The sequence below is a fragment of the Misgurnus anguillicaudatus genome, chromosome 3 (assembly GCF_027580225.2).
Source record: "Misgurnus anguillicaudatus chromosome 3, ASM2758022v2, whole genome shotgun sequence".
Classification (NCBI taxonomy): domain Eukaryota; kingdom Metazoa; phylum Chordata; class Actinopteri; order Cypriniformes; family Cobitidae; genus Misgurnus; species Misgurnus anguillicaudatus.
Genome location: NC_073339.2, coordinates 381,987 through 642,500, shown reverse-complemented (window position 1 = coordinate 642,500; position 260,514 = coordinate 381,987). Strand labels below are relative to the sequence as shown.

General features: G+C 42.8%; 13 protein-coding genes and 1 pseudogene across 31 annotated transcripts in view; 6 read left to right on the top strand and 8 right to left on the bottom strand.

Annotated features, from left to right (window-relative positions):
• The window catches only part of col5a3b (collagen, type V, alpha 3b), a 31,846-nt gene extending 27,159 nt beyond the window's left edge, over positions 1–4,687 (bottom strand). The window contains exon 1 of the mRNA XM_073860116.1: positions 4,437–4,687. Within this exon, the coding sequence (XP_073716217.1) occupies positions 4,437–4,521 (85 nt within the window). The 5' untranslated portion in view covers positions 4,522–4,687. The remainder of the gene's footprint in view (positions 1–4,436) is intronic.
• Positions 4,688–8,802: 4,115 nt separating this feature from the next.
• txndc11 (thioredoxin domain containing 11) lies at positions 8,803–15,909 on the bottom strand. Its single transcript, XM_055204008.2, has 12 exons — positions 15,646–15,909; positions 14,716–14,932; positions 14,454–14,551; positions 14,252–14,381; positions 14,001–14,094; positions 13,799–13,911; positions 13,516–13,713; positions 12,891–13,368; positions 12,653–12,798; positions 10,719–10,831; positions 9,535–9,615; positions 8,803–9,417 (listed from the first exon to the last, which is right to left on the bottom strand). The coding sequence occupies exons 1-12, from the start codon at positions 15,768–15,770 to the stop codon at positions 8,937–8,939; spliced, it is 2,274 nt and encodes a 757-aa protein (XP_055059983.2). The 5' UTR covers positions 15,771–15,909; the 3' UTR covers positions 8,803–8,936.
• A 1,015-nt stretch (positions 15,910–16,924) lies between these two features.
• Positions 16,925–21,818, bottom strand: LOC129443804 (bifunctional apoptosis regulator). 8 transcript variants are annotated; one of them, XM_055204015.2, is made up of 8 exons: positions 21,685–21,818; positions 20,653–20,902; positions 19,673–19,871; positions 19,280–19,443; positions 18,607–18,751; positions 18,006–18,182; positions 17,721–17,920; positions 16,925–17,529 (listed from the first exon to the last, which is right to left on the bottom strand). In XM_055204015.2, exons 2-8 carry the CDS (start codon positions 20,895–20,897, stop codon positions 17,361–17,363), a joined length of 1,299 nt encoding a protein of 432 aa, XP_055059990.1. In that variant the 5' UTR covers positions 20,898–20,902; positions 21,685–21,818; the 3' UTR covers positions 16,925–17,360. The 8 variants fall into 8 exon arrangements, with proteins under 8 accessions (XP_055059990.1, XP_055059994.1, XP_055059989.1 ...); XM_055204019.2 differs by having other exon boundaries at positions 20,653–20,897; positions 21,685–21,811; XM_055204014.2 differs by having other exon boundaries at positions 20,653–20,963; positions 21,685–21,804.
• parn (poly(A)-specific ribonuclease (deadenylation nuclease)) lies at positions 21,762–27,220 on the top strand. 2 transcript variants are annotated; one of them, XM_055204010.2, is made up of 26 exons: positions 21,762–21,842; positions 22,170–22,247; positions 22,330–22,409; positions 22,495–22,562; positions 22,761–22,842; positions 23,025–23,085; positions 23,171–23,333; positions 23,424–23,486; positions 23,597–23,635; positions 23,906–23,948; positions 24,028–24,108; positions 24,211–24,267; positions 24,346–24,423; positions 24,510–24,553; positions 24,632–24,674; positions 24,761–24,836; positions 24,947–25,057; positions 25,219–25,288; positions 25,399–25,454; positions 25,541–25,627; positions 25,703–25,777; positions 25,868–26,045; positions 26,126–26,232; positions 26,314–26,380; positions 26,476–26,555; positions 26,668–27,220. In XM_055204010.2, the coding sequence occupies exons 1-26, from the start codon at positions 21,824–21,826 to the stop codon at positions 26,715–26,717; spliced, it is 1,956 nt and encodes a 651-aa protein (XP_055059985.1). In that variant the 5' UTR covers positions 21,762–21,823; the 3' UTR covers positions 26,718–27,220. The 2 variants fall into 2 exon arrangements, with proteins under 2 accessions (XP_055059985.1, XP_055059984.1); XM_055204009.2 differs by having other exon boundaries at positions 26,476–26,594.
• Positions 27,221–28,340: 1,120 nt separating this feature from the next.
• On the bottom strand, positions 28,341–35,268 carry LOC129443800 (RNA exonuclease 5). Of its 2 annotated transcripts, XM_073860111.1 has the most exons (19): positions 34,928–35,268; positions 34,633–34,712; positions 34,431–34,557; positions 33,821–33,911; positions 33,596–33,706; positions 33,421–33,508; positions 33,247–33,363; positions 33,029–33,167; positions 32,854–32,948; positions 32,675–32,777; positions 32,508–32,593; positions 32,294–32,423; positions 30,703–30,810; positions 30,481–30,618; positions 29,753–29,848; positions 29,245–29,473; positions 29,001–29,164; positions 28,682–28,815; positions 28,341–28,602 (listed from the first exon to the last, which is right to left on the bottom strand). In XM_073860111.1, the coding sequence occupies exons 1-19, from the start codon at positions 35,003–35,005 to the stop codon at positions 28,542–28,544; spliced, it is 2,175 nt and encodes a 724-aa protein (XP_073716212.1). In that variant the 5' UTR covers positions 35,006–35,268; the 3' UTR covers positions 28,341–28,541. The 2 variants fall into 2 exon arrangements, with proteins under 2 accessions (XP_073716212.1, XP_073716213.1); XM_073860112.1 differs by lacking the exons at positions 34,431–34,557; positions 34,928–35,268.
• Positions 35,269–35,367: 99 nt separating this feature from the next.
• Positions 35,368–39,303, top strand: eri2 (ERI1 exoribonuclease family member 2). The gene is made up of 9 exons (XM_055204007.2): positions 35,368–35,547; positions 36,060–36,130; positions 36,234–36,314; positions 36,396–36,523; positions 36,622–36,775; positions 36,869–36,969; positions 37,693–37,774; positions 37,858–37,946; positions 38,059–39,303. The coding sequence occupies exons 1-9, from the start codon at positions 35,525–35,527 to the stop codon at positions 38,923–38,925; spliced, it is 1,596 nt and encodes a 531-aa protein (XP_055059982.2). The 5' UTR covers positions 35,368–35,524; the 3' UTR covers positions 38,926–39,303.
• Positions 39,304–40,071: 768 nt separating this feature from the next.
• On the top strand, positions 40,072–41,775 carry thumpd1 (THUMP domain containing 1). The gene is made up of 4 exons (XM_055204004.2): positions 40,072–40,445; positions 40,566–40,725; positions 40,800–41,048; positions 41,154–41,775. Exons 1-4 carry the CDS (start codon positions 40,260–40,262, stop codon positions 41,456–41,458), a joined length of 900 nt encoding a protein of 299 aa, XP_055059979.2. The 5' UTR covers positions 40,072–40,259; the 3' UTR covers positions 41,459–41,775.
• A 1,633-nt stretch (positions 41,776–43,408) lies between these two features.
• Positions 43,409–47,504, top strand: LOC129443797 (uncharacterized). Of its 2 annotated transcripts, none has more exons than XM_055203998.2 (7): positions 43,409–43,631; positions 44,784–45,573; positions 45,646–45,727; positions 45,895–45,972; positions 46,702–46,916; positions 47,064–47,195; positions 47,279–47,504. In XM_055203998.2, the coding sequence occupies exons 1-7, from the start codon at positions 43,556–43,558 to the stop codon at positions 47,325–47,327; spliced, it is 1,422 nt and encodes a 473-aa protein (XP_055059973.2). In that variant the 5' UTR covers positions 43,409–43,555; the 3' UTR covers positions 47,328–47,504. The 2 variants fall into 2 exon arrangements, with proteins under 2 accessions (XP_055059973.2, XP_055059972.2); XM_055203997.2 differs by having other exon boundaries at positions 47,061–47,195.
• A 249-nt stretch (positions 47,505–47,753) lies between these two features.
• Positions 47,754–62,088, top strand: LOC129443793 (general transcription factor 3C polypeptide 1). Of its 7 annotated transcripts, none has more exons than XM_073860106.1 (38): positions 47,754–48,054; positions 48,390–48,593; positions 48,682–48,858; positions 48,970–49,113; positions 49,194–49,290; positions 49,370–49,493; positions 49,575–49,751; positions 50,364–50,479; positions 50,565–50,826; positions 51,066–51,238; positions 51,325–51,425; positions 51,503–51,656; positions 52,438–52,541; positions 52,648–52,793; positions 52,890–53,102; positions 53,212–53,357; positions 53,479–53,576; positions 54,953–55,049; positions 55,127–55,307; positions 56,210–56,294; positions 56,391–56,526; positions 56,612–56,699; positions 56,783–56,953; positions 57,055–57,203; positions 57,395–57,537; positions 57,692–57,773; positions 57,913–58,025; positions 58,308–58,367; positions 58,462–58,555; positions 58,644–58,816; positions 58,903–59,077; positions 59,168–59,598; positions 59,842–60,083; positions 60,194–60,474; positions 60,832–61,195; positions 61,261–61,309; positions 61,460–61,658; positions 61,764–62,088. In XM_073860106.1, exons 1-38 carry the CDS (start codon positions 47,831–47,833, stop codon positions 61,992–61,994), a joined length of 6,204 nt encoding a protein of 2,067 aa, XP_073716207.1. In that variant the 5' UTR covers positions 47,754–47,830; the 3' UTR covers positions 61,995–62,088. The 7 variants fall into 7 exon arrangements, with proteins under 7 accessions (XP_073716207.1, XP_073716210.1, XP_073716206.1 ...); XM_073860109.1 differs by having other exon boundaries at positions 51,066–51,247; positions 59,192–59,598; XM_073860105.1 differs by having other exon boundaries at positions 51,066–51,247; positions 59,174–59,598.
• A 2,240-nt stretch (positions 62,089–64,328) lies between these two features.
• Positions 64,329–68,260, bottom strand: cyp3a65 (cytochrome P450, family 3, subfamily A, polypeptide 65). Its single transcript, XM_055203996.2, has 13 exons — positions 68,139–68,260; positions 67,822–67,915; positions 67,649–67,701; positions 67,270–67,369; positions 66,987–67,100; positions 66,639–66,727; positions 66,277–66,425; positions 65,623–65,750; positions 65,464–65,548; positions 65,207–65,367; positions 64,891–65,117; positions 64,613–64,775; positions 64,329–64,536 (listed from the first exon to the last, which is right to left on the bottom strand). The coding sequence occupies exons 1-13, from the start codon at positions 68,201–68,203 to the stop codon at positions 64,420–64,422; spliced, it is 1,545 nt and encodes a 514-aa protein (XP_055059971.1). The 5' UTR covers positions 68,204–68,260; the 3' UTR covers positions 64,329–64,419.
• Positions 68,261–70,484: 2,224 nt separating this feature from the next.
• LOC141354590 (uncharacterized) lies at positions 70,485–73,287 on the bottom strand (annotated as a pseudogene).
• A 7,418-nt stretch (positions 73,288–80,705) lies between these two features.
• Positions 80,706–86,070, top strand: LOC129443798 (uncharacterized). 2 transcript variants are annotated; one of them, XM_073860102.1, is made up of 3 exons: positions 80,805–80,944; positions 81,439–81,539; positions 83,226–86,070. In XM_073860102.1, the coding sequence occupies exon 3, from the start codon at positions 83,235–83,237 to the stop codon at positions 84,681–84,683; it is 1,449 nt and encodes a 482-aa protein (XP_073716203.1). In that variant the 5' UTR covers positions 80,805–80,944; positions 81,439–81,539; positions 83,226–83,234; the 3' UTR covers positions 84,684–86,070. The 2 variants fall into 2 exon arrangements, with proteins under 2 accessions (XP_073716202.1, XP_073716203.1); XM_073860101.1 differs by lacking the exon at positions 81,439–81,539 and having other exon boundaries at positions 80,706–80,944.
• Positions 86,071–90,364: 4,294 nt separating this feature from the next.
• mslnb (mesothelin b) lies at positions 90,365–151,764 on the bottom strand. 2 transcript variants are annotated; one of them, XM_073860099.1, is made up of 119 exons: positions 151,698–151,764; positions 151,559–151,583; positions 151,311–151,359; positions 150,206–150,325; positions 149,949–150,127; positions 149,697–149,800; positions 149,456–149,568; positions 147,900–148,112; positions 147,720–147,794; positions 147,401–147,639; positions 147,214–147,298; positions 146,992–147,135; positions 146,713–146,912; positions 146,415–146,518; positions 146,226–146,335; positions 145,849–146,025; positions 145,723–145,749; positions 144,139–144,235; positions 143,625–143,647; positions 143,495–143,516; positions 143,372–143,399; positions 143,200–143,281; positions 142,909–143,067; positions 142,639–142,826; positions 142,446–142,546; positions 142,236–142,354; positions 141,948–142,124; positions 141,385–141,416; positions 141,205–141,302; positions 141,068–141,093; positions 140,863–140,884; positions 139,284–139,311; positions 139,121–139,202; positions 138,830–138,988; positions 138,560–138,753; positions 138,367–138,467; positions 138,153–138,271; positions 137,865–138,041; positions 137,302–137,333; positions 137,122–137,219; positions 136,985–137,010; positions 136,796–136,817; positions 135,282–135,309; positions 135,119–135,200; positions 134,832–134,990; positions 134,562–134,755; positions 134,369–134,469; positions 134,159–134,277; positions 133,868–134,044; positions 130,847–130,878; positions 130,667–130,764; positions 130,530–130,555; positions 129,911–129,932; positions 118,114–118,141; positions 117,951–118,032; positions 117,643–117,801; positions 117,373–117,566; positions 117,180–117,280; positions 116,970–117,088; positions 116,682–116,858; positions 116,117–116,148; positions 115,937–116,034; positions 115,800–115,825; positions 115,483–115,504; positions 113,888–113,915; positions 113,725–113,806; positions 113,417–113,575; positions 113,147–113,340; positions 112,954–113,054; positions 112,744–112,862; positions 112,456–112,632; positions 111,168–111,199; positions 110,985–111,082; positions 110,878–110,906; positions 110,704–110,725; positions 110,574–110,601; positions 110,391–110,475; positions 110,157–110,303; positions 107,200–107,396; positions 106,739–106,839; positions 106,548–106,660; positions 106,227–106,388; positions 106,109–106,140; positions 105,921–106,018; positions 105,681–105,703; positions 105,573–105,594; positions 105,355–105,382; positions 105,173–105,257; positions 104,932–105,078; positions 103,200–103,408; positions 103,022–103,125; positions 102,785–102,897; positions 102,522–102,677; positions 102,148–102,356; positions 101,988–102,073; positions 101,571–101,698; positions 101,131–101,256; positions 100,800–100,993; positions 100,007–100,095; positions 99,802–99,932; positions 99,538–99,662; positions 99,278–99,395; positions 98,972–99,187; positions 98,637–98,807; positions 98,414–98,557; positions 98,281–98,330; positions 98,061–98,187; positions 97,838–97,923; positions 97,589–97,718; positions 96,442–96,632; positions 96,256–96,346; positions 96,034–96,160; positions 95,536–95,723; positions 95,289–95,444; positions 92,752–92,884; positions 92,555–92,704; positions 92,367–92,461; positions 91,281–91,518; positions 90,365–90,750 (listed from the first exon to the last, which is right to left on the bottom strand). In XM_073860099.1, the coding sequence occupies exons 1-119, from the start codon at positions 151,747–151,749 to the stop codon at positions 90,674–90,676; spliced, it is 12,771 nt and encodes a 4,256-aa protein (XP_073716200.1). In that variant the 5' UTR covers positions 151,750–151,764; the 3' UTR covers positions 90,365–90,673. The 2 variants fall into 2 exon arrangements, with proteins under 2 accessions (XP_073716200.1, XP_073716201.1); XM_073860100.1 differs by having other exon boundaries at positions 95,536–95,717.
• A 20,737-nt stretch (positions 151,765–172,501) lies between these two features.
• Positions 172,502–187,171, bottom strand: LOC129445198 (uncharacterized). The gene is made up of 29 exons (XM_055206372.2): positions 187,077–187,171; positions 185,228–185,346; positions 184,921–185,076; positions 184,614–184,828; positions 184,440–184,525; positions 184,204–184,331; positions 183,993–184,118; positions 180,947–181,140; positions 180,340–180,431; positions 180,022–180,152; positions 179,810–179,937; positions 179,408–179,528; positions 179,111–179,323; positions 178,649–178,819; positions 178,434–178,571; positions 178,185–178,234; positions 177,961–178,093; positions 177,791–177,873; positions 177,541–177,667; positions 177,262–177,452; positions 176,245–176,335; positions 175,901–176,036; positions 175,634–175,815; positions 175,256–175,411; positions 174,968–175,101; positions 174,450–174,583; positions 173,509–173,603; positions 172,942–173,176; positions 172,502–172,839 (listed from the first exon to the last, which is right to left on the bottom strand). Exons 3-29 carry the CDS (start codon positions 184,981–184,983, stop codon positions 172,757–172,759), a joined length of 3,636 nt encoding a protein of 1,211 aa, XP_055062347.2. The 5' UTR covers positions 184,984–185,076; positions 185,228–185,346; positions 187,077–187,171; the 3' UTR covers positions 172,502–172,756.
• Between the last annotated feature and the right edge of the window lie 73,343 nt (positions 187,172–260,514).

Here is a 260,514-nt window from a genome sequence, read left to right as displayed (position 1 = left end):
TCCTCTAACTCCCCTTCATCTTCCTCTAACTCCCCTCTGTCTTCCCCTCCATCTTCCCCTTACTCCCCTCCATCTTTGCCTCACTCCTCTCCGTCTTCCTCTCACTCCCCTATGTCTTCCTCTCACTCCCCTACTTCTTCCTCTCACTCCTCCCATCAGTCCTCTTTGTCTTTCCCTCACTTCCCTTTGTCTTCATCTTCTCTTCGTCTTCCCCTCACTCACCTTCGTCTTCCTCTCACTCACCTCCATCTTCCTCTCACTCACCTCCATCTTCCTCTCACTCACCTCCATCTTCCTCTCACTCCCCTCCATCTTCCTCTCACTCACCTCCATCTTCCTCTCACTCCCCTCTGTCTTCCTCTCACTCCCCTCCATCTTCCCCTCACCCCCCTCCGTCTTCATCTCCTTCCCCTCTATCTTCCTCTCACTCCCCTACGTCTTCCTCTCACTCCTCTTTATCTTCCCCTCACTTCCCTTCGTCTTCATATTCTCTTCGTCTTCCCCTCACTCACCTTCGCCTTCCTCTCACTCACCTCCGTCTTCCCCTCACTCCCTCTGTCTTCCTCTAACTCCCCTCATTCTTATTCTCACTCCCCTCCATCTTCCCCTCACTCACCTCCCTCTTCCCCTCACTCCCCTCCATCTTCCTCTCACTCCCCTCCATCTTCCCCTCACTCCCTTCTGTCTTCCCCTCACTGCCATCCGTCTTCCCCTCACTCCCCTCCGTCTTCATCTCACTCCTCTCCATCTTCCTCTCACTCACCTACGTCTTCCTCTAGCTCACCTACGTCTTTCTCTCACTCCCCTACGTCTTCCTCTAACTCCCCTCCGTCTTCCTCTCACTGCCCTACATATTCCTCTCAATCCTCTCCGTCTTCCCCTCACTCACCTTTGTCTTCCCTTCACTCACCTTGTCTTCCTCTCACTCACCTCCGTCTTCCCCTCACTCCCTCTGTCTTCCTGTCACTCCCCTCCATCTTCTCCTCACTCCCCTCTGTCTTCCTCTCACTCACCTCCGTCTTCCCCTCACTCACCTTCGTTTTCCCTTCACTCACCTTGTCTTCCTCTCACTCACTTCCGTCTTCCCCTCACTCCCTCTGTCTTCCTGTCACTCCCCTCATTCTTATTCTCACTCCCCTCTGTCTTCCCCTCACTCACCTCCGTCTTCCCCTCACTCACCCCCGTCTTCCTCTTACTCACCTCCGTCTTCCCCTCATTCCCCTCAGTCTTCCCCTCACTTACCTCCGTCTTCCCCTCCCTCCTCTCCGTCTTCGCCTCACTCCCCTCCGTCTTCCCCTCACTCCCCATCTGTCTTCCTCTCACTCACCTCCGTCTTCCTCTCACTCACCTCCGTCTTCCCCTCATTCCCCTCAGTCTTCCCCTCACTTACCTCCGTCTTCCCCTCACTCCTCTCCGTCTTCGCCTCACTCCCCTCCGTCTTCCCCCCACTCACCTCCGTCTTCCTCTCACTCACCTCCGTCTTCCTCTCACTCACCTCCGTCTTCCTCTCACTCCCCTCCGTCTTCCCCTCACTCTGCCCTCTATCTTCCCCTCACTCCTCTTTGTCTTCCGCTCACTTCCCTTCGTCTTCATCTTCTCTTCGTCTTCCCCACACTCACCTTCATCTTCCTCTCACTTCCCTCCGTCTTCCCCTCACTGCCCTCCGTTTTCTCCTCACTGCCCTCCGTCTTCCCCTCACTCCCCTCCGTCTTCCCCTCACTCCCCTCCGTCTTCCCCTCACTCCCCTCCGTCTTCCCCTCACTCCTCTTTGTTTTCCCCTCACTTCCATTCGTCTTCATCTTCTCTTCGTCTTCCCCTCACTCACCTTCGTCTTCCCTTCACTCACCTTGTCTTCCTCTCACTCCCCTCCGTCTTCCTCTCACTCCCCTTCGTCTTCCCCTGACTCCCCTTCATGGAGATAAATTCTTCCTTTACTAAGTCTTCTCATTTTATATACACACAGATGTGTTCAGCTAGGAGTGACATCACACCTGACATCACCCAAGACATCACATAATGTACATGAAGAAGACAATAGATATAAATCAAATCAACAGCAGCTCAAAACACAAACATCCATCATCATCATCATCATCCATCTGCTGCTCAAAAGATGAACGAAAGTCATACAGGTTTAAATAACACAATGGTGTGTGTGTGTGTGTGTGTGTGTGTGTGTGTGTGTGTGTGTGTGTGTGTGTGTGTGAATGCAGACATCTTTCATAGGTGAAGAACAGCATGAAAGATCCTCTCATCTGTAAAAGGTCAAGAAGAAAGGAAACAGCACACAGTCAGGTGAGGTCAGGGGTTAAAGGTCAATGGTGAAGTTCTCTAGAACTCAGTATGAAGTGTTTTCTCCAGTCAGAGCTCACAGAGAGTCAATGAGAGCAACTATAAAGACAAGAAGGGCCAGAGGCGACTCTTGAGGATCCTGATGCCTAACATGCTGAAACTTGTGTGAAAGTGCTGAGAAAACTTCAAGATATCCTTGTCCTGCTGTTCTCTTTACATCAGACTGATGAAGATCAATGCAGAAACCTATCACACCACTGCTGTCTTTACGCTCACAATCCTATTTGGGGCTAACAACAACAATGTAAATTTGATTCAGACATAAGCCATCGGTCCTTCAAACAACCAATCACATGCATGAATTATGATATGACATCATCAGGAGTGTATGGCTACAGCACGGATGTTAGAAAGAACCTACAATGAAAACATGAAGAATTTTACCCAAAACCATATAGCATGTGTGTGTGTGTTGAGTTAAGAGGGTCAATAGCTACGTTACATAGACACCTTTTGCCTCAACTGGAATAAAATCATTGTGATTGATAAATAATTAATAATTGTGATGGGCGCGATTGATATGCGTGTTTATATGGCACAAGCCAAAAGATTTGATTGTTTGACATGCGCACATTGCACAAATATAGTTTCACACTGTTTCAAGATACGCATACACGCTTTCTTCCTAAAATCGTGGTGAAAATTTAAGAATAACAAGACAGTCACTTAGTTCATGTGACCCCCTTCAACAACACAAGCTTGCGTTATTTGCGTCATACGTCATTACGCCAATTCTACGTCACTGCACATGCGCAGAGCGTCCCAGTTTCAGTTATCAATTCGATGAAGTGTTTACATGTCCTTTTGAACAGATTACAAACGGTATAAACCACCCCTCTCAAATCCATTAAATGTTGAATTAGTTTGGCTCTTTTCATTCTGATTGAACATTCAAACCGATTACAAATGTCCATGTATACGCAGCTAATGACCTGATGTGACCCTGAAGGCCAATAGTGAAGACGTCCATGTGTCTAAGATCACACAGCACTCACATTATAACACATCAACCTCTGACGACCATATTATGATCATGACATCACTGATGACATCACAGAATGAATACAGTTTCAGTGTTCAGACAGACATTAACCCACATGCCAATGTGCACACTTTACAGTATGCACAACAAGTACATCTGGCCAGTAGGACCTAATCAACAGATCCTGAAGTCATCAATCACTGAAAACATTTCAATCTTATAATGAGCAGAGGCGAGCAGCTCTCTACAGACACGAGTACTACACAAAGTTTGCTCCTAGTGGTTAAATTGTACTTGTTTAACAATACTTCACTCAATTAATGAATAAGCATACAGATCAAGAGTCTATAGCTACCAGGCAGATGTCGTATACAGATAATATGACACCTGCAGCAGGTACTTCAGCTTAACTTCAAATTCAGTACAGAGAATCAGAGACTGAATGTTGTCACATGTGTTTTATATGGAGATTTAGTTTAATGAAACACATTGAGATGCCTGCTGTTTTAATAGAGAACTCTCCTTCAGCACACACAGACAGAGAGACAGACAGACAGACAGACAGACAGACAGACAGAGAGTCCATGTTTATCTGAAGAACAGCGAAGTGCTGGACAGTTTCAGACCTGTTGGGAATGTGCTCTGCTCTCATCTGTCAGGAGATTAATACTCATCCTGTCATTGAAAGCATAACTAACCTGATCATCTGAAGCCCTCAGAGAAATATGCGTGTTGTTTTAATACAGTAACTAGTACAGAAGATCAGAAATCTGTTAGATCTCCACAGATCAATGACTTCATGAAAATAAAGCAGAACCATGAAGACAGACGAGACGATGAGAAGCAGCTGCTCAATATCACTTCCAGACTTTCATCACACACAACTAACATCTGAAGAAACCATACAATCATTCAATACTACATGAAACTAGAAACATTAAAACACTGTTTCTGAGTCAATCTCTACAAAACTTAACAGTGATCAGAGAATTAAAGAACATTGAGAAAGATCTGAAGAACATCATCATCATCATCATCATCACGGAAAGAAGATTAAAGATTTAAGAGTTACAGACACATGTATGTGTGTTCGCGTGTGTACCTGCTCGCGTCACGTGCAGTATTAATAAAACAACCAGTGGTGTCACTGCGGTAATCCGTGGATTCTTCATCATCATCATCATCATCTCTTCACCTGCAGCCGCCTGCCCGCCGCTCGCGAGCGCTCTGTGTGCGTGTGCGCGCGCGTCCGGCCACAAGAGACTGAACAAACCCGGAGGAGAAAGAGAGATCAGACGTTTACCTTATCCATCCTCTCTCTCACACACTTTCTCTCTCTCTCTCTCTCTCTCTCTCTCTCTCTCTCCCTCTCTCTCTCACACACACACACACTTTCTCTCTCACACACTTTCTTTCTCTCTCACACACACTTTCTTTCTCTCTCTCTCTCTCTCTCTCTCTCTCTCTCACACACACACTTTCTCTCTCACACACTTTCTCTCACACACACTTTCTTTCTCTCTCTCTCACACACACACACACACTTTCTCTCTCACACACTTTCTCTCTCTCTCTCTCTCTCTCACACACACTTTCTCTCTCTCTCTCTCTCTCTCTCTCACACACACACACACACACACACACACACACACACTTTCTCTCTCACACACTTTCTCTCTAGGTTTTATATTGTTACTGATTCACCATCATTGTGCGTTGTAAATCTGTTGTAATTTATATATAAAACATCTCTCTCTAAAAAGATAAATCCGTGACACAATATGACATCACTTAACTTTTCAATCATCAAATGCACATTAAACCTGGAAATAATCAAAGAATGTTCAGATGTAACACATTCTCACTAAAACATTCATCAAATATATTTTGTATAACCACAACATGTCATCACTGTGAATTAAATCATTTAATGTAAAACAATAAAATAAATCATACTGCCTAGACACATACTTCACACAATCTGTTTATTTTCTTCATCTTGTTATAAAAATGTCACAATGCAAAAACTTTTAATTGTCCTAAAACAGATTTCATCATGAAGAATATTTCAGTTGTTTGACAGGAAAACATTCAACAAGTTAATTGTTCATGTAGATCTTATCAGATATTAAAAAAACGAATAACATGTGACCTATTTTACAGACATTACAGGCACGTGCTGGCTGGCAACTTTTTTAAACGCTGGCAGGGAAAGAGTTAAAGTGGTTATAATAATATTACCAACCCCACCCATCACAAATCACACACACACACACACACACACACACACACACACACACACACACACACACACACACACACACACACACACACACACACACACACACACACACACGAGCGTGCTACAACAAGATGTTGAGCTGCCCAACTTATAAAAAAATGTGCTATGGCAGATTCCAAATTCCTGTTGTAACTGGGCCTAAGGACACACAAACATACACATAGACACACAGTTCTCCATTAGCTGTGCTGAAAGTGTGTATGACTTTGTGGTGTGTGGGTTAAAGGTCAAGCCCATCATCTTCATCTGACCCTGACCTCTTCAATCACAGCATCATCTGCAACTAGAGAGTGAATAAGTGCAGTCTGGAGATTAATGTGTCGTGATGTTTGCAGTCTTTCTAATTTAATAATCAGACGTTATGATAATAATATTATTTATATGTGTGAGTAATAAATGTCAAACAAAATCATTTTTATCATCATCATTATTGATGTTAAGTTCAGTGATGTGACCGCTGTGTGGTGCTACAGACTCTCTCTCTCTCTCTCTTTTATTAGTTACATCATCAGTGTAATTAAAACAACACAATCTACAGCATTACATTTCTTTTCTTTTGATAGATTTTTTATTATTTATGTAGATACTTATCTACACAATAACATGTAAGGATTGATATACTGTGTTTACAGGTTCATGCTGTATTTGTGACTGAATGAGTTTATTCTCACTGTTGTATCTCACAGGATTGTGTTTCATCTCACACAGAGACACTGAAGAGTTTTCGTCTTAAATCCAGCATATAAAGGTTGTGTGAATGTTGTGTATTAATGATCGTCTACTGTATCCAGACACACCGCCAGCCTCTATCTATTCCTGCTGATGTCTTTATATGAGACTGATATACCAGTATGTGACCCGCTCTATTTAATCTCTCAGTAAGACTTTACTTACACAGAACCTGAGGAACAACATCAAATCTCATATCATTCACACGTGTCACCTTTCTGTCGTCCTCAGACAGTATGAGATGAATGTTTGCTCTGTTTGGATTTGAGATCACAGACATTTGAACACAAGAAGAGAGATTTAAATCAAACAACTGCACATTTATTGAGGAGAATACAAGATCAATGATTCATGAGTGAGATACAAATCTAACTATGACATCTTCAGATGACTCTTGGGTTATATATACGTGAAGACTGGTGGAGAGCCAAACCAACATCAGTTTACTACAAATAAAACTAAAGAGAAACATGGAGTGTTAATGTTGAAGAGATTGAGATTCAGTCATCCTATATAAATATGACTACGATAACACTGAGATGATATACAGAAAAGACTCAGAGTCGACTGGAGATCTCTTGGAGTTTAGAGGAATCCGCTCCTGTCCAAGTTCAAGACATCACTGTCCTCATATTTAAACACACTGCTTTTCATTTTCTCCTTCTGTCTTCAGAACGCTTTATAATCTGTCTAGTTTATTGAATACAGATAAATACCTCAGTGTGTGTAGTTTACAGTCTGGAGTCTTGAGAGCATCAGAGATGAGCTTCACTCCTGAATCCTCACATCCAGATCTCTCACAGATGAGTTTGAGAATTGAAGAGATGAAGATAAACTTTGCACAGAGTTTTGATTTAACCGCTGAGTGAGAGTAAAAAAAAAACGATACATATAAATTGTTACAAACACATAATGCACTTACATCATGTGAACATTTACAGAAGAAACAAAGCTGAAAGCATCAGATGTGATCTCATATACTGATCAGATCTTGTTTTAAACGGTTTGTTTTGATCCTCTGATCTCTTCCACAAGATTGTGTGGATACAACAAACTCTTGAATCTTGTTTTCTTTTTAAGAGATCCCAACTAAACAATGTTATGAAATGGCTGTATGAATGTAACTTGTGGTGGTGACGTAAATCACCTCAGCAGCTTCGGTCAGGGTAAGCACGTGTCTGTTTAATGGTTTAGAGTATTTAGTAAAACCATTCACTTACTTACCAAAGGAAACTACAGACCAAACATGTGAAACTGCAAGCACACTGACTATGTTTACCTGCACAAAATTTTGACTAAATTTAATCCGATTGCAGGTTACGAAAGGGCAACTTACATGCACCCTAAACACTGCTATCTGATTAAAATGTTGGTTTACATGTACATTAGTTATAATCCCAACCAAATGTCTGTGCAAGCGCATAGCCAGGGTTGCCAGATTCATGAATTAAAACCAGCCCAATAGACATTCAAGACTAGCCCAAAAACATCACAATGACAGCCCAAAAAATACCAATAATATACTACTGAACCAAATCCTTTCATCTTTAACCTGCAGAAAAAAACAACAACTCACGGTACCCCATTTTCTCCAAAAAGCAGAGGATTTGGCAACGCAGTGCACAGCATCTCTCGTCGAGTTCACGTTTTATCTCTGGATAAATGTACAAAGTTGAGTTGGAGGAAGTTGTTCTTAAGAAGTTTTCAAACTTTTTTATTACAAAGCTATTTTATTACTTTATGTAATATTATGAAAGACATGAACATGGCAGAATGTACAGCGCATGAACCCATTTACCTTAATAATGTGTGTTGCCATTCCCTTGCAAGAGGTAAATATAAGTCTTGAACACAATTCTTCTGCGCATGTGCATAAAGTAATTTTGCATCCGATTGAGAAAGTACTATGATTCACACCGTTAAACGAGCACTTTTCTCCTGATGATCGGACTACACAACTCCTTTTAATACCATCGAAATTTGCATCCAATTGACCTCAGTACAATAATGAACAGATTATTTGGTTGCACTTAAAAGTAGCTATTGTCAGTTTACAATTATAAAACAAACCTTTTTTGCAAAAGTCAGTCAGTTCTGTACATTAGACACATCATTCAATGCTTACTGAGATTTAAAACATCTGAGCTCTGTAATAACTGAGGTTTGTTGTCGATCTGTGATCACAGGTCTGATCTGGTCCATGTGCTTCACTCACCTGATATTGTTTTCTAAATCCAGTAGATAAATGATTTTAATCTGGCACTGGAAGTCAAATCTCATAAGCGTGATGAAGACCTGAAAGGACAAAAAACTGAAAGAGAATGAATGAGAGATTCTCTAAATACAGACTTACCTTTCAACATCCTCTTAGAGATCCATAAAGCGGTCTTAAAACAACATAACATCCTAAAAAAACACCAACAGAGTCAACAAAGAGTAAAATTCACTCTTGTCTTTGATTTATTTGAACACATAACAATCAGACAAATATAAACAAATCCCTGAATACTGAATCACAGTCCAAATGTGTTACAGAGAGCAGCTCTGAATGACAGGAATGATGTCTGTCTGCTACCTGTCTGTCTGTCTCTCTGTTACTTGTCTGTCTGTCTGGTGTCTGTCTCTGAGAGCACTCAGCAGCACTTTCAGCAGTGAGTTTTCCTTCAGCAGCTCTTCAGATGCATCAGCGAGTTCTTGTAGTTTATAAACGGTGTCAGTCAGCTGACGTGTTTTCTCCTTGTACAGTGTCTCTAGACGCTCGCTCTGCGCCTGCAGCTCGGCATTCTGGGATTGCAGCGTGTGAGTGTGCAGCGTGAGACGGCGGTTATCCCTCCACAACACAGCGAGCTGCTGAGAGAGACGCTCTCGAGCCCGCTGCAGAGAAAACACTTCCTGCTGTAGGACCTGAAGCTCCGCCTCCAGAAGAGACTTTGTGCCCAGCCCACCGTCTGACTCCGCCCAGGGGGCGTGACTCGTGTGCTGCAGGACAAACCGGAGCAGGTTCGGAAGAGTGACAGGGGTGTTTTCTGGAAATTTTACGCTCATCTGCTTCCTGTCAGATTGAAAAGTGTGTATATGAATGACATTATAGTTTGTACCCGTGTTTAACCTCAGTGACCCATGTGTACCCGTGTACCACCCGTGTGTAATCTTAGTAACACAAACATACCTTTGTCTTGGGAAGAAGAGTATGGAAGGCAGATGATCCACCATAAACTCCCAGGGGAGATCATTCAATGCCACATTCATCCTGAAAACAAGATCAATACCAATCAGGATTACTGTAAATAAAGCTCCACATTTAACATATCTGCCATCCCATCCATAACCACAGACACATTACAATAACTCAGTTCTTTCAAAACATTAATGGCATGTTTAGTACTGTGCTTTGCGTTTAACATGATAAAACTGAGGGGCAACCTTCCCATCTCTCTGATGAAGCCAATACAGAAGTCATTTAAACTGCAGTTCATCGACTGGCCACTAGAGGCTCTAAAAGGAGTAAATTCCAATAGACCTCCATGTTAAAAAGGCCAACCAAAAGTGTTTTTGGTCTATATAGCTAATTTTGTCCTTCATGACAACTGTGAGGGGGATGAATTTTTTGTAACTCACCCGTTTAAATTATATTAAGCCTTAAAGTTCTGCATAATTAACTCTTTCGCCGCAAGCATTTTTCATGATTTTCACAAAAGTTTAATGCCTTCCAGAAAATGCTCCTTTTTAAATATATAAACATACAATATATGAAATAAAAGAACAGACCCTCTGCTTTCAAACAAAAAAATCAGTTTCATCCTACCATTGCCTAGGGCAATACTTCTATAACTTTTATAAGTTGCAGAACCTGGTGGATAATAGCGGTATTGCAGATTGACGAGATAACATCGTCAATGGCGGGGAAAGAGTTAAGGGCGTGGCCACTTGAGTGACAGGTAAACTGCCACTGCTGTCACTAGTGTTGAGCTAGGCAGGCGTGGTTTCAGCCACCTCAGCCTCACCCATGTCCCGCCTCTTTACCCATTTTGGGTTATCCATGAGTGATGTGCGGTGATGCGCAGCCAATATGGCGACGGGAAGCACCGCCTGCTTTAAGCTTCAACAAAGCTCTTCACAAAACTATGGTTGATGTCATGGACACTACATCCAGACACAGACACTGCCTTAAAAATAAAGTCATAAGACACACGGTTTTTTTTTTTAAAGAATTTTTTAAAGAATTAATAATACTGTAATTTCCTACAGTGATTAGAATATGACAGATTTTTAATTCTGCTAAACTAATCTTTAATGTCACATGCATAAATGAACACTATACAGGTGTTAAAATCCCCAGAGAAATGTTCAGACCTGGCAACAGTGATGGTGTTGTTTCCCTGAAACAGACGAGCCAGACGAAGAAACACGTGATTCAAAACTGAACAGAATCCACACCAGCCTGAATAATACAACAACAGCACATCCTGCAGACACAACAATACACATTTACAACACATTTATATTATATATACATTCATTATATTTGTGTGATTTATGTAGAGAAAAGATCATGATTATTAGGACCGTCTACATCAGTGGTTCCCAACCTTTTTAGCCCCAAGTACCCCTACAGCCCTATTAGTAAGGCTCAAGTACCCCTTAATCAAAACTAAACCAAAGTTGTGTTTGAAAGACAAATAATTAGTAATATTAATTAATTAATTAATTTTTAACATTAAAGTGCAAAGCACTGACTGATGAAGCATGTTTATTTCAACAAATCACCATCATTGCGATCAGTGTTTGCATTTGCAGCTCATTCACATTTTAAAAACGGCACATTTTTGCTCAGGCCTACAAAATGGCAATTTTGACATGCTATAATTAATTATCTGTAGGGTGTTTTGAGATAAAACTTCACATACGGACTCTGGGAACGCCAAAGACTTCTTTTACAAATTTTAAAAAATTCATCATATGACCCCTTTAAGGGCCAGATTTACTAATAGCTTGCGCAAACCAACAATATTGCTGATAAAAAACGACTGAACTTACTAAAGACACGGAGTGGATATTTAGCTCTGAAAAGGTGTTATTTTTGCGACCTTCTTGCATATGCATTTGTGGAAGTTTTCCTTTTAGAAGCAACATTAATGGGAGGAGAGTATTAAATTTTGCCAGAGGAACATACTTTTTAAAAAATATAAAAATATATATATTTTTGCCAAACCTATGCTATGTTTAATTTGCTGTAGAAAAGAGGAGGAGAAGTCAAATCAAGTTTTTCAAAACTTCTTTTACCCTTCATCTTTCATCCTCCGGTTCCCGGTTCTTCTTTGCGTGCTTTATACCGCTATTATTCACAAGGTGGCGCCCTTCCGCAACTTTTTAAACCCGGAAGTATTGCCCTCTGGCAAGCAGCTGCATGTCCGTGTCTGTTTTAAAGCGTAACTAAACCCCTGGTCAGAGCCTGACTCCACCCACTGCAATATTTGAAAAATGCAAGAAAAGTGGGCAGATCCCAACGGAGATAGAGGGGACGAACTAAGCTCGTACCGAGTGTGTGGTGAGATCGTAACAAGGGCGTGGTGAGCGTGAACCTGCTTACGTCACGAGTCATTTTTTGGACCCAACATCCAATAGGAAAATTCAACTGCAGTAGCCACCGTTCAACCTGAAGAGGGCAGCACTCAGACGTTTTTACATCATATATTTTAGTATTGAAACACTTTTATCCAAATGTCAAAAAACTTACTAAAATCAATGAACAGCACTAATAAACCATCACCAAAATGTGGTGTTTTTGCAGAAACCTACCCATATTCAAAAGCTGATTACAAAAGAACCACTGAAGGTAGGATGAAACGGGGTTTTTTTGTTTGTAAGCAGAGGGTCTGTTCTTTCATTTGGTATATTGTATGTTTATATATTTAAAGAAGAACATTTTCTGGAAGGCATTAAACTTTGGTGAAAATCATGAAAAACGCTGGCGCTGGCTGGCAACTTTTTTTAAAAAAACGCTGGCGGTGAAAGAGTTAATGATAAAATAAAATTACATTTAAAGTTGTCCTTTTTACAATGCTTTCCTCAAAAATCAATCTTAAGACTGGACAAACGAAAGACATTTTTATTAAAATTAAATGAGATCAAAGCAAACTCTAAATCTTTTCGTGTACCCCCTGGAAACTCTTCAAATACCCCCGGTGGGGAATCACTGGTCTACATGATGTGATATCATGGCTCTCCATTGACTTTCTTATGGTTTTGATGTGTATGTAAAAACATATGATGTCCAACTCTCTTACCTTCTGTGAATCCATGACTGTGTCCAGGAAGCTGTGTGAGGTCACTTCCTGTATAAGAGTTTGTGAGTGATGCTGTTGTTTTTCTTGTCCAACCAGATGTCTGTGTAGAGGACTGTAGGGAGCGCTGAAGTTCTGAATGAAACGCTCTGTAGAGAGGAGAGAAAGAGAGACCCACATATATACACGAGTTGACTCTTTACATTAAACTAGTACACTAACATGATGTGTTTGTGTATACCCAGTGAATCAGTGTTGTTGAGCAGATAGTGTGTCTCGTCTCTGAGGTTGATGATGGTGATGAAGGGCAGATCGCTGTGCTCGGCTCCGAGTCTCTGTGCCAGTGGCCAGTTAAGGTCAGAGTCCAGCAGGTAAAAGCGCAGCGTCTTATTGGTCCGACACTGCAGGCCAGCGATGGAGTCGTGTGGCTGGGGGCGGTGCTGAGATTTTTGCTGGGCTCTGCAGCAGATCTCGTACCGGTTATATGGACTGTAGGAGCTCTGGACGTGACCGCAGAAAGGACCCAAGACCGGAACCTGATCCAGAACCGCTTGAAGATCCAGAACTGAGCAATGGGAGCGAACCGGAGGGAGAAAACGTGAGCGGCTGACACACAGTTCACAAACATTCACCTGACCGCTAGAGACCGGCAGTGACCGACAGCATCGTGGGACTTCCGACCCGCAGCAGGAGTGATACCGGAACGCCAACTCAGAAACCTGACACAAAGTAATCAGGTTAAATACTGTTAAAATCCTTTACAATCACTGTAAAGTCTACGAGAACGAATGAAAAGTTACTGAGAATACATCTGAATGATTATTTGGCATTATGTTTGACTGTATTTACTTAATGACATCAGGCACCTGAGTCAGCAGCTGATTGGCTTGGAGAGGATTGTGTGGAAGGAACGTAAGGAGGGCGGGGCCTTTCAGTAGCTCCGCCTCCAGCAAGTAACTCTTTGCTCCCGTTGGCTGAATCCAGTGAACAAGACTCTCTCTGTTCTCATACACCCAATCACAGACATCTTCGGCTGTAAAGTTCCTCTGATCCCGCGGGAAAACCTGACAATAGGAACAGAACGGTTTGAACTTCACTCACTGTAATGGACGTCTCATCTAAATAAAGGTGCGTGTGCGTTTATCTCACCAGTGAGCCGTTTAAACGCCGATGTAAATAAACACTTTCATCTTCTGTGAGCAAAACACTCTCTGCTACCGCCTGATTGGTTACCACCGCAAACTGCACCGGCCCTTGATGATCTGCCCCAATGAGAAGACTGAAGGTTACATCTTATATACTTGATGAATCGAGTGGAAATTCTGCATTAGTTTAATATACGCGTTTATACCTCGTCTGAGCGCCATCAGAGCTGAAAACAGAAAGACGAGGTAACCAGCAGGCTGAGGAGACGAATTAAACTCAAAATAACCCACCACACCCTGCTGTGAGAATAAACACACATTTAACACCGCAAAAAAACTCAAAGATTAACCATCAACATGCGTGACGATATGACGCTCATTCAACTCTTTATTAGAAGATTAAAACAGTTTCACTTTAAATATGAAAAGAGGTAAAGTAATGATGAGTTAAAGTTACCTGCTGGTGGTTAAGGAAGGTGTGCAGGGCTTTACGGGTTGGCAGGTACGTGAGTGGACGTGAAACTCTCTGAATGAAACTCTCCAGATACTCTGAAAGAACCGGAGCTCTGTACTCGATCGGACCGAACCTTTACAAACACAAAACCCTCAGCGTTTCATTTCATCATTAAAACAAAGATAAGTGAGCGATCGTGCTTTACCTCCTGTAGTACAGATGAATAACAGGATACTGGAAGAAGTTCTTCTGTTTTCTACATTTGCCGTGATGCCACCAACAATTCACTGCCACAAACTGCACCTGCATTACATCACATCAACATTTATTCATTCATCAGACGAATGAGAGAGAACACCGTCCTCATGCAAGTTAAGTGTAGTCAGACTAGAATCTGATCCAGGAGGTTTGGTCTGGTTTTGTTTATGATAAGATGGATGAGCATCGGTTTGTGATCTCTGTCTCACCTCTTCAGCCAGACGCAGGGCGACGTGTTGGACGTGTTGTCGTGCAGTGATGGAGCGAGCGCACCAGGGGGCGTAGTAAAACATCACAGACACATCAGCTTCATCTCTGAGACGATATGCTTCATCTAACTGACCCAGAAACAGATCCACCACCGGAACACCTGCAGTGAAAAACCGAACAGGACTACGAGCGGCCGCTACCACGTTCTTCACCGGACTGACCCAGAGAGAGAGAGAGAGATAGAGAGACACAGAGAGAGAGAGAGAGAGAGAGAGAGAGAGAGAGAGAGAGAGAGAGATAGAGAGAGAGAGAGAGACAAATGACATGTATATTTTGTTCAACATCAACTTTCTACAAACTATGTGCATGCGTTAAGTTTAAAAAAACTTTTGTTAACACTTTATTTTACAGTGTACATGCTACATATAATTATTATAGTAATAACAGTTAATTATGCATCGTTACATGCAACTAACCTTAAACCAAACCCTAATCCTAACCCCAACCCTATAGTAAGTATGTGTTGTTAATGATTATTACTTAGTATTAAATGTATAATTACACTGTAACAGTGATGCCGTAAAATAAAGTGTGACCAAACTTTTTAACCAACATAATTTAAGTGGTTAAGTAAACTACTAGTGTTTATAATGATATCATTGTAGCCTAGGTAAGTTACAGTCTGCTGAAAAAAACAACAACATAGACCAGCATCATTCCCAAGCTGGTTAGCTGTTGGTCACCAAAACACAACATATGCTGGTATTGCTGTTTTATTTCAGTAGAGAGGTGAACAAGTTATCCTGTGGTAAATACATTATAAACATTATCTGAGGTTTGGGTAAATGTTATGAGTAATATCAGCACACAGGTGAGCAGTAAACACATTATATTCATTTATATATGAGTACAAGTTTAGATTATTTTACCCCCAAGTGAATGTTATGGGTAATATGAGCGCACAGGTGAGCGCTATCGCCCCGCAGCAGAGTTTGGGTCTTCTCGCCATCTGATCCGCCGCCTGCCGGAGCTGCACCCGAACCCGACGCAGCATCACAAAGCCGCAGCAGCGACCATCCCAAACCTGCAGAACCAAACCAACCAGATCAGAACAAACACACACACGCTACACCAACCTCTCAAACACACGTATCACTTCCGCGAGAGGCGTGAAGCCGATGACAAGACGAGGGAGCGTCTCTAAAGTACAAACGGAGATACGGATGAAAGGGAACGTCTCTAAACTACACACATAAACCTGAATAAAGATATCTGTCTCGAAGAGCGTACTCACAGACTCTACCGAAGTATGTTTATCCTCCAAAGTCTGTTTCGTTTGACAGCTCTGTACCACAGCAGATATAGTGTGAGATTTAACCACACCAGAGCATGGATCTAAAAGCTTGACGTCAATTATTATGCAGCTGTTTATATCCTCCCTTAGCCACAGCTCTCGCGGTCATACAGCGATCTGTCTGAACAGCACCACATCAAACACTTAATGTTGTCTTACAGTATGACAATGTGTGTCTGTAGTTCTTAAATATAAAGCTGCTTCACAATGCCATAAATAGAAGAACCTTTCTGTCTAAATGGTTCTTTAAAGCACCTTTTACATCTGAAGCACCTTTCTGTTTCAACAAAGGTTCTTTAAGATAATAAAAGGTTTTTCAGAATATAGAAATGAAGAGTTTCGTTGCAAAACGAGATAACCACCATTTTTTAATTGTTCAGAAATCTTGGTTTTTGGTTGTGCATTCCAATTAATATCAATTGAACTGCAGTTGGTTTGTTTTGATTTAAACCTTCATAACTAAAAAAATACAGCTAAGTAGCACCATAAAACAAAATAATAACATAATAATAAACATATTTTGACAAAAATGTTAAAAATGGATTTATCTCATTTTGCAACGAAACTCTTCAAATGTGTAAAGAAATGGTTCTTTAAAGAACCTTTGACTAAATTATTCTTTGAAGAACCAAAAACATTTCTTCTATGGCAATGCTATGAAGAACCTTTATTTTAAAAGTGTACTCCATCAAATGAAGTAGGCTTACTGCAAAAATATTCTGTACCAGGAAATCAAAGTTTACCTTCTCACTTTCTGTAAAGCTGCTTTGAAGTGTAATGTGAATTCAACCAGAGGTTGGCTAGATGTTAAAATGAAATACTTTATTTTAATTTAACTCAAAGAATCGCACATCACCCTTAGAAAACTTTTTATTACCGTCTTAAATGTTTTTGCAAAACATATATGTTAAAACGAACAAAGATGGAACAACAATTTGTTAGGTCAACGATGGAACAATCTATTAAAACAATCTCAATAATATAAGAAGAATCAGAAAATAGATTTTTATAACAAAATATAGATTTGAAACAATTTCTATAAATAAAAAATAAAACATACATAAATATAAACAACATAGCAACACAAACATAAATGTGCACCCATCTACACATCGGTAAGTATCATTCAAAATGTAGAATTTAGCAGAACTGATTAACTTCTGATTCTGTGTGTGAACTGATTAAGTGTTTTTATGTGTTCCTGTATATTTGTATGATTGTGTTCAAAGGCCACAGCTGTATCATAGCTTTATGTGTATGTGTGTGTGTTAAATATCCAGATGTCTGAATTTAGAAGCATTTGCTCAACACGACTATATTAAAGATTGGGCTGAAGTAAAGGCTTATGTAGAATTCACAGTTACAAATGAAGTGAGGGATGATCGGCCACAGCAGCACCAATATTAACCACTGCGACATCGTCTTCTTCAAATGATGCCACATCCTATTAGGAAGGGTCCTGAAATTCACACACAACATTAAAGAGATGAAATGAGATATGGGAACATCACAAAGTGTTATTCGGTGCAAGTCCTCAACAACTGAATAGCTGCTATGTTAGCTCAGTATAAAAACATATTATTATTTTGAATGTTTTAATGAAAAAACATTCAACATAGTGACAGCGTTATGTTTGTGTGGTGTGTGTACATTATTTCTCCTCTGCTCCATAGTCTCCAAATAAATGTGATCTCCAGCACTGACAATAATGAGGCATTTAAGATGACAATACGTGATGTCCAATAATGAACGTTCAGCCAATTCCATGCAAATTCAATCAGCAGATGATAGGGCAGCAGACAGTACATGACCAGAAACCCCGCCCACTGACGCCACGTTGGCTGATCATGCTACTCCACACAGAGAAAGAGATCGTGCAAGTGTTAGTTGTAGCTCACACAAGTTAATAGCGTAAAGTATAACAAACACACACACCTGAGTTTTGTCGGATGGGTCATCCTGCGTTGTGTTGGCCCTTTGTGCAGGCCAGGAGGTGTGAATGAATGGAAGAAACGTTTGGTCATAATCAAACAGATACACGTAAAGCAGCGTTACACGCGGAGAATCTCTCAGACCAATCATCAGAAAAAGAGATTTCCCTAAATTCATGGCCTACACAAACAGAATACAGAAATGCACAAATCAAAGAAAATAACATAACCTTCATGATAAAGATTTTAAGTGTGTGATTCTCCTCATCTGTAAAAAATATTCTACAAAGTTTTGATCAATTTGATTACAAGATTTCAGGAGTGACAGATTTTACTGTCAAGAGTACTATTTTAAGCATGATAGTATTCATGGTAAAGTCCCGTGCTTTTCATAAACAAAGACAGAACAATAAAAACTAAAAGTGAAAGTATAAAGAAACAAAAAATATTTTAGAAAAAAACACTCACTAAACAACTGAAATAACAGAAATTTTCACTTAATGTGACAATGTTTAGTCTCTAAGAACTGCAGCCAGTATTGTTGTCTGAGTTTAATTAAAGTTAACACGTGCCTCATGTTTGTAAGATACATGTCTCAAACACACCTTATACTCCCACAGGTTTCCTGGTGCTTTAACTCCGAGATGTTTGATGGTCTGGATCTCCTGCAGTAAAGCTCGTCTGTGGAGAGGATCTTCTATCCTGAACGGAGCTGTAGACAGATCCTCATCTCCGAGAACAGTCAATAATCTGTTTACATAAACACATGTTTAACTTGATCTTAATTCATATCAACAGAAAATCCCCAGAGTTAAATGAACACTGCTGGGTATATATACTGTCCCAATCTTACAGAGAGATGCAGAGTTAAAAGCAGTGAAATCTGTAACTTTATCCTCTCTATCACCATCTCTATTTAAACTCTATTATTACTGGTAGAGTTATTTTTAACTTCGCTGTTTCATTTAAAGTCACTATGATGGTGATCAGCGTTTGCTTTAGTTGGACTTGACTCTTGATTCTTAGTTTGTTAGTTTTTGTAACTGCTATAACTTTGTGTGTTTATAACATGTTTGTTATGGCAAAGAAAGACAACATTGTAATTCTATGATGGTGATTAGTAGGTAAAGTCTAAACATCATTATCTAGATAAATCACACAGTGAAGTAAATGTTTTATCTTCAGCATATGTATGCATGCAAACCAGCATTATTGGCTTTCACTGCACATTTATTGATTTGTTTTAATTAATAATGACTTATAGGTGTGTTGCAATACCTGCCACTGATCTGTTCCCGTCTGAATGTTTCTCTGTATTGTCTGCTCCAGTCACCTAACTCATCCATCCACAGAGTGACATCATCAACACTCCACATGCTGACCGGTTTACTGACTGCATCCTGATCAACTCTGGGCCACATCATGTACAACAACAACAACAACTACACACACACACACACACACACACACACACACACACACACACACACACACACACACACACACACACACACACACACACACACACACACACACACACACACGGTTATCATGTTATCACATATTGTGCACACAATCTCATTCTAAAACCTCTGTGCGTGTGTGTGTGTGTGTGTGTGTGTGTGTGTGTGTGTGTGTGTGTGTGTATGTGTGTGTGTGTGTGAGACTCACGCTCATGCAGGACAGCGCTGCTATGACTCCAGTGTAAAATCCCTTTTGCTGAAGTGAGTGCTTTGATGCACCTGCACTATGAGCCCGTTTCTCTCCAAACTGATGGAACGCCAGGAGAACCTGACAGGCCTGCGGGTCACCCTGTACACCCCTTCTCCGTCTGTTCACATCATCTGGAAACAACTTCTCCACCGCGTCCCTAAAACACAAAGCGTTTCTCAACCTTGAGAATAATCAAAGGAGAACTGATGTGATGATGTCTAGGTAAAGACTAAATGATCCTAAAATTACCTATGATTAGGGTTGCAAAATTCCAGGAATTTTCAAGGCTAGAAACTTTCCATGGGATTTAACGGGAATTAATAGCTAGCCAGTAAATCAAATATCTAAATGTACGCCAGCACTATCATAATATTGTAACTTTATTATGCTGTTGTGTTACTCAATGAAATAATCAATTAAAGTTCTACTTAAAATCAAATCAGTCAAGATGTCATTTTGAAAAATTGTATTACCTTGCATGCATGTCTGCTTATAAATAAATAAAATATTTATTTATGATATAGTTTATATAAATATCCTAAAATTTCCAAATAGTTCCCATAAAGTTTCTGTTAAGTTTCAAATATGATATTTCCGAAATTCCCCAGATTAAGTTCCCCTGAAAGGTTTCCAGAAATTAACCGGAAACTTTCTGGCCCTTTGTCCACAAGACTACAGTAGGAATTAAATGACACGCAGTCATCTTCAGGGAGATCAACCAGGAACATAAGTAGAATGTTTAAAGACACATTAGGTGAACAAAACCATTGTCTAGGCACAAAATAAACATTTATACGTACCTATATATATAGACCGAAAAACAACAATAAAGTGGAAATCCTCCACTGCCATTCAAAACACCAAGTGGAAATCATTCATTTGAATGGACCGACAGATGATAGCCAAACACATATACTCTATACAAATGTTTTGCTTACCGAAGGAGAATGTTGATTTTGGGAAAACCTTCCCATATCTCTCGACACTCTGGACATCGTGCTTGGCCGGAGGAAGCCCACCACATCGCCAGGCAGTGACGACAGAAATTGTGACCGCAGGTGAGTGTGGTGGGATCAATGAGAAGATCATAACAACAGTGACAGGTGAACTCGGGTGCTGTCAGTCCCTCTGAAGATGATACACTGACATCTGAATCTATCCTGATGATCTCAGCATCCATCATCTCATCTTCATGTGAACAAGACACACAACAAAATCAAGAGAAAACTCTCATCAGAAGTTTGTTGCGCTGTAAATAGTTTAACAGAAAGAGAAAGTGTTTATTAGCAGAGACCTGCCCGCAACTAACACATCTGACAGCTTCACTTTCACTTTTCATTTAGAAATTACAAATAATTTAAGATTTTGTAGCATAATGGTGTACAATAAAGGTAAAACAGAGACATTTATTAATGTTGCATTTGAGTAAACAAGTCATAAACAAATAAAGGAGAACACCAACAGATCAATTAATTACAATAATGTCAACATTATCATTAACATTAAATAAATCTGGATCCTATTCGCTTCTACTATACACTATACATGTTTTTATTGTAAATATTTTATCCGACAATATTTGAGTGTAAAGTGTCTGTCTACTGAACAAACAACTGAGATAAATTTGAGTTGTTTGTGTGACCTATAATAACTAAAGCTATAGCACACAAATATAAACATTTTGTGATTTATATTTTCCTCTTACATCATTTATGGACTTTTAACTTCTCACTCAGTGTTTTTAAGTTAATAAATTTAAGTTAATAAGTTTCTTCATGCCATTATTCAAGTCTAGATGAGACAGCGGTGTCACGTGACACCTGTTAATTTTTTAATCGTTGCTGATAATGAACCACTTATAGTCGCTTATAATTACCGTTAATTCGTGTAAATATTTAACAAACTTGACAACTCGAGTAGATTTTCGTTTATATGTCAAACGTTATAATGTAAATGACTAAACTCAGTACATATGTTTAATCAGGTAGTCTGGGCCTCAGAGCGCCGTCTGCAGGAGGACTCAAGGTCGGGACCGGAAGTGCGCATGAGTATTTCCGGCGGTAAGGGTTAAAGGTCCGAGTTTGTGTGTGAATCCCGTTGATTTGCAGGATGGAGGTTACGAGACAGAGTAAGACAATAAATCTATGCAATAAACCGAATCACAAAAATACAGCTCGATAGAGAGTGTGGCGTTGCGCGCGCGTGCTTTTCTGCGCGTCCATGCGTTCGCGCGTTATTGTATGTGCATTAATGTGTGAATCATATCGGTTGTGGTTCTGTGTGTATGTTGTCTTGTGTGTGAGCGTTTTGAATGTTTGTGTGTGTATTTATGAGTGTTTATGTGAACGTGAATGAATGCATGATGTTGTTTTAGTGCGTGATCGTGTATTAATAATATGTGCGTGCGTGTGTGTGTTCATGTGTAAGTTATATTAATGTGTGTGATGTTGTGTAGATTTTAAGGAGGTTCTTCCACTGGTGTGTGATGCTATACAAGAGGCGGATTTTATCTCTATAGATGGAGAATTTACAGGTCAGTTAGTACATAAACACACACACCTGTGTGATACTTAAATGTAAGTTTGTGTTAAAGTGTTTGTGTGAAATGTGTGTAGGAATCAGCGATGGGCCGTCAGTAAGCGCGCTGACAAATGGACTCGACACACCAGATGAGAGATACAGTAAACTGAGGAAGGTAAATCGCATGAACCGATCTGAGATGTTATCAGACGTGATGATGGTGCACGTGTCTGATGTGATTGATGCTTTGATTTCTCCAGCACTCCATGAATTTCCTCCTCTTCCAGTTTGGACTCTGCACCTTCAGATACGACCAGAATCAATCCAAGTGAGCAAACCACACCAATCATACATCACAGGAACGTTTATTTTACTTAAAAATTTAAACCTTGATATAATAAATCACCCATTCATATTGTGATGCATTTCATAAATTATTCAGAACGTATCGTTAAACTTACCAGAGATTGAATGTCTATCAGTTCAGTTCATCTTGCAGTTAATATCACTGTTTTCTGTCATACAAATACATCACTAAAACCTTCAACTTCTACGTCTTCCCTAAACCCTTTAACCGGACATCTCCTGACATCAAGTTCATCTGTCAGGTGAGAGGCGGTCTCCTGTGGTTCAGTGTAGTCGTGCAGCTCAAATCTGAAATAAATCGATGTGTAGATCAGAGGAAACAATTTTCTGATATACGTTTATTTTGTTAAATGTGTCTTTAAAAGCATTTGAGCGTTATATCACTTCATGATGTGTTATATAATGCAGTGAATTGTTTTCTCAGAGTTCCAGCATTGATTTCTTGGCCAGTCAGGGTTTTGACTTCAACAAAGTCTTCCGAAGTGGTCAGTGCGTCTCCACACATTAAAACGTCTTTATACACAACTATGACTTTGACTGACAGCCGTCAATCGTGTGGTGTTACTATAGGGATCCCGTATCTGACGCAGGAGGAGGAGTGTCAGCTGAGGGAGCAGTATGAAGAGAGGCGGAGTCAGATGAATGGCTCTGGTCCGGTCACGTACACGCCCCCTTCTGGGATGGGGATCAGTCACATCCCTGAAGACCAGAGAGGATTTATTAAGATGGTGGAGTGAGTGACAGACACATGTACATGTACACACACCCTCTGCATTGAAACTAAGTGATGAAGCGTTAGTTAACCAGATATTTGTGTGTGCAGAGAGAAAGTTGAAGATCTTCTGAAGAACTCTGAGAAATCTCTGGACCTGGAGCCCTGCACAGGGTGGGTTTCATGTCAGGTTGTGTAAATGTGTACATCAGCTGGTGTTTTTATTCATCATGTTTGTAATAGTGTAAGTGTGTGATTGATCACTGATATTTTGTGTGTTTCAGCTTTCAGAGGAAACTCATCTATCAGACTCTTAACTCAAAGTAAGTCGTCTGTCTGTCTGTCTGTGTCAAAGATATGAGTGTCATGAATCAGTCAGACATCATTGCAACGTGACTTCACATTTAATCCTTAAACACCAGCACACATGTGCAGTATGAATGTGTTTGCATATTTAAAAATCTTGTGTGTATGCAAACAACAGTTACTGGATTATCAGTCATCATCAGCGTCAGTCTAATCTACACCGTGAGCTGAATCTTCAGGACAGGAAGTTGATGATGTTTTTCAACTAGTTTGTGTGTTTTCTGCAGATATTCTAAAGGACTTCATGTGGAGACACTCGAGACCGACAAGGTACAAACACTAAAGACTCTCATCTGTCTGTCTGTTTGTGTGTGAGGTGTTTATCATCTCTCATGTATTTGTGCTGCAGAAAGAGCGATTCATTCAGATCAGTAAGGTGGATGATGAGGAGAGAAGGAGAAGAGAACAACAGAAACACCAGAGAGAGCAGGTGCATCCCTAAATATACAACATTCACATACACACTACTGAGACCACATCATGTCGTCATCATCATCCCCAACATGATGTGTGTGTGTGTGTGTGTTTACAGGAAGAGCTGAATGATGCTGTAGGTTTCTCTCGAGTTATTCGCGCGATCTCAAAGTCTGTAAGTAACTCTTCACGTGTCTTCAGTCTGAACACAAACCCATCACACAATCTGATGATGTTTCTTTATTAACTTCAGGGTAAGCTGGTTGTTGGACACAACATGTTGCTGGATGTCATGCACACTATCCATCAGTTCTGTGGGCCGCTGCCTGAGGTAATCACGATGATGATGATGATGATACACGCATGTGTTTGTGAGAGCTGTAAAGTGAATAAATTACACTTTGTGTGTTTGTGTAGGAGCTGGATGATTTTAAAGACGTGACCATGTCTGTGTTTCCCAGGTAATGATTGATAACAGACACATTGATCAGTTGTGATTCTGCTGATGTTTGTGTGATAGTTTATCTTTTCTGTTTCAGACTGTTAGACACTAAGCTGATGGCGTCCACACAGCCCTTTAAGGTTTGTCACGTCACATCTGTTTAGTAATCGCTGATCTATTGTTTGATCGGTTTCAATCATCTTGTGTTTATGGGTTTGTGTGTCAGGAGATCATCAGCAACACATCTCTGGCAGAGCTACACAAACAGCTGAAAGCCAAACCGTTTAAAGCGCCCACAACTGGTACTGACATGACACCTGCGTTTCCCTGAATTCACCCAAAATGAAACGGATTTAAATCAATGACACATTTGATGCATGAGCTGACATTTATTGTGTGTGTTTGTGTGTAGATTGTCCTGATGACTTTCAGAGTTATGACACATCAACAGAACAGCTTCATGAAGCCGGATATGACGCGTATATCACTGGATTGTGTTTCATCTCTATGGCAAACTATCTGGGTGTGTTAACAATAAAAACACAAGATGCACTAACTAACTAAAGTTTTATTATGGTTAAGGGCTGTTGTTAGACTAAACACAGAGCTGAAATGTTTAATAGTGTTAACTTGTGTACAGATGTGTGGCTGTTTTTATATTTCTTCTGAATCTTTATTCCTCAGGTACTTTCCTCACTCCTCCTAAGAGTCACATCTCTGCCCGCTCCAAACTCCTCGAACCCTTCTACAACAAGTCAGTGACACACAGACACACACACAGACACACACACACACTCACAGTTGTGTGTATATATACTGCTGTCTGCATTAGTGTTCATGTCACTTAATGTCTGTGTGTTCTAGATTGTTCTTGATGAGGGTGATTGACATTCCTTACCTGAACATGTGTGGACCAGACTGTAAGACATGTAATATAAATGCAGTATAAATACAGTGTATATACACACAGGACACACACATGTATCTCTCTTTCTCTGTGGTTTAGTGCAGCCTAAAAGAGATCACGTTCTCTACGTCACATTCCCTAAAGAATGGAAAACCAGTGACCTTTACCAACTCTTCAGTGCTTTCGGTAACTATCACACGCGCATCTGTCTACTGAGCTCTGTTGGTCTGTCGGCTGAGCTTTCCATCTGTTCTCTTTCAGGTAACATCCAGGTGTCATGGATTGATGATACATCAGCTTTCGTTTCTCTCAGCCAGACAGAACAGGTCCAGATAGGTACAGTAATGCAAAACATGTTGACAAACCTCAGCGGTCCGAGTACAGAACCTTGCTGAACGCCACATTATTGTTTGTCTGTGTGTGTAGCCGTGAACACGAGCCGTTACGCAGAGAGTTATCGTATCCAGACGTATGCAGAGTATTTACAGTCCAGACAGAAAAACACACACACCAACAGGAAGTGGGCTGACGACGGGTGGGCGGACACTTCCTACAGTGATGCTGCCATGACGACAACCTCTGGCTTCAGCCACGCTCACAGCCAGTGAGTCAGAGCGAGTCTTTAGACCCAGATGAGGAAGACGATAGCACATACGTGTTCTGATATATTGTGTTTGTGTTTAGACATCATGCAGTGAAGAGAAGCATCAGTCCGTCTCTGGATGAACAGAACTGTAATGCTGACAGCAGCTGGACTCAATACTGCGGTATAAAGAAGATGAAAACCGAAGGTGTGAAATATAACAAGTGCTTGAGTGGATTTGCAAGAGCAGCCGTAATGCACACTTTGTAATTTATTTTCTTTGTCACAGGAGGCTGTTCACAAACGCATGATGACATCAGCGGGTCTGAAGTGACAGGAGATTGGCTGAGACAGCAGTACGTGAGCTCTGCTACCTTTTCTTTAAAACATTGTCTGCCTCATTTTGATGATTTAATGGTTCATAATCTGCTTGGCTGTTGTGTGTCTGTAGGCCAGATGAAAGCACAGCGTGTGCAAGCCTGAATCAGGAGGAGGCGGAGCCAGACGAGTCCTCAACCAATCAAAGTCAAGGTAAACGGAACCGCAAGCACAAAAAGAGGAAGTCAGACGGTGAGTGATCATCTAAAGAGGATGATGTCATCGTGTAATACACACATGTCTGATGTTTATTTTCTTTCTGTAGCTTCTGAGACGTCACCACCGGTGCTCTTTGATGTTCCTCAGGTTTGGTAGCGAGAGCTCAACAGCCAATCCAATCACTCTGTCAGTCCAGGTGAAATTAACAGCCAATCAAAAGACTGCACTTATAATGTCTGATGCCACACCTGTCATGTGGCACTGTAACTTCCTGTGACCCCTGCCCTTCACATCTGTGTGACTGAGATTCAGAGCGTTTAAAGGTGCTGAGGTTCACTGAGCCATTATCTCTCTCTGTGTGTGTCTGTGTCTGTGTGTGTCAGGGTATGTTGTGATATTTTAACACGGTTCAGAAGAGTGTGATTCCCTCATTTTTAAATGTTGTAGTGATGAATGGCCCGTGTAGCGTCCTGCAGGTTTATTTATTTCTCATGAGGGTTCTTGTCTTTATTCAGATTTACAGTGAGGGTTAAAAAAAAGTGTCAATGTATGAATCATGTATTGAAAAATGTCTTCATAATCATGATATATTTTGTATGATGAAATGTTAAAGTATTTCCTCCTCTAGGGGAGATCAAATTAAAGAGTCTTTCTTAGTAGATCTGTGGTGAATTTCTTTACTGTGATGTCAGGAAATCCTTCAGGGATCTCAAATCTTCATCTGTGTGTTTGATGAATCTCTAATGATAGTCCAGTTAAAGGCGGAGTCCACGATGTTTGACAGCCAATGTTGATATTTGAAATCACCCAAACAAACACGCCCCTACCCCAATAGAATCTGGACCTTCTGTTGATAGACCCGCCCCACACATACGCAACCCGGCATTTGATTTGATTTGCTATAAGTGTGTTTTGGTAGTCGGCCCGTCTCCTTTTCCAACGCGTTTTTCAAACATCGTGGACTCCGCCTTTAAGTGCACAAAATTTGATCATGAGTTTATATACAGCAGTGACTTAAGTGCAGTCAGGCTAAAGTTTGAAGTTCAGGAGATTTTGACAAAATCACGAAATACGAATGACACAGTGCAGAGTTTCTTCAGTAAATAAGAGAGATGAACTACAGTGAAATCATAAACTGTGATATGATACACTTGTTTTATCAGTATTCAGAGTTTTAACATGAAAGAAATGTAAAGCAGTGGGTCAGATCATTATACAAGAGCCTTTTAAAAGCTGTAGTAAAATAAATGACTCCTATTTAAAGACCGAAAACATCCCTCTGATGCAACATCATTCACACGGCAAAAATGACTTGCTTTGTATTTTTGTCTTGTTTTCAGTACAAATATCTAAAGATTCATGGGTCATTTTGCTCATCAAGAAAGAATGCATCATGATTTTAAAAAATACGTTTTGTTTCTAGACAAAAAAATCAAATTAAGTGAATGTGCTTAAAACAGAAATAAGCATTTTTCTTGAATTTCTTATATTAAGTGTTTAAGAAAGTTCAAGGTTTTTCTTACCCTATTGGCAGATTTATTTAGCTTGTTTAAAATATCACATTTAATTGAATTCGTGCTTAAGAGTAATTTTCTTAGGTCATTTTGCTTATGAAAAATCCATCTTTAAGAATTTGTAGATATTTGTACTGAAAATGAGACAAAAATAGTAATTTTTGGCAGTGCAGAATGCAGATGTTCTGATGTTACTCATAATCCTACTGATTATATCCTCAACTTTCACACTGATGTCATGATATCAAAAAACACAAAATAAATGTTTTATAGATTCAGTGATGTTTATTGTAGTACATGCATAAAAACTATATACATATATAAAAGCAAAGCTTATAATACAAAACCTTTCACACTTGCTTTTATCAATGAAACTTCAGCAGGCCAATCACAAACAAGCTGAACGCATATAGTGGGCGGAGTCAAAAGCACTGCTCTGTTGCCGTGACGACACCCCACCGGATGATTAAACTGTGTGATCGTGTTTGATGTTTATGAAGCACAGGCCGAGATAATCCACATCACCACTACAAACAAGAGAAGAGCTCACAATCAACACTGATGATAACACTGTTTGTGTACGTGTGTGTGTGTGTGTGTGTGTACCTGCTCATTCCCGGCAGAATGACGATGCTCAGACAGTTCTTCTCCAGCGCTCGAAACACTTTTCCTACTTTTCCATCGAGTTTCCTCATTTGTTGCTCCATCTGCAGCTGCTGTACATCACTCAAACATCTCATCTATTGGAAGTTTAAACAATGTTTTTATTAAGGACCTGTCATGCCAAAACTCATGCTTACAATAGTTGTACTGTAATAAAACCATCATGCATCACCTGTCTGTTATCATAAGAAAGCTCAAACTTTATATTTACTGTATAAGTGAGATGTCATTTGAGATTGAATGATTGACAGCTGTCACTCACGTCACATCCCTCTCTCTGCTCTGCTATTTCTGTAACGACGGTTTGCGTGTGCGTCCACGAGGTCATGTGAGGCGGGGTCAGAGCTTGACACACTGATAACTTCCTGTTACCCATCTGCAGGGTGACGCCCACTGCTGCCCGAGCACTTTCACTGCGCTCAAACTCTAAACACAGACACACAGATTAGTGTCGATGAGTTTGTGTGATGATTTGATTCAGTTGAACTCAGATGAAGTTTTCTTACTGATGAAGGCGTGTCTGTGGAGTTTCCCAGCATGCACCGAGTGCCTCATGATCTGCTGAATGGGACCGAACTGTTTGAAGGTCTGCTGCAGGTCATCATGATGATGATGATGATGTGGTTTAGAGGAGAGATTACACACATAGATCATGTGATCGTTCAGGATGTCATGCTGACGTTCAAACACGCGCTCATCCAAATCCAGAAAGGCCTCGTGGACCGGACGCCGCACCTTCAAACATAAACACACACACACACGAGACAAAACCTCCTCGTAAGCTGAACTGAGATTATTAATCATGTTTTTGTGTGAGTCTGTAGATATTATAATGAAGTTCATATGAACTTAAGTCTTCCTGTAGCTCAACGGGTACACAAGATCATGAGTTCGTACTGATTAAAATATATAGCTTACTGTAATTCACTTTGAATAAAAGCGTCTGTGAAACACAGAAATGTAAATGTTTATTTGAGATATGAACACATTATGTGTGTGTGTAATGATATAAACCTTGATATAACACTGATCACTGATCTGATGTCCATTCAGATGATCTACAGCCAGCTGAGCTCCTTCTAGATGTTCAAACACAACCTCAGCGTGAACCTACAGACACACAGAAAGAGAGACAGACAGATAAGACCTTTTTACACAAAGATGCATCCAGGATTGTTTAATTTTTGGTTCATTCACGCTCACGATGCTTTTCTGTAATCTGTGCGTGCATTCCCAAACATACTGTAAAGACACGTGGCATATTTAAAGTCCACATCAACTGAAGTGATTTCTGTCTTGAGAAACCACACGTGCGTGCATGTTAGTTTATGATAAGATGATAATGAGCGTGTGATGTGCTGTTCTGTCATGCAGGTGAATGATCTCTAATAGTGATGATCTCCCTGATCTCTGCTTCAGTACAGTTTGCAGACATTTCTCATCGTGAATGTTGATCTGTGTTTGTGTCTAAGAGCTGAACTATAACTTCTTGTTGCGACTACACGCTCATCCTCACTGCAGTACGCACCTTACAGCATTATTTCTGTCTCTTGTTGACACACAATGCTTTCCATGAATGTTACGGCGATGTTACTGAATCCTCTTTACGGGAGCGATCCCAGAACATTTATTACAGGACACACAGAAGCCTCTCTCACAATTTTACAGAAATTTTCTGGGACCAAAGTGTTGTGTGAATGAGGTTGTGTTGTGTTAAGTGACAGGCAGTGTGTTGTTCTTACTCCGTATGTGTTGTACAGAAATCGCAGCGTCTGCACACGACCACAGCGTCTGAAGAGTTTGTGTATCTGTTTCTCTGTTGTTTCATTGGGCAACGGGCCAACATACAACACACACATTTTCCTCAAACACTGAGCCATCTGAAACACAAACACACACACAGTTCAGTCACGTGTGATGTTTCATCATGATAAGGATTTAAGAGAAAGTGTGTGTGTGTTGACCTGCTGTAGATGTTGTTGTGTTGTTGCTGGTGTTTGTTGTAGATTGTCAGTGAACTGAAGAACACTGAGTGAGTACGACTGAACCACACGTCTGAAAACACACACAACCTACAAAACACCAAACACACAAACGGTGTGAGACTGATGACATCAGCTCAGTTTAGGCTTTAGTAAACTTTTCTTGTAATAGTCATGTCACTGTTGGGAGGAACTCAATACAAAACACATCTGTGCAGCTGTCGCTCTCTCTGCTGTGCAGGATAACATCAACATATAAAAAAACTAAAAATATGCTGAGTGACATTGTGATTTACATCCTCTTGTTGGTGATGACGTGAGATTACGCAAGTGAACCGGGGTTTAATTTAAACGAGTGAATGTAAAACCAGACCAACACTGCGGGGGTGTCTCCAACATTTGCACTTGGAACACAGCAAACAAGCCCAGTGTAAAAACACTGTCGAGGGGGTCCGGTCGCACACCGGCCGTGCAGCTCAGCGCCGCGCCGTTCTAAAAAAAACGAACACATTGTTTTCTATGAGTATACACGCACACCACCAGGTGGCGCCTGTCCGCGCCGCCCAGCTTTGACTCAGGAAGTTGCTCAAATCCCGGTCACGCCACACAGCACCACTCACATAGTTTGACATTTAATAACATCATATTTCTCCCAAATCATTAACGATTAACATTGGCTGCTAACGTATATTTTGCTATCTGACGAAGCTCGCACTATTTAATGTGCACTTCCAGTTTACAATACCTCCGAGTTGTCCTAGACGCGACTCGATGCGGCGCTGAGCTGTGCGGCCGATGTGCGACCCCCTTTACTGTGCGTTCACCCCAAACGCGAATGAAGCGAATAACCTGTGCTATTCATGTGTAGTTGGACCCTTGCACATTTTGAGTTAACTCGCTTCATTCGCACATTAAATTCAAATGTGAATACGCTTAATTTAAGTTTTTTTTTTACAACTTACCAGATTGTCCGACCTCCTCCCTTACTTTCTTACTTTTTATTCCTCTTAATATAAAAGTGTCCACATACAGCAACTATCATTTTGTCCTCCATTCTCGTTTTCGTATTTCTGCTTCTGCTCACTACGTCGTAATCACGTCCCCACTAGAGCAAGCTCCTGATTGGTTAATGCTGCATGAATATCCGTCAAACTTCAGTTTTTTTTTATATGCCCGAAATGCTCAAATAACGCCACGTCATCCACGCAAATTGCACCGCAGAATATATATTGCGTCTTTACATTGACTTTACATGTAAATCACTCGCGCTTAACGCTTCATTCGTGTCTGGTATGAACGCACCATTAGTGATGATGTTGACATGATTTCTTTGTGAACACTGCTGTTCATGGTATTATTGCAAATCCTTCATGTACTATCAAACTCCTGCTCTTATATAAACTTAACTTCTTCTTTTCAAGAGTCATTCTATGTAAGATTTAAAGGCTTGTTTAGTTTAATATGATGCCTGTCATTCATTATATTAACAGGTTTGATCGCCAATGAAAAAGTATAAATCATTTGATTAGATTATAATTTATGTGTGTGTGTGTGTGTGTGTGTGTGTGCACACCTCTCTGTCAGTGGTACAGTATTGTCTTCTGCACAGCTGATTGGACAACGAGTCACTCATATCTGTGGTTCTGCTGAGGAAGAGAGACGATTGGCCGGATCTGTAGAGGGCGTGTCCAAAGGCAAGAGAGCTGTGATTGGTGAAAGAGAGAGAGACTATTAGACAACAACATCTTCAGAAGTTTCATTTATAAAGATCAGATGAAGAAAAGCACCTGCTGTGATTAACACAAGACGTCACATGATCAGAGCCATTGTCAGGAGAAAACTCCCATAAATCCTCCAGATGATCCTCAACCACCTTAAACACACACACACTATTACTGATGGATGAAATGAAGCTGAGAGATGTTATAAGGTGTTTGTTGTGTTGTTTACAAACCTTTCTGGGTCCTTTAGTGATGAAGTATTGAGCGAGATGAAGAGCAGCTAATGCGTCCTCACAGGGGTCATGACCCATCCTCTCTTCTGACTGAATCTCTCTGCTAATACACAAACATTTCCTCATATATTTACTGTTAAAGTCAAGTGTGTGAATGCGCGTTTGTGTTAAGGACTCACTTCAGTATGACATCAGCTAAGTGTTTGAGTTTAAACCTCTGACCGAACTCCTTACGGTACAGCAGAGACGTGTCCATGACGTGACGGTGTATCAGCTGAGTTAAAAAAAAAACATCAGGTTAGGTCACATCAATGTTTCTACGACAAACTCTTTGACTCTCTTGTGTTAACGCACACGTAAGACTCGTAGGTCATTATCCAGCGAGTGACCGACCAGCACCGCGTCCGGTGGCAACAGTTGAAGGATTTTAGTCTGCACATCTTCCAGCCGCGTGCTTACAGATTTCAGCATCAAACTCGTAATTCCAGAAAACCTCAAATACAAAACAGATTTAACAAAACACACAACATACGACATAACAAACCTTACACTAGCGTGTGTGTGTGCTCTACCTGGTGTAGTAGTTAAGGATAGGGTTAGGTGGTTTAACTAGTTCATCCAGTAGACACTTGCCACTGCTGTCCACTACAGAGACCCGAGTTAACTCCAGACCAGCACAGGTCAAACACTGTAACACAAATACACATTAACACACAAACACTAACAGACTAACAACAGCCAATGATATCTCACAGTCCAGTCCAAACAGAGGGCTGCTGTCAATCACAGCTCCTTCACACGGTGTGCACACAAACTCTTCAAAGCCCCGCCCACCTGTACAGCATCACGGGAACAGAAGTGTGACAGGTGTACCTACATGTGTGTGTTTGTGTCGTTCATGTTTGAGATTGTGTGTCTTACCTTTCAAAGGGAAGTTGTGTTTGATCATCTCCGCCTCAGTCAGCAGAAAGCTGCTCAGTCCTGACGCTTTCAAACCGAACCGTCGGATGACAGGATTCATCATGAGTGATGCTGGGGAAACACACAAACACAACCCGAGTAACCACCAGCCCATATCTGTAACCAACATTTATAGATATAGAGATATCTGTGGGTTACATAAACTTGATTAATCATGATGTTCACCTGAGATCTTCTTTTCTTCTTCAGACTGTCTGATGTCAGAGTTAAGAAGATCAGACATCAGATCACCTGAGGAGGGCGCTAGAGTCCATCTCTGAAAAGACATCACACACACACTTTTCTCTTATTTAATAATCTAATAATAATAATAATAATTCGGTCTGAACCATCTTAGGTGTTTATATACCTTGATCATTTAAAAAAATAAACATTTAAATATATCCCATTAATGTCAAATATAGCCAGCACTGATGACGTCATTGTAAAATTTTATACAGAAATGTGATTGGTGCCATTATGGTTTTGGTTTATTATTATTAAAGGGGCCATGGCACAAGACTTTTTTTAGATGTAAAATAAATCTATCTTTGGTGTCATCATAAGGAGAGCCAAATTTCAACTACCTATTTTTTCATGTGCTTGTAAAGAATGGTTTACCAAAACTAAGTTAGGTTGATAGAATTATAGCACTTAAACATGAAGTCAGATTTTCATGATATGTCCCCTTTAACCATCCATCAATCTGTCTCTATCTCTCTTATCTTTGGGTTTTCTGGGGAGTTTATATCACAGGTGATTCCTTTAGTTGTGTAGTTGTGTTCGACAGACTCACACAGTGGTATTTGTTCCTGAGGTGTTTAAAGTGAGTGAAGTATCTGTAGAAATGAGTCTGAGTCAGTCCATCCAGAATCATCACATTGACCCGAGACACCCGCTCATCCCCGCAAACACTGAACCAGCTGAACACAGACAACAAACACTGTCAATCAAACTCATCTCTCTGTGTGTGTGTGTGTGTGTTTGTGTGTGTATACCTGGGCTTCATGATGTTGTGAGTGTGTCTGAGTGTGGCGTACTGAATCAGATCACACAGATCCTTCACCGTCAGCACATCCTGATCCAACAGAAGAGCACAGTGAGTGACGTCACATCACAGACATTCAAGACACAGGCGTCATGATGCTTGTACAGTTTACACACCCTACACTACAGTTATAAGCAAGTTGTTATAAGGTGTTCTGAGTGCTTCTACTAAGGTGATGAATGGTTGCTATGGCTGGATGGATGTGAGTAGGTGACGTCATAACATGATGTTCAGAATTGTCTCACCTGTGAAGTGTTGTCCAGTCTGATTCTCTTCTGACATGAGTTTAAGATCACACTCTCCTCTGTTTTCCTCTTCGGCATGATGATGATAATGACGTCATGAGGTCAACGCTAATGTGATCTGTCACACTGATCCAGTGTCCATTATTATTATAATGTTATATTCTATCAACATCTCTGTTATAAAGTCAATCCAACCGCATTCATGTCGTAAAAACACAGCCTTATACGTTCAGAAGCGAGACGGCTTTAAAATGTAACGACACGCGTGAATTAAAAGCACACAAAGTTACTTATAAACACAAAAACATAACGTGCTACAGTGAATGAACCGACACGTGTGTTCCGTGATCGACAGCGCTGAGAGCCCTCGACCAATCACAGGCTCTGCTGAGAGACACGTCACACAACCGGAAATCCATCACGGCGGAAGTAGCGTTAGTTTGCGGGATATTTAAAAGTTGTGCGACTGTTTCGATTTGTGTTGAGTTGTTTTGATTTTGTGTAAATGTGTTGTGGGTGTTTAACTTCATTTAGTGGGCCAGTCAGTCGATTTAACTCGCGTGTGAAAGTCCCGCGTGTGTTAGACCCGGATGCAGAATGTCAACAAAGAGTCTCGCCAAGTAAGACGACACACACATCTGATTTTCAACTACTACTCTACTCTGTGCACTCACAGATCTATTTATTCAACTGTACTCGTGTTTATACTGTCTCATGGTTGTTGCACACCTATGCTTTTTATGCTAAACTTGCTATTTTGACACTATAATCTTCCATACGCTGCTTAGGGCTGTGAAACGATTATCGTGATAAATCGCATACAAAATAAAAGTTTGTGTTTGCATAATATACTGTATGTGTGTGTAATTATTATGTATGTATATAAGTGCATGCATGCATGCATAATATTTATTTTTTATTTATATATAATGTGTACATTAAAAAGATTGATATATAAATAAATGTTTTCATAAATTTATACATGTGTGTGTGTGTTTATTTATATATACATTATAATAACACACAATACACACGCATGTATTATGCAAACACAAACTTTTATTTTGTATGCGATTAATTGTTTGACCGCAGTGACTGCATTAATGTTGACATTGTTTTGTGTGTTTTTAAGGGAATTGGGTCTGATCAGGAAGCGCAGTCAGTCATGCAGTGACACCCGACAGCATCAGCGGTCTGTTCGCAGTAAGAAATTCTCTGCCTTCAGCTTTGAGTTCATGTTTAGATTCATTGCTCTTAATCTCAGTCGTTCTTGCTCTCTTCTCACTATTATATGAATGTTTCACAGAGCAACACTTCTCATATCTCATCATCATTGACTTTGAATCCACATGCTGGAGGGAGAAGAACAACTTTGGCCAAGAGATCAGTCAGTGACTTTCATCAATCTCGTGTGGTTTTATTTCATTCGTCTTTCTATTTGACTTGATTTTTTTTGCTCCCTCAACAGTCGAGTTTCCAGCCGTCCTGCTAAACGCTTTAAACGGTGAAGTCGAGTCCGAGTTTCACACATACGTTCAACCGCAAGAACATCCTGTGTTGTCTGAATTTTGCAGAGAGCTCACAGGCATCACACAGGTTATCAATCATTACACCTCTGATGAAGAACGTCTCAGTATCCATCGTATTAATTTAGTGATGTCATTCATCATATCTTGCTTGTGATTGGTTAACAGGAACAGGTGGAGTCTGCACCTCCCCTTCAGATTTGCCTCTCCAGATTCATCCGTTGGCTACACGGCCTCCAGCAGGAAAAGGGTGTGGTCTTTGAGACTGACAGTAAATGCCCCGCCCCCTCTGGACGTCCCTGTGCGTTTATTACATGGTCAGGTAAGAATGAAGCTGGAAATACCCATCATTCACAGCAAACCTCTCACATCCCATACTGATCACTGACATCACTGCTGTCGTGTCTCTGTGTAGATTGGGATTTAGGAGTTTGTTTGCTGTATGAATGCAAACGTAAGCAGATCAGTGTACCTGAAGCTCTGAAGAGTTGGATTGACCTGCGAGCAACATACAGGGTAACACACACACACACACACACAAACACAAACACATCAATTATTTGCTATGCACAATGTAAAAATGTAGAAATAAAATGATAACTAAATTTAATTTTATTTATATAGCGAAGATATCTATTTACATTAATAGATGCAGGAAAAAACATAAGCAGCAGAATACAGCGGTTAAGATTAACCATACTAGCAAGTGTAGTAATAGTGTAACGAATATAAGGGGGTGCTAAGTTAAGCCAATGTCAGCTTTGAAAAAATCCCCTAGGAGGAAAAACCCTGTGGGAAAAGTCCAAGGAGGGGAAAAAACCCTGGGGAGGGAGCCAGACATAGCTAATTCTATAGACGATATATTATATAATAGGTACAATTTTATGGGGAGTAAAACATAATATATATGCGGATAAGTAGATTAGATGGGGGCAGCTGGTGGTCGTTGGTCTGACATCGGCTGGGCATCACTTTGAAGGAAGGCCATTAGATCAGTGACGTGACCTCCACAGCAGCAGGAAATATTAGTGAGGACATCTCATAGCTCTCCATTATTTTTATATCAGGCTGTTGATGTCTTCTACAGAATGTGCTAAAGTTAAACCACAAAGATTTGTGCACATCATCAGATTTAAAGACTCATCTGGAACATGAAGCTTAAATAACATTCACTGTATTAGCTAGGATACTTTTCACCTCACAAGTGTCTGATGTTGTTGACTTGTGGTTGTTTTTCAGCTTTTTTATAACAGGAAGCCCAAAGGTCTGAGAGGAGCTCTGCAGGACCTTGGCATCGAGTTCACAGGACGAGAACACTCGGGTATACGCACAAACAAACTGACTCAAAAAAAAATACACATCACCTGAATGAAACTGAACTGCGTTTGTGTCGTTTACGTTTAGGTCTTGTGGATGCGAGGAACACGGCTCACCTGGCGTGGCGAATGCTCCTGGACGGTTGTGTGCTGACCGTGACAAAGTCTCTGAGGAGGGTGAGTTCTGTCTGCATGCCTGCACACCCGCACAGGTGAATCTGCCCTCTATATTACATCACGGCCAACTGGGGGCATAAATCACCATCATCTCTTTCTGTGTTTCTCTTAGGCACAAGTAAAGTCCAGACCTGTGCGTGTAAACTCATCCTCTGTGCGCTCAACGCGTCCATCAACCGCGTGTGAACAGCAGATGAGTGTGTGTCAAGTGCTCGTATCACCACGCACCGTCCTCTCCAGCACAACACCACCGTTGTGTGTCAACAAACCCACACTGCTTCAAAATTCTAGCAACATTCTTCTGAGCACCACGCTGGCCGGCCTGTCTGACGTGACCTATGACCCAGAGACACCTGATGCCTGCTGTCCAGATGGAGTTCTTCTGACAGAGGAGGAGGAGCCTGGCTCCTATGATGATGTTATTTTGGGGGCGGAGCCTGAGGATGTTGATCCGTCAATGTCTGCTTCAAGCATTCTGAGTCACATAAACACTGAGATCCAATCCCACTGCACCACACAACCCAACAAATCCGCATCACACCGCTCTAAACCGATTCCTTCCAAACCAGCGTCCTCTGGGTCTGCAGAACTCTTTAAAAAACCCAAACCCCTCTCACGCACAGACCCCTACGCTTCCGTCTCGCGATTCTTAGGACTCAAAAGTGCTTCATTCAGTGTTTTTAAAGACCCGTCCACCCGCACACCTGTCTGCACCAGCATGCCCAGCGTGTCCCGCCCTCCTCTCTCCTCAAGTGTCAATCATTCAGTCAGAAGAACGGCTCCGTTGTGCGGCTGCGGTCGGAGGGCCAAACGTCTGACGGTGGGTAACGGAGGACCCAATCACGGCCGTGTGTTTTACTGCTGTCCTGTGAGACGACAGAGCTGTGATGGCCGACAGAAATGCTGCGAGTTCTTCCAATGGGAATCCAGCACACAGAACCTCCTCAAGACCTGCAGTGCTGCCAGATCCATCCGTTGACATCAAAATCTGTCTCTTGTCTGTCTGTCTCAGATCATTATGAACAAATGCTTTTTTAATCAGTCATGAATTATGTGGTGTAAAACGTTATCATCGTTATTATGATTATTTAAAAAAGAACTTGCTGTCAATAAAAATGTGAGATACCACTGTTTGTATAGCTTTAAATTTAAATTGATGTGTTTGTATGTAACTGTTATGAAATCCAGCTGTTTTCAAAGGGTTTCAACTTTTACAGCTTATAATGTATGCAAGTTTGTCATTTCAATCGTCAAACCTAAACTTACACTTCCAAAAGATACATCTTCAAATACGTGTACAAAAAATTAAATAAAAATGACTGATACAATAGAAAGAAAAATAAACTATAAACACTCATTTATTACCTTGTTATTTTTACAGTTCTCTAAAATGGTTAACACTGAAAATTAAACTTTAAAGGGGACATAATATAAAAATCTGTCTTTTTCCATGTTTAAGTGCTATAATAGGGTCCCTAGTGCTTCTATCAACCTAGAAAAAGTGGAAAAAAATCCACCCAGTAACTTAGTTTTGGTAAATCATTCTCTGCAAGCACATGAAAAAATAGCTCATTGAAATTTGGCTCCCCTTGTGATGTCAGAAGGGGATCTTATTATAATAATACCACCTCTTAATCTGCACTATCCAACCACAGCACTGACATTTAGTACAGAGAGAGAATATAACTGACAGCACAACTGAGTTTCAATTTCAACAAACCATCATTATGGTGATCAGTGTTTGCATTTCATCCGCTCATTTGCATTTTAAAGGACACACACAAAACGGCACATTTTTGCTCACACCTACAAAGTGGTAATTTTAACATGTTATAAAAAATTATCTGTGGGATATTTTGATGTAAACTTAACATACGTACTGTGGGAACACCAAAGATTTATTTTACATATTAAAAAAGTCTTGTGAAATGTTTCCTTTAAAACTACAGAATTACATAATACAAAATGAACATGGGGAAAAAAATGAAAATATTAAAGAAATAAGTTTTCCCCAACTACTGTAGGAGAATCGCGTTTCGTAGTGGCAGTAATGCACCTACATACATATTGAGGTCGACAACCGCCAATAAACACCAAAGAAGAAGAAACGCGTTTCGTAAAACGCATATGTCCCAAACGACGCTCTGTACGTCGCGTGCTGCAGGGAGCTTGAAAGCGCGAGTTGTACAGAGCGTGAGACGAGCAGTCACGCGTGCGTCTACAGCTGTAGTTAAGTTAATCGGTTATTTGACGCGAGGAGTAGTAAACGGTTGTTTTTATCTATAACTCGAGTGTGTTTCATAAAACTCATTCATGTCTGAAACACGTAAGAGAAAGCGCTACGGCGGGCACGCGCCGAGGAAACTGAAGGGTGCTCGCGAGCTAGAGGTGGGAGCTGAGGGTGTGCTCGTGACCTGTAACATGAACGAGCGAAAGTGCACGAGGGAAGCCTACAATCTTCTTAACGAGTACGCGGATGCGCTCTACGGCCCGGAGCAGGTGAGCACTACTCGAGTATACTGAGCAATATATAGTGTGTACTTCATTACTGTAGTGTGGATCTGTAATACTTCATGTGTAAGAGCTTGATCTTCAGCTGCGTGTGTGTGTGTGTTTCAGACAGGTGACAGCCTCAGTGAGGATGAGGAGGAAGATGCAGAGGCAGCACTGAAGAAAGAGGTGACACAAATCCAAACGTCCATGAAGAAACATCAGCAGAGGTTCACAGCAGTAGAGAGCGGAGCCAATAATGTGCTCTTCATACGTTCTCATGGGATAGGTGAGCGAGGAACCTGCAGAACGTCACCATCAGAACCTCAGTGCAGATCTCATGTTTCTCCTCTTCTGTGTCAGACCCAGAGAAGCTGGTTCATCACATCCTGTCAGATCTTCATCAGACCAAGAAGAAGAAGTCTCGGGTGATTTTGCGGATGCTGCCGGTGAGCGGCACGTGCAAAGCGTTTCCAGAGGACATGGAGAAATATCTCAGCGTGTTTCTGGAGCGCTGGTTCAAAGCACCGCTGAAGGCCACGTATCAGATCTGCTTCAAAGCCCGAAACAGCAGCCACAACAAGAGGGATGATGTCATCAAAGACATCGCTGGTAATGCACACACACACACACACACACTCTTCATGTTTAGGAGTCATTCTGATGTTGATCTGATGTATGTGTCTGATCAATAATGATTGATCTTCTGTCCTGCAGCTTTGGTGGATAAACTGAACTCGGAGAATAAAGTGGATCTGACCAATCCTGAGCTGACCATCATCATCGAGATCATCAAGACCGTCTGCTGCGTCAGCGTCGTCAGGGACTACATGCTCTTCCGCAAGTATAACCTACAGGAAGTCACCAAAGAGCCGGCCAATCAGAATCCAGGCCAACAGGAAGCAGCCAAGAGCGCAGCCAATCAAACACAGGAGGACAACAACGGCACCTCCATCGATGGAAGCGCAGCTGGTTGTGATGTTTCCGCCGGTGACGTGCAGAAAGAGGCGGAGCCTGAGTGAATGTTCATGTGTGATAAACACTGATGTACAGTATTGTGTGTGTGTGTGTGTGTGTGTGTGTGTGTAGACAGTCGGGCTGTGAACTGCCACTTTTAAAAATCTTTTATTGTTTTGTTTGGGCTTTTGTGTTTTAGCTGAATTTTTGTAAGTGTAATTTCAGTTTTACACCACATCATTTTTTCCTCATTTTGATAATTTGTTTTTTCAGATAAACTCTGATCTGATTCTCTAGGACAAAGTTTCCTCTGATCGTAATGCAGAGGTTTGTGTCAATCAAATAAAAACATAAAATCAAATAAAAATCATCATCATTTTCATTGGGTTTCAGTCATTTTCATCACACAACAAGTAATTTATTTTGATGTCACACCAATAATATTTACACATCATTTTATTTAATAAAAGGTTTTCTCGTCCTTATTCATTTATATTCATCATCATTGATTAATTTCTCCATCACATTGACTATATAAAATCAGGACCGCATCTGTGTTTATCTAAAATACTCTGCTTCTGAAATGTCTTTTAGTGTTTTAGTTTGTCATCTGTCAGTAATTGTGTTGAACTGATAGTTAACAGTAGTTAAACTCCCTGTCGGAGGTCTCCGGGTCAGTTGGGTCTTAAAGGTCATGATATGCTGAAACAATAGAGACGAGTGGTATGTTGTTCCCTGGAGATGAGGATTAACATTCACTGCACGTGGCTGTCGTGACCTTTCAGGGTCACAGGAGACGGAGATCACAGCAGGTGAGAGACACTTGAGCTCACCATCATTAGGATTGACTTACTGAGCCGTGTCATTACAGGACAACATGTAGAAATATAAAACAATAAAGAATCTAATAAAATCATCTTTTGTTGTATTCTTACATTTATTAGTGACCTTATCTGCTATAATGATTATGATTAGTCTTTGGTTTAAGGTCCAGTATTTATTGTTTGATCAAATAAAGTCGTTTCACAAACTTCTGATTAAAATGACATTGATTTTATATCTGTAAATCACTAGTATTAAATAATAAAGCCACATATAATGGACACTAACACCAACAGTATGGATACACGTGTTAACGTGTTCAATTAAAAGGTAGAAATTACAGATATCTACACTTATAAAAACAAACACAACTGACATATCATCACATCACTGGACAGAATAACAAACAGTAGTGTTTCTGTCTAAAAAGACAATACAATAATATGTTAAACATATAAAGATGATTAAAGTAATACATTAACACAATCTCTGTTTTACTCTAAAACTATAATAATGATGAAAACAACCACCCACATTCTGTTGATGTGTATTTAAATGATCAGGAAGTTAAATTAAATTCATTGTGTGTGAGTGTGTGTGATTATTTGATCTTCTTCTTGATGTTTTTAGTTCATATGAGGAAACAAGTTTATAAACAAACCAGAATGATGTTTATTTGAAAATCTAAAATAGCAGAAAGTTTTCTGTGATGGTTTAGGGGATAAGTACCGAATAATTACATTTATAGAAAATCCCCATAAATAAATGTAAACCTGTCTGTGTGTGTGTGTGTGTGTGAATCTCCTGCTGTCAGGTGTCAGATGGTGTGGTGTGGTGTTTAACCTTTAACTCACTGAAGACTCCTTCTGCTCTTCTCCTGGACAGATATAAACTCACTGTCAGTCTACATTAAAAGATCTGTGTCACAATATATCATCAGATCTACATAATACACATCAAACTTAACTGAAATAAAACATAATTATTAATAAAGAACTTTTTTTTTTTATTGCCAGGTTTTCAATATGTTACATGAAAATTTGCAAAGTTATATACAGTTTGTAATTACAATTATAACAACAATGAAAGAGAAGAAAAGAAAAATAAATAAATAAGGAAAAAGAGAAAGGAAATGATCATTGATTTTTCACAGAATCAGTTAAGGATGGAGCACAGGTTTAATGTCTTAATAACTTTAGTATTTTTAGAAGATATGACAGATCTTTGATGTATAATCGAATTTACTTTTCAAACGTAATAATTAAAGGCTTTTAATGTAATTATTAATGAAGAAGCGCGAGTTAAATAAGCACGAGTGACGTCATGATGTGAACACATGAATGCGCTGCGCGCGCACGCTCATCATCTCGCAAAGCTTATATCAACAGCAGCAGAAGCGACGGACGCTCAATACAGGTAGATCTATAACTTTATTATTTATTCATACTTAAATCACACTATTACAATATAGAAAATTAACATAATAAAATAATGAAATATATATATACTTCCATGACAAACTAAATTTACAGAGTGAAATAAGAATGAATAACTATTTCATTTTTAATACAAATTCCTTGTAAAATAAAAATGATAAAATGAATACATTTTTGTGTATTTTAATTCAAATAAATTGTATAATTTCTATATTTTAGACATATATTTTATTTGAATATATCAGCTGAACTATATTGAATAAATTGCATCTAAGTTAACGCTGGGACGATTATTTTTACTTAATCGCTGGGTTTTATTTCCTTACTTTATCAAAGTTGTGTAGATTCTGTTAAACCCGGATTTCTGGTTAAGTATGGGTTAAATTATCATGCTGTTATTTTATCACTGTTGTGTAGTTTTATTGTGATTTTAAATCTCCTCAGAAATGAGCACTTTACACTTTGAGCGAGGACGAATTAATAGATTAATTTGAGCAATAAAATTGTATCAATGTTTTTATCTACAATTTATTACTGTACACAAAATACAAAGGTATGCAAATTAACTGTGTCTTAAAAGTAACGCGATCTCTGTCAGCTTTGATTTGCAAGTTGTTTTCTTTGTGTGTTTTTTGTTTTAAATGTTAAAACACCTGACGCGACGCGCGATCATCGCTTCAACACCGCAGTTCTTTATAAATGCATAAAAACTGCCAAAATACTTCAATATTCCTCTTTAACTCTTCATATACAGTTTGAAACAAACAATTATTACTACCTGTAAAATGGGTTACTTACAGTATTAACCCATTGAGTTGCGTACAAATATCTACCCGCGCACGTGCGTGTTCTAGTCAGTGGATGGGATAAATGCAGAGGTCACATTTCAACTATGGGTTACCATACAATTGATCATTATGTTACTTTCACCACCCAACCATTTTTGGTTAAAATAACCCTTGGTTGGGTTTGCATTAGTTACTAAAATAAAAAAAAAACAATTAATTCAAATATGTAAGATTGTACAGATACTTTAAATCATGTATGATTATAGGGTCATATTTCTATATAACAAAATTATTTTGTTATATTCATATTATATTTTAAATGTATTTCTCTCTCTTTGTCCTAGATGACATCATGAGTTTGGCAGTCTGTGGTTACCATGGTGATGGTCATTTTAACGAGGATGCACCTCGACCTCCAGTGCCAGGTGAGGAGGACCGAGAGTTGGTCCAGTCAAGAGATGGCACGCAAATCTCCAAAAAGACAACTTCTCATTGGGCAGAGGGTTCGACTGCCACGCCCCGCAGATCTGACCTGAATTTAGGCTTTGAACCCGAGGGCAGTGCATCACGGACCGGCCCGTATGAGGCCTGGGCGGAGACGCTCCTCACGCTGCTGGACGACCGGGACGGCACGACTCTCTTCCAGCACTTCCTGCGGGGCCTGGGCTGCTCCGACCTGCTGGACTTCTGGTTCGCCTGCAGCGGCTTCCGGAAGTTTCCCGCGGCCACGACGGAGCAGCGACTCAAACTGGCCAAAGCCATATACCGCTGCTACCTGTCCGAACGCAGTCACAGCGTCGTGTCACGCCAGGTCGCCACAGTGACGAGGTGCGGCGTACTGGACGCCATTCAACGCTCGCAACTGGACTCTGTCTTGTTTGCGCAGGCGCATGCAGAGGTGCAGGCAGTATTGGAACACAGTCTGTTCCCGCTCTTTCTCAGGTCAGACGTGTATTTGAAACACAGTCACGATCAGAAACTCCGGACAAAACTCCCAGCATCAACAGACCACCAGAACACAGTGTTACTGGGTCACCTGGACACGCCCTCACCTGAGAAGGGGGCGGATCCTGAAACTGAGAGCCTCCCTTCCTACAACACGGCCAATCAGAAGAGCCCAGACAAGAAGTGCAGGTAATCACACACAGAATAGGTTTTTTTAGTTCAATTTCTGGAGATTTGTAATACGTTGTCTTGTTTCCTCAGGCAGAGGTGTCACACGTGTCATCATCACATGAGAACAACACGCGCGAGAGAGTCAGCATATAAACACCTGCCGCACACACCAGTGAGTCTGTTTGTGTGTTTGTGTGTGTATGTGTTTACATCCTCAAGATTGAAAATGATTCATAAATGAAATAATGTTTAATTTTCTGTTCAGTATACACAGACAGACAGTGGTCATATAGCAGCTGTGTGTTGTGTTGTGTTGTGTTGTGTGTGTGTGTGTGACAGGTAAAGATGAGGACACACACATTCGCAGCTGAACTGATGAGACGTTTACAGGAGCTACAGACTCAAACTCTTCCTGTGGTGAGATCATGAATAATGTGACTAAATAATACACCACACTGATGTAATCCACTCTTATATAATCACTGCAAAAAATGTCTCTATTAGTATTTTTGGCTTCATTTGACCTAAGAAAATAAATCTCGTTTTTAGACAAAAAACATAGAATTTAAGTGAATTTGTGCAAGCCAATAAATCTGCAGTGGGGTAAGAATTGTTTTTTTCTTCTTCTTGAATTAAGTCTTACCCTGTTGGCAGATTGAAAAACTACACTTATATACCGGTAGGTCATTTGCTCATGAAGAAAATGCATCTTTATTTAAGAATTTTTAGATATTTCAACTGAAAATAAACACAAAATAGCAAGTGTAATATAAAAAAAGATAAATGTAATACTTTGGGCTGTCAAAAGATTAATCGCGATTAATCGCATATAAAATAAATGTTTCTTTTTGCATAATATATGAGTGTGCACTGTGTGTAATTATTTTGTATATATAAATACACTAACACATCCTACATTTAAGAAAATGTTATGTATGTATATATTTTTTAAATCTATATAAGAATCTTAATATATATTTACAAAATAATTACACACAGTGCACACGCATATATTATGCAAACATAAACTTTATTTTGTATGTGATTAATCCACACACTGTACACAGACTGGAGCTGCATACTATTAGATAGAGAAGTATGATAGTATTTAATCCCCATCAGTGATGACGTTTTCTGCCGTGACAGGAAGAGGAAGCTGATGTCATCGACAGAACCTCATTATGTCATTCTGAAAAGATGAAAGAAAGCTCCACCCCCTCTCTGGGTTACTGTGATACAGATGATGACATCACACAGTTGCATGAGACACGTGAAGTAAAGAGCCCTCGACACAAACATGTACACACAAACTCTACTGATGATGCTCTGGACTGCAGTCAGACAGACACAAAGCATTATGGGTAAGAGAGCACACAGCACTGATTGACAAGTGTTTCATGATTCAAAACTCTGCACGATATCATCAAAGCTATACACTGAATATATTATTCACAGGATGTGTTTCTTATGTTTTTATATTCTCTCTCTCTCTCTTTCTCTGTCAGCAGGTGTGCAGGTGAGATCATAACAGTTGTATATTATTTCTGTGGTGAGTTGGTTCCATACAGGACATGTGTTGAGGGCAACACTTTGACCCTCGGTCAGTTTAAATCGCTGGTGACCCGCAGGGGTTGGTACAGGTGAGCTTCCTCTCGTTATACTTTAAGATGACAGTGAGGGTTTCATTACACAGAATGAGTTTATCTTCCTCTCGTCTGAACAGGTTCTTCTTCAAAAGAGCCAGCAGTGAGTTTGAATGCGGTGGTTTATGAAGAGATACGAGAAGATGAGAGCGTCCTGCCAACGTATGACCATAAAATCGTTGCAAAAGTGGAGAGAATGAATAAATGAACAAATGATGTTGTGTTCTGCTGATACAGGATCAGTTAATCTTCAGACATATGTTAACAACACTGTTGTTGTTATTGAATAAAAAGTCATTTACTGTAGACTGTTTGTGTGTTTTTATTACAATCTATTTTTACTTTTAAATTGGCAAAAATACTTTTATTTTGGATTTTCTTTTTCTTTTATTTGAGGGTATTTTGTATTATTTGGTCATTTTACTCCAAGGAAGCTCTCAGATATAAAAATGTAAATATGAATGTAATGTGTTTATAATTTGGTGGTTGTACTACCGGCGGTGTCCTGCAGGCGTCAGTGCCGCGCGCGTCAGTGTAGTGATGTACGTCACAGAAGCAGCGCTCAATGCGGAAGTTGCACATGTCAAGCTCGCGTCCCTTCGCTTCGGTTGAGTTGAGTTCAGCTCGATGTCATGATGGATCCGCTGTATGCGGTTCTGGATGAGGTGGCTCTGGAGGGTTTGGACGGGATCAGCATTCAGACTCTATGGATGAGGTTGCGGATGCGACAGCCTGAGTTCGGTTTGAATTTGGATCCGCTCACACAGAACTTCATATGGACCTACTTGAGCCGAACACCAGAGGTCCGATTCTACCTGATGCCTGAACCCAGGAAACACGTCACGGTATACGACAGGTGGGACTGCAGATTCAACAAACACTAAATTCACAGGAACCATGTTTATAGTATAGTAAAACTGTAATAGTCATTGTTTTTACCAGATTAAACCATGGTTGCTGTGGTAACACTATAACAGTTAAAGTATGTCTTCTGTTCTGTAGTTATGGTAAATATCATTATCATCATCATCAATCATTATTATTCCACACATGGTGAACACTCTTGGAGAAATCTCATCCCTTAATAGTGTTTAGTGTTAGGATGCTTACTATGATGTTGTTTATAGTGAGTACAGAATTGGGTCAAGACCGTGAGACATCTTCATGTATCATCTTTATGTGTCTGTTCAGGTTTGTAGAGGTGGATCCAAACACGGGCATTCATAAGACGCGTCAGGTTGACCCTGAGGATCCGTACCCAGTCAACGTGGTGACCGATGACCCAAGCGGGATCCAGGGATCTTGTCTGTTCTACAAAGAGCGTACCGATGTCACCGAACAGATCAGAACGACCGAGCTCAAGGCACTGATGACACTGGATCAGACCCAGACCCAGTCAGTGAGACATCATCATGATGAAGATGGGGTGCAGACTTCACATCCACTGACAGATTGACAGCCTCGTCTCCTTGTTTTTGTTCAGGTTCGGTGAGAAACTGGTGATAGTGGCTTCACAGGAGGTCCGGTATCGAGCTCTGATCGGGCCGGAGGGAAACTCGGAGCTGAAGCTCGCTGATCAGACCTACTGTATTCTGGAGAGATTGGGCCGAGCTCGCTGGCAGGGCGAACTACAGCGAGAACTACACACAAAAGTATTCAGGCACCAAAACTACAGCCGTCACCACATCACACCCGAACCAAACCAAACATGATGAAGACAAGCGTGGCACACCACCGCTTCAAAACCACGAAACTGTTTGTGATTGGTCAGAATGGATGCTGGTAAGATGCATTATCTGAGAAGGAAGCTGGACCGAAACCGAATGATCACTATACAGTCACACGTGACCCGGCTGCTATCAGGAGGACAACAACACTCCCTGCTTCTGCTGCTGCCACGCTTTCACGTCGACAGGTGTGGACGCCGTCAACTTTCTTAGATAGCGTTTGTGTCTCCTACTCGTTTGTAATGAATGTGTTTGTTGTTTCTGTCAGGAGGACCAAATATGATATTCTGATGGAGTCCACGTCTAACGTTCTGTCTGAGGCGCCCAACAAGATGATGGTTATGCAGAAACTCAGACATCAGCTGGTGATTATAAATAAACGTCTGCGTGTTTGGATCATCATCAGTATGTTTCATGTAGTGGATGTTGTTTTGGTGTGTTTAGGGTGTCTGCGAGCGAACCTTCAAGCGCGTGTATCAGTACATGCTTGCGGCTAAGATGGTGACCATGTTGAGGATTCCTCTGAGGGAGCTCGACCCGGACGGAGGACCCTTCAAAACCCTACGAGGTCTGATATCACACGCACCGTCTGTCTCTCTCTCTCTCTGAGTATTCTGTCACGTGATGTGCTCGTGTTATTGGTCATCAGGCACGGACATCTTCGTTCGCTGTCTGAAGCTCATAAAGCCGTACGGACAGAAAGATGTAGAGGAGGATGAGGACGACGAGAACAACGATGAAGACGGCAACGGGCCCAACAAGAGGAACGTTCTCGTGGTTCCTCGCATCATCGAGCGCGACATGCTCTCACAAGCCTACGATATTGGTCAGTCCATTTATGCATTTTTTTTGTTTGTTTAAAGAGTCATAGTGTGAAAATCTGACGTTGTCCATGTTTAAGTGTTGCAATTGTGTCCTCATTGCTTCTATTAACCTAGAAAATGTGATAAAGATCAACCCAGTAACTTAGTTTTGGTAAACCATTATCTGTAATCATGTGAAAAAATAGCTCATTGAAATGTGTCTCCCCTTGTGATGTCAGAAGGGGATCTTATTATTATAATAATACCACCCCTTAATCTGTACTATCCAACCACTCACTGCCATTTAGTGCAAAGTAGAGAGAAGAAAATTATATTTGACAGCACAATTGAGTTTCACGTTCAACAAACCGCCATTATGGTGATCAGTGTTTGCTTTTCATCAACTCATTTGCATTGTAAAGTACACACCCAAAAATATGACTTTTGTGCTTACAACTACAAAGTGTCAATTTTAACATGTTATTATAAATTATCTGTGGGGTATTTTGAGCAAAAACTTCACATATGTCCTCTGGAGACACCAAAGATTTATTTTACATCTTAAAAAAAGTCTCATAATATGACCCCTTTGCCTGGGCTCTGTTATGACGGACCGCTGTGATTGGCTGATGCAGTGGAGTCGACCGGGACCAGAGGGATCTCACAGTCAATGCTACGAGGGCAACTTAACGTGGGAAGACTGGAGGGTCGAATGGTCTGTAGATTACTGGAGCGAAACGACATGATCAAAGTAACGTATACCTACAGAGACTCCTTCTTCTACTAATGTCTGTAAAGCTGCTTTGAGTTGTAAATATCTCGTGTGTGTCCTTCAGGGCTTTATGGAGGATGAGGGTCGCCAGAGAACCACTAAATATATCAGCAAACACTTTGTAGAGGAAAGTAAACTCAACCTGCAGTTCACTAAAGAGATGCAGCGCAGTCAGGACCTGCGGGAAGCGCATCTCAACGAGCCGGGAGCAGAGACGCCCACCGCCGGGGTCTCGCAGCTGCAGGGGCGCAAGAAAACCCAGCAGAAAGCTAAACAGCTCAAACAGTCCAAACTTCACTTTGGAAAGAGCGACACATCTCTCAAAGGTGAGTGACAAGCATGAGAGCCAATCACAGCTCAGGAATGACACATGATTTCATTTAATTTTGAATTTATTTATAAAGCACTTAATAATACAACAATGTTGACCACAGTGCTGTAAAAGTAATAAGACATACAAATATAACTGACATGAATAATTATCAAATATTGAAAAATCAAATTCATAACCATCTCAAAACAACTTTAGGTCTCAGGTTTATTTTCTATCGTTTGTGTTTTTCAGAGACGTCGCTGGCTTCACCTCAAGAGTGCAAGACTGAAGCCTCAGAAAATGCTGAAGCTGGACAAGATGGAGATGATGCGTGCCCTGTACCTAACGAACACGCCCCCATCCCGACCGTCAGCCAATCACATTGTGTCGAAGGCACGGAGCCAGTGGTAGAGGAAGTGCTCACGGTCAGTGAGGTCAGCGTGTGCATCATGACTGCGTTTCTTTACAGTTTGTCCTTTAGAAATGACTGACGGTCTGTTTTCAACCTTAGACAAAGAAGATGGAAGTTCAGGAGACGTACAGACTGTTGAAACGCAAGAACATGATCATAGAGGCGGTGAAGTGCAGCAAGATCATCGAGGGCTTTTACTCGTGAGATTCACACACACACAGACACACACAGACGCACACACACACACACAAATGTAAATGTTGTCTTTGTGTGTCAGTCTGCAGAAGTTATTGACGGAGGAAGAGAAGAAAGATGGTGTGAATACTAAAGTGTGTAAGAAGAGTGTGATGAGACTCATCTGTTCACTGTCTAGACAAGGTTTAGTCAAACTCTACAGGACTATCATCATACAGGATGGAGTTCACAAGAAGGTACAGACATGCTTATACAAAACAAATCAACTTTTAAACACGTGCCAGTGGAGTATCGGATCGGCACATAATGGAACCGTTGAACAGGGAAACGGTTTGGCATGACCGTAAAAAGTGTCATTGTAAGTCAATATTAAGTGTAATGCTGTGTGACATCACAACTCAAATATATATGTTGCTCTCATGGATTTTCTAGAATATTTTTACTTTTAAAAATAAAGGTGCTTTAGAGGTTCTTCACAGAAATCCCATTGAACAGATGTGTCAAATACAAGGACAAGATCTTCAGATTAAGCAAAACCCCATAAAAATAACATTGACTTGGGGACGGTGGAATCAGAAGAGCTAAAATGCTAACTCACGTCTGGGTTTTGCCTTCAAAAATATGTCATGCGGCGCTCATTTTAGTTTCTTCCTGCTTGTCAACATAAGTCAGTCACCTGTACCTGTTAACCAAGGCAAACATGACATTTTAAGATGTTTTTCCGCAGATTTTAGGTCATGGAAATTCAGCTTTTTAGTCTGTGAAAGTCAGGGAATTTGACATCTGGCTTAAAGTGGGAAACCTGTACTTAATGTCACAAATCAATCAACCATGTCTTAAAAATCTAATGCAGATAATCCAGAAAAAAAAACAGAATGTGTTGCACACATCAGATCTGAAGAGTTGTGATGCACAGTGTGAACGTAGTTATAAATACATGCCTGATGTGTGTGTGTGTCTCTCTCTCTCTCTCTCTCTCTCTCTCTCTCTCTCTCTCTCTCTCTCTCTCTCCTTCAGGTTGAGTTTGTAGTTCATCCCTCCATTACACCAAATGATCCGCTGGTTAAAAGTACTATTGAGCAAATCCGTATGCGCATGTCCAGTTCTGTCTCTACGGCTCGGTGAGAACGACTTTACCACAATGCACTTCACAGTGTTTGTGTGTGTGTGAACGATCACTCACAGCTCTTTCATTATTAATATGAGTGTCTCTTCTGTGTTTATCAGTGTCGAGCCACAAGCTGACAAAGTCAAGTCTAATACAAAGACTGTAAAAGAGAATAAAACCTCACGAACGTCTCAAAGCAACGCCCCAAAGAAAGTGAACGAGATGATGGGCGTCAAACCCCTGAACTCCTTCAAACCCGTTACCAGTAAAACTTCTGTCTTATTTACATCAGACGTGAACCAGATCATAACAGATATTGAGAAGCGGCCTGTATCATAACATCTGTGTAATCTTCTGACAGTTCCTGGATACGGACGCTCTCTTGGATTCCAGTCCAAAATGCCTCGTCTGCGTATCGTTCACTCGTTCCTGTGGTATTTGATTTATGGACATCCGCTCAGAAGATCCAGCCAGACAGATTCTGTTCCTGAATCACAGACGAACCCAGAGGCTTCCAGAAGAGATGATCAGACCGAGGAAGACTCTGATGTAACTCATGAGCAACACTTTGAAGGTGAGGGTTTCATCTCTTTAACCGTAGCGTATGTAACGTTTCTCTGTATGGGTAAATGCATCTCTCTCTCTCTCTCTCTCTCTCTCTCTCTCTGTGTGTGTGTGTGTAGTATACGTGAATGAAAATTGCTGGAAGAGATTCATTCCTCCGATACCGCTACATAAAGACTTTGGTTATGGTTGGGCTCTCATCAGTGATGTTCTCGTGTCACTGCCACTCAGTGTCTTCATGCAGATCTGTCAAATCAACTATAAGGTACACACACACACACACACACACACACACACACACACACACACACACACACACACACACACACACTCTTACAGCAATCTTCATATTTGAGCATTGTTGTTGTGATGATATTGGTTATAAGGTTGATGGTTTGGAGCAGTACCTAAATGATCCGATTAGGCAGCATTATCTCATCAGGTTTCTCCCTGCAGACATTAAGAGACAGCTGCTACACAGGAGGTAAACACGCATAGATGACACACATCACACTGTATGAACTTTACCAGAGCCTGTCGTTCCAGCGTGTTTTCATATAACCGAACCGATCGTGATCATGACAATGAATCTGATGATCTTCACACCACAAACACAGGAGAACAACATAGATCCACATGATCTCTCAAAAGCCTTTGACACCATAACTCTTGAAATCTTCTAGAGATGTAGCTTTCACAGGTTTCTTTCCATCCTCTATCAGTTACATGATGACGATAATGATGATGAAATCCTGTCTGAAGATCAACCAAACCCAGATATAAAGCAACCATTGAAACAATGTTAAAAATAGTTGCTTTGTCAACGTTAATCCCATTTAATTTTGAACAAATATTGAAATTTTTATAAACACATTTTTTAATTGAATTTTATTTATATAAATTTATTTATTTCACAATCGTTTAATTGCTTTAAAGCAGCTTTACATTAATAAATGCAGGAGAAATACAGCCGAGTACAACTGCCAATATTATTTAGGTAAAATAAATAATAGTATCATTATGGTGATCAGTGTTTGTTTTAGTTGGGCTCTTGAATCAATCTCTGACATCATGAATCAGTCTATGTAACTCAACAATAGTGATGATCAATAAAAGAAAGCATCATGCTGCAATGCATGCTGGGTATCAACATAGTAGTAGACTAACCCATGACTCCCAGCATGCATTGCAGTTCATTGTTTTATCTGAATTAGTTTGATGATTCTCAGCATTGTTGAGATTTGTAGGATGCGTAATGATGTCTGAATGTGTCAGCATTTTTCCTGTTTACCGTGTCACAGTGCATTTAAACTCCAGAACAATTATACAGGTGATAAAAGAATGATCATCATCATGTAAAGCAGCTTAATTTGACCTCATCCTGACGTCTTCAAAAAAAAGCAACTTAACTTTGAAACACATCTCTTTTCCAGTTCACATGTGTTTCTACTTAAACGCATACAAATGCTGAAAAAAGACAAGAAATATTTAACTTTAACTTAATAGTCAAGGGCCAACTAAAGCAAACACTGATCACCATACTGAAATTGAAATGTCAATATTATTTCAACATTAATGAAGGGTGCAAAAGTGATATGAAACAATTTGTAACATTGTTGCAATTGTTGCTCGCTATCTGGGAAACTCTTTTAGTTATCTCTCACTTATTTAACAGCATCCTCGCAGATGATTTACATCCAATAATAACTCGATGGAAGACATGAAATCTGAATAATTGATACCCATCAATCTGTAGATCTCAACATAGTCTTCATTTCTGCTGATTGATTGTTTATTAACACATATACACATCACAAATGTCCACACTCAGGTGACTGAACGATGTTATTTCTCCTACAGAAAGTACATCTTCAGTTTTCACGAGAGTCTTCAGAGGTTGTGTTTCATGGGTCTGATGCAGTTTGGACCTACTGAGAGGTTCATGGAGAAAGATCAGGTGCACATAATTGACCTACAGTCATAATTCTCCTTGATATTGTCACTATTAAGGATCTGTTTACATGCGTGTTTCAGGTGTTTGTTTATTTGAAGACGAAGGCCACCATCGTGGATACGACCGTCTGTGACCCGCACTATAACAGGGCCATCGAGACCATTCGGCCGTTTGAAAGGAGACGCTATGTGTTCAATACTGCAGAGAGCGTTGAGAAGTACTGGTTTGATCTGCTGTGTGTTTGTCTCAACACACCGTTAGGTAAAACATTTACATTCAGCATATCTTATCGTCAGCTGTGTGTCTAGTAAAGATGTGTACGTTATTTTCTTAACGTCAACAAAAAAACTGTTGTGAAATTATTATTATTATTATTATTATTATTAACCGATGTAATACTTCATTTTGTCGTCTCGTGATAAGTCATTCCAAAAACTTGTGCTTTTAACCATACTAGTTAAATACACTACAAGATGTTAGCATGAAAGAAGTTAACTATATTGAAGCTTTTTGAATGAACGTATGAATAAAAACATCACGAAACCGTTACCAATACAATTTATGCAATATTTTATGCGTACACAAGGGTCCACGTACACTGCACAGTAGGCATGTTGTTGAACGTCAGCGTATGAGTCAAATGAATTCTGCTTTGCAAGCCTTTGCATGTCTGCTTTTGTATGCGTAAAAACAGACTACACTCAGTTCTTGAAAGTTCGAAAACTGACAATTCTTATTTTTAATGTAATATTGCAGTTTATTATAAACCATTTATTTGTGTTAGTCGTTATTTTAATAAACAATCTGCAAAAGAACCTTCAACCGCTTGTGCCGATCAATCTCTGATGATGTCAGATATATGGGTTGGGTGGAGCATCCGTTAACTCCGCCCCCTTCAACTGTCAGTCTGCTGCCAGTCCTATTTCTAAATGAAATGCCTACTTTTCTGTATCCAATCAAAGCACAGTGGAAAACACAAGTCACGCACACTATTTTCCTCGTGTGATATTCTGTTTTATTCAGAAATACGTCACAACACAGAAGTAAAATCGATTGTGACTTCTGATTCACGGGGACTTTAAACTGATAATATTTTGAAGTGTTGGACTGATCAGTGTTTAATGGATGAGACTTTAGTGTTTGTGTGTCTGTGTGTGTTTTAGGGGTGACGCGTTCACGCTCTAATGAGGGGAAGTCTGAAATTCTCATGGGACTGGAACAATGCCCGAGATTCCTGCAGAGCTTACAGTGAGACATCAGCAGCTTTTGATTGGTTCAGGCCAGAGGTGCTGTGGTCTGATTGGTTGTTTTTTAGGCCTCATGTTGTGTTGTTTTTTTTTTTAGGGGTAGCACTACTGTGGTGGACGATGGCGTTACACCGGGCGATGGTCAGGGTGCTGGTGGACTGGACTCCATCTTTTTCAGCCACCTGAAACGCAACTGGTCATGGACCAGCCATGTGGTGAATACACAAAGACAGGTGCTTATACACAAACAAACACACACAGATGTCAAAGCAGTATTCCAGCGAGCTGTGTTAATGTCAGCTGACGTTGTGTTGTCAGAACACTGACGCTAAAGGAACTCATCAGACGGTCCGGCTCAGAAACCTGCTGTCCAAACACCCACCACCTAAACCTGCTTCACAAACCGGTAGCGTGGAAATCATCAAAACAAACTTTTAGATTCCGGCTCGTCTGTTAGAATGATGCCAGATGTGTATGCTGTGTTTGTAGCGGTACAGACCGATGATGGGACGCTGCCGCCCCCTGCTGTTGTGGAGGAGGAGGTGCACGTGAGCCAACGGCCGGCCAGCAGGAACGAGGAGGTGCGCGGAGGACGAAAACTCAAACGCAAGAGACAGAAGAAAGAGACCGGCAAACCAGTCCGCAAGAGACCGAAGAAAGGTAACACAGCACTGAGCTGGATTAAATGTCTTTCACTGTTAAACTTTACAGATCTCAGGGTGTGTGTACATGTCAATAATGTGTGCGTGTGTTTGTGTCAGAGGTTCGTGTGAGGAAACGGGTTCGTGTTCGGGATGAGACGGATCGCAGAGCTTTACTGCAAATGACCAAACAAAGAGTCACATGGACACATTTAGAGGACAGTTTACTGATGTTGTGTCGAGTTACCAGTCACTTCCTCAACCGTAAGGTACACACACCCGCACACACACACACACACACATGAATACACACAAGGACTTTTATTCTGTATTTGCTGTCCCCCAACCCATAAACCTCATAGAAGCTTTTTGGTATCTTCGTGTTTGAAACCTGATGTTTACTGTCCAATGTTTGATCTGCATGGTGTGTGTGTGTGTGCGTGCGCGTGTGTGTGTGTAGTTAAAGAAGCCGTTTGTACCGTGGTCGGTGGTTCGAGATGTTCTCCATGCTGAGTTTGAGTTATCGCAGGACAAAACATCTCTGTCTGTCAGTCGCCGCATACGATACATCATGAAGAACCCACAAACTGCCCTCAACTACAGGTACACACACACACACACACACACACATACACACAAAGAGGTTTGTCTTGTGTTCTTTCTTCATGCAGGTAGTTTTAGAGTCGCTTCTGTAAGCTGTTATATAAATCACATTTGTGTGTGACTGAGTGTGCTTGTGCACATTTGTGTTTTATAGGATTTGTTTGGCTGAACTGTATCAGGATAAAGAGTTCTTGCCGAAATTTATGAACCGAAATGACGACTACAGCAATCCTGAGGTACCACACAAAACAGTGGTTAAATATATGTGTGTGTATTACAGATGTGTGTGTATATATAAATATATATATATATATATATATTACAGGACTGTGATGATGAGTGTGTATAACAGGTGTGTATATGTGTTTATTACAGGTGTGTGCTGCGGAGTATAAGGAGTTTGTAAGTGCTCTGAGGTCAAAGTTCAGCTCCAGCTGTGGTTCTAGTGATGTCATCATACCAGATACCAAAGAGGAACTTTTCAAGAAGTACGCACGCACACACGCACGCACACACACACACACACACACACACACTCACGCACGCGCACACACACACACACACACACACACACTCACACACACACACACACACACACACACACACACACACACACACACACACACACACACACACACACACACACACACACACACACACACACACACACACACACACTCACGCACACACACTCACGCACACACACACGTTTACCGCAGATGTGAGTCATTTAGTCTGAATATGTGTTTTTGTGTTTTTTTTGTCATTAGGTTTAAGGTGTACACAATTGGAGATGATACAGTGAAGCACTTCAGAGATGTTCTCAACAAGTGTGTCAGCACTCATCTGCATTATTACATTAATAAAACTCACAGTGTCACATCACCTTAACACTATTCACACTTAAATTTGTGTGTTTTGTAGGCCGGAAGACATCCATGTTCTTGTGTTGTTTAATTTAATTCAGAGCACTCTTGTTCTGACTAATGCTCAGATGAAGAACTATCTGCCCTTCCAGGTACACAAACATACATACAACAATATATTGTCTATTGTATTATATATAAACTATATATAACATGTGTGTATTTTTTTTTTTTTGTTAGACATTCTGTCTGTACACACAGTATAAAGAGCACGTTTTGACTCGGGCCTTTCAAACATGTCGGAGGCGGGGCTTAGTAAACCGCCGCCGCCCCATGACCATCTACGGCATAAAGAAGTTTCACGCCCTCCCCTTCCTGCCTATGTCCTATCAGCTCTCACAGCATTACTACAAGTACTACACAGCTACAGTTCTATATAATATGAATAAAAGTGTTTAAATCATTCATGTTGATCATTAACCATCTGCTTGCTTTGCAGGTTCTTTACTTGGCGTTTTCCCAGCACTATTTTTAATGATGCGTACGATCTGCTCACTGCTTTATGTGAAGGAAGCAGAAGTGACAGAAGCAGCAGCTTCTCCTTTCAGAAAGACCCTGAGAGTGAGAGAGATGCCAGCGGAGACAAGGACAGAGAACAGATAGAGGAGGAGCGGGTGGAGGAGCAGGCGCAGGAGCGGGTGGAGGAGCAGGCGCGAGTGGAGGAGCAAGTGGAGGAGCAAGTGGAGGAGCAAGTGGAGGAGCAGGCGCAGGAGCGGGTGGAGGAGCAGGCGCAGGAGCGGGTGGAGGAGCAGGCGCAGGAGCGGGTGGGGGAGCAGGCGCAGGAGCGAGTGGAGGAGCAGGCGCAGGAGCGGGTGGAGGAGCAGGCGGAGGAGCGGGTGGAGGAGGATGAGCAGGAGCGGGTGGAGGAGGATGAGCAGGCACGAGAGCGGGCGGAGGAGGATGAGCAGGCACGAGAGTGGGCGGAGGAGCGGGTGGAGGAGCAGGTGCAGGAACGGGCGGAGGCGCCCCCTGCAGATAGTCAGGATATGCTACCGTTGAGCATGGATGCTCCGGGTGGTGTGAGCGCCTGCTGTCTCACTCTCATGACTCTAGGTCTGCTGACTGTAGACGTCACTATCCCACAGCAGATTGTGATCATAAACAGCAACATGGTGGACCGCGAGATGGTCAAGAGGTACAACAAACAATATTACAGCTACTGGATACATGCATATATGCACAATAATAAACACATTCAGAGATAATTTACAAAATATAGTAACACACACAAGATATAAGATACACACAGAATAATTAACACACAGTAATACACAGTACACATCATTTACTAAGCACACACAAACACTTAATACTTCAGACAGATTGTATTGTTTATGCACACATACTAATGACTGCATGTTGTTGTGTTGTGTTTCAGTTTCACAAAAGCACTGGAGGAGGAGGAAGAGGATGATGAGGTCGAGAGGAAGAGGAAACTAGAGATCAAATCTCATCAAGCTTCTCACACCAATTACCTGCTGATGAGAGGATACTGTTCACCTGGAATCACACGTTCACAAACACACAACTCTAACACCACAGACAACATCATCATCAACACTTGTACTGTTCATGTCAAGCTCAGAGAGACGCCCAGACACACATTCTTCACACAAGAGGGTTTGTGTACACACACACATAAACACACAATCTGTCTCATAATCTGATCTGCATTGCTTGTCTTTTGAAATCTCATGACACACATTTCTGTCTTTGTCTCTCACCTGCAGCTGATTCTCTCTCAGCATTTTCTTTATCCGCTCCTCCGTCTTTCCCGGCATCATTTACTCGTGTTTACCGCTCAACAACACTAGACCTACAGATGTTTTTGGAGCGGTGTGTGAGTGTTTTGGAATATGGACCGGAGGACGTCCAGGCAGTCCAGGAGATCAGAGATGCTGTGCAGAAAGGGGCGGAGATTGGCATTGACAGACAGGACCTCTGTTTGAGCTTCATACATCTGGAACAGCCTGAGAACGGCCGAAAGAGATCGCTACAACAATATATACAGGTGACTAGTGAGACTGATTGTCAGTGCTTGTCAGATCTTCTCATCAGTTTGATGCTGACATCCGTGTGTGATTTTAGAAAAAGTGGTTTTGAACCAACTTTTAACAATATACATGAGCTGCCTGCTCAAACACTCTCTATTTTTAAATCTGCCCTAAAAACGTACCTTTTCTCGTTGGCATTTAATGTCATTTGATACTAGCTGTTGTTTTATACCATATTTTTATTTTAAATTGTTTTATCTAATTTTGTTTCTCGTCTTTGTAAAAGTCAATTTTAAATTGTTTTTAAATGTGCTATACAAATAAACTTGTATTGTATTGTATTGTGTGCGTTTGTGTGTGTGTGGTGTGTTTAGGATCTGGTGGATGGAGAGCAGCTGGTGGAGGTTGGAGCTCTCTCTCATAGGCTGGTGTGTTTGAACGTTGCGTCTCATTGGCTGCTGGAGAGCAAGTGTGATGATGCACAGATGGAACGGGTATCCCTGAAGAGAGGCCCCGCCCATGACCCCGATGATGCCACACCTCCAGCCAAGAAGAGGCGGGCCACAGAATCAGATCTTCAGGATAGCGTCTCCACAGATGCAGCTGTCGTCATGGAGACCGAAGCTGAGCAGCAGGTTGTCATGGAGGAGGCGCTACCTAAAGATGTCAGTGACGCAGAGCAGCATACAGCAGATGGGAATGAGGCGGAGCTTGACCCCTCCCACTCGTACATTAAAGATGTTTGTTTAGACACGAAATTACTTTAATTTTTTATTTCTTGCTAGTTTTGATTTCACATTTAGTTGTTGTTACAGATGGAGATGAAGGAGCTGCTGCTGACCAGGAGAAAGAGTGAGTCAAACCTTTATATTACACTTGAATACTTGATTCTGATTGGTTAATGACTACATACTGCTAGTAAAATATTTCTGCGTAAAGTTCACTAAACCAGTGACATCAACCCAAAGATGATTGACAGCTCTGTGTGTGTGTGTGTGTCAGCAGCGTGGCTTATGAGTCTGTGAGGTTTGTCAGTCGTCCGTGGCGAGCGGTTGATGGTTTATTGAATCGTCCGGTGTGTAAGGGAATGCTGGAGTCGGTTCTCCTGCACATCATGAGTAATCCAGGGATCCGTGAGTCGCTTGTGCTCCAACATTACAGTCAGGTTCTTCAGCCCGTCATCATCCTCGAACTCCTGCAGGTCATTCAGTTTAAACACATCAGATATCTGACACACGTTTGTTGACTCAAATCAAACATTATAGAAACTTGTGCTTGTGTATTTCACACATTAAATATATTTCAGGTTTTGATTGATCTGGGCTGTTTAAGGAAACGCTACACCGTTCAACAACAGAAACCCTCGCTGTTCTCCAAACCCAGAACACCAGAGGTCAAAGGTCAGACAGAGGTCAGGTTAAAGGACATATCAATGGCGTTTTATGAGCCCACAGTGGACTGCACACTCAGACTGGCACGAGTTTTTCCACATGAGCCCAACTGGAACAAATGGGTTCAGCTGTGTCTGCGTATTTGACCGGACGCATGACCCAGAGATTTAATCTTCTTTATGTTTTAAAGTCATTCACATTTGTTGCATAAAATAAAATAAAGAGAGATTGTTTAATGTATGACTGCTCTTCAGTTAAAAACTTTCTCTCTCTCGCTGTCTCCTGTTATTGTTTCATTAGAGAGCGTGAGAATTTTAAAGAGCACCAATTATCTGATTCAGGATTTTACTTTGGGATTTGTACCTTTGCATATCGCTATAGGACCAATATTCCACAGCTAAAAAGAACATTACTTTGTGTATTTGGTGTAATACAATGTGTTGGCGTGGTTTATGGTTAAAAAACATTATTTTCCACATACCATACATTTTTTCAAGTCCCGCCCATCTGTAACAGGTCATTTTGTTCAAAGCTTATCGTTCTGAGAAAGTTCGGAAATTAATTAAATATGCAAACATTGGCTACATACAGGATGTCAGTCAGCAGAACCAGAGTATAGTTGGAAATACTCCACTTTTTTTTAGACGAAGTCTAAGCGAAGCTTTCCTAAACATCCAGCCTTTTGCGTGTTCAGAAAGAAGTCCTTTTGTAAAATGTGCAGCACACAATCAAACATTTGAGCTGTATTATTCTGAAACAGTGTTGTAAATAAAACCACCTTAATTTTTTACTATATTGGAAGGCCAAACAAAGTAGTTTTGCAACGAAACACAGCGTCTGCTCGACATGGCGGAAACAACAATACTACAGCGTGATTGAAAGTTAGACTCTCTATCTTTGCGTGAACATTAGGACGGTGTTATTGAAATGTTCAAACCAGTATGACATCTAACTGCATGAGCGTGTTGAATGAGGTGTTTTAGGTAGGTGTAAAAGAGGCTTCACTTTTTAAAAGATCTCTTTGGATTTGAAACTTAAATTTTTGCAACTTTACAGATTTTGTATGTGCACAGACATCTTTTAACACTCTCAAAACAAAGAAAAACATGAAATCATATGACTCCTTTAACCTCTACTATACACACACACACACCAAAGTCAACGATGATGCAAGTTATCTTTTCCAACATAAATCTCTTTTCTTGGAGAAACACACAGATTGTAGGCAACAGTTTACTTCCTGGGCCTGTTGACGTGGACACGATGGTCATGATCATAACTCCACCCACTTCTGACTCACAGCCTGTAAGTCATCCATGTTTTCATATTTAAATAATTTACTACTGACTAAAACATGATTTAAACACAAGTATTGAGAAGTGCAGAGTAGCGCGTGTTGTTTGTCATTTCTACGATCACAAATGCAGACCTGGTTTTAATGTTTTAGTAATCTTCACCAATCTGTTACATTCTGCTCAAGACGTGCTGGTAAAGTTGATCCATCAGCTCGGTCATCTGCATTTTCTGGATCAGATTTGACTCATATTGATGAGGTAGTAAAGACGATATTAACTCCTGTCAGCATTGCATAGGGAGCTAATCTTTAAAACATGATGAGAAGCGTCACATTTCCGGCTGACATCAGAGGTATTCAGGCCAATCACGTTCTGGTTAACTGGCCAATCAGAGGACACAGTGCCTTTTGAGACAACAATGAGCTTTGTATAAGATCAGAGTGTTTGAGGAAGGCATGGCATAGAGGAGAAACGATAATGTATGATATGTGAAAAATAATGTTTTTTTATAACCTTAAACCACACGAACACATTATATTATACCAAATACACAAATAACCTTGTTTTTAGCAATGTAATAGGTGCACTTTAATTGATACATGTCATAGATGTACTATAAAGATCGATCATCTGACAGTGACTGTGAGCTTCTTTGTCTCCAAATGCAGGAGATGTTATAACACAGTCATTGATGAATGATGATATTTGTAGATTCCTGCATTACAATTGTGCATTTACCACACATTTACCCAAAATGCTTCCTAGAGCAGTGGTTCTTGGCGTTGTTCCTGGGGGCCCACTGCCCTGCACGTTTTGTATGTCTCTTTTATCTGACATACTCAGTTCAGTTCATGGAGATCCCTTCTAATGAGCTGATGATTTGGATCAGGTGTGTTAAATAAGGGAGACATACAAAACATGCAGGGCAGTGGGCCTCCAGGAATAACGTTAAGAACCACTGTCCTAGAGTATATAAACTACTCACGAAAACCTGACAGATCCACAACACTTTCAATACATCAAATACACCTCTCACAGAAATTGAACTTTATTCTGATTATTTCAGGTTATTTCAATCTCCTGTTGTCTTATGGTCAGAAAGTAAAACCCTTAGAAATCAATCACACATTTACTCAAATGTAGCTACTTTGAACAACTCTTGAAATATGATTCAATCACTCAGTGTGAGTCTGAAACCGCCGCTATCCTTTTATTTTAAAAGACAGACATCACTTTCTCCTCAGACGACAGGAGAAGAGAAACACATGGAGCTGATTCATGATCTGTTATTATTGCAAACATCATTGGAGAGAGAAGTTGATCGAGGGGTTAACTTCAGTTTGATGGGGTTTTTGGGAGCCAGTAGACCACTGACACCGAGCTCCAGAGGAACCTGTGAAGATACACCGAGAGTTAAATACATCTCTTAACGTCTGAATGAAATCATGTGACGGATGTGTTGTACTCGCCTGCGTCTCCTCACACACACTGACATCAAACCTCTGAAAGATCTCAACGATGGCCAGCTTCATGGTCACCTGAGCGAAACGCATGCCGATGCAGTTTCTGGGTCCGAATCCGAAGGGCATAAATGTGCAGGGATCAATCGACTCCTTATTTCCCTTAGTAAACCTGATAATACAGCAGAGCAGATATAAGACCAGTAATTAAAATGTTAGCAATGTTAGCTGCTTTAAGTTACTTGTAATCCAACTAAAGTGGTTTTGTAAATAAAAGTGGTTTTGACCGTTCTGGTTTAAAGCTGTCTGGGTCGCTCCAATGCTCCGGGTCTCTGTGGAGCACATATGTGGGGATCATCACAACCATGTCTTTAGGGATGACCAGGCCGTTGATCTCCACCGTCTTCTTACAGACACGCTCGAGTCGAGCAGCGACGGGGAAGAGTCTGAGGGATTCGTTCAAAGCAGCGTCCAGATAATCCATGTTCATCAATGTCTCATAATCCACTGAAGCCTTCAACACACACAACAAACTTCAGTCACACATCATTAACATCAGCTTAAGAGCTTCACATATACACAGATGCATGTACGTGCGTTTACTTTATTAGGGAAGGTCTCATCGATTTCCTTCTGCAGTTTTTTTAGTGCATCTGGGTTGGTTGCCAGATTGTAGAAGAGGAAGGTCAGAGTACTGCTGCTCGTCTCGTAACCGGCGAAGATGAAGATCATGGCCTGAGACAAGATCTCATGATCACTCAAACCTGGACATAGACACCTCAGGTGTTATAATGCGTCTCAGAATTGTAGGATTAAAGCAAAGACCAGAATCATGCAGACCAATGATGGAGATCCTTCACCTTTCTCTCTGTGTTCACTGTTTCCATGTTCAGCTTTATCAGCGCTCTGAGAATCAACCATCAGCTGCAGGAAGTCAACTCTTCTCTACAGGAAATGATCAACACACACACAATTACAGCTCGGCTTCAACATATTTCTTCTTTATTCATGTGTTTTACCTTGTGGTCGTTTGCAACGCGCTCAGACTTGAGCTTCTGTAGGGCAGCGTAGAAGAAATCCGTCACAGATGTTGGAAAAAAGGCCAAATTCATTTTTTCCAGCATGGGGACCGTGAAGGGAAATAAAGCTAACGCAGAAAGAGATTTTCCACAAACAAGCTGTTAGATTCCCAACGTTGTCAGTTATTAGGAAACGGCTACAGTAAGTGATAGATTAATCCGTGACAGTAGTTTAAGGATTACTCCACTTTTATGAGAAGATTTCCTGATAATTTACTCACCCCCACGTCATCCATGATGTTTATTTCTTTTCGACTAAAAAAAATAAAGTTTTTTGAGGAAATCATTCCAGGATTTTTCTCCATATAGTGTACTTCAACTGAGCCCAACGGGTTATATTCTGCAAGGCTGTAAGTTTGACCATGCACATACGTTTGCATACACGTAAAAACAGACTATATACTCTGGGCTTTATTCCTCGAAAAAAATCCTGGAATGTCTTCCCCAAAAAACTCCGTCCTTCATTCTTTACTCGAAAAGAAATCAACATCTACAACAGAGTAAATGATCAGGAAATGTTCTTATGAAAGTTGAGTAATCTTTTAATTGATTGAATACCTAACAGATGAATTGACAGATTAACTGATATATTACCAGCAAACAGAAACAGAGGATTCAGGAAGTCAAACTTGAGCATTTTTTTAATGTTGGTCACAAATGGATCTTTAGGGTTGTTGAGGGAGTCGATGTCCACACTGAACGCTGTGCTGGTGACCACATCCATACTGTACGCTCCAAAAAACCTGAAAGAGCAGAGACAGCTCGACCATACTCCATACAAGATGATTACATAATAACAACTATACTGGACTGCAGGAATATTATCTCTAATAGAGGCTATAAAGGAATAAAGTTGATGAATATTTAAACAGCGTCGCTCTGATAACTACAGGAATATTACAGTGACTCCAGTCAGATCTCATATCATATAATGCAAAATCTCAGAAGTGTCTCACTCTTTAACGTCCACAGTCTCGCCTCGATTTGAAGTTTTTCCCAGATTCTGATGTAAAGTCTTTGAGTGTGTCTTCATGATGTCAAACATCTAGAGAAAGAAACAGCAGAACATCATCATCAGACCTCAAATATTCATCCTTCATTTGAAACATTAAAACTGCTTCATGTTCTAGTTCTCCATTATTGATTGGAGCTGTTGTGTGTCTGTCTGTCTGTTTATTTATGTTATGTAGATGATGTGTGTCTTCTGATGTGTGTATGTGTTGGGTGTGTGTATTTTAAGCTGACTTTGGATTTATAAATGGTATAAAATATGAGATGGAGAAGTTGTGTATGATCTCACAAACCTCCTTCAACCTCCCGCTAGTGAAAGAAGGAGAGAGAACACTGCGGATTCTCCTCCAATCATCATCTTCAATAATAGACACGGCGTCATACAGCGGACCGTTCAGACGGAAATTCTAATGATTGATTTACAGGATGAAAGACAAAAACACATCGAAACACAAACAGACAATCATACCTTCAATATTGATCTTCTGCCTTTGTATACTTTTGCAAAGTAAATGCAAAATTTCAAAACCCTCAGAAGGTCAAACTAGTATTTGACAATGTTGTTGATGGTTTTACCCGTCTGTTGGTAAAGAGCGAGTAACATTCCTTCACCAAGATGGTTTTAAAGATTGAGATGTCTAAAATACAGAGGACAGGTTGCCTTGCATCATAGATACTGCCAAGAAAACAACACAAAAACTTCAGATTGTCTTCATCATGAGATTATTATTTTAAACACAACGACCTCATCATAAATACTGAAATGCATTATACATCTCAAACACACACGAGCTGAAGGTTTGTTAGAATTATTTTTAGAAAATCTAATAGAAAACAATGAAAATATCTGTTCAACAGACAGAAATATTATCCTTAGCTAATGTTTTAACAAAGTTAATAGAAGTGATTTATAACTTTGTGATAAAACTGTCAATATTTTATCTGCTGTTCTTACCCCCAGACTTTTCCATACTTCTTAAAACAGTCAGTATCAAAACTAAAGAAACCCTAAAACAAAAGAAACAGATATGACGACAGATACTCTATGTGTGTTGTGTTTAGTTTTATCAGACTGAAAAAGTTAAACTTTATGCTAGTTAAGAGGTTATGATGGACAGATGAACTCACCTTTCTGTATTCCAGCATGGTACCAAAGAATGGAATGGGCTTTGGACCGGGAATCCCTAACTTTTTGAAGACGTTGTGAGGCCAGTATCCATATCTAGATTTATAAAAGATGTTTTTATTTTAGGTTTGTTTTGTTCCTCTCAAACACATCACAACATGAACAACATTCAAAAGAGATTTAAAGATCATTTCTCTACTCATGTTTGAGCGATTATTAAACTCTCATCTAACACTTCTGTGTCCTTTCATATAAGTTGAGTTTATTCACTCATCAGTACTAGTATGATTGAAGCAGAACTAGTTAAGCTGTGACTTACATGACGAGAAGTGCCACAACCAGCATGAGAAGAGCCCATGTTTCAGTCGAGAAGAAAAGAGTCATGATTTCTGCTGTCTGATGATGATGATGATGATGTTGTTATGAGAGAGAAAACTGAAGCACAGCGACAAACAGAGCTTTTATTCTGCTCATAGATGAAACATTAACCATCACACAGACCTCTGTACACACTTCACATCTCACCTTTAAACACACATACATCACAATCACATGTACTGCTGCTGCTTTTATAATCAATATTACTGGAAGAATTATTATTTACAAAATCATCATCATCATCATCAAGTATTAACATTATTTTAAAATAAAAACGAAACTCTTCTGTTTACAACAACGTTTAATGTCCAGATTGATGTTGACATGATCGAAGTGAATGATGATAATTTGTAAGTATTTTTAGAGTAGTTTGATGTTTGAGGTTCAGCTCCATTTTAAAGTTTTATTACGTAAGTGTTTGTGATCACGACTGACCTCTGAACTGTATTTCAATGAATGACATCAGTATGTGTCATCAGACCGCATCGGTCCTCTTGTTTTAAAGAAGAATGAACACATTTACATTACTAACACACAGCTCATCATGTGTCGTTTCATAGTTGAGACTTCACAAAAAATAATGGTGCCAACTTCATCAGTCTCATGTCCACCAGAATGAATATAAGAAATTGCAGAATGTTTGTTTAACTTAATGATTCATGGGCTTTTACAGAGACATTAACATTTACATCAACTCTCAGGATTTTATCATGAGAAAGAGACACGCACACGCAGTTAATATGTGAAGTCTGATCTAGATCTGTGATTATTATTATTATTTGAATACTAAATAGATGATCATATATGAAAGAGAGAATATGAGAGTTGTCATCTTGAGGTTTATCTGTAAGCTGTGATGTTTATGATCACAGTTCATAGTGCAATAGTGCATAGTAAATCTCTACTGGTTTATTCAGGCACTGAACTTTAATGAACTCGTGACATATTATCAACATAATAACACGGGCGGATCCAGAAACCATAACTCATTACTATCAAAATGTTGACAGCAAGTAAAACAATTGTCCCATTTGACAACAAAATACTTTTATCTGGCCAAAAATATGTTTTAAATACAAGCTAATAGGCCTACATTTTTTAGAAAGTAAAGACCAATTAAATTAATTTAAAAATATTTTTTTAACCGTCATACAAAAAGATATATTTTCCTTGCCAAAATATAACATGATAAGTATATTTTTGCAGTTGAAAATATATTTAACATTGTGTGTTACAAACCTGTAAACATAACACGTTTGAAAATATTAGTTTTTCTTCTAATGTGACATGAATATAAATGCTTTATTTGAAAAAAAAGTGTAAAAAACTATATTTCAGGACGTATATCTTTTTTGGCCACTTTTTGTACATTTTGAAATATATATAAATGTATATTTTTTTTTGCCACATGGGGTGGAAAGAAACACAGGAGTAGATGATAAAGTCCCAAAATGAAAGCACAAAGCTATATATATATTTAGATTATTTGGTTTTCAGAAAACATATGAATGAAAGCTTGATATTATTCATCTTACTCAGTTAAAGATTAGGTTATATTTTCACAGAAACTGCTTTACATTATGTAGGATGATTTTATAAATCATGTTATTGACTTTAGCTGGGTTTTTAAAGGCAATGTCATGCCATCATTCACAAAAAGGGAGATATCTTTATCACTTTAATCTGAATTGAATTAAACTGAGTAAGTGCTCAATGAGTTAGTTTAGAGATTGTTTACTCTGTATTATTAACATTTATATCAGAACTATAGGTTACAGCAAGTAACTGTAAATGATACATAACTATTTAGCAGTTATATGACTTCATATATGGGAATATGAAATAAATATGCCAGAGCAGTAACGTAGCCAGAAAAGAGACTCTAGGTGTGCCACATTTATTGTCATATTACTGTACAAAATGAATAACCATGTTATTAACATAATGTTATGAGTGAGAAGGCAGAGGCAGATCCAAATGCAACAATTTATTAGACAAATAAACCGGGCAAAGGTCAGTCTCAGAATCAGAAACATTTAAACTGCTTTTGCGCGTTGAATGGCGCTGAGCCAGAGAGAGACGGGCACGCTCAGCGCTTCTCATATCACAACTAATATGCAGACAGTGTTTTCAACCAATCACATAATGTGATTTTATGTTTCAAACTTTTAAAAACACATAAGTACTAATAAAACAATACATTTGTAGTTTGAAAAATACACACTAATGTCTATGGAAGGGAAGCAGAAATAAAACTATACAAATGTAATATATTCTATATAAATTGCATATATCAGACACACATAGCGGAACCAAGTCTAACGATACTCTATTCTTTTCCCAGTTAAACAGCCACTTACTTTCATATATTAAATTTAGGTGCTGTAAATCTGGTTGACAGGATTCTCTGAACTGCAGCGCTCATCTCGTTATAGATCAAGATCATTTATAAAAGGTTTTTAAACGAAGAATTGAAATATCAAATAGTTGACACGGTAAGCAAGTTACTGAATATTTTTAATAAAGGAAAAACTAAATAAAACAAATAGCATACATCGGTTCTGTGTATCACGTGACAATCATGATGCGTCCTCAGGGACACAAGGGGTCAGTTAATTTTTTTTCATTATGATAGGGTTGACATACATACACTAAGGAAACAACAATAGCACAAGTTTAGTAAACCTTTCTTTATTGAGACTATTAAACTATTAAAAAGATACTCGGCCTCCATTTTTTGGTGTGCCAGCTGCCACTGTGGGTGGCCCTGGCACACCCGTGGCTATGCCACTGTTCCAGAGACATCATGAACTGAAATGGTGATGATTGAAGTCAACGTGCATTTCTCCTCGCACGCTACATTTAGTCATTTAGCAGACGCTTTGTCCAAAGCAAATTAAAAATAAGGTAAACAATAGAAGCAATTATAGCAACACAAAACCAGCAATACATAAGTGCACTGGTAGGTCCACCACAGTATACATAGCCATGGGTTTGTTTTTTTGTAAGAATGCATAGATGGAGATCAGGAAAAAGGAAAAGAAAGTAAGTCATATATAAGGAAGTGAGGTAATGGCGGAAGAGATGGGTTTTAGCCAATTCTTAAAGACAGCTACAGAGTCATTTACAGCAGATCATTCCACAGTTGTGTTACAACTCCTGAAAAGGTAAGCGCTAATGGTTTTTTCCTTTTTGAGATGGGAAGCCATCGCTCGGTGACAGAGTGCAGGTATCGGGAGGGTACATAAGGCTCTATAAGTAAGTGAAGGTAAGGGGGTGCTGACCCAGTGGTGGTTTTAAAGGCCAAGAGCAGAGCTTTGAATTTGATGCGAGCTGCTATAGGAAGCCTGTGTAACTTGACAAAGAGAGGAGTGACGTGCGCCCTCTTTGGCTCACTGAAGACCACTTTTGCCGCTGTGTTCTGAATCCTCTGTAGGGGTTTGATTGTGCCAGGACAAGTGTAGCATGCTCATGATTTGGAGGATGCCCTTACCCGCCTTAGGGCTTCAACGACTGAGAGCAGTGCAGTCTCAGTGGAGTGACCACTTTTGAAACCCGACTAATTGCTATCCAGGAGGTTATATTGTGTGAAGAAAGAGGAGAGCTGGTTGAACACAACACATTCAAGAGTCTTGGCAATGAAGGGAAGAGGAGAAACAGGTCTGTAGTTCAGGATTGAGTGTGGGTTTCTTCAGCAGCGGGGTTATCCGAGCCTCTTTAAATGCTACGGGGAAGGTGCCAGTGGAAAGGGACAACTGACCGAGAGATGGCCTGAAGGAGATGGGTGGGTATGGGATCTAGCGGGCAGGTAGTTGGATGGTTAGAAGCCAAGACCTTGGAAACATCCACTTCAGATAAGAGAGAGATGGAGGGGAGGGAGCAGGTCTCAGAGGTTTGAGTATGCGCAAGAAGCGGCGGCTCGGAGACCTGACTGGTGATAGGATTCATAGTCTTTACAAAGACGGAAGCAAAATCATCAGCCATTAAGTTGGATGAAGGTGGGGGGCAGGGGGACAAAGAAGGGTAGAGAAGGTCTTGAAAAGAGTGCGAGAGTCAGGTGAGTTGTTAATCTTTGAGTGATAGCATAGGGTCTTAGCAGAGGAGATATGCATGGAGAAGAAGGCAAGAGGCTGATAGAGACAGAGGTCGGCAGGATCTATCGATTTGCGTCACTTCCTCTCTGCAGCCCTGAATCTGGAGCGATGCTCACAGAGAACCTCAGATAGCCAAGAGGCAGATGATGTGACCCGGGCCGGTCCAAATGCCAGAGGGCATAATGTGTCCAAGCAGGATGTAAGACTGGAACAAAGTGTGTCTATGGCGTTGTCAGTAACGAACAAAGAGAGTTGGTTGGGAAGGGGGAGCGTGGAAGTGTCCACAGAGGATAAGCGGGAGGGATAGCCCAATGGGGGATCATGTGCAGTGACTGGGGGAGTTAGGTTGAGCTCAAGAGTAATGAGGAAGTGATCAGATGTGTGTAGTGGGGTGACCTGGGTCTGGAAAGTAGAACAGCAGCATGTATAGATAAGATCTAAAACATTACCAGACCTGTGGGTTGATAAAGTATGGACTAGCTTGAGGTCAAACGACAGAGTCAGGGTGTTGAAGTCAGCTGCCTGTGGTTTCTCAAGGTGGATGTTGAAGTCACCAAGTACTACTAAAGGAGTACCATCCTCTGGGAATGAAGACAGAAGTACATCTAACTCCTCCAAGAAGTGTCCAAGTTCACCTGGGGGGCGATAGATAACTAGAAAACTGATTTTAGTAGGGTGGATGATAGTAACAACATGCGACTCAAAAGAGCTGCTGTTACATGACGGTGTTTGGCGTTGCAATTTTCCAGTCCTTTGAAATGAGCAAACCGCTCCCTACACCCCTTCCTGTTGTGTGAGGACTGGGGGAGAAAGTGTAGTTGTTGGAGAGGGCAGCTGGAGTGGCAGTGTCCTCTGGTTTAATCCATGTCTCAGTAAGTGCTAGAACAGAGAGACCAAAATGAGAAGCAATAGCAGTAATGAAATCTACTCGCTACCCGTCACACTTTTACGCACCTGCCTCGCTACCGGTCACACTTTTACGCGCCTACCTCGCATGTAACATATAGTAAAGTTTTAAGTTTATGTTTTAGGGACAGGACGATGATGGGGCAAAAGCACAAAAGAACTCCTGTTATTAAATCTTTAATTTCTTCCTTTAAATATAAGTGAGTTTGTGTATTTGTAAGTGTATTTGTTTTGTTGTTGTTGTTGGGTTTTCAAAATCCTAATGAATAAGGATGTGCCTGAAGCAAACTACTTATTCGAAAAGGCACGGATAATGGCTTCAAAACGAGTAACAGAAAAATATTCGGGCAGAAACAATCACATGTTTGCTGCAACAGCGATACTTAAAGCAATACACCCCAAGAAGCAGTGGGTTACCAGTGCATTTTATAACAGCTAAGGGGCGTTGTTAGGCACGATGCAAAGCGAAGCTGTTATAAAATGCACTGGTAACCCAATGCTTCGAGGGGTTTATTGCGTTTATAAAACGGTTACTTCATATGCATAACATTAGCGGGATTTTATAAAATAAAACACAAATAAGTTGTAATTATATTAGTACAAATATTACTCTTCCGCCAAACAAAGTAGTTCCTCAGAGTCAAGTGTTATTGAAACAGAGCACAGTTCACAACCAACAGAGATGCAGCAAAGACACAATGAAAATATGATTAAAGACTGTGGTGTTTATTTATATATATCTCAACTGTATGAGCCATATTCATTTTGTATTCATTTGTATTATGTGACCAGTCATGTGCCACTAGAGGGCGGTATGAGCTTTGTGGCTCAGCTGATCTCGGGTCAGCCCGGGTGATTTAACCTCAAGGAAATCCAGACACAGGTGTTGCGAATTTGGGAAGCAAACAGTTTTCGACTGTGCTTTGGTGTTTAGCTTGCTACAGGGAACAATAGGTTTTGTTGTTTTTGGTATGTATTATGAGTCAAGTTATTGCCGCTGTATGATATACATAAGGAAAATAAACTTGCTAGATAATATAATACGCAATTGTCTCAATGTTGATTGGAGTAAGCTGCACGGGCACACGTCAAAACTTTATACACATTATTTGCAACCAGTACTAGACTTTGTAGGACATAGTCAGTACATCAACATTCATCTAATTTATACATTAACATTTATAGTGTGCAACTGATGAAGTGATGATCAAATATGCTTGGAAGCATGCTGAACTCTTTCCCCGTCAGCGTTTTTTTTTTTTTAAAGTTGCCACCCAGTTTTAGTTTAATGCCTTAAAGAAAAATTATTTTCTTTAAATAAACATAAAATATCAAATGAAAGAACAGACCATCCGCTTTCAAACAAAAAACCCCCAAAAAACGTTTCATCCTACCTTCATTTGTTCTCTTATCACCTCTCAAATTTTTAAGCTAAAAGCAGAGATAATTCCATTTTTGTGAAGAACTTTTGTAAGAGATCAGATTCAGAGCGTGATGAAAACACGCTGTTTTCAGTGTTGTTGAGTAAATGCGTCAGTGTTTAAGTTGAGTAAGATCGCCACCCAGTGGATAATAGCGGACGTATGAACTTGAGTTATAAACTCCTCGGACGACGTTTTCTCTTTATCGACGAGATGACAATATTTATTGACATTTATCTGGAATATCGCCATTAATTGTGCAATTGTAGACAAATAAAAAATATGATTAAAGACTGTGGTGTTAATTTTCATAAATCAGTACGCAGCAACAGTGGCGCAGTGATACTTATGTAATGCGGTCTGAACCGTGAGGTTACCGGTGTATTTTATCACGGCTTAGAACGCGTTTCAACCAATCAGAATGAAGAACCAGGACTGCCCGTTTTATAATACCCCTTAAAGCACTAATAATGTGTGTGTAGTGAAAGTGTGTAACTTAGGTGACTGAAATGCCATGAATTAAAATTTTCAGCAAATCTTCAAGATCTCAGCTTTTTCTTGAGTATTATCAATTCATTTAACCTAACCCTAAAATCCTAAAGATGCTACATCAAACCTTTCTTAAACCCCCAAGTAAACAAGAGTACCATTTTCGTAATTTTAAGTTGTATTTAACTACACAAGAAAAGCAATTATTGGTGGTGGATGAGGGTCTGTGGGTTATTGGAGGGTATAAATGAAATTCTGCACACCGATGATAAAATATTCTTTAATAATTACAAACTCCGATGTTGTGCCGAAATCTGACCTTCCCCCTGCCAGAATCTGACTCCACTTTGTGTGCACGCACTTGACGCCGATCGATGATTCTTGTGTGATGGGTTTAGTTTTCGTCTGTCTACAAAAATGTTTAAAATCATTGTTTTCCTTGATGCAAAAATTGATTCATAGACAATGTGAGGAATACTATGTGTTTTGATGAAGACTAAATTCACATTTGAACTGTCTCTCTGCTTTATCGTTGGTTGCAGCATGCCGTTGTGTGCATTGTAGTGCGTGTGTTTTGTACTGTTCTGTATTTGTAACGTTAATTAAGTATGCTGCGTCACAGAATTTAGGGGTAAGTTATAAGTAAAGTTAAATTAAACTTATTTGACATTCACTATTAATATTTAATGCTGTGATGTTGTTGCATTATTGTCCCATATCGACTCGTCATTACACCTAATGTGAACACCACTAATAACATGTCTGGTAATTGATCTATATTATTTAACATGAGATTTGTGTACACGTAACAAGTTACCTCTGAATATTATACATTAGACAGAAAGTTACACATTCTTAAAGATAATATACAATTCTGACAATGGAAGAGAATGAAATTAAAGTCTAAATAGCCTACTCGCATATTTTTTTAAACGGGCAAAGATAATTCTGTTCCATGCAGAAAGATCTAATTTGACATTTATTTCCATTGGGTTACATTTATTTACTGTGTAATACACGGTGCAATATAAACCAATTATTTTGTTTTGATTGTAAAAAATCAGATTGTTAAACATCTCGTATTGTAAAACACCTGAAAAAAAAACACAAGTGTTTAATTAAATTTAATGCAGGGGAGTGTGATTTTGGAAACACCTGCCGAAATCACAGACCCCCTTGAAATCCGAACTTTGCAAGATCAGAGAACCATAAAAAAGTATTCTGGTGAAACATCTCCTCCTGTGGAACACCTACGAAAAACCACAAGTGTTTAGATTCAATAGGATCCATTTAATGTTGGGGAGTATGATTTTGACAACACCTGTCGAAATCATTCCCCCTCCTTTAAATATGAACTTTGCAATATCAGAGACCTGTAAAAAATATGATGTGCCCTTAAAAACACTGCTGAAACGACATTATGGTTCCCCCCCAAAAAGATTCTGTTACCGTTCATTATAAGGGATATTACAATGCAGCTATAGCAGGGAGAAATGCACTGGCCAAGTAATATAAGTATTGACATTAACATTTATTCATTTGGTAGAGACTTCATCCAGTGAAGGTTCATTTAAACAATTTTAAAAACAGTTTAACAATTGGAATTTTTCAATTAAAACAAAACTATTTATATTGCACTGTGTCTGTGTAGATCCACGCCCGACAACAGTCAACAACTAATGATGAAACTCGTGAGGACGCACGGGACTAAACGCGATTGCAACACGTGAGACAAATGTTAACAAGACAGCGTTTCTTAGCAACAAACTGCGCTATAATGTCAAAAGTCTATAAACAAACACACTCACACGTTTCTGAAGACTCCTGTTGATAACTGCTAAATCTGAACACTGAGCTGTTTACTGTTGTTTAAATAATTTTCCTTGCGTTGGACACGCCCGACAACAGTCAACAATGATGAAACTCGTGAGGACGCACGGGACTAAACGCGATTGCAACACGTGAGACAAAGGTTAACAAGACAGCGTTTCTTCGCAACGAAACTGCTCTAAAACTTCACAAATCTACAAACAAATACACTCACACGTTTCTGCTTCACCTGTGGCGCGTTTCTGATAGTTAAGTTAAAACACTGAGTACTGAGTTTTCCATTTCAGAAGGTTAAACCCGAGACAGCAGTGTAAATCAAGCCTGTTTCAGAAGGAGATGTAACTTATACTCAGAGTCTGTTTCCGGGAGTTCTTTCTAACCGGTTTTATCCTGTAAACTCAGTGTTTCTTGTGGTCTCCTCCCAATTTTTAAAGGAGTAGAAGTGTTTCATATTGTTAGTTGCTTTAGTAAATTAATTAATTATGCAAATTTTTATTATGTACACTGCAAAATATTTTTTAGCTGTCTCTAAGTTATAATCAAATTGCCAGTGCAAATCATTTTACCTTAGTGCTTTATATATTTTATAAATTGCACTTAAATCATGTCTGTGCTTCACCTGTGTCATTCAAGTGTTAAATGCACATGCCTATCAGAGACTGCAGGGGTCACTAAGTAATGATCAGTGTTGGGGAAAGTTACTATTAAAAGTAATGCATTACAATATTAAGTTACCCCCCCAAAAAGTAACTAATTACGTTAATTAGTTACTTTTCATGGAAAGTAATGCTTACGTTACTTTTAAGTTACTTTTGCGTTACTTTTTCTTACTTGGCTGAGACTTTATCTCTATAAGGCCTTGCAGGTATTTTTTATGATTGCAAAAATGTCAAGCTCTGGCCAGCCATCTTCGTTTCTATCTCAAACTGTTCCCGCTTAGGCGCACAGAGTGTGCAATTCTACGTTAATATTAATTTAGTACATTATTTTATTTTTTAATTGAATTAATTAAACTGGAAAGTAACTCGCATTACTTTTTTTAAAAAGTAACTAAAATATTAATCAGTACATTTATAAAGTAAGGCGTTACTTTACTCGTTACTTCAGAAAAGTAATATTATTACGTAATGCGCGTTACTTGTAATGCGTTACCCCCAACACTGGTAATGATTATTATGAAAAAGGCATCATGCGTTTCTATTTGTTATACCCATTTACTGTAACATTGCCACAATGTCACTTAAGTAACATATGTTAAGATTTCTGGCTCAATAATGACAATGTATTTGCACAAACATTTATTATAAGTTTAGATTTATCTCAAATTATCTAGTAAGTGAAAGAGAGTGATGAGGTTATTTATTAATTGACAAAATTGATATGGAAATATTCTTTATTGTTAGCATTAATTAACTGATGGAAATGTGTTTCATTAATAATGGACATAATTAAATGTAGTTCTTAGTCCAAACACGTATATGAATCAATGTGTATTAATAATGGGCATAACTAAATGTACTTAGTACAATCACAAATATCATTCCATGTTATTAAAAAAAGTTTCTTTCAAGAAAATATTGTACATGTTCTAAGACAGCAATAAATATTTGAGAATGTAAATGTAATAAATGCGTTAACATTGTAATATTATGCAAAATATGCTTCCACGCCTGCTGCACGCTCATCACAAGTACACGCATGCGCAGGCATCCTCCGGAGCTTCATTTTATCAGCTAAAATTAACTAACACTGCAACATTACCTATTCCAGAGCAGGTTATCCTCAGAGAGTGAGTACCAAGGCTTTGAACCGGTTCACGGAATGAAAACCAGAAACTTTTGATGTTTTGCAAGGAACAGAAACGAAACCAGAAACTTTCAAAAAAATATATGTTCCAGAACAGAATATTTAAAATAATGGTAATCGGTTAATACCGTTATTTTTTTCATTCTTTGACAAGATTTCTGTGCAATATGACTCGTGTTGTTGACACACATGTGGTTTAATGTGTCCGGTTCAACTCCAATCAAACGTGATAATGCTCTTCAAAGATCTGAACTCTTGATGTATAAACTTGAGAGAGAGTTGTGCTACTGTGTCTCATAGTGCACTTCATAAAAACACATAATTTTCACTTTATGTGGAGTGACTGTACAAGTAGGGCTTCAGACTTGATCAGAATGATCAGTGCTTATACCTCTTCAGCTGATCCTCACCCTGAAACCATTCATGAAATTTAATCTATCAACACTTTAACAATAAACCCATGGTTCAAAATCTCTCATATTCCCAGTGTTTAACATGATGAATTCTGGCTCTAACGCACACATCATTTGCCGTCACTATAAAATACAAATGTTTTGTTTCATGTAGTAGTGATTGGTCAAGAATATCTTTAACATTTCAATCTTTTACTATTATAGATGGCATGAATCCAGATGCAGTCCACCCATCATTCTCTCAGTGACCTCTTGATTTTTTACAAGACAAACAGTTAATTTACAGAAATGAATCTGTGCTGCTGAAAGATCTCTCCTCAGTGCCAGCTCAACTTCAGTCTTCTTTGGCAGCTAACATCATAAGATTAGACACTTCTAGCAGCTGATTATGCTTAAATGCTTATATAGACTATACACTTACCATTATGAACAATATCTTTTATTTTCACCTGTTACTTTTTGTCCACTCAAGTTGCTGCTTGTTAAATGTGCCCCAGATAAAAAAACTGTTAAATTTAAAGTTATTTTTTAAATAATTCCTAACCTAAATATTTATTACATATTTATTATATATGAAAGCATTTAATCCATAAGGACTTTCCAACCTTTTATATGGTTTTGTTTATTGCAGCAGTATTATCATTTTTAGTCAGTAGTAAATTCTTCAGCAGTTATATCACAAATCACCGCTCTCTCTCTCTCTCTTTTTAACTTAAAAAATTAGATCCACGCTCGAACTCTTGGGCTGCTCAAGAATAGCGTGCACGCGCTATTATCTTGACTTCTTGAGCCTCGTTCAAATTAGTAGGACTACGTAAACCTCAATTAACCGTTATGGAACTCATTTAAGTGTGACTGATACATTTGGTCAATTCAGTTCAGATTTTATGGAACAGCCCTCTGCAATACACCCCCCCCCCCAGGGAAAAAGTAGTACACTTCCGTAGTGTGCTTGAAGTGCTTTATTTTCGCACACTAGTTTTGTGCTTGATATGCTTAAGATCCATCTTTGGTACTTCTTGAGATGTTTTTGGGATCATCTAGGTGTGCTTCACTGTGCTATTTTGAGACACCATGAATATGAAGTAAAATGCATTTTTAACATACTATCTCTGTATTAAACAATGTATTTAGTTAACACTTGTATTAAACTTAAACTCAACTTCCATACAAAGATGGCTTCAAGTTTACTTTAAGTGGTAGGCCTACGTAAATACATTTTTTTAAATACATCTTAGTTCGTATGGTGTCTCAAAATAGCAGAGTGAAGTACACTTAGATAATCTTAAGAACATCTTAAGAAGTACTAAAGATTAAATTTTTGTATATTAAGTACAAAATTAGTGTGCGAAAATAAAGCACTTTAAGTAAAAAAATAAATAAATAAAAAAATAAATAAATAAAGCACTTTAAGTACACTATGGAAGTGTACTACTTTTTCACCTGGGCCTGAAGACTGAGCTGTTTTTTTTTAAGAATGAGCTGTTTACTGTTGTTGCTAGAGGGCGCTGTGACGTTGATTCTCGTCACCGGAAGTGTCAGTGTTTAAGGGTTTCGGTGCGTCTCATTTCTCTCTTTCATCTTTAGTTTAGTGTTTTATGTGTTTTAAACGCGTTTCGTGTCTGTCGTTAACGTTGATGTTTCTCTCTCTCTCTCTCTCTCTGGTATTTAATGGGGGCAAAAGAAGATTTCTCTCGCGGTTTTGCAGCGGAGGCTTTAAAAGATGCAGACAGTTTCTCCCGAGGAGACGATATATATCGTGACGAATTAGCGATCATATTAAATCAAGTGAGTGATATGTGAATGCGTGAAATATCGCGGGAGAGACCGCGAGTCTAAAGTCCAGCTCTGTCTCTTTTCTCTCAGTGTTTGTGTAACACAAGCGTCAATACTTCTTGTGGGAATTTAATCAAAATACATCACATACTTTATTATATGCGGTGAACAACCCACACCACACCACACAGGGTTCACTAGATAGTGAAGATGTATTTTAGGACACTCATGTTTGTACGAATGCAACAAGTTTAATATATTAAAATGAATATAGTAAACGTGTATTAAACTTTCTGGGTAGATTGATTTTCATTTGTAGTGATATGTGAAGTATTGAAGTGAGACGATGTGTATTCTCACCACAAATATCATAGTAAACAGTGTTACTGTGGTAAAACCATGGTTTATTATCATAGTGTGTGCTTCTTAAGTTTAAATGACTTTAACAGAGTATTGTCAGGTGTTTCTGTAGGGAGTAATATTGTTGTGATTTTGTGGTTTTACAGCTGTGTTGTTTATGGAGGGAAACACGTGGTGTTGTAGTCTGTAGACTTGAACCCTCTGGAGTCGACTCAATGTGTTTTCATTCAATCTGCTGATCACACAGGTAAACGCACGCACGCACGCACGCACGCACACACACACACACACACACACACACACACACACACACACACACACACACACACACACACACACACACACACGTCTCTCTGTCCTGTGTTGATATATGAGGACATCATTAATATATGGTTAGATGGAATAAACGTAATATTTAAAGACGTGAAACTCACCGAGTGGTCAGGGGTGTTCACTGATATGCTCACCCTAAAATCGCTGCAAAATACGCATTCCAACAGGTTTTATCGTAGTTTTTGCCAACTCCATTGACTATTAGATGTGCTGTGAGGTACGGTATTACTCCCCGCCGGGAACTTTGTTTCTATTCTTGCAATTGGCAATGGCAGATTAGCGCCACCACCTGGGCTGGAGTGTCTATTATTCAAGCTCTAAGCGGAAGAATGTACGGGTGTGAGGCGTTTGGAAAAATAGGTCTACAAGTTAACAACGAATGCTAAAACAGCTGTTGGAAAGCATCTTTTAACGCGATCTTTGTGTGAGCATATCAGTGAACACCCCTGACCACTCGGTGAGTTTCACGTCTTTGTAAATGAAAGTTTAATGTATTTTAGGAAGGATTGTTCCAGTGCACCATTAAACCCATTGTAGAGGTGGGAGGTGAAACACAAACACCCGAAAATTCTCAGGCCAGCATCATATGTCCAAATTTCAGTCAAAATCGTTCTATTTCATCATAAACAATCTGAAAACAGGGCTTTAAGTGTAAAATACCCAACTTGTTGGTGGAAAATGCAACGGATTGCATGAAGTAGCATCAATGTATGATTTCTTTATGTAAGAGATAATGTACAGGCAGCAGAAATAAGATATGCAGAAATATGATCAGGAGCCGATGCTCAGAGGAGGTTCTTGTATTACAAGTGTTTATTTCTTGATAACAACCTGCTTTCTGTACATTATCTCTCTTATTACACTGCTATTTACCTCATAAGTAAGGTAAGGGACATCAAATATTGATTTGAAACATAGTAATTGTAAACATAATTGCGTTTTAAAACACCCAAATGCCTAAAAAGTTTTTTTCGTTTGTATATCGGCCTCTGTTTTCAGATAACTAATGTGTATGTTCATGTTTATATTTCCAAACAGTCCAGTTTCAAAACATATAAGAAGCAAGCTGATAAATGATTGGAAACATTGTTTTGTATTTACGCAGTTCATTCATGCGTACGCTTTGTCTGTTCTGAATGTGCTGCTGCTCAGCTCACTGAAATACATTTATTTTGTACAGTGATTTATTTTATTCAAAGAGCATTTTATATTTACATCCCGCCCTGAATGTAAGCCATCGCGTGATCAGCCAGCTCCAGGTTTGCATGCACGATTTTTCTACAGTCATGACGCAGAGAGATGAACAACATTTCCTGCTCTGACTGTGGCGCGAGGACTTAGCATGTGAGACGGGGGTGTGGCCTGCGGAAGCTGCTCGTCGAGAAGAGTGAACGATACGTACTTTCACGTCAAAGTCTCCATTAACACCAGGAAAAGTCGCTAGATTGTCACTAGTCGCTTTTCTGAAAAAAAAGTTGCCAAGTTGGCAACAGTGTTAAGGGGTAGTTATCAGAAAAGAAGGAACTATCGAATGTTGTTGCTGGCCAATCAGAATCAAGCATTTTAGAAAAAATAATAACACACCATTTGTTCCTTTCAGGGCAAGATCATGGTGAGGACATATAAGAGAAAGACCAACAGAGCGAGCACGACTCCCGGCACAATGCTGAAGGCTGTCAGACAAGTGCTGCTGTTTAAGAAGACCATACGAGCTGCAGCTGAGGAGTTTGGGATCAATTATCGCACCCTCGCCCGCTATTGTACCAAAATTCCACGTGAAGAGGTGGAGGGAGATGCCGAACATCCGAGCTGCGCTGTGGGCTTCATCGGCACCAGACAAGTGTTTAGTGCAGAACTGGAGGTGGAACTGGTCTCCAACATCTTAACAGCAACCGATATTTATTATGCGCTGCCGCCTAAGGCCATCAGAAAATTGTCCTACCAGTTGGCAAAGATGCACCAGCTGCAAATGCCGGCATCGTGGAGGGAAAATAAACAAGCGAGCGCAGATTGGTTTGCCGCTTTTACAAAGAGACATCCCTCGTTGTCCATCAGATCACCCGAACCAATGAGTGTGCCAAAGGCGAGCCAAAGCACTACACGCCACTATGAGATGTTTTACAACAAGCTGAAGGAGATAATGGAACGACACCGCTTTAAGCCGGAGGATGTGTGGAACGTGGAGGAAATTGGTGTCACTACTGCTCAAAGGGCCGATCGTGTGGTGATTAGGAAAGCCTTGGTGCCGCTGGGACCCGTGTCATCCGCTGACCGGGGGCCTCTTGTGAGCATGGCCTGTGTCGTTTCGGCATCAGGAAACACAATACCGCCCTATTTCGTTTTCCCGAGAGTACAATTCAGGGAGCACTTTTTGAACGGCTCGCCCGTCGGGAGCTCGGGTGGAGCCAACATTAACGGCTGGATGAGGGAGGAACAGTTCGTCCATTTCCTTCAGCATTTCACTCGACAAACCAAACGCTCCCTGGAGAGACCCTGTCTCCTGCTCCTCGACAGTCACTTATCCTACTTGTCCATCGAGGGGTTGAGTTTTGCAAAATCGAACGGTATCGTGATGCTCTCCTTTCCCCCACACTGTTCTCGGCATCTGCAGCCTTTGGAGCGCTCTGTTTACGGCCCGTTTAAGAAATGCGTCAACGCAGCTATCGACAGCTGGATCCTCGGAAGCCCGGGGAGGAGCGTTACAATTCATCATGTTCCAGGAATTGTTGCCACCGCGTTGCCCCTGTCTGCCACCCCAGCAAACATTATGGAGGGGTTTAAAGCTTGTGGAATTTACCCTCTCAACCCAAACATTACTCATGAATCAGAGTTTGCTTTAAGTTGTCTTACAGACTGTAACTCTGGCACTTCTGCATCCAATGGTTCGGCACATAATTACGTCGACTACATCGGTAACACTCCCGAGTGTTCTCCACATCCATCTTCAGAGCGACACACCGCACACAGTGACCTTCAGCCCAAACCAGATGAACTTCACTCTTACCAGAGACTGAAGACCTCTGAGCAGGACAGTGGACATCTTGACTGGCTCTCATGAGCTGGACAGATACAGGACACAATAAGATAGAAAATGAGTTGTCACAAAATCACATTAGCTAGTCCTATACTCAAACACAATATTTGTCACTTTGTTATTATTTTGTATATTATTATAATTATACAGCTCATTAACTGCAGCTGCTTCTGTTAGTCAAATCAAGTGGCTAGTCAAAGCCTGTGACTTTACCAAGGGTGCACAATGTGAAGCTTGTCACAACATATATTTAGCCCGTCGTGTGTGGATTGTCATGTCAAAATACATGCCTACTGCAGAGGTTTGAAGGAGTTAAAAGATGTTTGTCAGATACTCTCTTAAAGGGTTAATTCATACAAAAATGAAAATGATGTCATTAATGACTCACCCTCATGTTGTTCCAGACCCGTAGGACCTCCTTTCATCTTCGGAGGCACTGTTTGGGATGTTTTGGATTTGGTCCGAGAGCTTTCTGACCCTCCATTGAAAATCTATGTACGGTATACTCTCCACTGCAGTGACGCTGCTGACATGTAATCCGAGCTTTGTTTACAGTGTGATGAATTAGGACATTCGCAACATGCAGACTTGTGCACTATTTAAAAAATATAGCATTACCAATAACAAACAATGTAGAATAGCTTGAATACAGCGTGCGTCTCCCTCAGATGGTAAATGAAGCTCGGGTGCACCAGATAACACGTCAGCAGCGTCACTGCAGTGTCATGCAGACCCGGAAGAGAAGGCAATGCTGAATAAAGTCGTAATTTTTGTTATTTTTGGACCAAAATGTACTTTCGATGCTTCAACACATTCTAACTGACCCACTGATGTCACATGAACTACTTTGATGATGTTTTTTTATCTTTCTGGAGTCGGACAGTAAACCGCACATACATTTTCAATGGAGGTTCGGAAAGCTCTCGGACTGGATCTACATCATCTTGGGCTGTGTTTCTGAGGATGAATGGAGGTCTTGTGGGTTTGGAACGGCATGAGGGTCATTAATGACATCATTTTAATTTTTGGATGAACTAACCCTTTAATGTCATGTGTAATCAGAGTTTAGTGTGAAGTAAATGTCTTCTGAGTATTTTGTGAAGGTGAGGCGTCTCTTTTATCATAAACCCTTTACACGTGTCTGCAGCAGGCATGTATTTTGACATGACGCATGAGGCACATTTTGGCCTGACGAGCCACACACGACACAAACACATATTCGTGCCCCTCGGAAGAGAAGTCACCGGCCGCCACTGGTCAAATCAAATCGTTCAGTACTTTTCTATTTGTTGTTTTTGCTGTTCAAAAATGATTGCCTAAAGTCATTAATTATGAGATATTTTAAACAGACATTTTGTTCAAGATGACTTTGTTTAAATTAATAAAGTTATAAACAGGTTTAACAAACAAAGCTGAGGTTAAGAGGAGATGAAGGACTAAAGAGAGAGGTTTGTACAGCTTAAACATCCTTTACCTGAATCAGACAACATCAAATCATTTACCCATCATGTGGGTCTACAGCATTTACAAATGACCGTAGAGAAACACACACAAACAAGTCTTCAGATGTTAGGATTGACATACAATTACACTTGACAACATTTAAAGTGCTTCAAAACCTTTCTTTAAAATCAATACTCAATACTGGTTCTGGTCCTAGGACAACTTTACTGAAGGTTTTTGATCCACTTTAAATGTTGACACGTGTATTTCTGTGTGTTCCCTCCAGAAATGATTACAAATGAAGAAGACTTTCCATTATTAAGTGAAAACTGTCAGATGAGTCTTTGAGAGTTATCAGATCGAGTAAAGAAAGGCTGAGCTTTATCACTAAATGATTTAATGAGGGAGAAATATTTTCCCTTTGAATACATTAAGAAGATAAAATGCTGGAAGTTTGATTGCTTACTGTCATCCAATTTACAAGAAAAGTTTGCGTTTCTTGGTATATTTGACTTAGTGTTGGGAAGCATTTGATGTGAACTACATCCTTTTTTTCTATTTTTGCTCTGCACTGAAATCCATTTTTTTAAGGTAAGTGGTTGCAATCAATTTATTTAAGCTACATTTAAAAAAAAATAGTAAAGTAAAATAAAATATAAAACTTTTGTTTAAATGTAGCTTAAATAAATTGATTGCAACCACTTACCTTAAAAGAATTGTTTAATTTAATGAATAATTTTTTTCAGTGTGTGATGAGTGCTATCATAACACACATTTAAAGTGTGAAACTGAAGTTCGTGTGTTGCTGTAAGTTTTTAATAGAGCTATTCTTTATTGAAAATAATAGTTAAGTTTAAGATTGTTTGGACCATGAGGTTTTTAATGCATCCTCATTGACTTAAATTCTCATTTTAAAAAATGTAAAAAAAATTTAGGTTAACACTGTAAAATGTACCTTTTGTTAATGACCTAAAGAAAACAGAAATAATAAGTCAGTTTCAGTTTTACTTGCACAAATCATGCAGTTAAACCAGTTTTATTAGTTTAGTGTTCTGAAGAAAAACACACCCAGCATTCCACTCAGATTGAAAGACATTTCAGGTCTTCAAGAGACGTGCAGAAGAGATTTTCTCATCATTGGAGGTAAGTCCTGAAATAAATGTCTTGAATAATGTAAATGGGTTCATCATTATTAATCTTTCTGCAGTGAGATATTGTTTAGTTGTTTTATCTTACTAGTCTACATGTGATAGAAACGATACAGATATAAAGAGACTGTGTTTATCAAATATTTTAATTTGTCCTTTAACAAACAGAACCTCACTTTGTAAGAGTTTATGGTCATTTTTATTGAAGTAAATTAATGTTGTCTTAATACGTTGGGTCATATAATCTTTCTATTCATGTTTTTCTCACTGTGATGAATTAAATACAGAAGAATGATGATTACGTCACTTTCACTTGACTAGAACTTCTTTTCTTTCTTCAGGAAACTCAAGGTGCTTAACTTACGGAGACACATTGATCACGGTAAGTTATCAAACATCCAGCATTTTATCTTGTTAATATATTCACATGAATTTATTTCTCCGTCACTAATATAAGCTAAATCATTTCATCATAAAATCAAACATCTCCATTCACTCCAATGGAAAAGTTTTTTTTACAACAATGGCATTCATGGAGCCTGTCAAGAGTTCCCAGAAGTTCCTGTCAGCTCTATAGAGTTACATCAGAAAAGACTGAATGTGATAAACATAAAGAAAAAAATAAGATTATAATTAAGATATATATATATATTAAGATTGTATGTTAGCAATACACATAAATCAAATCTCTGTGCGCATCAATGCATCTGTAGTGGATTATTTCTCATTAAATCAGTACATTTAAGGGAAGTTAGTAGAAAACGGGTCAGGCTAAGAGACAGGCTGAGGATAGTGTAAGCAACACACCACAAAAAGCCTTTTAATGGTAAATTTCATTTTCTTTATGCAGATTCATCCATTATTGTGTAATTAGATATTAAATGTGATGTCGGTACATAAGGCATATTTATTCATTAAACATATGGGTGGAGTGTAAAAAATGCATATATTAATACGTTCTGGGATTAATAATAATAATTGAAAGTGATGAAGATGGCATTTCCCGTAAGATGTTCATATTAACAACAAAATGAAAACGACACTGAGCCAGGGGTTTTATTATGATTCATATTAAATAAAGAAGCCCCCAGAGTATTTTTAAAAAAATCTTGTTCTTTGTATATTTATAAATCAAACCGATATGAGATATATATACACAGCACACAGTCAAGATGCACAAACAATATAAGGTTAACAGTGTGATGCATTTTAAAGCTTTAAAGTTGTTGTTGTAACACAGCAGCTGGCTATACTAATCTTCCCATATTAGTGAATTTTATATGTCAGAAAACATTGTTGATATGGCATAAAACACTACCTACACATATTGTTGTGATATATAAATATTGTAAATCAATGCATTTCTTGACAAATAATTAAGAAAAATACCAACTCTTTGTCTCAACCTCACTGTATTTTAATGAGCTTTCAGGAACTAACTGAAGCCTCCATAAATCACATAAAAACATGGTCAATGTAGGTAAACCATGGTAACCACAAGATAACCTTTAAAACATGGTTAGTGCGTTAAAATATCTGCCCACTGCTCTGTTTGTTTACTACTCACTGAATGGGTTAAATGCAGAGGTCACATTTCAACTATGTGTTACCATACATTGGCAAATACATCACTTTCACTTCACTTTCTCTGATGACTTTACTTTAAAACTCATCACATCATCCTCTCATCTGAGCTTCTTCAGAAGATGTTTTTCTCTCTTCCTGTCCTGCAGTTTTAGATGATGGAGTCTATTTCAGATCTCTTGGTGAACTCACTGAATGAGCTGAAGAAAGCTCAGCTGAAAAAGTTTCAGTGGCATCTGAAGAATTATGGTATTTCAGCTGCTGAGCTGGAGGACGCAGACGTCTTAGATACAGTAGATAAAATGTTGGAGCGTTTTGGACCAGAAAAGTCTGTAGAGACCACGCAGGACATCCTGAGGAAGATGAACCAGAACCATCAGGCTGAACTGCTGGAGAACAAAGTTGGTGGAGCAAAGACTTTCATTTCATGTTGAAGTTCACACAGAAGAGAAGTCCCTGACCCTGTTTGTCTTTGTTTTCTCTCACAGGTGCAGATACGCTCTGGAAAATCAACATTCACTTAATTGCCTAATAAGTTGTGAGCAAGTGATAATGTCAATAAATACAAATTCAGTCATATATCAGCTCGGAGTCAGACTTTATTTTCTTCTCTTGTCATTGCTTCATTCATTGATCACACGGTCAAAAATGCTTTTCTTCCATTTCTATATACATGCCTCGCTCATCATCATGCCTGTACTGTCACCAACAGGTCAAAAATAGGATTGCAACACAAGGAACGACACATTGGGCCCATAACTGCTTAGAAATCATGTGACGCCACGCAGTCGTGCATGATGATAACAGACAACAACAGTAACAAAGAAACAGATTCATGTTTTTACCATATCCTCAAAAACTCTTGTGTCATCAGAAATGGATTGCTGTCATCAAGAGACTATATAGTGAGCTATATTTATAAATATACTAATTAAATGATGCCTACTTAATGTCATAAGCATTGACAGGCACTCTTTTATATTTCTGAATCCTGTTCAAGGATCAACAATGCTTATATGTCCAAAAACCTGCTCAGATCCTGATGGGGCGCTAAGCACTTTTTCACGTCAAAAACAGTTTTTATAAATATGGACTTTGCGGAATTTTGGATTTTTGCGTACGCACACTTTACCATCAAATGTGTGCGTACACACGCTTTATAAATGAGGCCAATGGTCTCTGTTTGTTTATAGTTTTGTTTTCCTAAAGATGAGGGGTGATCATGGATCAGTGTTATGTGAAAGGAAGTTTGGCAGTCGATCTGTAGTTTAGATTGTAAAATGTGTACTATACACTGAGCTAACATTACTGTGCAAACATTAGTTTTTGATACGCTTTAGCTGTGATTTAAACTAAGGTAATCTACTTGTTATTTATTTTGCTTAAGTTTAAGCTGAGATGTATTCTTTATATGTAAACTAAAGCGTTAAATGATTTTCTTTTGTTTTTATACATATAAATATTTCACGGCATCATCATTTCTCTTTAAACAAAATACCAACAACCAAAAACAAGGTAAGCAGCACCACGTATTTGAATATAATTTATTAAAAGACTTGATTTGTACACAGATGTAAATGTAGGTCATAATTGTTTATTTCATTTCTTCTGTTATGATCTTCCTAGTGAAGGTTGTAGGAAGATGAACTAAAATTAAGCGTGGAGAGACCTCACAGGAGGAAACTCGAAAAGCCTTTATCGCTTTCTCTCTCGTGAGGTCTCTGGGCTTAAATATTCTCCTTAACCAGAGTAATAAAAGACATTATTATACATTAAAGTGCAGAAACTCTTAAATATGTGAGAGAAAGAGAGAGTAAATCCAGAGGTATAACAATGACATCAGTGCAGCACCATCATGGTAACTGCCAATAGGAGGAGCTGCAGACACACAGGTGGCCAAACTCTGAAACCAGCGCCTGGAGAAAGAAATGATCATTGTCCTAATTCATACAGCCAGATAAAACAATCATCTTACATTTCAAACATGATGTACTCATTTAAAAGTAACAATAGTACAGTGAAAGCCAGCTGTTGTGTGTTGTAAATAATCTGATTATATTTAAACTGGTTTGGAAATGTATACACAATAACAAGATTAAAACACACACTATAGATGTTAAATACACATCATAGCACATGTAAGGAATAATTGACGATGAGCCGTTGAGTTATTCTAAAATAATGCACACCCAATGTGGTAATGCGGCATGACGTCAAGCGGAGTTACACCGCGGGTGTGCATTATTATCAAATAATTCAAAGGATCAATTAGTCAATTATTCCGCTTATACCAAAAACATTCACATTACATATTTAGATGAAGTAATGATTGTTTTAAATCTAGACTAAACTTGACAAACTATATATCGTTGGTAAGCACTTGAAAATTGAAGTAATCACAACCCTTTTTGCATTAATAATAATGTGTGTGTGTGTTGTGTTGTACCTGTAGTGGCGACAGTGTTCGCTCCTGTGACTTTGCCTTTAGTGGTGCTGATGCTGACAGAAGGTTTGGCCGTGGTTAACGTGGCGTTCCTGCCGCCCTTGAGTCCGATCTCGAGCGTGTCCAGATCCGACTGCAGCTGCAGTCTAACCCATTGCTGTATCTGTGACGCGCTTTCATACGTCTTCAGATCTCCGACATTCACCCCCAACAAATTCTTCACATCAGTCACATTCAGCACCTACACAACACAAATGATTGATGATTTATTATAGTAGAAATATTCTCCTCTAAGGCGTGAGCAAAGCCTGGGAGATTGTAGTTAAGCATCAGGTGGCCAAGCTTTGACCCATGAGGTCCAGCCGTGTGGATTCTTGATGAAACAATACAGGGTGGTCTTCTTGCAGATGGTGGTGGGCCAAAAGGACAACAAATAGGGGAGCGTGCTAGAATCAATCTTTTAGGTGGATATTGGACTTTGCTTCGGGTGAGAGTTGTTGAGGGGAGTTGGGAATACTCACAAGTCCTGATGTGGTGTCGCTGTGTTTGAGTTTATGTCGTGGTGGCCTCAATGCAACATATCTGTGCTTGTCATGTCATAGTTTGGTCATAATAAACACCATGTTTGTACTTTGCAGCAGATTCCCTGACGTCACAGGTAAGTGATTGACTTTAGTGTTTGGGAGGAGCTGGGATGCCCGGAAATCTGCAGATTACTGTGTAATGTCTTGGAAGTAATAGCAGACATGTGGGCTTCCCTGTCACCTGGTCCCAGATTAAGTGAAGTGGTTGGGAATAATATCAGTGATAGATGGGCCAAGCCTGTGCCAGATACTAACAGCAATAACATTTACATTTTATTTATTTTACATGTAGCTTACAAGAAACAAACACGAGTAGTGAAATGAAAATGTGCTTGTTTCTTGTGTTCAGTGTTTCTTGTGTTGTTATTGTATGTTTATGTAAAGGCATTAGGTTATTAAAATGAGTCAATTACAATTTGCTACAGACTCCTTTACAACAATGCTGTGCTTTTACTTTAATGTAAAGATGTTTGAGATGTTTTTGTGGTCATGAGAGAGGACTCACATTGATGACGCTCTGATCCAGACTCATAAAGGTCGGTACATCCATATTGACGTCAGAATTGACCAGTTTATAAACAAATGTAGTATTAGCACCACCTGTATACACAGACAGACAGACAGTTGAGATCAGACAGACAGTTTGTGTGTATGCTGTGTGTTTATTTCCTGCGTGTTTGTGTGTAGTTATACCGAGGTAAGATTGGATGAGCTGGTATGTTGTAAGGCTGATTCTGTCTGTACCGCGTCTGTTTGTTGGGCTGAATGCAGTATGAGCGATGCTGAACATTATTTTCTTCTTCTCTAAAGTGCAGTTGGTCAGCGCAAGAGCACTCGCCCGTTATATGTGGGACAGTTTGTATGTGTTGTGTTGTGTTGTTGTACTCACTCCACACTGGTTGTTGCGATGCCATTCAGCACATTTGTGTCGAGGGCACAAACGTTTGATCCCAGCGAGTTGAGTTCAGCGATGCCAAGGCTGTTTCCTTTCACACCCAAATATTTACTGACGATCAGAGACACCTGAGAGACAAAATTCACATTACATCTACACAACAACACACAAGTCTTTTCACTATAGCAGCACATCTCAATGGTTTCTGTTTGCTTCAGATGAAACCTCATTAATAACATAAACATCTTCAGACTTGAGTTTTAAACTTTAAAGGGGACATCTAACTTTGTCCATGTTTAAGTGCTATAATTGGGTCTCCAGTGCTTCTATCAACCTAGAAAATGTAATAAAGACCAACCCAGTAACTTAGTTTTGGTAAACCATTCTGTGCAAGCATGTGTAGGTCAGGCGCGGAGCTATGGGCGGGCCTGGGCGGGCCTGGGCCCGCCCAGATTGACAGCTGGCCCGCCCAATCAGAAATGTAAAAAATACTACTCTGTATAGTTAGACATGTATACTACTTTATGTGGTGTAATTTATCTATTGCATGTTATGTTAAAAACAGTAAAATTACAAGTAAGCCTGATAACTATTTAAAAACTATTAAAGCAGTTGAATGTTGCGTTATAATGAAATATTCCCGAGCAGCTTTCAGCCATGATCACTTTGAAAACTTTTTTTGCAAGCAAGTAGAAAACGTATTTTGAATAACAACACGTTATAAATATGTGCTGCGCGCTTTCCTCTCAATAACATAAACACACAACAAATATGACAGCGGGGTAAAAAATAGAAAGAAAACATCTGATCATAGTGATGTTGTTTGATATAGCGATATAGCAGCTATAAGTCACGCCACGTTTATTGCTACAATTTATACAATATAGCCTATTGCTTTTAAGCAACAAATAGCCTATCATAACAACCTATAAGCCTACTGTGTAATTGAGACATTAATTTAAGAAATGCATTAAAAGCAGAAAGACGTAGGCTGCGGAAATATAGTGGGTTCACTTCAATCCACACCACAGACGTTCTTGGTTTGCTTCTTATTTATTAAATCGAGGCAATTGTTTGATCAAACATTGATTAATATTAAGATACAATTTATACAAAACGAAATTCACTTTAAAGAAAGTCTTTCTACAAAACAAACCTCGCAAAATCGCTTGCCCGACGTCCATTACGGGCATATGGCGAATTCCTGTCGGGCTAAAAAAAATGATGCGCCTTGGCCGTCGGGCAGAGGAAAAAATATTGTAATGTGTTTGCATTCTCTCAGATTTAGTTAGGTAATTATGTTGTATGTAATTCGGCGTCATCTTGTTAGCCATTACTATCCTCACTAACAAGTGAAACTGTCAGGAAATGAAGTGAAAGCATTAAATCCATTATTCCTTTCGTTCACGTCTGATATGCGCGCTCCTCGGCTCCGCTCTTCACGAGTAGGCTTGCTCTTGTGCTCATCAAAAAGTATATTAAATGTTTATTTATTTGTCATTTCGTTTAACCCCAGAGTCTAACATTATTCTAGCAATTCCCTTTTTCTTTCTTTATTTAGTAAGTTAACTTAAATATGTGAGAACGAAAGTATATTTTTAGTGATTTGCATGAAGAGAATATGATGTTAGAAGCTTCATTTTAAGCATTTAGTAGCCGTATTTATTTAAACACTTTAATAGGTTATTTAAAAAAGTATAAGGTTTTTTTGGGTTCATTTATATTTCCTGTCACTGTGTGCAGGTTCTTTTTTGTAGGCTATGAGAGCCCAATATTTTTTTTACCAAAAAGGCTTAATAAATGTCACGTTGCATTACAATTTAAAGTATCAATAATGTCAAAAATGTGACGTGCAGTTCGGGTGTGTGTGTATGCTGTTTAAATTAGTGTTCTGAAGTTTTGACGAATTTTATAGACTTGTTATAGTTTCTTATTCAAAAGTGACACCCATAGATTCAGGCCCACCCGGACTTAATCCATGCCCACCCATATGTCACGTTCTGCATCCGCCACTGGTGTAGGTCATTGAAATTTGGCTCCCCTTGTGATGTCATAAAGGGATCTTATTATAATAATACCGCCTCTTAATCTGCACTATCCAACCATGGCACTGCCATTTAGTGCAAAGCGAGCAAATAATAGACAGCACAATTGAGTTTCAACTTCAAGAAACCACCATTATGGTGATCTGTGTTTGCATTATCAGCTCATTTGCATTGTAAAGTATACGGCCAAAATTATATGTGGGGTATTTTGAGCTAAAACTTCACATACACACTCTGGGGACACTAAAGATTTTTCATCTTAAAAAAGTCTTGTGAGATGTGCCGTTTAATGGCTACGTGCAGTTTCAAACAAAATAGCCTTAAGTTGCAAACATAGACGTCATGACACATCTTAAAGCATAACAGATGATGTGCTCCAAACACTGCACTACTGCTGCTTTAAATAAGCAGATATACCAGAAACAGAGCTTTATATATCATCACTTTTGTGCTGATGGTGTATGTAGTCATGAAATCAGAGCATTACCAACACTGGGTCCCAGTCTCCATTGCGCGAGTTCATCAGAGACGCAAGCGTGTCGATCTTCGTCACGTTCCAACTTGTGATGTCACTGGACGTGGCCACGCGGGAGGTGGGGCCTAAAACCTGCAGCACCTCATCAGAGAGTCCGCCTGGATACGCCTGCGAGACGCGAGAACGCATTTAATCTCTGCTCCAACATCTAGATATCATTAAGATCAAAGTTAGGCACTTTTGCTTGTGTTTTGGTTACCTGGTTGAGTTTGTCCAGGACTATTCGCTGATACTGAGGGTCATAAACTTTATCTGTGATGGCCGCCAGGTTGTACTTCACCGTTTGAACACTCAAACAGACATTAAACTGAGTCACGTCGTAGTCAAATGGAAACATATTGCTGTAAACCTCCACCTGCGTTATTTGTCCTACTGTACATTCTGTGACTACAGAAGAAGACAAAACAACTACATGAAGAATAAAAACTTACACAAATACTGCACGTTGTCTTTCATGAGTTTGGTAAATGAATCAGTAGTTTGTAACAATATTCATTTTCTAGCTGATATTAAGCTCAGGTTTGTAAATGACACTGTGGTGATTAACTGATCTAATCTGGTCACTGATAACAGTTAATGTCTGGTTAATGTTATGGATAATATTAGATGTTCGTCATAGTGATGTTAAAGCAATGCATTGGAGATGTTATCTCTAGATACAGGTCAATCCACATGTTGTAAATGATGTCAATCTTACCAGTGTCTCTCTTGGTTCTTGAGCTTTTGCTCGACTCTTTCATCATCTTTATTAACTTCTTCTCTAAATCTTTGTCGTTCTTCCTCAACCCACGTATAAATGTCTTCTGAAACTGCTGTTTGATTGGCTAAAAAACACACACACATACACATATGAGTTATCAATTAAACACAGAGAGCTGACTCTGGGTCAGCACACAAACACAATCTGCTTTAGTCGCACCTGTGTGAATTTGCTCCATATGTTAGAGGTGAAATAGAGAGACAGAGATCCCAGATTGTCCAGAGTCGATCTGTTCCACATATCTGAAGGTCTGAGAAAGAAATGTCTCACATTAGTCAGCCTGCTGTGTTTGGATACCTCCTTGTCTTTTTGACAACATTCAGGCTTGTGTGTGTGCGTGTGTACCCATAGGATGTCTTTCCGGTCAGTAGAAGTGTCTCTATAGCAGAGGTTTGCTCGTCTGATAAATCTGGACAATCTTTGAGTTTTTCCAGCACGTATGGGTTGGAGTTCACAATGTAGTCAGCGCTCAGGATACAACACATATTTCCCATAACATCCAGCTGCTCGCGACTGATATTAAATCCGGATATGCCCTGAGAAACAAACACAAGAAAACATTATCTTGGGTAACACTGCTAGTCATTCTCATTGGTTTTCCAGTATGTTCCAGCAAGTATTTGATCTCAAAACTTGAGAGCGTTTTTTGGTTCTGAGTTTTGTGGATACATAAAACATCAAGCTTTAAGGCATACACCTCGAAAAATCTAAATGACCCCATATGGTTTACTCACCCTCAAGTTATCTTTTGTCAGACAAACACAATCTGAGTTATATTAAAAATGTCTTCAACTTTCCAGGCTTTATAAAGGTAGTAAACCGGGACCAGGGAACAACTTCTGACTTTGAAGCCCAAAAAGTGCATCTATCCTTTACAGATGTAATCCACACGGCTCCAGGGGGATTTCTGATCGTAACCAATGCGATTTTATGTAGAAAAATAGTCATATTAAAAACTTTATGAACCATAACTACTAGCCTTTGGTGCCTTATCATCACCTACTGTGTTGGAGTTGCATCTGTAATCTTTGATGAGAGTGGCAATAATTCACCTTAAAATACCCCGCTGGAGCCATGTGGATTACCTCTGTGAAGGATGAATTGAGTTTTTGGGCTTTAAAGTCAGAAGTTGTTCTCTGATCCTTGTTTATTACAGTATAAGCTTGAAAGAGTGAGAACGTTTTCTCATATAACTCTGATTGTGTTTGTCTGAAATAAAATAATCATGCACATTGAGGATGGCTTGAGGACGAGTAAATCATCGTGTAAAGTCCAGCTGAAATAAGAGATCTATTTTAATTCTTTCACATTTTGTTACAAAATAATTCTCATAAATTTCCATTTGTCATTTCTTTGGTTTTAATGAATATTGCTGTAAAAGGTGGGGGAGAGTAACAGTTATAAGGATACAATAAATGTCAAAAATAATAGATATACAATAAAGGTCCTTTAAAAAATGAATGAAAAATAAACGGTGTATGTGTGCACTCACCAGACAGCCCTTGGCATTATTGAATAGTGTTTGCTTTTTAAAGGAGAGCGTGCTGGACAACACTGAGAAGTCGGCTTTACCCAGCGCAGAGAAATACGACGAGCAGAGAGATGTTTGAACGAGAGAGTAACTGAAACACAACACAACATACGTCTGATGATTATCCAAAGATCCATCTCATCATCTGAACCTGAAATACTCTTAACATGTCTAACATCACATTCACTCATGATCTCGTATTGAACATACTCGTAATAGAGGAGCGTCTCCGCCGGATACTGAGAGAATGCACTGGGATCAGCGCTCTTAATGTAGTAATACATGCATGTCAGCTGAAAGACAGAACAACACATTCATGACAACCCATGCTTCAAATGATCTTCATAACATCTTATAACAAAATTGAGGGAGAAATGTTTAATGGCTTTGGGTAAAAGCGTCCGTCTGGATGTAAATGAAATGTCGTCAGCTGTGACTCCTGCAGGACGACCGTCTGATTGTTGCGTCGCCGGCAGCCACGAATCAGATTATTGATCTGAAGTGTGGTAAAGCTCTGAACTCGTGTACATGTGAAACCCTGAAGCACTTGAAAAGAGATGCTACACACACACATAAATAAATAAATAAATATACATGGGATATTAGAAACAGGTTACAGATGAACTAAATTGGACTGATAATATCACACTCACCTTTCTGGATCACTGATCTTCATGGCAACGGTTTCAAAGAGCAAAATAGCCTAAAAAAAGAGCATTAAATAATAAATAATTGCCTTAATACATCAGGACTGCAAACAGGAAGTGATGTAGAAGTCTGACGTACCTGTTCTTGTTTCCATTTCTTGTGATTGATCGTTTGTGCCACACCAGGTGAAAGATCAATCAGGAAGATCCGCGGGACCTCTGTTGCCATGAGGTCAGGAACGTTAGCGACTATGGCATCATGTGATGTATTCACAGCAATAATCTAAAGGGAGACAGAAAGAGATATTAAGAGACCAACCCGAGACAAAACGTGTGTTCGTGTTCATGTGCGTGCGTCATACCTGATTGACAATAGTCTGTTGAACGATAACGGGTGAGGTGATGGCGTTGGTCACAAATGAAGCTGATTGGACAGACATGAGCACCTCACTGCTGGGCATGAGGTTAATAAAAGATGATGAAACGCCAATGATGAGTGAACCAAGACCCTGAAGACTGGACGCACTGTTAATCTTAAGAGAGATGTACCATTATAAAGACTCTTTGCTTTACTGGTATATTATTGTTATATTAGTAAATTTTAACAGTGCCTGATATATGTCGACATGTTATGAGCTCATTGTAATGTGTTATGATCTGAGATACTGAGGTTATATTACAGTCTGATGGTTTGTACCTGGTAAAGATTAGACGACAGCAGGATTTGGATGATGGTCATGGCCTGGTCTTGGTTCCAGCCAATCACAGTGCTGAAGAGCGACAGAGCGCTGAGCAGAACCTGTGGTCCAGCGCTGTTGAGCTGAGCCGTGCTTAGACCCGTACACGACTGACCCAGAGCCTGGATGCTGTCCAGCGTCAGGACTTGTGCGTTACTGGCCAGAGCAGCCGACACCTGCACATATGCATGCAGACCCACAAATCAACACACACACACAGCTAACCATAACATTATTTACTACATTCGTGAGACAGCCGCACATACGTCAGGTTGGATGTTCTTGCAGTTCTGATGGAAGCTGGGAGAGACGATGTCTAACTGCTCCATAGTCAAATGACGGAAAGAGCTTGCGGGAGCCAAACAGCGAAACTTTTCAGGAAGACTGCAAACACATTAAACATTGACACATTACCACACAAGAGCTTTCATTACAAAGAAAACCTGTCCGAGTGTCTGTGAATTTGGCCCGGTCAGTGATGGTGAAGCGATACAGTCGAGCGAGCTGCGATGTTGCCGTTACTCACTTGAATGCGTTGAAGTTCGGGTTCTCCTGGAAGAGCAGAGTGATGTAAAACTCGGTGACGTTATCAGGAATGTTCACGTTATTGAAGAGCTGCAGGTTCTCCAGGTTGACCGTGAACGGCTGAAGCTGAAAAAAATCACAACAACGAGAGAGAAACAGAAATGACGTTAAGATGACATCAAATACGAGATCTACAACAGCCATCCTGTTCGTCTCTAGTTCCGATGGATACAACAGCGAGTAAACGATGACGACGCCCACACACCTGTGAGGAACCGAAGAGGAGCGTCAGGTCATCCAAAGTGATGAAGCTCACGAACGTGCCGATGTAGTTGGCGAACCAGGCGGTGGAGTTGAGATCGGGTTGAGATGCGTTATAACATTTAGGAGTTGAAGCTGAGGAGACAAACAGAGCTGAAGATCAGACCTGAAGATCATGAAACTCTCAATACTACTAAAAAACAACTCACTGGTGTTCAGGTAGACTTTAATAGTGCTGTAGATGTCTCTCTGAGAAAAGTCCACCGCACTGTAGTTATATTTACCCATCACAGAAACACTGAGGAGAAAAACACAACAGACTTACGTCAGAAGAAATCAGGACGACGAGTGACGATTCATCTCCTGGAATAATAACATCTCATCAACCAGACCTTCTCAAGAGGACACTACACAAATCAACTCTTTTTGTATTTGATGCTTTTATCTCAAGTGAATTATGTTTGATCAACCGCAGTATTTCAACTACAGATCTCAAACTAGTACTAACCACTAACTCTACTAACTTACCCAAACAAATGAACTAAAGCATGTATTTTATCCTGTGAAATGAAGTGATGCTGTGAAAAACATCCACTGAGAAAGTGGTTTTATAGTTTATACTTAAGTCAGGGTGAGTTCCCTACTGAAAAATCCAGCTAAGACCAGCATAAGCTGGTGAGCTGGTTTGAGCTGGTCTCCAGCTTGGTTTTAGCTGGTTTTGCTGGTGTAGGAAACTGGTTTTGCTGGTGTAGCAAGCTGGTCTAGTTGTGTTTTGCTCACATTTTAAGCTGGTCTAGCTGGACTTAGCTGGTCAGGCTGGAATACCAGCTGGCCCACCAGCTTGACCAGCTTTGTCAGGCTGGGAGGACCAGCGTAAACCACCTTAAACCAGCTACCAGCTTATGCTGGTTTTAGCTGGATTTTTCAGTAGGGTTACTCTCACAATGTTTTTCAGTTAGTACCTAGTTTATTGCTTCCCAACTCTACTACTTCACTACTCACAACTTGCTGAAAGAGACGCAGGAGGAGTCTCGCATGACGTCTGGAGCGATGAGCTGTGAAGTGAGGAAGGGCAGATACTGAACGAGTCGATGATCGAACCACTGATCCACCTCAGACCGGTTCACCATCCTCAGAACCTGAGACCAGACGCAGGACAACATCTGTCTGCCCAAAGCCACGGACAACACGGGCTCCTGCACAACACAAGGTCAACGCTTCTGAATATACGAACCGTACAATCTGTGCTTCTCCAGGACAAGCTCTTCCCTATATCATACATGTCACAATGATCCTTCACAGGATATTCAAATGAGATAAAGACTCTCTGTACCGTCTCTAAGTACTGTGGAGTTTTCGGGTAGGTGGAGAGAAGCTGGCAGACTTTGGTAAGGTCATCCACGGCGCCAGGACGACTGAGTAACGTGTTGATCTCCGCTGGTGAGATCGAATCCATCAGCTGTACAGGCGACACACAAACACACAATAAACCGACAGACACCGTATTTTGTTCAAGCCCATACAAGAGCACAGGGGATGAAAGCTGTTGTTGTGTTGTATAATAAGATCACAGGAGCATCTTCAGACTATAAACATCAGCATCTAAATGAAATGACACTGAATCCACCATGATGAGGTCACCATCACCACTTCATAAAAGATCAACCATTTCATGTTCCTCTAAAGTGACGCCTCAGCTCAGGGTGCACATTTATATTTTAGGTTAGGTTAGGACTGAATCATTCATCTTCACAAACACAATCTGTTTCTGACCTCGGGCACGCGGCCGGGCGGCATCAGCAGCAGGAACGTGCTCAGATTCGGGAACTGGAAACTCATGAAGGATGATTGCAGGAAAGAGAAGAAACTCTGGTTACCATAACAACGCAGCGGGGTGGAGCCTGTGAAGAAAGAGAAAACTTTTCTTCAAACATCACTGTTGACTACAATTAAAATTAATGGACAATTTAAAAGATCACAAATCATAAAAGAGTTTTAACACATTAAGAGTTCTTTCAGTGGTCTCATATAAACCTGGACAAAGTTCATCACAACATTTGAGTTTCAAACAACCTCTGAGAAACTTCAACATTAGGTTTATGTGCGACACTAGAGTTTTAGTTCTGATAATGAGTTTTAAGGGTTTTATTTTCTCTAAATGTGATCTAGTTAGGATGAGAATCTGGATACCTTGGAGAGAGTTGAGGATCTGTTGGTAGATCTGATCTTGTGTTGCAGGTTGGAAGGTGGAGATGGATGAGCTCAACAGCTGCACCCTTTAAAACAATAATAACACACAATATGACTTATGTTAATAAAGTGTGTGTCTGTGTGAAGTTGTGTGCCTTACCCCTGTTGGCTGATGTTGCAGGGTCGTCCCTGAAGGACGCTGAAGTACGCTGTGACGTGTTGGGCTGTGATGTTTGTTATGAATGGAGGCAGAATGTCCAGGATCCAGACCTGAAGCTCAGCATCTGATATTGTTGTGAGATTTGCTCTGTCAAACACCTGCTGTAGAAACACTTCCTGCACTGGAGGAGGCAGAGACACACCCTCAACCTGACACACACACACACACACACACACACACACACACACACACACACACACACACACACACACACACACACACACACACACACACACACGATCAATCAAACAAATCATACAGATATCACAACAAACACAACCAGCCAATCAAAGAGAGAAGTGTGTTTGTGTCACCTGTAGTGCTGTAGACAGTGAAGTGTAGTACGTTGTGAGTTGATTGTCTGGTATGATTGACAGCAGTTGGTTAGCTTCAGCACTGGTGGACAGGAGACCAGGAGTACTGGACACCTCCACTAACTGTCTGATGCTCAACAGACTCAGCGTGTCAAACTGCACACACACACAAACATTCATTTAAACACACATCTGAAAACACTGCAGTGTGTTAATGTGTCTCTCGTGTGTTAATGTGTCTCTCTGTGTGTGTGTGTTCATACCACATTGAATGATGGATTGATTGTCTGCAGGTCGTTGATTGTTGTGAAAACATTGAAAGCTCCAAAGTTCATCTTCAGCCAATCAGAGCTGCTCTCAGTTCCATCCACACAACCTAAACACAAGACAACACATCTCACAAGTGTGTCGATTATAAACACAGTGTGTTATGTTCTGCTTATGAGACTGTGACACTTGTGTGTGTGTGCATGTGTGCGTGCGTGTCTGTGTGCGCTGACCTTTAGTGGAGTTGAGCGAGAGGAAGATTTTGATGAAGTCCACATAAGCGTTGGCTTGTGTATCGGTGGACATGAGGTCATAACTCTGACTGAAGCTGTTCACACTGTAACACACAAGACAAAACCTCAGAGCTGAACTCTCATAAACACACAACACACACGTGTGTGTCAAACTTACACAGTCCTGAAGGTGTCACAGCTGAAGTTTTTGGTGGAGAGACAGGACAGAAACGCTTCAGATGAGTGAGGTAAAAATGGGCGGAGCCTGCTGTTAAACCAGTGCTGGACAAACAAATCGTCTTGTAGACTGGACGAGCCGAAGGTGCTCAGAGTCACCTCACCAATCATATTCAAGAATGAGACTGAGAGGCGGGACTTATTCAGCATCTGGGAGAGAGAGAGAGAGAGAGAGAGAGAGAGACAGTTCATCTTTACTCATCTAAACTGAATGTTATATCCTTCATAAATGTTACAGGAGGCTCTTGTTTTACTGATCTTTAAATTGTTATGTAAGGAATAATTGACAACAGGCCTTGGATTTATTAGAAAAATAAAGCCCACCTGAGGTGGTTATGTGGCCACGGCGCGAAGAGAGAGTGCGGGCAAGCGAGAGAAATTGTGTCAATGAGTGAGTGATGTCTGTGCGTCTCTAAACAGCGCTTGTTATTGCTTGTTAAAATAACAGACTAACAAAAACAACATGACAGACAATTTTCTATGCAAAGTCATATTTAAGCAATATCGCTCGAGTAGGAGTGTGATATAGCTCTATATCATCACGGCTGTGATTAGGCCAGACACGAGGCCGCAGGCCGAGTGCCGGAGGCAATCACAGCCGTGATGATAGAGCTATATCACACGACTCCGAGAGCGATATTGCTTTTATACAACAGTTCGACGGCACACGTTTGAAAAAACGAAAACTAGAAAACAACAACAGAGTTATTTTAAAAGCCTCTTTGTTTGAGAACTACTTCTTCCGCCACGGATTTGAGGGCGGCCAGAATGACAGGAAACACTTTCGGCTGCTTTGAAGCTCATAACAACTCAATGGACAGAAAAGCCGTTTCTTTATATTAACGTTTCTTGGTCACAAAGTGTAGTTTTAAGATTAGTTCAGTGGAGAATGTATATGTATTATATTTAAATCTGTAGTCGATTAGTAAAGATAGCGCCTGTTTGAACGTTTGCTTAGTGAGATTCGGTACGTATGAGAACCAAAGCATGAGCGGACATCAGTGTTCACTCGCCCCGCTGACCACCGCCCTCTCTGGGCTACATCTCTGAAAGAGATACCCTGGCTCTCATGTTGGCCTTGTTTGTTTTTGATGGTCAAAATGAGATCAAATCAGCAGTATTTGGTGTCATGATAAAACTATTACTTGTTTTCTTATTCATATTTAGTGTCTTTTGTGTTGTTATTGTTTTTGCGCGAGGTAAAAGTTAATAAAACTATACTTGTGTAACGTTACTATTGCTTTCCCATTTACTCTTAACGCAATACGAGCACTCGGTTATTATTAAACTTTGTTCCTGTCAGTACTATATAAAACAGTTTTTTAAAAGTGTCTGACCTCCATTCACTAGGTGGCGGAATGATACGAAAGGTGAAGCGGTTAATGTGCCGTTATCAGTAAAATATTGCATGCCTCTTAGCCAATCAGATTCGAGAACCAGAAAGAACTGTTGTATAATGAACTGTAATGCGGTCAAGAGAGCTGCCTGGAACTACATTCGCCGTGCATTTCCCAGAAAATAATTGCACACCTCAGAATGTTCATCAGCCAATCAGAATCAAGCATTCAACGGACCCATAGTATAAGTTGAATTAATTGACACTGCTGGTGTTGTACTGTCTGTCATTGTCTGTGGGTCTGATATGAATGAAACGTGTGTTGTGTTGTGTGTACCGTGTCACTCAGTCGGTCTAATGCAGGACCCATCACAGGATTGACCTTCTGCACAAAAAGTTTCCATGTCTCATCTGACACGTTCTCGTTACCATGGAAACTGCACAGCAACACCGTCGCTAGGTCCTGTGAGCTCAGATCTGTCAACTGATCACAACACACACACACACACATCAGTTGTGTACACAAAGAGACAAAGAGTATGTGTGTGTGTGTGTGGGGCTGTGGACTTTTTGTGTACCTCTGTACATGAGTATTGTGTTATGCTGAAATCACACAGCTGACTGCCATTATGAGGTGAGTTAAGATACGCCAACAGAGCCGAGCTGCAACACAAACACACAATTCATTAAACACACACACACACACACACACAGAAACTATGCTTCCTTAAACTATGATCTGAACTATTTTGTGTATCACCTGTTGACATTGTTGCATGCTGCCGTTTCTAAGAGAGAGAGAGAGAGAGAGAGAGAGAGAGAGAGAGAGAGAGAGAGAGAGAGAGAGAGAGAGAGAGAGAGAGAGAGAGAGAGAGAGAGAGAGAGAGAGAGAGAGAGAGAGAGAGAGAGATGTTATGGGGTTGTCAGCACAGTGCAGTGTGCAGGTTTATTGATAAAATCATTTAATCAGTAACTCACCATTCACTGGAGTGATGTCACACTATAAGGAAAAGTGAATGACATCAGTACATAATTCATGAAAACACTCTAAACTAAAACAACATCAAAAGCACATGAAACACTCACCGCCCCTCTGTAGCTCATACAACCTGAGAGACACACAAATACACTCATTAATAACTGAACAATTGTGTGTGTGTAAACGATCTTACATTAACATGATTCATGACTAATTCAGTGATGCCATTGCTTTTGTTATCAGTGCTGTGATTGGTGATGTATTTATTCACATGTGTTATATGATCTGTCACGTGTTCATTGATGTGATCCGTGTTGTGCGCATAGTAACTCAAGTGTATATCTCACCCTGTGGCACATCCTGCAGCAGAGCCGATCGACTCCTCAGAATAATTGTCTCTAGATCCACTGACACACTGACCAGCAGATGATCCAGACGGTGGAAACTAGCAAACACAGACAGATGTTTAAACATTATAGATTTACATCAGTGAAGATTAAAAAACATGAAGAAATAGTTTGCATCATAAACTCACATGGCTTGGTATGAAACACAAGAGATGTTGTTCTGTTAAAAAACAAAAACATGTTAACGGATGGACAGAACTGAGGAACAGATATATCTCATCTAATGTATGATTTAAATTTGTGTACCATCTTTGACATTTCAACCAGGAAGTATAGAACGTCTGGAATTTTCTGTGGAGACCCAGCGAGGTGAATAAACACTTGATTAATGACCACCTCTTTCTCTGGACGATCATCAACAATCAGTCCAGCTAACTGCTCAGGAGAGAGATAGTCAAGGATCTCCAACTACACAGAGAGAGAGAGAGAGAAAGAAAAGGATTTAGAATAAAAACCAAGTTAACTACATTACTACACAACATAGACTAACAAAGTGTGTCCCAAATGATTTTTCTACACACTACTTAAGCTGGGAGTGTTTGGCAAACAGTGTAATGTAAATGTTACCAGGTTGAGTTGTGGGTTGAGAGCGATCAGCTCATTGAGAGTCAGGAGTGTAGAAAACTGTCCAAAATTACTGATGAGCCATCGAGCGCTGTCATTGGACGGACACGCCACATCTGAAACAGACACGAAGAGATTTGAATGCCTTTCACAATGACTGATATCATCTGAGAGTCTGTGTGTTTCTTCAGTACCTGCTGTCTCTCTCGTGATCAACGGTAGGATGAATTCTGTCAGTGTCGTCTGTCGCTGAAGCTCATCCATACGATCAAATCCTGCATCAAACGCTGCAACGCTGCATCACACATAAACACAATTAATATTTACTACTGTTGTGTTGGGTTTTAAAATCCACCCATTTCACCATCTAGGTTAACTATAAACCCCATGTAGTCAGGCTATGAATGACCCACTTCTAACTAAAATAAACTGGAATACAACAGCGATAACAAGGTGTTTGCTTTCATTTCTTTTTGGGCCATAGATGTTTAAGTTTTCACTGACAGACAGAATTATGCCTTGTTTTAGTCTAGACGTCTGGGCTGTGTTTGGGCGGCTATCAGACGTCTTTTCCTGCTTTCTGTTCATCTACATATAACAACTAGCAGGAACGAATTCACGTCTGATTGTGGTTGTTGTGAGGTTTTTATTTTACATTGTCTGGAAGTTCTGGCAGCTGAAGTTTTTGTGGCTCAAACACTGCAGGAACGCTCCAGAAGCAAACGGCAGGAACGATCTGAGACGTTCATCCAACCACGTCGCAATGACGCCGTCATCTGTCAGTCCGTCCAATCGCAGCTCTCGCAGCACATCCAGAATAACGGAGCCCGACGGGTCACTCCACCACATCGACTACACAGAGAGAAAATTCCAGCAGATCAACAACAAAACATTTATTCAACTGTGGTTTCAACCAATGAATGTTGATACATATTCTCTCTGTGCTTCAAGTACTGATGAAAATACTAACATAATGCTCAAAATTCTAAGGTTAGTTGATCTGTTACGTACTAATGCCAAAAATGATGAGGATATTATGTAAAGCTCATGTCCAATGAAGATATTTTGTGAATTTCCTTCCTTAAATATATCAACACTTTATTTAGCATGAGTAATATCTGTTGCTAAGCACTTCATTTGGACAACTTTAAAAGTGATTTTTGTCAATTATTAGGAGTCAATTATTCCTCTTATACCAGGATTATCTTGTGGTTATTTTAAGACATTTGACTGGTCAGGTGTGCATTGGCAAAAAAATAATCAACACTTTTCTCTTTTAATACTTTCAGTACATAAGAAATCAAGTACTATATAAAAATGAGTATGTGTGTGTGCTCAGTCTGCACAGACTGCTTAAACTTCGAAAGCAAAAAGGTGACTAAAACATAACCCGCCAAATTGGCTAGTGACTTGACATCATTACCACAATAACTGGACATGATTTTCATATTTTCATTCAATGCGATCTTGTCGCAGACACCCCCTCACCTCTCATTTTAAAAAACTCATTGGATCTAGACAAATGACAAGAATGACCTATTTTGGATCCAAAATGGCAAATTTCGCTGAAAGGTGACCCCCTCTTAATAAAATCATCCCGAAAACTGTCCTTGTCAATACATGTATGCATGTTTACCGTATGTTGGCTCCCTTATTGAAACCTTTTAACTCATTCCCCACCATTGACGAGTTATCTCATCAATTAAGAGAAAACATTTGCCCGAAAAATCGTGTTCTTGATGAGTTTTTATGGTAATAGGTAATACTGCAATTATCCCAATTTTAAAAAAACTGAAGCAAAAATTATTTATCATATTTATAATCGTTCTGAATCCGATCTCTAACAACATTTCTTCACAAAAATGCAATTATTTCAGCTTTTTGCTCAACATTTTGTATTTTTAAAGAAATAGATAATAGGATGAAATGTTTTTCCTTTTTTGTTTGTTTGTTGGAAAGCAGAGGGTCTGTTCTTTCATTTGTTATATTTGTATGTTTTTATATTTTTAGAAGAAAACTTTCCTGGAAGGCATTTTGTGAAAATCACAAAAAATGCTTGGCGGGCAACTTTTCAAAAAAAGTCTGCTGGGGAATGAGTAAAACAACCTGTATTCTCACGTACGATTGTGTTTGAATTGTGTTGAATTTAGAATTTGCTGTTGAGTTTAATCATAGCCTCATTTACCTCAAACCTTACCCATGTTTAGTATGTATGTGATTCTCGTCTAATTCCCTCTTTGATGATGTATGTTACCAAACCATTACATGCATCATACTTTGCTTACTTTCTATAACTTAGATTTAAATGTTAAACAGACACAATTTGCTCATTAAACCTCCAAGAGGTGTGACCAACACCAATGAGGCCACAAAGATGCAAAATTTACAGTTAAGGAGACAAAGAAACTCTCCCCTGCTCACCTCTGATTGGTCGATTCAAACTCAGGTGGACACGCCCCTTCTTGAAGTTAAATATCGATGCCAACTTTGGCCTCTCTTCACCTTCATCTCTTCCTAACTTTTGCCAGTCAACCACTAGCTCTCCCAGCAACCCCATTTTTGGATCTTCAGAACGCCGGAAAACTACCAACTCACTGCTGAACATTCCAGGACACTACTCCAACTGGACTTGGACTCTCGGTTTGCACAGACAATCTGGACAAATGTTTGTTCTTCCAGCATCGAAAACTGGAACTGGACTCTGTCTTGAGATTCTCCAAAGACCAGCAAACCACCCTCTTTCATCTAAAAACCAACGACTTTCAGAAGCACTCTGACTGCTTTGCACCACAGACACGCAAGTACCGTATTTTCCGGACTATAAGTCACACTTTTTTATAGTTTGGCTGGTCTTGCAACTTATGATCAGGTGCGAATTGTAAGTCAGTATGAATAAATTTTAACTTACATGAACCAAGAGACATCATTACCGTCTACAGTCGCGTGAGTCCGCTCTATGCTGCTCCTGTATTTATGTAATTCAATCAATTCAGTGATGTGGAATGATGAACCTGCAAACTTGATGCGCGTTGGCTTTTTCTGTTAATTTAGCTTCCAGGTATGTTCTGCTATTGTGTATCGTGTAAATAACTGTTTGTATTATGTTAATGTACGGACACCTATTCAGCCTGCTATTCTGTGTGCTATTGTTTAGTTGAATATCTTGCCTTTCCAGATTAAATGTCTGTTCTTCGGCGTGGATTTTGTGAAATAATTTTCTAAATAAATGTTGACGTGTAGTTCACTGCGGCTCTGAGTTCTGATTAAATTCAAAGTCACTTTAACTCTGATCGTTGCTACTTCACGCTCAACGGTTTTTAGAATTAATTTACAATTAATAACAATCAATTAATTGTTATGATTAATTCTGCTAAATCAGACGAAACCTACACAATATATATAGTTAATGACGATTAATTGTATGTATTTGCCTTTGAGCCAAATCAACAATTCCCTGATTGGAATGATGATAAAACAACTCATTTCCATTAACAGGATGGTGGAGAAAATATCAAATGAGTAATTGTAATTATAGTGTTAGGATAACTCATCATTATCAAAATGATGATTGGTTGTTTTAAACAACACTATTCCAAAGTCGTGTTGTTTTACCGTGTTGTAGATGGTGTTGAGAGCAGAGTCAAGCAGATGTGAAACTTTGATGAGGAAAAGTTTCCAGGTTTCAGGTGAGCTCATCACATTTTCAGATCGCTGACAGTCCAGTATAGAGACAAGATCCTTCACGCTGATACTCAACGTCTAAACACAAACACATGAACATCAGATCTGTAATACACCAGAGACAGCAGGAAGTGTATCTTGACATCACATGTTGTGTTTTATTACCGGTGTGCAGGCGTATTGTCCAATGCTGAAGTCACAGAACGTCTGTGTAGTGTTTGCATTGTTCAAGTATTGCTGTAATGAAGAGCTACAGACACACACACACGCACAGTGATAAGAAACAACCAATAATATACCGTATACTTTAAAATTAATAACAATAACCATGTTAAAGCTTTACTCTACCTGTCTACACCACTGCACACCTGAGTCACTAAAACAAAAGAAAAAAAAACATCACATATCATTTCAACACACTCACACATGGATAGATCATGATATATTATAATTGAGATGAAAGAAATCAAATCAATACCATTGTATGGAATCAACTGGCACTGAAAAAGAAACAGCAAGAAGAAAAACAACATCAGCCTAAATATATTGGCTCATATATAATCTAATGTAATGCAGTACAAATACAATACAATGCAGTATTATATATGCTTGAAATAATTCACCAGTGATTCATGTAAGATAACAGACATACCTCATTCGAAATTGGTAGTAATGAGCAATCTGTGAAAAGGTTAAAAAGACATTAAGAAACGTAGGAAATAAAATACTAGACATCCTGACAGACAACACTACACTGACCTGCAGGTGCTGTGCTGTTAAAGTTATAAAGACTCATCCAGATCATCGGCTCCAAATCACCGGCTGATCTTCTCAAGATCTGCTCAAGTTTCATGAAACTGACGTATGAGGAAAACAACAAGTCAAAGAGAAATATAAACTCATGCATCGCTTTCATTTCTTTAAGACTAACTGTATACTCACATGATCTGGTTTGACTGACAGCTGAGAGGATTCTAGAAAAGAAAACCATTTTCTTTAGAATTAAATACATTTTCATAAAAAAAAGAGAAAGCAATAACACAACACTACATTACAGCAGTACAATACAATAAACTAAATTAAAGGACAACAGAACTATGAAATATGAATGAAACCAGCTGCTTTCTCTGTTTTTCAAACCCTACTCCAGACATCTAGGGCACTATTTTAACGATCTGAAGTGACTTTATGGGCGGATCTTGGGCGCTGTTGCTATTTTCACGGCGGGAGAAATAACACTTGCGCCAGACGCAAATCAATAAGGGGTTGGTCTGAAGTAGGTTCATTATTCATAGGTGTCGTTTGGGCGTAACGTCAAATAAACCAATCAGACACTATCCAACATTCCCTTTAAATGCAAGGGCGCAAGTTCCATGGCGGGTTGCTATTATTATGACGGATTTACCAGGCGCACGTTATTGTAAGAGCAGTCAAAGACAGAGAAGTTGTTTTGTATGGGGATGGGAGAAACCCGCCCAAATCAGCGTCGGTTAAACAGGTGTGAGAGGATATAGCCACAATTGTCTCACCACTATGATTTCCCTTATCTCATGTGTTAATATTTTTTATTGTAACAATTCATGATTTGCAAAAATAACTGTTGCATCTGTGTAGATTAGATAAGCAATGCGCGTTGTGCATGCTATACATTATGGTCAAGCATGCGCCCTTAAAATAGCATAATGAACAACGCGCAACGCGCCACTGACTTTAGACTAGTTTTTTTTGGTTAGTAGCGCAATTGTTTTTTGAAACTGCAAAATAGCATAGGAGATGGTTTCTGCCGGAACACGCCTCCTTTTTTGCGCTGAACCGCCCAGGGAGCGCAAGTTCAGTCCCTAGTTTGCCGACGTGCGTCTGTGGAGGGAAAAACCCGCTGTGCGCCAGTGCAAAATACGAAATGATACATGCGTCACTGACAAAGTCAATTGGGCTGGGTGCAAGATAGGGCCCATAGAGTCTTTCACAGACATCCAAACAAACGAAAAACAAACCTGATACTATAATGATATAAAATACATCATAACATCAGTAGATCAACACTAAAACATATGTACCATTTTAGGAGAAGCAATTTTATTTACATTTTTAGAAATTAATTACATTCAACAAATCTCTTTATATGATATTTTTGAGTTTGTCACACTATATAATCAAAGAGTTTTTGTGTCAGAAATGAAACTAAGATGCTAAAAATGCTGTCTGTCATAAAGTTCTGAATAAGTTTTACCGTCTGTGAGCGTATGAGCAGGATTTGAAGAACATCAGGAAGTCCTCGTTCCACAGGAGACACCAGCAGATAATCAAACACTTCATTGATGATCAGATCTTTCTCTGTAAGTTCAGGAAGATCATCAACCATCAGTTCAACCTTTTGGTTTGCAGAGAGATAATCCAGAGTCTCCAACTAAAGACAAACAGAAGAACGAGACAGATGAAATGAGGTAAAAAATATAAAACTGTGAGAGGTTCATGTTGTCTTGTGCTGTTTGTTCTTGAATGAAATCAAATGACATACAGGATTAAAGAATGGGTCGATGAAGAGCAGATCTCTGAGAGACACGAACTGAACAAACAACCCAAAGTTCATCTGAAGCCACTCAGTGCTGCTGTTAGAACTGAGCAAACAGCCTTGATCTAAAACACAACAAACAAACAAACAATACGATTAAAAGCACAACATACTCTGTCTGAATCATGTGTGGAAGAGAAAACATCTCCAGCTCACCTGTTGTGTTTCTTCTGAGGAAGGGCAAGATGAAGAACTCCGTCATGTTGCTTCTCTGCATCTCATCCATTAGATGGAACTGCATATTAAAATCCTGAAGACTGAAGGGAAATTGTTGAGAATTAAGTAAAGCATCTTATAAACTCCTGACACTCTTGATCTGTTGGGAACGTTGAGGAAATGGTTTTCTTACAGTTGTTGGTAGGTTTGACAGCTGAGGTTTTTGCTGATCATGCACTGCAATAGTGTGGATGATGCGTACGGTAAAAAGGCCTTCAGACTCTCATTGAACCACACATTCCATTGGTCAGGACTCAACGGCTCCAGTCTGAGTTCAGCGATCACATCCAGGGCATGAGACAGCGACTCACTTCTGATTGGCTGAGTCTGATGATGTCATTATGTTATTAATCTCAGTTAAACCTTCAGTAAATTTAAGTCAAGTTTCACCAGGATTATTTACCATATTTTCTGTCATGCTGGAGAAGATGATGAGCGCTTGATCTAGAACCTGATCTGTTTTAGTGAAGAGCAGTTTCCAGATTTCCTTTGATGAACTGATGTTGCTGGATAGTTGACACATCAGAAGATCTGCCAGGTTTACAGCAGTAAAGTCATTCAACTACAAACAGAGGACATGAGCTCAGTAAACATCACTGTTCAGAAAATATCAACATGATTGTAGACACAGCAAAGATTCTCAGACACGTGACTAAGTGTAAGTAAGGTAATGATGCTCAAGAGTAAAACACGCTTGAATAAATTCCTCACCGGAGAACAAGCGTACTGATCCAGACTGATATTACAGGAGACGCTCATGAGACCAGTTGACAGAAGAACGTTCAGCTCATCACTGTAGAAGACATCAGAATATTACGAGAACTTTCAGTCTATGTCACAATGTCAATGTAGATAAAACAGTAACAGTTCATACCTGTTGACTCCTTCACAGACTCTGGTAGCTGTTAAACAAATCAGAATTTATGGATTAGTGCACCTAAATTTCATTTGAACTCCAATACAAACATGAGAAATCTAAATGCATAATGATAAACCTTATCTATGTGACAGACCAGAAGAAAAGCAATTACACCAAGTCTGTTAGACAACAGAGCAACCAGAGTTTAAACAGAGGAGCTGATTTCTCCTACAGTATATAATCCTCTGAAAGATCCAAATAACAGCCATTCATCATCACTGATTTACCAGATAGACAAAGATCTTCTCTGAATGACAGAGTGACACAAATCATTTATACAGATCCCTGGTTCAGCTTGAGATGTTTGGGAATGTCTGGTGGACATGCGTAAGGTTCATGGTGAGGGTGAAGATCTCTTCATAGTCCCTTTCACACAGTGATTCCAGAAAATACACTGTAGCCTACGTGTGTTCACACACATCTCATTAAGATCCTTTAAAGACATGTGACTAGTGTTTGAATCGAATCAAGTCTTATTGGGTGTGTTTACTCTCAAACGTGTTGTTTTGATCGTCTCTCCTCCTATCTTTTACAAAACAACCTGGTGAACAGCAACCAGTCTGGCTTCAAAAGCAGGCACTCAACAGAAACACTCAACAGAAGCACTTTTCTTGGTCACTGAAGCTCTGAGACGGTCCTCATCCTGTTGGACGTGTCTTCTGCTTTTGACATCATTAACCATGACATCCTCCTGTCAACCCGAAAGGAAAATTGCTGTCTCTGGAATGATGTTCCAGTGGTTGAAGTCTTATCCTTCAGGTATGTAAATTAGGGTGTCCTTGAAAGGTAAGGTCATTCAGAAACATGGCTTCTTTTAACACTGCTGTGCTGGTGACATCCAACTTCATTTCTCATTTTAACTAGATGATCCCACAGTTTCTGGTTGCATCTCGGCATACCTGAATGATACCTCGGTCTGGATGAAGTACCGTCACTTACAGCTGAACTGTTAGTTATCTCGGCCGAACTGGAAAACCTCTACAGATGATCCAGAATGCAGTGGCCAGAGTGGCCTTTAATGAAGCAAAGAAAGCGCATGTCACACATCTTCTTGTCAGTTTACATTGGCTTTCAATAGCTGCCCGCATCAAATACAAAGCTCTGCTGTTAGCCTACAAGATGACAACTGGCTCTTTAACCCTATGCCTACACTCAAAATGGGCGCACTCACATTATCTCAACGTAACCGCACCCAATCGCGTTTGAACCCCAAAGCCTGATTCATTTGACTAGTGTGATGGCTCTGTGTGAACGCTCAGGATTGATCCTGCAATCAATTCCAGAATGTGTTTGCATTTACACTGAACATTAACATTTATGCATTTGGCAAACGCTTTTATCTGAAGCGACTTACAGTACATGGTATTACAAGGTACACATTTTTATCAGGAGAGCTGAACTCTCTTGTTAAAACTGTGACAGGTCTGTTATCAGAAACATGTGAGCTCATTGATGCTTCTGATTTCAATCATTCATTTCTCATAATGGAAAACTGATTAAATGTTTAGAAAAGAATTTAATGTTTTACAAAACTAAGAAGATCCACTTACCATTGACCAATGTAGATATACACTAAAACAAACAAACAAGCAAACAAACAAACAAACAAACAAACAAACAAACAAACAAACAAACAAGCAAACAAACAAGCAAACAAGCAAACAAACAAACAAACAAACAAACAAACAAACAAACAAGCAAACAAACAAGCAAACAAACAAACAAACAAACAAACAAACAAACAAACAAACAAACAATATCAGCATTGATACAAGAGTTGAAAAGTAAATGATTGTTTATTTAATGCTGTTTAATAACTCTTCTAAGAGCAGAAATGATTATGAAGAGAATCAAAACTAAATCTTACTGTTGGAGGTTGAGGAAGTTTACAGCCTGAAAATAATACAAATAAAGTGAGTCAATCACTATAGCAGAAAAAACATTTAATCTCACAGTAAACATTGAAAGATGCGGAAGAGACAATGACAGATTAAGGAGTTAAACCTTTTGCTCCATTCTGCTTGAGTTCTGTAGTTTTTTGAAGGACCAGAGTCTCCATGTATGATGGCAAAGAAGATGAAGCATTGAACAACTTCTCAAAACTGAGAAAGAAAGACAGAAGATTTCAGTACAAGAGACAGGAGACACTAAATAACCTCAGATCAGAGATTTAAGAAGACTTACATCAGTAGATATGAACTGCATGGAATAATGGTCTGTGGAAACAGAAACATGTATGAGTGCTGTTATTAGATCATCTTTATTCAAATGAATAAAGAAAATGTAAGGGTCCCATCCGGGTCATGGCACCACCAATTTATTGCTTCTGCTCTCATCTGAATTTAAACTGTCAGTCAAACATTGGATATAAATGTGATAAGAGGAAGTCTACAAGCCACAGGATCATATGTCTGTCGACAGTTCAGCTCTCAAAAAACCAAAGGAGTGAAGTTTAAACACAACACTACACAAACCAGTTGTCTTCCACTACACTGAACCCCCTAAACCTCAATCACAATCTGGTCACGGCACCACTGACAGCACCTTACAAAATTAATGTGAAACACAGAAATTTCAACAATTTATTGATCAATTTTATTTACATTTATAGAAATTAATTACATTCAACAAATCCCTTTATATGATATTTTTGAGTTTGTCACACTATATTATCAAAGAGTTTTTGTGTCAGAAATGAAACTAAGATGCTAAAAATGCTGTCTGTCATAAAGATTTGAATAAGTTTTACCGTCTGTGAGCGTATGAGCAGGATTTGAAGAACATCAGGAAGTCCTCGTTCCACAGGAGACACCAGCAGATAATCAAACACTTCATTGATGATCAGATCTTTCTCTGTAAGTTCAGGAAGATCATCAACCATCAGTTCAACCTTTTGGTTTGCAGAGAGATAATCCAGAGTCTCCAACTAAAGACAAACAGAAGAACGAGACAGATGAAATGAGGTAAAAAATATAAAACTGTGAGAGGTTCATGTTGTCTTGTGCTGTTTGTTCTTGAATGAAATCAAATGACATACAGGATTAAAGAATGGGTCGATGAAGAGCAGATCTCTGAGAGACACGAACTGAACAAACAACCCAAAGTTCATCTGAAGCCACTCAGTGCTGCTGTTAGAACTGAGCAAACAGCCTTGATCTAAAACACAACAAACAAACAAACAAAACGATTAAAAGCACAACATACTCTGTCTGAATCATGTGTGGAAGAGAAAACATCTCCAGCTCACCTGTTGTGTTTCTTCTGAGGAAGGGCAAGATGAAGAACTCCGTCATGTTGCTTCTCTGCATCTCATCCATTAGATGGAACTGCATATTAAAATCCTGAAGACTGAAGGGAAATTGTTAAGAATTAAGTAAAGCATCTTATAAACTCCTGAAACTCTTGATCTGTTGGGAACGCTGAGGAAATGGTTTTCTTACAGTTGCTGGTAGGTTTGACAGCTGAAGTTTTTGCTGATCATGCACTGCAATAGTGTGGATGATGCGTACGGTAAAAAGGCTTTCAGACTCTCATTGAACCACACATTCCATTGGTCAGGACTCAACGGCTCCAGTCTGAGTTCAGCGATCACATCCAGGGCATGAGACAGCGACTCACTTCTGATTGGCTGAGTCTGATGATGTCATTATGTTATTAATCTCAGTTAAACCTTCAGTAAATTTAAGTCAAGTTTCACCAGGATTATTTACCATATTTTCTGTCATGCTGGAGAAGATGATGAGCGCTTGATCTAGAACCTGATCTGTTTTAGTGAAGAGCAGTTTCCAGATTTCCTTTGATGAACTGATGTTGCTGGATAGTTGACACATCAGAAGATCTGCCAGGTTTACAGCAGTAAAGTCATTCAACTACAAACAGAGGACATGAGCTCAGTAAACATCACTGTTCAGAAAATATCAACATGATTGTAGACACAGCAAAGAGTCTCAGACACGTGACTCAGTGTAAGTAAGGTAATGATGCTCAAGAGTAAAACACGCTTGAATAAATTCCTCACCGAAGAACAAGCGTACTGATCCAGACTGATATTACAGGAGACGCTCATGAGACCAGTTGACAGAAGAGCGTTCAGCTCATCACTGTAGAAGACATCAGAATATTACGAGAACTTTCAGTCTATGTCACAATGTCAATGTAGATAAAACAGTAACAGTTCATACCTGTTGACTCCTTCACAGACTCTGGTAGCTGTTAAACAAATCAGAATTTATGGATTAGTGCACCTAAATTTCATTTGAACTCCAATACAAACATGAGAAATCTAAATGCAACATGATAAACAGGCAGGTCATTTAGAGTAGGCTGGAGAGGTGACATCTATGAACCCTAACATCTTTAGAAGCTGTGACTTGTTGATGTGAACTAACCCCGCTGCAGCTCTTATGAGTACCAGCAGAATATCCATCCAGAAGTAACAAATCTTCTCTGGACCAACACTACAAAGTCCAGACCAGATTAACTGATCGCATGGTAAAAATGATATGATTGATGCAAGGTTCAGATGAGGAATTGAAATCTGATCACGCGTTCCCTTTCAGTCGGTCACTACGACGTCACGTCGTGACCGACGAATTGGGAACCGCTTCGCGGGTGACCTATCTACTTCGAGAACTATCAAAAACGCCAATGAACTTGGCATGCAGGTATTTGCATAATGCCGGCGCCGCCCCGCCAGGTGCGTATATAAGGCGCAGGTGCATAATACCAAATCAGCTTTTATTGCTTCGAAGCCGGCAGACATCTGCTCTCGAGAAGCTGTTAACTGATCTTCGTAGATCCTGTGCTGTGTGGGAAAATATCTCAGCTTGCTGAAGTTGGTTGGGCAACGACACCTCAGCGGAGGCTCGCAGTGTTTTTTCCACCCTTTCTCTCTCTCTCTCTGTCTCTTTAATTTAGGACTTGAGTTCGAGTGAGTGCGTTTGCCTCTCCCTGTGTGTTTCACCAGCTCGCACAAAAGAGTGATTTCCCTAAAAGAGCAGCACGTTTGAGCTTTGTGTCTTTTTAAAGACAGCTACTCATTCGTGTCACGGTCGGGGTCGTCTTTTTAAAGATGGATTTCCGTCCGTGCTCCGTTTCTGGATGCGGTGTGTTTATCGCCCCCCAGGATGGCCACAAGCGTTGTCTCTCGTGTCTGGGGCTCCAGCACGCAGAGGCAGCGTTGCGTGATAGTTCATGCCCCGTCTGCGAGGGCATGACTATAGCGGATTTGCGGAGACGGGTGTCGTTCCTCCGGCAACGGCCCCCGCCTTCCCAGTCTGGTGCTGCTAAGGGCGCAGCTACCAGATTGGCGAAGGATGACCTCCGTATAACGGTGCTGGGTCGGTCTGCTGGTTCGTCCAGTAGCTCCCAGCGCCCTGATCCGTTGCCAGCGGAGGTCCCGATGGAGACGAGCGGCCCGTGTTCTACGGTGTCCTCGCGCTCTGTCTAGCCTCCACCTGACGCGATATCCACCGTAACGTCGGAGGGGGGGTTGTCAGCCTCGGACGTCGATCCGGATCCGCTCCCGCCTTCGGGCCAGGTTGCGGCTTCTGCGTTCGACCCTGAGATGGCAGCCATGCTCGCTCGGGCGGCGGAGGCGGTCGGCTTGGAGTGGACTAAACCTCCCCCACCTGAACCGTCCTGCCTCGATGATTGGTTCTTCGGGGGTGCCAGGGCTTCTCAGTCCTCGCCCCCGGTGCCTTTCTTCCCCGAGGTGCATGAAGAGCTGACGCGGTCGTGGAAAACCCCGTTTTCCGCCCGGAACCGGCCGTATCAGCCTTCACCTCTCACCTCTCTCGAGGGTGGAGATGCCAAGGGGTACACTGGTATCCCGTCAGTGGAGCGCCCGGTCGCGATGCAGTTGTGTCCGGCCGGTGTCGCTTCCTCCTGGCGGGACCAGCCTACTCTCCCCTCACGGGCCTGTAAGCAGTCTTCGGCGCTGTCCGGTGCTGCTTACAAGGCTTGTGGGGAGGCAGCCTCTGCCCTGCATGCCATGGCATTGCTGCAGGTTCATCAGGCTAAGGCTCTGAGGGATCTGCACGCGGGAGGTCACGACTCGGCGGAGTTCTCTGAACTACGTGCGGCTACTGATCTGGCGCTTCGTGCGACCAAGGTCACCGCACGCGCCGTCGGGCGTGCGATGTCTACCCTGGTAGTCCAGGAACGCCATCTCTGGCTGTGTCTGGCGGACATGAAGGACGCTGATAAAACCCGGCTCCTGAATGCTCCGGTTTCCCAGACCGGCCTGTTCGGCGAGACGGTCGAGGAGTTTGCCCAGCAATTCTCCGCGGCCAAGAAGCAGACTGAGGCCATCGCTCAGATCATGCCACGTCGGAAGCGTCCTGCGCCTGCCCCATCCACGTCGGCGCCTCAGCCTGCTCCTCGCCGAGGGCGTCCTGCGGCGGCCGCCTCCGTTCCTCCCCGGGGCTCTTCTAAGAAGCGAGGAACCGGTCGTCAGCAGCCCGCCCCACCCGCTCAGCCCGCTGCAAAGGGTGGTAAAAGAAGATCAAAGCGGCCCTGAGACGGGCGACCTAGAGATGGAGGGGATCGCTCTTCGGGAGATGGTGAAGGCACCACTCCCCCCACCGGAGGAGGGCCGGTTGGGGAATCTTTTGTTTCAATTTTCTGTTCCGCCGACTTTTCAGTCGGCACCCACAAATCCACAAAAAGAGCGAATTCCACTTCCATCTCTAGGTCTTCAGATGAGCTCCGGAGATACGAGAGGGCTCATAACCCCCCCTCGTTCTCCGACTCATCAGAGGAGAACGAGAGCGACGCACGGGCTCATAACCCCACCGCGCTCTCAGCCGGTAGGAGACAGCTACGGGCTCATAACCCATCGTCTCCCTCCTCCTTCGCCAGAGGGTGCATCGAGTGGTGTGAGGTGTCTTCAGCAGAGCCTCCCTTACTCAACCACCCAGCAACGGACTCAGGTGAGTGTTATCACACACAACACTGCTGTCGGTGCGGCCGTTACGCACACACCGGCGATCACCTCCGTTGCGCCCGCCGCGGGTACACCGATCGTGCCTTTAGTCCCTCTCGCACGGTATCTGGGGGCGTGGGAACAGCTTCCCAGCCCGTCGCGTTGGCTTTTACGCACGATTCGTCTCGGCTATGCGATCCAATTTGCCCGGCGTCCCCCCAAATTCTCCGGCGTTCGTTTCACTACGGTGAGAGCTGCCGATGCGCACGTCCTCCGTGCGGAGATCGCTGTCTTATTGGCGAAAGACGCGATCCAGCCGGTCCCTCCAGCCGAGATGAGGTCGGGGTTTTACAGCCCTTACTTTATTGTACCCAAGAAAAGCGGCGGCTTGCGACCGATCCTGGACCTGCGTTCGCTGAACCGTGCACTTCACAGAATGCCGTTCAAAATGCTGACGCCCAAACGCATATTTCCATGCATTCGTCCAAACGATTGGTTCGCATCTATCGACCTGAAGGACGCGTACTTTCACGTATCGATTCTCCCCCGACACAGGCCGTTTCTCCGCTTTGCGTTCGAGGGGCGAGCATACCAGTACAAAGTCCTCCCATTCGGGCTCTCTCTGTCGCCCCGTGTATTCACCAAAGTAGTGGAGGGGGCTTTAAAACCCCTGAGAGAGAGAGGTGTGCGCATTCTCGCGTATCTGGACGATTGGCTAATAATAGCTCAAACACGTCAGACGCTGTGCGATCACAGAGATTTAACTTTAAAACACCTCGCTCGTTTGGGTCTTCGGGTCAACTGGGAAAAGAGCAAGCTTTGCCCCGTGCAGAGAATCTCTTTTCTCGGTATGGAACTGGACTCGATCGATTTGACAGCTCGTCTAACAGAAGCGCGTGTACAGTCGATTCTGACTTGCCTGAATACATTCAAGAGCAAGAGCGCGGTCCCGCTGAAACAATTTCAGAAGCTTTTGGGGCATATGGCAGCAGCCGCAGCTGTAACTCCGCTCGGACTGCTTCATATGCGACCGCTTCAGCATTGGCTTCACGATCGAGTCCCGAGGAGAGCGTGGCTGCGCGGCATTCACCGTGTTATCATTACACCTGCGTGTCGTCGCACTTTCACTCCGTGGTCAGACCGTGCGTTTCTCCGAGCCGGTGTGCCTCTGAGACAGGTCTCCAGGCATGCGATAGTATGCACAGATGCGTCAGACACGGGGTGGGGGGCCACGTACGATGGGCTTGCGGCTTCGGGGGTCTGGACGACACCCCAGCTGCATTGGCACATAAACTGCCGGGAAATGTGGGCTGTATATCTTGCGCTCGTCCGTTTCAGCAACGAGTTACGGGGCAAAGATGTATTAGTTCGAACAGACAACACTGCGACCGTGGCGTACATCAATCGTCAAGGCGGTTTACGCTCGCGTCACCTGTCGCATCTCGCCCGTCATCTCCTCACTTGGAGTCAGAAGAATTTGAGGTCTCTTCGTGCCATTTACATCCCGGGCACGCTCAATGTAGAGGCGGATGCGCTCTCTCGGGCTGTGCGTCCCGGCGAATGGCGACTCCACCCCATTGCGGTTCAGCAAATTTGGAGACGTTTCGGCAAAGCGCAGATAGATCTGTTTGCTTCCCCAGAGACGACCCATTGTCGCCTGTTCTATTCACTAGCCGACGACTCGCTTGGCGTGGATGCATTGGCACACAGCTGGCCGCGAAACATGCGCAAATACGCGTTCCCTCCGGTGAACCTCATTGCGCAAACCTTATGCAAAATCCGGGAGGACGAGGAGAGCGTGCTGTTGGTGGCACCGTATTGGACAACCAGGAGTTGGTTTCCAGAACTCTCTCTCCTCGCGACAGCCCCTCCGTGGAAGATTCCCCTGAGGAAGGACCTTCTTTCTCAACAAGAGGGCACATTATGGCACCCGCGCCCCGACCTGTGGAACCTCCATGTGTGGTCTCTGGACGGGGCACGGAGGATATGAGTGATTTACCGCAAGAGGTATCTAACACTATTGCTGCTGCGCGAGCGCCGTCTACGAGACAGGCTTACGCGCTTAAATGGAACCTGTTTGTCGACTGGTGTTCTTCCCGAAGTGAAAACCCCCGAGAATGCCCGATTAGTGTTGTGCTTTTATATCTCCAGCGTCGTTTGGAGAATAGGCTGTCACCATCCACTATTAAAGTCGATATCGCTGCGATATCAGCTCACCATTCACCCGTAAACGGTAGAACAGTGGGTCAGCACGACCTAGTCATTAGATTTCTCAGAGGCGCTCGAAGACTGAATCCTTCGCGTCCCCCCTCTATTCCTCCTTGGGACCTGTCCTTGGTGCTGAAATCACTCCAGGAAGCCCCATTTGAGCCTCTGCATAGTGTGAGTGTTAAATTTCTTACAATGAAAACATTAACTCTCCTTGCTTTGGCTTCTGTTAAGAGGATAGGGGATATTCATGCATTTTCGGTCGATGAATCGTGCCTTCAGTTCGGGCCGGCTGCATCCAGCGTAACACTGAGACCCCGGCCCGGCTTTGTGCCCAAAGTTCCCACCACTCCTTTTAGAGATCAAGTGGTGAATCTCCAAGCACTGCCTTTGGAGGAGGCAGAACCAGCCATGGCTTTGTTATGCCCTGTTCGTGCACTACGTGTGTATATAGACAGGACACAAAGTTTTAGGACCTCAGATCAGCTCTTTGTTTGTTACGGTGGTCAGCAGAAAGGAAAAGCTGTCACCAAGCAGAGGATGTCCCATTGGATTGTGGATACTATAGCCCTTGCATATCAAAAGCAGAATGTGCCTTGTCCATTTAATTTACGTGCCCACTCTACACGCAGTGTGGCATCATCTTGGGCACTGGCTCGCGGTTCCTCGCTAACAGACATTTGTAGAGCTGCAGGCTGGGCGACACCTAATACGTTCACAAGATTCTATAGTGTTCGTGTCGAACCGGTTTCCACTCGGGTTCTTTCTACTAACTAGTTAAGAATGCCGAGGGTCGGCTCGTGTGTCGGCTTGGAGCCTCTATTTTGGTGCTGCACATTTGCACCATTATGGAAGGCCATCGGGGCAAAAACGTCTAAAAAACTGTTTTTGCCTCTCCTCCACCGCCCTGATAGCTGGTGTTGCGGAGCATCCGCTGTCAACCTATCACTGATGTATTCTCTGTAAACCTGTGTAGGCTAGGCGTCCACATTTGTCCCCTACGTGGGGTTCATTTGTGTGTATAGTCCGTGGGGTTCTAATCCTCCACGTTTTTCCTTAGCAGAGCCTGCTCTGCATCTCTCAACATACCATGTATTGTTCAGAGACTTTATTTGAACAACCTGTCGGTTGTTTCATATATTTTTATGTCATCCATTTAACCTTCTTAGGGGATGGCTTCCGCAGTGTTCTAGCTCCGCTCAGTTTAGACGCTTCTCCCAGTTCGCTGCTTCACTATCGTGGGTTAAGGAACAGGTAGTGACCGGCCTTCTGCATTTCGCCTTAGGTTCCGCCCCTTTATGTGGAGGGCGGAGGGCGTTTGCAGGCACTGGAAGGGTTCAGCTGCAGTGGCGTTTTGGTAGGGATTCCCAATTCGTCGGTCACGACGTGACGTCGTAGTGACCGACTGAAAGGGAACGTCTCGGTTACGTATGTAACCCTCGTTCCCTGAAGGAAGGGAACGGAGACGTCACGTCCCGTCGCCACAGTTTGCTGTTCCATTGCTGTTCAGGCCGGGCACTGTTGCTCGGCTTCTCAGCAATAATATAGCTGATTTGGTATTATGCACCTGCGCCTTATATACGCACCTGGCGGGGCGGCGCCGGCATTATGCAAATACCTGCATGCCAAGTTCATTGGCGTTTTTGATAGTTCTCGAAGTAGATAGGTCACCCGCGAAGCGGTTCCCAATTCGTCGGTCACGACGTGACGTCTCCGTTCCCTTCCTTCAGGGAACGAGGGTTACATACGTAACCGAGACGTTCCATTATCCTCGCAATCACACAATTTTATCCTTGCAATTTTATATCTATCTTAATAGATGAAACAGTTCCATTAAAGAAAATCCCTATCACAAACACAGACAAGCCTTGGATGACTATTCAAATCAAACACATAGTAATATACAGACAACATGCTTTTTGTTCTGGTAACAAAACCTTGTATAGAATGTTAAAATCAATCACTGCAAAAAATATTCAACATCACAAAGAAACAATATAACCAGCATGAGGTGGAGGAACTGCACTGCTCCAAGTCAAAACAATGGCTCAAGTCATTGAAAAACATAATGGAATGGAAGGTGAAAAGAGAGATATCAGGACCAAAACTTTATGCAATGTGAATGTGACACTTTGGCTAGACATTTTGCTTCCATGTGGAACTGTGCGAGCCACATTTCTCTACCTGAGGAAGGAGTTACCTGCAAGCAGTGATGGGCAGTAACGCGTTAGAAGTAACGCGTTACTGTAATCCAATTACTTTTTTCAAGTAACAAGTAAAGTAAGGGATTACAATTGCAAAACCAGTAATTAGATTACTGTTACTTCCCCGTTAGCAGGCTGCGTTAATGCATTATTTTTTAATCTTGATTTTGTTTCGTGAGACTCTCTCGTGTCGTGACGCGAGTCGAGTGACAATGACGTATGAGCGTCGCGCCGTCAGTCAGTGTATTGTTGAACGTGAGAAGACAACATGGACCACGGAAGAGAACAAGACTCTGCAGCGTTTAATGCTTGGAAGTACCGACATTACTTTGAGTTTAATCCAGTTAAAGGTGTCAAAAACATCAGCGTCCGCTGTACACTCTGCGTGGGAATAAAACTTTTATCCACAGCGAAAAATTCCACCTCAATTCTAAGCAAACACCTAGCAAGCCGGCACAGGAATGTGAAACTTACTGAAAAAATCCCTGAACCCCCAGCTGACATGACCGCTGCGGCTCCATCTCATACACGTTCATGCGAAATCTGATGTAAACAACAGACTACTATATTTCATGGATTATACGCATTTGTGGACAAAAATTGTCATTTGATGAATTTTATTAGACTGATTTCATGGGTGATTCACACATCTGAAAAAGACCGGATTCGACTCGCGATCATTATAAGGTAAGAAGTCCCGTTTATATTTGATGCTAAACCCGTAGACCTTTTAAACAATGTATAGTAATGTTGATATTAATATTATTAATGTTTGTAGACATTCGGCTATATAGATATTGTTAGCAGGCTTAAAAAAACGAATTAGTGCGCGTCGAGAGGTTAAAACAGAGAATATTTCATTTGATTCAATTTTAGATGATGGAATATGCAGAAAGAATAAAAGAATAAAGTTAGGCTGAAAGGTCTTGGCCCGGTTGCATAAAGCACCTTAAGTTTTTCCCTTAAGTATGCCACCTAAGGGGTAAATTCCCCTTACCTACACTGTAAAAAAAGTCCGTAAAAATTTCAATGTTATTGCAGCTGGGTTGCCGGTAATTCACCGCAGATCCACATCCATGTTATCCAATGGCAAGAGTTTGTTCAAAGTTAAATAAATTCCAAACATCAACAAGTCTTTATCTTTACAGAATAAAACCATACAATAACAGCCTCATGCAAAGCATTCTGGGAACCAGAAATCATCATCAACCTTTTTCTGTTTTTTGCTTCAGATTTTGTTTCCCAGAATGTTTTGCTTGATGCTGTTTTTTTTAGTTTTGCTCTGTAAAGACAAAGACTTGTGAATGTTTAATGTTCATTTGGCTTTGAACAAAATGTTGCCGGTGAATAACATGGATTTGAATCTACGGTAAATTGCTGGCAACCCAGCTGCAATTTCTGCTGATTTATTTTACAGTGTACAGTAAGAGAATAATTTAAAGGTGTTGCATACAGTATAATCCCTTAAATGGTTCTCTTAGGTAAGGGTAATCGTTAATGTTTCACGACAGCGACCCAGGTTTATAAAATACTATTGTTGCCATGGAGATGCAATAGAAAAAGCTTAAGGTTTTTTTTTGCAACACCCTTAAGTTTAAATGAATCATAAGGGTGAATTTAAGGGAAAAATTACACTTAAGGTGCTTTATGCAAGCGGGCCCTGTTGCTTTATACTGTAGCATATTGATATTCAGGTCGGGTATCATGTTTTTGAAAAGTAATTAGTAAAGTAACTAGTAAAGTAACTAATTACTTTTGAAAATAAGTAATCAGTAAAGTAACGGGATTACTTTCTTAGGGAAGTAATCAGTAACTAATTACTATTTCCAAGTAACTTGACCAACACTGCCTGCAAGCTTTCAAACTGTTGTGTACCTCCTCTGAGTATTTGACAAGTTAAGATCAGGCTATGTAAAGTAAATGCAGCTAAAGCTGTTAGTCCTAACTGCATTCCTTCCTGGGTGTTAAAGACTTTTCATGAAGAGTAGACACTGGTGTTATGTGACATTAGTCCCTTTCACACATAAGGGCTTTTCACACTGGAAATAGTTAACCCAGGGTTATTCTAAACCCAGGGTTAACTGAATCCTGGGTTATCTGTTGTACATTTCACACTGTTCAATCTTATTCAGGAGTTAAGAGATAACCTTGGGTATTCATAATCTGACGTTTCACACTGTGCATTCCTAAACCCTGGGTCAGGGGTCTCCAACTCTGCTCACACACACCCATCTGTGATTATCAAGCAACCCTGAACACCTTGACGAGCTGCTTCAGCTGTGTTTAATTAGGGTCATAACATTCTAACCCTGCTTCGTTTCACACTGCATGCATTTGGCACCGCAATGTGGGGTTAACACCACAAAAGTGGTGCTAACCCTGCTTCTGAGCAGGGTTTCATAACCTTGGATTAATTTCAAGGATAACCCAGCTTCTAAATTACAAGTGTGAAACTATCCTTAACCTAGGTTTAAAAGCAACATTTAGAACGAAAATAACCCAGGGTTAAGCGCATTGTGAAAAGCCCTATACAGTCTTTACTGGTAATTTACTGGTAAATTGCAGTTAACAGGTAATGTGTGAACAGAACTTTTCCGGTGAATCAGTGCTCCCAATTTACCAGTAAGACAGGTTGTAAGATTACTAGTAATTTACCGGTAAGCGCTATGTGTGAACAAAAAATATAGGATTACCGGCATTTAGAACGGACAACAGCTTCCGCGCTGACAGCTTCGGGCCAATCAGAACATTTTTAAACAGATGACGCGTTTACCCCTGAATTGTTTACGGACATTTCCACACACATGCTGCTTAAAAGTCGAGCACAGTTATCATCCACATTTCTTCACCAAAGTTGTTTAAAACACCTTACCATCTATTTGCCAAATTGCAGATGTCCTTAGCACATTCTCTGTGATGCCTAATGTGCAACCGCAGGTTCCGTTTGACGCCGCCTAACGCAATGTCGTTTGGTCACAAGCAACTTCGCCACCGTAAGCGTTTTTCACAGATGTGAAAAAAACAAAATACGTAGCCTACCGACGATATTAAGTCATAACCCGCCACTGTGTACAAATACGACACTGAGCTCGCCGGCCACGCGCCACAGGTAACTTCTGCTTACTCTTTTACAGCTTTACAGTTTACCAGTATTTTGATACTGATGTGTGAATGATGTCTTACTTGTAAAAAGACGGAACGTCACTGCATGTGTGAACAGCACATTTTTGTATTTACTGGTAAATTCATTCTAGTAAATTCATGGTAATTTACCAGAATTACTGTGTGAAAGATGCTATTGTCAATACATGCATTCAGTCTTATCCAAAACAATGGAAGGAGGCCATAGTCAAAGCTGTTCCTTAAAAAGCAAAACCTAGTTTTTCACCAGATTTTCACCAGATCTCACTACTCTGCTGTGTTGGAAAAGTGTTTTAAGGAATCCTCAGAGATGCCATTCTACAGGATACCGTTACTAAGATTGAGCCATCACAAGACGGCTTTATGAGGAACAGATAAGCCGATACTGCTTTGATTCAAATTCTGTTACACTGGCATGATGCACTTAAGAGTGGTGATGCACGAAATGGACATATATGCTGTTTTTGTTGACTTCACTCAAACCTTTGACACAATTGAACATTCTTGACTGCTTCATTCCCTAGCTGATTTGCATGTCAGACGACCTCTTTGGTTCATAGTAAGAAGCTATTTGAGTAACAGAGAGCAGAGTGTCAAGTGGGGCTCTTCTGTGTCCAGCTTTTTCTCATTCTCATCTGGTGTTGCACAAGGGGGACTTCTAACCCCTTTGCTCTTTGTCTTGTGCATAAATAGCCTGGATTCATATTTGCCTCCGTTGGTGATACCTGTGAAATATGCTGATGATCTAACAATCACAGAGTTTATAATGGGATCGTTACCTGGACTCACTCAGAATGCCCTGGATTCTGTAGTGGATTGGGGACAGGAATGTACGTTGACAATGAATGGAGCTAAGACTGTGGACATTGTAATGAGTGCCAGAAAAAGGGACAACATTCCCTCTTCCCTCCGCTGTTATCTCATGGCATGCAATTAGCAGAGTTTCCACCTTTAAAATGCTTGGGGTTCAAATATCCTCTGACCTGTCATGGGATGCCCATATTACCAAAATACTCAAGGTAAGTTTCCTGCCTATGGTTACTACTCCTGCCAATTCTCTTTAGCAGCACATGACATTTGTTGTACCCAGGATTAAAACTAAACACAATGACCTCTTCTTTTTTCCTGTGCTCTAAAATTGTCAAACTAAACTGAACTGAACCCCCAAAGCCTGATTCATTTGACTAGTGTGATCACTCTGTGTGAACGCTCAGGATTGATCCTGCAATCAATTCCAGAATGTGTTTGCATTTACACAGAACATTAACATTTATGCATTTGGCAGACGCTTTTATCCAAAGCGACTTACATGGTATTACAAGGTACACATTTTAATCAGGAGAGCTGAACTCTCTTTTTAAAACTGTGACAGGTCTGTTATCAGAAACATGTGAGCTCATTGATGCTTCTGATTTCAATCATTCATTTCTCATAACGTAAAACTGAACAAATATTTAGAAGAGAATTTAATGTTTTACAAAAGTAAGAAGATCCACTTACCATTGACCAATGTAGATATACACTAAAAGAAACAAACAAACAAACAAACAAACAAACAAGCAAACAAACAAGCAAGCAAACAAACAAACAAACAAACAAACAAACAAGCAAACAAACAAGCAAGCAAACAAACAAACAAACAAACAAACAAACAAACAAACAAACAAACAAAGAAACAAGCAAGCAAACAAACAAACAAACAAACAAGCAAGCAAGCAAACAAACAAACAAACAAACAAACAAACAAACAAGCAAGCAAACAAACAAACAAACAAACAAACAAACAAACAAGCAAGCAAGCAAGCAAGCAAGCAAGCAAACAAACAAACAAACAAACAAGCAAGCAAGCAAGCAAGCAAGCAAACAAACAAACAAACAAACAAGCAAGCAAGCAAGCAAGCAAGCAAACAAACAAACAAACAAACAAACAAACAAGCAAGCAAGCAAGCAAGCAAGCAAGCAAGCAAGCAAACAAACAAACAAACAAACAAACAAACAAACAAACCCAATATCAGCATGGATACAAGAGTTGAATAGTAAATGATTGTTTCTTTAATGCTGTTTAATAACTCTTCTAAGAGCAGAAATGATTATGAAGAGAATCAAAACTAAATCTTACTGTTGGAGGTTGAGGAAGTTTACAGCCTGAAAATAATACAAATAAAGTGAGTCATTCACTATAGCAGAAAAAACATTTAATCTCACAGTAAACATTGAAAGATGCGGAAGAGACAATGACAGATTAAGGAGTTAAACCTTTTGCTCCATTCTGCTTGAGTTCTGTAGTTTTTTGAAGGACCAGAGTCTCCATGTATGATGGCAAAGAAGATGAAGCATTGAACAACTTCTCAAAACTGAGAAAGAAAGACAGAAGATTTCAGTACAAGAGACACGAGACACTAAATAACCTCAGATCAGAGATTTAAGAAGACTTACATCAGTAGATATGAACTGCATGGAATAATGGTCTGTGGAAACAGAAACATGTATGAGTGCTGTTATTAGATATGAAATTCAATTCATTCATCAAATGAATAAAGAAAACCTAAGGGTCCCATCCGGGTCATGGTACCACCAATTTATTGCTTCTGCTTTCATCTGAATTTAAACTGTCCCACTGCGCAAAGTGACGTCAGAATGACGTCTTTTTCATGGAATTTTTGGACGTCCGAATTCGGTACATAAAAGGGGTTGTTTTGTAACGCCAGGCGACGTCTTTTTTGCGACGTCTTCTGCACGTCTAAATGTTTACATCCGTAGGACCTCCGTGTAAGGGAAAAAGACATGAAAAAAGCGAAAAGAAACGATTGTCTCTGCACTTCACCCACCCACTGCAACGCCGAACGCTTCAGTCATTTCCTGCCGGCCGCGGGTTTCGAACCACCGATCTCTGGGTTTCAAGCAAGTCTCGCTAACCACTCAGCCACAAGGCCATATGTGAATTTTGTATATAAGGCACACTTATTGCATCCATAACACGAACGCAACATTATGAGAACAGGTGATAATATTTTCATGTTAAATTGTTAGTATGATCATATATTGTAAGATAACGAACTACGCATTTAATTACAGATTTTTAATTGTACATTTAGATGAATTTGTATATAAATAAAGAAAGCAGAAAACACAGTACTGTATAAAATAATATAGACTATTCGTAAGTATTAATCATGTTGGTACAATAATACTGATATTTGTAAATAAAAAAAATTTTATAGGCCTAATCGTGTAATACAGACATGGGCCTGTCATAGACGTCCAAATGACGTCCAAAGAATTACCCAGTTTAAACGTCAAATGTTGCCCGTAAATATGACGTCCAAAAAATTACCCAGTTTAAACGTCAAATGTTGCCCGTAAATATGACGTCCAAATGACGTCCAAAAAATTACCCAGTTTAAACGTCAAATGTTGCCCGTAAATATGACGTCCAAATAGGGTCATGGTTGGACGTCCAAATAGTGGACCTAGTTTGGACGTCGAATAGATGTCCAGAATTGGTCATGGACCAACGGACCCAATATAGACACGATCTGCACGTCTATTCGACGTCCTGTGTTTAGTGGGGTCAGTCAAACATTGGATATAATTGTGATAATAAGAAGTCTACAAGCCACAGGATCATATGTCTGTCGATAGTTCAGCTCTTAAAACCAAAGGAGTGAAGTTTAAACACAACACTACACAAACCAGTGGTCTTCCACTACACTGAACCCCCTAAACCTCAATCACAATCGGGTCACGGCACCACTGACAGCACCTTACAAAATTACAGTTTTTTTCAGTCGCTAACAAGTGTTTGTCCAAACAGTTGTGACATTTTCAAAACTCTAAACACAATTAGCACAGCATCATTTTTTTGTGGCCATACCATTCACACATTTCATGTCGTTTTCACACAATATGCAGTCAGTGAACTCATTTCCACAATGCTTACATTTTCTTAACAGACAAGCTATACCTCCCAACAAAACTATGGATTGTTTTTGCAGTATTTACGAATGTTAACACACAACATCCCACAAGAGCAAAAACAATATTCCAAACCTTAGATACAGTATAAAAACCTCTGCTTCTGCAATGAGATCAGTTCAGAAACAATATACCTTAGCTGATAATAAACAGAAAATTTTATAATTGACACACAACTGATTTATGTTGGGTAAATTGGGCCAACCACAGCTGATTCCAGTCTGGCTTAGACTCAGTGGCAGGGGTTATTCCTATTAGATTGACACTAAAAGGAGGACTTTAAGGACTGCAGGAGCAGTGAGAGATGAGGTGAGAGATGCATGACAGTGAGAGGTGCAGGAGCAGTGAGAGGAGGAGGGTCAGTGAGAGATGCAGTGAGAGGTACAGTGAGAGATGCAGTGAGAGGGTCAGTGAGAAGAGCAGGGCCAAGGAGAGGGCAATGTAGAGAATGCATGGTGGTGGCACTCCAAGGGCTGCAAGAACAGTAGTCAGTGATGAAATTCACTGATTTCACTAAGAGAGGCTGGTGAAAGAGTGCAGCTCAATTGGAGGTGGTCAACAGTTGCCTCCATTATACGCATCTTTCAACTAACCAACTGGTTGCTTTTTACATGAATTGTTTCTATTCTCACGTGATCTGTCAATAAGGTCATACAGTAATGCATATGTAAGTTTTTTTTGTCCATCTAAAGATTGCAACATCTTCCACCCTCTGGGGGAAGAGGAAAGCTCCTCAATAATGATCAAGATCAATACTGTAAACTTTTTCTGTTCTATCATATTGTGTTTCTACTTTACCTCAGTCAGGGAAAAACTGTTTTACTGAAATGCTTTTGAATGTGAACATTGCTGTACATGTGGACATATAGTTCCCAACCAAGACATTTAGTGTAAAAACAGTGGATTGCATGTTTTGCAAGCCAATACATGTAAAACTGAAACATAAAAGTCTATGCAGTTTTTGTAATGTCAACAATAGCCAGTATTTTGAAACCTGGTGTACTTTAATTGATTGCATGTACCTTGTGACGTGAAAATAAGTGTTATTCTTTGAAAGAATAATTTAATTTAGAGTCAGATTTCCAGTGTTTTGGTAAAGTTATTATGTGCAGAGAAAGATGTGTTCTGTTTTGAAATGAAGAGTTAGTATATATTTAACTAAATGTGTTTTTGAGAAGAAAATTTAGCATTTGGCTAATTGTGTTTTGTAGGTGTGAGTCTGTGTTAAGTGTTTAGAAAAAGTATCTGAAGTATGGGTAAGGGCTTGTTAGCAATTGAAAAAAACTGTAATTTAAAACACAGAAGTTACAACAATTTATTGATCAATTTTATTTACATTTTTAGAAAGTAATTACATTCAACAAATCCCTTTATATGATATTTTTGAGTTTGTCACACTATATAATCAAAGAGTTTTTGTGTCAGAAATGAAACTAAGATGCTAAAAATGCTGTCTGTCATAAAGTTCTGAATAAGTTTTACCGTCTGTGAGCGTATGAGCAGGATTTGAAGAACATCAGGAAGTCCTCGTTCCACAGGAGACACCAGCAGATAATCAAACACTTCATTGATGATCAGATCTTTCTCTGTAAGTTCAGGAAGATCATCAACCATCAGTTCAACCTTTTGGTTTGCAGAGAGATAATCCAGAGTCTCCAACTAAAGACAAACGAAGTGAGAACGAGACAGATGAAATGAGGTAAAAAATATAAAACTGTGAGAGGTTTATGTTGTCTTGTGCTGTTTGTTCTTGAATGAAATCAAATGACATACAGGATTAAAGAATGGGTCGATGAAGAGCAGATCTCTGAGAGACACGAACTGAACAAACAACCCAAAGTTCATCTGAAGCCACTCAGTGCTGCTGTTAGAACTGAGCAAACAGCCTTGATCTAAAACACAACAAACAAACAAACAATACGATTAAAAGCACAACATACTCTGTCTGAATCATGTGTGGAAGAGAAAACATCTCCAGCTCACCTGTTGTGTTTCTTCTGAGGAAGGGCAAGATGAAGAACTCCATCATGTTGCTTCTCTGCATCTCATCCATTAGATGGAACTGCATATTAAAATCCTGAAGACTGAAGGGAAATTGTTGAGAATTAAGTAAAGCATCTTATAAACTCCTGACACTCTTGATCTGTTGGGAACGCTGAGGAAATGGTTTTCTTACAGTTGTTGGTAGGTTTGACAGCTGAGGTTTTTGCTGATCATGCACTGCAATAGTGTGGATGATGCGTACGGTAAAAAGGCCTTCAGACTCTCATTGAACCACACATTCCATTGGTCAGGACTCAACGGCTCCAGTCTGAGTTCAGCGATCACATCCAGGGCATGAGACAGCGACTCACTTCTGATTGGCTGAGTCTGATGATGTCATTATGTTATTAATCTCAGTTAAACCTTCAGTAAATTTAAGTCAAGTTTCACCAGGATTATTTACCATATTTTGTGTCATGCTGGAGAAGATGATGAGCGCTTGATCTAGAACCTGATCTGTTTTAGTGAAGAGCAGTTTCCAGATTTCCTTTGATGAACTGATGTTGCTGGATAGTTGACACATCAGAAGATCTGCCAGGTTTACAGCAGTAAAGTCATTTAACTATGAACAGAGGACATGAGCTCAGTAAACATCACTGTTCAGAAAATATCAGCAAAGATTCTCAGACACGTGACTCAGTGTAAGGTAATGATGCTCAAGAGTAAAACACCCTTGAATCAATTCCTCACCGGAAAACAAGCGTACTGATCCAGACTGATATTACAGGAGACGCTCATGAGACCAGTTGACAGAAGAGCGTTCAGCTCATCACTGTAGAAGACATCAGAATATTACGAGAACTTTCAGTCTATGTCACAATGTCAATGTAGATAAAACAGTAACAGTTCATACCTGTTGACTCCTTCACAGACTCTGGTAGCTGTTAAACAAATCAGAATTTATGGATTAGTGCACCTACATTTCATTTGAACTCCAATACAAACATGAGAAATCTAAATGCATAATGATAAACCTTATCTATGTGACAGACCAGAAGAAAAGCAATTACAGCAAGTCTGTTAGACAACAGAGCAAACAGAGCTTAAACAAAGGAGCTGATTTCTCCTACAGTATATAATCCTCTGAAAGATCCAAATAACAGCCATTCATCATCCCTGATTTACCAGATAGACAATGATCTTCTCTGAATGACAGAGTGACACAAATCATGTAGACAGATCCCTGGTTCAGCTAGAGATGTTTGGGAATGTCTGGTGCTCATGCGTAAGGTGCATGGAGAGGGTGAAGATCTCTTCATAGTCCCTTTCACACAGTGATTCCAGAAAATACACTGTAGCCTACGTGTGTTCACACACATCTCATTAAGATCCTTTAAAGACATGTGACTAGTGTTTGAATCGAATCAAGTCTTAATGGGTGTGTTTACTCTCAAACGTGTTGTTTTGATCGTCTCTCCTCCTACAAAACAACCTGGTGAACAGCAACCAGTCTGGCTTCAAAAGTAGGCACTCAACAGAAACACTCAACAGAAGCACTTCTCTTGGTCACTGAAGCTCTGAGACGGTCCTCATCCTGTTGGACGTGTCTTCTGCTATTGACATCATTAACCATGACATCCTCCTGTCAACCCGAAGGAAAATTGGTGTCTCTGGAATGATGTTCCAGTGGTTCAAGTCTTATCCTTCAGGTATGTCAATTAGGGTGTCCTTGAAAGGTAAGGTCATCCCACAGTTTCCGGTTGCATCTCGGCATACCTGAATGATACCTCGGTCTGGATGAAGTACCGTCACTTACAGCTGAACTGTTAGTTATCTCGGCCGAACTCGAAAACCTCTACAGATGATCCAGAATGCAGTGGCCAGAGTGGCCTTTAATGAAGCAAAGAAAGCGCATGTCACACATCTTCTTGTCAGTTTACATTGGCTTTCAATAGCTGCCCGCATCAAATACAAAGCTCTGCTGTTAGCCTACAAGATGACAACTGGCTCTTTAACCCTATGCCTACACTCAAAATGGGCGCACTAACATTATCTCAACGTAACCGCACCCAAGCGCGTTTGATCCCCAAAGCCTGATTCATTTGAGTAGTGTGATCGCTCTGTGTGAACTCTCAGGATTGATCCTGCAATCAATTCCAGAATGTGTTTGCATTTACACAGAACATTAACATTTATGCATTTGGCAGATGCTTTTATGTGAAGCGACTTACAGTACATGGTATTACAAGGTACACATTTTTATCAGGAGAGCTGAACTCTCTTGTTAAAACTGTGACAGGTCTGTTATCAGAAACATGTGAGCTCATTAATGCTTCTGAATTCAATCATTCATTTCTCATAATGTAAAACTGAACAAATATTTAGAAGAGAATTTAATGTTTTACATAAGTAAGAAGATCCACTTACCATTGACCAATGTAGATATACACTAAAAGAAAGAAAGAAAGAAAGAAACAAACAAACAAACAAACAAACAAACAAACAATATCAGCATTGATACAAGAGTTGAAAAGTAAATGATTGTTTCTTTAATGCTGTTTAATGACTCTTCTAAGAGCTGAAATGATTATGAAGAGAATCAAAAATAAATCTTACTGTTGGAGGTTGAGGAAGTTTACAGCCTGAAAATAATACAAATAAAGTGAATCATTCACTATAGCAGAAAAAACATTTAATCTCACAGTAAACATTGAAAGATGCGGAAGAGACAATGACAGATTAAGGAGTTAAACCTTTTGCTCCATTCTGCTTGAGTTCTGTAGTTTTTTGAAGGACCAGAGTCTCCATGTATGATGGCAAAGAAGATGAAGCATTGAACAACTTCTCAAAACTGAGAAGGAAAGACAGAAGATTTCAGTACAAGAGACAGGAGACACTAAATAACCTCAGATCAGAGATTTAAGAAGACTTACATCAGTAGATATGAACTGCATGGAATAATGGTCTGTGGAAACAGAAACATGTATGAGTGCTGTTATTAGATCATCTTTATTCAAATGAATAAAGAAAATGTAAGGGTCCCATCCGGGTCATGGCACCACCAATTTATTGCTTCTGCTCTCATCTGAATTTAAACTGTCAGTCAAACATTGGATATAAATGTGATAAGAGGAAGTCTACAAGCCACAGGATCATATGTCTGTCGATAGTTCAGCTCTTTAAACCAAAGGAGTGAAGTTTAAACACAACACTACACAAACCAGTTGTCTTCCACTACACTGAACCCCCTAAACCTCAATCACAATCTGGTCACGGCACCACTGAGAGCACCTTACAAAATTAATGTGAAACACAGAAATTTCAACAATTTATTGATGAATTTTGTATACATTTTTAGAAATTAATTACATTCAACAAATCTCTTTATATGATATTTTTGAGTTTGTCACACTATATAATCAAAGAGTTTTTGTGTCAGAAATGAAACTAAGATGCTAAAAATGCTGTCTGTCATAAAGTTCTGAATAAGTTTTACCGTCTGTGAGCGTATGAGCAGGATTTGAAGAACATCAGGAAGTCCTCGTTCCACAGGAGACACCAGCAGATAATCAAACACTTCATTGATGATCAGATCTTTCTCTGTAAGTTCAGGAAGATCATCAACCATCAGTTCAACCTTTTGGTTTGCAGAGAGATAATCCAGAGTCTCCAACTAAAGACAAACAGAAGAACGAGACAGATGAAATGAGGTAAAAAATATAAAACTGTGAGAGGTTCATGTTGTCTTGTGCTGTTTGTTCTTGAATGAAATCAAATGACATACAGGATTAAAGAATGGGTCGATGAAGAGCAGATCTCTGAGAGACACGAACTGAACAAACAACCCAAAGTTCATCTGAAGCCACTCAGTGCTGCTGTTAGAACTGAGCAAACAGCCTTGATCTAAAACACAACAAACAAACAAACAAACAATACGATTAAAAGCACAACATACTCTGTCTGAATCATGTGTGGAAGAGAAAACATCTCCAGCTCACCTGTTGTGTTTCTTCTGAGGAAGGGCAAGATGAAGAACTCCGTCATGTTGCTTCTCTGCATCTCATCCATTAGATGGAACTGCATATTAAAATCCTGAAGACTGAAGGGAAATTGTTGAGAATTAAGTAAAGCATCTTATAAACTCCTGAAACTCTTGATCTGTTGGGAACGTTGAGGAAATGGTTTTCTTACAGTTGTTGGTAGGTTTGACAGCTGAGGTTTTTGCTGATCATGCACTGCAATAGTGTGGATGATGCGTACGGTAAAAAGGCCTTCAGACTCTCATTGAACCACACATTCCATTGGTCAGGACTCAACGGCTCCAGTCTGAGTTCAGCGATCACATCCAGCACTTGAGACAGCGACTCACTTCTGATTGGCTGAGTCTGATGATGTCATTATGTTATTAATCTCAGTTAAGCCTTCAGTAAATTTAAGTCAAGTTTCACCAGGATTATTTACCATATTTTCTGTCATGCTGGAGAAGATGATGAGCGCTTGATCTAGAACCTGATCTGTTTTAGTGAAGAGCAGTTTCCAGATTTCCTTTGATGAACTGATGTTGCTGGATAGTTGACACATCAGAAGATCTGCCAGGTTTACAGCAGTAAAGTCATTTAACTATGAACAGAGGACATGAGCTCAGTAAACATCACTGTTCAGAAAATATCAACAAAGATTCTCAGACAGGTGACTCAGTGTAAGTAAGGTAATGATGCTCAAGAGTAAAACACGCTTGAATAAATTCCTCACCGGAGAACAAGCGTACTGATCCAGACTGATATTACAGGAGACGCTCATGAGACCAGTTGACAGAAGAGCGTTCAGCTCATCACTGTAGAAGACATCAGAATATTATGAGAACTTTCAGTCTATGTCACAATGTCAATGTAGATAAAACAGTAACAGTTCATACCTGTTGACTCCTTCACAGACTCTGGTAGCTGTTAAACAAATCAGAATTTATGGATTAGTGCACCTAAATTTCATTTGAACTCCAATACAAACATGAGAAATCTAAATGCATAATGATAAACCTTATCTATGTGACAGACCAGAAGAAAAGCAATTACAGCAAGTCTGTTGGACAACAGAGCAACCAGAGTTTAAACAGAGGAGCTGATTTCTCCTACAGTATATAATCCTCTGAAAGATCCAAATAAGAGCTTTTCATCATCCCTGATTTACCAGATAGACAATGATCTTCTCTGAATGACAAAGTGACACAAATCATTTAGACAGTTCCCTGGTTCAGCTAGAGATGTTTGGGAATGTCTGGTGCTCATGCGTAAGATGCATGGAGAGGGTGAAGATCTCTTCATAGTCCCTTTCACACAGTGATTCCAGAAAATACACTGTAGCCTACGTGTTCACACACATCTCATTAAGATCCTTTAAAGACATGTGACTAGTGTTTGAATCGAATCAAGTCTTATTGGGTGTGTTTACTCTCAAACTTTTTGTTTTGATCGTCTCTCCTCCAATCTTTTACAAAACAAACTGGTGAACAGCAACCAGTCTGGCTTCAAAAGCAGGCACTCAACAGAAGCACTTTTCTTGGTCACTGAAGCTCTGAGACGGTCCTCATCCTGTTGGACTTGTCTTCTGTTTTTGACATCATTAACCATGACACCCTCCTGTCAACCCGAAGGAAAATTGGTGTCTCTGGAACGATGTTCCAGTGGTTCAAGTCTTATCCTTCAGGTATGTAAATTAGGGTGTCCTTGAAAGGTAAGGTCATTCAGAAACATGGCTTCTTTTAACACTGCTGTGCTGGTGACATCCAACTTCATTTCTCATTTTAACTAGATGATCCCACAGTTTCTGGTTGCATCTCGGCATACCTGAATGATACCTCGGTCTGGATGAAGTACCGTCACTTACAGCTGAACTGTTAGTTATCTCGGCCGAACTGGAAAACCTCTACAGATGATCCAGAATGCAGTGGCCAGAGTGGCCTTTAATGAAGCAAAGAAAGCACATGTCACACATCTTCTTGTCAGTTTACATTGGCTTTCAATAGCTGCCCGCATCAAATACAAAGCTCTGCTGTTAGCCTACAAGATGACAACTGGCTCTTTAACCCTATGCCTACACTCAAAATGGGCGCACTCACATTATCTCAACGTAACCGCACCCAATCGCGTTTGAACCCCAAAGCCTGATTCATTTGACTAGTGTGATGGCTCTGTGTGAACGCTCAGGATTGATCCTGCAATCAATTCCAGAATGTGTTTGCATTTACACTGAACATTAACATTTATGCATTTGGCAGACGCTTTTATCTGAAGCGACTTACAGTACATGGTATTACAAGGTACACATTTTTATCAGGAGAGCTGAACTCTCTTTTTAAAACTGTGACAGGTCTGTTATCAGAAACATGTGAGCTCGTTGATGCTTCTGATTTCAATCATTCATTTCTCATAACGTAAAACTGAACAAATATTTAGAAGAGAATTTAAAGTTTTACAAAAGTAAGAAGATCCACTTACCATTGACCAATGTAGATATACACTAAAAGAAACAAACAAAGAAACAAAGAAACAAACAAACAAACAAACAAACAAACAAACAAACAAACAAACAATATCAGCATTGATACAAGAGTTGAAAAGTAAATGATTGTTTCTTTAATGCTGTTTAATGACTCTTCTAAGAGCTGAAATGATTATGAAGAGAATCAAAACTAAATCTTACTGTTGGAGGTTGAGGAAGTTTACAGCCTGAAAATAATACAAATAAAGTGAGTCAATCACTATAGCAGAAAAAACATTTAATCTCACAGTAAACATTGAAAGATGCGGAAGAGACAATGACAGATTAAGGAGTTAAACCTTTTGCTCCATTCTGCTTGAGTTCTGTAGTTTTTTGAAGGACCAGAGTCTCCATGTATGATGGCAAAGAAGATGAAGCATTGAACAACTTCTCAAAACTGAGAAAGAAAGAAAGAAGATTTCAGTACAAGAGACACGAGACACTAAATAACCTCAGATCAGAGATTTAAGAAGACTTACATCAGTAGATATGAACTGCATGGAATAATGGTCTGTGGAAACAGAAACATGTATGAGTGCTGTTATTAGATCATCTTTATTCAAATGAATAAAGAAAATGTAAGGGTCCCATCCGGGTCATGGCACCACCAATTTATTGCTTCTGCTCTCATCTGAATTTAAACTGTCAGTCAAACATTGGATATAAATGTGATAAGAGGAAGTCTACAAGCCACAGGATCATATGTCTGTCGATAGTTCAGCTCTTTAAACCAAAGGAGTGAAGTTTAAACACAACACTACACAAACCAGTTGTCTTCCACTACACTGAACCCCCTAAACCTCAATCACAATCTGGTCACGGCACCACTGACAGCACCTTACAAAATTAATGTGAAACACAGAAATTTCAACAATTTATTGATGAATTTTGTATACATTTTTAGAAATTAATTACATTCAACAAATCTCTTTATATGATATTTTTGAGTTTGTCACACTATATAATCAAAGAGTTTTTGTGTCAGAAATGAAACTAAGATGCTAAAAATGCTGTCTGTCATAAAGTTCTGAATAAGTTTTACCGTCTGTGAGCGTATGAGCAGGATTTGAAGAACATCAGGAAGTCCTCGTTCCACAGGAGACACCAGCAGATAATCAAACACTTCATTGATGATCAGATCTTTCTCTGTAAGTTCAGGAAGATCATCAACCATCAGTTCAACCTTTTGGTTTGCAGAGAGATAATCCAGAGTCTCCAACTAAAGACAAACAGAAGAACGAGACAGATGAAATGAGGTAAAAAATATAAAACTGTGAGAGGTTCATGTTGTCTTGTGCTGTTTGTTCTTGAATGAAATCAAATGACATACAGGATTAAAGAATGGGTCGATGAAGAGCAGATCTCTGAGAGACACGAACTGAACAAACAACCCAAAGTTCATCTGAAGCCACTCAGTGCTGCTGTTAGAACTGAGCAAACAGCCTTGATCTAAAACACAACAAACAAACAAACAATACGATTAAAAGCACAACATACTCTGTCTGAATCATGTGTGGAAGAGAAAACATCTCCAGCTCACCTGTTGTGTTTCTTCTGAGGAAGGGCAAGATGAAGAACTCCGTCATGTTGCTTCTCTGCATCTCATCCATTAGATGGAACTGCATATTAAAATCCTGAAGACTGAAGGGAAATTGTTGAGAATTAAGTAAAGCATCTTATAAACTCCTGAAACTCTTGATCTGTTGGGAACGTTGAGGAAATGGTTTTCTTACAGTTGTTGGTAGGTTTGACAGCTGAGGTTTTTGCTGATCATGCACTGCAATAGTGTGGATGATGCGTACGGTAAAAAGGCCTTCAGACTCTCATTGAACCACACATTCCATTGGTCAGGACTCAACGGCTCCAGTCTGAGTTCAGCGATCACATCCAGCACTTGAGACAGCGACTCACTTCTGATTGGCTGAGTATGATGATGTCATTATGTTATTAATCTCAGTTAAGCCTTCAGTAAATTTAAATCAAGTTTCACCAGGATTATTTACCATATTTTCTGTCATGCTGGAGAAGATGATGAGCGCTTGATCTAGAACCTGATCTGTTTTAGTGAAGAGCAGTTTCCAGATTTCCTTTGATGAACTGATGTTGCTGGATAGTTGACACATCAGAAGATCTGCCAGGTTTACAGCAGTAAAGTCATTTAACTATGAACAGAGGACATGAGCTCAGTAAACATCACTGTTCAGAAAATATCAGCAAAGATTCTCAGACACGTGACTCAGTGTAAGTAAGGTAATGATGCTCAAGAATAAAACACGCTTGAATAAATTCCTCACCGAAGAACAAGCGTACTGATCCAGACTGATATTACAGGAGACGCTCATGAGACCAGTTGACAGAAGAGCGTTCAGCTCATCACTGTAGGGAGAAAGATGTTTATCATGAATGTCATGTAGGTAAAATGAATTGATTTGCATTTGGTGAAAATTTGAAAAATCTGATAAATACCCGTTTACTCCAGAGCAAATTGAGGTTTCTGAAGGAAACATGAAATAAAACAGAATGTGTGTTTTTATATTCCATTAGCTTGAGATAAAGTTTTTTATATATATGATATCAGATATAACTTACCATTGACAGGAGTTGAAATACACTACAAACAATATGATCAAAATAACAAAAACATATTAACAACTGTAACGATTTGTGTCTTTCCATCAAAGACATTTGACATGTTTTGTTTATGAAAATGGTTTCTTACCGTAAAGGGTGGAGGAAAACAGTCTGTGAGAAAGAACAACATCATAACTTTAGTAATATAGTTTGTGTGTGTGTGACTAAACTAGTGTTAAAATGTCTATTCAATTTTTAAAATATACAATTTGTTGAAGAAACAACAAACAGGATTCCCACTCAAATTTCCTGACTTTCCCTGACTAAAAATATGAATTTCCATGACCTATGTCCGGGATGCTGTGGGCCTGGATAGTGTACGTAAAACGATAAAACGTATCTTAAATGCATGAAATGAATAAACAGTGCCAATAAACGGCCGTTTAAATTGTAGTCAGTGGAGGAAATGCTATTCCTTACATCCCAAGTTAACCCTAACAAGTTAACAATTATCATTTAAAAAATGGAAACTAAGATTTTAAGCAACAAACAAAAAACCCTGATATTCCATGACTTGGGAAAAAATCGCATGACCCGTGGGAACCCTGAACAGAAGTTTGTGTTATGTCCTCATTGCGAAAAATTTATGTTTAAGTGTGTACCAGGTGAGGCCATCTGTTTCAACAGGTCTATGTTCTCCTGAATCAGTTCCATCATGTAAGGAAGAAGCAAAAACTCCTCCAGTCTCTGAACAATGAGAGAGAGAGAGAGAGAGAGAGAGAGAGAGAGAGAGAGAGAGAGAGAGAGAGAGAGAGAGAGAAAGAGAGAGAATAAATTCAATCCTACTGAATGTATAGAAATCATGCTGGGTAACACTTTATTTCGATAGTCCACTTTAGACATTTTACTAATTATAAGTAACTTTGCAACTACTTATCAACTACTTATCAACTACAAATCTTTAGATAATTAGTAAACCGTCTGCTTAATATCTACTAACACTTGATTGCGATGATATCTCAACAGACATTCAACTGTCTAGAAGTATCTTTGCAAGTGCATGTCAACTTATTCCACTAACCCAAACCTCTTTCCTAACCCTAACCCTTACAGTCTACTAATACTCCCCACTGCGCAAAGTGACGTCAGAATGACGTCTTTTTCATGGAATTTTTGGACTTCCAAAATCGGTACATAAAAGGGGTTGTTTTGTAACGCCAGGCGACGTCTTTTTTGCGACGTCTTCTGCACGTCTAAATGTTTACATCCGTAGGACCTCCGTGTAAGGAAAAAGGACATGAAAAAGCGAAAAGAAATGATTGTCTCTGCACTTCACCCATCCATTGCAACACCAAAAGCTTCAGTCATTTCCTGCCAGCCGCGGGTTTCGAACCACCGATCTCTAGATTACAAGCCAATCTCGCTAACCACTCAGCCACAAGGCCATATGTTAATTTTGTATATAAGGCACACTTATTGCATTCATAACACGAACGCAACATTATGAGAACAGGTGAGAATATTTTCATGTTAAATTGTTAGTATGATCATATATTGTAATATAACGAACTACGCATTTAATTACAGATTTTTAATTGTACATTTAGATGAATTTGTATATAAATAAAGAAAGCAGAAAACACAGTACTGTATAAAATAATATAGACTATTCTTAAGTATTAATCATGTTGGTACAATAATGCTGATATTTGTAAATAAAAAATTTTTTATAGGCCTAATCATGTAATACAGACATAGGCCTGTCATAGACGTCCAAATGACCTCCAAAGAATTACCCAGTTCAAACGTCAAATGTTGCCCGTAAATATGACGTCCAAATGACGTCCAAAAAATTACCCAGTTTAAACGTCAAATGTTGCCCGTAAATATGACGTCCAAATGACGTCCAAAAAATTACCCAGTTTAAACGTCAAATGTTGCCCGTAAATATGACGTCCAAGTAGGGTCATGGTTGGACGTCCAAATAGTGGACCTAGTTTGGACGTCGAATAGATGTCCAGAATTGGTCATGGACCGACGGACCCAATATAGACACGATCTGCACGTCTATTCGACGTCCTGTGTTTAGTGGGTCTAATGACAGTTAGTTGACGTATAGTTGCAAATTATTGAAAGTTAGTTGACATGTAGTTGCAAAGTTATTTATAGTTAGTAGAATGTCTAAAGTGGACAATCAAAATAAAGTGTAACCCACAAATCAGATCTCTGAGCATTACTTACATGAGCTGGTATGAAGAGCACTCCAGACCCATCTGACACACAGAGACAGAAATAAATGCTAGAAGTTAATTTCAATCATTCAGTCACACATGTACTGTTTGTTGTCCGTTCAGTGGTCAAGGTGTGTTTACCTCGTCAGCGAGCTTGATGAGGTGTTCAAGCATCATAAATAGACCACGCTCCACTGGAGAAATCAGGATATAATCAAAAACTAAATTTATGATGATGCTTTTCTCTGGGAGACCAGGAAAATCTTCAACAATCAGTTCAGCCAGCTGATTCGGAGACAGAACTGGGATTGCATCGATCTGAAATGCACAAACACAGGCACGTGAAATAAGTTATCAACATGAATGAGATAAATTAACAGACAGTCGCAGAGCTTCGTCACAAAAAGTGAAAAAACACCTGACCCCAATCCATGAATACCAAGGTACATGAGAATGGTTTAGATGACATAAGACCACGAGCAGAAGATGTCCTGCTCAGTGACAATCATATAACTCACAGCGTTAAAGTCTGGCTTCAGCTGGTACATCTCCATTAACATGGCAAAGTGTGAAAATCCACCAAGGTTTTGGGTCACCCAGACGCTGCTGTTTTCAGCGAGACAACCACCTGAACACACATTTATATCACATGTTAATCTACAGCTCTCAGAATGGGTATGTAGATACAGACAGACAGACAGACAAACCTGAAGCATTTTTTAGGCTTAGATAGGAGAGGATGAAATATCTATACACATCCTGTGGTCCTTCTCCTGACATCAGAAACATGTTGTCACTTAGTTCTGAAACACTGAAAGGACAAAAACCATTCAAATCAAATGGGTTCAGAGGTCACGTTAGACCTTCACATGTAATTTTCAGATGGAAGCTAAGATGAGAGCAGATCTCAGAGGTAAATAACAGGTGAGCGAAGAAATCAGTTGATGCTGGACAGAAGATAGTTATAGTAGAGCAAAATCAAGATGAGAGAAGATGTGGACGTACAGCAGCTGGAAGGTTTGGCAGCTAAACTCTTTGTGACTGAGGCATGTGAGATATTCTGGAGTCAGCGTGGAGAGAAGAGGCTTCAGTTTGACCTGGAACCATAATCTGACAAAAGACTCGTCTTGCAAGCTCTGCATCGTGAAGGTGTCATCTATTTGATTCAGGATGTCACCGAAGTACGAGCTCTGGGAACTGAAATTCTGAGACAGAGGAACAGGCATGTGAAATTCTCAACACTGATATATCAAACAAAGACAATGATCAGAGCCATGCGCTTACAGTCATGGAGAGCTGCTGCAGAAGAGCATTGAGGTTCTGGGAGAGATGAAGGAGAACTTCCAAGAGCGTCTCCTCTGTGAGCGTGAAGTTTGAGCGTGCTGCACAGTTCAGGATAGTGGACACGTGCTCCACCAGGTCAGTCAGCTGGAAAATAAACAAAACGTGTGATGCAATTTCAAGCTTTCAAAAGCACAAACTGAAAGAAGTGTGTTTTTAACTTACGGCACACGTTCTGTCGTCAATACTGATGCTACAGATGTCTTGACTTTCATTCTGGACTTCAGATCCCATCCCCGTCTCGATGTAGCTGAAAACACCCAGCGTGATATCAGAGTGGTTAGATAACTTTATATTCAGAAGCACCGTTTGTGTTTGGTTAACTGGGACAGTTCTAGCATAGTAAACTCACAACTGGTTATGGAAGACAGCCGTGAGGTTGGATGGGATTTCGTCCAGGTCGCCGGGCAGGAATCGCCTGAGCATCGGAGAGACCACATATGTGAACCAGTCGTCAATATCTGTGGGGTCAAACTCAACCTGCAGCTCATCGGTCAAATTCTGCTGCTTGAAAGGAGCGGCGATCTCAGCGAGCGTGAGGTTAATCATGGCCTGCATTAGCGTGGCGCTCCGCATACCGTACAGGTTTTGCTGAAAGCAGTCAAGAGATATCAGAAGTGTTCAAACATTAACAAAAAAAATGACGTCCGGGTGTCTTTGTGTAGCGTTACCTGCTGTGTCAAGGACACAAAGTTGTGTACAAAACTCCCGACGGGTCTAAATGCTGTCATGAATCCATTAAGAGCCTGCAGAGACACACGGACATGAGTTTCAGAGCACATATCTTGAACATCAGAACAGATACGAAAATTCAAAATTCTGTTTTTGACTGGTGCCGGTGCACGTCTTGCCTGTCGGAGGGGATCCTGCATCGAGGCGGACGGACCGTTACTCATGTAAAACATTGTGCCGTTATTTGATGGCTGGTGGTTCTCGGAGGACTGAAGAGAGGAAAGTAAACTCTGGAAGACCAGACTGAGAGAGCTGTCAGTCAAGCCCACCATCTCTGGATAGAGGAGAAGCTCGGCCTTCTGCTCTTGAGTCAAGAGGTGCAAAACCTCCAACTGATGAGAAGATCAGCAGAACATCATATTAAACATCAGAAGACTATTCTCAGTCAAATACACCTTAATGGACTCTATCTGGGACAGAACAGAGAAACTGAAGAATATCTAAAAAGTAGAGAATGGATGAAAGCTATTTAAAGCTATAGGTTATAGGTCATCAGGTCGTTTTTGTTCAGTTCTTTAAATTTAACCAGGCTAAGAACTCATTGAGATTAAAGTCTCTTTTAAAAGAGTGACCTGGCCAACGATTTATCAAAGGATAAAACACATACAGCAATTTCTTAAAAGTAGCTGAAACTCATTTTATGATGGAAACGTGGTAAGCTTTAGTTTAGGAGTCTCCAACCTTTTTGTGAGCAAGGCTACCACAATAGATGAAACAAAAATGCACTTAGAGTAACCCCCCTCCAGGGTTACTTTTTTAATTTATTTGATTATTTTACTTGTTGGAATTTTTTTATTTTACTTGATGATATGTTTTATCATTGTTTAAAATCTTAACATAGCCAAGCTAAAATAAACATATACAATAAATAAATATTAATATTATATTTATAGATTGTTGGAGACCATTGGTTTAGAATATTCTGTAGGTTAATCCAAGAGGAGGCGGCATTATAAATAAAACCTTTTTTTCCCTATCTCTGTTTTAACCCTGTGAACTTAAGATACAACAAAACATTTAAATGAAGTTTGTAGGGCGTCATATTTTCAGATATATTTTTATAATGCTGGTTCAAAGTCTTTTTTAATCCTCATAACAATACTTCAAAACTGTCTAGCCTAATTGTAGAAGCAAGCGTAGTAAAAATAAGCTTTAACTTCTGTCAATGGGGCCGAGAACCAACAAGGAAGCAGCAATTATTTCAATCCTCTTTTCTTTTATTATATTTTCTTTAAGTTTTTTACATTTCTTCATTAAATCATATCACCACAATGGGAAGCCAATTAAAAAATCATTAGAAAGAACATTAACAAAATATACAGAAGATCAGTGGTGCCTGGAGAAGTGAGTATACTCTTAAGTTATGCCCCCATTTTTTTTAAAGTAGAAGTTTTATGCCATCACATAAAAAAGTGGGTATACTATATATATTAAACTACAATTCAAATATAATTTAATGAAATAATTCAAAATGAAACCAAACATTAAAGTGGTCATAACATGAGCTTCATATTTCAGGAGAAACATCCACTAGAAGTGCATTACTGTATTGTATTGCTTGTTTGTTGGCTTAGGATGAACGTGTTTATTGTGTTTGTCTCATATGCAGTACACAGAGTTTAAATTGTGGTGAACTCTTATGGGAATAGTGTGAAGCACACGGTCACGATCTTACCCCGCTGAACAGCATATTGATGGACGTGAAGTCTCGCACTTGAGCCATGACTGAGAACGAGCCAAAGTTCTTCATGAGCCAATCCTCACTGCTGACCTCTGGATCAACACAACCTACAACATAACACATCATATACAATACACAAACATCATCATCAAACAACATCATCATCATATGACTCATGTTCCACCACCAATGTTTATGTGTGTGTGTGTGTGTGTGTGTGTGTGTGTTAGTGTACCTGAGGATGTGTTTCTCGAAAGAAACGGGTACATAAAAAAAGAATAAATCCACTTCTGTTTCACTGGATCCAGATGAGAGAAATGCTGACTCAACTCCCTCACACTGCACACACACCACACAAACAACACAAATGAACACATAACATATATATTTATATACTCTATATACACAACACAACAAACACAACATAACATGAGCAATGACTTCTTCTTGAATCAAAGTGCATTGAGAGAAATGTGGGTGTTCGTACACAGTCTGGTAGGCATTGCAGCTGAAGTTTCTGTTACTGAGACACGTAAGAAAGTTTCTGGAGATGGATGACAGCAGAGGAGTGAGTCTGACGTCCAGCCACGCCTTGATCACGTGATCCTCATCCAGAGCGACACCTCCGGACAGATCCAGCACAGGAACGCCGGACACGCTGGAGCGCTGCCGGTGAAACACACAATATTACGACAGACGTGTCAAAGTAAAGCTGATGTGTGCGTTTGAGTTTGTGTGTTGTACCATGAATGTGTAGACATCCAGAGCAGCACTGATCAGTCCCTTTAGATTCAACAGATGATCTGCTTCAAGATCTGATGGCACGCCAGCACACGTCAAGAAGTTTTGTGTGGAGTTTGACATCTGCATCAAGACCAACAGCACAAATTCACAACACATTCTGCACAAATATTCACACCTGAGGATCAGCAGCTATATTTATATATAAAGTTTAGTCAAATGACAGCCAACCAAACTCAATACCCCACAAATGACCCGCTGAATGATAAAAGAGTATGCGAGTATGAGATCAATGTCTGTGTTTTCTCTCCGTCCATCACGAGCTCATGTTTTCTTTAACGTCAACTCTCTTGCATTGAACTCAACCCGCCATTCTTTCTTAAAATATGACTTATTACTTATTTATTGACTTTTTAATGTCATTATTACACATTGATGATTTACTCCTTAGATATTTAGCACATATGTCTTGATATCTATAATGATATATATACAAAATCTATAATGAAGTAACTCTTGGGCAAAAGTGTTGTAAAGTATGGAGGCATGGAGAATATTTAGAAATACTTTAGAAACCGCTTCTCTGGAGTAGAGAGGTTAGACAATCACAAGCTAAAAAAGTGTTTTATTTAACCAACACATGCCTTCATAAGGGTTACTGTACACGGTCTACACAGGTTCAATTCAATACAAACATACTCAGAATTAGCAGTTCACCAATAAGAGAATATGGTATGGCATTGACCAATCAGGTGACATGTCAGTAATGTGATGACACATGGGACGCTTGTAATCTTTGAACCCTGATGAACGTCTGTGTGCCCAAACGTGTTGGCAAAATAAAATAACTTTTCCATCTTACTGATTTATTTTGTTCATGGCTTTAGTTAAAAAAGTTTTTATGCAATACTCCAGAAAAGGTTCAATTCATTGAAATAAATAATTAATAATAATAATAATAATGCATGTAATCTCCACAGACAGGAGAAACTTACATGGTTTAGAAACAACATACGAGTCAGTTTCACACCTGTCGGACTGAACCGGAACAAAACTCAGATTCAGAAGTGTGTGCGCGCATGCGGGTGTGTGTGTGTCTGTGACTCACATGAGTGCATTGTCCTGATGTAATTCCAGCACCGGTTCCACAGGTTTGACTGTAAATAATGAAATGAGAGGAAAATAATGGAAATTGAGCAAAAGGTCGTAACGATGAAGGAACACAAGAAATGTTATAGCCTACATGATTTCAAGACAACACCATTAAACACAAGAGACGCCAAGTTTCTGACATGATCTTTTCTTAAACTCTCTCTTTAAGGTATATAAGAAGCAGATGTGATGCATTTTACTCACTTTTGCTCTGCAGATTTTACACCCCCTGAAAAAAAAAATATATATATTTATGTACAGAGATGTACAGTCATTATACAAAATATTTATCACAGATCAGGAGTTTGAGGACATGAAAAATAAATGATCGATCTTTACTCACCCAAACCTATCAGACCTCCATAGAGGAGCAGGAATATTATAGACGATCCCATTGCAACAATTCACTATTACACAATCATTTTTAAATTCACCTGTTGGACAGAAAACAACAACATGACAGATTAATGTAAAGACTTTAACAGCAGAACGTAAAAACACTGAGATGACTAAAACAACGACTTGTTAACACAGCGAGATTAAACTGGCGATTTCTTGTCAATTCCTAACCTTTTGCAATTTTCACCAGTGATTGGAAACAAATGATGATATGATATAAAAGACTGTATTGTATAGCAGTTGTATAGCTTTTATAGTTTGCAGCTTTGCAAGTAATAGATAACAGCACTAACTTGATGGTAGACTGTTTATAATGTAGATGCATGAATGTAAATGATATACAGTACGTCAGTGGTGTAGTCTAGATGTTTGTAATGAGTATACTGTCATTTTTCCCTCTCACCCTTATAGACCTTTTGCGTGTTTGCAAACAGAGATGATGTTTTTTGTGGGCGGAGCTCAACTGGTGTCAGAAAGTTTCAGCTCCTCAGTAGCGGTGTGAAGTGTTTTGGGGTTCTGTCGAAGTCTGTTTCTCTTAATGTTTCTTAGCGTTTTTTATCACGTTACGTTTATTTTATAGATAAGTTAAAAGTTTAAATGGATCGGCTACTGATATGTGTGCATGTTTGTAATGTATTGTTCTTTATTAGTAAATCAATTATTTTTACAGTATGAATCACTAAAGTACATATAAAAAGTAAGCAATACTATTATGTATTCTATATAATATCATTTATTAAATATTTCATTATTTTCCTGTTTTCTATTATTTCTTCCTTATATTTATAGTCTACGTGTTTGCTCTAAAACTATTACAAAACTATTATGTTTACATACAAATTCATTTGTATAGGCTTGTTTATATATTAATAACACTTTACATCATGTATGTTTTATATTTATGTATTTATTAAGTATGTAAGCATCATAATTTAAGAAAAAGAGGAAGAAGAAAAAATATAAGGTAAAAAGAAATAATAGAAAACGTAAAACGTATTAAGTGCAAAAATGATCCAGAGTCAGTTTTACATGTCTATTTACAACCCTAGGATTTGTCTTTATAATGAAATGGACTATTAATATGTTATTTAAAAGGGTCATGAATAATAATGTTGAGCTCTGCTCTGATTGGCTGTTTCTCCTTCAGTAGCTCTGTGTGTGTGTGTAAACAGATCTTGGGCCCTATCTTGCACTCAGCGCAATTGACTTTGTCAGTGACGCATGTATCATTTCGTATTTTGCACCGGCGCACAGCGGGGTTTTTCCCTCCACAGACGCACGTCTGCAAACTAGGTAATGAACTTGCGCTGCCTGGGCGGTTCAGCGCAAAAAAGGAGGCGTGCTCCGGCGCAAACCATCTCTTATGCTATTTTGCAGTTTCAAAAAACAATTGCGCTACTAACCAAAAAAAAACTAGTCTAAAGTCAGTGGCGCGTTGCGCGTTGTTCATTATGCTATTTTAAGGGCGCATGCTTGACCATAATGTGCGTGCACAACGCGCATTGCTTATCTAATCTACACAGATGCAACTGTTATTTTTGCAAATCATAAATTGTTACAATAAAAAATATGAGATAAGGGAAATCATTGTGGTGAGCATTTTGGTGATAGTTTTTATTTATTTTGTGTGGCAGCGTTAAACAATTATCATGCAAATAACGATTAAAATATTTTCATAAGTTTGTTGTGTGGCTGTATTACGTTTATTTTATCTAAATAATAATTAAAATGTTTTCATAAGAAACCTTTATGTATGTGAACTTGATTTGTAAGTGTACTTTGGGGTTGGACCTTGCTTGCGTTTCTTGTGTCCGATTTCAAAGCCCCCAAACCCTTTCAGCGGTGAAGGTGGACGCAGCGATGTCCTCCTGTGTGCCCGGCGTGCCCGATTTATGCTGGCAAGCTTGGGATCCGCCCGTCTCCTGACATCATTGTAGTGCTTGGCGCAACTGATGAGACAATTGTGGCTATTTCCTCTCACGCCTATTTAACCGACGCTGATTTGGGCGGGTTTCTCCCATCCCCATACAAAACAACTTCTCTGTCTTTGACTGCTCTTACAAGAACGTGGGTCTCCTCGGCTGTAAACCGCTCCTGGCGTGCGCCTGTCAAATCCGTCATAATAATAGCAACCCGCCATGGAACTTGCGCCCTTGCGTTTAAAGGGAATGTTGGATAGCGTTCTGATTGGTTTATTTGACGTTACGCCCAAACCACACCTATGAATAATGAACCTACTTCAGACCAACCCCTTATTGATTTGCGCCCGGCGCAAGACTTATTTCTCCCGCCGGGAAAATAGCAACAGCACCCAAGATCCGCCCACAAAGTCACTTGCGCTTTGCGCTTCGGACTTGCGTTTCAGATCGTTAAAATAGGGCCCCTTATGTTTTAGTCTGTTTCAGATGAAGATACAGATTTAGAGGAATAATCAATTGTTTGGAGATTGTTAATGGACGTTTCTGTCACGACTGGGAAACAGGAATCAGGACGCAAGTTTAATATAAAATGAACAGAAACAAAACACGAGGAGTAAAACAGCAACACAGGAACATCCAAAATGTGACACGGGGAACAGACAGGGTAGTAATGACAATGACAATGATCCGGCGACAGGTGAGAAACAGACAGCAGTATAAATACACAGCACTAAACACGGAACAGGTGTGATGAATCAGTCTGTGAATAGTCCAGATGACGTAAGCGGAGACAAACAAAACATGACACGGATCACCGTGACAGTTTCTGAGTGCTAAGTTTGTGTCTTTTCAGTATGGACCTGCAAAACGTAACTGTAACGTCAAGAGTAAAACTTCAGACTAGGGTTGTGTCGATAGACGATAGTATTGTGTATTTATGATCTTTAGACATATCACCAATGGCTGGCTTTAATGGAGATAGTCTTGATTATAGTTGGCAATGGTTATTATTATTATCATCATATAGATTAACATTAACATGTACATTGCGTGCTTTTCTTCGCATGAGGGTTTGTGGGCTTCACTTTATGCAAAGAGCTTGTAGAAAGAGGATTCCTTCTTGCATGCACCTGCACTTAACACGCGTGTCTTGGACTCCTAGCACCTAAATCCAGCGCGTCATGAACAGCTGCGCTTCTTTCTGTCCCACGTGCACACGCTCTCACATCTGTCCGTAGTCTGAACATAAACTAAAGTAGTAATCCTTTTGTATCTGTTCAGTTTAATGTGTTTCATGTGAGCTAAGGAAAACTATCCCTTTTGTTTAAAATAACCCGCTGCATATTGACACCTCTCTCACTCTCGCAGACTTGCAGAGAGAGCTGCGCTTTGTCTGAAGTAATCCTGTTTATGAAGTGCATTTCAATGAGTTGTAGGAATACATCCCTCGTGCTTAAAATATGATTGTGTTCTGCTGGACCGATGTGTTTAAAAAGGCACCTCTGAGAGCACCACTGCTTGACACGTGCAGCCTTCTGCAACAACACTAAACAAATGCATTCAATTGTTCGTATGTGCGTGCGCGTATTTGTGCGCAGGTGCATGTTTTTACAGTCATTAAGTAATCATGTTAAATAATCAGGATTATGATTTTTCTCATAATTGAGCAGCCCTAGCACTAACATTTCCTTGCACCAGAGAGGTTGTTAGCGCACAGAGGATTAAAACCTTCTTCTCGCTCCCTGGTACGCAGTCCTGGCGCGCATGGGCTTTAATCACGCATTAATGGCTTCAGTTTTAAGAAGGTTGCGGTCATGATTCTGTGTTGCTCTTGTTCTTTTTTGGCCACCAATCAAGTGGCTTGTTTAAACATTGAAACTGGTTTAATTGTGCTCAAGCTCATAATTATAGTTAATGTGTCAGTCGGGCCAGGCTCGGACACAACGTTATGTTTTTTTGGGCCCGATCTAAGCTCTAATACAGATGATGTTGACGCTGTAAAAGTTTTGAATATGCCTACCTGCAATACTGCAATATTGCCACAAGGAAACGTGCGTACTTCAAGTCGGAAACTGACGTGGAGGTAAGTGCTTTTCCACGTCAAAGACGAGTTTTATAAATCTAAGCGTTAGAGAGGATTTGAGCGTACACTAAGAGGTCTAAGATCTGTGTGTAAAACGCTTTATAAATGAGGCCCCTTATATTTTAATATGCATATGCAATAGGGTTATATATTTACTTTAGTCAAAGTATTTATTCATTTTCTCTATGTTGGGACTTTTGTTTGATCTTTATGGTATAGAAAGAGAGATGACATTGAAAAACTGGAAGCAACAAGGAGGAAACAGAGGAGTTAAAGATATCAAACTTAAGCCCTTATAATTCTTTACACAACCAGGTGAAGAAACCCAACCTGTCACAATCAGATTGACCAGTCAGAGCCCTCCAAGACATACATACATACTATACTAAATCAAGCATCAAGTTTTTATTTACCTTTAATGTATCTCCCTAAATAAACAACACTAAAGCTGAATGTATAAATTCATTTAAAAATAACCAGCACAACGCTCTCCTTTATTCACTCCACATTCAAAGAAAGTAAAAAGCCGTGAATATGAATGCGTTTAGGAAATAAATTAGGTGTTGATGACGCTCGCTGAAGCCCGTGGGCGATGATGTGTCATTTCTTGGATTTTTAACACAAAGATGAGTGCATTCTCACAAACACATTTCTGACATACCAAAGCACACGACACAAAAGAGCTGCTGGAAACTCTGTCAGGTTTGACCGGTCGTGTGAGATGATACAGCAAAGCCAAAGATCACCTGTGTGTTCATCTGTATATCTAAAACACACCCGGTCTGGTGTCAGAAAATAAAGAGACAAACCTCAGAAACATGACCATAAAGTCATGCCACTGTGTTCCTGTTTGTCTTTTGGACACATGAATTGTTTGTGTGTATTTGATGTAAAGGTGATTATATAATGAATGGCATGTAGATTTGTTTCCTATACGTTTTCCAAATGATTATATTTTTAGTTCTTTTAATAATTCGGTTCTCAATGTCATGGAAACAGGCAGCAGCTATGTAATAAAATACCCAATAACCTGTACTAACACAACAAGATTCCATCTCTTTGCTGATGTGTATCGGCCGGCCCGGGTTTTCCTTTTGTTTTGCCTTGAGCTAGCGCCGTGACATAGGTTTAATAATCAACCCATGTAGCTTCATTAAGAACTGGTTAGCCAAATATATCAATAATAATATATAAAGTTGGAGCCGATGGTGTAGTGGACAGAACTCTGACATATGGCGCAAACATGCTTCCGGCGACCTGAGTTCGAATCCTGGCTCGAGGTCCTTTGCCGATCCCATACCCCTCTCCACCCTATACTTTCCTGTCGTCTCTCAATTACTTGTCTATCAATAAAGGAAAAATGTCCCCCCAAAATAAAATAAAAAACATAAAAAGATGTTGACAGGCATTTTGTTTTATAAAAACAGTGTTTTAATGATAACTTTTGTTCTTTACTGTAGATGTATTACGTAGGCCAACAAGTAAATGTAAATGTTTAAATATACAATAATATAAATTAATAAGATATATGTACATATAATTAAACCATGTTCATCTAGTTTGAAATTCATGAGCTAAAAATATTCCAATCATTTACTCATGTGATAATGAGCGTGATAATGTAGTTTTTTCAGTAGATGTTATCACAAATCAATCCCTGATCTCGATCACCTTGTCAGGATTTATTCTCACTTGTTTATTGTATAAGAGTTTGGTTCCAAAACGCAATAAATCCATTTGGACTAATTTCGGTAAAAACGTGTTTTCTATACCAAGAAAGTGACAAGATGAAAACCACTATTTTCTGTTACAAACTTTCACATAGCATCTTTAGGTTATAAAAACCATAAAAATCCATAATTAGATTTTCAAAGATTTATTATAAACGCAAATTATTTTTCTGCAAAATGCAATAAATCCATGATTTTTTTTTCAAAATGCTATAAATATATTGAATTGATATATAAATGTGCATTCATCTTTGCCATGTTATATTCATTTAGTTGACTAGTGGTAGACACTGATGAAAAATAAACATTAATGGCATTAATCAAAACACTTCCGCAATCAGCTGTAAAATGTTTTGGTCCTGCTCGATTTACTTTGACTTTGAGTAAAACAATGGAAAGTTTTTCATAAGATTCTCTGGGGTCAATGTGTTAGCATGACAGAAGCTTGATGCTGTACTGTGAGAACAAGCAACAGCCGGCATTTTGCCCGAGTGCCTCTCACATAAATAATTAGATGTTGATGGCTTACGTTTCTTCCCCATCACAGAAAAACATCACAGGTTTATCAATGCCATCAAAGTATTATTTTGTTTTTGTTTGTCGATCACGAAGTATAAAGTAGATGAGGAAAACTAGGATTCCCTGTACTCAACGCGCTGCCATTGTTTGTTTACATTGCGTGGAATGGGGCGCTGTGATTGGTTGAGCGGATTTATTGCATTCTGCAGAGAAGGAGGAGTGGCGTTTATTGCGTTTTTGGATAAAAGGTAGAAAAGATGACAGAATAACACGGTGGATATTGGATTTGGCGTAAAATAAAGAATTTACTTTTTAATACTGACTTGATACAATACTGATTTTGGTGGTAACTAATAAAAATGCATGTATTGCATTTTGGAACCAAACTGTTCATATATTGTATTGACAACACAATTTTCAGCAATGTACCACTACAAGCAATATTTTGAAGAACAACAGATTTGTCTTTGTATGATAATACCAATAATACTTTAAAAAACACATCCAGTATAAACCTGAACCCAGCTTACACAAACAAAAGTTTAAACTGTCAAAGAAATGTTGATGCTCTTTACAAATTCTTGACAAATTTCAGCCACATTATTGAGAAAAGTGTGTACAACTAAAAACACATAAAAACACACAGCTGTCTACATTGATGAAGGTGAGGTGTGTTCATATATATGAACACTTTCGCCGCCATTGATGAGATAACTTTTTTAAAAAAAGCTGAGAATGCTGTGACGTCGCTGTGTTCTCGTGTGATCTCACGTGGGAAGTATCTGTGTGTCCATGACTATCAATACCTTTACTGTATGTCTCAACAAATAGGCACTCATGTAAGAAGAGGTCACTTTTACTTTGACCAGTTCATGTTAAACATTTATTCAAATTAGAATTAGAATTGCAAAGCAGTATAGCCGCATATGCAGTAAACAGTGAAACATACATATTCAGTGTCTTGTATTTAGTGAGTTAACTGAGTACAGTAATGTGTAACTTTACTGTATTTTTCAAACAGCTGTGGAAATAATATAAAGTGCTGTCTTGAGCATTTTCAGGTCACCAAGATCTGACTGTTTGGATTGGAAAACATTTATAGAGTATGAAAACATGACAAAGCCATTTGACTATCTTGTTCATATACAATGGTGTCAGGACTTTTCATCTTGATGACACTGACTTTCATTGACATGAATACTTGCTTTTGAGGAATGACCAATCCATTTTGAGCAAGTAACACGCTTTTGTAGGTTATCAATTAGGTTTTGCAGTTTGTACTAATTGTTTTGAGAATTGTCGTGCAAATGTAGATAGTGATGTAAGAAATGCACCAAAGAAACTGTAAGATGCACATTTTGTATTGTACTTATTATCTATCTATCTAGTGTTTGGTTTTGTTTTGTGGTTTTTATGTATTTTTGTACTATGATACTGTGTTGACCTGCCAAAGGACTGCAGAAGTAAAATAGCTCTTTAGCTAACTCTGGCGTCTTTACATTTTGAGTGCAAACAAAAAATGTTGATTGATGTGCATTGTCCCTTTCAAATAAATACATGAAAAAAAACTAAGGTTTTTTGGAAAGTTGTATTTGTAAGAAGTCCCTAAATTTCATATTTTAACTATGGCCAAATCCTGGCTTAATTTAAATCCTAATCAGGAAACTGACCTTTACTGTCCAACCTAATAGTTCTGATATATATATATATATATATATATATATAATATATCATATAATATAATATATATATATATGTATAGGTAGATAGATAGATAGATAGATAGATAGATAGATAGATATGAATCCTGAATCCCACCAGCATACACACATTTAAACACACATAACTTCATAAAGAAAGAGATTTAAAGACTTTACCTGTCAGATGTGTTTCTCTCAAGGACAAATGTAACTGAGTGACTCTGTCTCACAGCTTACAGACACAATGTCATTCACACAGACTCCGCCCCCTCAGCCAAGTGACATTGTCATTCATGCAGACCCCGCCCTCAGAGCGGACACACACACACACACACATACAGTGAGGAAGTTCACAGGTAAGATTGGGTGGAGTGATGGTAAACTGAGAGTCATACTGTATTATATTGTGTAAGTGTTAGCTATTGTACTGCAGTAACCAAAGAAACAATCACTTATAAAAGAATAAAGAGAACAAGTAATGTGAGAGTTCAGTGACCACCATCAACATGAAATTATTTCACAACACATCACATTAACACATCTTTATGTTTGAGATGGAAATAAGAGCCAGAAATAGTGATGCATACAAATAGAAAAGTTTTGTTTCATAACATTAGTGAGGTGATGTCATCTCATCTCATCTCATCTCATCTCGTTTTTTACAAATAAGGACTGTATGAAATGTGATCTAAAAAATTAAATGTTTTTCTGTAAATCTTTATATATACACAGATACACCTGGAAGATATTCAAAAATCTAATCTATCGAATGTCACGCAAATGACATCACAGCGAATCACATCAGACTGGACACACATTATACACAATAGTGTTTTAACATCTGACCGAGAAGAGATGAAGTACACCTGAGGATGAATCTGTTAATAATATCTGATGATGTGAGACACAAATAAAAACACAGATGTTTTACATACAACACCGTAAATGCAAAGAAAGCAAGTATGTAAAGTATGTGACTTTGTGACATTTACTTCATGAGTCTCTCTGAAATGATGTGTAACTGTAGGAAGAGAAGTTTAAATCCTAACACACAGATATAAACCACATATTGTAAATGTGTCCTCTGAAATTACCGCGGGACAAAAACAGAAAAGTCCAAACACAAGCCATTCCCTCCAGAACAATACTGTGCCTTATACAAAGAATTACACCAGAAATATTGCTCATATCATGCCTATGAACACTTCAATGTCACTGAATTAGAGATCAAGTGAAATATATTTATCTAGAAGCAGACAAATATTTGCTCTAGATAAAGTTTGAAGCACATATTAAACCTACATCTAATGGAAGTCATTTCTGTTTAGGGTCTGGGTTTAAATTAACTCTTTAACTGCCACACCAAGAAAAAGGAATTTGAAAAAATTTTCGTTTGCATTTCTTATCTCCTTATGTCACTACTTAACACAATCAATGTATTTTTTTCAACACATCCAATCATTTTTTTTAAATCGGCCTCTACCAAACGGTTGATATGTCACTTAAAGGAATTCAAACACATACTATGGAAATTAGAAAATATGAACTATAATACTATTTTTTTTACAAATCAAAATAAAATGGTTTTGTATATTAAATCTTCTTTATTTATTGAAGTATAACATATTAAAATATTTCAGGTTTTCATTTTAACACAGGAAATGAAATGTTTTCATGTTTTTTTGCAATAAAAATGACCAAAAGTAACAATAATAAGGACTTTCTGCATTTAAAACCTAAAACAAAAGTAGGCCAAAGATAGTAATACAATACCATTTAGTATTTTATGATTTAAGAAACACACTGTCAAGTTTGGTAGTGCAACATAATTTTTTGTCTTTTTTTAGATAAATTAAAGGGGTCATGGCATGATTTTCCATGTTTAAGTGCTATGATTGGGTCCCCAGTGATTCTATCAACTAGGGCTGTGCCGGTTTCAGAATTTGTGATGACGGTTATGACGAGAGTCAAATGTGACGCTTCGTCACATAACCGTCTGGGGGGGGGGGGTTGCCTTGTTTAAATGCTCGTGGATTGACGCAAAAGTGCCATTTTACCATAAAATCATGAATGTGATGCCAAGTGTGTTTTAAACAGTAATGACTTTGAGAAATTTAACAGAAAGCAATTAAATATTTAAAAAACACACTGTTGCCAGAAGACTGCGCTGTCACCATGGCTGTCACTCTCTGCCCAGCATAAATGAATCCTATATCTATCATTATCTTAATAATCTTCAGAGAAACAGATTTGTGCCATGGGCTTTTAATGTCTATAATTGTGTCTATATCTGTCATTACACGGACCAGAACAGAACGAAAACAATGTGGATTAAAAAGCGTCTTGAAGAGGTTTTGCTCATAAATGCATGTAAAATAAAGTAATGTGAACTTGAGATTGTTATACTATTATTAAACTGCGCCATATGCGCTGCAAACGCAGCCGGTTTAAAAGCACAATGGCCACGCGCGGCAAACGCTCTCCGCATACGCGCAGCTCAGTGCTCATGCTTGCGATGTGAAACCAGCATTTGAATAAACTAAACACTGATTAGCTACTTGCTCTACGTTTATTTATAATTAACAGCAAGACAACTAGCAGTGAATTTGCTTTCGGGAGAGTTAGTAGATGGGAGGATTTGAACTTGAAAAACGGGGTGGAGCCTTTCCGCGGTTAAAACATATTATGGTCATTCATGTTTATTTGATTCTATAAATTAAATAGAAGGAAGAGATGATTTGAAAGGTGAGACTTTGTTTAATATGTTTAATCTCAAAAGTAATCAAAAAGTGCCCAGGTCTCTCCTGTATGTCAGCGTGTTGTCAGTGTCTGCTCCGCTCTGTATTTTTCATTGCGTGACGTGATAACATGGTGGGGCGTGTAACACAGACTGTCGACAATTGTTTTTAATTAGTATTAAAACATTCTTTATGATATATATATTTTTATATTTTAATAACACGGTTTTGTCGGTTATAGAGTTCTAATGACGGTGTTCAACTATAACCGTCGGTCTCACGGTTATATAATAACCGTCACACCCCTACTATCAACCTAGTAAATGTGAAAAAGATCAACCCAACATTCTCTGCAAGAATGTGGAAAAATAGGTAATTGAAATTTGGCTCCCCTTGTGATGTCAGAAGGAGCTCTTATTATAATAATACCGACACTTCATTTGCACTTTCCAACCACAGCACTGACATTTAGTCCAGAGAGGGAGAGACAGAGAAAATAAATCACAGCACAATTAAGTTTCAATTTCAACAAACCACCATCATTGTGATCAGTGTTTGCACTTCGTCCGCTCATTTGCATTTTAAAGGACACACCCAAAACGGCACATTTTTGCTCACTCCTACAAAGTGGCAATTTTAACATGCTATAATAAATTATTTCTATGATATTTTGAGCTAAAACATCACATATGTGCTCTGGGGACACCAAAGATTTATTTGACATCTTAAAAAAAGTCTTGTGACATGGCCCCTTTAACATTTCTTTGTAAACCAGCAATGCTGTGTAGAGTAAGCCAACGTTACAAACAATCCTTCAAACTATTTAAAACATCATTTAAGAAGTAATTTTTGATTAATTAATCAGTAATTACATACATATTAATCAAAAATACATACTTAAGAAATGATCTCAATATATTCAATAAGAAATAACAATAGCTGTGTCATATTCATAGCTGTGAATGATCAGAAATGTATATTTCATTGCAAATAGTACATTCTGACTGCAGAAATGGATGATCTGAAAACATTACCTTAGCTTTTCTACATTTACCATAAAGTGACAAATCAACCGTTTGGTTGAGCATGTTTTTGAAAAATTATTCAAAACATACGAAAGTTTTTTCACGGCACCAAGTAACATAATTTTGTACATACAGTGTAATGTGTCAAAAAAATATGGTTTCCTTGCAAAATTTCAACATGAACAGTTCATATAACAGAAGTGATTTTTTCCTTTCTAAAATCCACATAACAAGATGTGTTGTTGACAAGTGCTATTGATTGATATCGCTATAACAAGAACATAAAGGAGATCTGAGTGATTATATCTTTGCAAATGTTTGGGTTCTTTTAAAGGTTTCACTTGTATGTACCTCTTACAAAACAAACAAAAAGTCTGTGTATTGTATTTTATGCTTCACTGTCACATAACCTCATTTACTTCCTAAATGTTTAGAAAGCATACAGGTGTGATTTTTCAGGTTGATATTTGTTATTCTGTGACACTCCGATCTGCATGACAGACATTCATGAACTACGCCTGTCAACTAAGTTCTTACTGCTCTCAAATACCTGTAGTAGTCCGAGCTTCAGCGGACGCTCTTGAATAAAAGCTGACCATTTGAATCTGTAAACATACTATGAGACGTGAGACTGTAACAGTGCTGTGTCTGACAGATATCTCTCCTTGTTAAAACAAGTAGGCCAACAATATTGAATCAAATTATTATTAACAGGGTCACATCATGAACATCTAACCCAGTAAACAATTCTCTGCAAGCATGTGAAAAAAATAGCTCATTGAAACGTGGTTCCCCTTGTGATGTCAGAAGAGGATGTTTTTTTTTATAATAATCTGCACTATCAAACCCCAGCACTGCCATTTACTGCAGAGAAAGAGAGAGAGACACCAAGGATTTATTTTACATCTTAAAAAAATCTCCCTATGGGTTGTGTTTCCCAAAGGCATCATCCAACTTATGGGCTTTCCTAAAGCAGTGCTTCTCAGACTAGAGGTCGGCTTTGTCAAGAGGCATAACTGATCTTCATGCACCAGATCATTTATTTTGTTTTGGTTTGAAATTATTTTGCATTGTGAATTGTCATTTGGGGTGGGGTCACAAAGGGATTAAAGGAGCATAACACGCTAAAAAGTTTGAGAAGTGCTGTCCTGAAAGCATCATAACCTGCAAATAAGTGTGGGAAAACACTACTAACCTTTCGTTAAGTCATGATACTCGATCAACCGTCTTCTCTGTCAGTAACATCTGTTGACTGTTAACTTTTACGTGAAAAGACAACGGAGGAACCCAGATAGAAAACAACACCAACTTTTAACTCCTTTACTCAGTGTCATGTAAGAGAGGCACCGTCAAGGTTCCGCACGCAGCAGTGAGAAAGCGTGCACGCGCGCGAGAGAAAACCGCTGCTGAGCGCTTGCCAAAGCGAACGAAGCCGTTATAAATAGTAATATAAAATGTAAATGGTAATCATGAAAAATCTATATGATTTGTGTTGATTTGTGCCAGTGTTGAGTCTGTGGCGAGCTCCTCCTTCTTTGCGTTCGCACGAGTCTCAAATCAAACAGTGATTGTTGACAACTGGTCCAATGGTGCGGTGAGTGTCATGGTGTCTCTTTCCTCCTGTTTTAAAAACACGCAACTTTTTTTTTTTTATTGAAAAAATAAAGAATATACATAAAATCAGGGAAATACAAATTACAGACAGAATTAACTTGTAGACAATTGAATAATAATACAAGGAAAAAACAAAAAACAAACAAACAAACAAACAAACAAACAAACAAACAAATCAATAATTGGTTTTCATAAGGTAAAACTGTATTACAGTTATAAACTCAACATCAGAGTAAGAAAAGTGCATAATTTAAATTAAATCTTTGAATAGATCATCATAACATTTAAAAAAAAATGTACATTTTTTGTTTTTTATAAGTCTAAGAGATGTAACAATAGATCTTATTTCAGTAAGAAAAAGTGGAAAATACAAAGGGGATTTAAGCCATTTTTGTTTGTGAATGAAGAATTTACCATATAAAATAAAAAAATTAACAGTGTTTTCATGGAAAAACATCTTGGGATATTCATAATAGAATATAATATCTTTGATAGTGAAGCTATGGGTCATATTTACAGGGTTGAAAAGATAGACACTTAAATCAATCCAAAATTGACTGGTTAAATTACACTCAAAAAATAGATGGGGAATAGTTTCATTCTCAGAACCACAAAAGGAACAGGGCTGCGTTCTCCGAAACTACCTTAACGCTACGTCGTTCTTAAGTTGTACCTTAAGCTGTACCTTATCGCTAATACGTGTTTTCCGAAACGTTCTTAGTTACGTATCACTTCTGTAAGTCGTTCGTTCGGAAGGTTGGTCTGGAGCACTCTTAGCTATACCTTATCCCACATGATCTCCCCTAGGGGCCATCACTTTCATAAAAGCTTACATTGCAGTCTATATAACTAAATATTTGTAAAAAAAAATGCAATACACTCCGTGTTTAATTAGGCAAATATTTTTATATTTAAAGAATAAAACATTTACATAATTAGACATCATTACATTGATGGTTGCTAGATTTTTAATTATGTTTTCCAAAGGGACATCAACTGCGAACTATTAAATGCTACAGGATTAAGAAACTATTTAAAAAATATATTTTGGGTGATGGAGTTGGTGAAACATGCAGCTATACAGCGAATCCTACGATTTCATTTGTGCATTTCATATCCGTTAAATCTTAGTCTAACGGCTAGTATTTTAACTGCATAAATAAATCGGGTAAAATTACAAAAAATAATTATGATTATTAATGTTAATTCGACTTTGCATCAAAGTTTTTTAATGTTTTATAACTTTGAGGCAACTGCATGCCATATTCTTTATAAACATTCAAAATAAACTGTGCACTTGATTACTGCTTGTATAGTCTAAGGTCAACAAAATTTCCACATTAAAACTAATCAAAGCTACAATCTAAATCAATCATACTATATATTTATAGGCTATTATATAATATTTGATATGTTATATTTAGACAGACAGGCTTCAGAAATGCGTCCATTAAGCTTTATCCGCATTGTTAACGCGCTGCTTGGGCATACAGTGTCCAAGCACAATAAACGCGTGAACTAATGAACAACAGCAGTTTGTTTTTATATATTAAGTGTAATGCACAGCCAAGTACTTGCACAACCCACTTTATTTCCCTGTGCAACGCACTTATTGGGAACCCCTAATATAAATGATCCTTTCAAGGCATAGCGGATTAATTGGAGCAGTTTAAACATGATACGTTTGGAAATAAAGTTGCGGGTTTTGCACGGGTTTGATATAAAATATAGAAGGTTGAATTTAGTTGTTTGCAATTTGAAATATTTTTTTACCAGATATTCCTAATAAATTGAACTTGAACTATTTCTAAAATGTTTCTTTAATAAAGAACACCGCTATCTCATAACGCAGCGAAACCTATTACATGAAGTGAATAATTGATTGTTGAGCAATCGATATCAACCTATTCAGCACCTCCACCATGGACAGCACCCGCTAAGGTCGAACTTAAGAAGGTTTACCTCAAGCAACATCCTAAGGTATAGTTCGGAGAACACACGTAGGAAAGGTATACCTGTAGTTAAGGCTCAACTTAAGAGTCTTCGCAGCGCGCTAAGAGACAACGTTATCGGAGAACGCACCCCCGATTTCTTCAATGTCAGAGTACCCAGAGATGAGAGAATTAACAGGGTAAATTTTATGAAGAATTTTAAAATGGGTTTCTTTGACTTTATTGGATATACAAAATTTACTAGGCAAGAGCCAGGCTTTCCTCCAATTTACATTTGAAATAATTGAGCCCCAGTAGAATTTACCTCTAGGAGTAATTTTCCTTTTTGATTGAAAAACTTTACGAATGTGTCCATTGTTGCATTTTCTGTCCAAAAAGTCAATTCCATCTAGACATAGGGAGGGATAAACACTATTACCTATGTTACATTTTAAATGACTACTAACTAATTGTACTAATCCCGCTGGGATAGCTTTAATCAAAGAATTATTCCTTTAATGGGAATGGAAAGTTATGAAAATTGCTCATATGTTAGAATATTACCAGTATCATCAAATAGAGATAAAATGCAATTGAAGTTATTAGCAAACCATCTAGAAAAAAAGAGAGATTTGTTCTTTATAGTTATATCAGCATTGTTCCATATGAGAACTTTGTGTGGTGAAAAGTTATGTACATAGCACAGTTTCCATGAAAGAAGACAATGTTGATGAAAGTTAGATAGGGGGATAGGTAATTTACTAGGCAAATAATTACATTTTAATAAGAAGGACAAGCCACCTAGTTTGTTGAAAATACAATTTGGGATAAAGAACCATTGAGATGAAGGATTAATAAGACATCTTTTTAACCAGTTTACTTTAAATGTATTTACTGTATCTGCAAAATCTAAAAAATCAAGACCACCTTCACTTCTGGGATTAGAAAGTAAATCTTTTTTTAATTTGTGAGGCCTATATCTCCAAATAAAATCCAAAAATATTCTATTGATTTCTTTAATAGTTTTATCATTAATGAATAAAGAAAGAGTAGGGTATACAAAACGAGAAAGTCCTTCCACTTTAGACAAAAGAACTCTACCATATAATGAAAGGTCTTTTTGTAGCCAAATGTTAAAGATATTTTTCGTTTTTTTCATTCTATCCAAAAAATTTAGTTGGCGTCTGTTATCTGGGTTTCTAGAAATATATATACCTAGGTATTTGACACTGTTTTTAACTGGAATGTTTTCTAAAGATGAGAAATTTGTTTCATGAACTGTAACAATTTCACATTTAGAAATATTAAGCTTTAGGCCTGAGGCACAGGAGAATTGTTTAACTAAATCAAGCGCACAAGGCAATTGTTTTTTATCTTCCAAAAATAGTGTTGTATCGTCAGCTAGCTGTGCAATCTTTATCTCCCTATCAAATATCGTAATTCCTTTCAGATCTTTGGTATGATTAATCTTTAGACAAAGTAATTCTGTAGCTAAAAGAAATAAAAAGGGGGAGATTGGACAGCCCTGCCTGACTCCACAAAAAATGTCAAATCTTTTGGAAGTGTTAAAGTTAACAATTACTGAGCTGTTGATGCCTCTGTAAAACATATTTATAGTGTCAATAAATGGTTTACCAAAACCAAATAACTCTAGGGTACGGAAAAGAAATTTGTGTTCTATGGAATCAAATGCTTTATGAAAGTCAAGAAACAATATGAGACCATCAGAGTGAATAAGGTTAGAATAATCTAGCAAATCTAGAACTAATCGTATATTGTTAGATATATGACGGCCTTTCATGAATCCAGATTGAGGTTCTGAAATAATGCTATTTAGACCAGTGCTTAGTCTTTTAGCATATACAGAGGCTAAAATTTTGTAGTCTAAAGTTAATAACGTAATGGGGCGCCAGTTGTCGATTAATAATTGGTCCTTGTCTGGTTTGGGGATAAGTGTAATAATTCCTTGTTTCATAGTAGTACTCATGTCTTTCTGACTAATACATTCCTTGTACATATGAAATAAGGGTAACTTGATGATCTCCCAAAAGTGGATATAAAATTCAGCAGAAAGCCCGTCAATACCAGGGGATTTGCCTTTTTTAAAAGATTGTAGGGCTATTTTAATTTCGTTTATTGATAAGTCAGCATCACATATTTCACTGAATTCATTGTTAATTACTTTAATATTGTGTTTAATACTATCAATGAAATTTTCACAATTCTCGTAGTTAAATTTAGAGGTATAAAGATTACTATAAAATGCTGTGACAAATTCTGAAATTTTTTGGGGGTCTTTAGAAATTACACCATCAATATTAAGAGCTGAGAGAGCCTTCCTTTGACCATTTCTTTTTTCTAGTGCAAAAAAGTAACTAGAGTTTTTTTCTCCCTCTTCAAGCCACTTTGCCCGAGACCTTATATATGCTCCTTTTGCTAATTCTAGGTAAACTTTATCAAATTCTAAATTTAATTCTTTTATTTCTAAATCCTCCTCCTCCGTAGTTTTATCCTTGGCTAGTAATTTATTTAGTCTGTTAATCAGTTCTGATTCAATTTTGTGTTTATTTTTTTTTATTTCTTTACTTCTTTCTATTGCAATATATCTTGTTTTATATTTGAAGAACTCCCAAGTGTTTCTGTAGTTTGTACATGGGTCAGAAAATAACTCTTTAACAAGATTAGTGATACTGTAGTTGAATTTTTCATCTTTTAATAGAGCATTATTAAATTTCCAATAGCCTCTCATCTTTGGGTTATCATTAATGTCACTCAGTTTCATATAAACTAATTTATGATCTGACAGGGGGGCATTATTATGAGAAATGTCTTTTAGGTAATTTAGAATAGATGAAGAAATTAAAAAGAGGTCAATTCTTGATCTAAAGGATAAGTTTCTGTTGGACCAGGTAAAGTCTATGGTGGTGGGATTAAAGAATCGCCATGCATCAGTCAGGGAGAGATCAGTACAAATAGAGAAAATTAAATCATTTAAACTGATGTTAGGTCTAGGGGGATACCTATCTAAATTATCATCAATGCAGTCATTGAAGTCTCCTCCTATAATAATATAGGCCTCATTATATATTTTTTGTAATCTTCTAATTTTCTCTGTTAAGTGAAGGAACATAGTCTTATTAGAAGCACGAGAATTATATCCATATACACAACAAATTATAAAGGTGGCATTATCTTGCTTGATTACGGCTATGATCCACCTGCCTTCATTTGAACAGAAAGTTTCTAATATACTCCCCTTAAATTGGTGTACCAAAATAGCTGAACCAGCTGAGTGATTGCTTCCATGGCTAAAAAAAATACTGTTTCCCCATTGTGATTTCCATAGTTTAACATCAGCACTTGTTGAATGAGTTTCTTGAAGAAAAATAAAATCAGCTGCACTTTTCTTACAAAACAAAAAAATTGCTTTTCTTTTTAAATTGTCTCGCAAACCTCTGACATTCAAAGTTGAAATCGATAAGGATCTAAACAAATACTCCATAACAGGAAGAATTTTGAACAAAGTGAACAAAGTACAAAGGATTAACTTTAGATACGCCCTAATATAAGGGAGAGGTGGATAATAACCCACACTGTGCATTGTTGGTGGGGTGATAAGCAAATAAAGAAGTGTAAACTAGTAAAAATACTAGCAGTAAAGAGAGCTTATAACTGGAACAGAACACAAATAGTGACATCCTTGTTGAGGACATTCTAAAAGAGTTTTTAGTCATTTATATAGTCCCAACCAAAACATGGGAAGATCTTTAAATGTATATAACAAGGCAGATTACTTAACATCTGAATAGAAAATTTGTTTACCATCAATCAGAGCAAAAGCATTACGGAAGGTTGCTTTTTTGCCTTCTTCTCTTGCCTTTTTTACTAGAGGCCACAGCTTGTCACGCGCTGATCTATCATCTGGAGACAACGGTTCCGAAAGGCGCAGTTTGTTGTCTTTTAGAAAGTTGCAACCTTTGGCAGCACTCCAGATGATGTCACGGATGCGGCGCAGTGAGAAGAGAATTATGATCGATCTGGCTTTACCATCCGTCCGCTTCGGTCCCAGACGGTGAATCACGTCCACACTGTCCTCGAGTCTGTCTCCGATTCCGGGCACAATTTTCTCTAAAATGTCAAGAACCACGCGTCGAATATCTTCGGCATCTTTTTCGGCCACACCATGCAGTTTCAGGAACCATTTCCAAGTGTAACGCTTCTGCTCCTGAATACTTGCTTTCAGAGACTTGTTCTCTTCTTTCAGTGTATGGAGCTCCGATTCCAGATGACCAATCGCCACTTTGTGGGCACCAACATCCACGACAAGTTGTTGTACAGTCTCAGTCAAGTTTTTAATTTGAACTGAAGTTGCTTCGGTGGTAATTTCAATTGCAGATACTTTTTGAAAAGTCTTGTCGTGTTTTGAGGCAAGCTCACGTATAGCAGCCAGGATATCTTCATTTCCATGCCCGCTGGATTCCACGCGTTTAGACTTTTTGGAGGCTGGCTTCTGAGGTGTGTCCGAAAGGATAGGGATGCTGATCTCATTATCAAAGTCAGGGCATGTGTCGTACCATAGCGGATCCATATCTTTCTGAGATGTTGGTACAACAATTTTGGAGGCTGACGCGAGATCATCGATTCGGTCAATCGAATCAGACGAGGTTAAAGACATTCTGTCGGTACAAGTTTGTTTATGTGTCTTGTTTTTTTTCCCCATGCATATGGTGTTAAGGAGCGTAAAATGTTCCGAAATCACGTTATCACCAGTCAAAATATTGGGTTATATTACCACTTCACCTTTTTTCCCCTGAAGAGCAAAACACGCTACCTCCTTACAGCGCCGCCATCTTGGCCCCCCTCAAAAACACGCAACTACTGTGCTCGCCTCGTCTTCGCGTGAGTCTCAAATCAAACAGTGATTGACAGCTCTCTGGTCCAAGGGTGCGGTGGGCATTTTCAGGTTGACAGTAAATCTAGATGGCCCAATGAGATATGGAGGCATATAATATATATATGAAGAGTTTCGTTGCAAAACGAGATAAATCCATTTTTTTAAACATTTTTTGTCAAAACATGGTTATTATTATGTTATCATGTTATTATTTTGTTTTATGGTGCTACTTAGCTGTATTTATTAAGTTATGAAGGTTTAAATCAAAACAAAACAACTGCAGTTGCATTAAAATTAATTGGAATGCACAAAACAAGATTTCTGAACACTTAAAAAAACGGTGGTTATCTCGTTTTGCAACGAAACTTCATATATTTATGTATTTAAATATGTTTTTAAAAGAGAAGCTCATCTCATTTGTCTTATATACTACAGAGTTTGTTCAAATTCTGTCTACGCATGCACGCGCGCACGCACGCACGCGCGCACACACACACACACACACACACACACACACAAAGAATAAAACAATTAATCTTAAGTTCAATATTCATTTAATTGATTAAACAATAACATTGACAGTAAAAATAGAAATAATATATTAATCTAAACATGTCATTAAACAATCATCCTGTAATATGATTTAAATATAAAGAGATCATCTCATGTTTAATCTTTGACTTCTGTTTTAAAGTAATTGATTATTGATATTCAGATTTATGTAATTTATCTTATTGATTATTGAAATAGATTATTTGTTATTTGAATATGAATATTATTAATCACAGATTTTTGGTTTCTAATGGAGTTTGTTGTCTGATGTTGATGTTACTGAAATTGATCTCATTGATTATGTATCGCATGAGTTGAGAAACCAAACGCAGGAGGCGATGAACCAAACTCCTGAAGTGACCTGCAGAGTTGAAGCTGAACCTGGAAACACAGAGTTTGACGGTTAGACCGGCTTTACAACAACCAGTAAATCTCATTGGATGACACGTTTCAGTGCACTCTAATAAGTGGGCGTGTCTTTACCGTGTGCAGTGCTTGAAGATGATTGGCTGGGACCTGCGAACTGTGTGGGTTTGAGGGTGAGAGGTTTGGGTGTGAACAAGTTGGTCTGGCCCCCGCGCAGTCCCAATTTCAGCAGATCTAACGCAGACTGTGGCTGTGAGGCGATCCAGGCCAGAACCACCGAATCGTTTTCAAACAGCTTCAGATCTGCTATGCTTACACCCATCAGAGCTTGAACCTCGGTGACATTTAGATTCTACACACGCACGCACACACACGCACGCACGCACACACACACACACACACACACACACACACACACACACACACACACACACACACACACACACACACACACACACACACACACACACACACACACACACACACACACACACACACACACACACACAAACAAACACACAAACAAACAAACAAACATCATCAATTCAAAGTAGAATATATGCATTGGTTCTGAATAACATAAAGATGTGCATGTGGGTGTGTGTGCGCGTTCATGCATATGTGTGTGTGTTTGTGTGTGTGTGTGTGTGTGATTGTACGTGCATGCGTGTGTGTGTGTATTACCGTGACGACGGCTACATCAAGGCTTCTGAAGGTGGTGATGTCAATACTGATGTTCTCAGAGGCCAGAGTCTTCATGTCCTCAGTAGAAGCTCCACCTAAACACACACACAAAGTTACACAACAACACTTAAGGAAGACAACAATGATGGAAAAGACAAAAACAACAACAACATTTGCTAAAACTTTAATCATGAATCATGTTTGTGTTATACTGAGGTGTGTCCCTTATGAAAATTAACCATGGTTTTATTGTGGTAAAAGTGTAGTTACCATGTTTTTTGGTGTATTGATTATTATTACAGTTTTTTTCGATTGCTAAACGACAGTGGGCACAACTGGAGTCATGTTGTGCAAAACTCTAACTACAGTCTGCACAGCAGCAGTTCATGTGCCCTGCTGAATGTGTGTTGCATATGTTGTGTTTTGCTGCTGGTATGCTGGGACCACCAGCTAAACCAGCATAGGCCAGCATAATTCCCATGCTGGTCCATGCTGGTTTGATGCTGTTTTTTTCAGCAGGGTTGACCAAACTCTAGTTCGTTTTTCATTGTTTGAACACAGTTTTCAAAACTCTACACACTTATCCCATGACTTTAAACACAACCTGCACAACACTGTGGATCTACAGCACTTTGTTCAAATGCTAACACACTGCTGTCAAAACTGTGAACCACACATTCAAAACAGAAGACACGTTTGTGGAGGGTGGCAGGTAGTGGCCTGATTAGTTTGAATTACAGTTTGTACTGAGCTGTTTTGAGTCATGTGTTAAGAGTTGTGTTGCTTGGAGTGAGTTTTGCAGGTGATGTGAACTGTTTAGCTCAAGTGACTCTTGGTAATGCGGACTGTAGTTTTGCACCTGGAGCTCCAGGTGTGCTCACTGTTGTTTAGCAATAAAAAAACTGGTTAATTTTTGTAAGATGTGTGTGTGTTTGTGTTACCCAGGAAAGGGCCGATGAGTTGAGAGTAAGCAACATGGTTTTGACGTTGAGCTTTAAAAGAAGAAGATGCTGTGGTGAAGAGAACAGCTTTCTGCTGAAATGAACACGAGGAAAGATCTGGAACATTTGCCTCCCTGCACACAGAGAAATAAACATGGATGAACTAATGAGTTTTAGAAGAAGATAAAGATTTTCTTTCTCTCTGCAGATTAAGGGGTGGTATTATTATAATAAGATCCCCTTCTGACATCACAAAGGGAGTCAAATTTCCATGAGCTATTTATTTACATGCTTGCAGAGAATGGTTTACCAAAACTAAGTTACTGGGTTGATCTTTTTCACATTTTCTAGATGGAAAGAAGCACTGGGGAGACAATTATAGCACTTAAACATGAAGTCAGATTTTTATGATATGACCTCAGCTAACTGCAACTGTAACTGCAGTGTGAATGAGTGCTAATGAGTGAGTGTTATTGAGTGATTGTGTGTTTATGAGTAATGATGTGTACGTGCCGTACCTCAGGGTGTCTGCTGTAATAGTCTGAAGTGTCAACACGTCCAGTGTGTGCAGGTTTGGCATGATGGCGTTCAGTTCATTGACGCCTAATGTGTGACTGTCCACGCTCAGATATCTCAGTATCACTTCTTTACTCTACAAACACACAAACAAGAACAACAAGGATATAAATAAAGTGAACTTTTACAGTATGGGACTGAATTATATGTAATAAAGACTGACCAAGAGATTTGAGCTATCCATTAGCATAAGAAAACACACACACACACACACACACACGTGCACGCACCTTCTCACTGTCCCATTCTCCATAGCTTGGGTTCATTAGGGCTGTCAGGGTATCAATAGTGCCGATGTTCCACGTTTTGATTTCCTCCACTGTGGCTTGACGTGAAACAGCCGCCAGAACCTGCAGCACGCTGTCGCCGAGACCCGCAGGATACGCCTAACACACATCACCATTACACTTACACAACTACAATACTACAATTTGTCATGCATTGATTTGTCATGAACGCTTGGGTAAAAGTGAATTACAGTGCATTCATTATTTTTTATCAGTATGTGTGTTCGCTGGACAATCTTTGCGAACCCTGACTGAGCTACAGAAACACTCATAACAACTACAATCTTTACTAAAGTCACGTACAGCAGAACTTTGCATTACCTTCTTCAGTTTGTTCAGAATGATTCTTTGGAAATCGCTGTCATCGACTTTCTCTGCGACAGCAGCCAAGTTATCTCGGAGGACTTTGTAGTCGAGACACGCGTCAAACTGACTGGCGGTGTATCCGAATGGGAAGGAGGCGTCGGCAATGATGGCTTCTGTGATGTTGCCCGCAGTACAGACTTACAAAACATTAACACAGTTAAACAATCACACACTGCTGTACCGTCTAACTATGATCTATATTCATCTGTAACCGCAACATACCTGCAGAACGTTTGATTCGGGATTGAATGTCTAACTCTGCGTTACAGTTTGTGAAGAGTTTCTTCAGTTTATTCTTCTCAGTGTTTTTGTTCTTCAGGAACGGCATGAAGACCTTCAGGTACTTCCTCTTCAGAGACTATAATGCACACAATATCAAGGTTCAAAGCATTTATTGTCATATGCAGACAAAGGACAATGAAATTCTTAGCTGTCTGTACTAGTATGCCATAGTAGAAGAATTGTAAGAAGAGTAATTAATATTAAGTAAACAAGTAACAGAAGCGTCATATTCATGATAAAAGTGAAGGAAAAGCGTGTAAGAGATGAGAATAAAACATTCATACCGCGCTAAATTGCTTCCAGAACGCATCGGTGAAGTAGAGAGGCAGAATGTCCAAACGCTGCAGCGTCTCCTGATCCCATGTAGATACGGCCCTGAAAACCAAAACGCACACCACATTAAACACCTTATTACACATTATTCACCACACAAGACACAGTCAAGTCATTTTCTGCTGATAATTTGGCAAATTATTCTATTAAATTCATTTAATGCCACCGTTAGACTGAAGCAATACAGATACACACACGTCTTTATCACATAAAACAGTAATCACATAATGCTATATTAAATAAAAGTAATACATATATGAAAAATGATGTCAGAAATGCTGTTTAAAATGTTATTTGTTAAAATAATTTAATTAAGCTTTGAAAAAGTGCCTAAATGTGAAATCATCGCATGCCATTGAAGCATTAAAAGATAAAGAGTGCCTGACATGGGAACAGATACGGAAGATTGCTATGCACAGTTGTGATCTTATAGTTGTTATGTATGCAGCATATATGTTGTTCAAGATCATAAGTGATGTATCTGCTATAGGTGCAGCACTAATAGCAGCTCAGTGATAAGGACACAGCTGTGTATTATCATTGTCAAGAACCAGAACCTATCATTAAAGGATCTGATTTGAAATAAAGCAATAAATCTCTTTGTGGCTGTGCCTTTACATTCAGTCCTACCCTAATGGTTAGGGAGTAACCCAAAAGGTTTGAGTCTCACATTTAAAAGGTTGCGACTGTGGTACCCAACGTAAGAAGAAAAATGTTGGCACACCACAGCTCCACACAAAACTTTAAACGTGTTTTCACCACAGCTGACCTTTCGGTGAGTGTAATTTTACACAAATCAGACTTTAGAGTTGAAACGAGAGGCAATATTGTGCTTGTTGTATATTAGGTGTGCAGTTTAGCATCATATAGATGAACTTAATGCACACGCTGCAGTTACAAACAATCATAAGTTTAAAGAAATCTGATCATCTGAACTGAATAAGGTTTGGGATTATGATGTTCCTCACCCGTAGGGTGTGTTTCCTGTGAGCAGCAGTGTTTGCACAGCACCGATCTGATCATCCGACAGATCCGGACAGTTTTTCAAACTCTCAATGATGGACGGATCGGAGTTCTGGATGTACACAGCTTCCAATGTGCATGTCAGGTTACCCAGAATCTCCACATGCTCTTTACTAAGACTCTGACCTGATATACCCTACACAACACACACATCATATAAACATGTTAATGAGTCTTAATTAGAAAGAGAAGTGTATGTGGGTGTGCACATGTATGTTACTGACCAGACAATTGCGTGCATTGTTGAACAGAGTTGTTTGTATGTTGAGGGTTTTGTATGGAACAGAGAAATCTGCTTTGCCCACGGCGCTAAAATATGATCTGCAGTTTGTACTCTCCACCTTATCATAGCTGACCAAACAAACAAACAAACCACACATACAGTTGAACAACACTGAGATGAATAAAAGGTGGAGCAAACATGGGAGAGAGAGAGAGAGAGAGAGAGAGAGAGAGCAAGTGCGAGTGAGTCACCTGTAGTAAAGCAGCACATCTGGCGGCAGATCTGTGAAGCTTGGCGAGGCGTCGTTTTTCACATAATTGTACATGCATGTTAACTACAAAGCAAGTAATGAAGAGGTTAACCAAAAACCTCACAATCATAAACATAAACAATCATCTCTGTGTTAAAGCATCACATATACCTGACTCTCTTTCAATTGAATCTTCTGACGTCCAGGCCGATGTCTGCACGCTTTCACCAGCTGCTTAACTTTCTCCTCACCCATAGTCTGAGCTGAAGTGCAGGTGAAGCCCTGAAGCAGCGACTCTGACAGCCTACAGGGGGCGATGCACAAACATATTATTAAAAACCACCGCACACACGTAAGAGAAGGGAAAGATGGAAAAACATCTGTAAATCACTTACTCTTCAGCATTATTACTGACAGAGGCCACAGAGCTAAACAGCACCACCGCCTAAACAAAGAAAGACAAATTTCGTTTCAGACAAACATACACAAACACAACAAAACGAAAACAAACAGAAGTCAAATAACAGCTTTTACCACAATTCATACTGTCTGATTAAAAATGTATGTACTACAAAATCACCATCGTCAAACTTTTACAAGTGTAAGACAACAAGAGCAAGTGAAGAATGGAGAAAGCTCAGCACCTGATCATGTGTCCAGTGCTTATTATTGGCAAGCGTGACATTGACTGAAGGCTGAGATAATAACAACACTCGCGGGATGGAGCCAGCCAACATATCTGGAACATTCTCAATCACTCTGGTTTCATCAATGGACACGATCTGGGCAGAAAACAAAGCTCATTACCTTGCCAAAGGAGTAAAACACAAACAAGCCCATCAGATGGGTTCTGCGGTACCTTCATGACATAAACGTTCTGCAGGATGAGTGGCGCTGAAAGCATGTTAATGATGAACGTGGGATTGTGCGAAATGGTCAGGAGCTCCGCAGATGGAATGCTGGAGATGGTGTCCGACTGTATGCCTTTGACCAATGTTCCGAGAGATAACAGAGAGGAACCAGTGCTGATCTAAAAAAACATCCAGAAAGATGGCTATTGGATTAACTTCTCAAAAAACAATATAACGTCCTTTAAACTCATCAAATTACATGGCACTTATTACTATTGAACCAGCTTATGTGCAATTTGCTCTTTTTTACAGAATGTTATTTTTAGGGCCATCGTCTGTACTGACCAGACTGTATTGTGCTGGCTGTTATGTATAGGTGAGATCTGTTCAACTTTGTCACTCCGATATCCAATGCTAATAGTAATGGTACCTGGTGTCATGCATAAGATGTGATGTTTTTTTAGACTCACTGAAAAGCCAGACATAGTGAGAGTTTCTATGATGGCATTAGCTTGACCCTGGTTCCAGCCTTCAACAGTGCTGAGAGTTGGCATTTCAGCTTTGATGACGTCAGCAGAGATGGAGCTTATCTGAGCCTCGGTCAGACCGACGCTCTGGTTGGCCAGCAACTTGATGGTGGCAGAGGAGATGGAGGGGAGATTGGCTGCGAGAGCTGCCGTGATCTGAAAGAAAGGGCATAGTGAGAAATGAGTCATTGCTTCAGGTGAACAGCACTTAAGCATTTGGTGAATGGATTTGTGGTTTACCTCTGGATCTTCAGTTCCGTCACAGTACTGGTTGAGGCGCTGTATGAGTGTAAGGCTTTCTGCTTCTGATAGATGCTCATACGCAATCGAAGGAACAGCACACAGGAACCGACCCGGCAAGCTGCACAACACACAACAATAAATGCATAAATGTATTGGCTGTGATTTTTATACTTTTAGGCTGCTGTCATAGTTGAATCTGAATTGCGGTGCGTTTACTGTGAGCATCAGCATTACAATCACCGCATGTTTTCATCTTTTAGGTTCTTGCTTAAAATACACGAGCAGCTGCTATTGATGATGCACTGCGATGAATACGCTCCTTTTTACGATAAACTGATTTATTAATGACAACCCTACTTCGGCGAGTAAGGCCATATCACTGATGAACTGATTTCATACCTGATGGGATTGAATGAAAGGTTATTGGTGTACAGTTGAGTTGTGTAGTAGCTTATGATGTCAGGTTGGATGATTGTGGTCCTGTTGAACAGCTGAAGGTTCTCTGGGTTTTCCAAGAACACGCCAATCTAAAGAAGGGATGCCAACGCGAGAGCTTTATTACTGGAAACAGTTCACTTGACCGTCAAAATATTGACATGAATGTCTGCTACCTTGTCAGGCGACACGAAGGAGTTGAGGTCAGAAAGGGTGAGATAGCTGACAAAGGTCCCAAAGGAGGTGGCGAACCAGTCTTTGGAGTTCAACTGAGGATCCAAGGGGTCATAGCATCGCGGAGAGCCATCTGTACACAAACACACACAGTCTTCAGTGTTCAACTATCATACATATGGAAATACTTGATTATATTGGTCAGCTGTGTGTCATTCTGTGGTGAGAACGTTCTGGTAAAGTGAAAGTGAAGTTGAGGTTTACTTTGCGATACAGTCTGTCATCTCAATACAAATCAAAGATTCAGTACGTATCCTTACCACTTGTGAGATAGTTCTTTATAGAGCTGTAAACATCCTCTGGGGTGAAATCAGTGTTGGAAAAGTTGAAGTTGTTTCCTAGAACTGAAACACTGAGCACACACACACATATACATTCTGGTTTCTATGTTTTGTGGGTACATTCCATAGACGTAATGGTTTTTATACTGTACAAATTGTATATTCTATTCCCTTTCCCTAAGAAAGAAAACTTTGCTAATTCACATTTTCAAGAAACATCATCCTGTTTGATTTATAAGCTTGTTTCCTCATGGGGACCTCAAAATGTCCCCACAACGCACGCACACACGCACGCACGCACGCACACACACACACACACACACACACACACACACACACACACACACACACACACACACACACACACACACACACACACACACACACACACACACTTAGAATAACTTAATACATTAATTTTTCTGTAGGTTTGTAATCAGAAAAAAAAGCACATTTACATTTATGCAATTAGGCTTTTATCATACCTTACAGTACATTCATGCATATAATTGTTTTCAATTGCTACATGTATTTCAGCATGCTCTGCCAGCTGAGCCGCAGTACTAAACTATGGATGCAGACTTACAGTTTCCTGTAGGGCAGACAAGCTGCACCACTGAGCTGTTCTGGGCTGATGAGCTGCAAGGTGAGGAAGGACAGATAGTGAACGAGTCGATGATCGAACCACTGATCGACCTCAGAGCGAATCTCCACCGTCAGAACCTGAGACCACACGCAGGACAACACCTGTCTGGCCAAGCTGATGGATCCCACCGGCTCCTGTAGGAAAGTGAAAGAAAATGTAGCATTGGGCTGCTTTGCATTTTATAAAGAGCTCTTGAAAAACAAGCATAATGCTGATGCACCCTCTTCCCATCTGCACCTTTAGGTAAGATAACTTCAGTTTTTTATATAGTTAACGTTACTGTAATGTGTGCAGAGTGGTGGTCTCTGATGGTCCCACATTCCAGAGGACTGTCATCAATCACACCTCAACCAGCAATCAAAGTCTTTAGGATCACTTAAAACTCACAGGCAGGTATGTTGGAGCAGGGTTGGACCTAAACTTAGCAGAAGCAGGGTTGAAGACCTCTGCCATATTCCACTTTGAGATATCTGATCTACTATCTGATCTCCTAGGGTTAACAATAATAATAAATGTAAATGTTATGACTTTCACCAAAATTACTGTGTTTTTGTTCATTTATTATTTGTTTGGGGACCCCTTGTGGTGACGTTAAGTAATTAATGGGTTATTTGACTTGATTGTGAAACCACGCCCCACCTGCAGCAGAGAAATGTATCCCATGCTGAGAGGTGGTAGGTAAAATGTGCTCTGGTGAAATGAGATTTCTGTGTAACTTATTTGTTAATTTCACAAATAATATTACAGTTGAAGTTCAGTGATTTTGTGAAACAAGATATTAAGTGACTGTGACTGTATTTGATGAACTTTACAGAGTTTAGATGCAATTTGCTCACCATGGGTCTCATTCATGAAACACGAGCAGAACGAACTTTTGTGTAAATCGTTCGTAAAGACCTTTTGGCATACATTTTCGGATTCATGAAAATGTGCGTATTTTCCAAATGTTAGTTGGTACGAAAGAAATCTACACCTGCCACGTGTAAATGGTGCGTTTAACATCCGAACGTTTGCTCATCAATAAGGCTGTATTTTAATTCACCATAACCATGTACATATTATACAGCATTTTGTAAAAAATATTATACGTTTTTTCTTTTAACTTAAGCTCCAGTAATAGCATCTGCAAACGGAACACTTTAATCAAATACATTATTGATTTCAATAGGGCTGGGCAAACGAAATTGTTAAGGAAATTGTTTCCTATGAAATGGCCAAAATCAGGCATAACACATTTACGATGGCTAATATATAGATATGGCAGAGCGCTGCGCAAAAGGCGTATTTTCAGAGACGCGCAGACTTACTTGCTGAGAATGAAGACTGGTTAATGAGTTGTTTCAGGCTACCCAGACCAGTTCTTTTGTGAAAAGTTAAATCTGCTCAAATGTGAACTGCTTGAGTATTTCCCTAAAATTATGTTTTTTATTTTTGAATAAGATTTTTTTGAAGTTAACTATTTCGTTTTTTGCAGTCAAGTTTCAGTTCGATTAACAGACGAAATTTCATTAACAGCATCTGTAATATGCTGCCAAGCTTCCTTTTTTTTAGGACCTGAGACACCACTATGTATGCTTGAAAATAAAATTTGACTTTTTGAATTAACTTCTGATAATAAAACTTCAATTTCTGCATCTGATAAATTTTTCTTTTTCATTTGCTTTTAAGAAAACATGTTGAAATCCTTCGTTTGGTGTCATAATATGATGCCCATATATAGTTTTCAGTCGGATTTAATGGGCAGTATTTATGGTAATTGAGAATAAGCGTGCACGTGCGTCCCATGTACGATTGATAGGAATTCATTAACACATACACAAATTTTAACTATCAAATCTGACGTTTACGAAGTATTTGTGAATCAGGAGGAGAATTTTCGGGAAGGTCTGTTTACGTGCAAATCACTCACATATTTACTCATATATTTACGAATATTTAATGAATGAGACCCCATGTGTGTTGCATGGCTGTCACCATCTTTATTGAATCAAACACAGTTGAATCTCTTATTTTTTTCTGCTATTTTAGATGCATAAGTGTAAATGCCCACTGTCGCCAGAGGAAATATATGTTTTTTCTTGTCTCCATGTTGTTACAGTAAACAATGCATCAAATGAAGTTCTCCGTGTCTGCCTGTGATTTATGTGCTGTCGGGTGAGAAGCGTTACACTGTATTTTGGCTAAAATAAGCTCACTCACTTTTGGCTCACCCTTTTTATTAAGATACAAACAGAAATTGCATGTAAACAAAATAGGTACACAAATTAAAGTCCAGGAGTCATTCCATTGCAATTAGGATTTAATTTCTTTTAGGTTTAAGGGGTCCTGCAGTTGCCTGCTAGTGCTCAAGCGGAAGGGGAATTTACCCTAAATACTTGACACTTCAGCTTATACTTTTATACTGTTTTTAATACTACATACACATTTCCTGTATTTTCTGGTTGTATTCTAATAAAGAGAAAAATAATTATATATGATCACTGTACAATTGCAAAATATCAAAGCAGACCCATCATGCATTTGAAGCATTCTCCTCTATAAGCACATAGGCTGCGTCCGAAACCGCATACTGTACAGTGCGTACTGATTGAGATGAGGCACCTACTTACTAACCGTTAAAACAGTAGGTATTGTATATTATGAATCCTGGTAGTATGAATGCTATTCCGACGTACTACATTCGCCATGTTGATACGTCACGTGACATACGTCACCATCATGTCCTGTCATACCAGCGTGAAAACAGCCACATTGCCGCATTATCCTTTTTTGTTGCGTAACTCTGCTCCCGGGGCCTCATGGGATAGTGAAGTGTCCATTGTATGCACGCTGCAAAATCTAACCGGAAGTAGTAGGTCATCCGGGTACTTTACGCATACTGTTTTTGGAATACTATGTATTCGGACATACTACTTGCCTTGCCCACTACTTTTTGCCTACTATATAGTATGGAAGTAGGCGGTTTCGGACGCAGCAATAGTCTTACCATTTCCAGGTAAAGTGTGGTCTGGTTGTACTGCCTAAGCAGATCACAGAGCTTTGATCCATCGGTGAGAGTTTGGGGCAAGTTCAGAAACTCACTCAGGTCCATTGTAGAGATTGAACTCAGGACCTCAGAAAGAAAAGACTTGATCAGATCAGACTTGATGGACACACAGAGAGAGAGAGGACAACGAGAGGACATATGGCTGCAGTACCTCAGGTCTTCTTTCCACAGGGATTAGGGAAAGGAAACTATTTAGATCTGGATATCCAAAATGAAGGAAGAAATTCTTGAGGAAGACGTAGAAACTTCCGCCGCTGTAACAGGGTAGAGATGTTGCATCTACAGCAATGCACAGCATGAATTAGGGAGGTGTACATTTCAGTTTCTCTTTGTGCCTTAAAACATATACATTTTCTGGGTTTGTGTGTTTTAATGAGGATTTTGTACCTGTGAGTAGCCGTTGGATGTTGCTATATATTTGATGTTGTATATCTTCATTCAGATTTGATCTTACATCATCCAGAAGAGTCACTCTGTTAAGACACACAAGATGAGTTTGAATAAACACTCGACTAAATAGATCAACTAAAACACTGAACTAATGTAAGCTTCATCTCTTACGCCTCCTGGCTACAGCTGCAGCTTCGACTCCTAATGATATTGAAATATACATCGACGCCTGCCGAGGTCAGAGAGGACAGCAAAGGCCTGAGGCGAACAGTGAGCCATATCAACACTTCTGAATCATTGATGAATGAAGAGGACAGATTGACTCCCGCAAACGCCGCCTGAAGGAATGCCTGCTTTACCTCCACAGAGTAGTTCAGTTCATTCTTCTGTGTGAAAAAGACACACAAGATGTATCTATCTATCACCAGACCAGTGATACACAAATAAACAATATTCAAGTACTAAACAACATGCATACTTGGATGTTTGGAGAAAGAACATCAAAAAAGTTTGACAGTTGCTGTGATTCAACAGCGTTCATCACAGTTTGAACATCCTGCTGTCCTTGGAGCTGTGAAGGTGAAGAGCATAACTCAGCCAACTGTGACACGGTCAGAACTTCTGCTGCTTTTACCTGAGAGAGAGAGAGAGAGAGAGAGAGAGAGAGAGAGAGAGAGAGAGAGAGAGAGAGAGAGAGAGAGAGATTAAAGTACAGAAAGAGTGGGAGAGATGTGTTAAATGTATTGCTTTTGTCTGTATTAAAGCACACATATTTCTCTCCTCACCCCATTAAAGTCTCTTTTAAAGTTGATGAAGTCAGCAAATGAGAAAAATATGCTGAACTTTCCAAACGTTTTTAGCACCCAATCTGAATCATTTTTCACACCCTGCACACAGGCTTGTCCTGAAATATCAGAGAAACAAGTTACATATAGCAATGCACTCATTTAAACACACACACAGACACACACATTCTGGTTTCCATGTTTTGTGGGGACATTCCATAGACGTAATGCATTTTATACTGCACAAACTGTATATTCTGTTCCCCTAACCTACCCCATTCCCTAACCCCAACCATCACAGAAACACTTCTACTAATTCACATTTTCAATAAACATCATTCTGTTTGATTTATAAGCTTGTTTCCTCATGGGGACCTCAATATGTCCCCACAAGGTTACAAAAATACTGTTAGGAACAGAGTTGGGTATATGCATTACTGTACTCTAATTACTTTTCCTGATAACGCAGTAACGTAACGCTTTACATTTTAAATGTATGTAATTTGATTACAGTTACCAATGACAACAAAATTACGTTACTAGCGTTGCACGGCAACGTCTGTTAACGAGCATGCGCGCAGTGTCAGTTAACGAGCATGTGCTTTACTCACTCGTCGGAGACGCAAGCAAATGGATGCTATGTGAGCGGTGGTTGATCCTTCAAATGGAATGCAGACAATACATGTCCAAAACCTTGGCATTTCAGAGTGGGCTTTGCGCGATGACATCTGGTCTGCCAGAAGCGATCGTACAGGTGTGTTTTTAAATCACTAATGTACAATAAGGTTTAATTTGTTAACATTATTTAACTATGTTATTTTATCATGAGCTCAATGTGTGCACTGCATTAAGTAATCATATGTTTATTTAAACAATTACCAAACTACTTTTGATTGTTATATTTAACGAACCAACATGAATATTAACATTCTTTAACTTGACCAAAAAGCCCTCGCGAATGCGACGACGTGTTTAAACTCTAGTTTCTGTTTCCGCGACCGCGATAGATAGATAGATAGATAGATAGATAGATAGATAGATAGATAGATAGATAGATAGATAGATAGATAGATAGATAGATAGATAATGAATGTAGAATGTTTAATGAGAAATGTTAAACATCTGTAACTTATTATAAAAGCTACAAATATTTCTGGATCACAATATGACCAGTAATTTTAGGAGGGGGCAAAATCACACCAAAAATAGCTTTAAGCATTCAAATATGCACTGTAATCATTACTGTTTTCAAATGTTACAAGAAACATTTTCACATTAACACTGCGTTTGGGTTTATCCGTCCTTGTTTCACTTTGTAGTTTTTTACATTTGATGTTGTCAAAGTAACTTAAAAGTAAAGTAATTAGTAATTAAATTACTTTTTGCATGTAGTAATCAGTAATGTAATCAAATTACAATTTTAAATTTTTTTGAGTAACTTACCCAACACTGGTTAGGAATACCCACAACGTGATAATTACCAGGTACAAACGCGTACACACACACACACACACACACACACACACACACACACACGCATTCTGGTTTCCATGTTTTGTGGGGACATTCCATAGACGTAATGCATTTTAGACCATACAAACTGTATATTCTATTCCCCTTACCTACCCCGTTCCCTAACCCCAACCATCACAGAAAACTTTCTCCTACTTCACATTTTCAAGAAACATCATTCTGTTTGATTTAAAAGCTTGTTTCCTCATGGGGACATCAAAATGTCCCCACGAGGTCACAAAAATACTGGTATTCCTATCTTTGTGGGGACAATTGGTCCCCACAACGTGATAATTACCAGGTACACACACACACACACACACACACACACACACACCTTGGTTGGGCTGTTGGTAGAGATAGTCCTTTATAAAACTGTAGACGTCCTTAGACTGAGACAAAGTAAGACTGCTGAACACATTATCAAAGCCTTTCACTCTACAAAGAGAGGAATAAATAAATGCATTAATAAAGACACCAAAGATAAACAATGTTGGCTAATGAAACAATCCATTAAGTGATGAAGTGGATGAAGAATCTGGTTTACTGTTGTGAAGCTGGCTTATCAATTTTTAAACTTTAATAAATACTATACTAATAAATACTATGGAAACTGTGTCCAAAATAAAACTGTACTACAGATCACAAACTTCAAATTATGATTAGCTTGTAACTTGGCAAGTGAAATGTTGTTTCTCTGGATGGATAAAAAGTGTATCAATTCACTCACTATTTCTCTGTAAGAGTCACAGCTTATGTTTGTGGGGATGTCAATAAGGCTGTCCGCATTGATTCCGGGCAGGAAAAGTTGCAAATTCGTCTGGAACCACAGTGTAAAGTCCTGCTGGGTAAAGCTGTCAAATCTGGACTTCAGACCAGTTAAGGTCATGTTCAGTACAGTGCTTCTCACAGCAGAGTCAAGACTTGATATGTTTCTCTGAAAATGAAAAACAATGTTTTGCGATATTATGCTTTATAGTTTTTTTCGATTGCTAAACGTCAGTGGGCACAACTGAAGTCACATGTGCAAAACTCTAACTACAGTCTGCACAGCAGCAGTTCATGTGGACCAAACTCTAGTTCATTTTTCATTGCTTGAACACAGTTTTCAACACTCTACACACTTATCCCATGACTTTAAACACAACCTGCACAACACTGTGAATTTACAGCACTTTGTTCAAATGCTAAAACACTGCTGTCAAAACTGTGAACCACACATTCAAAACAGAATTGATTTCAGTCTTGTGCCTTTCAAACACTGCTGATTGCAATTTCATATAAATATAAATTCAAATTTCATATATATATTTCATATATATAAAATATTACCTTTCAATTATATATATATATATATAGTATGTAAAGCTCAGAAAAACTAATTTTGGAAATGGAACAAGGAAGACGGGTTCGTGGAGGGAGAAGGGTGGCATGTAGTGGCCTGATGCTAGAGAGAAGCACGATTAGCTACTCAATTATAAACAAAATGTTTCATATATGAATTACAGTATGTACTTTTAGTTTCTACCTTTTTTTCTCATTACTGTAATTCCATAAATTACTCCAGAGTATTGAAGCAAACTGCAAATCTTCATTTACCTTAAAGAACTGTTCTGATCCAAAAATTTCAAGAAATCATGCGATAAATCAATAAATAAATAAATCATTATTTGAAGAAAACATTACTTTGTATAAAGTCACTGAAATTGTTCAATCTGTAAAGATAAAAAGTTCGTATTTTGTGTATTGGTGTTTGATGTTAGTGTTTTTCCTCTCAGTGTGTTGTGAGTGATAGTGTGTGTTATCTCATTGAGGGTTGTGTTTAGTGTTTGGCTGCACTGAGCTGTTTTGAGTCATGTGTTAAGAGTTGTTTTTCTTGAAGTGAGTTTTGCAGGTGATATGTACAGTTTAGCTCACGTGACTTTTGGTATTGCAGACTGTATTTAGAGTTTTGCACATGTAGCTCCAGTTGTGCCCACTGTCGTTTAGCAATCGAAAAAAACTGTAATAACACTGTGGGAACTTCAAATGTTTAGTAGTGCTAATTAAAAAAACAAGATAAAACAATCAGGAAAATCACCAGCCCTCTGGATTTTATAATAAATAAAAAAGATCAATAACTTCGCACATCACTGTAAATCTCATGATCCATTATAGATGCTACACAATGGCTGAATAACAATCAGGAAAGAAAACAACTAACCTGTTTGGTGACTTCCACGAACGTCGCGTAGAACTGTTCTAGCCGCATCTCATCATGGGATTCTAGGACGCTGCCCAACACCTCCTTCACCACGGTCTCATTTTCAAGAGCGCCGGTGGACGCGTCCAACAGCAGCTGTGCTTTTTGCTCAGGTGAGAGGGATTCCAGAGATGCCAGGTAAAGGGAAACACAAAACGCCATCACCAGGGACACAGTACATGAATCTCTCTGCCCCTCACACTAAGCTCAAGCAGTAGTTCAGCCTAAAGGCTGGAAACTGAATCCACGTGACATTAGCAACATTAAAAGGAAGGTGCGCATTTTACCACTGTGATGTTCAAGCCCTTGAGGTCAGAGTAACTGGCCAATGTAGAGAACAGACCCAGGTTGATGTTCAGCCATTCTGCGTCACTGTGGATGTTCGGTCCACAAGCTGTTGACAGAGAAAGGCGGGGAAGAAGATCAGCCTGCGGCAACGTGTCACCGCGATACTGACGGACAGCTACAGGGCGCCGTCAGCTAACAACAAAATCTGCAAATGTATGCTACTCCTGCAGTGTAGATTGACCGAAAGGGCAGTAGTCTACCTGGTGCGTTGAACTGGTCTGCAAATTTCTTGAGGTGCTCCACAAGAACATTGGCGATCTCCTGCCTCCTGATGGATGACATTTCAAGGAACACCGCGTCCAGCCCTTCAACTCTGCAACGGAAAGGCACAGCGTGTCAGACAAGGATCGCACGTTGAATCTGGGTTTCTACATCTTCCCAACTTCAAACCCCGTATTATATCCAAGGAACGTTTGACCGCGCCGCTCAAAGAGCAGGCACAGAGGCACTCACATCACTTGGTAGTTGGTGCAGTTTGTGTAACCCGTGACCGTAACTAGCATTTCTGCGGTGAAACCGGAGAGGATAGGGGTAAGCGTCACGGTGAACCAGCTGACCCATTCTGTGGCCTCAAACACGTGGAACATGTCTTGGATGACTACAAAGGTCCGGTACATCATCACGTCTCGCACAGCAGGGGCGATATCAGGAACCTGCAGAGACAAAACACCAGGAGTGTGAAAGGCATTTCAAGCAAGCCACGTACCTCGGGCTGATCCACGCGGCTTCCACGAGGCCGGGCGTCTTAACCGATCGACTTGCCTTGGGAGCTTCGGCCAGAGCTGTCAGAAACTCTTCCACTTTCTGGAAAGCCTCTCCGGTGTCCAGTAGGTCGAACACAACGTTGATCTGATTCGTGTCGTTCAACGTTCCGGAGCTCAGCGTGAATTCACATACTTGGGTGGGAGACAGCAGATCCAGCGGTGGAATCTGAAGCACAAGATGGAGAAATGTTATGGTCGATGAGGCCATTAGCAAACAAATACATCAAAATGAATAAATCATATATAAAATAAGAAAAACAAAGGTCTGTTTCTCCCCATTACTGGCAAGCAGTGCAAATCAAAGGTTACTCACAATGGTGAAATTTCGATTCAGAGCCTGCAGGTCCTTTAGAGTGGCGTATTGGGAGAATTTGCCAAAGTTCTCATGAAGCCAGCCATCGGTGCTTGGAGCTCCGGCAAGACAGCCAGGATCTGGGTTGAACGCACACAGCATCAGAAAAATTAATCAGAACACCACCGAATCAGCTGAGACACTTGTGATGAGCTCAGCCGCTAGACGAGGCCTAAGGAAGTACGGCACGATGGATGACAACCCAGGACAGTGATGCCACACACGTTAATTACCTTCTATGTCACGTCTGGAGAGGAAGGGAAGGATGAATTCATCGACGACGGCCTGCTTCTGCTCTGGTCTTATGTGCGATGCTTGAGCGGAGAACGCGCGCACCCTAAATCAGAAAAGAACGGCGGGCGTTAGGGATTGCCAGACTGCACGCTGCTAAACCCCTCCCTCCCGTTTCTCAGAGCGCTTGGCACACTTACACGACTTGGTAGGTGTCACAGGTGAAGTTCTTGGAGCTGAGGCAGGAAAGAAGTCCTCCAGAGATTGATGGCAAGAATGGCGTCAGCCTGTCCTCGAACCAGGGGCCAACAAAGCTCACGTCTGCCAGCTCTGCAGCGTCGAACTTGTAGACTATCACCTGTCCAATGGCATCCAGAGCACGAGACGCAGACTCAACATCGATGAGGGTCTGTAATGGCAGCGGGTCACGAGATTACAGAGCAGCAGGTCAGAGCTTTGCTTCGTGTGCCAGAATACTGGGCTTTTGCCTACCTTGATGGAGTTCTCTGACAGAGCGTCTTTAAACACTCCTTCAAACTTCTGCACGAAAAGCTTCCACATCTCTGCTCCGTATGGCGCGCCGCTGGCCGGCTTGCAGGCCAACAGTGCGGCAAGTTGGTGAGGGGACAGCGTGGTGACCTCCTAAAGAGGGAACACATTTGAGGAGTTAGAGCAATCAAAGATCTTGCCGGGAACCACAACTCATCGCGAAGACGGGCATTTGGAGTACGGGGAGATCAACGCTTACCGGAGAACAGGCGTACTGAGGGATGCTGATGTCGCAAGGCCCTCCCGAAACACTGCCAGACTCGAGCGGAACACTGCAAATGGCAAAAGCACGTTCTCCCATTTCACATCTTTCTGAGGCCTACCTCTGTTTTCATTCAACCTTAAAATCAATACTCACGTGTTCACGGCCCGACAAAGACTCTCTTCTGCAAAAGAAAAAACGAGAAAGCAGTGAGGCACACAAAACCAAAAGCTACCCGTAATGCTGTTGCAAGTTCATGAAATTCTACGAAGCCACAATTTTAGCTTCATCTGTTTTGACCTACCGTCCACTGCTGTTTCATTGCACTAGAGATGGAGAGAAAGAAACACGGGCAAAGCAGTTAGAAAAGAGATATCAATTACACGCAGCTTCCTGCGGGCTTTAATTCAACTCAAAATGCATTCTAAGGGAAGGGGAACTTACGACTCCGACGGGATGAGGAGGTGTGCAACCTGAGGTAAAGGAGAGACAAAACAGGATTCTGTCAGGCAAAGGGCAAACTTGTACACCGCATACATTCACAAACGGTTCTCTACAGAGGCTTTTGCCCGCTGCTCGAAGAACCGACAGCGATCATCGTTTCCCCCCTAATCATTTTTCCGAGCAACTTCGCTCATGCCGTACCGTCTGGGGGGGATCCACGAAGTGCGACGATGCTTGCTTTGAGCTCCTTCCGTAGTTGGGACGGGAGAGCCGCCAGAGCACTCTCTAGGCCTTGCAATCTGTTGAAACAAGCCAAAGATTAGCATTTTATCAAGCCTTTCCACTTTTCCTTTCACAGGCCGCATGCAAACGTGAAACCCAAAAGGGAATCAAATCACTCACATTGTGTCGTAAGAGTCACAGCTGAGGTCGGTGGGGATCACCAGCACATCTGAAGGACGGAAGCTAGCCAGCAGGACCACGAGATTGATTTGGAACCACAGCTCGTAGTCTCCGGTTTGGAAGTTGGGGAATTCCGGAGCCAGAGCAGTCAAAGTCATGTTCAGCATTGTGTCTCGGACAGCAGCGTTTTCGATGTAGGTAATGTTTTGCTGGGGAGGGGGACAGAGCGCTTTTAGAGCCGAAGTGGCTGACACTCAACACAGCCTGCTTTTTCGAAAACATTACCGGTCTAGACCATTCCAGAGGAACGTGCTAAAGAGGCAAACGAAAACAACGAACCTGTTTGGTGACTTCCACGAACGTCGCGTAGAACTGTTCTAGCCGCATCTCATCATGGGATTCTAGGACGCTGCCCAACACCTCCTTCACCACGGTCTCATTTTCAAGAGCGCCGGTGGACGCGTCCAACAGCAGCTGTGCTTTTTGTTCAGGTGAGAGGACGTCCAGAGCTGCCAGCTAAAAGGAAACACAAACCCCCATCACCAGGGACACAGTACATGAATCTCTCTGCCCCTCACTAAGCTCGAGCGGCAGTTCAGCCCGAAGGCTGGCAACTAAAGCCACGTGACATTAGCAACGTTGAAAGGAGGTGCGTATTTTACCGCTGTGATGTTCAAGTCCCTGAGGTCAGAGTAACTGGCCAATGTAGAGAACAGACCCAGGTTGATGTTCAGCCATTCTGCGTCACTGTGGATGTTCGGTCCGCAAGCTGTTGACAAAGAAAGGCATGGAAGAAGATCAGCCTGCGGCAACGTGCCACCGCGATACTGACGGACAGCCACAGGGCGCCGTCAGCTAACAGCAAAATCTGCAAATGTATGCTACTCCTGCAGTGTAGATTGACCCAAAGGGCAGTAGTCTACCTGGTGCGTTGAACAGGTCTGCAAATTTCTTGAGGTGCTCCACCAGAACATCGGTGATATCCTTCCTCCTGACGGATGACATTTCAGGGAACACCGTGCCCAGTCCTTCAACTCTGCAACGGAAAGGCACAGCGTGTCAGACAAGGATCTCACGTATAATCGGCGTTTCTACGTCTTCCCAACTTCAAACCCCGTATATCCAAGAAACTTTTGACCGCGCCGCTCAAAGAGCAGGCGGAGAGGCACTCACATCACTTGGTAGTTGGTGCAGTTCGTGTAACCCGTGACCGTAACTAGCATTTCCGCGGTGAAACCGGAAAGGATCGGGGTGAGCGTCTCGGTGAACCAGCTGACCCATTCGGTGGCCTCAAAGACCTGGAACATGTCTTGGATGATTACAAAGGTCCGGTTCATCATCACGTCTCGCACAGCAGGGGCGATATCAGGAACCTGCAGAGACAAAACACCAGGAGTGTGAAAGGCATTTCAAGCAAACCACGTACCTCGGGCTGATCCACGCGGCTTCCACGAGGCCGGGCGTCTTAACCGATCGACTTGCCTTGGGAGCTTCGACCAGGGCGGTCAGGAACTCTTTCACGTTCTGGAAAGCCTCTCCGGTGTCCAGTCGGTCGAACACAGCGTTGATCTGATTCGTGTCGTTCAACGCTCCGGAGCTAAGCGTGACTTCGCCTACTTGGGTGGGAGACAGCAGATCCAGCGGTGGAATCTGAAGCACAAGATGGAGAAATGTTATGGTCGATGAGGCCATTAGCAAACAAATACATCAAAATGAATAAATCATATATAAAATAAGAAAAACAAAGGTCTGTTTCTCCCCATTACTGGCAAGCAGTGCAAATCAAAGGTTACTCACAATGGTGAAATTTCGATTCAGAGCCTGCAGGTCCTTCACGGTGACGTATGGGGATAATTCGCCAAAGTTCTCATGAAGCCAGCCATCGGTGCTTGGAGCTCCGGCAAGACAGCCAGGATCTGGGTTGAACGCACACAGCATCAGAAAAATTAATCAGAACACCACCGAATCAGCTGAGACACTTGTGATGAGCTCAGCCGCTAGACGAGGCCTAAGGAAGTACGGCACGATGGATGACAACCCAGGACAGTGATGCCACACACGTTAATTACCTTCTATGTCACGTCTGGAGAGGAAGGGAAGGATGAATTCATCGACGACGGCCTGCTTCTGCTCTGGTCTTATGTGCGATGCTTGAGCGGAGAGCGCGCGCACCCTAAATCAGAAAAGAACGGCGGGCGTTAGGGATTGCCAGACTGCACGCTGCTAAACCCCTCCCTCCCGTTTCTCAGAGCGCTTTGCACACTTACACGACGTGGTAGGTGTCACAGGTGAAGTTCTTGGAGCTGAGGCAGGAAAGAAGTCCTCCAGAGATTGCTGGCAAGAACGGCGTCAGCCTGTCCTCGAACCAGGGGCCAACGAAGCTCACGTCTGCCAGCTCTGCAGCGTCGAACTTGTAGACTATCACCTGTCCAATGGCATCCAGAGCACGAGACGCAGACTCAACATCGATGAGGGTCTGTAATGGCAGCGGGTCACGAGATTACAGAGCAGCAGGTCAGAGCTTTGCTTCGTGTGCCAGAATACTGGGCTTTTGCCTACCTTGATGGAGTTCTCTGACAGAGCGTCTTTAAACACTCCTTCAAACTTCTGCACGAAAAGCTTCCACATCTCTGCTCCGTATGGCGCGCCGCTGGCCGGCTTGCAGGCCAACAGCCCGGCAAGGTCTTCAGGGGACAGCGTGGTGACCTCCTAAAGAGGGAACACATTTGAGGAGTTAGAGCAATCAAAGATCTTGCCGGGAACCACAACTCATCGCGAAGACGGGCATTTGGAGTACGGAGAGATCAACGCTTACCGGAGAACAGGCATACTGAGGGATGCTGAAGTCGCAAGGCCTTCCCGGAACACTTCCAGACACGAGCGGAACACTGCAAATGGCAAAAGCACGTTCTCCCATTTCACATCTTTCTGAGGCCTACCTCTGTTTTCATTCAACCTTAAAATCAATACTCACGTGTTCACGGCCCGACAAAGACTCTCTTCTGCAAAAGAAAAAACGAGAAAGCAGTGAGGCACACAAAACCAAAAGCTACCCGTAATGCTGTTGCAAGTTCATGAAATTCTACGAAGCCACAATTTTAGCTTCATCTGTTTTGACCTACCGTCCACTGCTGTTTCATTGCACTAGAGATGGAGAGAAAGAAACACGGGCAAAGCAGTTAGAAAAGAGATATCAATTACACGCAGCTTCCTGCGGGCTTTAATTCAACTCAAAATGCATTCTAAGGGAAGGGGAACTTACGACTCCGACGGGATGAGGAGGTGTGCAACCTGAGGTAAAGGAGAGACAAAACAGGATTCTGTCAGGCAAAGGGCAAACTTGTACACCGCATACATTCACAAACGGTTCTCTACAGAGGCTTTTGCCCGCTGCTCGAAGAACCGACAGCGATCATCGTTTCCCCCCTAATCATTTTTCTGAGCAACTTCGCTCATGCCGTACCGTCTGGTGGGGATCCACGAAGGACGACGATGCTCGCTTTGAGCTGCTCCTGTAGTTGGGATGGGAGAACCGCCAAAGCACTCTCTAGGCCTTGCAATCTGTTGAAACAAGCCAAAGATTAGCATTTTATCAAGCCTTTCCACTTTTCCTTTCACAGGCCGCATGCAAACGTGAAACCCAAAAGGGAATCAAATCACTCACATTGTGTCGTAAGAGTCACAGCTGAGGTCGGTGGGGATCACCAGCACATCTGAAGGACGGAAGCTAGCCAGCAGGACCACGAGATTGATTTGGAACCACAGCTCGTAGTCTCCGGTTTGGAAGTTGGGGAATTCGGGAGCCAGGGCAGTCAAAGTCATGTTCAGCATTGTGTCTCTGACAGCCGCGTTTTCGATGTAGGAAATGTTTTGCTGGGGAGGGGGACAGAGCGCTTTTAGAGCCGAAGTGGCTGACACTCAACACAGCCTGCTTTTTCGAAAACATTACCGGTCTAGACCATTCCAGAGGAACGTGCTAAAGAGGCAAACGAAAACAACGAACCTGTTTGGTGACTTCCACGAACGTTGCGTAGAACTGTTCTAGCCGTGTCTCATTGTGGGATTCTAGGACGCTGCCCAACACCTCCTTCGCCACGGTCTCGTTTTCAAGAGCGCCCGTGGACGGGTCCAACAGCAGCTGTGCTTTTTGTTCAGGTGAGAGGAAGTCCAGAGCTGCCAGCTAAAAGGAAACACAAACCCCCATCACCAGGGACACAGTACATGAATCTCTCTGCCCCTCACTAAGCTCGAGCGGCAGTTCAGCCCGAAGGCTGGCAACTAAAGCCACGTGACATTAGCAACGTTGAAAGGAGGTGCGTATTTTACCGCTGTGATGTTCAAGTCCCTGAGGTCAGAATAACTGGCCAATGTAGAGAACAGACCCAGGTTGATGTTCAGCCATTGTGCGTCACTGTGGATGTTCGATCCGCAAGCTGTTGACAAAGAAAGGCATGGAAGAAGATCAGCCTGCGGCAACGTGCCACCGCGATACTGACGGACAGCCACAGGGCGCCGTCAGCTAACAGCAAAATCTGCAAATGTATGCTACTCCTGCAGTGTAGATTGACCCAAAGGGCAGTAGTCTACCTGGTGCGTTGAACAGGTCTGCAAATTTCTTGAGGTGCTCCACCAGAACATCGGTGATATCCTTCCTCCTGACGGATGACATTTCAGGGAACACCGTGCCCAGTCCTTCAACTCTGCAACGGAAAGGCACAGCGTGTCAGACAAGGATCTCACGTATAATCGGCGTTTCTACGTCTTCCCAACTTCAAACCCCGTATATCCAAGAAACTTTTGACCGCGCCGCTCAAAGAGCAGGCGGAGAGGCACTCACATCACTTGGTAGTTGGTGCAGTTCGTGTAACCCGTGACCGTAACTAGCATTTCCGCGGTGAAACCGGAAAGGATCGGGGTGAGCGTCTCGGTGAACCAGCTGACCCATTCGGTGGCCTCAAAGACCTGGAACATGTCTTGGATGATTACAAAGGTCCGGTTCATCATCACGTCTCGCACAGCAGGGGCGATATCAGGAACCTGCAGAGACAAAACACCAGGAGTGTGAAAGGCATTTCAAGCAACCACGTACCTCGGGCTGATCCACGCGGCTTCCACGAGGCCGGGCGTCTTAACCGATCGACTTGCCTTGGGAGCTTCGACCAGGGCGGTCAGGAACTCTTTCACGTTCTGGAAAGCCTCTCCGGTGTCCAGTCGGTCGAACACAGCGTTGATCTGATTCGTGTCGTTCAACGCTCCGGAGCTAAGCGTGACTTCGCCTACTTGGGTGGGAGACAGCAGATCCAGCGGTGGAATCTGAAGCACAAGATGGAGAAATGTTATGGTCGATGAGGCCATTAGCAAACAAATACATCAAAATGAATAAATCATATATAAAATAAGAAAAACAAAGGTCTGTTTCTCCCCATTACTGGCAAGCAGTGCAAATCAAAGGTTACTCACAATGGTGAAATTTCTATTCAGAGCCTGCAGGTCCTTCACGGTGACGTATGGGGATAATTCGCCAAAGTTCTCAGCAAGCCAGCCACCGGTGCTTGGAGCTCCGGCAAGACAGCCAGGATCTGGGTTGAACGCACACAGCATCAGAAAAATTAATCAGAACACCACCGAATCAGCTGAGACACTTGTGATGAGCTCAGCCGCTAGACGAGGCCTAAGGAAGTACGGCACGATGGATGACAACCCAGGACAGTGATGCCACACACGTTAATTACCTTCTATGTCATGTCTGGAGAGGAAGGGAAGGATGAATTTATTGACGACGGCCTGCTTCTGCTCTGGTCTTATGTGCGATGCTTGAGCGGAGAACGCGCGCACCCTAAATCAGAAAAGAACGGCGGGCGTTAGGGATTGCCAGACTGCACGCTGCTAAACCCCTCCCTCCCGTTTCTCAGAGCGCTTGGCACACTTACACGACGTGGTAGGTGTCACAGGTGAAGTTCTTGGAGCTGAGGCAGGAAAGAAGTCCTCCAGAGATTGCTGGCAAGAACGGCGTCAGCCTGTCCTCGAACCAGGGGCCAATGACGCTCATATCTGCCAGCTCTGCAGCGTCAAACTTGTAAACTATCACCTCTCCAATGGCATCCAGAGCACGAGACGCAGACTCAACATCGATGAGGGTCTGTAATGGCAGCGGGTCACGAGATTACAGAGCAGCAGGTCAGAGCTTTGCTTCGTGTGCCAGAATACTGGGCTTTTGCCTACCTTGATGGAGTTCTCTGACAGAGCGTCTTTAAACACTCCTTCAAACTTCTGCACGAAAAGCTTCCACATCTCTGCTCCGTACGGCACGCCGCTCACCAGCTCGCAGGCCAACAGCCCGGCAAGGTCTTCAGGGGACAGCGTGGTGACCTCCTAAAGAGGGAACACATTTGAGGAGTTAGAGCAATCAAAGATCTTGCCGGGAACCACAACTCATCGCGAAGACGGGCATTTGGAGTACGGAGAGATCAACGCTTACCGGAGAACAGGCGTACTGAGGGATGCTGATGTCGCAAGGCCCTCCCGAAACACTGCCAGACTCGAGCGGAACACTGCAAATTGCAAAAGCAAGTTCTCCATTTCACATCTTTCTGAGGCCTACCTCTGTTTTCGTTCAACATTAAAACCAATACTCACGTGTTCACGTTCCGACATAGACTCTCTTCTGCAAAAGAAAAGAACGAGAAAACAGTGAGGCACACAACACCAAAAGCTATCCATAATGCTGTTGCAAGCTGATAAAAATTCTACTGAGCCACAATTTTAGCTTTGTCTGTTTTGACCTACCGTCCACTGCTGTTTCATTGCACTAGAGATGGAGAGAAAGAAACACGGGCAAAGCAGTTAGAAAAGAGATATCAATTACACGCAGCTTCCTGCGGGCTTTAATTCAACTCAAAATGCATTCTAAGGGAAGGGGAACTTACGACTCCGACGGGATGAGGAGGTGTGCAACCTGAGGTAAAGGAGAGACAAAACAGGATTCTGTCAGGCAAAGGGCAAACTTGTACACCGCATACATTCACAAACGGTTCTCTACAGAGGCTTTTGCCCGCTGCTCGAAGAACCGACAGCGATCATCGTTTCCCCCCTAATCATTTTTCCGAGCAACTTCGCTCATGCCGTACCGTCTGGGGGGGATCCACGAAGTGCGACGATGCTTGCTTTGAGCTCCTTCCGTAGTTGGGACGGGAGAGCCGCCAGAGCACTCTCTAGGCCTTGCAATCTGTTGAAACAAGCCAAAGATTAGCATTTTATCAAGCCTTTCCACTTTTCCTTTCACAGGCCGCATGCAAACGTGAAACCCAAAAGGGAATCAAATCACTCACATTGTGTCGTAAGAGTCACAGCTGAGGTCGGTGGGGATCACCAGCACATCTGAAGGACGGAAGCTAGCCAGCAGGACCACGAGATTGATTTGGAACCACAGCTCGTAGTCTCCGGTTTGGAAGTTGGGGAATTCGGGAGCCAGGGCAGTCAAAGTCATGTTCAGCATTGTGTCTCGGACAGCAGCGTTTTCGATGTAGGTAATGTTTTGCTGGGGAGGGGGACAGAGCGCTTTTAGAGCCGAAGTGGCTGACACTCAACACAGCCTGCTTTTTCGAAAACATTACCGGTCTAGACCATTCCAGAGGAACGTGCTAAAGAGGCAAACGAAAACAACGAACCTGTTTGGTGACTTCCACGAACGTTGCGTAGAACTGTTCTAGCCGTGTCTCATTGTGGGATTGTAGGACGCTGCCAAACACCTCCTTCGCCACGGTCTCGTTTTCAAGAGCGCCCGTGGACGGGTCCAACAGCAGCTGTGCTTTTTGTTCAGGTGAGAGGAAGTCCAGAGCTGCCAGCTAAAAGGAAACACAAACCCCCATCACCAGGGACACAGTACATGAATCTCTCTGCCCCTCACTAAGCTGGAGCGGCAGTTCAGCCCGAAGGCTGGCAACTAAAGCCACGTGACATTAGCAACGTTGAAAGGAGGTGCGTATTTTACCGCTGTGATGTTCAAGTCCCTGAGGTCAGAATAACTGGCCAATGTAGAGAACAGACCCAGGTTGATGTTCAGCCATTGTGCGTCACTGTGGATGTTCGATCCGCAAGCTGTTGACAAAGAAAGGCATGGAAGAAGATCAGCCTGCGGCAACGTGCCACCGCGATACTGACGGACAGCCACAGGGCGCCGTCAGCTAACAGCAAAATCTGCAAATGTATGCTACTCCTGCAGTGTAGATTGACCCAAAGGGCAGTAGTCTACCTGGTGCGTTGAACAGGTCTGCAAATTTCTTGAGGTGCTCCACCAGAACATCGGTGATATCCTTCCTCCTGACGGATGACATTTCAGGGAACACCGTGCCCAGTCCTTCAACTCTGCAACGGAAAGGCACAGCGTGTCAGACAAGGAACTCGCGTATAATCGGCGTTTCTACGTCTTCCCAACTTCAAACCCCGTATATCCAAGAAACTTTTGACCGCGCCGCTCAAAGAGCAGGCGGAGAGGCACTCACATCACTTGGTAGTTGGTGCAGTTCGTGTAACCCGTGACCGTAACTAGCATTTCCGCGGTGAAACCGGAAAGGATAGGGGTGAGCGTCTCGGTGAACCAGCTGACCCATTCGGTGGCCTCAAAGACCTGGAACTTGTCTTGGATGATTACAAAGGTCCGGTTCATCATCAATTCTCGCACAGCAGGGGCGATATCAGGAACCTGCAGAGACAAAACACCAGGAGTGTGAAAGGCATTTCAAGCAAACCACGTACCTCGGGCTGATCCACGCGGCTTCCACGAGGCCGGGCGTCTTAACCGATCGACTTGCCTTGGGAGCTTCGACCAGAGCTGTCAGGAACTCTTTCACGTTCTGGAAAGCCTCTCCGGTGTCCAGTCGGTCGAACACAGCGTTGATCTGATTCGTGTCGTTCAACGCTCCGGAGCTCAGCGTGAATTCACATACTTGGGTGGGAGACAGCAGATCCAGCGGTGGAATCTGAAGCACAAGATGGAGAAATGTTATGGTCGATGAGGCCATTAGCAAACAAATACATCAAAATGAATAAATCATATATAAAATAAGAAAAACAAAGGTCTGTTTCTCCCCATTACTGGCAAGCAGTGCAAATCAAAGGTTACTCACAATGGTGAAATTTCTATTCAGAGCCTGCAGGTCCTTCACGGTGACGTATGGGGATAATTCGCCAAAGTTCTCAGCAAGCCAGCCACCGGTGCTTGGAGCTCCGGCAAGACAGCCAGGATCTGGGTTGAACGCACACAGCATCAGAAAAATTAATCAGAACACCACCGAATCAGCTGAGACACTTGTGATGAGCTCAGCCGCTAGACGAGGCCTAAGGAAGTACGGCACGATGGATGACAACCCAGGACAGTGATGCCACACACGTTAATTACCTTCTATGTCACGTCTGGAGAGGAAGGGAAGGATGAATTCATCGACGACGGCCTGCTTCTGCTCTGGTCTTATGTGCGATGCTTGAGCGGAGAACGCGCGCACCCTAAATCAGAAAAGAACGGCGGGCGTTAGGGATTGCCAGACTGCACGCTGCTAAACCCCTCCCTCCCGTTTCTCAGAGCGCTTGGCACACTTACACGACTTGGTAGGTGTCACAGGTGAAGTTCTTGGAGCTGAGGCAGGAAAGAAGTCCTCCAGAGATTGATGGCAAGAATGGCGTCAGGTCTTCCTCGAACCAGGTGCCAATGAAGCTCACATCTGCCAGCTCTGCAGCGTCAAACTTGTAAACTATCACCTCTCCAATGGCATCCAGAGCACGGGACGCAGACTCAACGTCGCTGAGGGTCTGTAATGGCAGCGGGTCACGAGATTACAGAGCAGCAGGTCAGAGCTTTGCTTCGTGTGCCAGAATACTGGGCTTTTGCCTACCTTGATGGAGTTCTCTGACAGAGCGTCTTTAAACACTCCTTCAAACTTCTGGACGAAAAGCTTCCACACCTCTGCTCCGTATGGCGCGCCGCTGGCCGGCTTGCAGGCCAACAGCCCGGCAAGGTCTTCAGGGGACAGCGTGGTGACCTCCTAAAGAGGGAACACATTTGAGGAGTTAGAGCAATCAAAGATCTTGCCGGGAACCACAACTCATCGCGAAGACGGGCATTTGGAGTACGGAGAGATCAACGCTTACCGGAGAACAGGCGTACTGAGGGATGCTGATGTCGCAAGGCCCTCCCGAAACACTGCCAGACTCGAGCGGAACACTGCAAATGGCAAAAGCACGTTCTCCCATTTCACATCTTTCTGAGGCCTACCTCTGTTTTCATTCAACCTTAAAATCAATACTCACGTGTTCACGGCCCGACAAAGACTCTCTTCTGCAAAAGAAAAAACGAGAAAGCAGTGAGGCACACAAAACCAAAAGCTACCCGTAATGCTGTTGCAAGTTCATGAAATTCTACGAAGCCACAATTTTAGCTTCATCTGTTTTGACCTACCGTCCACTGCTGTTTCATTGCACTAGAGATGGAGAGAAAGAAACACGGGCAAAGCAGTTAGAAAAGAGATATCAATTACACGCAGCTTCCTGCGGGCTTTAATTCAACTCAAAATGCATTCTAAGGGAAGGGGAACTTACGACTCCGACGGGATGAGGAGGTGTGCAACCTGAGGTAAAGGAGAGACAAAACAGGATTCTGTCAGGCAAAGGGCAAACTTGTACACCGCATACATTCACAAACGGTTCTCTACAGAGGCTTTTGCCCGCTGCTCGAAGAACCGACAGCGATCATCGTTTCCCCCCTAATCATTTTTCCGAGCAACTTCGCTCATGCCGTACCGTCTGGGGGGGATCCACGAAGTGCGACGATGCTTGCTTTGAGCTCCTTCCGTAGTTGGGACGGGAGAGCCGCCAGAGCACTCTCTAGGCCTTGCAATCTGTTGAAACAAGCCAAAGATTAGCATTTTATCAAGCCTTTCCACTTTTCCTTTCACAGGCCGCATGCAAACGTGAAACCCAAAAGGGAATCAAATCACTCACATTGTGTCGTAAGAGTCACAGCTGAGGTTGGCGGGGATCACCACCAGATCTGAAGGACGGAAGCTAGCCAGCAGGACCACGAGATTGATTTGGAACCACAGCTCGTAGTCTCCGGTTTGGAAGTTGGGGAATTCCGGAGCCAGAGCAGTCAAAGTCATGTTCAGCATTGTGTCTCTGACAGCCGCGTTTTCGATGTAGGAAATGTTTTGCTGGGGAGGGGGACAGAGCGCTTTTAGAGCCGAAGTGGCTGACACTCAACACAGCCTGCTTTTTCGAAAACATTACCGGTCTAGACCATTCCAGAGGAACGTGCTAAAGAGGCAAACGAAAACAACGAACCTGTTTGGTGACTTCCACGAACGTTGCGTAGAACTGTTCTAGCCGTGTCTCATTGTGGGATTGTAGGACGCTGCCCAACACCTCCTTCGCCACGGTCTCGTTTTCAAGAGCGCCCGTGGCCGGGTCCAACAGCAGCTGTGCTTTTTGTTCAGGTGAGAGGAAGTCCAGAGCTGCCAGCTAAAAGGAAACACAAACCCCCATCACCAGGGACACAGTACATGAATCTCTCTGCCCCTCACTAAGCTCGAGCGGCAGTTCAGCCCGAAGGCTGGCAACTAAAGCCACGTGACATTAGCAACGTTGAAAGGAGGTGCGTATTTTACCGCTGTGATGTTCAAGTCCTTGAGGTCAGAGTAACTGGCCAATGTAGAGAACAGACCCAGGTTGATGTTCAGCCATTCTGCGTCACTGTGGATGTTCGGTCCGCAAGCTGTTGACAAAGAAAGGCATGGAAGAAGATCAGCCTGCGGCAACGTGCCACCGCGATACTGACGGACAGCCACAGGGCGCCGTCAGCTAACAGCAAAATCTGCAAATGTATGCTACTCCTGCAGTGTAGATTGACCCAAAGGGCAGTAGTCTACCTGGTGCGTTGAACAGGTCTGCAAATTTCTTGAGGTGCTCCACCAGAACATCGGTGATATCCTTCCTCCTGACGGATGACATTTCAGGGAACACCGTGCCCAGTCCTTCAACTCTGCAACGGAAAGGCACAGCGTGTCAGACAAGGAACTCGCGTATAATCGGCGTTTCTACGTCTTCCCAACTTCAAACCCCGTATATCCAAGAAACTTTTGACCGCGCCGCTCAAAGAGCAGGCGGAGAGGCACTCACATCACTTGGTAGTTGGTGCAGTTCGTGTAACCCGTGACCGTAACTAGCATTTCCGCGGTGAAACCGGAAAGGATCGGGGTGAGCGTCTCGGTGAACCAGCTGACCCATTCGGTGGCCTCAAAGACCTGGAACATGTCTTGGATGATTACAAAGGTCCGGTTCATCATCACGTCTCGCACAGCAGGGGCGATATCAGGAACCTGCAGAGACAAAACACCAGGAGTGTGAAAGGCATTTCAAGCAAACCACGTACCTCGGGCTGATCCACGCGGCTTCCACGAGGCCGGGCGTCTTAACCGATCGACTTGCCTTGGGAGCTTCGACCAGGGCGGTCAGGAACTCTTTCACGTTCTGGAAAGCCTCTCCGGTGTCCAGTCGGTCGAACACAGCGTTGATCTGATTCGTGTCGTTCAACGCTCCGGAGCTCAGCGTGACTTCGCCTACTTGGGTGGGAGACAGCAGATCCAGCGGTGGAATCTGAAGCACAAGATGGAGAAATGTTATGGTCGATGAGGCCATTAGCAAACAAATACATCAAAATGAATAAATCATATATAAAATAAGAAAAACAAAGGTCTGTTTCTCCCCATTACTGGCAAGCAGTGCAAATCAAAGGTTACTCACAATGGTGAAATTTCTATTCAGAGCCTGCAGGTCCTTCACGGTGACGTATGGGGATAATTCGCCAAAGTTCTCAGCAAGCCAGCCACCGGTGCTTGGAGCTCCGGCAAGACAGCCAGGATCTGGGTTGAACGCACACAGCATCAGAAAAATTAATCAGAACACCACCGAATCAGCTGAGACACTTGTGATGAGCTCAGCCGCTAGACGAGGCCTAAGGAAGTACGGCACGATGGATGACAACCCAGGACAGTGATGCCACACACGTTAATTACCTTCTATGTCACGTCTGGAGAGGAAGGGAAGGATGAATTCATCGACGACGGCCTGCTTCTGCTCTGGTCTTATGTGCGATGCTTGAGCGGAGAACGCGCGCACCCTAAATCAGAAAAGAACGGCGGGCGTTAGGGATTGCCAGACTGCACGCTGCTAAACCCCTCCCTCCCGTTTCTCAGAGCGCTTGGCACACTTACACGACGTGGTAGGTGTCACAGGTGAAGTTCTTGGAGCTGAGGCAGGAAAGAAGTCCTCCAGAGATTGCTGGCAAGAACGGCGTCAGCCTGTCCTCGAACCAGGGGCCAATGAAGCTCATATCTGCCAGCTCTGCAGCGTCAAACTTGTAAACTATCACCTCTCCAATGGCATCCAGAGCACGGGACGCAGACTCAACGTCGCTGAGGGTCTGTAATGGCAGCGGGTCACGAGATTACAGAGCAGCAGGTCAGAGCTTTGCTTCGTGTGCCAGAATACTGGGCTTTTGCCTACCTTGATGGAGTTCTCTGACAGAGCGTCTTTAAACACTCCTTCAAACTTCTGCACGAAAAGCTTCCACATCTCTGCTCCGTACGGCACGCCGCTCACCAGCTCGCAGGCCAACAGCCCGGCAAGGTCTTCAGGGGACAGCGTGGTGACCTCCTAAAGAGGGAACACATTTGAGGAGTTAGAGCAATCAAAGATCTTGCCGGGAACCACAACTCATCGCGAAGACGGGCATTTGGAGTACGGAGAGATCAACGCTTACCGGAGAACAGGCGTACTGAGGGATGCTGAAGTCGCAAGGCCTTCCCGGAACACTTCCAGACACGAGCGGAACACTGCAAATGGCAAAAGCACGTTCTCCCATTTCACATCTTTCTGAGGCCTACCTCTGTTTTCATTCAACCTTAAAATCAATACTCACGTGTTCACGGCCCGACAAAGACTCTCTTCTGCAAAAGAAAAAACGAGAAAGCAGTGAGGCACACAAAACCAAAAGCTACCCGTAATGCTGTTGCAAGTTCATGAAATTCTACGAAGCCACAATTTTAGCTTCATCTGTTTTGACCTACCGTCCACTGCTGTTTCATTGCACTAGAGATGGAGAGAAAGAAACACGGGCAAAGCAGTTAGAAAAGAGATATCAATTACACGCAGCTTCCTGCGGGCTTTAATTCAACTCAAAATGCATTCTAAGGGAAGGGGAACTTACGACTCCGACGGGATGAGGAGGTGTGCAACCTGAGGTAAAGGAGAGACAAAACAGGATTCTGTCAGGCAAAGGGCAAACTTGTACACCGCATACATTCACAAACGGTTCTCTACAGAGGCTTTTGCCCGCTGCTCGAAGAACCGACAGCGATCATCGTTTCCCCCCTAATCATTTTTCCGAGCAACTTCGCTCATGCCGTACCGTCTGGTGGGGATCCACGAAGGACGACGATGCTCGCTTTGAGCTGCTCCTGTAGTTGGGATGGGAGAACCGCCAAAGCACTCTCTAGGCCTTGCAATCTGTTGAAACAAGCCAAAGATTAGCATTTTATCAAGCCTTTCCACTTTTCCTTTCACAGGCCGCATGCAAACGTGAAACCCAAAAGGGAATCAAATCACTCACATTGTGTCGTAAGAGTCACAGCTGAGGTTGGCGGGGATCACCACCAGATCTGAAGGACGGAAGCTAGCCAGCAGGACCACGAGATTGGTTTGGAACCACAGCATGTAGTCTCCGGTTTGGAAGTTGGGGAATTCGGGAGCCAGGGCAGTCAAAGTCATGTTCAGCATTGTGTCTCGGACAGCAGCGTTTTCGATGTAGGTAATGTTTTGCTGGGGAGGGGGACAGAGCGCTTTTAGAGCCGAAGTGGCTGACACTCAACACAGCCTGCTTTTTCGAAAACATTACCGGTCTAGACCATTCCAGAGGAACGTGCTAAAGAGGCAAACGAAAACAACGAACCTGTTTGGTGACTTCCACGAACGTTGCGTAGAACTGTTCTAGCCGTGTCTCATTGTGGGATTCTAGGACGCTGCCCAACACCTCCTTCGCCACGGTCTCGTTTTCAAGAGCGCCCGTGGACGGGTCCAACAGCAGCTGTGCTTTTTGTTCAGGTGAGAGGAAGTCCAGAGCTGCCAGCTAAAAGGAAACACAAACCCCCATCACCAGGGACACAGTACATGAATCTCTCTGCCCCTCACTAAGCTCGAGCGGCAGTTCAGCCCGAAGGCTGGCAACTAAAGCCACGTGACATTAGCAACGTTGAAAGGAGGTGCGTATTTTACCGCTGTGATGTTCAAGTCCTTGAGGTCAGAGTAACTGGCCAATGTAGAGAACAGACCCAGGTTGATGTTCAGCCATTCTGCGTCACTGTGGATGTTCGGTCCGCAAGCTGTTGACAAAGAAAGGCATGGAAGAAGATCAGCCTGCGGCAACGTGCCACCGCGATACTGACGGACAGCCACAGGGCGCCGTCAGCTAACAGCAAAATCTGCAAATGTATGCTACTCCTGCAGTGTAGATTGACCCAAAGGGCAGTAGTCTACCTGGTGCGTTGAACAGGTCTGCAAATTTCTTGAGGTGCTCCACCAGAACATCGGTGATATCCTTCCTCCTGACGGATGACATTTCAGGGAACACCGTGCCCAGTCCTTCAACTCTGCAACGGAAAGGCACAGCGTGTCAGACAAGGAACTCGCGTATAATCGGCGTTTCTACGTCTTCCCAACTTCAAACCCCGTATATCCAAGAAACTTTTGACCGCGCCGCTCAAAGAGCAGGCGGAGAGGCACTCACATCACTTGGTAGTTGGTGCAGTTCGTGTAACCCGTGACCGTAACTAGCATTTCCGCGGTGAAACCGGAAAGGATCGGGGTGAGCGTCTCGGTGAACCAGCTGACCCATTCGGTGGCCTCAAAGACCTGGAACATGTCTTGGATGATTACAAAGGTCCGGTTCATCATCACGTCTCGCACAGCAGGGGCGATATCAGGAACCTGCAGAGACAAAACACCAGGAGTGTGAAAGGCATTTCAAGCAAACCACGTACCTCGGGCTGATCCACGCGGCTTCCACGAGGCCGGGCGTCTTAACCGATCGACTTGCCTTGGGAGCTTCGGCCAGGGCGGTCAGGAACTCTTTCACGTTCTGGAAAGCCTCTCCGGTGTCCAGTCGGTCGAACACAGCGTTGATCTGATTCGTGTCGTTCAACGCTCCGGAGCTCAGCGTGACTTCGCCTACTTGGGTGGGAGACAGCAGATCCAGCGGTGGAATCTGAAGCACAAGATGGAGAAATGTTATGGTCGATGAGGCCATTAGCAAACAAATACATCAAAATGAATAAATCATATATAAAATAAGAAAAACAAAGGTCTGTTTCTCCCCATTACTGGCAAGCAGTGCAAATCAAAGGTTACTCACAATGGTGAAATTTCTATTCAGAGCCTGCAGGTCCTTCACGGTGACGTATGGGGATAATTCGCCAAAGTTCTCAGCAAGCCAGCCACCGGTGCTTGGAGCTCCGGCAAGACAGCCAGGATCTGGGTTGAACGCACACAGCATCAGAAAAATTAATCAGAACACCACCGAATCAGCTGAGACACTTGTGATGAGCTCAGCCGCTAGACGAGGCCTAAGGAAGTACGGCACGATGGATGACAACCCAGGACAGTGATGCCACACACGTTAATTACCTTCTATGTCACGTCTGGAGAGGAAGGGAAGGATGAATTCATCGACGACGGCCTGCTTCTGCTCTGGTCTTATGTGCGATGCTTGAGCGGAGAACGCGCGCACCCTAAATCAGAAAAGAACGGCGGGCGTTAGGGATTGCCAGACTGCACGCTGCTAAACCCCTCCCTCCCGTTTCTCAGAGCGCTTGGCACACTTACACGACGTGGTAGGTGTCACAGGTGAAGTTCTTGGAGCTGAGGCAGGAAAGAAGTCCTCCAGAGATTGCTGGCAAGAACGGCGTCAGCCTGTCCTCGAACCAGGGGCCAACGAAGCTCACGTCTGCCAGCTCTGCAGCGTCAAACTTGTAAACTATCACCTCTCCAATGGCATCCAGAGCACGAGACGCAGACTCAACATCGTTGAGGGTCTGTAATGGCAGCGGGTCACGAGATTACAGAGCAGCAGGTCAGAGCTTTGCTTCGTGTGCCAGAATACTGGGCTTTTGCCTACCTTGATGGAGTTCTCTGACAGAGCGTCTTCCAGTACTCCTTCAAACTTCTGGACGAAAAGCTTCCACACCTCTGCTCCGTATGGCGCGCCGCTGGCCGGCTTGCAGGCCAACAGCCCGGCAAGGTCTTCAGGGGACAGCGTGGTGACCTCCTAAAGAGGGAACACATTTGAGGAGTTAGAGCAATCAAAGATCTTGCCGGGAACCACAACTCATCGCGAAGACGGGCATTTGGAGTACGGAGAGATCAACGCTTACCGGAGAACAGGCATACTGAGGGATGCTGAAGTCGCAAGGCCTTCCCGGAACACTTCCAGACACGAGCGGAACACTGCAAATGGCAAAAGCACGTTCTCCCATTTCACATCTTTCTGAGGCCTACCTCTGTTTTCATTCAACCTTAAAATCAATACTCACGTGTTCACGGCCCGACAAAGACTCTCTTCTGCAAAAGAAAAAACGAGAAAGCAGTGAGGCACACAAAACCAAAAGCTACCCGTAATGCTGTTGCAAGTTCATGAAATTCTACGAAGCCACAATTTTAGCTTCATCTGTTTTGACCTACCGTCCACTGCTGTTTCATTGCACTAGAGATGGAGAGAAAGAAACACGGGCAAAGCAGTTAGAAAAGAGATATCAATTACACGCAGCTTCCTGCGGGCTTTAATTCAACTCAAAATGCATTCTAAGGGAAGGGGAACTTACGACTCCGACGGGATGAGGAGGTGTGCAACCTGAGGTAAAGGAGAGACAAAACAGGATTCTGTCAGGCAAAGGGCAAACTTGTACACCGCATACATTCACAAACGGTTCTCTACAGAGGCTTTTGCCCGCTGCTCGAAGAACCGACAGCGATCATCGTTTCCCCCCTAATCATTTTTCCGAGCAACTTCGCTCATGCCGTACCGTCTGGTGGGGATCCACGAAGGACGACGATGCTCGCTTTGAGCTGCTCCTGTAGTTGGGATGGGAGAACCGCCAAAGCACTCTCTAGGCCTTGCAATCTGTTGAAACAAGCCAAAGATTAGCATTTTATCAAGCCTTTCCACTTTTCCTTTCACAGGCCGCATGCAAACGTGAAACCCAAAAGGGAATCAAATCACTCACATTGTGTCGTAAGAGTCACAGCTGAGGTCGGTGGGGATCACCAGCACATCTGAAGGACGGAAGCTAGCCAGCAGGACCACGAGATTGATTTGGAACCACAGCTCGTAGTCTCCGGTTTGGAAGTTGGGGAATTCCGGAGCCAGAGCAGTCAAAGTCATGTTCAGCATTGTGTCTCTGACAGCCGCGTTTTCGATGTAGGAAATGTTTTGCTGGGGAGGGGGACAGAGCGCTTTTAGAGCCGAAGTGGCTGACACTCAACACAGCCTGCTTTTTCGAAAACATTACCGGTCTAGACCATTCCAGAGGAACGTGCTAAAGAGGCAAACGAAAACAACGAACCTGTTTGGTGACTTCCACGAACGTCGCGTAGAACTGTTCTAGCCGCATCTCATCATGGGATTCTAGGACGCCGCCCAACACCTCCCTCGCCACGGTCTCGTTTTCAAGAGCGCCCGTGGCCGGGTCCAACAGCAGCTGTGCTTTTTGTTCAGGTGAGAGGAAGTCCAGAGCTGCCAGCTAAAAGGAAACACAAACCCCCATCACCAGGGACACAGTACATGAATCTCTCTGCCCCTCACTAAGCTCGAGCGGCAGTTCAGCCCGAAGGCTGGCAACTAAAGCCACGTGACATTAGCAACGTTGAAAGGAGGTGCGTATTTTACCGCTGTGATGTTCAAGTCCCTGAGGTCAGAATAACTGGCCAATGTAGAGAACAGACCCAGGTTGATGTTCAGCCATTGTGCGTCACTGTGGATGTTCGATCCGCAAGCTGGTGACAAAGAAAGGCATGGAAGAAGATCAGCCTGCGGCAACGTGCCACCGCGATACTGACGGACAGCCACAGGGCGCCGTCAGCTAACAGCAAAATCTGCAAATGTATGCTACTCCTGCAGTGTAGATTGACCCAAAGGGCAGTAGTCTACCTGGTGCGTTGAACAGGTCTGCAAATTTCTTGAGGTGCTCCACCAGAACATCGGTGATATCCTTCCTCCTGACGGATGACATTTCAGGGAACACCGTGCCCAGTCCTTCAACTCTGCAACGGAAAGGCACAGCGTGTCAGACAAGGAACTCGCGTATAATCGGCGTTTCTACGTCTTCCCAACTTCAAACCCCGTATATCCAAGAAACTTTTGACCGCGCCGCTCAAAGAGCAGGCGGAGAGGCACTCACATCACTTGGTAGTTGGTGCAGTTCGTGTAACCCGTGACCGTAACTAGCATTTCCGCGGTGAAACCGGAAAGGATAGGGGTGAGCGTCACGGTGAACCAGCTGACCCATTCGGCGGTCTCAAAGACCTGGAACTTGTCTTGGATGATTACAAAGGTCCGGTTCATCATCACGTCTCGCACAGCAGGGGCGATATCAGGAACCTGCAGAGACAAAACACCAGGAGTGTGAAAGGCATTTCAAGCAAACCACGTACCTCGGGCTGATCCACGCGGCTTCCACGAGGCCGGGCGTCTTAACCGATCGACTTGCCTTGGGAGCTTCGACCAGGGCGGTCAGGAACTCTTTCACGTTCTGGAAAGCCTCTCCGGTGTCCAGTCGGTCGAACACAGCGTTGATCTGATTCGTGTCGTTCAACGCTCCGGAGCTCAGCGTGACTTCGCCTACTTGGGTGGGAGACAGCAGATCCAGCGGTGGAATCTGAAGCACAAGATGGAGAAATGTTATGGTCGATGAGGCCATTAGCAAACAAATACATCAAAATGAATAAATCATATATAAAATAAGAAAAACAAAGGTCTGTTTCTCCCCATTACTGGCAAGCAGTGCAAATCAAAGGTTACTCACAATGGTGAAATTTCTATTCAGAGTCTGCAGGTCCTTCACGGTGACGTATGGGGATAATTCGCCAAAGTTCTCATGAAGCCAGCCATCGGTGCTTGGAGCTCCGGCAAGACAGCCAGGATCTTGGTTGAACGCACACAGCATCAGAAAAATTAATCAGAACACCACCGAATCAGCTGAGACACTTGTGATGAGCTCAGCCGCTAGACGAGGCCTAAGGAAGTACGGCACGATGGATGACAACCCAGGACAGTGATGCCACACACGTTAATTACCTTCTATGTCACGTCTGGAGAGGAAGGGAAGGATGAATTCATCGACGACGGCCTGCTTCTGCTCTGGTCTTATGTGCGATGCTTGAGCGGAGAACGCGCGCACCCTAAATCAGAAAAGAACGGCGGGCGTTAGGGATTGCCAGACTGCACGCTGCTAAACCCCTCCCTCCCGTTTCTCAGAGCGCTTGGCACACTTACACGACGTGGTAGGTGTCACAGGTGAAGTTCTTGGAGCTGAGGCAGGAAAGAAGTCCTCCAGAGATTGCTGGCAAGAACGGCGACAGCCTGTCCTCGAACCAGGTGCCAATGACGCTCATATCTGCCAGCTCTGCAGCGTCAAACTTGTAAACTATCACCTCTCCAATGGCATCCAGAGCACGGGACGCAGACTCAACATCGTTGAGGGTCTGTAATGGCAGCGGGTCACGAGATTACAGAGCAGCAGGTCAGAGCTTTGCTTCGTGTGCCAGAATACTGGGCTTTTGCCTACCTTGATGGAGTTCTCTGACAGAGCGTCTTTAAACACTCCTTCAAACTTCTGCACGAAAAGCTTCCACATCTCTGCTCCGTACGGCACGCCGCTCACCAGCTCGCAGGCCAACAGCCCGGCAAGGTCTTCAGGGGACAGCGTGGTGACCTCCTAAAGAGGGAACACATTTGAGGAGTTAGAGCAATCAAAGATCTTGCCGGGAACCACAACTCATCGCGAAGACGGGCATTTGGAGTACGGAGAGATCAACGCTTACCGGAGAACAGGCATACTGAGGGATGCTGAAGTCGCAAGGCCTTCCCGGAACACTTCCAGACACGAGCGGAACACTGCAAATGGCAAAAGCACGTTCTCCCATTTCACATCTTTCTGAGGCCTACCTCTGTTTTCATTCAACCTTAAAATCAATACTCACGTGTTCACGGCCCGACAAAGACTCTCTTCTGCAAAAGAAAAAACGAGAAAGCAGTGAGGCACACAAAACCAAAAGCTACCCGTAATGCTGTTGCAAGTTCATGAAATTCTACGAAGCCACAATTTTAGCTTCATCTGTTTTGACCTACCGTCCACTGCTGTTTCATTGCACTAGAGATGGAGAGAAAGAAACACGGGCAAAGCAGTTAGAAAAGAGATATCAATTACACGCAGCTTCCTGCGGGCTTTAATTCAACTCAAAATGCATTCTAAGGGAAGGGGAACTTACGACTCCGACGGGATGAGGAGGTGTGCAACCTGAGGTAAAGGAGAGACAAAACAGGATTCTGTCAGGCAAAGGGCAAACTTGTACACCGCATACATTCACAAACGGTTCTCTACAGAGGCTTTTGCCCGCTGCTCGAAGAACCGACAGCGATCATCGTTTCCCCCCTAATCATTTTTCCGAGCAACTTCGCTCATGCCGTACCGTCTGGTGGGGATCCACGAAGGACGACGATGCTCGCTTTGAGCTGCTCCTGTAGTTGGGATGGGAGAACCGCCAAAGCACTCTCTAGGCCTTGCAATCTGTTGAAACAAGCCAAAGATTAGCATTTTATCAAGCCTTTCCACTTTTCCTTTCACAGGCCGCATGCAAACGTGAAACCCAAAAGGGAATCAAATCACTCACATTGTGTCGTAAGAGTCACAGCTGAGGTTGGTGGGGATCACCAGCACATCTGAAGGACGGAAGCTAGCCAGCAGGACCACGAGATTGATTTGGAACCACAGCTCGTAGTCTCCGGTTTGGAAGTTGGGGAATTCCGGAGCCAGAGCAGTCAAAGTCATGTTCAGCATTGTGTCTCGGACAGCAGCGTTTTCGATGTAGGTAATGTTTTGCTGGGGAGGGGGACAGAGCGCTTTTAGAGCCGAAGTGGCTGACACTCAACACAGCCTGCTTTTTCGAAAACATTACCGGTCTAGACCATTCCAGAGGAACGTGCTAAAGAGGCAAACGAAAACAACGAACCTGTTTGGTGACTTCCACGAACGTTGCGTAGAACTGTTCTAGCCGTGTCTCATTGTGGGATTCTAGGACGCTGCCCAACACCTCCTTCGCCACGGTCTCGTTTTCAAGAGCGCCCGTGGACGGGTCCAACAGCAGCTGTGCTTTTTGTTCAGGTGAGAGGAAGTCCAGAGCTGCCAGCTAAAAGGAAACACAAACCCCCATCACCAGGGACACAGTACATGAATCTCTCTGCCCCTCACTAAGCTCGAGCGGCAGTTCAGCCCGAAGGCTGGCAACTAAAGCCACGTGACATTAGCAACGTTGAAAGGAGGTGCGTATTTTACCGCTGTGATGTTCAAGTCCTTGAGGTCAGAGTAACTGGCCAATGTAGAGAACAGACCCAGGTTGATGTTCAGCCATTCTGCGTCACTGTGGATGTTCGGTCCGCAAGCTGTTGACAAAGAAAGGCATGGAAGAAGATCAGCCTGCGGCAACGTGCCACCGCGATACTGACGGACAGCCACAGGGCGCCGTCAGCTAACAGCAAAATCTGCAAATGTATGCTACTCCTGCAGTGTAGATTGACCCAAAGGGCAGTAGTCTACCTGGTGCGTTGAACAGGTCTGCAAATTTCTTGAGGTGCTCCACCAGAACATCGGTGATATCCTTCCTCCTGACGGATGACATTTCAGGGAACACCGTGCCCAGTCCTTCAACTCTGCAACGGAAAGGCACAGCGTGTCAGACAAGGAACTCGCGTATAATCGGCGTTTCTACGTCTTCCCAACTTCAAACCCCGTATATCCAAGAAACTTTTGACCGCGCCGCTCAAAGAGCAGGCGGAGAGGCACTCACATCACTTGGTAGTTGGTGCAGTTCGTGTAACCCGTGACCGTAACTAGCATTTCCGCGGTGAAACCGGAAAGGATCGGGGTGAGCGTCTCGGTGAACCAGCTGACCCATTCGGTGGCCTCAAAGACCTGGAACATGTCTTGGATGATTACAAAGGTCCGGTTCATCATCACGTCTCGCACAGCAGGGGCGATATCAGGAACCTGCAGAGACAAAACACCAGGAGTGTGAAAGGCATTTCAAGCAAACCACGTACCTCGGGCTGATCCACGCGGCTTCCACGAGGCCGGGCGTCTTAACCGATCGACTTGCCTTGGGAGCTTCGACCAGGGCGGTCAGGAACTCTTTCACGTTCTGGAAAGCCTCTCCGGTGTCCAGTAGGTCGAACACAACGTTGATCTGATTCGTGTCGTTCAACGTTCCGGAGCTCAGCGTGAATTCACATACTTGGGTGGGAGACAGCAGATCCAGCGGTGGAATCTGAAGCACAAGATGGAGAAATGTTATGGTCGATGAGGCCATTAGCAAACAAATACATCAAAATGAATAAATCATATATAAAATAAGAAAAACAAAGGTCTGTTTCTCCCCATTACTGGCAAGCAGTGCAAATCAAAGGTTACTCACAATGGTGAAATTTCTATTCAGAGTCTGCAGGTCCTTCACGGTGACGTATTGGGAGAATTTGCCAAAGTTCTCATGAAGCCAGCCATCGGTGCTTGGAGCTCCGGCAAGACAGCCAGGATCTGGGTTGAACGCACACAGCATCAGAAAAATTAATCAGAACACCACCGAATCAGCTGAGACACTTGTGATGAGCTCAGCCGCTAGACGAGGCCTAAGGAAGTACGGCACGATGGATGACAACCCAGGACAGTGATGCCACACACGTTAATTACCTTCTATGTCATGTCTGGAGAGGAAGGGAAGGATGAATTCATCGACGACGGCCTGCTTCTGCTCTGGTCTTATGTGCGATGCTTGAGCGGAGAACGCGCGCACCCTAAATCAGAAAAGAACGGCGGGCGTTAGGGATTGCCAGACTGCACGCTGCTAAACCCCTCCCTCCCGTTTCTCAGAGCGCTTGGCACACTTACACGACGTGGTAGGTGTCACAGGTGAAGTTCTTGGAGCTGAGGCAGGAAAGAAGTCCTCCAGAGATTGCTGGCAAGAACGGCGTCAGCCTGTCCTCGAACCAGGGGCCAACGAAGCTCACGTCTGCCAGCTCTGCAGCGTCGAACTTGTAGACTATCACCTGTCCAATGGCATCCAGAGCACGAGACGCAGACTCAACATCGTTGAGGGTCTGTAATGGCAGCGGGTCACGAGATTACAGAGCAGCAGGTCAGAGCTTTGCTTCGTGTGCCAGAATACTGGGCTTTTGCCTACCTTGATGGAGTTCTCTGACAGAGCGTCTTCCAGTACTCCTTCAAACTTCTGGACGAAAAGCTTCCACACCTCTGCTCCGTACGGCACGCCGCTCACCAGCTCGCAGGCCAACAGCCCGGCAAGGTCTTCAGGGGACAGCGTGGTGACCTCCTAAAGAGGGAACACATTTGAGGAGTTAGAGCAATCAAAGATCTTGCCGGGAACCACAACTCATCGCGAAGACGGGCATTTGGAGTACGGAGAGATCAACGCTTACCGGATAACAGGCGTACTGAGGGATGCTGAAGTCGCAAGGCCCTCCCGGAACACTTCCAGACACGAGCGGAACACTGCAAATGGCAAAAGCACGTTCTCCCATTTCACATCTTTCTGAGGCCTACCTCTGTTTTCATTCAACCTTAAAATCAATACTCACGTGTTCACGGCCCGACAAAGACTCTCTTCTGCAAAAGAAAAAACGAGAAAGCAGTGAGGCACACAAAACCAAAAGCTACCCGTAATGCTGTTGCAAGTTCATGAAATTCTATGAAGCCACAATTTTAGCTTCATCTGTTTTGACCTACCGTCCACTGCTGTTTCATTGCACTAGAGATGGAGAGAAAGAAACACGGGCAAAGCAGTTAGAAAAGAGATATCAATTACACGCAGCTTCCTGCGGGCTTTAATTCAACTCAAAATGCATTCTAAGGGAAGGGGAACTTACGACTCCGACGGGATGAGGAGGTGTGCAACCTGAGGTAAAGGAGAGACAAAACAGGATTCTGTCAGGCAAAGGGCAAACTTGTACACCGCATACATTCACAAACGGTTCTCTACAGAGGCTTTTGCCCGCTGCTCGAAGAACCGACAGCGATCATCGTTTCCCCCCTAATCATTTTTCCGAGCAACTTCGCTCATGCCGTACCGTCTGGTGGGGATCCACGAAGGACGACGATGCTCGCTTTGAGCTGCTCCTGTAGTTGGGATGGGAGAACCGCCAAAGCACTCTCTAGGCCTTGCAATCTGTTGAAACAAGCCAAAGATTAGCATTTTATCAAGCCTTTCCACTTTTCCTTTCACAGGCCGCATGCAAACGTGAAACCCAAAAGGGAATCAAATCACTCACATTGTGTCGTAAGAGTCACAGCTGAGGTTGGCGGGGATCACCACCAGATCTGAAGGACGGAAGCTAGCCAGCAGGACCACGAGATTGATTTGGAACCACAGCTCGTAGTCTCCGGTTTGGAAGTTGGGGAATTCGGGAGCCAGGGCAGTCAAAGTCATGTTCAGCATTGTGTCTCGGACAGCAGCGTTTTCGATGTAGGTAATGTTTTGCTGGGGAGGGGGACAGAGCGCTTTTAGAGCCGAAGTGGCTGACACTCAACACAGCCTGCTTTTTCGAAAACATTACCGGTCTAGACCATTCCAGAGGAACGTGCTAAAGAGGCAAACGAAAACAACGAACCTGTTTGGTGACTTCCACGAACGTCGCGTAGAACTGTTCTAGCCGCATCTCATTGTGGGATTCTAGGACGCTGCCCAACACCTCCTTCGCCACGGTCTCGTTTTCAAGAGCGCCCGTGGACGGGTCCAACAGCAGCTGTGCTTTTTGTTCAGGTGAGAGGAAGTCCAGAGCTGCCAGCTAAAAGGAAACACAAACCCCCATCACCAGGGACACAGTACATGAATCTCTCTGCCCCTCACTAAGCTCGAGCGGCAGTTCAGCCCGAAGGCTGGCAACTAAAGCCACGTGACATTAGCAACGTTGAAAGGAGGTGCGTATTTTACCGCTGTGATGTTCAAGTCCCTGAGGTCAGAATAACTGGCCAATGTAGAGAACAGACCCAGGTTGATGTTCAGCCATTGTGCGTCACTGTGGATGTTCGATCCGCAAGCTGTTGACAAAGAAAGGCATGGAAGAAGATCAGCCTGCGGCAACGTGCCACCGCGATACTGACGGACAGCCACAGGGCGCCGTCAGCTAACAGCAAAATCTGCAAATGTATGCTACTCCTGCAGTGTAGATTGACCCAAAGGGCAGTAGTCTACCTGGTGCGTTGAACAGGTCTGCAAATTTCTTGAGGTGCTCCACCAGAACATCGGTGATATCCTTCCTCCTGACGGATGACATTTCAGGGAACACCGTGCCCAGTCCTTCAACTCTGCAACGGAAAGGCACAGCGTGTCAGACAAGGAACTCGCGTATAATCGGCGTTTCTACGTCTTCCCAACTTCAAACCCCGTATATCCAAGAAACTTTTGACCGCGCCGCTCAAAGAGCAGGCGGAGAGGCACTCACATCACTTGGTAGTTGGTGCAGTTCGTGTAACCCGTGACCGTAACTAGCATTTCCGCGGTGAAACCGGAAAGGATCGGGGTGAGCGTCTCGGTGAACCAGCTGACCCATTCGGTGGCCTCAAAGACCTGGAACATGTCTTGGATGATTACAAAGGTCCGGTTCATCATCACGTCTCGCACAGCAGGGGCGATATCAGGAACCTGCAGAGACAAAACACCAGGAGTGTGAAAGGCATTTCAAGCAAACCACGTACCTCGGGCTGATCCACGCGGCTTCCACGAGGCCGGGCGTCTTAACCGATCGACTTGCCTTGGGAGCTTCGACCAGGGCGGTCAGAAACTCTTCCACTTTCTGGAAAGCCTCTCCGGTGTCCAGTCGGTCGAACACAGCGTTGATCTGATTCGTGTCGTTCAACGCTCCGGAGCTCAGCGTGACTTCGCCTACTTGGGTGGGAGACAGCAGATCCAGCGGTGGAATCTGAAGCACAAGATGGAGAAATGTTATGGTCGATGAGGCCATTAGCAAACAAATACATCAAAATGAATAAATCATATATAAAATAAGAAAAACAAAGGTCTGTTTCTCCCCATTACTGGCAAGCAGTGCAAATCAAAGGTTACTCACAATGGTGAAATTTCTATTCAGAGCCTGCAGGTCCTTCACGGTGACGTATGGGGATAATTCGCCAAAGTTCTCAGCAAGCCAGCCACCGGTGCTTGGAGCTCCGGCAAGACAGCCAGGATCTGGGTTGAACGCACACAGCATCAGAAAAATTAATCAGAACACCACCGAATCAGCTGAGACACTTGTGATGAGCTCAGCCGCTAGACGAGGCCTAAGGAAGTACGGCACGATGGATGACAACCCAGGACAGTGATGCCACACACGTTAATTACCTTCCATGTCATGTCTGGAGAGGAAGGGAAGGATGAATTTATTGACGACGGCCTGCTTCTGCTCCGGTTCCATGAGCGATGCTTGAGCGGAGAGCGCGCGCACCCTAAATCAGAAAAGAACGGCGGGCGTTAGGGATTGCCAGACTGCACGCTGCTAAACCCCTCCCTCCCGTTTCTCAGAGCGCTTGGCACACTTACACGACGTGGTAGGTGTCACAGGTGAAGTTCTTGGAGCTGAGGCAGGAAAGAAGTCCTCCAGAGATTGCTGGCAAGAACGGCGTCAGCCTGTCCTCGAACCAGGGGCCAACGAAGCTCACGTCTGCCAGCTCTGCAGCGTCGAACTTGTAGACTATCACCTGTCCAATGGCATCCAGAGCACGAGACGCAGACTCAACATCGATGAGGGTCTGTAATGGCAGCGGGTCACGAGATTACAGAGCAGCAGGTCAGAGCTTTGCTTCGTGTGCCAGAATACTGGGCTTTTGCCTACCTTGATGGAGTTCTCTGACAGAGCGTCTTCCAGTACTCCTTCAAACTTCTGGACGAAAAGCTTCCACACCTCTGCTCCGTATGGCGCGCCGCTGGCCGGCTTGCAGGCCAACAGCCCGGCAAGGTCTTCAGGGGACAGCGTGGTGACCTCCTAAAGAGGGAACACATTTGAGGAGTTAGAGCAATCAAAGATCTTGCCGGGAACCACAACTCATCGCGAAGACGGGCATTTGGAGTACGGAGAGATCAACGCTTACCGGAGAACAGGCGTACTGAGGGATGCTGATGTCGCAAGGCCCTCCCGAAACACTGCCAGACTCGAGCGGAACACTGCAAATGGCAAAAGCACGTTCTCCCATTTCACATCTTTCTGAGGCCTACCTCTGTTTTCATTCAACCTTAAAATCAATACTCACGTGTTCACGGCCCGACAAAGACTCTCTTCTGCAAAAGAAAAAACGAGAAAGCAGTGAGGCACACAAAACCAAAAGCTACCCGTAATGCTGTTGCAAGTTCATGAAATTCTACGAAGCCACAATTTTAGCTTCATCTGTTTTGACCTACCGTCCACTGCTGTTTCATTGCACTAGAGATGGAGAGAAAGAAACACGGGCAAAGCAGTTAGAAAAGAGATATCAATTACACGCAGCTTCCTGCGGGCTTTAATTCAACTCAAAATGCATTCTAAGGGAAGGGGAACTTACGACTCCGACGGGATGAGGAGGTGTGCAACCTGAGGTAAAGGAGAGACAAAACAGGATTCTGTCAGGCAAAGGGCAAACTTGTACACCGCATACATTCACAAACGGTTCTCTACAGAGGCTTTTGCCCGCTGCTCGAAGAACCGACAGCGATCATCGTTTCCCCCCTAATCATTTTTCCGAGCAACTTCGCTCATGCCGTACCGTCTGGGGGGGATCCACGAAGGACGACGATGCTCGCTTTGAGCTGCTCCTGTAGTTGGGATGGGAGAACCGCCAAAGCACTCTCTAGGCCTTGCAATCTGTTGAAACAAGCCAAAGATTAGCATTTTATCAAGCCTTTCCACTTTTCCTTTCACAGGCCGCATGCAAACGTGAAACCCAAAAGGGAATCAAATCACTCACATTGTGTCGTAAGAGTCACAGCTGAGGTCGGTGGGGATCACCAGCACATCTGAAGGACGGAAGCTAGCCAGCAGGACCACGAGATTGGTTTGGAACCACAGCATGTAGTCTCCGGTTTGGAAGTTGGGGAATTCGGGAGCCAGAGCAGTCAAAGTCATGTTCAGCATTGTGTCTCGGACAGCAGCGTTTTCGATGTAGGAAATGTTTTGCTGGGGAGGGGGACAGAGCGCTTTTAGAGCCGAAGTGGCTGACACTCAACACAGCCTGCTTTTTCGAAAACATTACCGGTCTAGACCATTCCAGAGGAACGTGCTAAAGAGGCAAACGAAAACAACGAACCTGTTTGGTGACTTCCACGAACGTCGCGTAGAACTGTTCTAGCCGCATCTCATCATGGGATTCTAGGACGCTGCCCAACACCTCCTTCGCCACGGTCTCGTTTTCAAGAGCGCCCGTGGACGGGTCCAACAGCAGCTGTGCTTTTTGTTCAGGTGAGAGGAAGTCCAGAGCTGCCAGCTAAAAGGAAACACAAACCCCCATCACCAGGGACACAGTACATGAATCTCTCTGCCCCTCACTAAGCTCGAGCGGCAGTTCAGCCCGAAGGCTGGCAACTAAAGCCACGTGACATTAGCAACGTTGAAAGGAGGTGCGTATTTTACCGCTGTGATGTTCAAGTCCCTGAGGTCAGAGTAACTGGCCAATGTAGAGAACAGACCCAGGTTGATGTTCAGCCATTCTGCGTCACTGTGGATGTTCGATCCGCAAGCTGTTGACAAAGAAAGGCATGGAAGAAGATCAGCCTGCGGCAACGTGCCACCGCGATACTGACGGACAGCCACAGGGCGCCGTCAGCTAACAGCAAAATCTGCAAATGTATGCTACTCCTGCAGTGTAGATTGACCCAAAGGGCAGTAGTCTACCTGGTGCGTTGAACAGGTCTGCAAATTTCTTGAGGTGCTCCACCAGAACATCGGTGATATCCTTCCTCCTGACGGATGACATTTCAGGGAACACCGTGCCCAGTCCTTCAACTCTGCAACGGAAAGGCACAGCGTGTCAGACAAGGAACTCGCGTATAATCGGCGTTTCTACGTCTTCCCAACTTCAAACCCCGTATATCCAAGAAACTTTTGACCGCGCCGCTCAAAGAGCAGGCGGAGAGGCACTCACATCACTTGGTAGTTGGTGCAGTTCGTGTAATCCGTGACCGTAACGAGCATTTCTGCGGTGAAACCGGAAAGGATAGGGGTGAGCGTCTCGGTGAACCAGCTGACCCATTCGGCGGTCTCAAAGACCTGGAACTTGTCTTGGATGATTACAAAGGTCCGGTTCATCATCACGTCTCGCACAGCAGGGGCGATATCAGGAACCTGCAGAGACAAAACACCAGGAGTGTGAAAGGCATTTCAAGCAAACCACGTACCTCGGGCTGATCCACGCGGCTTCCACGAGGCCGGGCGTCTTAACCGATCGACTTGCCTTGGGAGCTTCGACCAGGGCGGTCAGGAACTCTTTCACGTTCTGGAAAGCCTCTCCGGTGTCCAGTCGATCGAACACAGCGTTGATCTGATTCGTGTCGTTCAACGCTCCGGAGCTCAGCGTGACTTCGCCTACTTGGGTGGGAGACAGCAGATCCAGCGGTGGAATCTGAAGCACAAGATGGAGAAATGTTATGGTCGATGAGGCCATTAGCAAACAAATACATCAAAATGAATAAATCATATATAAAATAAGAAAAACAAAGGTCTGTTTCTCCCCATTACTGGCAAGCAGTGCAAATCAAAGGTTACTCACAATGGTGAAATTTCTATTCAGAGTCTGCAGGTCCTTCACGGTGACGTATGGGGATAATTCGCCAAAGTTCTCAGCAAGCCAGCCACCGGTGCTTGGAGCTCCGGCAAGACAGCCAGGATCTGGGTTGAACGCACACAGCATCAGAAAAATTAATCAGAACACCACCGAATCAGCTGAGACACTTGTGATGAGCTCAGCCGCTAGACGAGGCCTAAGGAAGTACGGCACGATGGATGACAACCCAGGACAGTGATGCCACACACGTTAATTACCTTCTATGTCACGTCTGGAGAGGAAGGGAAGGATGAATTCATCGACGACGGCCTGCTTCTGCTCTGGTCTTATGTGCGATGCTTGAGCGGAGAACGCGCGCACCCTAAATCAGAAAAGAACGGCGGGCGTTAGGGATTGCCAGACTGCACGCTGCTAAACCCCTCCCTCCCGTTTCTCAGAGCGCTTGGCACACTTACACGACGTGGTAGGTGTCACAGGTGAAGTTCTTGGAGCTGAGGCAGGAAAGAAGTCCTCCAGAGATTGCTGGCAAGAACGGCGTCAGCCTGTCCTCGAACCAGGGGCCAACGAAGCTCACGTCTGCCAGCTCTGCAGCGTCGAACTTGTAGACTATCACCTGTCCAATGGCATCCAGAGCACGAGACGCAGACTCAACATCGATGAGGGTCTGTAATGGCAGCGGGTCACGAGATTACAGAGCAGCAGGTCAGAGCTTTGCTTCGTGTGCCAGAATACTGGGCTTTTGCCTACCTTTATGGAGTTCTCTGACAGAGCGTCTTTAAACACTCCTTCAAACTTCTGCACGAAAAGCTTCCACATCTCTGCTCCGTACGGCACGCCGCTCACCAGCTCGCAGGCCAACAGCCCGGCAAGGTCTTCAGGGGACAGCGTGGTGACCTCCTAAAGAGGGAACACATTTGAGGAGTTAGAGCAATCAAAGATCTTGCCGGGAACCACAACTCATCGCGAAGACGGGCATTTGGAGTACGGAGAGATCAACGCTTACCGGAGAACAGGCATACTGAGGGATGCTGAAGTCGCAAGGCCTTCCCGGAACACTTCCAGACACGAGCGGAACACTGCAAATGGCAAAAGCACGTTCTCCCATTTCACATCTTTCTGAGGCCTACCTCTGTTTTCATTCAACCTTAAAATCAATACTCACGTGTTCACGGCCCGACAAAGACTCTCTTCTGCAAAAGAAAAAACGAGAAAGCAGTGAGGCACACAAAACCAAAAGCTACCCGTAATGCTGTTGCAAGTTCATGAAATTCTACGAAGCCACAATTTTAGCTTCATCTGTTTTGACCTACCGTCCACTGCTGTTTCATTGCACTAGAGATGGAGAGAAAGAAACACGGGCAAAGCAGTTAGAAAAGAGATATCAATTACACGCAGCTTCCTGCGGGCTTTAATTCAACTCAAAATGCATTCTAAGGGAAGGGGAACTTACGACTCCGACGGGATGAGGAGGTGTGCAACCTGAGGTAAAGGAGAGACAAAACAGGATTCTGTCAGGCAAAGGGCAAACTTGTACACCGCATACATTCACAAACGGTTCTCTACAGAGGCTTTTGCCCGCTGCTCGAAGAACCGACAGCGATCATCGTTTCCCCCCTAATCATTTTTCCGAGCAACTTCGCTCATGCCGTACCGTCTGGTGGGGATCCACGAAGGACGACGATGCTCGCTTTGAGCTGCTCCTGTAGTTGGGATGGGAGAACCGCCAAAGCACTCTCTAGGCCTTGCAATCTGTTGAAACAAGCCAAAGATTAGCATTTTATCAAGCCTTTCCACTTTTCCTTTCACAGGCCGCATGCAAACGTGAAACCCAAAAGGGAATCAAATCACTCACATTGTGTCGTAAGAGTCACAGCTGAGGTCGGTGGGGATCACCAGCACATCTGAAGGACGGAAGCTAGCCAGCAGGACCACGAGATTGATTTGGAACCACAGCTCGTAGTCTCCGGTTTGGAAGTTGGGGAATTCCGGAGCCAGAGCAGTCAAAGTCATGTTCAGCATTGTGTCTCTGACAGCCGCGTTTTCGATGTAGGAAATGTTTTGCTGGGGAGGGGGACAGAGCGCTTTTAGAGCCGAAGTGGCTGACACTCAACACAGCCTGCTTTTTCGAAAACATTACCGGTCTAGACCATTCCAGAGGAACGTGCTAAAGAGGCAAACGAAAACAACGAACCTGTTTGGTGACTTCCACGAACGTTGCGTAGAACTGTTCTAGCCGTGTCTCATTGTGGGATTCTAGGACGCTGCCCAACACCTCCTTCGCCACGGTCTCGTTTTCAAGAGCGCCCGTGGACGGGTCCAACAGCAGCTGTGCTTTTTGTTCAGGTGAGAGGAAGTCCAGAGCTGCCAGCTAAAAGGAAACACAAACCCCCATCACCAGGGACACAGTACATGAATCTCTCTGCCCCTCACTAAGCTCGAGCGGCAGTTCAGCCCGAAGGCTGGCAACTAAAGCCACGTGACATTAGCAACGTTGAAAGGAGGTGCGTATTTTACCGCTGTGATGTTCAAGTCCCTGAGGTCAGAATAACTGGCCAATGTAGAGAACAGACCCAGGTTGATGTTCAGCCATTCTGCGTCACTGTGGATGTTCGGTCCGCAAGCTGTTGACAAAGAAAGGCATGGAAGAAGATCAGCCTGCGGCAACGTGCCACCGCGATACTGACGGACAGCCACAGGGCGCCGTCAGCTAACAGCAAAATCTGCAAATGTATGCTACTCCTGCAGTGTAGATTGACCCAAAGGGCAGTAGTCTACCTGGTGCGTTGAACAGGTCTGCAAATTTCTTGAGGTGCTCCACCAGAACATCGGTGATATCCTTCCTCCTGACGGATGACATTTCAGGGAACACCGTGCCCAGTCCTTCAACTCTGCAACGGAAAGGCACAGCGTGTCAGACAAGGATCTCACGTATAATCGGCGTTTCTACGTCTTCCCAACTTCAAACCCCGTATATCCAAGAAACTTTTGACCGCGCCGCTCAAAGAGCAGGCGGAGAGGCACTCACATCACTTGGTAGTTGGTGCAGTTCGTGTAACCCGTGACCGTAACTAGCATTTCCGCGGTGAAACCGGAGAGGATAGGGGTGAGCGTCTCGGTGAACCAGCTGACCCATTCGGTGGCCTCAAAGACCTGGAACTTGTCTTGGATGATTACAAAGGTCCGGTTCATCATCAATTCTCGCACAACAGGGGCGATATCAGGAACCTGCAGAGACAAAACACCAGGAGTGTGAAAGGCATTTCAAGCAAACCACGTACCTCGGGCTGATCCACGCGGCTTCCACGAGGCCGGGCGTCTTAACCGATCGACTTGCCTTGGGAGCTTCGGCCAGGGCGGTCAGGAACTCTTTCACGTTCTGGAAAGCCTCTCCGGTGTCCAGTCGGTCGAACACAGCGTTGATCTGATTCGTGTCGTTCAACGCTCCGGAGCTCAGCGTGACTTCGCCTACTTGGGTGGGAGACAGCAGATCCAGCGGTGGAATCTGAAGCACAAGATGGAGAAATGTTATGGTCGATGAGGCCATTAGCAAACAAATACATCAAAATGAATAAATCATATATAAAATAAGAAAAACAAAGGTCTGTTTCTCCCCATTACTGGCAAGCAGTGCAAATCAAAGGTTACTCACAATGGTGAAATTTCTATTCAGAGTCTGCAGGTCCTTCACGGTGACGTATGGGGATAATTCGCCAAAGTTCTCAGCAAGCCAGCCATCGGTGCTTGGAGCTCCGGCAAGACAGCCAGGATCTGGGTTGAACGCACACAGCATCAGAAAAATTAATCAGAACACCACCGAATCAGCTGAGACACTTGTGATGAGCTCAGCCGCTAGACGAGGCCTAAGGAAGTACGGCACGATGGATGACAACCCAGGACAGTGATGCCACACACGTTAATTACCTTCTATGTCATGTCTGGAGAGGAAGGGAAGGATGAATTTATTGACGACGGCCTGCTTCTGCTCCGGTTCCATGAGCGATGCTTGAGCGGAGAGCGCGCGCACCCTAAATCAGAAAAGAACGGCGGGCGTTAGGGATTGCCAGACTGCACGCTGCTAAACCCCTCCCTCCCGTTTCTCAGAGCGCTTGGCACACTTACACGACTTGGTAGGTGTCACAGGTGAAGTTCTTGGAGCTGAGGCAGGAAAGAAGTCCTCCAGAGATTGATGGCAAGAATGGCGTCAGCCTGTCCTCGAACCAGGTGCCAATGAAGCTCACATCTGCCAGCTCTGCAGCGTCAAACTTGTAAACTATCACCTCTCCAATGGCATCCAGAGCACGAGACGCAGACTCAACATCGATGAGGGTCTGTAATGGCAGCGGGTCACGAGATTACAGAGCAGCAGGTCAGAGCTTTGCTTCGTGTGCCAGAATACTGGGCTTTTGCCTACCTTGATGGAGTTCTCTGACAGAGCGTCTTCCAGTACTCCTTCAAACTTCTGGACGAAAAGCTTCCACACCTCTGCTCCGTATGGCGCGCCGCTGGCCGGCTTGCAGGCCAACAGCCCGGCAAGGTCTTCAGGGGACAGCGTGGTGACCTCCTAAAGAGGGAACACATTTGAGGAGTTAGAGCAATCAAAGATCTTGCCGGGAACCACAACTCATCGCGAAGACGGGCATTTGGAGTACGGAGAGATCAACGCTTACCGGAGAACAGGCGTACTGAGGGATGCTGATGTCGCAAGGCCCTCCCGAAACACTGCCAGACTCGAGCGGAACACTGCAAATGGCAAAAGCACGTTCTCCCATTTCACATCTTTCTGAGGCCTACCTCTGTTTTCATTCAACCTTAAAATCAATACTCACGTGTTCACGGCCCGACAAAGACTCTCTTCTGCAAAAGAAAAAACGAGAAAGCAGTGAGGCACACAAAACCAAAAGCTACCCGTAATGCTGTTGCAAGTTCATGAAATTCTACGAAGCCACAATTTTAGCTTCATCTGTTTTGACCTACCGTCCACTGCTGTTTCATTGCACTAGAGATGGAGAGAAAGAAACACGGGCAAAGCAGTTAGAAAAGAGATATCAATTACACGCAGCTTCCTGCGGGCTTTAATTCAACTCAAAATGCATTCTAAGGGAAGGGGAACTTACGACTCCGACGGGATGAGGAGGTGTGCAACCTGAGGTAAAGGAGAGACAAAACAGGATTCTGTCAGGCAAAGGGCAAACTTGTACACCGCATACATTCACAAACGGTTCTCTACAGAGGCTTTTGCCCGCTGCTCGAAGAACCGACAGCGATCATCGTTTCCCCCCTAATCATTTTTCCGAGCAACTTCGCTCATGCCGTACCGTCTGGTGGGGATCCACGAAGGACGACGATGCTCGCTTTGAGCTGCTCCTGTAGTTGGGATGGGAGAACCGCCAAAGCACTCTCTAGGCCTTGCAATCTGTTGAAACAAGCCAAAGATTAGCATTTTATCAAGCCTTTCCACTTTTCCTTTCACAGGCCGCATGCAAACGTGAAACCCAAAAGGGAATCAAATCACTCACATTGTGTCGTAAGAGTCACAGCTGAGGTCGGTGGGGATCACCAGCACATCTGAAGGACGGAAGCTAGCCAGCAGGACCACGAGATTGATTTGGAACCACAGCTCGTAGTCTCCGGTTTGGAAGTTGGGGAATTCGGGAGCCAGGGCAGTCAAAGTCATGTTCAGCATTGTGTCTCGGACAGCAGCGTTTTCGATGTAGGTAATGTTTTGCTGGGGAGGGGGACAGAGCGCTTTTAGAGCCGAAGTGGCTGACACTCAACACAGCCTGCTTTTTCGAAAACATTACCGGTCTAGACCATTCCAGAGGAACGTGCTAAAGAGGCAAACGAAAACAACGAACCTGTTTGGTGACTTCCACGAACGTTGCGTAGAACTGTTCTAGCCGCGTCTCATTGTGGGATTCTAGGACGCTGCCCAACACCTCCTTCACCACGGTCTCATTTTCAAGAGCGCCAGTGGACGGGTCCAACAGCAGCTGTGCTTTTTGTTCAGGTGAGAGGAAGTCCAGAGCTGCCAGCTAAAAGGAAACACAAACCCCCATCACCAGGGACACAGTACATGAATCTCTCTGCCCCTCACTAAGCTCGAGCGGCAGTTCAGCCCGAAGGCTGGCAACTAAAGCCACGTGACATTAGCAACGTTGAAAGGAGGTGCGTATTTTACCGCTGTGATGTTCAAGTCCTTGAGGTCAGAGTAACTGGCCAATGTAGAGAACAGACCCAGGTTGATGTTCAGCCATTCTGCGTCACTGTGGATGTTCGGTCCGCAAGCTGTTGACAAAGAAAGGCATGGAAGAAGATCAGCCTGCGGCAACGTGCCACCGCGATACTGACGGACAGCCACAGGGCGCCGTCAGCTAACAGCAAAATCTGCAAATGTATGCTACTCCTGCAGTGTAGATTGACCCAAAGGGCAGTAGTCTACCTGGTGCGTTGAACAGGTCTGCAAATTTCTTGAGGTGCTCCACCAGAACATCGGTGATATCCTTCCTCCTGACGGATGACATTTCAGGGAACACCGTGCCCAGTCCTTCAACTCTGCAACGGAAAGGCACAGCGTGTCAGACAAGGAACTCACGTATAATCGGCGTTTCTACGTCTTCCCAACTTCAAACCCCGTATATCCAAGAAACTTTTGACCGCGCCGCTCAAAGAGCAGGCGGAGAGGCACTCACATCACTTGGTAGTTGGTGCAGTTCGTGTAACCCGTGACCGTAACTAGCATTTCCGCGGTGAAACCGGAAAGGATAGGGGTGAGCGTCACGGTGAACCAGCTGACCCATTCGGCGGTCTCAAAGACCTGGAACTTGTCTTGGATGATTACAAAGGTCCGGTTCATCATCAATTCTCGCACAACTGGGGCGATATCAGGAACCTGCAGAGACAAAACACCAGGAGTGTGAAAGGCATTTCAAGCAAACCACGTACCTCGGGCTGATCCACGCGGCTTCCACGAGGCCGGGCGTCTTAACCGATCGACTTGCCTTGGGAGCTTCGGCCAGGGCGGTCAGGAACTCTTTCACGTTCTGGAAAGCCTCTCCGGTGTCCAGTCGGTCGAACACAGCGTTGATCTGATTCGTGTCGTTCAACGCTCCGGAGCTCAGCGTGACTTCGCCTACTTGGGTGGGAGACAGCAGATCCAGCGGTGGAATCTGAAGCACAAGATGGAGAAATGTTATGGTCGATGAGGCCATTAGCAAACAAATACATCAAAATGAATAAATCATATATAAAATAAGAAAAACAAAGGTCTGTTTCTCCCCATTACTGGCAAGCAGTGCAAATCAAAGGTTACTCACAATGGTGAAATTTCGATTCAGAGCCTGCAGGTCCTTTAGAGTGGCGTATTGGGAGAATTTGCCAAAGTTCTCATGAAGCCAGCCATCGGTGCTTGGAGCTCCGGCAAGACAGCCAGGATCTGGGTTGAACGCACACAGCATCAGAAAAATTAATCAGAACACCACCGAATCAGCTGAGACACTTGTGATGAGCTCAGCCGCTAGACGAGGCCTAAGGAAGTACGGCACGATGGATGACAACCCAGGACAGTGATGCCACACACGTTAATTACCTTCTATGTCACGTCTGGAGAGGAAGGGAAGGATGAATTCATCGACGACGGCCTGCTTCTGCTCTGGTCTTATGTGCGATGCTTGAGCGGAGAACGCGCGCACCCTAAATCAGAAAAGAACGGCGGGCGTTAGGGATTGCCAGACTGCACGCTGCTAAACCCCTCCCTCCCGTTTCTCAGAGCGCTTGGCACACTTACACGACGTGGTAGGTGTCACAGGTGAAGTTCTTGGAGCTGAGGCAGGAAAGAAGTCCTCCAGAGATTGCTGGCAAGAACGGCGTCAGCCTGTCCTCGAACCAGGGGCCAACGAAGCTCACGTCTGCCAGCTCTGCAGCGTCGAACTTGTAGACTATCACCTGTCCAATGGCATCCAGAGCACGAGACGCAGACTCAACATCGATGAGGGTCTGTAATGGCAGCGGGTCACGAGATTACAGAGCAGCAGGTCAGAGCTTTGCTTCGTGTGCCAGAATACTGGGCTTTTGCCTACCTTGATGGAGTTCTCTGACAGAGCGTCTTTAAACACTCCTTCAAACTTCTGCACGAAAAGCTTCCACATCTCTGCTCCGTACGGCACGCCGCTCACCAGCTCGCAGGCCAACAGCCCGGCAAGGTCTTCAGGGGACAGCGTGGTGACCTCCTAAAGAGGGAACACATTTGAGGAGTTAGAGCAATCAAAGATCTTGCCGGGAACCACAACTCATCGCGAAGACGGGCATTTGGAGTACGGAGAGATCAACGCTTACCGGAGAACAGGCATACTGAGGGATGCTGAAGTCGCAAGGCCTTCCCGGAACACTTCCAGACACGAGCGGAACACTGCAAATGGCAAAAGCACGTTCTCCCATTTCACATCTTTCTGAGGCCTACCTCTGTTTTCATTCAACCTTAAAATCAATACTCACGTGTTCACGGCCCGACAAAGACTCTCTTCTGCAAAAGAAAAAACGAGAAAGCAGTGAGGCACACAAAACCAAAAGCTACCCGTAATGCTGTTGCAAGTTCATGAAATTCTACGAAGCCACAATTTTAGCTTCATCTGTTTTGACCTACCGTCCACTGCTGTTTCATTGCACTAGAGATGGAGAGAAAGAAACACGGGCAAAGCAGTTAGAAAAGAGATATCAATTACACGCAGCTTCCTGCGGGCTTTAATTCAACTCAAAATGCATTCTAAGGGAAGGGGAACTTACGACTCCGACGGGATGAGGAGGTGTGCAACCTGAGGTAAAGGAGAGACAAAACAGGATTCTGTCAGGCAAAGGGCAAACTTGTACACCGCATACATTCACAAACGGTTCTCTACAGAGGCTTTTGCCCGCTGCTCGAAGAACCGACAGCGATCATCGTTTCCCCCCTAATCATTTTTCCGAGCAACTTCGCTCATGCCGTACCGTCTGGGGGGGATCCACGAAGTGCGACGATGCTTGCTTTGAGCTCCTTCCGTAGTTGGGACGGGAGAGCCGCCAGAGCACTCTCTAGGCCTTGCAATCTGTTGAAACAAGCCAAAGATTAGCATTTTATCAAGCCTTTCCACTTTTCCTTTCACAGGCCGCATGCAAACGTGAAACCCAAAAGGGAATCAAATCACTCACATTGTGTCGTAAGAGTCACAGCTGAGGTCGGTGGGGATCACCAGCACATCTGAAGGACGGAAGCTAGCCAGCAGGACCACGAGATTGATTTGGAACCACAGCTCGTAGTCTCCGGTTTGGAAGTTGGGGAATTCGGGAGCCAGAGCAGTCAAAGTCATGTTCAGCATTGTGTCTCTGACAGCCGCGTTTTCGATGTAGGAAATGTTTTGCTGGGGAGGGGGACAGAGCGCTTTTAGAGCCGAAGTGGCTGACACTCAACACAGCCTGCTTTTTCGAAAACATTACCGGTCTAGACCATTCCAGAGGAACGTGCTAAAGAGGCAAACGAAAACAACGAACCTGTTTGGTGACTTCCACGAACGTTGCGTAGAACTGTTCTAGCCGTGTCTCATTGTGGGATTCTAGGACGCTGCCCAACACCTCCTTCGCCACGGTCTCGTTTTCAAGAGCGCCCGTGGACGGGTCCAACAGCAGCTGTGCTTTTTGTTCAGGTGAGAGGAAGTCCAGAGCTGCCAGCTAAAAGGAAACACAAACCCCCATCACCAGGGACACAGTACATGAATCTCTCTGCCCCTCACTAAGCTCGAGCGGCAGTTCAGCCCGAAGGCTGGCAACTAAAGCCACGTGACATTAGCAACGTTGAAAGGAGGTGCGTATTTTACCGCTGTGATGTTCAAGTCCCTGAGGTCAGAATAACTGGCCAATGTAGAGAACAGACCCAGGTTGATGTTCAGCCATTGTGCGTCACTGTGGATGTTCGGTCCGCAAGCTGTTGACAAAGAAAGGCATGGAAGAAGATCAGCCTGCGGCAACGTGCCACCGCGATACTGACGGACAGCCACAGGGCGCCGTCAGCTAACAGCAAAATCTGCAAATGTATGCTACTCCTGCAGTGTAGATTGACCCAAAGGGCAGTAGTCTACCTGGTGCGTTGAACTGGTCTGCAAATTTCTTGAGGTGCTCCACCAGAACATCGGTGATATCCTTCCTCCTGACGGATGACATTTCAAGGAACACCGTGCCCAGTCCTTCAACTCTGCAACGGAAAGGCACAGCGTGTCAGACAAGGATCTCACGTATAATCGGCGTTTCTACGTCTTCCCAACTTCAAACCCCGTATATCCAAGAAACTTTTGACCGCGCCGCTCAAAGAGCAGGCGGAGAGGCACTCACATCACTTGGTAGTTGGTGCAGTTTGTGTAACCCGTGACCGTAACTAGCATTTCTGCGGTGAAACCGGAGAGGATAGGGGTGAGCGTCACGGTGAACCAGCTGACCCATTCGGCGGTCTCAAAGACCTGGAACTTGTCTTGGATGATTACAAAGGTCCGGTTCATCATCAATTCTCGCACAACAGGGGCGATATCAGGAACCTGCAGAGACAAAACACCAGGAGTGTGAAAGGCATTTCAAGCAAACCACGTACCTCGGGCTGATCCACGCGGCTTCCACGAGGCCGGGCGTCTTAACCGATCGACTTGCCTTGGGAGCTTCGGCCAGAGCTGTCAGAAACTCTTCCACTTTCTGGAAAGCCTCTCCGGTGTCCAGTAGGTCGAACACAACGTTGATCTGATTCGTGTCGTTCAACGTTCCGGAGCTCAGCGTGACTTCGCCTACTTGGGTGGGAGACAGCAGATCCAGCGGTGGAATCTGAAGCACAAGATGGAGAAATGTTATGGTCGATGAGGCCATTAGCAAACAAATACATCAAAATGAATAAATCATATATAAAATAAGAAAAACAAAGGTCTGTTTCTCCCCATTACTGGCAAGCAGTGCAAATCAAAGGTTACTCACAATGGTGAAATTTCTATTCAGAGCCTGCAGGTCCTTCACGGTGACGTATGGGGATAATTCGCCAAAGTTCTCAGCAAGCCAGCCACCGGTGCTTGGAGCTCCGGCAAGACAGCCAGGATCTGGGTTGAACGCACACAGCATCAGAAAAATTAATCAGAACACCACCGAATCAGCTGAGACACTTGTGATGAGCTCAGCCGCTAGACGAGGCCTAAGGAAGTACGGCACGATGGATGACAACCCAGGACAGTGATGCCACACACGTTAATTACCTTCTATGTCACGTCTGGAGAGGAAGGGAAGGATGAATTCATCGACGACGGCCTGCTTCTGCTCTGGTCTTATGTGCGATGCTTGAGCGGAGAACGCGCGCACCCTAAATCAGAAAAGAACGGCGGGCGTTAGGGATTGCCAGACTGCACGCTGCTAAACCCCTCCCTCCCGTTTCTCAGAGCGCTTGGCACACTTACACGACGTGGTAGGTGTCACAGGTGAAGTTCTTGGAGCTGAGGCAGGAAAGAAGTCCTCCAGAGATTGCTGGCAAGAACGGCGTCAGCCTGTCCTCGAACCAGGGGCCAACGAAGCTCACGTCTGCCAGCTCTGCAGCGTCAAACTTGTAAACTATCACCTCTCCAATGGCATCCAGAGCACGGGACGCAGACTCAACATCGATGAGGGTCTGTAATGGCAGCGGGTCACGAGATTACAGAGCAGCAGGTCAGAGCTTTGCTTCGTGTGCCAGAATACTGGGCTTTTGCCTACCTTGATGGAGTTCTCTGACAGAGCGTCTTTAAACACTCCTTCAAACTTCTGCACGAAAAGCTTCCACATCTCTGCTCCGTACGGCACGCCGCTCACCAGCTCGCAGGCCAACAGCCCGGCAAGGTCTTCAGGGGACAGCGTGGTGACCTCCTAAAGAGGGAACACATTTGAGGAGTTAGAGCAATCAAAGATCTTGCCGGGAACCACAACTCATCGCGAAGACGGGCATTTGGAGTACGGAGAGATCAACGCTTACCGGAGAACAGGCATACTGAGGGATGCTGAAGTCGCAAGGCCTTCCCGGAACACTTCCAGACACGAGCGGAACACTGCAAATGGCAAAAGCACGTTCTCCCATTTCACATCTTTCTGAGGCCTACCTCTGTTTTCATTCAACCTTAAAATCAATACTCACGTGTTCACGGCCCGACAAAGACTCTCTTCTGCAAAAGAAAAAACGAGAAAGCAGTGAGGCACACAAAACCAAAAGCTACCCGTAATGCTGTTGCAAGTTCATGAAATTCTACGAAGCCACAATTTTAGCTTCATCTGTTTTGACCTACCGTCCACTGCTGTTTCATTGCACTAGAGATGGAGAGAAAGAAACACGGGCAAAGCAGTTAGAAAAGAGATATCAATTACACGCAGCTTCCTGCGGGCTTTAATTCAACTCAAAATGCATTCTAAGGGAAGGGGAACTTACGACTCCGACGGGATGAGGAGGTGTGCAACCTGAGGTAAAGGAGAGACAAAACAGGATTCTGTCAGGCAAAGGGCAAACTTGTACACCGCATACATTCACAAACGGTTCTCTACAGAGGCTTTTGCCCGCTGCTCGAAGAACCGACAGCGATCATCGTTTCCCCCCTAATCATTTTTCCGAGCAACTTCGCTCATGCCGTACCGTCTGGTGGGGATCCACGAAGGACGACGATGCTCGCTTTGAGCTGCTCCTGTAGTTGGGATGGGAGAACCGCCAAAGCACTCTCTAGGCCTTGCAATCTGTTGAAACAAGCCAAAGATTAGCATTTTATCAAGCCTTTCCACTTTTCCTTTCACAGGCCGCATGCAAACGTGAAACCCAAAAGGGAATCAAATCACTCACATTGTGTCGTAAGAGTCACAGCTGAGGTCGGTGGGGATCACCAGCACATCTGAAGGACGGAAGCTAGCCAGCAGGACCACGAGATTGATTTGGAACCACAGCTCGTAGTCTCCGGTTTGGAAGTTGGGGAATTCCGGAGCCAGAGCAGTCAAAGTCATGTTCAGCATTGTGTCTCTGACAGCCGCGTTTTCGATGTAGGAAATGTTTTGCTGGGGAGGGGGACAGAGCGCTTTTAGAGCCGAAGTGGCTGACACTCAACACAGCCTGCTTTTTCGAAAACATTACCGGTCTAGACCATTCCAGAGGAACGTGCTAAAGAGGCAAACGAAAACAACGAACCTGTTTGGTGACTTCCACGAACGTTGCGTAGAACTGTTCTAGCCGTGTCTCATTGTGGGATTCTAGGACGCTGCCCAACACCTCCTTCGCCACGGTCTCGTTTTCAAGAGCGCCCGTGGACGGGTCCAACAGCAGCTGTGCTTTTTGTTCAGGTGAGAGGAAGTCCAGAGCTGCCAGCTAAAAGGAAACACAAACCCCCATCACCAGGGACACAGTACATGAATCTCTCTGCCCCTCACTAAGCTCGAGCGGCAGTTCAGCCCGAAGGCTGGCAACTAAAGCCACGTGACATTAGCAACGTTGAAAGGAGGTGCGTATTTTACCGCTGTGATGTTCAAGTCCCTGAGGTCAGAATAACTGGCCAATGTAGAGAACAGACCCAGGTTGATGTTCAGCCATTGTGCGTCACTGTGGATGTTCGATCCGCAAGCTGTTGACAAAGAAAGGCATGGAAGAAGATCAGCCTGCGGCAACGTGCCACCGCGATACTGACGGACAGCCACAGGGCGCCGTCAGCTAACAGCAAAATCTGCAAATGTATGCTACTCCTGCAGTGTAGATTGACCCAAAGGGCAGTAGTCTACCTGGTGCGTTGAACAGGTCTGCAAATTTCTTGAGGTGCTCCACCAGAACATCGGTGATATCCTTCCTCCTGACGGATGACATTTCAGGGAACACCGTGCCCAGTCCTTCAACTCTGCAACGGAAAGGCACAGCGTGTCAGACAAGGATCTCACGTATAATCGGCGTTTCTACGTCTTCCCAACTTCAAACCCCGTATATCCAAGAAACTTTTGACCGCGCCGCTCAAAGAGCAGGCGGAGAGGCACTCACATCACTTGGTAGTTGGTGCAGTTCGTGTAATCCGTGACCGTAACTAGCATTTCCGCGGTGAAACCGGAAAGGATAGGGGTGAGCGTCACGGTGAACCAGCTGACCCATTCGGCGGTCTCAAAGACCTGGAACTTGTCTTGGATGATTACAAAGGTCCGGTTCATCATCAATTCTCGCACAGCAGGGGCGATATCAGGAACCTGCAGAGACAAAACACCAGGAGTGTGAAAGGCATTTCAAGCAAACCACGTACCTCGGGCTGATCCACGCGGCTTCCACGAGGCCGGGCGTCTTAACCGATCGACTTGCCTTGGGAGCTTCGGCCAGGGCGGTCAGGAACTCTTTCACGTTCTGGAAAGCCTCTCCGGTGTCCAGTCGGTCGAACACAGCGTTGATCTGATTCGTGTCGTTCAACGCTCCGGAGCTCAGCGTGACTTCGCCTACTTGGGTGGGAGACAGCAGATCCAGCGGTGGAATCTGAAGCACAAGATGGAGAAATGTTATGGTCGATGAGGCCATTAGCAAACAAATACATCAAAATGAATAAATCATATATAAAATAAGAAAAACAAAGGTCTGTTTCTCCCCATTACTGGCAAGCAGTGCAAATCAAAGGTTACTCACAATGGTGAAATTTCGATTCAGAGCCTGCAGGTCCTTTAGAGTGGCGTATTGGGAGAATTTGCCAAAGTTCTCATGAAGCCAGCCATCGGTGCTTGGAGCTCCGGCAAGACAGCCAGGATCTGGGTTGAACGCACACAGCATCAGAAAAATTAATCAGAACACCACCGAATCAGCTGAGACACTTGTGATGAGCTCAGCCGCTAGACGAGGCCTAAGGAAGTACGGCACGATGGATGACAACCCAGGACAGTGATGCCACACACGTTAATTACCTTCTATGTCACGTCTGGAGAGGAAGGGAAGGATGAATTTATTGACGACGGCCTGCTTCTGCTCCGGTTCCATGAGCGATGCTTGCGCGGAGAGCGCGCGCACCCTAAATCAGAAAAGAACGGCGGGCGTTAGGGATTGCCAGACTGCACGCTGCTAAACCCCTCCCTCCCGTTTCTCAGAGCGCTTGGCACACTTACACGACTTGGTAGGTGTCACAGGTGAAGTTCTTGGAGCTGAGGCAGGAAAGAAGTCCTCCAGAGATTGATGGCAAGAATGGCGTCAGGTCTTCCTCGAACCAGGTGCCAATGAAGCTCACATCTGCCAGCTCTGCAGCGTCAAACTTGTAAACTATCACCTCTCCAATGGCATCCAGAGCACGGGACGCAGACTCAACGTCGCTGAGGGTCTGTAATGGCAGCGGGTCACGAGATTACAGAGCAGCAGGTCAGAGCTTTGCTTCGTGTGCCAGAATACTGGGCTTTTGCCTACCTTGATGGAGTTCTCTGACAGAGCGTCTTCCAGTACTCCTTCAAACTTCTGCACGAAAAGCTTCCACATCTCTGCTCCGTACGGCACGCCGCTCACCAGCTCGCAGGCCAACAGCCCGGCAAGGTCTTCAGGGGACAGCGTGGTGACCTCCTAAAGAGGGAACACATTTGAGGAGTTAGAGCAATCAAAGATCTTGCCGGGAACCACAACTCATCGCGAAGACGGGCATTTGGAGTACGGAGAGATCAACGCTTACCGGAGAACAGGCGTACTGAGGGATGCTGATGTCGCAAGGCCCTCCCGAAACACTGCCAGACTCGAGCGGAACACTGCAAATGGCAAAAGCACGTTCTCCCATTTCACATCTTTCTGAGGCCTACCTCTGTTTTCATTCAACCTTAAAATCAATACTCACGTGTTCACGGCCCGACAAAGACTCTCTTCTGCAAAAGAAAAAACGAGAAAGCAGTGAGGCACACAAAACCAAAAGCTACCCGTAATGCTGTTGCAAGTTCATGAAATTCTACGAAGCCACAATTTTAGCTTCATCTGTTTTGACCTACCGTCCACTGCTGTTTCATTGCACTAGAGATGGAGAGAAAGAAACACGGGCAAAGCAGTTAGAAAAGAGATATCAATTACACGCAGCTTCCTGCGGGCTTTAATTCAACTCAAAATGCATTCTAAGGGAAGGGGAACTTACGACTCCGACGGGATGAGGAGGTGTGCAACCTGAGGTAAAGGAGAGACAAAACAGGATTCTGTCAGGCAAAGGGCAAACTTGTACACCGCATACATTCACAAACGGTTCTCTACAGAGGCTTTTGCCCGCTGCTCGAAGAACCGACAGCGATCATCGTTTCCCCCCTAATCATTTTTCCGAGCAACTTCGCTCATGCCGTACCGTCTGGTGGGGATCCACGAAGGACGACGATGCTCGCTTTGAGCTGCTCCTGTAGTTGGGATGGGAGAACCGCCAAAGCACTCTCTAGGCCTTGCAATCTGTTGAAACAAGCCAAAGATTAGCATTTTATCAAGCCTTTCCACTTTTCCTTTCACAGGCCGCATGCAAACGTGAAACCCAAAAGGGAATCAAATCACTCACATTGTGTCGTAAGAGTCACAGCTGAGGTTGGCGGGGATCACCACCAGATCTGAAGGACGGAAGCTAGCCAGCAGGACCACGAGATTGGTTTGGAACCACAGCATGTAGTCTCCGGTTTGGAAGTTGGGGAATTCGGGAGCCAGGGCAGTCAAAGTCATGTTCAGCATTGTGTCTCGGACAGCAGCGTTTTCGATGTAGGTAATGTTTTGCTGGGGAGGGGGACAGAGCGCTTTTAGAGCCGAAGTGGCTGACACTCAACACAGCCTGCTTTTTCGAAAACATTACCGGTCTAGACCATTCCAGAGGAACGTGCTAAAGAGGCAAACGAAAACAACGAACCTGTTTGGTGACTTCCACGAACGTTGCGTAGAACTGTTCTAGCCGTGTCTCATTGTGGGATTCTAGGACGCTGCCCAACACCTCCTTCGCCACGGTCTCGTTTTCAAGAGCGCCCGTGGACGGGTCCAACAGCAGCTGTGCTTTTTGTTCAGGTGAGAGGAAGTCCAGAGCTGCCAGCTAAAAGGAAACACAAACCCCCATCACCAGGGACACAGTACATGAATCTCTCTGCCCCTCACTAAGCTCGAGCGGCAGTTCAGCCCGAAGGCTGGCAACTAAAGCCACGTGACATTAGCAACGTTGAAAGGAGGTGCGTATTTTACCGCTGTGATGTTCAAGTCCTTGAGGTCAGAGTAACTGGCCAATGTAGAGAACAGACCCAGGTTGATGTTCAGCCATTCTGCGTCACTGTGGATGTTCGGTCCGCAAGCTGGTGACAAAGAAAGGCATGGAAGAAGATCAGCCTGCGGCAACGTGCCACCGCGATACTGACGGACAGCCACAGGGCGCCGTCAGCTAACAGCAAAATCTGCAAATGTATGCTACTCCTGCAGTGTAGATTGACCCAAAGGGCAGTAGTCTACCTGGTGCGTTGAACTGGTCGGCAAATTTCTTGAGGTGCTCCACCAGAACATCGGTGATATCCTTCCTCCTGACGGATGACATTTCAGGGAACACCGTGCCCAGTCCTTCAACTCTGCAACGGAAAGGCACAGCGTGTCAGACAAGGATCTCACGTATAATCGGCGTTTCTACGTCTTCCCAACTTCAAACCCCGTATATCCAAGAAACTTTTGACCGCGCCGCTCAAAGAGCAGGCGGAGAGGCACTCACATCACTTGGTAGTTGGTGCAGTTTGTGTAATCCGTGACCGTGACGAGCATTTCTGCGGTGAAACCGGAGAGGATAGGGGTGAGCGTCACGGTGAACCAGCTGACCCATTCGGCGGTCTCAAAGACCTGGAACTTGTCTTGGATGATTACAAAGGTCCGGTTCATCATCAATTCTCGCACAACAGGGGCGATATCAGGAACCTGCAGAGACAAAACACCAGGAGTGTGAAAGGCATTTCAAGCAAACCACGTACCTCGGGCTGATCCACGCGGCTTCCACGAGGCCGGGCGTCTTAACCGATCGACTTGCCTTGGGAGCTTCGGCCAGAGCTGTCAGAAACTCTTCCACTTTCTGGAAAGCCTCTCCGGTGTCCAGTAGGTCGAACACAACGTTGATCTGATTCGTGTCGTTCAACGTTCCGGAGCTCAGCGTGAATTCACATACTTGGGTGGGAGACAGCAGACTCAGCGGTGGAATCTGAAGCACAAGATGGAGAAATGTTATGGTCGATGAGGCCATTAGCAAACAAATACATCAAAATGAATAAATCATATATAAAATAAGAAAAACAAAGGTCTGTTTCTCCCCATTACTGGCAAGCAGTGCAAATCAAAGGTTACTCACAATGGTGAAATTTCTATTCAGAGCCTGCAGGTCCTTCACGGTGACGTATTGGGAGAATTTGCCAAAGTTCTCATGAAGCCAGCCATCGGTGCTTGGAGCTCCGGCAAGACAGCCAGGATCTTGGTTGAACGCACACAGCATCAGAAAAATTAATCAGAACACCACCGAATCAGCTGAGACACTTGTGATGAGCTCAGCCGCTAGACGAGGCCTAAGGAAGTACGGCACGATGGATGACAACCCAGGACAGTGATGCCACACACGTTAATTACCTTCTATGTCACGTCTGGAGAGGAAGGGAAGGATGAATTCATCGACGACGGCCTGCTTCTGCTCTGGTCTTATGTGCGATGCTTGAGCGGAGAACGCGCGCACCCTAAATCAGAAAAGAACGGCGGGCGTTAGGGATTGCCAGACTGCACGCTGCTAAACCCCTCCCTCCCGTTTCTCAGAGCGCTTGGCACACTTACACGACTTGGTAGGTGTCACAGGTGAAGTTCTTGGAGCTGAGGCAGGAAAGAAGTCCTCCAGAGATTGATGGCAAGAACGGCGTCAGCCTGTCCTCGAACCAGGGGCCAACGAAGCTCACGTCTGCCAGCTCTGCAGCGTCGAACTTGTAGACTATCACCTGTCCAATGGCATCCAGAGCACGAGACGCAGACTCAACATCGATGAGGGTCTGTAATGGCAGCGGGTCACGAGATTACAGAGCAGCAGGTCAGAGCTTTGCTTCGTGTGCCAGAATACTGGGCTTTTGCCTACCTTGATGGAGTTCTCTGACAGAGCGTCTTCCAGTACTCCTTCAAACTTCTGGACGAAAAGCTTCCACATCTCTGCTCCGTACGGCACGCCGCTCACCAGCTCGCAGGCCAACAGCCCGGCAAGGTCTTCAGGGGACAGCGTGGTGACCTCCTAAAGAGGGAACACATTTGAGGAGTTAGAGCAATCAAAGATCTTGCCGGGAACCACAACTCATCGCGAAGACGGGCATTTGGAGTACGGAGAGATCAACGCTTACCGGAGAACAGGCGTACTGAGGGATGCTGAAGTCGCAAGGCCTTCCCGGAACACTTCCAGACACGAGCGGAACACTGCAAATGGCAAAAGCACGTTCTCCCATTTCACATCTTTCTGAGGCCTACCTCTGTTTTCATTCAACCTTAAAATCAATACTCACGTGTTCACGGCCCGACAAAGACTCTCTTCTGCAAAAGAAAAAACGAGAAAGCAGTGAGGCACACAAAACCAAAAGCTACCCGTAATGCTGTTGCAAGTTCATGAAATTCTACGAAGCCACAATTTTAGCTTCATCTGTTTTGACCTACCGTCCACTGCTGTTTCATTGCACTAGAGATGGAGAGAAAGAAACACGGGCAAAGCAGTTAGAAAAGAGATATCAATTACACGCAGCTTCCTGCGGGCTTTAATTCAACTCAAAATGCATTCTAAGGGAAGGGGAACTTACGACTCCGACGGGATGAGGAGGTGTGCAACCTGAGGTAAAGGAGAGACAAAACAGGATTCTGTCAGGCAAAGGGCAAACTTGTACACCGCATACATTCACAAACGGTTCTCTACAGAGGCTTTTGCCCGCTGCTCGAAGAACCGACAGCGATCATCGTTTCCCCCCTAATCATTTTTCCGAGCAACTTCGCTCATGCCGTACCGTCTGGGGGGGATCCACGAAGTGCGACGATGCTTGCTTTGAGCTCCTTCCGTAGTTGGGACGGGAGAGCCGCCAGAGCACTCTCTAGGCCTTGCAATCTGTTGAAACAAGCCAAAGATTAGCATTTTATCAAGCCTTTCCACTTTTCCTTTCACAGGCCGCATGCAAACGTGAAACCCAAAAGGGAATCAAATCACTCACATTGTGTCGTAAGAGTCACAGCTGAGGTCGGCGGGGATCACCAGCACATCTGAAGGACGGAAGCTAGCCAGCAGGACCACGAGATTGATTTGGAACCACAGCTCGTAGTCTCCGGTTTGGAAGTTGGGGAATTCCGGAGCCAGGGCAGTCAAAGTCATGTTCAGCATTGTGTCTCGGACAGCAGCGTTTTCGATGTAGGTAATGTTTTGCTGGGGAGGGGGACAGAGCGCTTTTAGAGCCGAAGTGGCTGACACTCAACACAGCCTGCTTTTTCGAAAACATTACCGGTCTAGACCATTCCAGAGGAACGTGCTAAAGAGGCAAACGAAAACAACGAACCTGTTTGGTGACTTCCACGAACGTTGCGTAGAACTGTTCTAGCCGTGTCTCATTGTGGGATTCTAGGACGCTGCCCAACACCTCCTTCGCCACGGTCTCGTTTTCAAGAGCGCCCGTGGACGGGTCCAACAGCAGCTGTGCTTTTTGTTCAGGTGAGAGGAAGTCCAGAGCTGCCAGCTAAAAGGAAACACAAACCCCCATCACCAGGGACACAGTACATGAATCTCTCTGCCCCTCACTAAGCTCGAGCGGCAGTTCAGCCCGAAGGCTGGCAACTAAAGCCACGTGACATTAGCAACGTTGAAAGGAGGTGCGTATTTTACCGCTGTGATGTTCAAGTCCTTGAGGTCAGAGTAACTGGCCAATGTAGAGAACAGACCCAGGTTGATGTTCAGCCATTCTGCGTCACTGTGGATGTTCGGTCCGCAAGCTGGTGACAAAGAAAGGCATGGAAGAAGATCAGCCTGCGGCAACGTGCCACCGCGATACTGACGGACAGCCACAGGGCGCCGTCAGCTAACAGCAAAATCTGCAAATGTATGCTACTCCTGCAGTGTAGATTGACCCAAAGGGCAGTAGTCTACCTGGTGCGTTGAACAGGTCTGCAAATTTCTTGAGGTGCTCCACCAGAACATCGGTGATATCCTTCCTCCTGACGGATGACATTTCAGGGAACACCGTGCCCAGTCCTTCAACTCTGCAACGGAAAGGCACAGCGTGTCAGACAAGGATCTCACGTATAATCGGCGTTTCTACGTCTTCCCAACTTCAAACCCCGTATATCCAAGAAACTTTTGACCGCGCCGCTCAAAGAGCAGGCGGAGAGGCACTCACATCACTTGGTAGTTGGTGCAGTTCGTGTAACCCGTGACCGTAACTAGCATTTCCGCGGTGAAACCGGAAAGGATCGGGGTGAGCGTCTCGGTGAACCAGCTGACCCATTCGGTGGCCTCAAAGACCTGGAACATGTCTTGGATGATTACAAAGGTCCGGTTCATCATCACGTCTCGCACAGCAGGGGCGATATCAGGAACCTGCAGAGACAAAACACCAGGAGTGTGAAAGGCATTTCAAGCAAACCACGTACCTCGGGCTGATCCACGCGGCTTCCACGAGGCCGGGCGTCTTAACCGATCGACTTGCCTTGGGAGCTTCGACCAGGGCGGTCAGGAACTCTTTCACGTTCTGGAAAGCCTCTCCGGTGTCCAGTCGGTCGAACACAGCGTTGATCTGATTCGTGTCGTTCAACGCTCCGGAGCTCAGCGTGACTTCGCCTACTTGGGTGGGAGACAGCAGATCCAGCGGTGGAATCTGAAGCACAAGATGGAGAAATGTTATGGTCGATGAGGCCATTAGCAAACAAATACATCAAAATGAATAAATCATATATAAAATAAGAAAAACAAAGGTCTGTTTCTCCCCATTACTGGCAAGCAGTGCAAATCAAAGGTTACTCACAATGGTGAAATTTCTATTCAGAGTCTGCAGGTCCTTCACGGTGACGTATGGGGATAATTCGCCAAAGTTCTCAGCAAGCCAGCCACCGGTGCTTGGAGCTCCGGCAAGACAGCCAGGATCTGGGTTGAACGCACACAGCATCAGAAAAATTAATCAGAACACCACCGAATCAGCTGAGACACTTGTGATGAGCTCAGCCGCTAGACGAGGCCTAAGGAAGTACGGCACGATGGATGACAACCCAGGACAGTGATGCCACACACGTTAATTACCTTCTATGTCACGTCTGGAGAGGAAGGGAAGGATGAATTCATCGACGACGGCCTGCTTCTGCTCTGGTCTTATGTGCGATGCTTGAGCGGAGAACGCGCGCACCCTAAATCAGAAAAGAACGGCGGGCGTTAGGGATTGCCAGACTGCACGCTGCTAAACCCCTCCCTCCCGTTTCTCAGAGCGCTTGGCACACTTACACGACATGGTAGGTGTCACAGGTGAAGTTCTTGGAGCTGAGGCAGGAAAGAAGTCCTCCAGAGATTGCTGGCAAGAACGGCGTCAGCCTGTCCTCGAACCAGGGGCCAACGAAGCTCACGTCTGCCAGCTCTGCAGCGTCGAACTTGTAGACTATCACCTGTCCAATGGCATCCAGAGCACGAGACGCAGACTCAACATCGATGAGGGTCTGTAATGGCAGCGGGTCACGAGATTACAGAGCAGCAGGTCAGAGCTTTGCTTCGTGTGCCAGAATACTGGGCTTTTGCCTACCTTGATGGAGTTCTCTGACAGAGCGTCTTTAAACACTCCTTCAAACTTCTGCACGAAAAGCTTCCACATCTCTGCTCCGTACGGCACGCCGCTCACCAGCTCGCAGGCCAACAGCCCGGCAAGGTCTTCAGGGGACAGCGTGGTGACCTCCTAAAGAGGGAACACATTTGAGGAGTTAGAGCAATCAAAGATCTTGCCGGGAACCACAACTCATCGCGAAGACGGGCATTTGGAGTACGGAGAGATCAACGCTTACCGGAGAACAGGCATACTGAGGGATGCTGAAGTCGCAAGGCCTTCCCGGAACACTTCCAGACACGAGCGGAACACTGCAAATGGCAAAAGCACGTTCTCCCATTTCACATCTTTCTGAGGCCTACCTCTGTTTTCATTCAACCTTAAAATCAATACTCACGTGTTCACGGCCCGACAAAGACTCTCTTCTGCAAAAGAAAAAACGAGAAAGCAGTGAGGCACACAAAACCAAAAGCTACCCGTAATGCTGTTGCAAGTTCATGAAATTCTACGAAGCCACAATTTTAGCTTCATCTGTTTTGACCTACCGTCCACTGCTGTTTCATTGCACTAGAGATGGAGAGAAAGAAACACGGGCAAAGCAGTTAGAAAAGAGATATCAATTACACGCAGCTTCCTGCGGGCTTTAATTCAACTCAAAATGCATTCTAAGGGAAGGGGAACTTACGACTCCGACGGGATGAGGAGGTGTGCAACCTGAGGTAAAGGAGAGACAAAACAGGATTCTGTCAGGCAAAGGGCAAACTTGTACACCGCATACATTCACAAACGGTTCTCTACAGAGGCTTTTGCCCGCTGCTCGAAGAACCGACAGCGATCATCGTTTCCCCCCTAATCATTTTTCCGAGCAACTTCGCTCATGCCGTACCGTCTGGTGGGGATCCACGAAGGACGACGATGCTCGCTTTGAGCTGCTCCTGTAGTTGGGATGGGAGAACCGCCAAAGCACTCTCTAGGCCTTGCAATCTGTTGAAACAAGCCAAAGATTAGCATTTTATCAAGCCTTTCCACTTTTCCTTTCACAGGCCGCATGCAAACGTGAAACCCAAAAGGGAATCAAATCACTCACATTGTGTCGTAAGAGTCACAGCTGAGGTCGGTGGGGATCACCAGCACATCTGAAGGACGGAAGCTAGCCAGCAGGACCACGAGATTGATTTGGAACCACAGCTCGTAGTCTCCGGTTTGGAAGTTGGGGAATTCCGGAGCCAGAGCAGTCAAAGTCATGTTCAGCATTGTGTCTCTGACAGCAGCGTTTTCGATGTAGGTAATGTTTTGCTGGGGAGGGGGACAGAGCGCTTTTAGAGCCGAAGTGGCTGACACTCAACACAGCCTGCTTTTTCGAAAACATTACCGGTCTAGACCATTCCAGAGGAACGTGCTAAAGAGGCAAACGAAAACAACGAACCTGTTTGGTGACTTCCACGAACGTCGCGTAGAACTGTTCTAGCCGCATCTCATTGTGGGATTCTAGGACGCTGCCCAACACCTCCTTCGCCACGGTCTCGTTTTCAAGAGCGCCCGTGGACGGGTCCAACAGCAGCTGTGCTTTTTGTTCAGGTGAGAGGAAGTCCAGAGCTGCCAGCTAAAAGGAAACACAAACCCCCATCACCAGGGACACAGTACATGAATCTCTCTGCCCCTCACTAAGCTCGAGCGGCAGTTCAGCCCGAAGGCTGGCAACTAAAGCCACGTGACATTAGCAACGTTGAAAGGAGGTGCGTATTTTACCGCTGTGATGTTCAAGTCCCTGAGGTCAGAATAACTGGCCAATGTAGAGAACAGACCCAGGTTGATGTTCAGCCATTCTGCGTCACTGTGGATGTTCGGTCCGCAAGCTGTTGACAAAGAAAGGCATGGAAGAAGATCAGCCTGCGGCAACGTGCCACCGCGATACTGACGGACAGCCACAGGGCGCCGTCAGCTAACAGCAAAATCTGCAAATGTATGCTACTCCTGCAGTGTAGATTGACCCAAAGGGCAGTAGTCTACCTGGTGCGTTGAACAGGTCTGCAAATTTCTTGAGGTGCTCCACCAGAACATCGGTGATATCCTTCCTCCTGACGGATGACATTTCAGGGAACACCGTGCCCAGTCCTTCAACTCTGCAACGGAAAGGCACAGCGTGTCAGACAAGGATCTCACGTATAATCGGCGTTTCTACGTCTTCCCAACTTCAAACCCCGTATATCCAAGAAACTTTTGACCGCGCCGCTCAAAGAGCAGGCGGAGAGGCACTCACATCACTTGGTAGTTGGTGCAGTTCGTGTAACCCGTGACCGTAACTAGCATTTCCGCGGTGAAACCGGAAAGGATCGGGGTGAGCGTCTCGGTGAACCAGCTGACCCATTCGGCGGTCTCAAAGACCTGGAACTTGTCTTGGATGATTACAAAGGTCCGGTTCATCATCAATTCTCGCACAACAGGGGCGATATCAGGAACCTGCAGAGACAAAACACCAGGAGTGTGAAAGGCATTTCAAGCAAACCACGTACCTCGGGCTGATCCACGCGGCTTCCACGAGGCCGGGCGTCTTAACCGATCGACTTGCCTTGGGAGCTTCGACCAGGGCGGTCAGGAACTCTTTCACGTTCTGGAAAGCCTCTCCGGTGTCCAGTCGGTCGAACACAGCGTTGATCTGATTCGTGTCGTTCAACGCTCCGGAGCTCAGCGTGACTTCGCCTACTTGGGTGGGAGACAGCAGATCCAGCGGTGGAATCTGAAGCACAAGATGGAGAAATGTTATGGTCGATGAGGCCATTAGCAAACAAATACATCAAAATGAATAAATCATATATAAAATAAGAAAAACAAAGGTCTGTTTCTCCCCATTACTGGCAAGCAGTGCAAATCAAAGGTTACTCACAATGGTGAAATTTCGATTCAGAGCCTGCAGGTCCTTCACGGTGACGTATGGGGAGAATTTGCCAAAGTTCTCATGAAGCCAGCCATCGGTGCTTGGAGCTCCGGCAAGACAGCCAGGATCTGGGTTGAACGCACACAGCATCAGAAAAATTAATCAGAACACCACCGAATCAGCTGAGACACTTGTGATGAGCTCAGCCGCTAGACGAGGCCTAAGGAAGTACGGCACGATGGATGACAACCCAGGACAGTGATGCCACACACGTTAATTACCTTCTATGTCACGTCTGGAGAGGAAGGGAAGGATGAATTCATCGACGACGGCCTGCTTCTGCTCTGGTCTTATGTGCGATGCTTGAGCGGAGAACGCGCGCACCCTAAATCAGAAAAGAACGGCGGGCGTTAGGGATTGCCAGACTGCACGCTGCTAAACCCCTCCCTCCCGTTTCTCAGAGCGCTTGGCACACTTACACGACTTGGTAGGTGTCACAGGTGAAGTTCTTGGAGCTGAGGCAGGAAAGAAGTCCTCCAGAGATTGCTGGCAAGAACGGCGTCAGCCTGTCCTCGAACCAGGGGCCAACGAAGCTCACGTCTGCCAGCTCTGCAGCGTCAAACTTGTAGACTATCACCTGTCCAATGGCATCCAGAGCACGAGACGCAGACTCAACATCGATGAGGGTCTGTAATGGCAGCGGGTCACGAGATTACAGAGCAGCAGGTCAGAGCTTTGCTTCGTGTGCCAGAATACTGGGCTTTTGCCTACCTTGATGGAGTTCTCTGACAGAGCGTCTTCCAGTACTCCTTCAAACTTCTGGACGAAAAGCTTCCACACCTCTGCTCCGTATGGCGCGCCGCTGGCCGGCTTGCAGGCCAACAGCCCGGCAAGGTCTTCAGGGGACAGCGTGGTGACCTCCTAAAGAGGGAACACATTTGAGGAGTTAGAGCAATCAAAGATCTTGCCGGGAACCACAACTCATCGCGAAGACGGGCATTTGGAGTACGGAGAGATCAACGCTTACCGGAGAACAGGCGTACTGAGGGATGCTGATGTCGCAAGGCCCTCCCGAAACACTGCCAGACTCGAGCGGAACACTGCAAATGGCAAAAGCACGTTCTCCCATTTCACATCTTTCTGAGGCCTACCTCTGTTTTCATTCAACCTTAAAATCAATACTCACGTGTTCACGGCCCGACAAAGACTCTCTTCTGCAAAAGAAAAAACGAGAAAGCAGTGAGGCACACAAAACCAAAAGCTACCCGTAATGCTGTTGCAAGTTCATGAAATTCTACGAAGCCACAATTTTAGCTTCATCTGTTTTGACCTACCGTCCACTGCTGTTTCATTGCACTAGAGATGGAGAGAAAGAAACACGGGCAAAGCAGTTAGAAAAGAGATATCAATTACACGCAGCTTCCTGCGGGCTTTAATTCAACTCAAAATGCATTCTAAGGGAAGGGGAACTTACGACTCCGACGGGATGAGGAGGTGTGCAACCTGAGGTAAAGGAGAGACAAAACAGGATTCTGTCAGGCAAAGGGCAAACTTGTACACCGCATACATTCACAAACGGTTCTCTACAGAGGCTTTTGCCCGCTGCTCGAAGAACCGACAGCGATCATCGTTTCCCCCCTAATCATTTTTCCGAGCAACTTCGCTCATGCCGTACCGTCTGGGGGGGATCCACGAAGTGCGACGATGCTTGCTTTGAGCTCCTTCCGTAGTTGGGACGGGAGAGCCGCCAGAGCACTCTCTAGGCCTTGCAATCTGTTGAAACAAGCCAAAGATTAGCATTTTATCAAGCCTTTCCACTTTTCCTTTCACAGGCCGCATGCAAACGTGAAACCCAAAAGGGAATCAAATCACTCACATTGTGTCGTAAGAGTCACAGCTGAGGTTGGCGGGGATCACCACCAGATCTGAAGGACGGAAGCTAGCCAGCAGGACCACGAGATTGGTTTGGAACCACAGCATGTAGTCTCCGGTTTGGAAGTTGGGGAATTCGGGAGCCAGGGCAGTCAAAGTCATGTTCAGCATTGTGTCTCGGACAGCAGCGTTTTCGATGTAGGTAATGTTTTGCTGGGGAGGGGGACAGAGCGCTTTTAGAGCCGAAGTGGCTGACACTCAACACAGCCTGCTTTTTCGAAAACATTACCGGTCTAGACCATTCCAGAGGAACGTGCTAAAGAGGCAAACGAAAACAACGAACCTGTTTGGTGACTTCCACGAACGTTGCGTAGAACTGTTCTAGCCGTGTCTCATTGTGGGATTCTAGGACGCTGCCCAACACCTCCTTCGCCACGGTCTCGTTTTCAAGAGCGCCCGTGGACGGGTCCAACAGCAGCTGTGCTTTTTGTTCAGGTGAGAGGAAGTCCAGAGCTGCCAGCTAAAAGGAAACACAAACCCCCATCACCAGGGACACAGTACATGAATCTCTCTGCCCCTCACTAAGCTCGAGCGGCAGTTCAGCCCGAAGGCTGGCAACTAAAGCCACGTGACATTAGCAACGTTGAAAGGAGGTGCGTATTTTACCGCTGTGATGTTCAAGTCCTTGAGGTCAGAGTAACTGGCCAATGTAGAGAACAGACCCAGGTTGATGTTCAGCCATTCTGCGTCACTGTGGATGTTCGGTCCGCAAGCTGTTGACAAAGAAAGGCATGGAAGAAGATCAGCCTGCGGCAACGTGCCACCGCGATACTGACGGACAGCCACAGGGCGCCGTCAGCTAACAGCAAAATCTGCAAATGTATGCTACTCCTGCAGTGTAGATTGACCCAAAGGGCAGTAGTCTACCTGGTGCGTTGAACAGGTCTGCAAATTTCTTGAGGTGCTCCACCAGAACATCGGTGATATCCTTCCTCCTGACGGATGACATTTCAGGGAACACCGTGCCCAGTCCTTCAACTCTGCAACGGAAAGGCACAGCGTGTCAGACAAGGATCTCACGTATAATCGGCGTTTCTACGTCTTCCCAACTTCAAACCCCGTATATCCAAGAAACTTTTGACCGCGCCGCTCAAAGAGCAGGCGGAGAGGCACTCACATCACTTGGTAGTTGGTGCAGTTCGTGTAACCCGTGACCGTGACGAGCATTTCTGCGGTGAAACCGGAGAGGATAGGGGTGAGCGTCTCGGTGAACCAGCTGACCCATTCGGTGGCCTCAAAGACCTGGAACATGTCTTGGATGATTACAAAGGTCCGGTTCATCATCAATTCTCGCACAGCAGGGGCGATATCAGGAACCTGCAGAGACAAAACACCAGGAGTGTGAAAGGCATTTCAAGCAAACCACGTACCTCGGGCTGATCCACGCGGCTTCCACGAGGCCGGGCGTCTTAACCGATCGACTTGCCTTGGGAGCTTCGACCAGAGCTGTCAGGAACTCTTTCACGTTCTGGAAAGCCTCTCCGGTGTCCAGTCGGTCGAACACAGCGTTGATCTGATTCGTGTCGTTCAACGCTCCGGAGCTCAGCGTGACTTCGCCTACTTGGGTGGGAGACAGCAGATCCAGCGGTGGAATCTGAAGCACAAGATGGAGAAATGTTATGGTCGATGAGGCCATTAGCAAACAAATACATCAAAATGAATAAATCATATATAAAATAAGAAAAACAAAGGTCTGTTTCTCCCCATTACTGGCAAGCAGTGCAAATCAAAGGTTACTCACAATGGTGAAATTTCGATTCAGAGCCTGCAGGTCCTTCACGGTGACGTATTGGGAGAATTTGCCAAAGTTCTCATGAAGCCAGCCATCGGTGCTTGGAGCTCCGGCAAGACAGCCAGGATCTGGGTTGAACGCACACAGCATCAGAAAAATTAATCAGAACACCACCGAATCAGCTGAGACACTTGTGATGAGCTCAGCCGCTAGACGAGGCCTAAGGAAGTACGGCACGATGGATGACAACCCAGGACAGTGATGCCACACACGTTAATTACCTTCTATGTCATGTCTGGAGAGGAAGGGAAGGATGAATTCATCGACGACGGCCTGCTTCTGCTCTGGTCTTATGTGCGATGCTTGAGCGGAGAGCGCGCGCACCCTAAATCAGAAAAGAACGGCGGGCGTTAGGGATTGCCAGACTGCACGCTGCTAAACCCCTCCCTCCCGTTTCTCAGAGCGCTTGGCACACTTACACGACGTGGTAGGTGTCACAGGTGAAGTTCTTGGAGCTGAGGCAGGAAAGAAGTCCTCCAGAGATTGATGGCAAGAACGGCGTCAGCCTGTCCTCGAACCAGGGGCCAACGAAGCTCACGTCTGCCAGCTCTGCAGCGTCGAACTTGTAGACTATCACCTGTCCAATGGCATCCAGAGCACGAGACGCAGACTCAACATCGATGAGGGTCTGTAATGGCAGCGGGTCACGAGATTACAGAGCAGCAGGTCAGAGCTTTGCTTCGTGTGCCAGAATACTGGGCTTTTGCCTACCTTGATGGAGTTCTCTGACAGAGCGTCTTCCAGTACTCCTTCAAACTTCTGGACGAAAAGCTTCCACACCTCTGCTCCGTACGGCACGCCGCTCACCAGCTCGCAGGCCAACAGCCCGGCAAGGTCTTCAGGGGACAGCGTGGTGACCTCCTAAAGAGGGAACACATTTGAGGAGTTAGAGCAATCAAAGATCTTGCCGGGAACCACAACTCATCGCGAAGACGGGCATTTGGAGTACGGAGAGATCAACGCTTACCGGAGAACAGGCATACTGAGGGATGCTGAAGTCGCAAGGCCTTCCCGGAACACTTCCAGACACGAGCGGAACACTGCAAATGGCAAAAGCACGTTCTCCCATTTCACATCTTTCTGAGGCCTACCTCTGTTTTCATTCAACCTTAAAATCAATACTCACGTGTTCACGGCCCGACAAAGACTCTCTTCTGCAAAAGAAAAAACGAGAAAGCAGTGAGGCACACAAAACCAAAAGCTACCCGTAATGCTGTTGCAAGTTCATGAAATTCTACGAAGCCACAATTTTAGCTTCATCTGTTTTGACCTACCGTCCACTGCTGTTTCATTGCACTAGAGATGGAGAGAAAGAAACACGGGCAAAGCAGTTAGAAAAGAGATATCAATTACACGCAGCTTCCTGCGGGCTTTAATTCAACTCAAAATGCATTCTAAGGGAAGGGGAACTTACGACTCCGACGGGATGAGGAGGTGTGCAACCTGAGGTAAAGGAGAGACAAAACAGGATTCTGTCAGGCAAAGGGCAAACTTGTACACCGCATACATTCACAAACGGTTCTCTACAGAGGCTTTTGCCCGCTGCTCGAAGAACCGACAGCGATCATCGTTTCCCCCCTAATCATTTTTCCGAGCAACTTCGCTCATGCCGTACCGTCTGGGGGGGATCCACGAAGGACGACGATGCTCGCTTTGAGCTGCTCCTGTAGTTGGGATGGGAGAACCGCCAAAGCACTCTCTAGGCCTTGCAATCTGTTGAAACAAGCCAAAGATTAGCATTTTATCAAGCCTTTCCACTTTTCCTTTCACAGGCCGCATGCAAACGTGAAACCCAAAAGGGAATCAAATCACTCACATTGTGTCGTAAGAGTCACAGCTGAGGTTGGCGGGGATCACCACCAGATCTGAAGGACGGAAGCTAGCCAGCAGGACCACGAGATTGGTTTGGAACCACAGCATGTAGTCTCCGGTTTGGAAGTTGGGGAATTCGGGAGCCAGGGCAGTCAAAGTCATGTTCAGCATTGTGTCTCGGACAGCAGCGTTTTCGATGTAGGTAATGTTTTGCTGGGGAGGGGGACAGAGCGCTTTTAGAGCCGAAGTGGCTGACACTCAACACAGCCTGCTTTTTCGAAAACATTACCGGTCTAGACCATTCCAGAGGAACGTGCTAAAGAGGCAAACGAAAACAACGAACCTGTTTGGTGACTTCCACGAACGTTGCGTAGAACTGTTCTAGCCGTGTCTCATTGTGGGATTCTAGGACGCTGCCCAACACCTCCTTCGCCACGGTCTCGTTTTCAAGAGCGCCCGTGGATGGGTCCAACAGCAGCTGTGCTTTTTGTTCAGGTGAGAGGAAGTCCAGAGCTGCCAGCTAAAAGGAAACACAAACCCCCATCACCAGGGACACAGTACATGAATCTCTCTGCCCCTCACTAAGCTCGAGCGGCAGTTCAGCCCGAAGGCTGGCAACTAAAGCCACGTGACATTAGCAACGTTGAAAGGAGGTGCGTATTTTACCGCTGTGATGTTCAAGTCCCTGAGGTCAGAATAACTGGCCAATGTAGAGAACAGACCCAGGTTGATGTTCAGCCATTGTGCGTCACTGTGGATGTTCGATCCGCAAGCTGTTGACAAAGAAAGGCATGGAAGAAGATCAGCCTGCGGCAACGTGCCACCGCGATACTGACGGACAGCCACAGGGCGCCGTCAGCTAACAGCAAAATCTGCAAATGTATGCTACTCCTGCAGTGTAGATTGACCCAAAGGGCAGTAGTCTACCTGGTGCGTTGAACAGGTCTGCAAATTTCTTGAGGTGCTCCACCAGAACATCGGTGATATCCTTCCTCCTGACGGATGACATTTCAGGGAACACCGTGCCCAGTCCTTCAACTCTGCAACGGAAAGGCACAGCGTGTCAGACAAGGATCTCACGTATAATCGGCGTTTCTACGTCTTCCCAACTTCAAACCCCGTATATCCAAGAAACTTTTGACCGCGCCGCTCAAAGAGCAGGCGGAGAGGCACTCACATCACTTGGTAGTTGGTGCAGTTCGTGTAATCCGTGACCGTGACGAGCATTTCTGCGGTGAAACCGGAGAGGATAGGGGTGAGCGTCACGGTGAACCAGCTGACCCATTCGGCGGTCTCAAAGACCTGGAACTTGTCTTGGATGATTACAAAGGTCCGGTTCATCATCAATTCTCGCACAACTGGGGCGATATCAGGCACCTGCAGAGACAAAACACCAGGAGTGTGAAAGGCATTTCAAGCAAACCACGTACCTCGGGCTGATCCACGCGGCTTCCACGAGGCCGGGCGTCTTAACCGATCGACTTGCCTTGGGAGCTTCGGCCAGAGCTGTCAGAAACTCTTCCACTTTCTGGAAAGCCTCTCCGGTGTCCAGTAGGTCGAACACAACGTTGATCTGATTCGTGTCGTTCAACGTTCCGGAGCTCAGCGTGAATTCACATACTTGGGTGGGAGACAGCAGACTCAGCGGTGGAATCTGAAGCACAAGATGGAGAAATGTTATGGTCGATGAGGCCATTAGCAAACAAATACATCAAAATGAATAAATCATATATAAAATAAGAAAAACAAAGGTCTGTTTCTCCCCATTACTGGCAAGCAGTGCAAATCAAAGGTTACTCACAATGGTGAAATTTCGATTCAGAGCCTGCAGGTCCTTTAGAGTGGCGTATTGGGAGAATTTGCCAAAGTTCTCATGAAGCCAGCCATCGGTGCTTGGAGCTCCGGCAAGACAGCCAGGATCTGGGTTGAACGCACACAGCATCAGAAAAATTAATCAGAACACCACCGAATCAGCTGAGACACTTGTGATGAGCTCAGCCGCTAGACGAGGCCTAAGGAAGTACGGCACGATGGATGACAACCCAGGACAGTGATGCCACACACGTTAATTACCTTCTATGTCACGTCTGGAGAGGAAGGGAAGGATGAATTCATCGACGACGGCCTGCTTCTGCTCTGGTCTTATGTGCGATGCTTGAGCGGAGAACGCGCGCACCCTAAATCAGAAAAGAACGGCGGGCGTTAGGGATTGCCAGACTGCACGCTGCTAAACCCCTCCCTCCCGTTTCTCAGAGCGCTTGGCACACTTACACGACTTGGTAGGTGTCACAGGTGAAGTTCTTGGAGCTGAGGCAGGAAAGAAGTCCTCCAGAGATTGATGGCAAGAATGGCGTCAGGTCTTCCTCGAACCAGGTGCCAATGACGCTCATATCTGCCAGCTCTGCAGCGTCAAACTTGTAAACTATCACCTCTCCAATGGCATCCAGAGCACGGGACGCAGACTCAACATCGATGAGGGTCTGTAATGGCAGCGGGTCACGAGATTACAGAGCAGCAGGTCAGAGCTTTGCTTCGTGTGCCAGAATACTGGGCTTTTGCCTACCTTTATGGAGTTCTCTGACAGAGCGTCTTCCAGTACTCCTTCAAACTTCTGGACGAAAAGCTTCCACACCTCTGCTCCGTATGGCGCGCCGCTGGCCGGCTTGCAGGCCAACAGCCCGGCAAGGTCTTCAGGGGACAGCGTGGTGACCTCCTAAAGAGGGAACACATTTGAGGAGTTAGAGCAATCAAAGATCTTGCCGGGAACCACAACTCATCGCGAAGACGGGCATTTGGAGTACGGAGAGATCAACGCTTACCGGAGAACAGGCGTACTGAGGGATGCTGATGTCGCAAGGCCCTCCCGAAACACTGCCAGACTCGAGCGGAACACTGCAAATGGCAAAAGCACGTTCTCCCATTTCACATCTTTCTGAGGCCTACCTCTGTTTTCATTCAACCTTAAAATCAATACTCACGTGTTCACGGCCCGACAAAGACTCTCTTCTGCAAAAGAAAAAACGAGAAAGCAGTGAGGCACACAAAACCAAAAGCTACCCGTAATGCTGTTGCAAGTTCATGAAATTCTACGAAGCCACAATTTTAGCTTCATCTGTTTTGACCTACCGTCCACTGCTGTTTCATTGCACTAGAGATGGAGAGAAAGAAACACGGGCAAAGCAGTTAGAAAAGAGATATCAATTACACGCAGCTTCCTGCGGGCTTTAATTCAACTCAAAATGCATTCTAAGGGAAGGGGAACTTACGACTCCGACGGGATGAGGAGGTGTGCAACCTGAGGTAAAGGAGAGACAAAACAGGATTCTGTCAGGCAAAGGGCAAACTTGTACACCGCATACATTCACAAACGGTTCTCTACAGAGGCTTTTGCCCGCTGCTCGAAGAACCGACAGCGATCATCGTTTCCCCCCTAATCATTTTTCCGAGCAACTTCGCTCATGCCGTACCGTCTGGTGGGGATCCACGAAGGACGACGATGCTCGCTTTGAGCTGCTCCTGTAGTTGGGATGGGAGAACCGCCAAAGCACTCTCTAGGCCTTGCAATCTGTTGAAACAAGCCAAAGATTAGCATTTTATCAAGCCTTTCCACTTTTCCTTTCACAGGCCGCATGCAAACGTGAAACCCAAAAGGGAATCAAATCACTCACATTGTGTCGTAAGAGTCACAGCTGAGGTCGGTGGGGATCACCAGCACATCTGAAGGACGGAAGCTAGCCAGCAGGACCACGAGATTGATTTGGAACCACAGCTCGTAGTCTCCGGTTTGGAAGTTGGGGAATTCCGGAGCCAGAGCAGTCAAAGTCATGTTCAGCATTGTGTCTCTGACAGCCGCGTTTTCGATGTAGGAAATGTTTTGCTGGGGAGGGGGACAGAGCGCTTTTAGAGCCGAAGTGGCTGACACTCAACACAGCCTGCTTTTTCGAAAACATTACCGGTCTAGACCATTCCAGAGGAACGTGCTAAAGAGGCAAACGAAAACAACGAACCTGTTTGGTGACTTCCACGAACGTTGCGTAGAACTGTTCTAGCCGTGTCTCATTGTGGGATTCTAGGACGCTGCCCAACACCTCCTTCGCCACGGTCTCGTTTTCAAGAGCGCCCGTGGACGGGTCCAACAGCAGCTGTGCTTTTTGTTCAGGTGAGAGGAAGTCCAGAGCTGCCAGCTAAAAGGAAACACAAACCCCCATCACCAGGGACACAGTACATGAATCTCTCTGCCCCTCACTAAGCTCGAGCGGCAGTTCAGCCCGAAGGCTGGCAACTAAAGCCACGTGACATTAGCAACGTTGAAAGGAGGTGCGTATTTTACCGCTGTGATGTTCAAGTCCTTGAGGTCAGAGTAACTGGCCAATGTAGAGAACAGACCCAGGTTGATGTTCAGCCATTCTGCGTCACTGTGGATGTTCGGTCCGCAAGCTGTTGACAAAGAAAGGCATGGAAGAAGATCAGCCTGCGGCAACGTGCCACCGCGATACTGACGGACAGCCACAGGGCGCCGTCAGCTAACAGCAAAATCTGCAAATGTATGCTACTCCTGCAGTGTAGATTGACCCAAAGGGCAGTAGTCTACCTGGTGCGTTGAACTGGTCTGCAAATTTCTTGAGGTGCTCCACCAGAACATCGGTGATATCCTTCCTCCTGACGGATGACATTTCAGGGAACACCGCGTCCAGTCCTTCAACTCTGCAACGGAAAGGCACAGCGTGTCAGACAAGGATCTCACGTATAATCGGCGTTTCTACGTCTTCCCAACTTCAAACCCCGTATATCCAAGAAACTTTTGACCGCGCCGCTCAAAGAGCAGGCGGAGAGGCACTCACATCACTTGGTAGTTGGTGCAGTTCGTGTAATCCGTGACCGTGACGAGCATTTCTGCGGTGAAACCGGAGAGGATAGGGGTGAGCGTCACGGTGAACCAGCTGACCCATTCGGCGGTCTCAAAGACCTGGAACTTGTCTTGGATGATTACAAAGGTCCGGTTCATCATCAATTCTCGCACAACAGGGGCGATATCAGGAACCTGCAGAGACAAAACACCAGGAGTGTGAAAGGCATTTCAAGCAAACCACGTACCTCGGGCTGATCCACGCGGCTTCCACGAGGCCGGGCGTCTTAACCGATCGACTTGCCTTGGGAGCTTCGACCAGGGCGGTCAGAAACTCTTCCACTTTCTGGAAAGCCTCTCCGGTGTCCAGTAGGTCGAACACAACGTTGATCTGATTCGTGTCGTTCAACGTTCCGGAGCTCAGCGTGAATTCACATACTTGGGTGGGAGACAGCAGATCCAGCGGTGGAATCTGAAGCACAAGATGGAGAAATGTTATGGTCGATGAGGCCATTAGCAAACAAATACATCAAAATGAATAAATCATATATAAAATAAGAAAAACAAAGGTCTGTTTCTCCCCATTACTGGCAAGCAGTGCAAATCAAAGGTTACTCACAATGGTGAAATTTCGATTCAGAGCCTGCAGGTCCTTTAGAGTGGCGTATTGGGAGAATTTGCCAAAGTTCTCATGAAGCCAGCCATCGGTGCTTGGAGCTCCGGCAAGACAGCCAGGATCTGGGTTGAACGCACACAGCATCAGAAAAATTAATCAGAACACCACCGAATCAGCTGAGACACTTGTGATGAGCTCAGCCGCTAGACGAGGCCTAAGGAAGTACGGCACGATGGATGACAACCCAGGACAGTGATGCCACACACGTTAATTACCTTCTATGTCACGTCTGGAGAGGAAGGGAAGGATGAATTCATCGACGACGGCCTGCTTCTGCTCTGGTCTTATGTGCGATGCTTGAGCGGAGAACGCGCGCACCCTAAATCAGAAAAGAACGGCGGGCGTTAGGGATTGCCAGACTGCACGCTGCTAAACCCCTCCCTCCCGTTTCTCAGAGCGCTTGGCACACTTACACGACTTGGTAGGTGTCACAGG

Excerpts from the sequence above, each read along its gene's own strand:
- txndc11 (XM_055204008.2), bottom strand. The coding sequence starts at position 15,770 with ATGCTGCGTCGGGTTCGGGTGCAGCTCCGGCAGGCGGCGGATCAGATG. Across the intron at positions 12,799-12,890 it reads CAACAACACTGATTCACTGG|AGCGTTTCATTCAGAACTTC; the intron begins GTATACACAAAC and ends TCCTCTCTACAG. Across the intron at positions 10,832-12,652 it reads CAGTCATGGATTCACAGAAG|GATGTGCTGTTGTTGTATTA; the intron begins GTAAGAGAGTTG and ends TTGTGTCTGCAG.
- LOC129443804 (XM_055204015.2), bottom strand. The coding sequence starts at position 20,897 with ATGATGGATGCTGAGATCATCAGGATAGATTCAGATGTCAGTGTATCA. Across the intron at positions 19,444-19,672 it reads CAGCGCTGTCCTGCATGAGC|TTGTTGTTGTTGTTGTACAT; the intron begins GTGAGTCTCACA and ends GTGTGTGTGTAG. Across the intron at positions 18,183-18,606 it reads GAAACCTGTGGGAGTATAAG|GCCATGAATTTAGGGAAATC; the intron begins GTGTGTTTGAGA and ends CTGTTTGTGTAG.
- parn (XM_055204009.2), top strand. Across the intron at positions 25,058-25,218 it reads CTCTATGGCAAACTATCTGG|GTACTTTCCTCACTCCTCCT; the intron begins GTGTGTTAACAA and ends TTTATTCCTCAG. Across the intron at positions 25,455-25,540 it reads GAACATGTGTGGACCAGACT|TGCAGCCTAAAAGAGATCAC; the intron begins GTAAGACATGTA and ends TCTGTGGTTTAG.
- LOC129443800 (XM_073860111.1), bottom strand. The coding sequence starts at position 35,005 with ATGCCGAAGAGGAAAACAGAGGAGAGTGTGATCTTAAACTCATGTCAG. Across the intron at positions 33,168-33,246 it reads ATCCTTAACTACTACACCAG|GTTTTCTGGAATTACGAGTT; the intron begins GTAGAGCACACA and ends TTTGTATTTGAG. Across the intron at positions 32,424-32,507 it reads TCTTGTGTTAATCACAGCAG|CTCTCTTGCCTTTGGACACG; the intron begins GTGCTTTTCTTC and ends CACCAATCACAG.
- eri2 (XM_055204007.2), top strand. The coding sequence starts at position 35,525 with ATGTCAACAAAGAGTCTCGCCAA. Across the intron at positions 36,315-36,395 it reads CAACTTTGGCCAAGAGATCA|TCGAGTTTCCAGCCGTCCTG; the intron begins GTCAGTGACTTT and ends CTCCCTCAACAG. Across the intron at positions 37,947-38,058 it reads TGACAAAGTCTCTGAGGAGG|GCACAAGTAAAGTCCAGACC; the intron begins GTGAGTTCTGTC and ends TGTTTCTCTTAG.
- thumpd1 (XM_055204004.2), top strand. The coding sequence starts at position 40,260 with ATGTCTGAAACACGTAAGAGAAAGCGCTACGGCGGGCACGCGCCGAGG. Across the intron at positions 40,446-40,565 it reads CGCTCTACGGCCCGGAGCAG|ACAGGTGACAGCCTCAGTGA; the intron begins GTGAGCACTACT and ends TGTGTGTTTCAG. Across the intron at positions 41,049-41,153 it reads TGTCATCAAAGACATCGCTG|CTTTGGTGGATAAACTGAAC; the intron begins GTAATGCACACA and ends TCTGTCCTGCAG.
- LOC129443797 (XM_055203997.2), top strand. The coding sequence starts at position 43,556 with ATGCGCTGCGCGCGCACGCTCATCATCTCGCAAAGCTTATATCAACAG. Across the intron at positions 45,973-46,701 it reads AGACTCAAACTCTTCCTGTG|GAAGAGGAAGCTGATGTCAT; the intron begins GTGAGATCATGA and ends CTGCCGTGACAG. Across the intron at positions 46,917-47,060 it reads ACAGACACAAAGCATTATGG|CAGGTGTGCAGGTGAGATCA; the intron begins GTAAGAGAGCAC and ends TTTCTCTGTCAG.
- LOC129443793 (XM_073860103.1), top strand. The coding sequence starts at position 47,831 with ATGATGGATCCGCTGTATGCGGTTCTGGATGAGGTGGCTCTGGAGGGT. Across the intron at positions 48,055-48,389 it reads CACGTCACGGTATACGACAG|GTTTGTAGAGGTGGATCCAA; the intron begins GTGGGACTGCAG and ends GTGTCTGTTCAG. Across the intron at positions 56,954-57,054 it reads CCGCAAGAGACCGAAGAAAG|AGGTTCGTGTGAGGAAACGG; the intron begins GTAACACAGCAC and ends TGTTTGTGTCAG.
- cyp3a65 (XM_055203996.2), bottom strand. The coding sequence starts at position 68,203 with ATGACTCTTTTCTTCTCGACTGAAACATGGGCTCTTCTCATGCTGGTT. Across the intron at positions 67,101-67,269 it reads CGCTCTTTACCAACAGACGG|AATTTCCGTCTGAACGGTCC; the intron begins GTAAAACCATCA and ends ATCAATCATTAG. Across the intron at positions 65,549-65,622 it reads GCGTTGCAAACGACCACAAG|AGAAGAGTTGACTTCCTGCA; the intron begins GTAAAACACATG and ends CATTTCCTGTAG.
- LOC129443798 (XM_073860101.1), top strand. The coding sequence starts at position 80,828 with ATGGGGGCAAAAGAAGATTTCTCTCGCGGTTTTGCAGCGGAGGCTTTA. Across the intron at positions 80,945-83,225 it reads TAGCGATCATATTAAATCAA|GGCAAGATCATGGTGAGGAC; the intron begins GTGAGTGATATG and ends TGTTCCTTTCAG.
- mslnb (XM_073860099.1), bottom strand. The coding sequence starts at position 151,749 with ATGGGATCGTCTATAATATTCCTGCTCCTCTATGGAGGTCTGATAGGT. Across the intron at positions 102,357-102,521 it reads CACTGTCTACAGCACTACAG|GTTGAGGGTGTGTCTCTGCC; the intron begins GTGACACAAACA and ends TGTGTGTGTCAG. Across the intron at positions 95,445-95,535 it reads TCCTGGACAAACTCAACCAG|GCGTATCCAGGCGGACTCTC; the intron begins GTAACCAAAACA and ends CGCGTCTCGCAG.
- LOC129445198 (XM_055206372.2), bottom strand. The coding sequence starts at position 184,983 with ATGAACGCTGTTGAATCACAGCAACTGTCAAACTTTTTTGATGTTCTT. Across the intron at positions 178,572-178,648 it reads AGAACGTTTATGTCATGAAG|ATCGTGTCCATTGATGAAAC; the intron begins GTACCGCAGAAC and ends TTTTCTGCCCAG. Across the intron at positions 176,336-177,261 it reads ACAGGAAACACACCCTACGG|GGCCGTATCTACATGGGATC; the intron begins GTGAGGAACATC and ends TTTGGTTTTCAG.